At 35.0% G+C, this 202,624-nt stretch overlaps 6 protein-coding genes and 2 long non-coding RNA genes across 8 annotated transcripts; 3 read left to right on the top strand and 5 right to left on the bottom strand.

The window, feature by feature from the left end:
- Positions 1-7,400: 7,400 nt before the first annotated feature.
- On the bottom strand, positions 7,401-18,607 carry UQCR-C2 (Ubiquinol-cytochrome c reductase core protein 2). The gene is made up of 8 exons (XM_023170003.2): positions 18,500-18,607; positions 18,246-18,294; positions 18,057-18,193; positions 17,685-17,991; positions 17,370-17,629; positions 11,600-11,925; positions 11,374-11,531; positions 7,401-7,598 (listed from the first exon to the last, which is right to left on the bottom strand). The coding sequence occupies exons 2-8, from the start codon at positions 18,288-18,290 to the stop codon at positions 7,515-7,517; spliced, it is 1,317 nt and encodes a 438-aa protein (XP_023025771.2). The 5' UTR covers positions 18,291-18,294; positions 18,500-18,607; the 3' UTR covers positions 7,401-7,514.
- Positions 18,608-25,850: 7,243 nt separating this feature from the next.
- CSN1b (COP9 signalosome subunit 1b) lies at positions 25,851-30,889 on the top strand. Its single transcript, XM_023170004.2, has 3 exons — positions 25,851-26,031; positions 26,087-27,433; positions 30,688-30,889. Exons 1-3 carry the CDS (start codon positions 26,023-26,025, stop codon positions 30,766-30,768), a joined length of 1,437 nt encoding a protein of 478 aa, XP_023025772.2. The 5' UTR covers positions 25,851-26,022; the 3' UTR covers positions 30,769-30,889.
- An 8,813-nt stretch (positions 30,890-39,702) lies between these two features.
- Positions 39,703-41,339, bottom strand: LOC111513782 (uncharacterized). The gene is made up of 2 exons (XM_023170007.2): positions 41,131-41,339; positions 39,703-41,074 (listed from the first exon to the last, which is right to left on the bottom strand). Exon 2 carries the CDS (start codon positions 41,065-41,067, stop codon positions 39,871-39,873), a length of 1,197 nt encoding a protein of 398 aa, XP_023025775.2. The 5' UTR covers positions 41,068-41,074; positions 41,131-41,339; the 3' UTR covers positions 39,703-39,870.
- An 8,456-nt stretch (positions 41,340-49,795) lies between these two features.
- On the bottom strand, positions 49,796-54,972 carry LOC141483934 (uncharacterized). The gene has a single exon (XM_074179027.1). The coding sequence runs from the start codon at positions 54,670-54,672 to the stop codon at positions 53,437-53,439; it is 1,236 nt and encodes a 411-aa protein (XP_074035128.1). The 5' UTR covers positions 54,673-54,972; the 3' UTR covers positions 49,796-53,436.
- Positions 54,973-55,385: 413 nt separating this feature from the next.
- On the top strand, positions 55,386-61,085 carry Rtc1 (RNA terminal phosphate cyclase 1). The gene is made up of 4 exons (XM_023170006.2): positions 55,386-56,102; positions 58,042-58,227; positions 59,597-59,901; positions 60,698-61,085. Exons 1-4 carry the CDS (start codon positions 55,814-55,816, stop codon positions 61,046-61,048), a joined length of 1,131 nt encoding a protein of 376 aa, XP_023025774.2. The 5' UTR covers positions 55,386-55,813; the 3' UTR covers positions 61,049-61,085.
- Positions 61,086-66,339: 5,254 nt separating this feature from the next.
- On the bottom strand, positions 66,340-196,823 carry TrpA1 (Transient receptor potential cation channel A1). The gene is made up of 20 exons (XM_074179026.1): positions 196,769-196,823; positions 174,418-174,639; positions 169,140-169,292; positions 167,013-167,169; positions 161,022-161,112; positions 153,087-153,282; positions 148,570-148,799; positions 136,049-136,360; positions 134,309-134,405; positions 125,691-125,869; positions 122,640-122,919; positions 112,425-112,594; positions 107,206-107,350; positions 107,066-107,152; positions 104,329-104,541; positions 102,099-102,527; positions 92,472-92,750; positions 89,344-89,503; positions 74,259-74,386; positions 66,340-66,815 (listed from the first exon to the last, which is right to left on the bottom strand). Exons 2-20 carry the CDS (start codon positions 174,625-174,627, stop codon positions 66,726-66,728), a joined length of 3,606 nt encoding a protein of 1,201 aa, XP_074035127.1. The 5' UTR covers positions 174,628-174,639; positions 196,769-196,823; the 3' UTR covers positions 66,340-66,725.
- Positions 68,663-70,219, top strand: LOC141483933 (uncharacterized). Its single transcript, XR_012466375.1, has 2 exons — positions 68,663-69,067; positions 70,007-70,219. It is a non-coding gene; the product is annotated as an uncharacterized lncRNA (long non-coding RNA).
- On the bottom strand, positions 120,928-121,501 carry LOC141483932 (uncharacterized). Its single transcript, XR_012466374.1, has 2 exons — positions 121,342-121,501; positions 120,928-121,263 (listed from the first exon to the last, which is right to left on the bottom strand). It is a non-coding gene; the product is annotated as an uncharacterized lncRNA (long non-coding RNA).
- Positions 196,824-202,624: the final 5,801 nt, after the last annotated feature.

Raw genomic sequence — 202,624 nt, 5'->3', positions numbered from 1 at the left:
GTAAATGTAAATACTATGAGTTTTTTTCTTTTATTGAATGGGCTTCAAGAATCACGAAATGATGTTTCCTAATGTTCCGTTTTGTTCTAATTCATATTGTGAGGCCATTTGCTCATTAAAAAACTCAAGTACTGTATTGTTTTGAAAGCCCCGTTGAAACTAGATGAACTTTGCATCAAGTTTGACAACTTTTATTTTTCAAAATTTGTTTTTAACATCAAAGAGGCTCTTAAAATATTATTATATTACAAAAAAAGAAATTCGGTGACGAGTTTAGTTAAAATAAATGATTTAGTACAGGTGTGCTTAAATTTTGATAAGTAGAAAAAGCAGGAGTGCGGAAAAATAGTGAAAATATAAAATACTTATTATGGGTTTGAAACTTGGTGTGTGGGTATAAAATTACAAAAGAAAATGTTTTTATCCTTTGATATTTTTGGATATTTTGAAGAATAATGTCATTTTTCGATGTTTATTTTTTTAAATGTCAATTTTGACAGGTTAAGGAAATCACGTGACCTATTTTGTAGACGCCATTTGACATCATTTCTTAAGCAAAATCTACTGCCAAAATCAAATTTCACATAAAACGATAAATAAAAAAGTTTCCCATTTGATGCGGACTTTATCGGTGACATTGTATATATACAGACCAGTAACTCTGAGTATTTCCAGCTCTTTCAATGAGCTTCTACATGAGTGTTGCCATCCTAAACTAGCAATTATTCTGACCGCGCGCTTTTGTAAAATAGCCCAAGTGACAGCCAATAGTTGCATAATACAGATTTAGGGGAACCTCTATTCCACAATGAATCGACATAAATCTCAGTGCATAACAGTTCTTTCGTAGTTTATCACATAGTGAATCAATATGAGGACCCCAATTGAGCTTATAATCTAGAATTAGACCTAGCATTTTTGTTTCTGGTTTGGTTGTCACCTCCAGTTGGCTATCTTCATATATTTTGAGAGTTTCGGTGGTGTTCTGCATTGAGAATTTGACTAATTCTGTTTCGCTGATATTTAGTGCTGAATGATTTTTATCAGCCCATTTCATTATTTTCTCATATATGGATTCTGTTGTTTCTGCAAGTGCTAATGTATTACAATCAGTGACCAGAACATTTGTATCGTCTGCATATGCAACTATATGTACTTTTGAAAGACTATTTAGGTATTGTATCAAGTCATTCGCATAAAATAAGAAGAAGCAATGGTCCGAGTATAGACCCCTGTGTAACTCCTTGCTTGCAGGTCAACGACTGACTGTGAACACCTTGAATTATCACTGTTTGTGACCTGTTCTCTAGATAGGACCTCATCCAATGTTGGGCAACTCCACGTTAAAAAAGAACGTTCGCCACTGCAGTTAGTGATCATGAGAGACAAGTAAATACGAAAGGCAATTTCTAAGTTTGAGAAACATGATTCTAAGCAATTATTTGATCATTTGAGTTTATAAAATTGCAGTGACAGAAGCTCTTGTTTCTTGCTCTCAATAACAGTAGCCATATCTGTTTTTAGCAGTTCAGCGAACTGCTCAATTCGTCGCCTAGGTTTTTCTCCAAATCGTTTTCGTAAGCACTGACCATACTTGAGGCGTTTTCCAAAATATCTTCTGTTGTAAGGAATTTTAGCTGTCTAAATACTCCAAAACCACCAGAAATTTTTATGATAAGCTTCCATACGTTCAGATAAAACAGATAGTAGTTATCAATAATGACAACAAACACATGAATTTCAAAACGTTCAGGTGATTCATTTTTAACAAAGTCGTCGACTGGAGTAGAGCCGGTGAAATGGTCGTACTCTGTATTCCACTTGCATCTTCTTGAAGTCTGTTGCTGATATTCTTCATAGCCGGTTAGATCTTTGGTTTTTGCCTCAATATCTGGAAATATGGATCGCATTGCTTGGACGTAGCTAGTACTCGAAACAATGTCAAAACAAATTTTCTCAAGAATGGCTCACATCTAAAGTGCTTTCAAAAGTTTTTTTATGTTGTGCCAAACGTAAATGTTAATTTTATTATTGTTTGATAGTCGATAGAATCCTATTTAATTTTATCAGGTTGTTACGACTAGCTCGTTCGATGACAATATCAGGGAATTCCCTTGTTAGTTTTGCAGTGCTACCATCTTGCGTGTAGTTCAGTACAAGTAGAACAACGCATAACTTTTGGTGTGGCCAGCGCTCAATTTTGAAAATGTGGTAAAATTTTAAATTATTGTTGTATATTTTGATACCAAAGTTTTTCGTGGTATGTACTATACCTACAATGAAACACCTTGCTCTAAATTAATAGGCAAAGTACCGTCACTAGCTCTCAATAATCTCGAAACATGATCGATATGATAATTAATCGATTCAAAAAAGGTCAGGTATATTTATCCCTGAAATTATTCTATATTTTATAATAAATTAAGCAACCAGAAATCATGACTGAGTTAAAAAATTAACAGTTCGTCTTTTTCTCGAAATAAATTAGATATTATACAGGGCTATTCAAATTCGTTTCTGTACATGGGGATCTCGTAAACGATAAGAGATAGAGTGTCGGTTAAATTGTGGCAAAATTGTGTATTTTAGAGACCTATTCAATGATGTAAAGAAATCGAATATAGCTCTTTTGGTTCTGGAGATATACAGGAAAAACCAAAAAATCCCAAATTATATTTTTGCCTATATCTTCTTTATTCGCAGACATATTGAAAATCTGTCTACATTTTGCTATTGGCACTTGATGTGGACTCTCAGAATATATCCATGAATTTTTTATACAGGGTGTCATCTGACTTGGGCCACCCCCATCTTTGAATTTTTAAATACGGACCTGTATTTTTTATTGTAGTTTTCGGATCGTAGACGTTTACTTCATACTGAGAAATTATTTAGTTTTATATTTCGGGATTTTTTTGTTAAAGTTCATTGTGAAAAGTTGTTCAGTTTTATGGCCTGAACACGCCCTTGAAATAATTGTGCGTAAAAAATATTACTTTGTATAGTAATCGATTATAATTAAACTGAAAAGTAATGAAACACAATTTTCAAATGAAAAAAAAAATACTTATTGGTAGTTGTAGTGTTTCCAACACCATAAACATTAAGACATTAACGTTAAAAGTTAGTAAAATTAACTATATTTACATGAACGTGTTAATTTATAGACTTAAAAACGTATCAAATAATTAATTTTCTATCTAATAAATATATTTTTATACAATATACAGTGTCACCATTAAAGTGCGCACCATATGGGAAATTTTTTTTTCTAAAAGTTTCAATGAAGTTTAACTTCGGCACTTGTTTGTGCTTTAAATTTAACTTAAAATGATGCGGCCAACTGCGACCCACTGACGTTCAGTGTTTGTCAAATTCAACTTTTTTTTTTTTTTAATTGAATGGTATTTTCCAGATGTTGTAAATGGTCTACTTCGGTACACTTTTTGTTTCAGGTAACCCCGCAAGAAAAAGTCTAAAGGCGTCAAGTCGGGTGATCTAGGTGGCCAATAATGTTCCCAGTTACGTCCAGTAACTTTGCCTCTGAACATTTGTTGGAGGGACTGTTTTACAGCAACCGTGTAATGTATTGCTGCTCCATCAAGCTGATACCATAGGTCGTATTTAATATTTAAAGGCATATTATCTAAAAGGTTGAGATAACCGACGGATGATAAATTTTCCTTAAAGAAAAATGGCCCAATTATTTGGTCGTTAAGTATCCCACACCATACATTTGTTTTAAAGGAATACTGATTACCACATTCAACTGTGAAATTGAGATTTTCTTGGGACCACCATCGGCAATTTTGAGAACTTACCGTTCCATTTGAAGAGAACGTTGCCTCACCTGTCCATAAAATTTTATACGGAAATTTTATTCACATTTTCTTCTCTCTCTCCTTGAAACCAGAATGAAAACCCCAAACGGACATCAAAATATCGTTCTTTTAATGTGTTAATAAATTTTGGCTTGTAAGGCCAAAATTTATTCTTTAATAAAATTTTTCTAACACTTTCTCTCTTGTAATCGGTATTTTTTATAATATCGGTTAAGCTCGTTTGCCCGTGTTCATTAAATTTTAAACAAATGTTAAGTTGGGCCTCCTCATCATATCTACTTGGAGTGTGCTTTTTCTTAAATTGATTTGCTACGGATCCTGTTTCTCTGAATTTCTACATTATCCTTGACACAGTAGTATGTTGAACATTTTTTCCTGGATGCCGTTCATTAAAAATGTTACCTACTTGCCGGTATCGTGTATTCTCACCACATATTAAAACTATTTATATTCTTTCCTAAAGAGACAACATTATTGCAACAATAACTGTTAAAAATTTGACAAGTAAATCAACAACTTGACACTACCATAGCATGCATTTTGTTTGTCAAGACCTACTTAAAAATTTTATTCAACGTGATTAAGCATCCTTACCGCCCTAGTTAGTGTTTATAAATAATCTGTAAATACTGAATATTGAAATTTTAATGTAATTTCAATTCTAGTAATTTTATTAATACTTATTACAGTTTTTGAGTTGTGTCTGCTTTTTCAAAATTGAAGGTACTGACGTTTGTTTAAGAAAATAGCCAAGTGATTGAAACTTTGCACCAGTCATGTTAACATTTTTATAGCACATTTTTTAATTTGGGATTGACAATGTGGATGGGATTGGTTCGACTGGGTGCACTACCAGATTATTGGGCGACTAAGGGAATTTATCGTCAAGACATTCCTAAAAATACTATGTCACGTAACAGATATCAGTTGCTACTAACTCTAATGCATTTCAACGACAACGAAACAATGCACAACGATGACCGTTTAGGAAAAATCCGACCTCTAGCTGATATTCTACAGAATAAATTTCAGTCGCTATTTCAACCTGATGAAGATATCGTTATAGATGAAATTTCATCAGTTCGGACTTCCATTGTCTAATATGATATAAATTGATTTGAAAACCCTGAAAGAAACAAATAAAAAATTAATAGGATTAACCGAAAATAACAATTTTATTAAACAAAAAACTGAAATTACAAAGAAATAACATACAAGCAACAACCAAAGAAATAAAAAATTGAAATATTAATAAAAGCTGAAAAATAAAAATTAAAAATTATTATTAACAAGAAATGAAAAATTAAAATTAAAAGATTTCAAACCAAGTTATGTCACGACGTTTCGATTGTTAGTATCCACAATCGTCTTCGGGTGATACTGATGAAATACATCACGAAACATTGTCAACCACCTTCAAACAAACGTTATAGATGAAACTTTGGTACCATGGAGAGGCCGCCTGATATTCAGGCAGTATATCCGAAACAAGGCTCATAAGTGTGGAATCAAGTTGTTCAAACTTTGTTCGACTGATGGTTACACATGGGCACTTGAAGTCTATGCTGGGAAATCAGCGAATGGGCAACGTGAAATTGGATTAGCATCAAATGTTTGTTTGAGATTATGCCAGAAACTGCTCAATCAAGGAAGGACACTATACGTTGATAATTTTTACACAAGCTATGAGTTGGCCAAAACAATGCTCGATAAGTTAACACATGTTGTTGAAACCGTAAGAGCTAACAAAAAAAATATGCCAAAAGAAGTTCTTCACGCAAAACTAAAAAGAGGAGAGATGGTATCTCGCGAAGATGAAAACGGAATTGTTATTTTGAAATGGGGAGACACGCGAGATGTCAGGTTGCTCTCTACAAAGCATGCTCCAATTATGGTACCAACCAATAGAATTGCTGAAAACGATCTGCACATAGCTGGTACCTCCAGAACCCCTAACGTTCAACCTTCTACTAGTGGAAGAGATTCCCCTTTACCAACCGAGAGACAGCAATCTGAGGACTCCCAAGATAGCGACAATAGACCATTGGTTACACCAAGGAAAAGGGAATCTCGAAAAGCAAAGGAAAAAGAAAAGCCAATGGCAATTTTGGCTTACAACAAAGGCAAATCTGGTATTGATTTGTCTGACCAGATGGTATAGGAAGTTAAGAATGGAATTGCTTCTGGGAGTAGCAGTTGTAAATGCATGGGTCCTGTACAAACGGGCCACTAAGAAGAAAATTCAAATCCGTGCATTCAGGGATATTTTGGCAGCAAACCTACTTGGCCATGAGCAACACTCAGAAACGCCAAGGGTACCTACATCTACAACTACATATCACCATCCAGCTGTGAGAATTGGTGAAAACGAAAAAAAAATCCGTCGGAAGTGTTCTGTGTGTTATTCAAAATTACAAAAGACATCAGGTCGTATAGTTGCTAAAAATAAAGCAAAAATGACGCACAATTATTGAAAAGAGTGTCCCGGGCAACCACAAATGTGTTTATAGTGTTTCAATGAAAAATATTGATTTTTCTCATTTTTGTTCTATTATACAGCGTGACTCACGGTCGATGGTAGGTTAGACGTTTCTGGAAAACGCAAAGCATGATTTTTCTGAAAATTTCACCTCTCACATTTCCTTACCTGTTCTATGATCTAAAATATTTCCAGAAACGTCTAACCTACCATCGACCATGAGTCACGCTGTATATTAGGTATCATTCTCTGGAATAGGAATGCTTGTTTATTTTTGTAATTATACAATAAAAAATATCAAAAACTTTTTTTTCTTTACTTATGATGGTTAATCTGAGTCACTGTATATAATGTACTACCAAATCTTCATAATTCCAATTTTCCTCAAACCAAGGTTCACAATACTTTCCCCAGAGGCCACGCAGAAGATTCCCTATTTGAAATGCACGGCAGCGTCTTTCAGTTTTGATATACACTGTCAGGAAGTGAAAGATGTCTGTCTTCCAAATATGACCGACGAAACCCCTGCAGAAGTGTTGCTGTCTTTCATATATGTATGACGTGGCACGCAATGTGTTAAGTAATTTGAACTCATAGAATCCTTGTCCCTCCAGCTTTACTCCTCTGACCAGAAGGTCCAGAAGGATTCCAGGTCAGCCTGTTGGTTCTGCTCACCCACTGTGTCATGAAATGAACTATTGTCAACAAAATAACCGGAAAACAATATTGTTTTCCGCTCGTCGAACGCTATCTTGTAACGGCCTCCGATTTCTCAACGAGTTCACTCATTGAGACAGACTATCATTCACTTAGCAAAGTTCTTAAAACCTTAAAATTTTCGCTCAGTAACAATGGTCATTATACATGTCCTGAATTTAACAAAGATGCTCAACTAAACCAAGAATAACTCTTTTAATTGCTACTCTCTCATGAATAATGGTAAATACCTTCACTCAAAGTCTAAACATCTCTTATCTCTAATATATTAGGGTTAAGTAGGAAAATTAAATTTTCCTATAATAGGAAATGATTTTGTTTCCACTGTACTACCCTAAATTAAACAATAATTAAAACATTGCTTGGAATCAACTCAACTTTATTCTATACAAGAGCAAATCATGCAGATGATATATCAATACTATTTTTTCACAAATTTTAAACAAAGATTGAAAAATAATTTAAAAGATATCTGATTATTTCAATTCGTCCAGATAGGGAACATTACTAAGGTTCCCAATTGAGGCCAAAGTTATTTTTCGTCCAGCATTTCTGAGGGCCTGAAAAAACAGTTAATTCAATCAGATATACTTCATAGTAAGTAAATGAAATGAAGATCAATATGTCTGATTTTTTATGCACCCCCGTGATATGGGTATAAAATGAAAGAATTTGCTGAAAATATGAAAAATAATATGTAACTCTAAATCCAATATGAAGGTCCCATTAAGATGTTGGACTAGTTTTTTTATGCACCCCCATGATATGGATATCAAATGAAAGGGTCTGCTGAAAAGAATACAAACAATAACATGACGTCACTATAAATATTATGGAGAACCGACCAAGATGGCGGACTAATTTGTTTTATTCACAATCATGATAAAGGCAGCAAATGAAAGGATTGCTGAAAATAACAAAAACAATAACATGACTCATTCTAAATTCATTTTGAATAATTTTTTTATGCACTATATGATATGGGTATCAAATGAAAGAATTGTTGAAAAGAATATGGTGGACTATGTCCTTTCATATGGATATGGATATCAAATGAAAAAGTTCAACAGAAAATCAGATGGTTGCTATACTAATTTCACAACACAACAAAAAAATATTTTTTGAATGTTTCCTACACTAAATTAGTCAATTTCTACTAATTTTGGGGTGATAAAAACGAAAATAACAATGAAAAATTTTTATTAGCTCTGGTTTTTGAGATACACAGTACTTAATCTTAAAGAGTAGTTATACTATACGTGAAAAGTGAAAGTACATAAAACAATATTGTTATGTTTCTTTTAGAATATTTTAAGTACAAAATTAATAAAAAAAAACATTATTCTTAGTGTTTTGACAAATAAAAGAAGTTTGTACCACCAAATTTCAATTAAGTCCATCCGATTCATTGTAAGATCGCTGTCGTTTAGCTTGTCTTTTATAAAACACTTCTGGAGCATCCCTACACACAGACCAGCAGTAGTCTGCAAGCATTGCTTCATTCCAACGGCCCTGATATCTCTGTTCCATTAAGGCAATGTCTTGATGGAATCTTTCTCCATGTTCGTCACTCACAGCTCCACAGTTTTGTGGGAAGAAATTAAGATGAGAGTGAAGAAAATGAATTTTTAAGGACATGTTGCATCCAAGTTGGTGGTAAGCTTGAAGAAGCTCTTTAACCAATGCTGTGAAGTTATCATCTCTTCTGTTACCTAAAAACCCATGTACAACCCCCTTAAAGGCTTCCCAGGCTCTTTTTTCATTTCCAGTTAAAATCATGTCAAAAGCAGGATCATTTACGATTTCACGGATTTGAGGCCCAATAAAGATGCCTTCCTTGACTTTAGCATCACTCAACCTGGGAAACTTTGCTCTCAAGTACTTAAAAGCTTGTCCTTCCTGGTCCATGGCCTTCACAAAGTTTTTTCATTAGTCCCAACTTAATATGTAATGGGGGAAGGAGAACATCCTTAGGATCTACAAGAGGCTCGTAAACTACATTTTTCTCATTAGGGTTTAGGTCTCGTGTAGGCCAGTTCATTTTTTTATAGTGAGATTTTCTATCCCGACTGTCCCACAGACACAAAAAACAACAGTACTTGGTGAACCCTAATTGCATTCCTAGGAGTATAGCAATGACTTTCAGATCACCACAGATGTGCCACTTGTGTTGTTCATATTTGATTGATTGGAGAAGTGTTTTCATATTTATATACGTTTCCTTCATGTGAACTGCATGACCTATAGGAATAGAGGGTAGCTGATTTCCATTATGCAGAAGTACAGCTTTTAAGCTTAGTTTTGAAGAGTCTATAAACAGTCTCCATTCAGATGGAGTGTGATCCAAATTCCAGCAGTCCATCAAACCATTAACATCAGAACAAACTACGAGGTTTTCTTTTTTCTCAAAAAAAGGAAGCAAATCTTTTTGACGCTGTCTGTACTGAGATATTTTCACATCATGTTTTAGAAGATTCCACTGTTGTAGTCTTGACCCTAACAGCTCAGCCTTTTCCTTAGACAAGCGAAGATCTCTTATAAGGTCACTCAACTCTGCTTGACTAATTCTGTGCGGATCACTAGACCTATCGCTTACCTCAAAATCAGGGTCATAGGATGTAGAAGGATGGGTTGCTCCTTCTAAACAGTCTTCATCACCTTCCTCTAAAATTTCATAGTTTTGGGGTGGAGAAGGGACTGGCAAATTGTCTGAGTGTGGTACAGGCCGAAGAGCAGATGGGAGATTAGGGTATTTAACCTTTCCTCTTTTCTTCATAGATAAACCTTGCTTAATGGGAGGAGTTAAGCAGAAATAACAGTCGTCTGTATGATTGGTAGGCTCACGCCAAACCATAGATACTGCAAAAGCCATTGCCCGGTTTTTATTTTTCAGCCACTCTCGCAATATGACGGAACAAGAATTACAACATATATGAGGAGCCCATGATTTATCTTGGTCCCCAACTTTCACACCAAAATAATGTTCATAGGCTGTCTTAACGATAGGTGTCATTTTACGTTTCTGAGCCTTAAATGTTATTTCACCACATATATAGCAAAAGCTATCGACAGAATTCACACACTTTCGAGGCATTTCAGATCAGCACTTAAATTAATTTAAAAATCAACTTCACACGATAATTTCAATAGCAACCACGTGCGTACAATTGACAAACTTACATAGGTTATGTTTACTACTTAAGAACAGCTGATGAGAGGGGTGTTATGTAAACAAACATGTGTACCAACTGTTGGTGATGAAATTTCATTTGTTGAAAACTCAATATACATATATATAATATAATGATACTATATCTTGAAAACAAGAGCTAATATATAATTTTTATGGTCACTTTCGGTTTTAACACGTGGAAATACATTAAAATCATCTAATTTCAACCCCGAAACAAAAACTTTGTTGTGTTGTGTTTTAAGAGTTATAACTCTTTGGTGGTGCTCGAACAAATCTTGTAGGAACCGATGATGCAACAATGACACATTCAATGAAATGAACATACTAAGGAAACATGTCCAGCTATAACTAAAAAATAAATTAATTGAAAAAAACATCTTCGAATACAAGATCTTATTCAGAGACACTAGAAAGAATGAAATAAACCTGAAATTAAATCAAACTCGTCAATTTATTACATTACACAATTTAGATGAATATTCAAGAGGAAGATGAAACAGTTTAACCTTCCTTTAACCTTCAATCTTCCTCTTGAAGATGATCACTTGGTGGAATTCTGGAATAGAGGATCTAGATCAAGGATTTAAAAAAAAACTTTTATGAATAAGAAACCTTATCCATCTGATAGTCATATAAGTATTAATATTAATTTCAACTGTTATCACTTATCTACAACAGTTACTAAATTTGCCTTTCTCCTACTTCTAAAACTCATTTTTGAAATAAATTCATTTATGGAATAACAAGCAGTGACTCTGTAAAGTAGCAAAGGTAGGACAGGAAATATGTAAATGTTTATCCAAACACGAACCTAAGTGAACCTTTTTATTATGAATATTACCAGTTTTAATCATTTTATGTATCCTAAATTGTAGTCTAAATGTTATGTCTTGGGCTGAAATACTATTTTTATTTGGGAAAGTTTTTGGCTTTCTACTACTCCATCTTGATACAAAAAAACTTTGGGAATCCTCCAAAGAAATCCTGTGAATGATATCTGATTTGATTCCATACCGAATGTCTGGAAATTTGTATTTTAGGATGCCAATTTCAATAATCATCATAATAAACAAAATAGGAAAGAAGCCAGATTCAGGGTTTTCTGCACTGTGTTTGTGGGTGAAAAAAATAGAAATACTTACATCTCGAACATCACTTGTACAAATAGAATCCACCGCTGCAACTATCTGGCTGGCAGTTTGAGGATTACCAGTCAAAACAGATTGTGAAGCAATATCTCTTACAGCATCTGCTCCACTTTCAGCTTCCAAAAGAAGTGAAGACTTTAGCTGTTTCTTCCCTGAGAAATAAACAAATAATTATAATTTGAGAAAAATTATTTTTCAAGTAGCTTCTCTTTTAAGGTACCTCTATTGACATCCTCGTCGGAAACACTCCCACTTCTCAATAACTTGACAGCAGATTCCACTAATTTTCCTGCAGATTTTGCAGGAGTTCCAATTAAAATACCAAAAAGTCCTGTATCGGAGTAGCTGACATTGATAGCAGATGATGTATGCTCTCCAATACCTACAACTCTGCTAAAAATTCCATTATTATTACCCCACTTCACTTGAGGTCCAACACCAATTGCTTTTTGAAGAATTGCAAAAGCTAGAGCTTCCTTGGGGTCTTTCAAAGAGGCGCCTTCCCCTGCTACAGTGACAAAAGCTACATCTCCACCTTTGTTTGATCTGAAAAATAAATTCCAGAGATGTATGAGTCGTCAACAGTTATTTCAAACTGTCTTTTTAGGAACACTATACAGTGTGGTAAAGCCAAATGGAATGAATTAACTATTTCAGTTACGGTAAATATTTTAACAAATTCCCAAAACACGTCAAATTTAAATTATAATTTAACATACTTCAACGGAAAAATGCTATCCCTACCTTCAACCCCCGTCGAATGACAGGTACAACTCCCAATTTTTTAAATGGGAAATATAAGCTTGTGATATATTGTTTGAAAGGTATCTTCATTCTCTATTCAAAAATGTTATCACTTTCAAGTTTATTGCAACAATTAGGATAAAATAAATTAAAATCATGTGGTTACCGAAATTCGATAAAATACACTAAAAACTTATTGCAATATATTCAAACCTAATTTTAAGTTGAGGTATTGATAATAAGAAAGTGAGCAAAAATCATAGCAATGTTCTTTTTAGATAGAACGCCTTGTCAACTTGATTTGTATGTTACAACATTAGTTGTCAATATTTTAATTTAAGTTTAAAGTTCATTAACGTCAAGTCTGAAAAATGGTTACATTAACGGAAATGCATGAAATAACAGTTTTACAAATGATTGATTGCGGAGATAAAACACAACAGGAGACATTTCCAAATTTACCGCCCATATCTCAAGCAAAATAGAAAAGCAGTTTCGCGAGCTTGGCCAGCACGATCACCTGATCTTTCATCATTAGATTTCTTTTTATGGGGATATGTAAAGAGCAATGTGTACAAAACTAAACCTTCAGATTTGAATGACTTAAAAGAACGAATAACGCTTGAAATTATGTGTCGGTCAAGCCTAATATGTTAAATAACACAGGTCTGTGACCGAAAAACTGCATAGGATTTTTTTACATTTTCTTACAGATATTGACTTCCCAAAAGTAGAAAAAATATTCAAATTATTATGTCACATAAGTTTTTATGTATATTGCAGTATCTATGTTCATTGGTAATAAACCTATATGATTTTTATTTGATAATGAAGAAAAACAACCTGAGCTGTTGGTGAGACAGGGAATGTTTTAACATGTTGAGACAAGTCAAATGACGTACACTTTTACACAATTATATGCAAACTAAAATTTAAGCACATAATTTTTAAAGAAAAATAGCGGTAATCATTTCTTCTTTGATTTGATTTCTCATTTTTTATTCTCTGCTACAATCTTTTCCCGTTATTTTGGCGCAAAATAAGTTTTAGCATATTAAGTTGCATTTATACCTTCAATTGACGCCTAGTGTATATCGCTTGAAACAAAGAAAAGCTCTCAGTAGACATACTGATATTCAAGTGAACAGTGCTGTTGTCTGTTAATCATGGTTACAAGGGGTTGTGTTATTTCTCCAACAGTTTTTGTTATATCTGTGGTGAATTCGCTATTAAAAGTCAACAGAGAAATATAAGTGATTTTGTATGGAAAAATTTATTTTGCCTACTTTAAATTAAAAATTGGTGATCAAGATAAACCATGGGCCCCGCATAAGGTGTGTATTAGATGCGAAGAAGATCGTTTGTAGTTTAAGGGAAAGAAAAATGCATTTCGATTTGGAATTCCTATGACATGGCGCGAGCAGAGAAATCACACCACTGACTGCTACTTCTGCTCAGTTGACGTAAAGGGATTCAATTCAAAAAACAAAAGAAACATAAGTTATCCTAATCTTGACTCAGCTATACGTCCAATGCCCCATAGCTCCAAGATATCTATCCCGCAGCCACCTTCCTGTTTGGATGAATACCTTAGTGAGTTGGAGGACGAAGCTACATTGCCTTCTCCGGGTGAATCAAGCTCAGATTTATCTTTTGACGAAGATGAAAGGCCTCAACTATTTTGTCAAGGTGAGCTCAATGATTTAGTAAGAGATTTATGTCTTTCAAAAGATGCAGCCGAACTGTTAGGTTCTAGATTAAAAAATAAAAACCTTTTATCACCTGGCACTTCTTTCTACTGGTACAGACACCGAGAAAAAGAATTTACCCAGTTTTTCTCAAAAGACGGAAATTTAGTTTTCTGCAATAATGTGGAAGAACTCATACATCGCTTTGATATAAAATATGACTCATCTGAATGGCGCTTATTCATTGACTCATCTAAGACTAGCCTTAAAGCACAATGCACAATGGAAATAAATTTGCCTCGATTCCGATTGGACATTCTCTGCATATGAATGAAGATTATAACGATTTGGCTATTATCCTGGAAAAAATCAAGTATCAAGACCATCAATGGATGATTTGTGGGGACTTCAAAATACTGACAATGCCTTTGGGTCAGCAGGCAGGTTATACCAAATATCCATGCTTCTTATGCTTGTGGGATAGCAGAGCCAGAGAACAGCAATGGAAAAAAAGTGATTGGCCATCCCGAGAAACTTTAAAACCTGGAGAGAAAAATGTTATAAACACTACCTTGGTACCACCAGAAAAGGTTTTGTTGCCCCCTCTCCATATCAAATTGGGGTTGATGAAACAATTTGTAAAATCGCTGCAAAAGGATGGAGACTGTTTCAAATATTTATGTACAAAATTCCCGAAGCTATCAGAAGCAAAGTTGAAAGAGGGAGTTTTCACCGGCCCCGACATAAGAAAACTTTTAACGGACCCTTCATTTGTGGAAACTATGAATGAGAAGGAAAAAGAAGCTTGGGTATCGTTCAAGGACGTAGTATGAAAGTTTTTGGGAAATACTAAGGATCCTAACTATAAAACCATTGTGCAACGGATGCTAGCAGCATATGAAGCTCAAGGCTGCAAGATGAGCTTGAAGATCCATTTTTTACACTCTCACATAGACTATTTTCCTGAAAACCTGGGAGCTTACAGTGAAGAGCGGGGGGAGCGATTTCACCAGGATGTCCGTGATATTGAGAGAAGGTACCAAGGGAGATGGGATGTCACTATGCTTGCTGACTACTGTTGGCTGCTTAAGCGAGAAACTGAAGATGGAAATCAGAAAAGGACTTGTCAAAGTATCAGGGAAAAGAAGAAGAGGTTTCATAAAGAACATGAATAAGTATATGTATCAAAATAATGTTTCGTTTGCTTTAAAAAAAATATTTATTGTTTGAAAATTTTGAATAAAGGAGTATTTTAACCAATTTTTTGTGTTTGAATTTGCAAAAAATCCTTATGTGATAGAAAAAAATGGCCATCACTTTTGAAATCAGCGCACTTTAAAAAATATAATTCAGTAAAAATATCTCATGCAGTTGACAAAAATTTTTTTTTCGCAGACCTGACGTAAAGGGATTCCATTCAAAAAACAAAAGAAACATAAGTTATCCTATCTACACTCGTCTTCGGGTGATGACTGGTCATGAACGTCGTGAACTAACGTGACTTTAGTTCACGACGTTTCGATTGTTGGTATCTACAATCGAAACGTCGTGAACTAACGTGACTTGGAATCTCTACACTTTTTATTTTTTATTATTTCCTTTTTTCATTCCTTCAATTTTTATTTATTCAATTATTATATTTTTACTTGTAGGTTATTTCACTATCATTTCATTTCAGGTTTATTGTTGCTTAATATAATTGTTATTTTCAACTATTCTTTTTTTAATTATTCTTTTTTACTTGTTTCAGGGATTTCAAATCATTTTATATAGTAGACAATGGAAGTCCGAACTAGTGAAATTCATCACGAAACATTGTCAATCACCTTCAAACAGATATATCACAAACCTACACTTCCCATTTAAAAAATTTGGGGTTGTACCTGTCATTCGAAGGGGGTTGAAGGTAAGGGTGGCATTTTTACGTTGAAGAATGTCAAATTATAATTTACATTTGACATGTTTCGGGATTTTTTTTAAATATGTACAGTAACCAAAATAATTAATTTATTCCATTTGGCATGAAAATCTCATGCAACCTTTCCAATTGAACGTTTGGGTTACAAGAGGTTACCAACTAGATTAGTTTGAGCATTTCACACTCTTCAGATAAGAGAGAGAGGGAGAGGGTAGGGGGGGAAGAGAGAGAGGGAAGGGGGAGGGAAGAGAGAAAAAGAGAGAGAGAATATGCTTTATTGTTTTCATGGTATGCTCATGGTAACAATGAAAAATAAAACAAAGTAACAGATAAATTATTAGTAAAAAAATATTTTTAAAAACAAGGAAAAAATACAATCACTATAGGAAAATCCTTGAGGCGCTCTAAGAGCGGTGCCTGTGCGAAAGTATCGATTCACATTGCATTTATATATTTCTCTTCTCCTCATCTCAATCAAGTTGTAAAAGCTATCAATTCTACTCTTTACAAGTTCACAGATGGTGCAGTTAAAAATTTTCTCAAAGACAATATAAAGAAAACTAAGTTATTGCTCATCGGAAATGACAGTGATTACTGCCAATTCAGGAATTCTAATATGAAAATAAGTGTGCGTAATGAAAAAATCGCAGTTGAAAAAAAAACTTAGGAGTCATAATAGACAACAAGCTATGTTTTAAAGATCATGCTAACTATATAATCAAAACTATTCTATTCAAATTGAACTATCTTTACCGAGTATCACAACATTTGAACAGATTGACATTAAGAATGCTATATGATGTTTTTATACTTCCCTATTTTACCTATTATTGTTTTCATTTGAATTAGAAAGTTTATTCACAAGTAGAAATCAGGAAAATATTACCTATCATAACAAGTGATACTTTAATATAACGATTAGAAATTAAAATATAATAACACTTCAACACCATTAAAACTGAGAACTTATTTAATAATCCCCATTACCAAAGGTATTGACTTGTCCAGATATTTACAAGAAAAAGTATGTCATGATGCTTTAGTTCTAGTGTGGAAAAAGTGTTTCCATCAGATTCTGTGAAAATTGTAACAGATATAATACAAGAAAAAAGTATTAACAATTAGTGTAAAGGCTGCACTGGCATTTCAACAGAAAAGCAAATAACAACAGAAAACAAAGTATCAGGAGTGTTTGCAAAATGAATTTAATTTTTTTTTAGAATTATGCAAATATGCCATCAAGTTACTCAAGATTTTGAAAATGATGTTTTTTTTTCAATCGTAAATGTTGAATGAGATTTGCAAAAAGTGTTATTTCAAAAGCCAATAATGTCTTTGAAATTTTATTGTTTTACAAATCAATGAAATAATTTTTAAAAATAACTCATTTCAACTTTTTATTTCTTGATGAATTTCATATATTTCTTCAGAAGTAAACTTCAGTATGAGGTTAGGTAGTCTAAGTGAATGTTTCTAATGTCAAATTCTTGGCTCTAGTATGTATAACCTAATTTTGAAAGAATCTGGTACACATTTCACTCAGTGGCCTTCCACATCAACAAAATAATAGTTTTCATATGCTAGGGTCATGCAAAAATCAAGTTTTGAGAACATAGTTTTGCTTTTAAAAAAACACTCACCTCAATTCACCACCTTTATAACTAGAGGAATTATTACATCCCTCCCCAGACTCAATGTTTAAAGTTTGTGCATAATGAATGAGTTCAGACTGATCGATACCAAATCCAATTACAGCGGCACGCCCGGATAGAAAATTGCTGGCAACATAGTGCTGCAGGGTCTCACTGGATATTTTTCCAATCTGCGATTTAGGGATGAACATTGAATTGCCCAAACCAGTACGAAAAGCAGCATTGTGGAGTAGATCAATTGCTCTCAACTAAAACAAAATTGTAAAGATGCAAAGATTGATAGATAGAATTTCAATACAGTACCGGTAGAGATCTCGTTGCGATATCTAATTGGAGCCTGGAAGTGATATCTGAAACCTCCCAGGGTTTGAATATTTGCTGGGTTGCGACTTCAGTAAGGAATGGGAGAACTTTTTCAACTGCTTGTCTTGTACCTTCTAGAGTATATGAAATAGTTTCACGATCAGATGTAGCCGTCAAGTTAGCACCAACTTGCTGAATGTTACGAATAATGGCAAACTGGGAAGCATTTTTTGTTGACAGCCCTGCTGCAGTACGCAATACGTGTGTGACTCCTAAATTATCACTGGATTCATATCGGCTACCTGCCCTATGACACAAAAATAATTCATTGAAGAATATGATATTTTTCAAATGCAATTTGTAAATGCTGACCTGAATATAACAGAAACTCGAACCAAGCTTGATTCATTATCAGCGCATACGACAGTCAGCTTATTTGAAAGAATAGTTGTTTTCAGTTCATAATTTGGATTTCCGGAAACTGGTGCTAGTTGAGAAAGTCCTCTGCTCTGCAAAATGAAAACAATTAAAAAGAGACTACAACTGAAAAGTCGATATTACCATAAATAATCGAAGCAATGGAGCTTTTTGCAACTTTGAAGCCATGTTTCTGAAAATATCCAATATATTTAATAAGGAATATTGATGAAAATCAAAGTATTGATTTTGTTACATAATATATCCATCATAACCCATATTTAGAAGTTATATCATCAACAATCCAATTTCATTTAAAAAATGATTTTCTGTCGAAAGATTTAACAAAATAGGAGAATGAATCCTGAAAATAAATTCAATTTTTGATTTTTGCTCACCTCCACCTAAATGAATTATTACACAAAATCAGTGTTGTGTCGGAGGGATTTTTCAAGGTGCTCAAAATATGAACTGAAAGCTGAAAGTTGCTCCAGAGCAAAAGTGACACATTTTGTTTCGAGCGTGAATGAATCAGTGAGCATGCGCTAAATGAAAAGAGATGATCTTTTTATGGTTGCACATGCTCTTTTATTGAATCCTGCCATAAATTTGACAAAAATATCACTTCTTCGAAAGTTCCATTAATTGGAAATGTAATGAACTAGTGGTGGCGATAGAATTTGTCATACAATGACGACTATAAAAAAATAAAAGCAAGTATTTTTATTGTTGACTTATTCGAATTTTAAATATTTTTTCAGCGTTGAATGAGTTAGAAACGTTAAAAATAATAGTGTTTATGACATTTGGCAAACATGCTAGGTATGAAACAATCAATTTTCATACTTCTCAAGTGTGAAAATCATTCTTCCACTACTGTAATTCAATTTGAATTTATGTAATTTTATAATGATAACTTTTTCACAAACATCCGGTTTCAATTTTTGATTTGTTCTCATTTTCACGAAAACTCGATTAAATTAAAAAATGTCCCCTTTCAGATATTTTCAGAAAGTGCGCTGTGCTCATTCATGTCAAAAAGTGCCGCCTATCCCAGCATTGCATAAAAGTCACAACACAGAATACCTCACGGAAGAAAGCTCATCTGGTGGCACTCTGATGTTGAGAAGTAAAATTGTTGTGACCTATATTTTATGTGTTCGAGGTGTTTAATGTAATTTATAGCGGGTAATACCAATTATTTTGAACTCGTCAGACTCATCAGCTAAATGACTTCGAGGTATTAATACTATGTCATTTCAGCATTTCAACAATTTCAACCAAACTAGCTCAATTTTATCATGTTCAAGTTCGCTAGTCGCTTGAAGAAATTTTTAGATTGACAGTAATCACCTTGAGATTCTCAAAAAGTTCATGGTTTCTGTTTCGTGCTGAGTGTCCCTTCTGTGTCCACATTACCACAGTTCTGAAATTATTCAATGAGACACCCACATTATTCAAGATTCATCACTTACAGTTCTGGATCGGCAGGAATGAAACTTTTATCGTCACTCAGCAACTTTTGTAATTTTATTTTATCTGGTTCTATAAATCCAGAAATTTGCACCTGTTGGTGTGAAAAACTTGGTGTCACACTCTATACTAATGTTTAGTTTTTTGTTGTTGGTATTTAATGTAGTTATAAATAAAAACGTTACGTTCAACTGTTGTACAATTCAATCTTCCTAATCTTCAGGTTAGCTTCTCAAATTTCTGTTTCGCAGTTATCGGTTGATTGGTCAAACCACTAACACTGACATAAAAACTTGGCAAGTTGACCTGGGTGTCACACCAATAGGTGGTTCCACTTATGTTTCGCTTGCGTTTACACAGCTATTTTTATCAAGTACTTTCTTGCTTTCCGCATGCCCGGTACTGACGATGCCCAATAGGCTGAAACAGCTGTCTACCGGTGGCTCTTAAATTGAAATCAATATGGGAATTATCATATTATATATATATATATATATATATATATATATATATATATATATATATATATATATATATATATATATATATGTTAACTCGAAGATTCTCACGGATAAAGTATGATGAGCTGTTTTCTCGGGTTTCGCTCCGTGTTCTGTGTAGTTTCTCCCCATAAGGATTATTTTCACAACGTTTCGGTAAAGTCTCATTTGCCATCTTCTGGTGATGTCTGGTTTTTTCAACTAGACTGATTAGTTCGAACTCTGTGTCTCAATTTATAGGGATGATGTTTCCCTTTACCTGCGCTGCTGCCACTACCTGTGTTTGCTCGACTACCTGTTTTGGTCTTATTACCTGAGCTGCCTCTCCTGTCTCTGTTATTGTACCTGTATTGTCATGTACCGAGTTTTGTTTCTGGGGTTGAGCGGTCTGGTTCCTTGTGCGAAGCGATAAAACGGATCTCCATGTTGATGGTAATCTTTGCGCATCATCCCTCTTGTTCATATTATTAGGTCGTTTTTCAATTTCGATAGCCTCTCTGATTGTTTGTGAGTAAAAGTTTTCGTTGCTTGCTAGCATTTTTGTGTTATCGAAATTGATGTTATGTCCTGTTTGAAGTACGTGTTGGAAGAGAGAAGACGTGGTGACTTTTCCCTTCACTGCTAGTTTGTGTTCATCTTTGCGAATGTTGAACATGGAAAAATGTAATCCAGTTGTCACACCTTCCGATCCTCATCAAAGAATGAGCAAAGAAATGGAACCAAAAACAGTAAAAGCAAAAAAATCAATTTAACAGAAAGCTATTGAAAGTATTTTGAATCTTTTCCAACGCTCCACCCCGAAATATAATTTGCTGTGAAGTTTATGAATAGATTATTCAACAAAAATCATGCAGAAATTCACTTTAACGCAGTAATGAGAATATACAGGTATTCACGAAGAAAATTCAAGAGTAAAATTTGAGTGCAAGTGAAATGATTGCTGATAATTTGATAAAGCTGTTATTTGGACATAAGCACAAGTTTATTTGTACTGATGCAATGGGAAAGAGTGATGCTACCATTTTCAGAGGGCGTCTTAGAGTGGAATACTTGTTATCACAGTCTATAGTGATGTTTGATTTTTTGTTGTTCAACTATTCATTATTCAAGACAACTTGAACAATTCAATCTTCCTGAAATATATTCTTTGAATGATTATTTATTCAAGACCCCCATTTCATGGTGCTGCACTTTGTGGACTCAAAAAAATTGTGGCGATGTTAGATCAATTGCTATAGAATTATTTCTTCGTCTTCTTGTCGCGAAAGTTGCAACTTGGAAACTTGAAGTGCGACCTGGTGAGTTTTTTTGTCCTTTCCAGTCCGGTTTCGTTACTACAGGAGGTTGTGAGGCAGTACCTTATGAAGCCAGGCGATTCATAAATCAACATGTTAATAAATCTAAAAAAATGTCTGAAGGTGGATTTCAAAAACGCCTTCAATTTGGTTCATATAAATTAAATGTTAATGAAAATTTGAAAAAACATTCCTGAATTTTTTCCTTTCATGTATTATTGATATTGAAAACCTTCATACTTGTTTTTTGGTAATAAAATCATGATGTCGGAAAACAAAATAGAAAAAGATCCTCTTTCTCTTGTTCTTTTTTATTGAACTACTAGAGATCCTTTAAATTCCATTCAATGCATGTTACTCAGGTGATGATTCAATTGGAGGGGACGCAGATGAAGTTCTTAACGCCTTTTGTCTGATCACATTCAAATCTAAAGAGATTTGTCTTGAATAGAACTTTCAGAAATGCGAACTCTTCTTTATTTTTGAATTTGATTTTGTCATCTTCAAGAAATTCAAGAATATCTCACCAGGAATTGCTGTAAAGAAAATTTAAACACTTTTTCCGCTATGACCTCTCGCCTTTCGAATATTTTTGTCCATATAGCTTTTCATATTATGTATGGCTATCCCAAAGCTCGTATACGTTTTACGAAGCCCCTTCATGTTTCCCCTCTGATCAAAATTTTCACTACTGGACTCTGCTTCAACTGCGAAGGAAAAGGCATGTCTTAGAGATTTTTTTATCAAAACTTTCTGGTGCATGGTTGAATGTTCTTTCTGTTGCATCCCTCGGTACACTATTGGATAACGAATCATTTAGGGTAGCCGTTGGTTTTCATTTGGGATCCAGTATGTGTGTCCAGCATGAGTGTCTGGAAAAGAGCCAAAGTCCTCACCATTTTGGAACCAGTCGGTACCGTGAGAGATGATGGTAAATGCCCCGACGACATGTCACTATATAATTCTATGGCAGCAAGGCAAACTAATGGTTTGGAATTTTAACTGTGTTGACACTTTAGCCCCGTCTCATCTATCATCAACCTCTAGTTCCTTCAGTTCAGCAGCAACAGAGACAGAAAAGTTAAAGTGCAGACAATATTTTTTGTTGGAAGATAATTATATGTTTTATCTTATTGGTATAGAAATTGGTTTTTGTATTACCCAAGAAACTGATGATCCCAGGACAAGTTCGTTCTTGATTCAAAAAATCAGTATCTTCATTCAGAGAGGAAATGCAGAATCTTTTTGGGTTCGTTACCGTTGTCTAAACCTTTGACAAATTTTTCCTGAACTCTAATAATCATTATAGTTCATCATCTTCAAATAGAAGGGATATGAGAAAACGCAACATTTTGAGAAAAGGCTAGTTATGAGTTACTTACGAACAAGACAGTCTCTCTCACTGGATTAAAGTTCACACAGATGTTGGCACGGATGTTTTCCGACAGAGCATACTGTGTCGTAGGGGGTTGGGATGGATGAATGTTTCAAAATTTAATTTAGAAATATTTATTTTCTTTTACGTATGTATCTCTCCTCGATAGCTTTCACTTTTGATTTCTGTTTGAGTTTTGGATCATCGGATGTTTCTTTCCCGCTTGGAACTTTGTTCACGAGATGGAACTGTTACTAGTTAACAATCTTTCTCTCAGACGAATGTTTCATATATGTAATGGAGCCGTGTCGAAATTAATCGAGTCCTAGGCACTTTGCTGTCTGGGTATGATCTTTCCTGTACTGTCGGTGTTTTACTTGAATGATTTCAGCATGGTCCTGCTGCTGGATGAATGAGAAATATCTGTGAGACTAACCTCTTTGAGGTATCTTGCGTAAATGTCTGTTGGATATAATTAAATATCCAGCGTGGTATTAGCCGAGAAAGTAGTTGTGTTCCGGCAGGCATTTACCATTCAAAGGTTGCTCGAAACTAGAATGACTGCTTCCCAAATTAGGTACTTTCCTTAAAGAACAATCGTACCCAAGTGCCCAAACAAATGTTTCCCGGGGAAAACCAAGACATCTTTCCCTCCTCCAAGATTACGATAGTCAAGTTTTCTCTGTGACTAGTTGAATTCTGATCATCGTATTATTTTTTATCCGCTTTACTCTTCAAAACCCGACTTCTGGGCTAGTATAATCAAGTGATTATACTAGTTTCCTGATAGATAGATTTGACTGAAACCGAATATTCCACTTCTGTGATTTAAAATTTACTTACGTGAAATCTTTTGAAATCAACTGCCCGGAGAAAGGAAATCTGAATTGAAATCAAATGTGTTATACCAGGTGTCTAGATGAATTATGTAAATCAAACAGTTTGTCGATTCTTTCTATGAACAGTGAAGTGGTCTGCCACCTTCAAGTAAGCCTACGATATAATGAACGACTTACTGTCAGTCGTTGCTGTGACTTTGAGATACTACCTTCCAGTCAACGCATTCACCGCTGTTGCAGAGTAGCAGACGAAGTGTTAGTTACTAAAAATTCCATTCGACCAGGGCCTACAGCCCGGATTTTGTTCTCTCTTGTAAATTACTTTGTTTTAGCAAGCCGGTGTGATGATTTTTTTTCTTTAAAAACTGCTCTAACTATGAAATCCATTGGTTATTTTTGTTTTCGAATGACATTTTCAGTCAAAAAAGAAGGCATTATTGACTGAACCGGAAGCAGTAACAATTGACATTATGATTATTGTATATAAGAAGGTATCAAAAATAACAAATCGCTTATCACAACGAAGTTATTTGGCCATTTTGGAATTTCTGACAAGTACTTTTATAATACTGTATTTACATCCGAATAAAATAATACTAATTTCTGCTGTTAATATAATTTAAAACTTATTGTCTGAATAGACAAAATTATTTTTACTTTATAAGGCTCGAACCATTCATTTTAACGTTGACCAATCATAAACATTCCAATTACAGATTACATTGATGTGAATTATGGCCAGAATAAAATTTTCATTACTTCAGTTTCACATTCACTCGCAAAAACCAAAATAATCATTTCATTCGAAAAAATAAAACGTAAACTAGTACAGTCTTCCAAATAATAAATTGATAAAGACATAATCGATTTTATTAGGGAATATGTTAGTTCTGACATAAAGTACAACTTAACGTTTGAAAGACCTGAAGTATATATATAAACCATGTTCGGTTATCTTACAAACTTTTTTCAAAAATACCTCAATAATAAAGTTCAAAAAATCTATAGATATTACGAGAAAAGATGATATTGACAAAACAATTAGAAATTATTACGAAATCTAACCACCGTGGTATAGACCAAATCGTACGAAGAATCAAAGAAAATGATTATTAGCCAAATATGAAAAGTTATATTTAAAGTTTCATGAATGAACTTGAACTGAGTCAATAGTGCAAATATGCCAGAAATCCTGTAAGAAAATAATAATATTTTTTTTACAATTATAGATAATTTTTAGAAATACGATTAATCTCATTACACCACGAATGTGGTAACAGGTACAAACTCAAACAGTTTCTCTTTTCTCACTATGGCATATACAAACAAATTATTTTAGATAACGAAACCGAATTTCAAAATTCCATAGTCACTGAACTTTAGGGAGTTCATAAACTCAAAGTCGTACTTTTGTTCCTCAAATCATCCCCAGAACAATGGTGTCATGAAAAATTTAGTTCAACTATTATCAAACATCTCCAACTAATTAAAACAATTTCATAAACATATAATCAGAATGAAAATTATTTATGTGATCTACCAAACTTGAACCAATTGATATTATAAATTTACATATAACTTTCCATCAATCATTTGGTACGAATCCCTATGAAATATTATTGAATGTCAAGAAGAAAGTATCTAATACAAATCGTGAAATTATGAAACAACAACGAAAATTAATTAGCGCTCTGGGGCGACTTCTTTGATTCCAGTGGCGCATTTGCTTTTTCAGCTGCAGGAATACCCGGAAAATCCTGCAGCACCGCGTCATCTGAAGATCTTGATCTGCCAATGTCCTCTCTTCCATAAAACAAAATGTAGGGTGTATCCAATAAATTCAAGACATCGCCAGAACACTTAAGTGGCATGACTATCGTGAAACTTAAACCAGTCCGTATCGTCTTTGACCAATGCGTAATAATGACCAGATTCAACGTCAGAACCACAATGAACAATGACTTCATGAAGATAATAGTGGTCTGCTTCGTAAGAGTTTGGTGCTTCCGTCAGAGGTTTCGAATTTTACTATATTACCATCACTTTATAACCGAAATGAAAAATTAATATACCCAATGCTTCAATTATTGATGAGTTTTGTAGATTGAATGTTGTTATTAAATGATGAAAACTATTCATTACAAATTAATTGTTTTTTTCTGTAATTGAATTTTGATATACCTATTAATTACATTCAAAATTTTCCCCTTTTTCAGGAGACCGGCTCTGATTGTTTATAAGTTGCAAAATGTCACTTTGGGAAATGGGAGACATGGATGAAAACTTTTGGCAACACTGTAACAATTATATATTTTAATTTTGTATTTCTACTTGTAGTTGAAAAATTTGCTTAGTTTCCTTAAAAAGTCTCGTAAATTAAATATTAAAATTGTATTACTTTGTTTTCAAGTTTGAAGCCGCTGCTTTAATTTTGTCCTTATGGCTCAGGTGAGGTATCATGTCATTTCAGAGATTAAATATGTAATAAATCTGCTTTTTACAGAATGCCATCGAACCTATGCAAGTGGATGCTCCTCCTGAAGATAACGATAACAATGAAGAAGATAGTTATATTGTAGAAAACCCAACTCTGGACCTAGAGGTGTATGCAAATAACTATATAGGTCTTGCAAAGTTGTATCGCCTCATTTATGTCATTGATCATTGCCCCTCGCTCAAACTTGAAGCCCTGAAAATGGCTATATCATATGTAATGACTACATACAATGTAAATTTGTATCAAGTCCTGCACCAAAAATTAGCAGAAGTAACTACAGCATTGAGTGTTCCAGATGTAGCTGCTTCAGCAACTTCACAGGATATACCTGCAGTTGATAACTTGTGGATGGAGAGTAGGTCCAAGAAGGCCGCTTTGAAGCTGGAAAAGTTGGACAACGATTTGAAAAATTATAAAACCAACTCAATTAAAGAAAGTATTCGTAGGGGTCATGACGATCTTGGAGATCATTATTTAGATTGTGGTGATTTGTCCAATGCATTGAAATGTTACTCTAGAGCAAGAGATTATTGTACAAGTGGTAAACATGTTGTAAACATGTGCCTAAATGTGATAAAAGTGTCAGTGTATTTACAGAATTGGTCACATGTTTTGAGCTATGTTTCAAAAGCTGAGAGTACACCGGATTTCTCAGAAACCCACACGAAAGATTCTAATCAAGTTATTGTCACTAAATTAAAATGTGCCACTGGATTGGCCGAGTTAGCTTCTAGGAAATATAAATCGGCAGCTAAACACTTCCTGCAGGCCAATATTGATCATTGTGATTTTCCTGAGTTGCTGTCTGCAAATAATGTAGCAATGTATGGGGGTCTCTGTGCTTTAGCCACCTATGACAGACATGAACTCCAAAAAAATGTAATTTTTAGTAGTTCTTTCAAGCTATTTTTAGAATTAGAGCCTCAGCTACGTGATATCATCTTCAAATTCTATGAGTCAAAGTATGCATCTTGTTTGAAATTACTTGATGAAACTAAAGACAATTTGTTGCTGGATATGTATATAGCTCCACATGTTAACACTTTGTATACTCAAATTCGAAATAGGGCACTGATTCAGTACTTCAGTCCATACTTGTCTGCAGATATGCACAAAATGGCTTCTGCCTTTAATAGATCCGTTTCCGCTCTTGAAGACGAGCTGATGCAACTTATTCTGGATGGTCAGATCCAAGCTAGGATAGATTCTCATAATAAAATCATTTTCGCTAAAGATGTGGATCAACGCAGCACTACATTTGAGAAAAGTTTACTCATGGGGCAGGAGTATCAGAGAAGGACGAGGATGCTGATATTAAGAGCAGCTGTCTTGAAGAATAAGATACAAGTGAAGGTATTTCTAAACTTTAAATTAATCTAGAAAGTATTTAGACTGATGATCAGCACCAAAAATTTTCATAATCAGCTCCAGTAAATAATGGGTTGTCTTGGTTGGGGTTACATAAATTGGATGTACACCACCAAAGTAATTAACTGAAACTAAATTCATTCTAATGATCAAAAGAAAACAATTATGAGAATTTAAGACTGCTTGATAAACAATGCTGCTGATTGGTCAGTCTGTCAAAAGATGGGTTTTCTTGGCATCCAGATTGATTATCTCCAGGCAAAATTTATTCCTGTCCCTGCCTGATTTATTTTGATTGAGCGGAGAGAGTGAATAACTTTTGGCAGGAATGGCCCAATCTGAAATAAGAGTGCCAACAAAACGCACCCAGAAAAAGTATAGTATAGTTTTTATGCTGATGGACTTAATCGACTTGTGTTAAGCTGGCAAAAGTGCACCGATTCAAAAAGTGCTCACTTCGATTAAATTGAATAAGGGTTCACTGAGATATTACAGTTTAAAGTAGACTCAGAAAAACAGACAAAACCTTTGAAATAACCAAAAAATTCTCTCTGATAATTTACTGCGTAAAATCAATATATTCATCTTAAAGAAAGATTTTCTTGTATTTGACAATTTTGCCTATCAAAAAAATACGATGAATTTTATAGGGTTTTTATCTTGACATTTCAGAGACCACAATCTGGCCCCGTATTCAGAAATCAGCAATTTCTCAGTTTTCTCGCTCTGTTTTTATATTTTTCAGACAGATATCAAGGAATTTTTTTTGAAGGTGATTGACAATGTTTCATGATGAATTTCACTAGTTCGTACTTCCATTGTCTACTATATAAAATGATTTGAAATCCCCGAAACAACTAAAAAAGAAGAATTGAAAATGAGTAGCTGAAAATAACAATTATAATAACCAAAATAAACCTGAAATGAAATAATAGTGAAATAAAATACAAGTAAAAATAGAACAATTGAATAAATAAAAATAAAGAAATGAATAAAGAAAAGAAAATAAAAATTAAAAAGTGGAGAGATTCCAAGTCACGTTAGTTCACGACGTTTCGATTGTTAGTATCCACAATCGTCTTCGGGTGATGACTGGACTGATTCCTCCGAGAGATGACTATTTATAGATCGTTCTAGTACTTTCACTTATCCCCTCTTTCCATTTTCCGCTTCACTGGTTCCGTGGGAGATGACCGTTTTGGCGGGAGTTGGCCATTTTTCGCTTGATGGTGGGTTTCCATATGTTGCGTATTTCTACGCTGGCTTGGCTGAATACGTTGTTGGACAACATGTATGCGGCTTCCTTGAATTTTCTCCTAAATCAATGTTCCTTTCTGTGCAAGATCTCAGCTTGGGACCACTCGATGTTGTGTTGATGGGTCCAAACATGGTCTGCTATTCCTATTTTTACTTGTATTTTATTTAACTATTATTTCACTTCAGGTTTATTTTGGTTAATATAATTGTTATTTTCAGCTACTCATTTTCAATTCTTCTTTTTTAGCTATTTCAGGGATTTCAAATCATTTTATATAGTAGACAACGGAAGTGAGATATCAAGGAAATTTTGAAATATGATGTATGACAAAGTTGTTGATTGATTATACAGTGAGGATCTATAATAACATAAATTCGTTTTTTACGTAATTATGAATGCAAATGAAAAATCCTGAAACAGGTCACTTTTTATATATGAATATACATTTTCAAATACAAACAAACAGCCTTCAAGTGAAATACCTGCCACAATTGACTAGTCTTTTAGTTACCAATGCTATTTTTTTGACAAGATACATAATTGTATTTGGCACCCCATCTTGAAGAGAGTCGTAGAATGTGAAGAAATGGAAACATAATGATATAAGAGAATACCCTGTACCAGGAACGGCAAATCATGAGTTTTTTGAAATTAAAAAACACTGATTTATTTTATTTAAATGAAAAAATCCGATTCATTCGGGTTTTTCAATAAATTATGAAAAATTTATTATGTATTTATGTAATCACTTTTTTTATTATATAACTTTTGTAAATTTCAATTGTCCATTTTGTTTTGCAACAGAAATTAACCTGAATTCATTGATTCTGAAGTCTGATCGGCAAATTTAACATAGATTGTTGTGAAATGTATATAATTAAATTGTTTAAAATGATTTTTATTTTATTCGCCAGACAAGACAAATCTTGTTTAAAATCGAGTTGGCTTGGATTAGTTTATTCTTGTTGGAAACTCACGCACGGCTGTGACTTATTTCAACGGTAAACGCTCTGAATTTATAAAAGCAGGGTGGATTGATTTTTAAATTTATGTTTTTTTTTCGTAGATGGTGACTGTAGTTGCATTAGAGTTTAGTTTCGGTACAGTTTACGTTTTTTAAAATAAGAAATATAAATAATGTTAATGCTGGAAAGAAAAGAGAATGCAATGAAAAAAGTGCTGAAAGCTGAATATCAAATGCTTGGTTTTCAAAAAAGATACAAGTTTGTAAATTAATTCGATTTTTAAAAATTCCATTATGAGAAAGACAATAGAAGGCAAGACAAATGCAAAAGTAGTATGGTTGTGCCGCCCATATTTCAAACTTGCTTTAAGACTTCGAGATAAGATATATTGAATAAAATATTACACATCTTGTGAAATACTTCAGAACTGATCATTTTGCCAGAGCAAAGTACAGCGAAGCAGGTGGGACAATGTTCAAATGTTTTTGTAAACATTACTCAACTTTTTTAGATTTGTTCAATAGAGTTTTTTATAAAAGTTTATAAGTTTGATTTTCGTCGATATTGAAAAAATTGTTTCATTTTATAGTTTTTTCATTCAAATCAATAATAAATTTATTAGAAATTCCTCAATTTGAATCATGATTTAAATCAGGCTAACCTTGCCTTGTACTACATCAAATGTTTAGATAGTCTGTCAACGACAACATATATATTTTACAATTTCTTTCTATCGAAAAAAATTGAAAAATGTAGCAACTTTCGAGAAAACTAAGAAATCGTTTATTGTAAATTCTAAAGACGGATTTAGATCTCATGTTAAAATAATTACCCTATAATATTTTAAGCTCTTTTTTTGATAGGCAAAATTATTAGGTACAATAAGTTACCGATAAACAAAACATTTTTCTTTGATGAAAATATATCAATATACTGATAGAGAATCAGAAAACCAGGAAAGTTATTTTTTGAGGTTATTGCTATTTGGCTTGAATAACTTTTTTTCTTAATTTCAGAGTCCCCAGCGCGACCCAGGGCAGGGTCCAGAAGTTATTGTTGCTACTGGAACAACTTCAATCCTGAGTGCACGCATTTAACCGACTATTTGTGACACAGTTTTGACTGTTGATATTTTTTGTATTCTTCTAAAAAATATCTAGATTTAGTATAGTTAAGTGGCTTTTTTGAATATTCAAATTATATGTATATATTCAATCACCCTTTGGTTTGTTCCAGTTCCTATATATATGACATGCTCAAGGTTGCCCCTTTCCTGTCATACAGACCTACGACTTTGTAGGTACGTGTGGCAGATACCCAACGGAAAAAACAACAACTAACCCAGCTAATGCAGGGTAGAGATTTGAAATAAAACCATCAGGCACCTGTGCAACTTCTTCGATTTGGGAAGATTCGTCGCAAGTTATTTCCCACTATGAAAAGCAGAAATTAATTTCGTTTTGTCGATCCTACCAACCGATAGACCGGTTTCGGGGTGATTGCTCCATCATCAGTACAATGCATGGTCTCTTCAGAACAGTGTGAACCTTCTGAGTATCACGACCAAACAAATATAATTCCAGCTAGTCATGGAATTTCTCTGCAGTTGATTCAGTGGGATGTCCACTGCGCCACCTGCAGCCAGAGCGAGGAAACAACTCCACAAGCATACTCCGGGGAGGGAGTTGGAATAATGAATAATATTCCGGAGAGGTGCATTATGACACGAAAGGTTGCACCTTTCCTCTCATGCAGACCTATGACTTTGTAGGTATGTGTGGCAGTTACCCAACCGAAAATGCATTTTTTCTTCGATTTCAAAGAAGCCGTTCACAAACTTGAATGATGATTGATACGAAAATATTGCAATATTGCAGAATAATTAATAATGAATTTTTTTTAATGAAATTTGGTATACCATCATTTGAGAGGGTGCCCAGTCCAATGGAGATATTAAATTTTTCCTAAGAAAATCGCTAATACGATTTCTTGTATTTTAACCTATATTCGCAGCAGGCCTTGGTCCTGATATTTGGTCTCAAAGTACAGTTCTTTGAGCCCTTCATTTCAAAAAAGTTCTTTGAAATCGGAGAAAAAGATGCAAATTTTAGGAAGGTGTCCCGCTTTCAAGTGGGACACCTTCCTAAAATTTGTGCGGCACTATAAAACCGCGTGCGATCGCTGCTAATCATAAAGTGCTATAGGGCAAAGCGCGTCCTTCGACGCACTATTTGAAGGCACGCGCCGCCCCGGCAGTTACCGCCGCAACCACTATGTTCCTGCATTTTAAATCTATAGTATCTTCGAAAATATACATTTAAATTACATGCTGTACTTGATCGGATAAGGATTAATACTGTATTGCTTAAAATTGCTTTGTAAATAATCCACTATTTCTCGAGGATAAAAATTTGTGTTATATTGGGTTATCCCTAAGAGATAGACATATACCATCGCGACTTTTTTTTACACCTTTTTGAGGGTGCAGCCAGCGTTTACAATGTAAGTGCCAGAAATGTGTTTCTTCACATCACTATAAGAAACCTCTAAAATTATCAGTGTTTCTCTACCATATTATGAATGTTATATACATATCGACCTTCCCCTTGAATCATATTCATTCCAAATCCGTTGCGTAGTTTTAGAGATCTGAGCATACATAGAGACAGATAGCGGAAAGCGACTTTGTTTTATATTTTATACTATGTAGTGATTTTGATAAAAATAACAAATTTCAATACCCATTTTTCGAAATTAAAAAAAAACAATTTTCTAAAAATGGGAGTGAATTGAGGATTTTAGGGGGTGAATCAATTTTTCCCACATATGATTTTAATTTTTTTCTTCAAATAGGTATGTTTTTTGAGAAAGTAACGTCTATGTTCACACAGTCAGTTAATCTATAGGAATTTCATTTAAATTGAAAAAGGTGTATTTTAAGGAGAGATTGGTTTTTTGGGGGGAAAAAACTTTCAAATCCAAATTATACTTTATTGTCTGAAGAATAAATCCTCATTTACAAAGCCTTGTGATAAATAAAATAAAAATTAAATCACAAAATGTAAGTGATAACATGAACTGAAAAGAGACATGTAAATAACAATAACCTAATAAAAACGTTCAGGATATAAGAACATGGTTAATAAAATGAAATAAATCAATTTGGATTGAATTGAATCAAATCAATAAAATACCGTAGATATTACAGTTAGTCATACTCAATTAAAATTATCTTCGTAGAATTCTGCTAAGCTATAATAAGGTCTAACAGAAAGCAAGTCTTTCAACTCTTTCTTAAGAGCGCTAAGGTTATTTATGGTTCTTATAGATTGAGGAAGGTGATTGAACATTTTGAGACTGTTGTAAATATTGGAATCTTCAACTAGGGTCCAAGAGGGCAACGGTAATTTGAAGCTGAATCTTTGCCTGGTTTGATACATTGTTGTTGAACAAGTTCCTGTTTTTAAAGACAAGGCAGATCGTTTCAAATATAAATAAGGAGACTACAGCTACGATTCTGTAGAGGCGAAAAGAGGCTGACAAGATTCCCTGGCTTGGCTCTACATACGCATCGTATTGCAAGATTTTGTATCAGTAATACTGATTGAAGACATGTGGTAGAACACACATCCTAAAAGCAAATACCATAACGAAGATGGGATTCAAGAAGGGAATGATAAACCATTCTAGCTACTGCAGATCCGAGCTCTAATGCAGTTACTCGTATTGCATAATATCCAGAGGAGAGCTTGGATTTCAAACTATCTACATGTTTGTTGAATTTTAAATTATTGTCAATGAATATGCCAAAGAATTTAGAACTTATTACATTGTCAATTTGAATATTATTTAGGTGTAAAGCTGGAATTTGGCAACGACAGAACACTACTTTTGTTTTTGATAATTTCAAGCTCAAGAGATTCGAGTCCAACCAGTCTTTCACTTTCGTGATGTCACTCCCAATAACTTCATACAACGTATGGTTGTTAGGGGCATATCATAAAATTGTGGTATCACCAGCAATAGGTCATTAATGTAAATTAAGAATAAAATCCCTTTATTTTGTTTTAATTCAGAAAGCAAAAGAGTCTTGTTTCAACTAATTGAAATGTATTTCAGGACTATCATCCGGATAAGAACATTAAATCCATTTTTGCTTCGATTAATTATGCTTATAAGTCTTTATAAACTCATTTTTCCATGAATGTTAAGTAATTTTTACAATTTTTCACACAAATTGGATTGTCAATTTATATAACTGAATTGTAAAACCACTAATGGCAATGAAGAAATTAGTCAAATAAAAAATCTCTAACATCATTGAAGGGACACAATTTCCCTTATCTCAAGTGTCCCTTTTTTCAAAGTCACCTTATAAAAGTAAATACAAGTAAATTCACTCCCGGTCGGCGTCTTTGATTTATTGGATGATTTTATTTTTTGATGGCTTGTGGCAGGGCAGGAGTGTGTCGGCTGAGAGCTTTTGTGCACCTCTGCACAAGGTTCGATCAAAAAATATATGATCATGATCTGACTTCATCATTGCTACGAGGACCTCACAATAAATGTCTCATATGATTGTGAACTATTTAGGAATTGATAAAAAATAAGACCTTATGGTGAAATAAACGTATATTTTCTAAAGTAAGATTATACAATTTAGGTCAAAAACTTATGCTAATTTATTCTAAGGTTTTTCAGAATACAGAGTTTTTGATTTTTTTAATTGTTTTTATAATTTGTTTTCAAATTTCTATTGGGAAGTTTCAAAGTATAATAAATTTTTGCCCTTGTGAGAAGATAAAATAAATAATACATAGGAAAATTATTACAAGGGTGAGAAATGTTAATTTTTGAAAACATTGTTTTGAGCTGGTTGCCGATGCAATCAGTGGCACATAAATTGTTAAAGTGATTAAAAATTTTTGTCTCTAGATGAATGATACTTTGTAAAAATGAATCTGTAGGCATATATAAACTGTTTGGCTTCTGTATTGCCTTGAAATAACCATATACATTTGTTTCATTCAGTGTGGTACTAGCCGCCGTGGCAAAATTTATACATACTTTACATGAATGTTTTTTTGAACATTTTCTCAAAAGATATCCACAGACATAGCCAAAGCTATTGCCTTCGGGAGTGGCTGGAGTTCTATAATCGTTTGTCTGTACTCTCAAAGGTTTATAGGAATTTTTTGGAACTTCACAAGAATTCTTCATGCTATTTATATCACCATCTGTAATATTAGATAGAATCTCACAAGTATCTTCTAGACCAGTGGTCGCCAACCTCTTCAATGTGTTGAGCTACTTTGTTAATTTTGGAATAAACAGCGAGCTACCCACAAGGAAGCCACGTAACGCAACGTAAATGAAATAATCTACAGTTAATTTATCATTATATGTATTTATTTTACTATTTAACTCTGGTAATACATAATACATAGGTACTTATAATAAACTAATAACTAATATTACTATAGTACGTACTTGTTCATAGCTACATTCCTACCTATCAAACGAATGTGTTTGAATAATAAACACAAACTTTTATCCAGCCACAACGGCATGTCACGTATGATTTAAAAATAGTTAATAATAACAACAAAAAAGTAACGCACTATCATGAACATAAACATTGAAAAATAAAAAAGCACGTTCAATGAGAAGGCTGACACTCAGACTCATCGATAATTTTTTTAATGTTTGCAGTATAATTTGATGCAGCCATTCGAATACAATTATCCAAATGTTCATCTGTAAGTCGATTGCGATATTTGTTCTTAATAAACTTCATATTGGAAAAAGAAGATTCACACAAATAGGTTGAACTGAATAATGCTTTCACTTTCAAGGCAACACGGCATAGAACTGAATATTTGTCTTTACTTACAATAGGCCAGATACATTCAGTACTTGAGACTAACTATTTTAAGGCTAAATCATTTTGAAACTCAATGGCTTCCATTTCTGTTGCAGCGATGTCTTCGCCAAAGTTCTGCATAACACAAGTTGCAAACTGTTGGGTATCAATTTCCATAAAGGGTGAAACAACAAACTGCGCTACTAAAGCCATTTCATTGAAATCCTTAAAACGATTTTTGAAGTTATTCTTCAGGGTAGAAATTATTTCTACATGATATTTGTTGTCATAGGGTTCTAATGGATTTTGAGATAATTTTTCTGAAAGAATAGGAAAATGCTTGGCATCACTGTTAATTAGGTTTTGTTCCCAAAACTCCAGCTTTTTGATAAATGCTTTCATATCAGAAATCATTTCCGCTAGTTCTTTGTCTCCCCCCTGAAGCTGCAAATTAAGTTCGTTTAATATCTCTGTAATGTCCACGAGAAAACCTAAATCTCTAAGCCAGATTGAATTTTCTAGTTCCGGAGTCGGTTCATCGCGTTGTTTGAAAAATTGAACTATGCCAGATAGGACATCACTAAAACGTTTCAGCACCCGTCCTCTACTTAACCATCGGACTTCAGAGTGAAGAAGTAGGTCCCCGTATTGACAGTCAACTTCATCGGCCAAGGTTCTGAATAATCTTCTTTGTAACGCTTGAGCTCTAATCTTGGTCACAATTTTTACCACCAGTTTCATAACGTTGTTTAGTTTCAGGAAATTTCCACATAATGCTTGCTGATGGATAATGCAGTGGTAACAGAGAAATTGCGGAAAAGTTTCATCTTTACGACATAACGCCACCAGATCCTTATCACAACCCACCATAGCTGGAGCGCCATCGGTTGTCAAGCCTACCATTTTCGATATTGGAATTTTCTCGGAAGAAATAATATTTTTTAAATGAGAAAACAACTCATGTCCAGTAGTGTGTCCTTTCAGTGGAATGAACTTCAAAAGATCTTCTTTAATCGTAAAATCATTAAAAACCATTCTGACGAACACGGCCATCTGGGCAGTGTCAACGACATCTGTTGATTCATCAAGTTGAAGTGAAAAATAAACACAGTTATCTAAGTCAGTTCTTAACTGTAAAAAAATATCATTGCTCATTACTTCTACACGTCTCATCACTGTATCTCGTCTTAATTTCTAAAGTTGGCAAATAATGAATCAGCAGCTTCTAAAAACGCCTGTTTTATCATTTCCCCGTCTTCATAAGGTTTCTTTTTTTGTGCAATTATTTGGGACACACGGTACGATGCTTCAGTTGCAGCCTTATTTTTGTCGACTGTTCTTAAAAATATTGATTGATGTCCAATTAACTGCTTTTTTAACTGTTTCAGTTTCTCCTTTCTGGCGGCAGAATGTAGTGGGAATGATTTTTCAAAATTAGAATGTACAGTTTTATGATGTCTCTCAATATTTCCTTTTTGAGCAACGGAGACCGAAGTATTACATAACAAACACACATTTTTATCTTTAACTTCTGTAAAAAAGTATTGTTCTTCCCATTCCTAATGAAAGTGGTATGTCTTTACCTTCTTACAACTGCTTGCCATAATAGTATTTTTGTTGTTCTCTACTAACCCAACCGCTGGACGTTGGTTACGCGTTCAGATTTAAACTAAGCGCAATGTCGCCGCGCCGTGCGTATTTATCCCGTTCAAAGCAATCCAGATCGTTCTCGAACACTAACGCGCTGGTCCGGCTGGTCGGTTCTAGCCGATTCTAGCTTGATGGCGTCAGCGGCAGATCGCTCACCACAACGTTGCCGCTGTTTATGTTTAATATTATGACAATTAGATTTTTTTGTGGAATTTTCGGAAGCTTCTCTGATTTTTGCAGTTTGTATTTTTTAAATTAAAATCGTTGTGAGAGCTACCAGAATTGCCTCCGCGAGCTACCGGTAGCTCGCGATCGACAGGTTGGCGACCACTGTTCTAGACTGTTAGTTCCTTCTGCCTGTGTGAAATACTGAAGAGTAAATGTGTTTTTGAAAGCTCTGGCAATTTGAATAGGAGTTGGGTTTCTAGCATTTCCACAAGTATTTCTCAGTTGTAGGTTTTCCCAAAGTTGCAGAAATACCGAAATTGTTATCTACCACCCCTCAATGAATCTTATTTGTCCAGTCGAGTTTTTTCCTTTTTTTGATAGCACAGTAATTTTGCTGAAAAATATTTTCATTTCTTTCAGAAAATCAATTTGTTTTGATGTTCCAAAAAAAGGTTTATTGAAATCTTTGACATTGTCAAATCGATTCGAATTCGAAATATCAAACACATTATCCATTTTTTAATGAATGTAGCCGTCCCTATTGCTGCTGATGGTATTTGATTGAAACTGGCATAAGTATTTATCGCTGCAGCTACCTAATGACTGAAAACTTGACTGGCTAATTTAACCTTCATTTTTAGAAAGTTAGTTGAAAATAAATTAGAATCAGTAAGTTTGGGTGCTAGTCTATATTGCTTTTCCCTATCCAAGTTGTAAAGTTGTTCAAGGTGACTTTTGTTCGTTGTATATTCATCAGATTTCAAAAAGTCACCAAAAAAAGGTTTCTGCTACATTTCAGCAGATGAGGAGTATCAAAAAAGTAAAATATTTTTTCTCATCAACAAAGAAATATGTCTGCTCTACAGTCACTTCGAGATCTTTTCTGGCAAGTTTATAAAAATTAGAATCTAAGTCTGAAATGATACCCCTAACTCTAAATCCAATTTTTGATAATTGCCTAACAGCTTCAATCACAATGCTTTTTATATCAGGTATTGATGTGGATGAATTGGCAAAAAAGTATGCAACAGGCCGTTTTCAGTTCTGATGTATGTCTTTTGCCATGAGTACCAAGGCATATTGTGCTACAGAAGCCAACTATTCCACCCTTTCCTATATTGTAAAATAAGTGTGACTTGATGCTCATTTCATCGAAACAATGGTATTAAATAGATTGAATCAAAATTTCATGAGAAACAAAAAAGAGGTAGTTTAGCAAACGTTTATTTCGCTTGGTTTTGAATCGTTTTTCTGAAATAACTTTTTTATATCATTGGGTTGGTTGTTCTAAACCAAAACTTCAGTATAAAATACAGATATCTTAATTTTGGGTTGCCTAGTTTGCTAATTATGAAGTGTGTCAATCGAATAATATTCTAGTTTTATTGTTATTGACGACAGAATGTAAGAAAAGACATATTTTCAATTTATGGTAGATTATTTGGAACATATAAATGGAAAGTATGCTCCAAAAAAGGTTATTTGAATATACATTTGATATTTTGCTTTTGCAGAAATTTCAGTGGAAGTAATTTTTTTCCTACAGATACATACTAGTCAAATCAAAAACTTGATGTGGTTCAACAATCATTATTCTTTGTGGATTCCCAGTGGAACTCCGATTGTTTTGTTTTGTCATTTCATATCATTACTTGTGAGGAATATATTCTTTGCAAAGTTCAATTTCATCAAATTAATTTCATAAAAAAAAGTCTGCATATTAATGACCCCACTATAGATATATGGTCTATAAAAATTTATTTTATGATTTTTGTTATATGTTCATTTCTTCAATCGTACATAATAAATACCATAAAGTCATACCTTTTTTCGTCAATTGGAAATCGAATAAAATTAATGCCGACATCACCCTGCAAATTACATCAACTCGACACTTGTTCATTCTTCACAAATACAAAACCACCACTTACAACGACTCACTCTGTAATAATATTCTATTCCATGGTAATTGCATCAGATTCAGTCGGTTGCGCTGTAGGTTGGCTGAGCATAAAATTCGAGGTGGAGAATCTTGACCCAAATATGGAGGAGATTGAACTTACTTGTGTTTACTTCTATACTGTGCCAAAGTCGACTATTTTGTAACCCTTTTCTCTATATACAAACTCTGGTTTCTCTTTGATATTCGCGGTTTGAGGTTTCTGTCTGAGAATGATATACAGATGGTGTTTTGGAAAGGGATGTTTTTATCGCCAATGACAGTTACTCTCTTTAGGAAAGAATTAATTCAAACACTGATTCATGAGACCTATGGCAGGTTGAAATGTCCCAGAAGGTAAAACATTTAGGTTTGCAAATCTTTAAAAATATAGAGAAAACATAGACTGAATTATGAAGAACTTGTTTTATTGATTGGTAATGAAATAATGTCTTAATCAATAAATTAATACTACTCTTGATCGTTTTTGACTGTTGGTACTCTGTACTATTAAAAAGAAATAAATTTGAAAATGGAAATATTTTGCCTGGGAGTAAATAAATTATATGACAGTGTGTTCTATGAATAATCTTCTAGAGGTTGAATTCCGAACATTTCATCTGAAAGATTTATTGTAGGTTCCATTTTACCTGGTACTAAAATCAACTGTTCAATTAATTTGACAATATCTTGCAGCTCACTGGTTAAACATTGAGTTTGAAGTTTCCTGTCCAACAGCTCCTGTTCCAATAGTGATAACTTATTATTAAGTTTCTGAGATTTTTCTGTGGTTTCTTTGATGAAAGATGGGGTAAAATTTGAAAGTACCATAGATTTCTCCTCTATAAAAATATTTAGGCTTTGGAACATCAATGGAAAATTGAGTGGATCATTGTTTGTTATTGAATGTAGTAAAATATTAGGCTTCTTTATCTCCTCTTTGTTATACTCGAGAAGTGAATTATTGCTAGTGAGGTAGGATAACAATTCCTTAGATTCTAAAAATAAATGATTGATTTGTTTGAGCATATCCCATTCATTTTCTAGATGTTTTATATTCTCCTTGAGGAATTTTATATCAGGATAGAGTGGATATTTGTTACGAAACTCCTCTTTAGTGAGCAAAAGCTTTTTTCTTGCCTCTCCAATCTTGTCATTCAAGTCTGCCAGATCTGTTACCAAAGATTGTGCTTGCTCTTTAACTTTCTTGTATTGATTTTCATATTTGATTAAGTAATTACTTGTGCTATTTTCTATTTTAAAGGTAGCTGTTTTCATATTGTTTATTGTCACCCTCGTCATGATGGCATTTTTATTAGGTTTAGGGCAAGCAAATAAAGCTGATTCTTTCGTTTTACGTAAATGTTCGTAAACAACTAATTGGGATAGTTTCAACATAAACTTTGTAAATTTTGAACCTCCTGGAGATATAAGATGAGAGGGCATTATATGAGGTATATCTGCATTTTCATAAATAGAGTTGAGCTCATTTATGTATTGTAAAATTTCACTACGAAATTTGTTTTCCCTCCTGATTTCATAGGGAGGCCAAGTTGATAATTTCTGTCTTGTAAGTTCAGGATTTAGTATATCCAGTAGGTAATAGGCTACTTCATAAAAAGCTGCTTTGTTGTTTTTTACAAACATATCCTTTTTGAAAATGCGTTTGAAATCCTGAGATGGTTGATAAAAATACTTGAGTGCACATAAATTGTCATAAAGTTGATCATGAATCCTGTTTTCATTTTCTTTGTATTGTCGAAGGTTTGTGGACATTTCAAATCTGAAAAGGATTCCTTTGAAGCACATAAATCTTAATCATATATTGATGTAACTTACATAAACCCCAGAAACAAATCACGAAATGGGTAGGAATGTATGATTATTCATAAAATTTATATATTGATTAATGGAATTCAAAATATTGAAATCTAATCATATCGCTGGCACTGCTCCCAAATTATTCGAATATACAATAACATAACGAACAAATTATAAAATATTTCGAATGAACAGTATTGCCTGATCTCACTGCTGTCAAGCACTGTAGTCAAATTTCAAACTAACATCAAGAGTCTAGAGACAAACATTCGTCAAAAAGTACACGTACGGAGCAGCCATACTTGGCCGAATTTTGCAAAACTTTTGTGAATAAAATAGCTGCCACAAATTGGCTTGATGCGCCGCAATGGAAGCAAAATCCATTAACATAGGGAAAGAGCTGCCACAAATAAGTTTGAATATCTCAGCTTTATTGCGACGCAGATGAATTATAGAATAACAGAACAAATATATCACACATATGTCATCCTATATTCACATTGGTTTCAGATATGGATGCCTGAAATCTGGAATAAATTCTATTAACCCAACAACGGAGACAGCTGACTCCGTTATGATCCTGAAAAATGAAAGTTTTCAAAATTAACATTTGCTTTCCGGGAAACCCAATTTAAAACGTTACTTTTCCTAGTTTAAATTCCAAAATCTCTATCTCGAATTGAAAAAACAAAAGTAATAAGTTTATAGAAAAAATTTTTGGAGCTCAATCGAATTCAAAAGTTGTGAAAAATCAAAAAGGAACGTACGTAATCCAGGGCGTTATTCTTCACATGGTGCATTCGCCTTTCAATTTACGAAAAACCCTGAAAATAAATTTACTTCTCAGTCCTCCACCTTGATGAAAGTCACATACTCCCTATCCCATTCAAGATGTGGCTAAAAAAAAACTTTCATCTGCCAGTCCGCAGATGAAACTCGTCTAAAGAGTTATTTAGAAGGGATGTAAAAAATGTTTTTGTCTATAGACAAATTAGCTTTAGTTACTTATTATTTTATGGGTATGTTTATCTCTATTATATGCGTTTTAGACGAGAAGTTATTGAATCTTTGATAATTTATATTTTATTTTTATTATTTGACTTGCACTTTGAAAATTGGGCCCTTTCGGTTACGCTTTGTCAATAAGTATATCTTATGACATTGAAGCCTATTTATTTTTATCATTATTATTGCTATTATCATCATAATTTTCCCGAAGGTTGAGCTGTCATTATAATAGTGATCTGAATTAGGACTTGAATTGGAATAAGAAACTACTACACGAGATTTAAATGAAGATTCTATAAAATATTTTCATCAATTTCAGCTTCATAATTTGCTTATAGCCATAAATCAATTGTGACATTTCACAAATTGAGTGGGCATACTTGGAGACTGGCTGTAAATCAAATTATCAGGCCAGTTCAAATTACCTACACTGTAGTTTATTGGACTATTAGAAAACAACTACTTCCCTGGCTAATACCACGAAGGGCGTTGGATTATATCCGACAGGTGTAAGTACAGGATTCTTCACTGAAGTTATTCCTGCATATGCTGTTGGCAATACAACTGCCGAAATCGATTTTCAATTATTGCAACACACTTACAGACCGGTTTCGAGCTATTTGGACACTCACTCATGTTGATGATAGACACTGGTGTCCATCATGAACATGAAGTCGATGATTTTCCATAATTGAAAATCGAATTTCTTTCAAAGTAACCCACCGCCTATCCGAAATTTACCCAATTCCTCGTATAAGGAAGAAAAAGGGAAAAAATGAGTGGGCATACTTGGAGAACAGTTGTATCGCCAAAAACATATGCAGGAATAACTTCAGTGAAGAATCCTGCATTGACACCTGTCGGATATAATCCAACGACCTTTGTTGTATTAGCCAGGGAAGTAGTTGTTTTCTGATAGGTGTCAGCCATTAACCTACAGTGTACTTAATTTGAGACTGGCCTGACGAATTGTTTTTTTAAATAATTCAAATGTGACGTTGCCTAGACCGCGCCCAGCCCGGCCGACGTTTCACGGTTGTTCGATGTTCGCACCGGTTCGATGGAATATTGACGAATAAATCCACGAGTAAAACGTAACAGTTAAGAACTGTAGTTAAATTCTAGGTTAGGGGGAAAACGTGATAGAAATTAGTTAATAAGGCATCATTGTAACTTAGATATTGCAATTTTGTATGCACTTGGTTGAAAATATTTTTAATAAAGTGCACTTCCCAGCCTTGGTTCGTTATAAACTACATGAGACTTCTTCAAGCAGGGTAACATCAACGTCCAAGAAAGCGAATAATTTTGCATAGAAATTTAGTAGAGTCAATAAATGCATCGAAGTGTAGTAGGCGGAGCCTAAGCGTGCTCGTACGCTGTCCACGTTAACTGTTCTTTTGCAGAATTGTGAAATTTCTTGAGAAAAAGCCAAGGGAAATAGAAATTTCCATATAATAAAATATATAAATCTCAGTAGAGATATCGGACGTTGCAGTAGTATTGTTTCACAAAAGAAAGTATTGGAGATAATTGAACCTTGGATTGTAAGAGAGAAATATTGTACAAAGGCGTATCCAGCTGTAGTTTCTGCGTGGTCAAGGCCTTTTTGAAGACAAGATCCATCGTTGAAACGGTTTTAACTTGTCCTTATCAAGACGACATAAAAAGAATTCGTTGACGACGACTTCGGCAACGAAGGACCAACTAACCGGCCTTCTTAGACGTATCTGCCCTATCTTCTTAGTTCCAAATACTTCGGGAGGTACGCCGACCCAGCTTACTACTAGTGGCGTAACCTAAGCGGGTTGCGCCACTAGTAGCCGGGGGCTTTAAACGTCCCAGTTCTCACCATCAGGCTAGGTGGATAGGCAGGTAAAGTCGCGAAGTCGAGTGTCGGATAGGTGTAAAAAATCGTAGGGAACTTTCTGGTCCGACCTTATGCTATCGTGGTGGCAAGTTGTATCTTCGCGGCACCTTCAGCTTAGTTAGTATACATTGAGATTCACATTCAAGTCAAATCTTTGATAATAAATCACGTTTCGCTTCGTAAAACTGCGAAGATGCAGACATTTTCGTGTTCTCAGATGCTAGGATACCATCAGGTCCTGAAGGACTGAATGTGAATTCAATACCCTCCGATGAACCATCGATCGCCGACTCTCGTCTAGGAGGGGCTTCGAAGCAGAAGATCTAATGCAGATCTACGCCTAGCCGGGTACTTCGTCAAAAGGACGTCCCGAATACGGACATACTGTCTTGACGACAGAATTAGTGTGGTTTTGTTCGGTTTGTTGTTGAGAGGCATAACACTTTATAAGTGTTTGTTTTCAGTGTTCGGCGGTTTTCTGCTATCAAAAATAAAGATTCAAAGAATTTGCATAAAATTTTGTGTGAAAAAAGAATCAAGAGCTCAAAAGCACTTGAGATGTTGGGATACGGTGATGGTACTCTGAGTCAGAAAAATGTTTACCAGTGGTTCAAGCTTTTCACTGAAGATCGAGAAGATGTGAATGAACGCCAATGACCAATGAAACCAACAACCAATGAAAATGTTGGGAAAGTTAATTTGACCAAAAAAACCGTCGCATGAGCATCGCTCAGTAATTGTTGAGTCACGTCCACGGCAATTCAGATTTGCTTAAAAGGGTACCTGGTGACGAATCATGGGTAGTATATGGTTATGACATCGAAACGAAAGTCCAATCGTCCTAATAGAAGAGCCAAGACTAAAAAAGGACGCCAAGTTTAATCAAATGTCAAGGATTTCTAAGTTTTCTTCGATTACCGTGGTGAAGTGCATCAGGAGTTCTTGCCACATGGTCGTACGATCAATAAGGAGTATTATCTTGAAGTTATGCGTTACTTGCGAGAAGAAATACGAAGAAAACGTCCGGTATTGTGGAAAAACAATTTATGGCTTTTGTATCACGATAATTCACCTGCTTTGGCTCTCTGTGACTGCTTCAATTGTTATATTTCTCAAACTGAATTAGAATTTGTATAAAGTTGTATTTTAATTTTGTGCAAAGACATGGGGTGCATTCGGACAGCCAGACGGGGGGCACATTCGTACGCGTACGAATGCTCCCCTTTAGATTTTATTAACCACTAGTACCTATATTAAATTTAATTTTTATGAAATAAAATATAGTGTCAGCTTTTAAAATTATCGTGCAGACAACACAATAACATATTTTCCCTTTTATGAAATATTCTACTTCTAAGAAAATAAAATATTTTTGATAAGTCAAGGTTATAATTAATATTTCATTGCAGAATCATGGTGCGAAAATATAAAAAAAAGATACGCGTACTCAAGAAGTGGATGAAGAGTCAATGAATCTAGCAATTGATGATGTAATACAAGGACGGTTATCGTATAATCCTCAAGACATTGTTACTGGAACTGGTGAACCTTCCACCTCTGCCGCCGAGACACAATCTGTAACGAGTTCTTATCTTTCCATAACACCAGAGGTTATAAGACCTTATCCTACATCTGTTAGAAACAGAGAAACCAATATTGGGAGAAAACCGGGTAAATCCCGTATATATATAAATACACCTGAAAAAACTGAACTAGAAGAGAGACATAGACAAAGAATTGATAAAAAAAAGGAAGGCCAGAGCCAAAGCAGTGACCCGTAGTTTGAAAGAACTCTGTTCAATAAAAAGAAAGCTAACAAAATAGAAAGCAACGAAGATTCAGAGGAATCTGAAGGATCGCTATTTAGCTTGCGGGAGAGTTCAACATCTCCAGTTGATTTAAAAATGGACGAAGAGACTGATGATCATAGTATCAATAATAATTCAATTGTGATACCAGAGAAAATCAAAGATAATTGTTATGTTTTGGTTAAGTTTGAAAAAAAGACTTAGATTCACACTCTGTGTATCAGAGATGTCGCCATGATCCTCAACCACGCTAGAATGGCTACACTTTATACATTTGCAGTTGATTTAAATAATTATAATGTGCAATAAGAAACAACCAAATGTGTGATTAACTACTTTAAGTTTAAATTGTCAGACTCTATATAACGATGTCATACAAAATGATTGTAACCATCTCATTTAGACTGATTGTAAAGCTTAGAATTATCAATAAGTAAACTAAGGACGAACGATTTTATTTTTTTAAAGAAAGTTTTATCGACTATTAATCAAGTCACATATTTTCAAGTTAGTTCTTTGATAAATAAATATTTTTATAATTATTAATAAAAATTCAACGACTTCGATTGGCTTTTTAATTAGCCTGTATGAATCTACCCCATGGCGTACGAAACTACCCCACCTGCTGTACGAACGTACCCCGTACGTGGGGTACATGGTACATGAAGTTGATAAATTCAACAATTAGTGATGAAGAAAAAAAAAATTAAATTTGAAAAGTGTACGAAGGGTAACCACTTTCCCCTATCCATGATAATAATTATACAATTTTCACACTACAAATTTTATTTGAAACGTTTCTCGCTACACGGTAGCTTCATCAGTTGGACGGGTATTCTTTTATTTGAAAGTGAATTCCTCATACCTCTCAATTTTTCATCATCATTTTGACAAGTTGACATATTTTTTAGAATATCAAAAATGTGGAAAAGCTATGGGGCACTTAAAAAGAAAACTTTTGAGCTAAATACCATCTTGTCGAACGAGAAGACAACGAACAAGCAGTCTGAAGATTTACGATAACCTGGTAATCGTGGATGGTAACATTTTTGTTTATTAAGTAGGTAGGTACGCCATTTCGTGGAAGCAAAAACAACTGCAAGCACCTCTTTCTCATTGGAGCTGTAATACTTTTCTTCATCCAGCAAGAGTCAGCTGGTCCAAGCTTCTGTCCGACGTTTTTCATCAAGGATTTGAAAAAGTTGGGCCCCCAGACAAGGAAGGGCAGAATCCTGGTAGGAAAATACAGTGGCCTCTTCTTGAATGTCCTTTCTTTTTTATCATTCCACTTCCAAAGAACACATTATCGGGCGAGTGCTGTGAGGATTCATTAAACAGGGCAAAATTGCCTTTCATAGTTACACAAACCCATAAACCTTTGCAGCTCCATGACAGTGCCAGAGCAGCATAAGCTTCACTGTGAATTCAACTTTGTGTAATTTTGCAGAAATATGTTTTAAATGTATGGGATGTTCTTGGTAATTTTCAGAGACAATCAGCAAATCATCGACATATATTGTTTAACCAAAAGTAGGACCAAAGATGTCAGGGGGCTCATCTTTCAATGACTTTCCATTCCAACCATAGTGTAATTGCCTAGTTTAGATTCTTGATGTGTCAAGGCATTGAGTATGGTTTTACGAAAAAAGGACCTTCTTTTATAAATTTTATAGTTTGTAAATGAAACCTTAAAAAAGCAATTATGAAGATAAATCATTAGCCAATAGACATTCTTTTGAAAATTCAAATTAGGTAGAATTCAATCAGTATAAAAACGCTTGAGAAAGTATGAGGTTTTGTAAACTGTCTAGTGAAAATCTCAATGAATCTCGAATAAAAGGTGCTTGCAACGAAATTACACCTGAAACATTCTATAATGTAAAGAATGAATTTGTAAGTAAACTCGATTTGGTCAGGAAGTGACTGGTGGGACGTTTTGAACATTTTTTGGGATAAACTGGATACAATTTTCAATTAAGTTGAATTTATAGTTTTTTTGCAAATTCTTCAAACATTCAGAAACGACTGGTCAGTTTCGATAAATAAACCAGTGTAGGATAGAGAATTTTATGACCCAACATATGAGATATCACAAAACCCTTTTTTTCATATTAAAGAAAGTTGATAATAGTCCTCTTGGTAATGAACGGTGTGATACACTATATTTTTTCTTACTTAATGTTCTAAAAACAATGCATTTTCACATTAACTTTGTCTAATCTCGATATATTGTCCTCTACAAAATCTGAAACAGATTCAAGCCCATCTTGCATTTGTTCCCGTTAGATTCACAAACTCATTTAAGTTTTGAGTAAATTATCAATAAACTAAATAATCCCCATGGATGGAGAAAACTTTCAAATATTTGTGAATCATTATTGAAGAGAACAAAATCTAGGCTTGTAGGCCGTGATCGAATGTAACCTGAAGTAACAAACACTTCATCTGCTTCTGCGGTAGACTCCAGCAGTGATATGCACGTTGACTGGGAGGACGAAAATTATATCTTGAAGTCTCAGCAAAGACTGACTAAGCCTCAGATTTGGTTTTTATACATCTTGAAGTATTTTTGGATGTCATCAATTCTACAGCAGTTAATAGTAGTGTTAGACTGACCATACAGTCGGGATCGCGTTTGCCAGCCGGGCCCCAACTTAGGATTTCCCCTATACTACCGCGCAAGCCCCCCGACACTACCTATCCTCAACAGACGTCTTTTTCCAGGTTTTTGTCCCGAAACTTGGGCCTAGTCCCTTCTTGATCATCATTATAGCATTCATAGAGATAAATGCGTCACAACCTATGTACTTGCTGTAATCCAGTATAATCTATGCATTGATGAAGTAACAACTAGCAACTAGTCCTTGGTTGATACCGCAAATTGTCTATGATAGATACAATAACTGTATATCAAAAGTGTTACCTTGTGATGATTTTAGTGAATCCAAAAATTGTTTTTGTTGAAATCAGTATAGTTTGTTCAAGATGTTGGACACGCTATGTAGGTCATTTTCATGTTTATCTCTCCCTTAAATTGTTCGTTGACCTTTTCCAACTCAGTTTCATCTGTTCTCACCATCCGTTCTTCATCCACTTCACTTGTTACACAAATCAATCTTATCTTACTAGATCTTGTGGTTATCTCTCTCTTCACCTTGGATAAGAACTTTTTGTTTTTTTGTGGAAACTAGGTTGGCTGTTGTTTGTTCACCATGCTTTTGTTACACTTCACTTGTTACACGAATCCATCTTATCTTATTTGATTTTGTGGCTACCTTTCTCTTATTTCACCTTGGATATGTACACTTCACTTGTTACACGAATCCATCTTATCTTACATGATTTCGTGATTACCTTTCTATCTCTCTTCACCTTGGATATGTACTTTTATTTTGTGGAAACCGGGTTGGTTATTATTTATTCAGCATACTCTTGTTACACGAATCCATCTTATCTTACTTGTTCCACTCATCCTAATGTTATCAATGTTACACTTATGGTTTCTACATAAGTGGCATATGCATTTAAAAATTTGTATTTGATACCACAAAACACAACTTTTTATTCTTGTATAGTTTTACTCTATAAGACACTATTTATTCAATTAATACAAATACATATTTCACTAATAAATAAGTAGTGCACCCATCGACTTGAAATATTTCATTCAACACTACAAAACATGGCCGTTCCTTGTAAATTTGAACTTTTACAATTCACTCAACTGATACAATTATTCAATTGAATAGTTTTCTTTTCTTCAGTCATATCACTCACTGTAACTTCTGTATTTAGTTAGTCACCATGCGTATTTTCAGTACTGAATAACCTTATTCACAAAAAATCTTCTCCACGGTGGACAGATTTCATTCTCAACAACAATAATTAAATAACAAAAATTTCCAAATAATCCACGACTTTTCTTTCACAATATATCATTTCTAATGATTTTTCACATTTAAATCAGTGTATAAATTGATGGTGTTAAAAAAAGATCTGATTCATGGAAGTTTTATTGTGAGTAGACTCCGAGAAAAACATATTTCCTGGGTGACTTTTCATTACTCAATAGATTTTACGGAGTATTATAACAGTAAAGTACCCCAACTACAGAAATGTTTTAATATTATAAAATAAAAAAATTATTTTAAAAATTATGACTATAATTATTCTTCAAACAACATTTCTTTTGTGGATAACTCAATATTTCATTTTTGGATTTAAAACCTTTCACAATCTGAAAAAATGAAAGCTAAATCAATAAAGAATCTGAAGGGGTGTAGTGAAGGGCAAATTGAAGAGTTCACCCCGAAAAGTTAGTATGTAATATAAACTACTGGAAAGTCCAATTAGTCAGTAACTTGTCTTATTTATAAATTTTGCCTACAAATAAAAAAAAATCAATTGAAAAAAGTAAATATTGATACTTAGCTTTCTTAAGTAGTTATCGTTTCGGAAAACAATCCTTTTCCTTTTTCGAAACCTATATTCACTATAAAAATCTCGCCTCAAACTGTGATGGTTCTAATTTTTTTTTACCCAAGTCCAGATATCACACGCGGCAGTCTACATGAACACACATACTGGATGTTTTCTGAGAATTCAGTTCAGTTAAGGTTCATATTTTCGTTTTCAATCTCTCTTCTTAGTAATGACAACCAGGTACGAATCATTTCCACAGAACTATTCAAAATACACTTGTTACCTGCAAAAATAATATATGCGGATTCTTCGAGTTTTCTAGTTTTTCCTTGTGTTTTTGTGGTGATGATTTTTGTTTCACTTCATTCTAGCTTGTTCACCAGATGATTTTAGAATATGTTCCACTAACCCAGATCCTGCCATCTATCTTCTCCTCATATATTCAAGATGTTCATTTTTTCTCGCATCTAGGGGTCTTGAGGTTTCACCTCTATAACTTTTTCCATAGGAACAAGATATATTGTAAACACGTTTCACTCTCTCAACTGTATTTTCGGGTTTAGTTTGTGTCAAAAAAGACCTCAATGTGTTTGTGGTTCCAAAGGTTGTACTTGCATTATACTTATAACTGATGCGTCTCAATTTCTCAGACAAACCGGGAACATAAGGCATGATATTAGTTGGGAAGTATGTATATTGTTGTTATTATAGTGACTGTGGGATCTGTATATGTTGTATATTGCTTTTACAAACTTCATCAAGAGCTCTTCCCACAAACTGTTACGGATATATGTTTTGCTCCAAAACTATTTTAATGACAGTCATTTCCTTTTCATTATTATGAACGGAACTGCATACTGATTTTGCCCTATTATACAAACATCTACCTATACCTTTTTTGACGCTAGCGTGATTATATTTATAGTGGAGATATATGTTAGTATGATTGTTCTTTTGAGCAATTTGATCATAACATTGAGAAAAGGAAGTTGATTATGAACTTCCCTTTTTGATGCCGATTTTATCGTGGATTCTCTTGAGTTCAAATAATTCAAGAAAACGTTGATATTATCTGGGTTATGGTCCCAGATAGTGATCAGATCATCAACATATCTCCACTATATCTTTGGACCATTCTGGTAAGTTTCGATATATGTTTCCTCAAAATGCTCCATGAAATTTTTTTTCAGAATCGGTGACAAAGGTGAGCCCATTGCAATTTCAAATTCTTGTTGATAAAAATCCTCCTTGAACTGGAAAACTTTTATCGGTACATAATTTCAGAAGCTCCAAAATAACTTCTACAGTGAGTAGACCCCTAGATGTGAGAAAAAATGAACATTGTGAATATATAAGGCAGATGGCAAGATAGGGGTTAGCAGAATATATTCTAAAATCATCTGGTGATCATGGTATAGAATGGAGTGAAACAAAAAATTACTAAAGAAACTCATGGAAAAATTATAAAACTTAAAGAATCGGCATATATTCTTTTAGCAGGCAACAAGTGTATTTCAAGTAAAGAGGTTGAAAACGGAAATATGAACCTTAACTGAACTGAATTATCAAAAAACATCCAGTATGTGTGTTCACGTAGACTGTCGTATGTGACATCTGGACATTTCTATTTTTTGACTTGTGTCAAAAGTTCACAGTTTGAGGCAAGATTTTTATAGTGAATACAGTTTTCAAAAATGGAAAAGGACCGTTTTCCAAAACGTTAACCACTTGAGAAAGCTAAGTATCAATATTTAATTATTTCAATTTATAGACAAAATGTATGGATCAAGTTACCAACTAATTGGACTTTCCAGTAGTTTATATTACGCAGTAACTTTTCTGGGGTGAACTTTTCAGTTTGTTTTTTAATACACTTTAGCAGTTGTCTATTGATTTAGCTTTTATTTTTTCAGCTTGCAAAAGGTTATAAACCCAAGATAACAGTTTATAAAAATTACTATGATTATTCCAAATTTCATCAAGTTACAATATACTCTAATAGCCAATATGAGATAGCTCCAAATTCCCATAAACTGAGTGTCTTGTCATTTTGTTCCTTGTATTCTATGTTTTCAATTAATTAATAATTTTTATATGTCTATTTCATTAGTAACATAATTGTAACAAGCAATTATCATTAAAATATTTTTCTCAAATGAGATTGCCTAAATATATTGATGCAATCTCATTTATTAATAGGTGTAGTCATGGTGCAGTAGATAGACATCTCAAAATGAAATTCACTTGACAGTTTTAAAAAAATCCAGGTAATGACTGTCCATAAACAATATTTCAATAATTAATTTTTAGGTAATTAATTTGCTAGGCTGTATTGCACACAACTCATTTAGTTTGAAATTGGGTTGAAAAAGAATACTGAATGAAGTTTTTTTGCTAGAGTTTTTTGAATGTAATTTTCACTAAGCAATCAGGAAAAGTTGAACTTTCTCTAATCACAAACACTACAAGATTATGAAAAATTAGTTTGTTTCATTTATTAGTAGTTTTCACTTGAATCAATTTATTGTTCATTCAAATAGCGGTAGCATGAAAAACTGATGCTCGAGCTGATATATTTTTCAACAATTACATGAAAGTTATATTTTCCAAAATATTCTTTAATGAATCCTACCTTATTGAATTCAGTAAAGGCACAATTCATTCCACACAATTCTCCAAATTGTATCCTAAAAATATTGAAATAATGAAACATAACCTGTCAATTACTATTATATAAATAGGAATACATGAGTTCCAATAATTCTGACAACTCAGTAGATAGTTACGTTAACTCATAAAGTAAATAACAAATCCCAGAAAGATTTTTTGTCATAAATGTATAAGTCAGATTATTTGGATCACAGAATAAAACAAGTTGCCTTTTTAAATTCTAATACAATTGAAAGCCATTGAAACGACAATATTACCAGAAAAAGCCATAATTGGGTTATATTGACCCAAGTGTATTCACTCAGACAGATTGGAAAATATGACTTTCAGGCATAAGCATAAGATTCCCTTCAAAGTATCATACTTCAAACTCAAGTTATGCAAATACAAAATCTCAACACTGATCATTTACGGCTATAATATACCAAAACAAAAATATTATTGAACCCTATTATTTTTTACCAAATCAAAATTTGGATGAACCCTTTCCTATCAAATAACATCAACTTTCTGCACTTCTCAAACTAAATGACTGAGTTCAGCAACTCATTTCTTTTTCATACACTTGGCAGCTATATGACCTTTGAGACCACAGTTGTAACATAATGGAGCATGACGACATATCTCTGCAATGTGCCCGTATCTACCACATGTGTAACATTGTTTGGAAGCATACATGTCAGCAACTGGAGGTGGTCTGGTATTTGACTGAAATTCATCTATCTCAGGATAGTTATCAACTAAAGTTATCTCTCGGTGGATGGGCCTCGATACCATTTCATGATCATCCTCCACGAGATGGTGTTCCACTACTTCATAATTTTGAAGGTTACAAAAATATTGAGAGTATAAAGACTCTGGAGTCAAAAAACTGCCTGCCTTTGCTTCTTGCTGCAGTAAGGGATTAACTAGTCCATCAATAAGACAAGACACTGCATTAACTCCAGATATCTTGCAGGCTTCTATCAAATACATCTTGCAGAAATAGTATTGTGTGATGGTTTCCTCAGGTTTCTTAACTCTATTAACAAGTAATCGTAAAGTGGCTGCAAACTCAGTATTATCAGGAAACAATTTAGTGATGAGCATCTTTAATTCTGGCCAAGTATAGTCATAGGATTCAAGTGTCTTATACCAAGATTTGATTATTCCAGTCATTTTACTCTCTATAAATTTTATGCAAGTTTTCTCATCAAAGTTTCTTTCCAAGCACTCTTCACTGATTCTGTTCAACCACATGGATGTGGTAAAGTTGGTATTTCTAGGAATTAATTCTCCCGAGAAGGTTGGGTCGCTTTGTTCCATTGGAGGTTTCACATTGACTTGACTTTTGTTTTGAACAATTGCTTCCATCATTTTTTCCAAGCGATCCAAACGACTCGCACTTATATTCCTATCGTCTTCTTCAGTTTCATCTTGCTTCCCAGATGAAGAGCCACGAAATTGGCAGATAGAAGGATCCAAAGACTCTTCCATACTGTTTATGTTAGGTTTGTGTAATCCTGTCAAATGACTTTTGTTTGACTCGTCCTGTTCTTTGTGTCTGTGTCTATCTTTTGACAAACCACCAATATTTTTTTCACGTCTGTTATGTCTTCTCTCACGATGTTTATTTTCATATCCAGTGTGGCTTTTTTCATTACATGCGCTGTTTTTTCTGGAAAAGTATGTCTTCCGTTCATTTTCGAAGCTACAACTACTCACAGAACTCATACTAAAACTCCTCTCTCTTCTATATGAAGATTCAGCTCCCAATGGGCTTCTACTTCGTCTTCGCATCATTTTTGTATCCTTATACAAACACCGAAGTCTAAAAATTGTCACCAGTAATTTAAAATTAGGCACAATTCACAAGACTGTTTTCACTAGCAGAATGCTTTTAGTATTTAAGATATTCACTTCAAATGAAGTACTCGGTTCGTGTGAAAGAAATTCAAATTCCAAGGAAGAAAAATAAAAATTAATTAGAAAACTACTTCGTTACTGGCCATAGGTTTTTTTATAGAAACGTATATATAGTGACGCTCAATCATTTACTTTTGGATTAGGATTGATTAACCTATCATTTCTGCAGTGCTGCTTCTTTTTATCATTTAGATCGGTTCGACATCTGAGGTTATTTTACCAGTTCCGGCGGTGCGTTCCGTCCTTAATCGATTTTTTGTAAATTGATTCAATAACCTTCTTTAAATAAGTGAGGAGTCAACCTCTTTTAATGTAGTGACTTGTTTAATTGTATCGAAATGTTTCATGAAAGTGTTCCGTATAAGTGAAATTTCACCTCTTTCATTTACTATATTGTGTAGCAATCTTGTGAATGATATCTGATTCAAATCTATAATGAATATTTGAAATATAAACTAAATAGAGAAAAGTCTTTTTTTGTATAGTTCAGTGCTCATATAAAAGTATTCGTTTCTAAAATATTTTTCTTTAGTGTTATTTATTGTTTATATGGAAGCAGCTGTTTCGAAATGACTTTTCTTCCATTTTTTGTCTGAAAGTTACTTCTTTGCATGATCTACACATCTTTGTAAAGAGATAATTCTTGAAATTGATTCCTTCCTTCCTTTCTTTGTAAGATTCCAACATTGTTGTATCAAGATGTAAAAATAGAGAACTAAAACTTTCTTTTTTATTCCATTTTCCACAACTATGTTTGATACAGAAAAATTTGCAACATTCGAAAAAGCATGTCTGCGCCTTTAATCCCATGGCGATAGACAGATATGACGTCACTTTCAATACACAAACTCTTTGGCCCATAGCCAAATACAATTAAAGCCAAAACATAGAAAAATAAGAAGAAGAGACAATTTTTGGTTATATCGTGAAATGAAAGATTATGTTCATAAACAATAACTTTTTTGACATTAAAAGAGTTGTTAACGATATTCATAAAACCAAATAAAGATTAAAAAATATGTCATCTAAAAAGGGTAACATCTTACTTTATAAGGGAAGTAATTTTCTGAGGCAAAGACTGATTTTGTCTGTGTTAAGTGGTAAACCAGTTTATATATCTGAAATAAGAACCTTGAAAGATGAACCGGGCCTGAAAGAATATGAAATTAGTTTGATCAGACTATTGGACAAGATAACGAATGGAACTGTGGTGGAACTTAACGAAACTGGCACAACCGCTTACTTTCAACCAGGTTTATTATATGGAGGTGCTGTAGAACATGATTGCTCTTTGCAAAGAGGAGTAGGTTAGTATTTTTCCCTTTTGATACAAATATATGGTTCGGGAACGTATAATATAAGTAACTCTTCCACTGTCACTGTTCTACATGAATTTTTTTCAAACATATTTTATTGTTTTTTTCATTTGATATTCGACAATTTCAAGAAGATTTTTACTTGGATTCACAGAATTTTTTCTTCATTATAGATGTAGATCTTCTAGTACTGACAACTGAAGATGGTATACTAATATATCCTATCTAGCATTAACATTTTATAAAGTGAAGAGGGAGGATTATATATACACAACTCAATGAAATTGATACATCGAAATTATTTTCTTCAATATATTCCAACTGATTTATTTTTCAAAATGTATCATTTTTGGTGATTGTAGAATTGGAACCAGAAGATGTGCGTTCTTGAAAATTACACAACTCTTATAGAATCTTGGGTAGATCAACATAGTGAAAACTGTTTTTTTGTCACCCATACAGATTTCAAGAAAAAAATGTTACAACAATGAGACTAAATTTTTATAACCCCTTGTAGAATTGGAACCAGATGATGTGGGTGCATTGAAAATCGAACAAGTCTTATGGAATCTAGAGTAGATTGATGTAGTGATAACAGTTTTCTTGTCACCCAAATAGATTTCAAAAAAAAATGTTGAAACAATCATACTCATTTTTTGAGATTCCTTGTAGAATTGGAACCAGATGATGTGCGTTCATGAAAATCACAAAACTGTTATAGAATCTTGGGTAGATTAACATAGTGAAAACCATTTTCTTGTCACCCATACAGATTTCGAGAATAAAATTGTTGAAAAGATCAGACTAACTTTTTTAAACCCCTTGTAGAATTAGAACCAGATGATGTACGTGCATAAAAATCAAACAAGTCTTATGGAATCTTGAGTAGATTGATGTAGTGACAGTTTTCTTGTCACCTAAACAGATTTCGGGAAAAAAATTGTTGAAACAATCGGACTCATTTTTTGAGATTCCTTATAGAATTGAAATCAGATGATGTGTGTAAAAAATTCAAGACTCAAAATTCAAACAATATTGGTTAGTTGGAAAAGTTAATCATTTGCTGATTTTTTTGAGAGTCATATGATACTTCTCAAAAACTCTTGAACAGCTTTTATCAATTTAGTAATTATTTAAGACTCGGATCTTTCCTAACAAAACGTAAAGGAAAATGGAAATTCATTTCCGTACAGCTTTCGGAAAATTAGTATTTTATATCAAAAGGTGATACTGACTGTTAAATGTGGTGGTAAATGTGAGATCCCCTCCTAAAATTAAGGTTGAAGGTAATTTATTCTTGTAAGGTTACCTCCCCATGTACCAAGTAATTTATAAGCCATGACAAAATAAATGACTATTTGATATAAAAAAAACTAGTTTTATGAAACCCAGACAACCGATTCACGTTTGTTTTGTCAAAAACCCTCAACGCGATAAATGAGATTGACCTAACTTTGTACACATGCTGATAGATGGTGCAAGAATCGAAATCTGTCCCGTGTATTTTGTTAAGATCTTCAATTTATGGACTATTATGTAAAAAATCTTTCACACAATATCAATTTAATCCAAAATGTAGACATTGAAAATTAAAGTGCCAACTTGACATTGTCAAGCAGCGTTGCTTGAGTTGTACCCAGAATACCTGTGACTAAAATGCTAAAATTTATTGGATCAGTTAATTATTTCCTTCTCAAGAGTGCCCTGGGTCGAGATTTTTTGACAAATTGTTTTACATGGGGAGGGAATCCAAGTGATCACACCAGAGGAATGGTATTGTTATGATTCCTAACTGAATGGAAATATTTCTAAGATATTCAGTATTATAATTCTATCATGCATTTGATTTTTTTTCAATGTCATCAAGTGGTATGAATTGAGTAATTCATATTTTTTTGAGTTTTTGATAATAAAATTTATATATTTTCAGGATATTATTTAGAAGCATTGGTTATGCTAGGTTTATTCTGCAAACAACCTTTAGTTGCTACATTGAGGGGCATTACTTCTAACAATATAGACCCTTCTGTTGATGCCATAAAATCATCTATGCTCAATACAGTCAGGAAATTCATACTGGATGATGAAGATTTGGATTTGAAGATCAACCGAAGAGGTATGTTCACAAATAATGTAAAACACTTGTTATTGTTGTTTTCTTTTTGATGAAATATTGGTTCTATACAGGGTGTATCTTGAATGATGTCATTAATTTCAGGTAGTGATTACTTGTCTTGTTTTATGAAAAAAAGTGCATATGAGTGTGTTTCCTAGTTTGCTTCGTTTCCGAATAACGGAGTGTCAAAGTTTTACTGAAAATATATCTCCAAGATAGATTTTTTCAGCTCCTCTAGCTACATTCCCAGTGAACAGATAATTTTTTGATGTTGGAAAAATTTTTCAACCAATTCCCTGAGATATTTACAGCAGATCGGATCTCGGAAAATTTTGCATCGAACACTTTTTCTGCCTCATGAAAGTTATGGTCTCGCCGTAAATAAGGATTGCTTATGTTTTTTCTCTAAAGAACAAAATGAAATGAGAAGCGAATTCTTAGTATCAATAGTGACAGCTACCAAACTAACACAATACTCTCTGTTACTAGGGTAATGCAGTTCATTCACAAAAAATCCTAGATCGGAAATAAAACAAATGCTTTTTTGGCGAATATTTTGGTTCAATTTTACTCCAAATGTAATTTATTTCCGTGAACAATTTGTTTTTCTTATACATTACAAACTTTGTGTAACCTGTGATAATTAATTTTGGAGAAGAAAGGTATATACAAAAAATGTAGAAAACTTCGTAGCCGTTGCAGTCCTCTTCTGATCGCAGTTATGAATCATCACTTTTTCCGGTTTCCAATTCATATACCAATAACTTCACAACCGTTTATCCAAATGAAAAACATTGTATAGAGAATTGAAATACCTTTCGTGCGAAGGGACACAAGACTTCCCCTTTCTATTTGAAAAAAAAGTTGATAGCGTCCTCTCTGTGGCAAGTGATATCACACCATTGGCTTTTTTTGTCAAAAAGTATTGTAAAATATTCCTTTTCATGCAGATTTAGTCCGACTTTGACGAATAAGTTGGGGAAAGAAATAGTTCTGGAAAAAATGTTTTCATTAGACAAATCTGATATATTTTTGAAGTTTGCGGAGTTTGAGAAGCTGATAAAACAGTATTCTGAAAATAATATCAAAATACTCCATACACTACTCAAGAAACCTTTTTTTTGACAGTAGAAAATCTATTGATTTGATAGTAATAATGACGAACCAAACACGAAGTTGTTAATTACCACTTGGTATATAAGATAGCTTGTTTGCAAAAACATTTTAATTCATTACTTTGTATCAGAAAACCAGTCGCCATGAGAAAAATTTTCAAGAATTTGACTTGGTAGTTCGATAACTTATCTGAAGGGAACTAAAAACTATTATTTTTATAAAGAATACTTTGAAAAATTCAATTGTTTTTTAGGATTGATGCCTTTGGGTGGAGGGGAAGTAATTTTTAAATGTCCAATACGAAAACAGACTCGGCCTGCCCAACTGTTGGATTGTGGTATGATTAAAAGAATTCGGGGAACTTCATATGCCCTAAGAGTCTCTCCAGCTATTTCCAATAGGATGGTAGATAAAGCAAAAGGGGTCCTACTGAACTTCATACCAGATGTTTATATAAATACAGATCAGTGTAGAGGTAAACAGTCAGGAAAAAGCCCAGGCTTCGGTATTCATCTAGTAGCAGAAACTACTAAAGGATTTACTTTTTCAGCAGAGCAGGTAAGTTGAGTTGAGTTAAATGGGTGGTTCATCATTTTTTACTCCTTTTAGTAGTAAAATAATGAAACTGTGAAACAAAATAAAAATGATTCTAATGAAAATGCTTCACCCTAATTTCATAACTATAACAACCTATGAATAAATTTTCCACAATTTGTCTTTTACTGTCGAGTTTCTTTCCTTTCCTATCTTTTTTTTCTATTCTTGTTAAGATTCATTTCTCCAATATTTTATATACTGATAAGAAATGCTAAAATATCCAACATAATGTTGAAGTCTTCAGCTCCACCCTATAAAAATTAATGAATTGGCCTGGGTTGTATCTAGAATGTTGCAAAATCTGTATGAAAGTTTTTAACTTGTTCAAATGTTTTGATGATACTACTTAACTTGTTTAGCAAAATGCGTGAGGAAAGAAATAAATCTAGAAAAAGTGTTTCCATTAGACAAATCTGATGCATTTTTGAAGTTTGCAGAGTTTGAGAAGCTGATTAAACAATATTCTGACATTGAGACAACATTGAGACAAAATATATGAATAACTGATTAAAAAAATCCTTCGAACCATATCTACCGAGAACACTATAAAGCAAGCCGAGACCTAAACTCGACAGACTTTTTTGTTGACAGTAGAAATCTTATCGATTTGATCTCAATTATTGATGACAAAAAGCTCAAAGAGCTTTTCATTTCTTCAACATATTTCAATTGACCCACTCTTGCATTTCCTATTATCACAAGATGTATAGGGGATAGATTCCAGGGTATCTTCATGTATAATTATTGTATGTTATAGGTATCAAATGTTGTATCTAATGGGGAGGATCCTTCTATTCCTGAAGACTTGGGAACTGCTGTGGCTCATCGCTTACTTTACGAAATTTACTTTGGTGGAGTTATAAACTCAATTTCGCAGTCCTTAGCAATCCTCTTTATGGCCCTGGGAGACAAAGACGTGTCAAAAATAGTAACGGGACCACTCACTGAGTATTCCATATGGTTTCTGAGACACCTTAAAGACTTTTTTGGCGTTACCCTCAAGATTGAGCCACAGGAAGATGAAGAAAATAGTGGTGATGGATCTGCAAAAGTTTTACTTACATGTGTTGGGATTGGTTATACTAATTTAAGCAAAAGGACAATATGATACCTATAGTTATTGTTGAAGTAAATTTTTGCACATATGTATTTATATTTGAATCATGCATTCCTCACGATGTAAATCTTCATGGAACAATAATTTCAGTATGATTATTGATGAAACCAGACAAGATATCAGGTATTTTTCACCAAATTTTCGTTAGTTGCGTAATTACATATCAATACTAACTCCAGTTATTAGAATTGTTTTGCTGGTTGATTTCTATTAGTATATTGTACTTATTGGTGTATGAGGTCTGTTCAAAAACTAAGGTGAATGTTCAAATGTCGCAGGCTACGTACATTCGATGAGATATTTTTTTATTTTTTATGTTAGTACAATCATCTCGAACATATCTTCATAGATTCAGCTGTTTATAGCTGTTTTAAAATAAGTAAAGTAGTGCCTATCTTTAAAAAAGGTGATCCCAATATACCAGACAACTATAGACCTATCTCGATTATACCCATTTTAGGAAAAATCCTAGAAATTGTAATTAAAGAGCGCCTCTCCAATTATTTAAACAAATACAATCTTCTTCATGACCATCAATTTGACTTCATCAAGAATAGATCTACAATAGTGGGAAAGGTAATACAAAAAGTTATCGAACATGTGGAGGGTGGTGAACTCACCTCGCTAACATTGTGGGATTTGAGTAAAGCCTTCGACTGTGTCAACCACAATATCCTTATCAGTAAACTTGAAATTTTTGGAATAAGAGGTACAGCCTTAAACTTATTTAATTCATACTTAACCAGAAGGAAACAAGCCATCTGCACAAACGGGGAATTATCTGTAGGTGAAGTAGTTTCCCATGGCATACCTCAGGGGTCAATCCTTGGACCTATACTTTTTGTAATATATGTGAATGATATTTTTCAAAGCCTACTACCTGGCACAGTCATCTGTTTTGCAGATGATACAACAATGATTCACTCTAACTCCGACATGAGTAAGCTACGCGACAAGACCAATGAAATTGAAGAAAAGACTCTAAACTGGTTTACTTCCAATAATTTTAAATTGAATAGGGGAAAAACTCAACAAATAGTTATATCTTCAAATAATAGGGTAACCACACAGAAGCACGTAAAATTATTAGGTATAATTATTGATGACTCACTTAAATGGGAAAATCATATTGACTTTCTATGCAAAAAATTGTCAACTCAGCTCTACCTTCTTCGCCAGCTGAAAATATAAGTACCAATACATTACTAATTGCGTATTACTCACTATTTCACTCCCATTTAATGTATGGAACTCTCTTATGGGGAAAATCCTCTCATGCTCAAAAGATTTTCTGTATGCAAAAAAAAGCACTTAGAATAATAGCTGGAGCTTCATTCAACGAACCACTTCAACCTCTCTTCATCTTTTACAAAATTCTGCCTTTGCTTTGTATATTTATTTTAAACACTTTGTTAGAGATCTATAAAAAGAGAAGTATATTCTCCACCCAATCAGACTATCATAATTATCCCACTAGAAATGCAGATAAACTTAGACAACCGCTGAATAAACTAGAAATGTCTATACGAAATTCACTGGACCTCAAGTTGTACAACCATTTACCAGTTGACCTCACTCAGCTCAGTACTCTCATCATTCAAGAGAAGAGTTGAAACATTCATTTTAAAAAACAGTTTTTACTCAACACAGGATTATATGAATAGTACTTACACTTAATGATTAATTCACTTAATATTACTTTTTTATATATATAATCTAGAAAGGTTAATGCAGTCAAGCTGCTGGAAAATAATTCCATGAAAATAAAAAAATAAATAGATAAGTACTTTTTGATCTTTCCCATATTCATTTCAATTTAAGAGCCGCCGATAGACAGCTGTTTCAGCCTATTGGGCATCGTCAGTACCGGACAGGCGGTCCTCGATTGAAGACAAAATGAGAAAAACCAAGAAAGTACTTGATAAAAATAGCTGCGTAAACGCAAATGAAACATAAGTGGAACCACCTATTGGTGTGACACCCAAGTCAACTTGCCAAGTTTTTTATGTCAGTGTTGGTGGTTTACAAAGTCGTAGGTCTGCATGAGAGGAAAGGGGCAACCCTGAGCATGTCACAATGCATCTCTTCGGAATATTAATCATATATATATTACCGTAGTAGTAAAAAGCTCACATGGTAGAGTAACTTTCAAATTAGATTTATGTATTTTGACTAGAGTGTAAAAGTTTCTCAACATGGTTCCTATCTTGACCAATAGGTTCATAATAAATATCGAGATTTTCACAGAGTTTTTTGTAGAGTTTGCTCATTGCAACATTGCATCAATATCTGACTCGAGCGCGTCAGATATTGATACCATCAATGTCTTACGTATTTTTAATAATGTTGGTATGTTAATCTGATCTTTTACATGATGCGGGTGGTTGTACGTAAGGGTTTAAAGTGAAAAGAAAAAAAATTAATCGAGCGCGTCTGATTTTCTAAGGGGGTGTTAAGTGCATCAAAAAAAAGCTCTCATTCAATAATCTGACGATTTCGATCTGACGCAAACTCGTGGCCATTATTATAATGTTAAAAAAAAATTCGCCATTTTGAAAAACTCAAGCGCGTCAGATTACGATATATATGGTTCATCTTCATGTTCTAGACGTGCTGTCTCATAATCTGACGATTATCTAGAGGAATTCGCTTAAACTGACAAAAAAAATTATTTTTTTTCAATTTTTTTAAATCATTGAACTTAATTAATTGAAAAGCTCAGAAAATAGCATGCAAATAAATAGGTGTATGTTTTTTAAATAGAATACTTCTATTTATAAGAAAATAATTTAAAAAATATGCTCAAAAAAATTTATTTTATTGTAATCAATTGATTAATTAATCATCATCATCATCCTTCTAGCTTTTAAGTAATATATTTCATGAAGCCTCTTTGTATGGGCTCGATTTTGTTTATGTGTATGTGGGTGACCATATAAGAGAGGCATCTTCCAGCCGAGTTTTGACGTATGCATTGAAAATATTTAAAAACTGTCTCTGCTACGAAAGTTCTTACAGTTACGATAGATGAGCCCTAGCATCCGTTTGGCTGAGCATGTTATTGTGTCATAGTGTATGGAGAAACTTAGTTTACGGTCAAATGTAACACCAAGATCCCATTGATGAGTGGTTGTTTGAAGAGGTGTGTTATTTATGCAGTAATTATGAGAAATAACATGTTTGAGGTTGTATTTTGAGTATTCACATTTGTTTTTGATGAGAGGAGAAGATTAATTTTGGTACCCCAAAAATCCTCTGATGTAATCGAATCGATATCGAATAAGTATTCTCTGAGATATTATGGTAGACTCATAAGAATGTACAGAACTATTGAAACAGCTTTCCGGAGAGGTGATAAATACATTCCCAAGTTCATGTTTATTATTCTGACTCCCACCCCGGAGTATGTGTTTGTGAAGTTGTTTCCGGACTTTGTCTGCAATTGGCGCAGTGGATATCCTACTGAATCAACGGCAAATAGAGCTTATGCCTAGTTGGAATTCATTTGGTTTGTTTGGGATACTCAGACACTTCACTCCGTCTGTAATGACCTTCTCAGTACTGAGAGGAGCAAGTTCTCCGAAACTGGTCTATCGGTGGTCGTCCCGACCACCGATAGACTTTTCATTTATAGGAAGTTACTTGCGACGAATCTTCCAATTGGATTACGTTGCACAGGTGCCTGATGGTTTTACTTCAACTGTCTGCGCGGTATTAGCTGGGTTAGTTGTTTTTCCGTCGGGTATCTGCCACACGTACCTAAAAAGTCGTAGGTTAAAACTAGTGGATGGTGTTTTTACCTAAACTTGAGTATGTCATTGGCACCTTTCCGGATGACATTAAATTATCATTGTGACTCCCACCTCGGAGTATGTGTTTGTGGAGTCTTTTCTGCAGGTGGCGTGTTTGTTCGGGATACTTAGACGGTTCACTCGTTCTGAAACGATGTTCCCGGTACAGAAAAAGGTCTATCGATGGTTGTCCCGACCAAATGAAATTCTGTTTAAAATCTGTTTTTCCGTGAGTCGGCTGTCGTCCCCATACCAACGACAACTCTCAGAAGTTGAGAAACTTGTGCGAGCTAAGGACTAACGACTATGAAGTTACTTGTGAGGAATCTTCCAAATGGAAGACGTTGCACAGGTGCCTGATGGTTTCACTTCAGCTTTCTGCGCGGCATTAGCTGGATTAGTTCTTCTTTTTCCGTCGGGTATCTGCCACACGTACCTAGGAAGTCGATCACATGAGAGGCAAGGGGATGGTATTTTCACCTAAACTTGAGTATGTCATATGCACCTCTCCGTAATATATTTAATTATCATTCTGACTCCCACTCCTGAGTATGTGTTTGTGGAGTTGTTCCAGACTTTGTCTGCAGGTGGCGCAGTGGTCATCCTACTGAATGAACTGCAGATAGAGCTTATGAGTAGTTGGAATTAATTTGGGAAAGACGACGTGCAGGTCGTCCCGACTCTTTTAGTCCGGGAAGATATAGATTATGCTGTAGACGACCCCTCACGATATGGAAGGCCCCGACACTCTCTCGAATGAGGCCCTCATGTCCCCCGTTAACGGACGAATAGATTTTTCATCCATCCCACCCCAGCCAGGTAGGGATACTCCGTGAAGGGCGGTACTGATGTCTCCTCAGTCATAAACCCATTTGTCCTTCTTCGACAAAAATCAGCTAAAAGGGTAAGGGAGCTGGGCTCCAACCTGAATGAAACGAAGACGCTTGGTCGGTCGTCCCGACCAAATAAATTAATTTCTGCTTTTCATATATAGGAAGTTACTTGCTACGAATCTTCCAAATGGAAGACGTTGTGCAGGTACCTGACGATTTTACTTCAGCTTTCTGCGCGGCGTTAGCTGGTTTGCTAACTTAACTTCACTTAGAATATTAAGGAGGCCTGTCTCCCTTTTACGTCAATAAACTCATTTCAGATATTTGCTGTAAGTGAGAAATGTGTTTTTATTGAGGATTACCAAGTTATTGAAGTGATTGACAAAAAATGGACCCTGTAAGGACTTGCTATTAATATATCATTGAAGAACAAGTTGGTCTCAGTCTGTTCAATTGTTCGATATCCTTTCAGATTTGTCACTAGCTCCTTTCACAAATCTTTTCCCGACATCAACACATAGTTTATATGATCAAGAAACTTTCAGTTTTCTAAAAGTACGCAAGCAGAAGTTTCTTACTCATGAAATTAATTTTTGCTTCTGAAGTAAATTAAGTTTTAGTATAATTGACATTATGTATTGGGAAAATAAATATTCAATATTGAAAATAGTTTTATTATCTTTTAAAATATTTTCCATGATGAATTATTTAAACCAATTGACGATTGTGCACTAATGGTTTTGTATGCGAAAGTCCAATCAGCAATGGCATATTCACTCCTGATATGACTGAAAAATTAGATCGATTTCACTTGACAGAGGTCCAGGTATGATAAGCTTATTATATTAGTCAAATCCACAATACTTATATATTTTTTATATTTATGGTTTTGTATGCGAAAGTCCAATCAGCAATGGCATATTCACTCCTGATATGACTGAAAAATTAGATCGATTTCACTTGACAGAGGTCCAGGTATGATAAGCTTATTATATTAGTCAAATCCACAATACTTATATATTTTTTATATTTTCTTGATGATTATCACTTGTTTGAAGAGCCTTCTACTGAATTTCGAGTACTAAAAATAACTCCTTCATCCACATCATCTGCCTCAGTTTTTATTTCCATCTTCTGCAAATAACACAATGTCATGTTAACATTTCCTTGATGATATCGAAGCCATTTAGATAGTAAAATGATATGGATAATACAATACAATATCTCTATTCTTTAAAGTGATCACTTCACAATGATATAGGAGTCGTCAATAGTAAAAAACATGAAATGTATATAAACATTAGTACAGCAGTTTTACAAAAGTCATAAATTTAACACATGAGAGTGCTTGTTTAAAATAAAAAATCAAAAGGGTGTATACATATACATAATAGTTGAAATAGGTAATGCCGGACATGATATTAATTGTTGATTGGCGAATGTAGATATTTAAAATATTCATTAATATTGTAAAAACAACCATCTACGAGATATTCTCTGATTCTCCGTTCAAATACTAAAATTGATGCTACACTTTTTAGACCGGAAGGTAGACAATTGAAAAATTTGGAACCTGCCAGAGATAGCGTCTTTTCGAATACTTTTGTACGATGTTGTTGTAGTTTGATTGAATTTCCGTTCCTTGTTGCGTAATTATGACATTGGGAGTTAGTTTCTAATTCTAGTTCGCGATTTTTCACAAACAGCAGACATTTATAAATATAGAGAGAAGGTACTGTTAATATCTTCCTTTGCTTGAAAACATGTCTACATGAATCAGTATGACGTAGATTGTGAAGCATACGAATTATTCGTTTCTGACCAACAAAGACCCTGTATATTTGTTGCGTCCCCCCATAAGATTACATTATAAGATAGAACAGAATTCACAAGAGCATAGTAAACATCTAACAGTTGTTCTTCAGTCAGTATTTTTTTAAGCTGCATCAAGGCATAGAAACTGCTATTGAGTCTTTTACTAACGTAGTCGACTTGAAATTGCCAATTCAATGAGTGGTCGATGTGAACTCCTAAAAACTTTGTGGATTCTGAAGGGTATATATTCGTGTTATTTATAATAACGTGTATGTGATGTTCCATATATTTTCTTGGAGAAAACTGTACCAATACTGTTTTTTCTGCGTTGACCATAAGTTTATTTCTTTGACACCACTTTGAGAAATTATGACTTATTACATTCAATTTTTTTTAGTTCCAAAGGGCTGTCGGCTTCTGCGGAAATAATAATAATAATAATAATAATAATGACGTTTATTCGTGATAAAATAAAATCCATACAATAATATAAGAGTTGTGTATAAAAATGAATAAACATAATAATATCCACAGAAGTATCAAACATACTTGTTTGTGGAATTACAAAAGAGACAGTCACGAAAGATAAAATATAAAACTAAGTGTAAAATTAATATACATCAATTAAAATTATACCTGATTAATTCATATTATAATAGTATAGATAAACTTGAGTATACATACATGCATTTCAATCTCTGCAGAAATCTTATATCTAATGAACAATGGATATACACATATATACATACATATACACGCATACATACGCACACACATATACATACATATATACACATACATACACAATACATACACATATACACATACATACATACATATATAAATAAGCTATTGATAATCATAATAACAATATATTTGGACAGTGGTTCAACCTTCAATTAGTTTATGAATATCCGTTCTTGCATTTTCCTTTACAAATGATACTAATTGTTTTTTGAAGCGTTTCATAGAAGTTTCATATGTAATTTCTTTTGGTAAATAATTTAATAGTTTGGGAGCTAGATAACGATAGCTTCTCTGTCTTATAGATTTGGAAACCAGTGGTATACAATGGTGATGCCTTTTTCTCGTTGCGTATGGGTGGTTTGGAGTGTCATGTTCAGCTTTGTTCTTGTATAGCTGGCATCCTATCTGAACGGTGAATAATTGTCTCAAATCTAAAATTTGTGTCTCTTTATACAGCAAATTACTTTCATACCTTGCAGGTTTATTGAGTAGTATTCGAAGAAATCGTCTTTGAGAGACTTCAAGAGGATGTAGGTGAGTTTTTGATACTCCTCCCCAACCAATGATGCCATAATTCAAGTGTGATTCTACTAAACTGTGGTATAGAATTTTTCTGTATTTGTAATTCACGAACTTTCCGACTTGTTTCAGTCTATATGAAATACAACGTAGTTTTTTTGTTAAGTACTGTATATGGTGGTCCCATCTAAGATGATTATCTATATATATACCCAGATATTTGATTTTTTTCGCAGGTTTAATTACAAGATTTTGTTGAATATTCAGAGTGTATTCTGGCAAGGATGTTGAGAGACTGCTGAATGGTAAGTATACTGTTTTGTCAAAATTAATTGAAAGTAATCTACTGTCAAACCAGTCTTTGAGATTTCTTAGGTCTTTTTCAATGTTCAGTTTCAGATTGTACCAGTCTTCATCTTTATAGTATATTACCGTGTCGTCCGCAAAACTTATAATTTTCCCGATTGTTTTTTGTATGAATAAGTCATTCAAATAGATCACGAATAGCACCGGCCCCAGTACTGTCCCTTGAGGTACACCGCATGTTATTTCCATTTCTGCACTGATTTGGATTCCAATTTTCACTCTTTGCTTTCTATTTGTTAAGTAGCTTTTAAGTAATTTGTGTGCAGTACCTCTTACGCCCATATTTTCGGCTTTGATTCCATCGTGTCCAGGAGATTTATTATTCTTCAATTCATTTATAGTGTTCCTTATCTCATTCATACTTGTAGGTGTGAGAAAAATTGAATTATTCGTTATATTTTTCTTATTTTTGTGAATAGGATTTTTTTTAATGTTTTTCGCTAGGTTTCTTCCTACATTCACGAAAAAACTGTTGAACATGTCAGCGATTATTTTTTGATCGGTGACGATTTCTCCTTTCTCATTTTTGATGTTATTTATTTGTTTTTTTGTTTCGATTTTCAGAATTTCATTAACCGTTTTCCATAGTTTTTTGCTTGTATTCTGTTCATTTTCCATTAGCTTTCCATAATACTTTTCTTTTGCATCTCGTATTTTTTTCTCAGTTATTTTTTTGGTTGTGAGATAATCATTTTTCATGTTCTCATTGGTTGGGTCTTGTTTCCAAAGGCGATACAATAGGTTTTTTTCGTTGATATGTGTTATCAAGGACTTCGTAATCCAGTTTTTTCGTCTGCGCTCACTATTTTTCATTTTTATGTGTCTTGTTGATTTACGAATACAGGTATTTATTATATTTATGAATTTTTCTGTTACAGTTTCAAGATTATGCATCGGGTATAATTCATCCTCCCAATTTATGTGGCTTATGGATTCAAGCAGTTCTTTTTTGTCTAATCTTTGAAAGTATTTTTTTGAATTGTTATTTATTTCATTTTTTGTTTTATTATTTAGTACGATTTGTAGTAGCGTTATGTAATGATCTGTGATTGTGGTGGAGATAGTTATAGGCAATAGATTGTTGAAGTTTTGCTGTTTCGTTTTAATAAATATATGATCTAGACATGATTCCGATCCATTCCTTGCTCTGGTAGTGGTGTTTATGGTTGAGTGAAACCCATATTCACTCATAATGTCGAGATATGTTTTCGAATCTTCAGTTTCCTTCAATAGATCAATGTTTATATCACCAACGAATAAACTGTAATGTGGGTTCTTATTCTCTTTGTTTAGCAATTCGTTAAGTTGATATAGGAAGTCATCAATTTTACTCGCTGGAGATCTATAGAACGCGTAGATGCAGATGGTCTGTTCGTCTACCGTCATATTGATTTTCAGTAATACACTTCCGTTTAGTTCGATATGATTATAGGAATGATATAGGTTTGCTTTTACAAACACAACGACACCGTCATTTTGGTTGTAGTTGCTGTCATTGTATAGAGTAACATAATCGGTCATATTAAGGGTGGAAGTATCAGGCACGTGCCAAGTTTCTGTTAAGACTATGCAGTCGAAAGACGCTTTAAGCTCTTCAAGATTGATTTTAAGTTCATCTATATTTTTTGAAATACTGCAAATATTAGTATTGAGGACTTTTATATCACTGAATTTATTATTTATCGCTAAGACTTCTTTCGCTTCATTGCAATTATTCAGGGGGTATGTTCTTATTTTTTCTACTATAAAATCTCTTATATAAGGATCCATACTGATAAGATTTACAAATATTACTATATTAATACAAAGGAATAGAATGTTTTATACTATAAATTCTGAAAGAGTTCACAATAACGAAGAATGGTGAGATTATATAAATATATCTAAGGTATGTAAAGATTGCTATTTCTGGAATACCTATAGAATCGTAAGAATATGTATGTAGTTAATTTACAGCTTGCCGTTGCTTATTTATTTATTTGCCGATCGTAGTCTGTTCTTTCCGTTGGAAGGTTGTTCTCCTGTTTTCTTCTTAATTATACTAGAGTTCGTAGTGATAACTGATTTTTCGGTAGTCTTATTTTTTTGATGGGATTCCGTTCCTTGCGTAGCTGTGCCTTGGCTGAGTGAATCGTTGAAAAATTCTGGTAGACTGGATTCTATTTCTAAAGTATATTCTTTATTCCTTATGTTTGGTGTGGGAGGTGCGCTATTATGTTTTTCGTAGAGGGGATATTCTTCAGCGTTTTCAAGTTGTTCCACAGTGTATGCTTTATTATTGATGTACAGTTTGTTTCCTTTTATATACGTTATATTATCCTTGTTTAGTCTTGCTCTGTTCAGGTTTTCACGTAATATTCTATTTTCTGCCCTTTGTTCAAATGTCAAGTCCTGTAGGATTGATATATTTGTTCCCTTCAGCTTCTTGCAATTTCTTAGTATCTCTTGTTTTTTCATATAAGATATCAGCTCCACTTTCAATGGGTTTCTTTTCATATTTCTCAATGGATAAATGTTATTTATATCATCTTCAGTGATATTGATACCAAGAGAATTTTTTAATTTTGTGCAAACATTGACCGTAGTATTCTCTGTTGTTTGGTCCAAACCAAGTATCAAGATATTATTTTTTTTTGATGTCCTTTCGAGTAGCTCAACCTTCTTCTTCAAGTCTTGATTTTCCCTTTCCAATTTATTCACTTTGTTATTCAATTCCTCTAATGTCAGTAATACTCTGGCTTCGCTTGCTTCTATTGCACTTTTTATTTCTTTTCTATTTCTAATGACTTCTTGACGAAGTTCTTCCATTTCAATAGCTTGGCAATTAGATTTTAACGTGTATGGACACTCTTAGCCAAATGCTTATCTTCAACTGATAAGGGCATTTGTTGATAGTTTTTATTCTGGGAGTCTCTTATTACTTCGGTAGTCTTTTTTAATTTGTTTTCACTATTTATTTACAGTTTGCTAATATACTTCTTTTTTAGTTTTTCAGAACGTCATATACTATATGCTTCACCGCTTTTTATAATTTTCAATGCAGTTGTTTACATACCATGAGTGACTTTCTGATGGAGCTCTTTAGTTCGACCACTTCACTATATTAGGCTACACATACACTACCATAGAAGTATCATCGGAAAAAAGAACTATCGTGGTATGATTTACCACTATAAATGATTTACCACTATTGTGGTAAATCATTTATGTATAGTAAAAACATTAATGGTCCCAAGACTGAGCCTTGTGTAACTCCAACTTCCAAGTCATAAGTATTCGAGTTTACATTATCCCATTCTACGTACATATTTCGAAATTTCATGTAAGACATAATCAAAGATAGAAATTTACCTCGGATTCCAATTGCACTAAGTTTCTTGGCCAGTATATTGAAGTTTATAGAATCAAAAACCTTTGATAAATCGTAGAAGAGTGCGGCAAACTTTCTTTTGTCAATTCCTCTGTAGATATTTTCCAAGAAAGCTGTAGTCGCACTTTCCGTCGATCTACCGGAGCAAAATTCATTTTGACATTTATTAATTACATTATGTTTCGTTAAGAAAGGAAGTAGTTGTTCACAGATACATGTTTCAATTACTTTGCTCAACACACTAGGAATAGTTATTGGGCGGTAGTTGTTAATCAACAAGGGATCATTTCTTTTCAAGAGAGGAACAATTTTTACTACTTTCAAAATATCTGAAAAAATGTCGTCTTCCACAGATTTGTTGATGATATATGCAAGTGGTTCACATATATACTCAGAACTGCTCGAGCTGTCCTCCAACTTTTATGCAAGCATTACCTCGTCTAAACATCGTGTGCCGAACACTTTTAGATAGTTCCGGCGAATGTCTAATCTGATCACGTGAATCCCGTATCCGTTGGAGTAATTATTTTTCAGTGTTGACTGGAATTTTATAAACGAGGGACTTTAAGTGTCCACAGAGTAAGAGCTCTAAAGGATTTAAATCCAGTGACCAGAGTGGCCATGACCTGCGCGACCGATCCAGTCTTCTCCTTGATTTGCATCCAGAGATTGACGTGCTATCATGCTAAAGTGAGGTAGAGCCCTTTGTACAAGAACCATATTCTCCTTTAATGCCAGTGGGATATTTTCTAATAGTATAGGTAACACAAATTCGAAAAAATGACGATACCTCGGAAGTAAAAAATGACATCCGATGAGATCATCACCCTCAATTCCAATCTATAACCGCAGTACGGACACGCCTGAAGAAGCTATTATACAGCGAAATACGTATTGCGTTTTTTTAAAACTGTTCAGTTCAACTGTTCAAAATAAAGTATTTCTTGAATTCTCACAAAATGACAAAATGCATATCGGCCAATTCTGAGTTTGTAAACCGTACCATTTTCTTATATCAGTAACGAACTCTATAATTTGAAGCTCTTAAAAACATTTGAAATAATTATTATCGAATGAATACTTCTGCACTATTTTAAGTTACGTCAAAGTCTGATTTGTTTGAGCATTTTTTTTCTTTCCATGGCATTCTTAAAACACTACCCTAATGAATAACATTCTGAGTTTCATCATAAACAGTTGATCTGTTGCATGTCTATGGACATGCAACATTTTTATTATTTAATATTTTTTTATTACTTGATATTATTATTTACTTACTTACTTGATTACTTTTGATAACAATTCCTAAGACTAGAATAGACTATTGATATGAAAAAAATAACAATTACACCTCAATTGGGTAATGGTTTGATAATTCAAATTTTTCAGTTTGTTGTTTTAGGGACATGCAATTAAGTGGTTTTAATTTTTTTCTCAAGAACAAAGCAAGATTCGACAAGAATGCTGGAGATAAAAAGGGTGTAGTTTCAGTTCCTCAATGTGAAAAAAAAAAAATTGTAAAAATTAGTGGCGTACACTTTTTTGGTAGAAAATATTGGTTACGGTTCCTTCTGGGAAGCCATTGAACAAGATGATTTCAATATAGTCAGGGTTGAATTAGCCGCCCAATATAGGTAGATAGGATAGATAAAAACCTTGGTGTAACCTTCCTTAGTAATCACAACGATCACTGTGGACGTTTGTTTATATTTTAAATGCCTGGAACTAATGACGACGAGTTATAAAACATTATAACTTACCTGTACGATAAGACGTAAAAATTTCTGTTGGGTATCTAAAATTTTAAAAATTTCTCTCAATTTCTTCTTTGTTTTATTCAACTCTCTTGGAATGAAATCATCTCTGCTATCCATGGACATGTCAAGTCCTAAAAATTGAATTGAAATGAAAAAGAAATTCACTGTTTTTTACTATAGTTCAATTTTGAATGTTTGTGAAATCATACCTATATTTTGAATGTTGTCAAAATTCATCATTTGTCGTTAAAGAGGTCTAAATACTTTTTTGGGGTAACACATCAAACGATAAGTAGGGGCGGTAACATCTCCCCTTACGAAAACCCTCTATGAGATCGCCAAAAGACAAATATGGCTAATATCAAAGATAAAGCAATCCGTTGTAAAGACAAACTTCGCCATCGACCGCCGAACAAGATTTGTGCTCTGTCATTTACAACACATTCCACTACAAGATCACTATTTGAAATACCGTAAAAGTGGACCTCCTTGGGGAGCTTCGTTTAACTTTGATGATATTCGTGGATTTCGTAGATTCCATAGATGATGTCTTCATGAGGAATGTTATCGTTTTCACCAAACCGTTATTTTCAATATCTCGACATGTGTTTCAGTCACCAAGTGATCATCTTCAAAATGAAGATCAATCTTCCTTTGAAGATCTTAGTGATTGAAACACGTGTCGAGGTGTTAAAAATAACTTCAGTAATATTCATTATATTTAACCTAAAATACAATAAGATCATCTAAAGGAACAATTCGCGTCAGTGCAGGATTCTTCACTGAAGTTATTTCTGCGTATGCTGTTGGCGATACAACTGCCGCAATAGATTTTCAATTATTGAACGAATTGTTCCTTTAGATGATTTTATTTATAGCCAGTCTTCAAGTATGCCCACTGACTATATGTGAAATGTGTTCTTTCCTTATACGAGGAATTGGGCAAATTTCGAATCCTCGTTCACAGGCAGACAGGGCGATGACAAACCTGTTGTTTGGGGTCTGCTTTAGCCTAGTTCGAGGAATGATATTCTGAAGGAATTAAATTTTCAATTATCGGAAATGATCGACTTCATTGATAAACACTACCTTGCATTGACTAGTGGCCAAACAGTCCGAAACCAGTCTGCAAGTGTGTCAATCCATTGAACTACGGGGTAGAACGTTGAGACTGGTCTGAACGAATGGGAAAAGGTAACTATCGTGGGGGAACAGTACAGTGGTCAATGAAAATTTACAGGGATTTTTGTTCTTCTCGAGTTGAAAAATATGAAAGAATGGAATGATTAAACGTTTAGTGTCACCACGGCCACAATCAACTCTTTTATCACAAATATAGATATGGCGACAAAATCACAATTCCGTGTTATATCACACTTGATATTTTTATAGCGTTTCATTTAAAATAATTAGCATCATCAGTGACAATAATTTTTAATTACGGTGTTAGCTTCAGTTTTTCGTGAATTGTTTCTTCTGTCATAGAAACCGAACAAAAAATTGATGGATGTAGCCGTTACTACGTGGTAGGAGATCATCATCATCAAAAATGAGAAATAAAACTTTCTGTTTTTTATCACTTTTATTCGTGGCTGATTGTTGTTACTGCAGTTTCGTCCTATAAGGATATTTTCAAACAATTAACGTAATTGTTTACTTCTCATTTTTCATAAACCGAACAAAGCCTTCGCGTTTGAAAGTGGTAAATGGTAAATTTTGTGAATATCAAAGGTGTAGTTCGTGAAATTACCTACTATGGATCTTCATCAAGTTACGTTCGAATATATCAGAAAATCAATTGTACTAAATTATGCAACAATCGTATTTGGATCAAAAACTTATATTTTCGTTACTGCTGAGGTTCTTCAGATTTCCTCACATTTCTTTCCATATAAATTTATCAGCTTAGTTGAATTTATTGCGTAACTACTGATTTGTTACAAGTTCAGATTTTCATGATAGATTTGAAATTCATGATAGAATAAATAACAGGAAGTAAATGTTAACTAATAACCGGACCGAAATATTCAAATACCTACATCAGTTAACATAGAAATAATGTCAAAAAGAAGATACAATTGTGCAAAAAAGAATGAATTTGAATAATCAAAAAAAGTTGTAAGACCCTTAATTTGTGAGGAAAAAAATAATATTAAAAGAATCTTTTTCCTCTTTGCAGATGATCACTTTGTGATCGAAACACGTGTCGAGGTGTTGAAAATAACGATTTGGTGTTGAGAAAAAACTCCAATAATATTCAATGAAATGAATAAAAAAACTTTTGTCTAATTACCACTATAGTTGATTTTATTTATTCGACCGGTTTCATTTTTGATCCCATTATCACCGGTCGTATAAATAAAATCAACTAGTGGTAATTAGACAAAGGTGTTTTTATTCATTCCATTAAAGTTATCATGAGTTACCACAAAATAAACAAGTCATCAAGCACACATATATTATTGTTTATTTTTTCTAGATGCCGAAAGTTCGGGTGAGGAAGACTTCTAGAAGGAAAATTACCTTGTCGAGATATAGTAATGCTTATGGGGTGGTAAAAGCTGGATATTCACTATGGAAAGCGGTAGACAAGCGAAATGCATCCGACAAAGACGATCCCAACATTCAAACCATTTTTCGCAAAACGGTTAATACCCGTATAATCGGAATTTGTTTACTGAGATCGATTATGCTCCTGCATTTGTAACAGATACACTTAATCCAGAAAATACAATTGAGAGAACATATATAATTGATCTAGAAAATACTATTGAGTCTGCAGTTGTTACTAAGTATATCTAATTGAAGTCCAACTGAAGGTGAAAAACCACCATTATCGCCTTCTCTTTTACCTGAAGAATTACAGTTGCTTATCCAGACAACAGTTGAACAACAAGCTCTCTATGACTCACCAGTTCAAATAATTTGACATATAAACGTTCATGAACCTAAAGTAACTATAAATACACCACCTAGAGTTGGCAGCATCGGTATCTATTGAAAAATTTCACGATGATCGTCTACAAGTGCACAAGCTACTAATGATTTTATCGTCTTTACTTCGTAGACAGTAGGTTAGGTTAGGTCTAAAGTGAATGGGTCTCTTCGACCATCCACCGCAACCCGCAAGGGTTTATTGTGGCTCACATCTATTCACACTCGACCAAATAAACCCAGCTTTTTAACGAAGCCGATTATTAGTTTGTATGGTGAGTGGTCTTTCAGGTCAGATGGTAAAAGTACGGCTCTGCCGAACTCCAAAAACCAGATTCGGTCTCCAGTGGGGCAGGCACAAAGTATATTCTCCTGTCTTATTCATTTTCCAAACAGAAGCGACACACACTGTCTTCCGACAGTCCGTGTCTCTACATATGATGATTCAAATGACAGTGATCTATAAGAAGGCCTGTTAGACATCGTAGTTCATCCCTACTGTAGTCCAACAACTGTTTGGTATCAAGCTTCGAAGGGTGAATAAACGCCTTGGAGTGAGCCAATTCTGGAAGATTCTGCCAGAAGTCCATAAATCTTGTTGCCATCCAGGTTTGGCAAAGCCTAAAGCAAAGCCAATGACAAGTTCTGGTCCGATGAAGCTGCTTGCAGCACCCTCCTTTGCAAGGGAATCAGCAGCCTCATTGCCTTTCAGGTCAGTTTACCCATGAATCCAGACCAGAGATAATCTGCTAAGTCTTCCTATCGAGGAGAGTCGTTTTTTGGAATTTGCTACCAATTTAAACGTTGCTCGGTAGGAGCCAAGAGCTTCCAACGCCTCATGACTGTCCAAGAAATTTTTTATTGACTTGTGTATTGAGGTTGGATTCTTTCAATCTCTCTGCACACAATTTAACAGCGTAAATTTCCGCTTGAAATACAGTAGTATAGATTCCTAGGTAGGTACCGAAGACAATAAGGCCATTATCAAAAGCACCCCTAAGGAAATTCAATAAAAAGTGAAAAACTGGAAAATCAATTATCTATACTGATACACCAGAGCATGAAGCAAAATTAAAACGGACCAAACTTTAGCAAGTTAAGAAAAGATTAGACGGAACAGAATAAAAAAATACTGTATTGTTTGCTTAGCATCATATTCAGAGAGCAGATCCGGAGAAAAGTGGATTCAGTGTACTTCGTTCAAATAGTGGGCTCACGAAGAATGCACAGAAGGTGGTCTTAGAACTTACTAACATTTTTTTGTAATTCCTTTAAATGTTTACTATTCGTCAAAGGCTGATGAATATTTTAGAAGTATTAAAATCTTGAAGACTGATTGATGTTGTCATGTGGTGCCATAATAGGCTTGTTTCATGCTATGGAAAATGATACTGGTTTGCTTATAGATTGATCGAGTTAGGGGTATATTATACTTATCAAGCCTAATCGATCCCAAAATCTCTTTATATTTGCAGAAAAAAGAATAATTTGAAAAGCAAGAATTTAAATTGGTCGCGTGTCTGTTGACCAATGTCTAGAGCGGAGTTGCCAAGTGTATTGGTTTTTAATATCCAATCACAGATCTGATGATCCAATTTGATAGACGTCATTTTTTTGTTGTTATTGTTGTCAACTCGGTTGAATACAACTGTTACAATTATCTAATTAAAAAACGTTTTTTTGTAAAAGGTCCGTGTCATTAGTTTACATGTCAAATAATGGACCTTAGACAGCTTTATTTTTACAACGTACTCGTCAAATACAATTCCAACAAAAATCAAATAAAAGAACATCACAGTTACTATACAAGAAATTACAAGAAAATACCGTATCCTATCATACTGAAAAAGTCAATTTCACAAAGAGCATTTTCATACACATCAACCAAATTCTACAATATTATTCCTGATAAAATTAAAAACAGTAACCGCACTCCAATTTTCAAGAAGAATTTGAAATCGTTTATATTCGAAAAACAAAGACAATATGTGATAAATATATTAGAATAAAAAGTATACCAACCAATTATGCTATATTACCCTAGTCACATTATATAAATTTTATACAAATCTTATTATTATTTTTACATTCTGTCAACATATATTGGTTTATGTCCTTGTTTTATTTCTTTTTATATTATTTGTCTTGTGCCGTATTCTAGAAAATATACTCATTGTTACCATAAACAGGCACCCTGTATTAAGTTTACACGAATCTTATTATTATTATTATTGTTTTATTTATATTTTTTGTCAACTCATAACGTCATGTCTTTTCAAATTATTATTTTTTATTTTTATGTTACATTCTATTCGTCTTGTAGCGTACTCTATAAATTATACTCCTTGTTACACAATAACGAAACAAGTGCAACAGCGCTTATCGTTCAAGTCTTTATTCCCACTCTATCATGTAGTTCATTTATTTATATTCTGTACTCTTACGGTGAATAAAGTTTTTTATTATTATTATTATTATTCCGAACAATATTTTTTCAGGTTATTTTTGGATTGATATGTTCTGGAGTAATTCTACATGTCACTGTACATATTTTTGCTTCTCTTTTCAGTCACCATACTGCACCTTGGCCGAGATAAAATCAAAATTAAATCAAAACTTTCCATCCTTCGATAAAAGACAAAGTCTGAAATGAATGTCATATAAATAAAAGGGACCTTCTAAATATACCTGCTTCATTTCGGTACCAAATGCAAATTTTTCAAGTAAAATAACATCGATCATTTCAAAATTGACTCTTGGTAAGTTGTCGGGGGACAGCTTTAACAAAACTGGGCTCAACATTCATTTTGAAATTGTTTTAACAAAAATACGAAGTTTGTGGAAACCGTTAACATTAGAAAGAGCACATTGTCGCATTCACTACAGAAGGCGCTGGCAGACTGGATGACAATATGGCTTATATACCAGTAACGTTGAATTTCTTATTTTTGGTGGGTATCATGAATGCATAATTGATTTATTCTATTAGGGTTCATGAGCATTCGAAAACAATTTGAAAATACAGCTCGTTTAATTCTATTTAGAATCATATTTAGATATAACTTGTACCATATCAGTTATCAAGGCAAATATTATTGTCCATTTTCATGCTTAATTCGTGGTTTCGAGCGATCTTATTATTGTATATTTATTTGCTTGCTGGCTTCATTCTTTAAAAAAATGAATGAATAATTACAGAAAATTTTAATTGATTTTCTCACGGAAATGGAGTTCCCATATCACAATTTATTGGTTAATTCCGCATTGAAAATGTATGTCATATCCATTCTGCTTATTTTTGCAACATTGAGTTTCTACTTTTTCTTAGCTGACAACTCGCGTAGGAACAATTCGTTTTTTCATCGATTTTAGTTTGTGTGTGTTTCAAAAGTGTTTTAGATATATTTGAATATTAATATGGTGCATTCTTGTGCTGATTTTAATTGTGTGGAAAGGCACATGAAAACAGAAAGCGCATTGGTTTATAGATGAGTTATTTCATATAATGAGTTTAGGTTTCCAAAGGATAAAATGATGAGAAAAAAATGGGTGAAAGTATGAAAAGAAAGAACTACAATCCTTCTATTCTTCCAAGACTTTATAGAAATCATTTTAAAAGTGACTATATAAATGAATGGGAGACGAAAATATTGAATTTATTGACACAGTTTTTCATTTCAACTTCAAGTATTCTCCACAGAAAGTATTATCTGGAGTTAATACTTTCGCTGAAAGTATGATACATTTCACTTCATTAAATTTTATCACATGATTAATGGTATTACCTCAAAAGCTTTTGTTGGATCAGTTCGAGTACAATCAATTCTGTCTATACTTGACCTCATTCAACCTTCCTCTCAAGTTTTGGAAGATTCAACAGATTACCCAAGCGAGCCTATAACGCTTGAATTTAGTAGCTATATTAGAAAGAGGTATGTATTTAGGAATAGTTTTTTTTTGTAATAAATTGCAGTTGTACAGATTGAGGATTGTAGAATAAATTGATCCAGTTTGCTATATTTTTTATGTTCATAACTCTATATTATTAAATGATGCATAAAATCATAGTTTAGGTGAATATTTTGTGATCTATTGACTTTGTGTACTGATTTTTAGATATAGAACTTATTTCCAAACATGATTTATCGTGTACATTTTATTCCATGAGGAGAATTTTTCAATAATTGGAACGTTAAAGGGTTCATATACACTTCCATAATTGAATTGATTATTATAGGTCCGTAAATTTTATGATTTTCAATGTTGATTATTTCTATTGTTTCTATTGGTCAATCGAGCAAGAATCGGGAATAGGGTCGTGACGTCACCACCCTACCACATTCAATTTTCAATTATTAATTACGGGAAAACTATGGTATTTAGAGAGATGAAACAAAGTGCACTGTTTTTTAATTTAAAATTTCTATTAACAAAATTTCTATAAAGCAAAAATCATGAAACAAGCCCATTATTCGTATAATTAGTACTAATGACATAATAAACATGTTTCATTGGTATATATTGTATTATTTGTATGTGTTTCAGACCACCCCAATCACTGTTTTAACCGCCCCTGGCATAGGGACGGTTGAAACAAAAATTTATATTTCATATATTTCTAAAAAATAGTAACCAGAAAACTATAATGATACACCCATATCATAGATGATTCTTCACATTTGAATTTCACACATCATAATCGTCACTTAGTTTATAAACAACAAAATTATAAACAACAAAATTATAAACGATAAATGCTAAATTGTTTCATCCCTACCCAGTCTCCCCTACACAAAAAGTGAAATGTCAATTATATATGAATAATGGAAATGAAATGAAAAATAAAATGAGATAGGGTGGATTAGCCGGTTAGCCGGCCAGTGCCCGTTTTCGACCACATCAACATTAAAACACAGAAAATAGTATGCAATCCTGACCCTGCTTCGTATTATGGGCATTCCCACTTTCGGCCACCTATTTTTGCTCTACTATCAGCTTCAGCCGCCTTCAGGTAATTTTTCGAACTAGGTATTTTGTTCGCCGTATGATCCGTTAAAGTTCTGTGGATTGTGTAGTGGAAGTGCTGCCAGTAAAAAGTGAGTATTAATGAAATTTCGTATCTTTTGAATGAGTTAAATATCATTCCATCATAACATATAATTGAGTTCATATTTTAAATGAGATAAAAGTTAATATTCAATCTCATTTCTGTAAAAGGCATGGTGGTCGAAAACCGGACAATGAAATTTCAGTCTATCCAGTTTTCGGCCATGCCGGTCGAAAACTGGTCATATCTCAGAAAAATTTCTTTCTCTTTCTCATTCACACGCACCTACCTTCATCGTTCTGCATTCAGCACATTACTTCAAAGATTGATATGAATTCAGTATCCAGTTTTCGGCCATTGTTTTCGTATGGAATATCAACACTAATTTGAAGACAACCTAAGTGGCTGAAAACCAGCACAAATTGATAACTACATATGTTTTCCATGAGATGAAGAGGAAAGACTTCTCGGCCACCTTAAACATTATCCTTATTGTTGCAGATGGACAATCAAACAAAAAAAGGAAAGAATATGCAGAAGGCTAAACAAAAACGAGAGTTCTTCAAGTATTCCGAAGATCAATTGAAACAGGCACTGTATGAAATAAGAGAACATAAAATGAAAATTCGCCAAGCGAGCAGGGAATTTGGAGTACCTAAAACCACCATTCAGGACTACCTGATGGGAAAAATACCAAAAATATCCAGGAAAATCAGAAAAACTGGACCGGAGCCATTGTTGACAATTGAAGGCGAGGAAAAAATTTGTAATTGGACCATAAATTTGGCGAAATGTGGTTTTCCGATTAAAAAATGCGACCTGATTGCCACTGTTGAAGGAATAGTCAAAGCAACAAATAAACAACATTTATTCAAAAATGGTAAACCAGGGCAAAGGTGGTATGGAAATTTTTTGAAACGCCATCCTGAGATATCGCTCCGTGAAGCAGAGGGTATAAATAAAGCGAGAGCCATAGTTACCGAAGAAAGTATTAGGTCATGGTTCAGAGAACTGAAAACTTTCCTCACCAACAATGAATGGATGGATATTTTGGAAGACCCCAACCGCATGCTAAATGGGGACGAGTCGGGATTTTCCATGTGCCCCAAAACGGGAAGAGTTCTAGCTCCCAAAGGGTGGAAAAATCTTTACCAAATTAAAGTTGGTCAGGAAAAATCCTTGATCACCGTCTTGATAGTTTTTACTGCTAGCGGAAAAATATGTCCACCATTGGTGGTTTTTCCGTACGTAAGGCCACCTAGAGCGATTGTAGAAAATATGCCAGCAAATTGGGTACTAGGAAAATCAGAATCGGGCTGGATGAAATCAAATATTTTCTACGAATACATTGCCAATGATTTTCACAAATGGTTACTAGAAAATGAGATCAAAAAGCCAGTTCTTCTCTTTATCGACGGCCATAAGTCACATATGACTCTGCCACTGAGTGAGTTTTGTGAAGAAAATGGTATAAGTCTCTATGCCCTTCCTCCCAACACAACTCACATACTCCAACCTGTAGATGTCAGTGTATTCAAACCACTCAAAACTCAATGGAAAAGCACTGTGAGGAATTGGCAAAGCCGCCCAGAAAACGTCAACTGCTCCGTCACGAAAACAAATTTCTGTCAGATTTTCCAGGAATGTCTAGCGAATGTTAATATGATTAGTCATATTATAAACGGTTTCCGAAAATGTGGTCTTTTTCCTCTCAATCTCGAGAGCGTAGATTACACAAAATGTGTGAAAAACATTCTAGAAAAACAAAATAACCAGGCTACTGAGGAGACTAGGCCAGAACCAATCACAGTTAGTGATATTAAAGCATCCAAGAAAGTATTGAATGAAATTCGTGAGACATTGACCAGTTACGGTATCAATGTCGATGTTATATTTGAAGAGATTCGGGTTTTAGAGGATTCCCTTTGGCCAGTTGAAATGGCAGAAAATACTCATTCCGAGGAGCGTCATTCTCCTAACGAAGACATTCCGATTGGGTCCCTTGTGACAATGGATGAGCTGACTATTTTTCCAGTAGACAAGGTAATAGTTATGCCACAAGCTGAGATGGATATTGCCGAAGCAAATGATACATCATCAACAAATCCGGCAATTTTCGAAAAAATGGAAATGACAAATAATTTTGAAGATGACACCCATGCAACTGCAGCACGAGAGGAATTAGAAAAAGAGTCAATAAAACCAAAAAGTTTAAATGAAGTGGATGAAAATAGTGCAATAGAGCAACCCAAAGACCTATCAAATATTGAGGAATTTGTATCAGAATCTCCACAATTATTGTCAAAAATCCCAGACAGTTCTGACATTGAAAAGCGCAATGAAACAAAGAAAATCAAAAGTTGCGACATTGAAAAACCAAAAATCAAAGAAATACAGCAAACCGAAGAAAATTAATACAAAAACTTGACAATTGTGTCAAGTCATGTACAGAATATAAAACTGAAAGAAACGGAAGCGGAAACACACCAAAATATCTCATTGGCAAACATCAGTCTGAAGAGTAAAATAGGCTCAAATGACTCTTTCAATTGCAGCCAAATATCTGAAACTGATGCCTTGCAATTGTCATCAGAAATTCCAGATAGTTCCGACAAAGAAAAACAAAGGAGCGAAGGTACATATCAAACCAAAAAAAATGAAAACCAAAGATTGCAACTTGTATTAAGAGATGTATCAAATGTAAGACTGACAGGATGTGAAGCGGTCACACACCAAAATCTCTCATTGGCAAGCACGAGTGAGAATAGTAAAATCGACATGAATGACTCTTTTGATCGCCACTTGATCTATCCAGAACCAATTCAATCGAAAAATAAAAATAGAAAAAACAAAGACAAACTCCCGAGCGCAATTTCTTCTGCGGCTTGGAGGCATCATTTTCAGGAAAAGGACAGAATCAAAAGTGAAAAGAGTGAAGAAATAGAAAGAAGAAAACAAATACGGATGACTGCCAAAGCTACGAAACAAGCACAAGAAATTAATAAGAACTCGAAAAAAAAGAACAGCAAACCCACCACTGGAAAGAAAATCAGAGAAAAAGTAGTTTCCATAGAGAACACTGAAATGAAACAAAAAATCAAATGTTCTTCATGCGATGAGGAATTGGAGAGTGATACAGAAATAGAAAATGAAAAGAATATCGGCTGTGATCATTGTACAAACTGGTTCCATATGAAATGTACAGAATTTTACGGAATGCAGTATGAAGAAGTAGCAACCAAAGATTATACATGTTTTCGTTGCTCTTAAGTTTCCTTCATTAATACGGCACCGGTTGTGCAATTTATTGGTTCCTTTAGAATGTCATTTTTATTTTTATTATGATTTATATTTTGTTAAATACTTCTTATTTTGAATATTATCTCAGTTGAAAAATATATATTGATTATTTGTACTAATAGATTAATCATATATCCAAGGATCCAATGTAATAACGAATGCGTCCGAAAACAGGCACTGCATGTGTCGAAAACTAGATGATACCCTGATTGGTGGTCGAAAACTAGTACGTTATTGGCCGAAAATTGATCCAAGGTGGTCGAAAACGGGGTATATTGTAAATTTTGACATTTTTTATCATTTTGTGAAATATTGGTTAAAAATATATTTATAATACCTCATGAAACTCGTCAGTGATAATCTATGATTCAGCAATAACGTAGGCTGAATATGAAGTGCACAAAACCATTCATGTTATGAATATATCTATGATGAAAAATCGTTAAGTGGCCGAAAACCAGCGAAATCACCCTGACACAATTAGATTAAAGTCCCAGAGCGATCAGACATAACTTATTTCAACATAGATGAAACCTCAGGTTCTCAGTAGCGTCTCTTGTTCTTTGAATATCTGCGTGCTTGTGGAGCTCGTCTTGTGACACCTGGACAGGTACCAGGTAAGAAAGGTACCTAAAAATGGGAGTTACTCAACTTAAATTTTGATGGCTGATTTTCATTTATGTTTTGTAGACTATTATTCTAAAATAATATCATAAGTTACAGATACTTTCCATGGACCCAAACTTTTGTACTCCACAAAAATTTAATTATTTTACTTATTTTTACACGTCTGATTTTCGAATATTTTATTGGGGTAATTATTACAAAGTTATATTTCATTAGTTAGACGAAGTGTAGTGACCAAACATCTCCTAAACACAATTATTCAGCCGAAAGAATGAGTGCGAGAGCACTATACGCATGCGTTTCAGAGCGAGTGAGACGTACATAGAACACGGTAACTCTTCTTTTAACCCACAATATGTTTCAATGTTGGAGCACATGTTTTTGATGTTAACATTATCAAATTTGTGAGTCATTTAAGTTATTTCTAATAGTGAAATTCATGGAAGAAAAAAAAAGTACATTCAAAAAGTGCAAAACATTCTAAAGCAGCGAATAATACATAACCTAAAATTCAAAGACGTACTTTTTTTTACCGGATGATTTGTACGACAGTGGTTATTATAGACAATGTTACTGTTTTGCCACTCCTGAAAAACTAAAAAAAGCTATAAAAAATAATCCAGTACTATTGAAAATAAATCAATTGCATCAACATCAAGCACCAAGTAAATCTATTACTAATACTGATTACTAATACAGGAGACAAAAAAAAACTATAACGGCATGCGTTGGATAAAAACGATTTCTCAAAGAAATTGAGTGAAGAAGAGGAATTAATTGAGAAAGTGCAAGCTGTAACGGATTTTGAAATATACTATCACAAGAAATGTCAATTGGAATATTCTTATAAAATATCATCTAAGAAGAATACAACTAAAACGTCTTGGCATGATATGCATGCATGATATGCATGATATTTAAAGAGGATATAAAACTCCGAAGAAATTATAGGGAATTTTGCTCCTGACAACTTTGGAAGAAAACCAATATCATTTTCATTAATTTGATGGTTACTAATTACTAGGAGACATTAGTGAATCACTTCAAGAATCAGGTTCTGTACTTTGACTTCAAGTTTTGAAAAATTTATATTTGCAGTTTTATGCTTTTTTATTTTTTCATCTATTTTTCAAAGAAGAAGCTGCCAGTAACGACAACTTAGCTGATAATGATAAGGCTAATGAAATATAACTTTGTAATAGTTACCTGTTTAAAATCTGTTTCTGTTTAAAATCTGTTTTTCCGTTAATCAGCTGTCGCCCCCATACGAACGACAAAAGTTGAGAAACTTGTACGAGCTATGGACTAACGAGGTCTTACCTTTTAACGTGTGATTCCTAACACCTAATAACATATTCAAAAATCAGACAAGTAAAAATAAGAAAAGTTCATTTTTGTAGAATTGTCATTGAAAGTTTCATTTTTAACGGTTGTCAAGAGTATTAAAAGATGATGTTTACAATATAGCCTGTCAAAAATATTTTTAACACGATCTTTTTCGACCAAATAGAAATAAACAAAACATAATTATTCAATTTTTAGGGAAGTTTCATTATGAACAATAGATATGATTACAATTAAATTCTGTTACAAATGTATTATGTACATTAATTAGATTATTATTATTATTATTACTTATGAACATTTATATGAAAAGTACAATTGGAACAACTGCCGATATTAATACCTTGCGATGTTGAAGAACCTTGTAATATATTTGAACTATCTGAGTTGACAATTTTATGGGCATTAACATTTAATTCTTGAAGTGAAGAGAACGATGCTGTAATGCTGGGTTGGGATTATTCATTCAGCAATATCCTTTTTATAAGAAATATATCGATCGATGTAACCCTCAGCTGCTGTTGTAGACTTCCATCCTCCGTACTTCTTAATATCCGTTATATTTGCTCCTGGTTCTGCTAGCAAACCAGCAGAAGACTTTCTGAAACAGTGACCTGTATATTCCTTTGGTTCCGGGAGGTTCAGAAACTCAGCAATGGTAGAGGGCATTTTCCCAAACTTGTTAATACAAACTGGGTTAGCACTGCATTTATAATTCGAGTATTTCATTTATAATTCGAGTATTTCGTTGATAATTGATAACAGAAGGGCGTAATGCAACGTATTTATTAAAATAGTCAATGTTCAAATGTGAGAGTTTTTGATTTTTTGAGCTATTACCTTTAAATATTTGCTTATATTGACACCATTTTTAACGAGCGCACTAGACTCTATCATTGAAAACATGCTCCACAAAATTGACGAGTTCCACACACAATTCCTCACTATTGTTCTTCATTATGCAAGACATTAAACACCAGCAAGAACTTTAAATAAAACGCGTGAGCTGTAAACGATACTGTTTGTTGGTAACCAGGTGATTCGGCGTCACCTGACACGGCCACTTGTTGGTGTCAACTCGCTACGCTCGTTTCGCAAACTTTTTCACTAACGAAATAAAACCTTACTTTCAACACTCATATCACAAAGAGGTATTATTTTTTGTGGAGCTTCAAAGCGTCTAAGAAAAGTTTTGGTCCATAGAAAGTGCCTGACACCTACGATACTATTTTAGAATAATATTTTGCAAAACATATATAAACATTACTCATATAAATTTTAGTTGAGTAACTCCTATTTTAAGTTACCGTTCCTACCTGGTACCTAACCAGGTGTCACAAGGCGAGCTCCACAAGCACGCAGGTACTTATTTAAAGAACATAAGACACTATTGAGAACCTAAGGTTTCATTTATGTGACAATAGATTATGTCTGATTGCTCTGGGATCTTGGACTATATGATGCACCTAATCACTTGTGCACCAAGTTGGGTCAATCTCATTTGTTGCCTCGAGAAATTTTGACAAAACAAAGTGAATCGGTAATAACAACAAAATTTATATGCAACTTTATTATGATATCGAATGTTGTCATAAATGTCTACTAGTTATCTACGATTTACGGAAAGTCAAATGTGATATTATTCTGGATAGCCCCACTTAATTCACCATTTATGGATATTTGATATATTTTCCTCAATTATGAATTGATATAAAGAGTTAAAATAAATCATCATATATGAAGATCTTATGAAAGGCCTTTTGAAAATGTGAAAAAATAGATTAAATCGAATAGAGGAAGTGGAATGTGAACGGATGAATTATAATTCAAACTAACCTTCTCCAGAAAATGGATTACCAAACCATTTTTTGAGGATTGAGTCCAAAAATCCTATTTTGGATTTTGTACTGTTCGGATATTCAATCAATTCGCTTTTGTGGATTTTTTCTAGTAGACAGTGGGGTAATTTCCTCTCCAGTTCGGTGTGTAGCTCAACCTGTAAGGTAGTAAACATTCCTTCTCATTTATGGAGTGAAACAACTAACTTTTCCTACCTGATTCTTGAGAATAAGAATAATATTTATGGTATATTTAATGAGATTATCCAGAAAATGGATTCTGATAAATAAAAATCTGCTAATTAACAGTAAATTGAATAACTCGTACTCATGATTACTACCTATTAGTAGTCCAAATTATCATTCAGACATCCCACTAACCCAGTTTTATTGAAAATGTTCAATATTGGATGTTTGCACTTTGAGCAAATATAATTTTGAAAACGGAATAATCAAAAGTCATGAAGAACTCGGTTGTAAATTTGCCCTCAATTTTTCTATTTTTTAAATTCTTGATTTCGTACATTTTTATTGATAACATATCATCTATTTTGGCGTCGAGGTGGCCTTACGAAAAATTAATTTTCATAAATGGCAGTCCTACCATATTGACCACATCGGATATTGAATGCATTTCTTACATGATTTGAATTGTTATTTGAACACTGAGAGATGATTTAATTCACCTTTTGAACCAAGCCTTTTGGGGTGATATAGCCCATGGATACGTTTTTCATTTGATTTTCTCTTTCGTCAGCTAGAGCTGAATAGGTTTAAATTTTTTCAGCTGCATGGATATTTTCTTCGTCTTTCAACGGTTACTAGAGTAAATTTTTTCCTCTAACCTGATGAAATAGCCGCTTCTGAAATAACAAGTAATATTTTGCTTATATTTTGAAGCCAACTTTTCCGAATACAATGAATTGATATTTGACACATACTTCTCAATTCACACACGAGCCGCCAATGCAATGATATATTTCCAAATCGAATGAGATTTCAAACTGAAATGTAATATACTAGACTCGGTGTTACATACTGGCCTTGCTTCATCGTTGTTCAATATATACCCGGCTTCTTTGAACTCTTCTCCTGGCTGGATTTTCTTTTTCAATGCTAATTTTCTTGTCGTTTTGTGAAAATCATCTGTTCCACCAGCTTTTTGAAGAATCCATTTAAAGATCCTTTCCGATGTAGCACGGTTCCTTGTCAAACTTTTTTGGGTATTGCATATACTGAATTCATGATTCAGATACTGTTTAGGCTGAGTAGGTTTTCTGCAGACAGATATTTCCCACTTGTTGTCAATTTTCTTTACCGTCAATTATCGCCATGACAATGTATTTTGGGATTCCTTCCACAATGTGCATTCATAGATCTCACGCTGTTGATGTATTGCAGAATGACGTCTAGTTATTCAGTTATCTGCATAGTTCTATACTAAGGTGTCATCAGTCGTACTTTTTTATTATTCAATAGCTTTAGTTCCAAATCATTCTATTTATATATCAGGTATGAGTGGAGAAAGTAAAGATTCCATTGACAGTTCTTTGCCTGGCGTAAAAAATTTGTCTCTTATCTGTAAATAGTAATTCTATGAATACTTCCATTTATAACCTCGTTCTCACTTGATATTCTTGTCCTCAGAAAGGCTTTCTACATCCTAATCAATTAGTTGATCTCGTTCTGTGACGTTGATTTCCTTCAGTAACAACAACGATGTATTTTTTTCGGCTATTTTTACAATTCAATTGTGAAAAGGTGAAAACAAAAGAAAGGAGGAAAACAGTGAATCTACCAAATCAATAATTGAATACACCACTGGGGAAATAGATTTCCACTAACATGAGTACCATATTTCACAATATTTGAAAGCGATTTTATATTTTTTTTCGTCATATTCTTGTTGTGGTCGTCTATGGCCTTTTCAGTTGCGACATTTGAAAAAAACTAAAATATAGGTGCATGGGAGTCTTATGAAAACAGAACTAAAATAAAAGAATGTAGGCTTTCAAGGCTGGCGTCTCCACATTACTTCAATGAATTCATTACATATAACCATAGAGATGACTTGGTTGTCCCACGAACTAACCTTGCACGAACAATGAATTCTATATTTCACAGAGGACTCTTGGACTATAACAAGCTTCCTAATGAAATTAAACAAAGTAACACCCTCCAACTCTTCAAACGCTTCTTATCGCAATATCTACGGGAACAATATTATTCCAATTGAGTTGTTCATCATTTTTCTCTCTATTAATCTTGTCATCATTTACTACTGCATTTTTTACACACTATATTCTATATATGTCTTATATATTTTTTTTTTTTTGTATTTTGTTTAATAGTAACTGATATATTTGTATAATATTTATCTATATTAGGATATATATTTCAAATACATCTATTTCTATTTCAATGTTTTACTTGGTTTCCTAGTTTTGCCGTGTTGTTTTTTAATTGAATAGAACTGGCCGATACTTGATGAAAATCCATATTTAAAAAACTAATAAAAAGAGTTTATTCTATGATTCTCACTATAAGAGTTTTACAAAAACCGCGACACGTGTTTCGCTATACAATAGCTTCTTCAAGCTTGAAGAAGCTATTGTATAGCGAAACACGTGTCGTGGTATTGTTTTTTGGTTATTATCTTCAAATGTTTCAACTGCAACTGCAACTGAAACGTCAACAAGAGTACTTCGACCCCGCTGCAGATGGCAGTTGCAGTTGAATCGTTTGGAGATTGTAATCAAAGAAGACCACGGCGAAATCCGGAAACCAACCAAAACAGAACAAAAATACTGTCTCTTGTCGCGTCTTTCGCTAAATTAGTTAGCATCATCAGGAGATGACTAAAACGACACGTTCAAGTCATGTCCTAATGCTACTAACTCAGCGAAACGCGCAAAGAGAGACATTATTTATTTCTGGTGTGGGAAAAGTGTTTAAAACAGCTTCATTTCACACTAGAGGTTACAGATCTAACTATCAAGATAGAAGAGAGGTTTGAAATAACATTTATTCCTTTTATCTTTCTGATCTCCAAGGAAAGGTGACAACTCGACGGATAAAATTTGTCGAACATCTTAGTAATACACTGTTCTCAAACATATTACATACCTGCATTGCAAGCCTTTTCAATTGAGCATTTCTCCTGACAGACTCAATATCACCAACAGCCAAACCGATTAGGAGGTTCATCAGCAATATTGGCATCAGCACCATGAAGAGACCAAGAATTAAGAAAGCTGGTATTGGAAATGGTAGAAAAGATTTTTCAGCGTCATTAGTCATGTAGTATGGTCTGACGTAAGTACCCAAAAAGTCTATTTCTCCCAACATCATGGAAAAAGTTCGGATAAGAGACATAGGTATTGTCCGGAAAGAAAGATGTTCACCCTGAAAAAAACAGATGATTAGATCGCGACTTCTGATGAAGAACATTCATGACATTTGCTGATTTACATACTCCCTATTCAGGAAATAATGAAAATTCCACCTAAATTATCAAGAGAATTCAGAATTCTCACCGAAATTGTATGGGTGAAATTCATCAGTTTTTTTTTTTTGAATGTAATACATTCGAAAATACAAACTAGAATTGTTATAAAAATGAAAGAATTATGAAATATTTGCAGGAAAGTAAACGCAAAGCAACAGTAATTAATGATTCAAATAAGTATCTGAAGAAAAAACGTTTCCCACACCAGAACAAAGACGCGCTTCGAAAGGCAGTGTTTTCTTTAGATTCATTTAACGCTAGAGGTTTCAATGCCACCTATCAAATAAGTACCTCAATAAACCTTTGAAAATTGAAAATAATCTAGCTGTAATTTTGTGTAGCTGAGATCAATGACTATTATACAGGAAAGAAGTGAAAAATGTGATAACAAAACATTCCAAGAGTAGTATCGTTAGAAAACATCTGACACCACATTTTAGGAATAAATTCGTTATTTCGGTTACTGTATATATTTGAAAAATCCCGTAACACGTCAAATGTAAATTATAATTTGAAATTCTTCAACGTAAAAATGACACACCTAACTTCAACCCCCTTCTAATGACAGGGAGGTCACAACCCCCAATTTTTCAAATGGGAGGTATAGTTTTGTGACATATCGTTTGAAAGGTCCCTTCATTCTCTATTCAAAAATGTTTGCTTTCAAGTTTATTGCAACAATTAAAATAAAATAAATGAAAATCATGTGGTTACCGAAATTCGATAAAATACACTCAAAAATTATTGCAATATACTCAAACCTTATTTTATGTTGAGGTTTTGATAATAAGAGAGTGAGCAAAAATTAAGCAATGTTCTTTTTAGATGGTATCCTTTAAAAAACTGCAAATTATTTCCGTGGCAACGTTAGTTTAAAAAGCCAAGTCAACTTGTTTTGTATGTTATAACGTTAGTTGTCAGTATTTTAATTTAAGTTTGAAGTTTGTTAATTTCAAGTCTGACAAATGGTTAGATTAACGAAAATGCATAAAAGTTTTACAAATCGAGATGAAACCCGAACACAACAGGAAGTAGCTCGCCTATTTCATGAGAAATTCCCTAATTTACCGCCCATATCTCAAGGAACAATAAGCAAAATAGAGAAGTTCCACGAGCTTGGTTATATGGGGTAGATAAAAAAAATCAGCTGCCAATGCAATGAGTGATGATGAACTCAAATGTGATGCTTGAGTTTGAGGAAACATACATCGAGTAGGGCAGGCATCCACTACATTCAATGTTAGCCATACATCGATAGTAAACATATTGAAAGAAAATAAAAGGCATCCCTATAAAAAAAATACCTACTCAGGAGCTCATGGAAGACGATTTTGATAGAAGAACTTATTTTTGTGAGCAAATGATGGATATGTTGGATAACAATATCATCCAATTAGAAGACGTTATGTTTTCTGATGAGTGTACTTTGTCTCTAAACGGTCATGCTAATTGACAAAATTGTTGCTACTGGTTAACGAAAATTCCTCACTGGATGAGAGAAGAATACACGCTATACCCTCAAAAGGTTAATGTTTGGGCAGGGATAGGGATTGTTAATGTCCGGCAATACCTCGATACAATATTTCCCAATCGGTGGATAGGAAGGCGAGGATCGATTGAATGGCTAGCGCGATCACCTGATCTTATCATTAGATTTCTTTTATGGGGATATTTTGAATAGGACGCATGCGCGAACTGATTTGCGTCAGATATACAAGCGTAACGGAATATGAAGCAGTGTAACAGAATTTTGCTTCATGTGTAGCGACTTTATAGTTCATCCTGTTGGCAACACTGCGTAACTGTCATATATGTCACATTTATAGCGAATGGAACAATACTATGCTGGATGAATAAGTTCAAAATTTTTACCCACATGTTGTGAACATTATTTTCCACCAACATAATGTTCATGCACTGTTAATCACGAATCAGGTTTTGGAAGTGAAATGAAAATATTAGGAGACTAAAAATATATTCTGTTGAAGAGTGAGGTTATGAATTAATTTTGTATGAAGGTGTGAAGAGTTTAGGATTTCGAATCATTTTTATCCGTTACGCAACCTCTCAATCGTTTATTTATTTTATTTAGAAATGAAAGGTAACACTGGAACCTTCGGCACAGAATGAATCCAATAATAATAATAATTTATTTAGCCACTAAGGTACACTATGTACATATGGTATGTCAACAGGTACTATTTATACTAAACATATACATTTAAAATATAGCAAATATAGCAAGTAAGTAAGATATAAAGTTTAAAATCTCAATGAGAGTTTGTTAGTATACTAAACAAAATAAAACTCAGCTGAAGTTGCCATCCAGATACTCTTGTACATTATAAAAACATTCCTTAGTACTTTTATAAAAAATAATGTCTGATTTGGAGTTTTTTAAAAAGTTGGGTAGTTTATTATAAAACGTAATAGCACTATACTGGGTAGAGTTTTTAAATTTAGATGTGGTGTTGGCTGGTATTCTCAATAAGCTACCATGCCGCGTGTTATGATTGTGGGATGATGCATTGTTTGCAAAAGTGGACAGATTTTTTCTCGCAAAATTAACACATTTGAACAGATAAATTGATGGTGCCGATAACAATCACACCTAACAATCACACCCTAACAATCACACCTAACAATTACACCTAACAATCACACCACATCTACCATTCACCACCAAAACCTCAATATTCTTTTATCCTCTGAAGAAAACTATGTAGTTTTATTTATTTATTTCAAATTAGCTGACCTGGTGAACTTCGTACCGTCTCACAATTGAATAATGTGTGAAATTACATTAAGTAAAAATTATCAGAACACTAAAAGAAGGAATACGCAAAAAAATTATCTACGAACAAATACATTCATATTGTTTCTGCAACTGTTTCAGAATTTCTTTCGATTTTCATGGAATTATTTTCCAGCAGCTTGACTGCATTAACCTTTTTCGATTTTATACCATTTCTAGAAACATGTGGATTCGTTTTCCGATGGCATTCGAAGCAGGCTTTCCAAATTTCTGCTAAAGCAGTTGACCGTTTTAAAGATTGGTCAAATCACCAACGCCGCGGCATAGAAAATTGACAAGCTAATTTGAGTGTCACACACCAATAGGTGGTTCCACTAACATTTCGCTTGACTTTACACAGTTATTTGTATCAAGTACTTTTCTTGGTTATTCACATTTTGTATGCTGAGCAGAAGATCAACTTCTCCAAAGCTGTAAACTTACATGATGGCATCAAGGTTCAGCCTGTGACCCCTGACGATTATCGTCGGTTGTCAAGGCTTTTGGTGACGGAAAATATTCCGCACCACACATACTCACTTCCTGAAGACCGGCAAATCCGCGCCGTCTTCAGGGGTGTCCCAGAGCACTTCACGATCGATGATATTCGTGAGGAGCTTGAATCCAAAGGTTTTGACCTAACTTCGGTCACGCGTATGAAGCGTGCCGGAAAGCCAATGCCGATGATCCTTGCTCTGGTCAAGAGAGACCAGAAAAATATCTTTGAGATAACCGATCTCTTGAGTGTGAAGGTTCAGGTCGAACCCCAGCACCCCAAAACTTCGGTGGGTCAGTGCCATCGTTGCCAGCGCTTTGGCCATTGCCAAAAGAACTGCATGGCAGTTCCAATATGCGTTAAATGCGCAGGCAGGCATCTCACCAGCGCCTGCAAAAAACCCAGGTCTGATCCCCCGAAGTGCAATAATTGTAAAGGGGGCCATACAGCCAATTACAGAGGATGTCCCGAATTTCCTAAGACTCAAAAGTCTAAAACAAAAGGAAAACAACCAGTTAAAAAGCCAGTCCCTTCAGGAAGACCTGCGGGGTCTGGACGTGTCCAGGAAGGGGTCAGTTTTGCTAGAGCTGCATCCAAGGGTGCCAGCAGCTCTGCAAGGCCCGCTCCTTCTCGACCTGAGCCCTCACCTCAGTCTCAGGGGGCTTCAGACATCTGCGTCGCTTTGGAGCAGATGAAGCAATTATTCACCAAATTCCCCGTGCTCGAAAAAATGTTCACGGTGAATACAAACGTGTTGACTGGTACTGCTAATGTCTAGACAACCTACATTGCCTAGATCTTTGAAGATAGTCTTTTGGAATGCCAATGGCTTTCTTCCCAAAAAACTTGATTTCGAGAACTTTCTCGTAGAGCATAACATCGATGCGGCTCTAATTCAAGAGACGCATCTGAGGAATGAATCCGTTGTCATTCCAAATTACAAGTTCTTCCATAGAGAACGTGTTGGACGTGCTGGTGGGGGAGTTGGCATTCTTGTCAAACGATCCCTCCAGTGTGTCCAATACGGCATTGACAGTGCTCGGTTACACGGAACTGAGGCCGTGTGGGTCGAAATTCGACTGAGACGGGGTTGTCACAGATTGATCTCTGTCTATAACCCTCCGACTAATCTTTCACTCCCAGAATCACTGGACGAACTGCTGATGGGTAGTGATATTCCGACAATTGCTGCTGGCGACTTCAATGCCAAGCACGGACTATGGAGCAGAGCCACCAATCGAAACGGCCAAGCGCTCCATGCGCATGCTGACAGACATGAATATCTCGTGCTGGGACCAGATGAACCTACGTTCTATCGCGGGCAGTATAGGCCTGACGTACTGGACATCGCGCTTCTCAGAAACGTCTCTCTGACCAGCGAAATTTACGTTCAGTCGGAACTGGACTCCGATCATAATCCAGTAATCCTGGTATTGGGTGATGAACTTCCTTCCCCTGATTATTGCATGAGATATAAGACGGATTGGGATGTCTTCACAGCTCAGCTCGGAGAGATGCGCGCCCCTCCTGAGGGTCTCCGCTCTCCCAACGAACTCGACGCGGCAGTTCACCGCTTCGAGACCTCTGTGAATGATGCTTTTCGGACGGCCACCTCCAGTGAGGAGTGTCCGCAGAAAAGCTATAATGAGTTTCCCCCTCGTATCAAAGCCTTGATACGAGAGAGAAACCGCCTGAGAAGGCTCTATCAGCGAACACTCTTCCCAGGAGACAAAACAGCGGCAAACAGGATGGCCAATCAAGTAAAACAGGCCATTATTGATTACCGAAATGACAAGTGGGAGGAGCTGTTGGAATCCATTGAGCCTGGGTGTGACGAGCTTTGGCGAATCACTCATAGACTCAAAGGAAAGAAGACAGCTCCCTCACCCATTCACGGAGAGCGCGGTTTATGCTACTCTCCCGCCGACAAAGCGTTGGCTTTTGCTGACACGATGGAACGTCAGTTTCAACTTAACGTTGACGACAATGACGACATCGACCGCGATATTCTGCTCGAAGATCGGGTTCACCGCATCCTCAGGGAGGATGACGATGATGTCATTCGTCCGGCTTCTGTGGAAGAATTAAAGGGCTACATCAAGGCTGCAAAAGCCAAGAAAGCCCCGAGGGTTGACTCAATAACAAACAAGTTATTGAAGAAGCTCCCGGAAAACTGCGTCGAGAGCCTACTGAACATCATCAACAGCTCTCTGGCTCTAAGATACTTCCCCAGAAGGTGGAAATATGCGGTCGTCGTCATGCTCCCAAAACAGGGGCAGAACCGGCTTTTCCCGCAGAATTATCGCCCGATTAGTCTGCTCTCGTCGGCGGCTAAGCTGGCTGAAAGAGTCGTACTTCAAAGGCTCAACAAAGAAGTTGAGGACCGGAATGTTCTGCCTGATGAGCAATTCGGCTTCAGGAGAGAACATTCCACTGAGTTGCAGGCTCTGAGACTGGTCGAAAATACCATCACGGAGCTAAATAGGAATAAAAAAGTTCATCTAGTCCTACTAGACATTTCGAAGGCCTTCGACCGCGTTTGGCATGAAGGCCTTCTTCACAAATTAATCGCGTTCGACCTGCCTCGGGGCCTGATCCGGTGGATTGGGTCTTTCCTGAAAGACAGAACATTTCAGGTTAGAGTAGAGGGCTCTCTGTCTGACAACAGAGAGATCCTCGCTGGAGTGCCACAGGGGGCCGTGCTCTCTCCCACGCTCTATTTCCTTTATACCAGCGACCTTCCGAGGTCCGAGCATGTGAAGGTATCTCTCTACGCCGATGACACGGCTCTCCTCTCATCTTCCATGGGTCGGGAGCTCGGGATCGTCTATATGCAATGTGCATTGGGCGACCTCGAGCGCTGGTACCTCGAGTGGACGATCCGAGTGAATCCGGAAAAAACTCAGGCAATAACCACGGGAAGAACGATAGCTTCTCCGGCCATGAAAGTGAGAATCTCTGGAAGGGAGATTGATTGGCAAGCGCGGGTCAAGTACCTAGGTCTTCTTATAGACCGTAGGCTCACCTGGAACCCGCACCTGTTAAGCGTGAAGGCAAAGATCCAGAGTCGGGTGGCAAGCCTGTACCCTTTGATAAATAGAAAATCCAAGTCTGTCATCATGTATGCTTCAGGCGTTTGGGGACAAGCGGCTCCGACTAACATCTCCATCTTGGAGACTTTACAAAATAAAATTCTACGGATGATTGTGAATGCTCCGTGGTTCGTGCGGAATGAAGCCATCCGCAGAGATTTGAAGCTGCCTTCCATTCAGCAGTCCATCCAGTCGAGGAATCGGCGAGTTTTATATTACGCTGAAACTCACGAAAATCCTTTAGTCAGGGAAGCTATAGATTACGCTGTAGACGACCCCTCCCGATATAGAAGGCCCCGACACTCTGTCGAATAAGGCCCCTATGTCCTCCGTTAACGGATGAATAATATCTTCATCCATCTTACCCCAGCCAGGTAGGGGTATACAGCGAAGGGCGGTATGGATGTCTGAGGACTTTCATGCCACCATTAAACACCAGTCATGACCCGTTTGTCTTTCTGACAAACACCAGTTGAAAGGGGAAGGGAGCCAGGCTTCAACCCGAATGAACTCAAGATGGATTACGTCGTCACATTTTGTATTCAATCGAGGGCCGCCTGTCCTCGGCCCCCACCAGAGAACATAAAACTAATAAAACAAATCAACAAGGGAAACCGCATAAATCACTTATCGAGGAACAAATACAAATCAAAACACAACAAGATCTCACATTCAATATATTAAACAAAACCATACACATTCCTAGAGAAGATCTAACACGAAGAAGAGTACCTGTGCAGAACAAATACAGGCAAATTTACCTAAAGTAAAGTAAGATGACAGTACTACCAACTGTCGAAAGCGCTCGCAGATAATTAATAGAAGATATAAAGCTTCAAATCCTTTTTGTAGAATTTAATATAAATATTATATTTATATATATATATATATATATATATATATATATATATATATATATATATATATATATATATATATATATATATATATATGTGTGTGTTCTATACCTATCTCTCACCGTTTTTAAATTTTGTAATTTTTATCGGATGAATTAGCTGATACACCGACCTTAAATTCTGGTAACATTGAGATAAGGTATGGTGGTTGTTATTTTATAACGAATCTCAAATTTCATTTTATACAGAGTGTCTGAGAATACGCCTCAATTCGTATCTTTGATAAACGACGATAACAATTTTTTTTAAATAGAACATCCTATATATTATTCAATTTTAGAATTCAGCCAGCCAATATTTTTTTTTGCTTCTCTACAAATATAATATTTCGAATACAAAATTAAATTGATAACAAAAATAATTCTACACTAAAGAACAAGAGATAATATTGTCACACTGACATGTTGACATATTCCATAGTTGAGGTAATTTTGTTCAAGAAGCAAGTTTAGGTTTTCAGAGTTTGAATAATTATTATTATCCATCTTCAGTACTTCAATATGACAGTTGGACTATTTAAAGAAGTTATCAAATCCATTTTTTTGTTTTTCAAATCACACTTGGATCATGACACACCATTATCCTTGCCGAAATCCAGTTGCGAAATTCGAAATTAATTTTTAAAAGTCTTCTGATAATATATACTAGATCATTGGAAATAGAAAAAGATTCACCATATGTATTGAATTTTTCAGACTGATTTAATGATATTCATAAGATTTGTTGAAAAAACAATCTCAGTTTGTCACAATAATTTTTAATCTTGAGGAGTAAATTTCCGAAGGCCTACGTCATTGTGTGTATTATGCACTTGATTTTTAATTTTATTGGAAATTTTATGATTGCATAGGAGCAAATTAAAAAAAAATAGCTCATATTTCATAAACGGTCAGATATAGTTATAGGGCATAGTTGATCAAAGTCGTTCACATTGGTTGGCTGAATTCGTGAATTGAATAATATACAGGCTGTTTCATTTGAAAAAAAAAGTTATTTTCGTTGATCAAAGATAACAATTGAGATGTATTTTTCAGATACTCTGTATAAAATAAGATTTGAGTTTCGTTCTGAAATAATAACAATCATACCTTATCTCAATGTTGCCAGAATTTGAGTTCGGTGAAATAACTGAATTCATGCGAGAGTACATATTAAAAATACCATGTTTTCAACAAACAAAATTACAAAATAATTATTGTTTTACATTTGGTGAGAGATATGTATAGAACGTGGTCTACAAAAGTGGATTGCGATACAGAATTCAAAAATGATATGATATATAGGGTGTTCCATTTGAAATTTCCAAGTTGATGTCTGTTACATGTAGATGTGGCAATAATGCGGTGATGAAAATATTTCCAAACGATAGATTACAGTCATGTATATCAGTAATTGAAATTTGAAGCTCTCATCATTTTTTGTTCTCTAGATACGTCTAATAGACCGTCGAATATGGAATACCCTTTATATACTTGTGATGCACTGTTTGGAACCTTTGGTGTTGTAATTAATATTACTGGAGTTTTTTTCCAACATAAAACCGTTATTTTAACACCTCGACACGTGTTTCGATCAAACTCTTACTCTTGAAGATGATCACTCGGTGATCAAAATACGTGTCGAAGTGTTAAATAACGGTTTGGTGTTGGGAAAAGACTCCAGTAATATTCATCCTATTTAAATATAATTCAGTAATGAAAACTCGATTACAGCACGGATAGCGTATTCTAAAAACACTTTATTGTGTGATTTTTACTAGATAGTTTTACAAAAACGCAACACGTGTTTCGCCATACAATGACTTCCTCGGGCGTGTCTTATCATATAGCATGGATAGCTTTCATGATTGGCCATCGTCAGAATTATTGTGAGAGGAACATTCTTACAGGAAAGCAATCGTTGAATAATATTTATTACTTATGAAATATAAAATTTTGAGTACTTACTTTCGAAAGAAGAATGTAGAACGCTAAACCAAATGCAATTATGAGAATGGAAAAAACCATCAGAACCTTGATGAGTGTTTGCAGTATCTCCAGGAACATAACTACATATATTCCAACTTGATCAAATCTTTGTAGTAATAGTAGAAGATTGAACCAGCTCATGAAAATAGTGAGCGATGCGCAAGAAAACTGAAGGTCACACATTGTGCTCATAAATATTGGTAACACCATTGTCAGGGCAGACATATATAATAACCAGGTGAGCAAATTCATGGGGTTCGTGAAATAAATAAGTTTCTGATCATGTAATTGCAACAGTTCTCTGAAAACGTTCATTCCAATGTAAGTAATTATTCCCAATCCATTCATATACATCACTGGATTAATTTCGACCATTAGGATATTTTCCTTGCTGAGATGAACATATTGCTGAAAAATAAAAAAAGTTATGTTTTTTTTTGAAAAACACAGTTTTATCGTTCTTAGTTCATGGAGTAAAAATTCAGTCATATCCAATGCAACGCAATTTGCAATATTTCTGGTGCAGATGAAATAAAAAATTAGTTGACAGAGTAACAGAATGGGATCCAAGTTACAAAAAGTTGACAAAAGTGATACGAGGTAGAGATACATCCATAGGTCTTTACCTATCTTTTCCTTGTTGAGAAATAAAAGGGCAAAAGTATCAGCTCAAAATATTGATACCTTGGTGATGTTTCTGAATATTTTTATATAAGGTGACGGTGACACTAATAATATCTTCTCATTAATTGAAATATTATCAACAATTCTGGAGACTTCATAAACAATACAGTTTTTACTGTTATTATCAGTGAAGTTTTCGATATTTATCGAATTGGCAGCTACTGTTGAAATCTGGTGATATACGTAACTAGATAGAATTTATATTTATTGCATTAAAAATTGAGGAAAACAGAAATTCTTCGCAACCACTCTAATGAAGAGTCTCTTTCATCACTGGTAGGTGGTGTTGAAACTATTGTAATTAGTCTCTCATCGAACCTATAACGAGAGCAAAGATCTACTAGTGAGTTCCTTTTACTTGGTAAAATCAACGAACGGGTCATGGAAGAGAAAAGATGAAATGAATGAAGAGATTTCGAAAGAGGTGAACAAGAAATTGAACGAACACTTACATGAAGCAAGTATCCCAAAGCCAACTACGGGCCAGACATTAACAATTGAAATTGACATTTATCGAAAGGTTAATGAAGGATGCCGATATGTTGCAAGCCTTGTGGCTAGACATATTACTTTTATATAGTTTGAGGATACGAAAAGGAATTAGGAAAAAATTGAGTTAGTGTTGTGGGGGAACTAGGTTTTCTAGAAACAGGTATTGTTATAATTGCGGAAAAGTACTTGAGATTGCGATGATGAACATCTTGCATTACTACGTCTAGATAAAGCCAAGGAGCAAGTCACTTTTCGTCAATTTTTCGTATGTTATGATAATGATTGTTCCAGATGCTTATACCAGAATCGAGCAGACGAGTTTTCCGGGGCGGAATGACTTGAAGACGAGAGCAAAACAACACCATTGGCCCTTGAGAGTTGGCTATCTCACCGTTGACCTTTGGGAGTATACACCTGACTTCTACATGGTATCGAGACTAAGTCAGGCTCATCCAATGAATGAGAAGAGTTGGGAGAATTTCGACGGTATTCAATAATATATCTGAGTCAGATATTCAACAAAAGTCCGTTCTTGAGGAGGAATATCAGGGTTTTCCATAGAACTATGATTCTTTTCATACTGTGGAAGCTGGAAATCCCCAAAAAGGTCGATAAAAATCTACGGAGCTCGGATTAGTTCGAAATTCGGAAAAAAGCATAAAGCGACACAATGAGTGAGCTGAGTGCGATAGTTATAAAAAATAATTAAATTGTATATACAGTTTCAATTTTGGATTAATATACAAAATTGATGAATCCAACACTTCTTTCTTACTGAGAACCCATGCATAGGCAATTATATCAGTATAAGCGATAGGTTCGAAAATTTCAATAAATGAGCCTACCAAAAATAGATGAATTGATCGATGTAGCCGTTACTACATGGTGGGAGATCATTATAAAAATGAGAAATAAAACTCCCTATGTGATACAAATGTATCACATAGGGAGTTTTTCAAAAATAACCGACATTTATTTTCATTCATAACCGATTTTTTCTTCTGAAAATTCGATCTTACATATAAATACTTACTTCATGGCTTATACTTGTGTTGTTGATCGAGTAGTTTCCATTTTGATGCTCCATTAACTGAGATGAGAAGGAGGTAACAAATGTTAGAAAGATACAGTAGAATGAAACATTAGCCATATGAAAGTATTTTCCATAGGAGTTCCATTTCATCTGTAAGTATTTTTGACTAAGAGGATGGGCTAATAGTTCTACTCGTCCATGAGTTACCATTGCCTGTAAGTAAAGAGAACGGTTTGTCTTCTAAATTAACCTTTTGAGGTTGGGTGAGAGAACAATCTTTGTCTTAGGACAAATTTCGAACCTGTCAATAGACAGGAATACTATAGTAATCAAAATTAATGGATGTTCACTTACATGTCATATTAATTTCATCTATATTGGTATAATTTTACGTTTTTGAAGATGTTAAGAAAAACCATTGAAACAAGTGGTCAATACGTTGGTGAGGGTCTGGAATAATATATTTAATAATTTAGATAGCTTTTAAATTCAGTTTGTGAACATAACAGCAGCTGTTATTTTCCAAGCTGTCGGAAGAAGACGGAGATGGTCCTTTTCACCAGGAAAAGAAGTTTATCGGGGTAGAAACCTCCCAAAATCTTCAAAGGCAAACTAAACTCCTCTGAAGAGGTGAAATACCTTGGTACTACCCTCGACAGGAAGCTAACATGGAACTCTCACCTACAAAGTAGAGCAAAAAGAGCATATGTGGCTTATGAGAAATGTCGTAGGACAGTGGGATATGCGCATGGGGTCTTTCATCCCGTGTGGTCACCTGGATCTACACTGCAGTAATAAGACCTATGTTAACGTACGGAGCCATTGCATTGGCATCGAAAGTTCTACAAGCAAGGGCCATCCAAAAATTATATCAAATTCAGCGATTGGCTTGTTTAAACATCACAGAAGCCATGAGAACAACACCAACCGCGGCAATGGACCTGATCTGACCCCTCTGGACCATGTTACGATTGCGCACGGCTGATGTAAACCTCGAAGTAGGAATGGGTCAATTGAGGCTGAGCATATGGCAAGAAGCGCTTACTGCGCAACCTCTGCTGCAGGCAGCCAGTGATGCTATTGAACCAGGTTAGTGTTTAATAAACCCTACAGAATACATATAAAACAGAACACAGAATCAGATGCTATAAATGCAATACGCATATATACAGACGGCTCAAAAACCAAAGAAGTTTCAGGATGTGGAGTGTACTCCAGATCACTAAGCTTAAGGATTGAGTGAGGAATGGGAAAAAATACTAGCCTGGTTCAAACAGAACTGGCTGGTATCTCAATCGCTACAAAAGAAATAACCAGGAAAGAAATTTCTGACAAAAACATAACAATCTGCACTAACAGTAGACAAGTCCTATTAGCCTTGAACAGACAACGTGGTAGCTCACGGCTATTACTAGAGTGCCACCAAGACTCAGCCAAAGCCTCGGTAGATAACATTATCCTGAGGTGGGTTAGAGGACACGATAGGAGTAAAGATAATTACATTGCCGACTCTTTAGCCAAGTGAGCGACTGGACTAAGAATTTTAGGACCCAGTGACACCTACGGCCCACCTCTAAAGAGGTGGGATGGAATCAAAAGATGCAGTCTTACCAGGATCACCCTGGGTGACCCTGGGAAGCTGGCGCTGAAGAAATATCTGGCGATGACCAGGAAAAATCTACGCTTTGTAGTAGGATTTCTGACTGGTCACTGTCAACTACGGAAACACCTCCATAATATAGGGCTAGTGTATACACCTCTATGCAGGATGTGTGAGCAGAAAGATGAAACTGTCAGGCATGTCCTATGCTAGTGTCCGGAGTCATCGTCAATAAGAGAGTGTGTGTTCGGCGAGTCTTGGCCTACACCTGCCGATATAAAGGATATGTCTCCTAGTGACCTGTCCACCTTTCTGGAAAGGACAGGATGGACCATGACCTAGGAGGATAACTCCTAGGGAGGATGTACAATGGGGCACATGTGGCCTTCACTCACCCTCCTTACTCTACAGATACAGAGATACAGAGATTTTTTGGTACCATTTACAAGAAAGAAAAATAATTGATTTTTATTGTCTCGTAAGGTTCTCAGGAAGTCGTATGCATTTTCATTAGACACACAAGTGTTTGATTATTAATTCAGCTACGCTTGAAAATTAATTGATGAAATTCTACGCCGATAGATTACATTCAAAGGTAGATGATATGTTGACATTATTACGTTAGTAATTTATCAGTTTAAAGCATTCCTACATTTCTCAGTTGAAGTCAAAATATGCTTCATTGCCTAAAGTTTACCTAAAGATGCGTTAATGCACGAAGCCATCAACTAAAAATGAGGTGGTTTTGGATAGATTATAGGTCTTGGTTTTTTAAAAAGTAACTAGTTGTGACTAGTCGTTTGACAGGTATGTATAAATGAACATACTGGTAACCAATTTCAGTTTTATGCATTCATTACCCATGATAATTTTGAAGATCTCTTACTCTTTTCAAACGCTCTGTAGTGAACAGAGCCACTATCAATAAGGGGGCTACCAATATAACCCGATATAAGCTTCGAGAAATACTTCTGATTCCAATGGATCTTTTGACTATATGAAATTGATATTTCAGAAATGAATTCAATTTGGTAGTTGTATGCTTCGAATGTAGTTTATGAAAGAAAGACTGATTTGATATTCAAATAGATACCGTTGTTAAATTTTAACTTATTTATTAATGTTTTATCAACTTACGTTAAGGGCTGGTAGGGGTGCGAGCTTAGTAACATTTTCCTGGTCGGATGAAACAGGACCTTGCAAAATTGTAAAGTTGTATTTTATCTAGAAAACAAAATATGAATGATATTGGAAAAATATTTCCTGAATAAACTTACATAAAACGATTTTGAGTCCTTTTTGCACTCTGCCTTTGTTATACATTTATTTTGTACTGCTTCGAAAACTTCAGGCATTGCACCAATCAACGCTAGAGTAATACAAGGATGTTTGTTAGATTTGAGCATCATAATTTCTTGTGCTCTGAAATATGAATGAATAATTTTATATTTCCGAATGATAACATAATTCATATTTTTTATGCGTTCAGTAGTTTCTACGATATAGATCAGGTACATTTCTTTTATATCTTTCCGTAGAATGTCAACAGAATAGTATTGAGATCGAGTAGACCAGGAGGCCATAATCAAACAAAGGGGTGGATAAATTATATGAAATATGACCCGTTAAAAGAGTTGGAAAACATATTCCAACTTAGTTGTAGCGATAATTCCCTGAATGGTTTCTGTGAAGTGAATATAAAATATTTTCGAATTGTTACCAGTAAGAAAAGAATATAGTATTGAATATTCGAAACCACTGCAGGAATTTGGGTGGATGTTAAAACTATCAAAAATAATATTGGTGAGAAGTTGAAGCTTAGTTTCTTCACTCCAGAATGAAACATGTCGTCAAGTGAACATGTCGCTCTCGTTGCGGAACTCAATAAGCTTAAAAAAGTGACTTAATAGATCTTTTAGTCTTGAAAGCTCTTCCCGAGAGTGCTTCTGAAAATAATACTACAACAGCTTATGAAAAACAATGTGACATGTGTAAGTTGTGAAAATGTTACTTCAGTTGATTCATTAGATCCTGATAAACACCAGTTACAGTTCAACGTTATAAAAAGTAAGCAGATTGAAAGAGAGCTCCCGAAAAAGTAAATGATCAAATGGCAAAAAGGCTTCGTGATCAGGAAGAGATTACATTTTTATTGAAAAAATCTAACCGTAAACCAAAATAAGGCGGTCGATACAGTGATCTCTACCAACAGAGATAAAAACTGCGTGATAGTTGATAAGGCTCCGCTATAGGCGCTATCTTCGATTCGGGAGACTGAACACAAAGGAACAGAATGCAGACACCAGTGATCGTCGACAACCCACTGCAAAAGCACAAAGAGGAAAATCACGAATACTGAAAATGGGTTCAAATACAAATCAAAATTTAAAAATTCAGGGTGCCGCCAAAGACTTGGAGTGGTTGTACGTTGGCAGAGTATCAGGTCATGTTGAAAATGATGCAGGCATTCCTGAAGGAATCGTTCCTCAATCAAAGTATGAAATGTTACAGGTTGAACTTTAAAGGTAATAACAGTTCATTTGAAGTGGGTGTCACAAAGGCGTGTAAAGAGTTCATGCTCAAGAGTGATCGTTGGCCGAACAATGTACTTATTAAAGAATTTAAATTTTTTCGTAACTAATGTCAATACCTCTTGTGAAGATTATATCCAGGTGATACCTCAACGTAAGACAATCACCCTGAAAATTGCCCACTTGAACGTAGGCAGTCTGCGAAACAAAGTGGATAAACTTGAATGTCCAAAGGTATTTCTCGAAAACATGGAACACTTTCTAGAACACTGAAGCATACTAATGTGATTATATTTATGTGTGGCGATTTCAATTTCAATTTCGACGACAATATGAATGCCAACAATGCCAAAACTATTCGTTACCTTTTTTCATGTAACGGGCTGTACAAGCGCATATCCGAAGTCACTAGAATTAGTAAAAATAGCAGTTCTGTTATCGATAATATCTTCACGAATATAGATAGAGACATCAGCAGTGAAGTGATTCATGTCGATTTTTCAGATCACCCTCTACAGAGTGTTTCTGCATAAATAGAAACTACTGAATATTCTTATCACAGGGTTTTCAGTCCCAGCAATAAAGATTACTTCAAATATCTTTTATCTTGTGAATCTTGGGAATTCATTGACAGAGCTGATCTAAACTGCGATGAGACATTTTCTATTTTCTATAATATTCTTTTGGAACTGTTCAATATCGATTTTTCTCTAAAACAAAACAGGAAGCGAAATGAAAATAAAAAAATGCACAGACTATGGATCACTGAAAGTTTTATTAGAGGTTTATTCAGACATCGAGAATCGAGACAAATGATGACATTCTTCAACGATATAAACTGTTACTCAATTGCCACCATAAAAAAATTAGCCGAGCAAAGGAAGAGTATTACGGAAACAGGCTCGCATCAGCCTAAAACGAATCAAAATCTGCGTGGTCAATAATTAATGAGAACACTGGCAAAACACACAAAGCTGCAAAAAGTAATGGAATTATCAATGGTGATAATCAACTCATAATAGAACCTAAGGAAATAGCTCAAACCTTTAATTATTTCTTTGTAAACTCTGTAAAAGACCTGGTGAAACATGGCCGTCCAATTGGAGAGACTCACAATGATATCAAAATAAATTATCTTTTCTTTAAGTCCTATTGATGGAACAGAGCTGCGTGATATACTAAAGTCAATTGCCCAAAAACACTCTTGGGGTCTCGATGAAATCCCATGCTCCCTCTTATATGAAGTTGCAGACGAAATCTTAACACCTTTCACAAATCTGATCAACTCGTCTTTCGTTGAGGTCCCAATTCATAAAAAAGGTAACAAAAAAACCGTCAATAATTACAGAGGCATAGCCCTATTATCACCTTTCTCTAAAGCTTACGAAAAAGCATACAACAGACGTCTTACCGACTTCATGCACAGGTATGGAGTTCTCAATAAATATCAATTTGGTTTTCAACAAGGATTAGCTACTAAAGACGCAGTTCTCTCCTTGTATAATTATATTCTCAACAATATTGACACTGATAATAAAACCTTGAAAATATACTTTGATCTCACTAGGGCCTTCGATAAGGTTGATCATGATTTACTTCTCAGTAAACTATACAACTATGGTGTGCGAAGCTCCGCACATAGTTGGATGGAAACATATCTCCAAAACAGAACACAATGTGTTAAACTGTATGAAGATGCAAAGACCCACATTATTTATTTCATTCGTCAATGATCTCTGCACTATAAACGAAAATAATTTCACTGCCCGATTCGCTGACGACACCTCTTTTACTGAAAATTCGGTTAATAATATGAACTCTTACTGCTACAGCAATGGCCTTGTTTTAAATATCTCTGAAATGAACAGCATTGTATCAACTCCAAAAAATATCGATTAAAGTATTCTAGTAAGATACGACCATACTTAAATAGAACAAAAAGAAGTCATTAAATTTCTTGGGGTACAAATCGACTCACACCTCACTTGGTGGCATCACGTAGACTATATAACTAACAAGCTATCTAGACATTGTTATGTTCTATGGAATCTTAGAAAAATTGTTCCTTCTCAATATCCTACTCAATTACTATAATGCATATGTTAACTCCACCCTAAAATATTGCATCATTTGTTATGGAAATTCAACCAGAATCAATGAAGTATTAGTTCTCCAAAAGAAAATCCTAAGAGTTATGACTTACAAGGGTCCCACAGACTCATGTAGGGATTTATTATCAAATCTCAAAATTCTAACAGTCATCTGATTATATATACTTAACTGTGTATCTTATGTGAAGTCACACGATGAAAACTTCACAAGCAGAAAAGACTTAGTCGAGCTACAGGATGTAGTCTTCGCGAAAATAAGATGATTTCGATTCAACTTCATCACTCATCTATTTTTTCAACAGGTCCTCACATTAAATTATATAATAATCTTCCTATCGACATTAGAAACTTCACAAGTCGTATATAATCCAACGCCCTTCGTGGTATTAGCCAGGGGAGTAGTTGTTTTCTGATAGGCGTCAGTCCATTCAACCTACTGTGAAGGTATATTCGAGACTGGCTTGAACGTTTAAAGTTCATTTCTTTAGATTTGTTTACTGCCAGTCTTTAAGCACAGCCCACTGACTAATAAGAAAGTTTTTTTTCCTTATTCAGAGGTATCGGGCAAATTTCGGATATGCAGTTAGTTAGTACCTCGTCCACTAGATGGAGTGACATTTTGTTGTTCGCTCCAACTTAGGAAGAGGAATGAAATACTCTGAAAGAATTCCGATTTTCAATTATGGAATATAATTGACTTCAGGTCGATGATGACCACTATCTTGCACTGATGAGTGGTTAATGAGCTCGAAACCGGTCTGCAAGTGTGCTCGTTCCAAAATTGAAGGTTGACTCTTTCAGTTTTATTGCCAATTGCATATGCAAGAAATTTTCTGTGAAGATTCCTGCACTGACGCCTGTCGGATATAATCCAACGCCCTTCGTGGTAGTATCCAGGGGAGTAGTTGTCTTCTGATAGGCGTTAGTATATTCAACCTACTGTGTAGGTATATTCGAGACTAGCTTGAACGTTTAAAGTTCATTTCTTTAGATTTAATTCCAAAATAATCTATTTACAAATATATGTAGATCATGCAGGGAAGTAATGAATGTCATTAGGAACTATCATCGATGATATGAGTGGATTAAAATCATTTGGGACATACAGTCGTGATTTTATGAATGAATTGAGTGCTTCATCTTGTAATGTTACAGAGATTGGTGCTGAAGAGGCGAAAAAGCAAGTGTATTATTCCGAAACGTCAAATGTCCACCATTGAGGATGATCAGTGTTCCATCTAAGCAAAATTTTCTCTTTTTCATATAATATACGAGTATTGTGTAGCAATGTTGTGAATAATATCTGATTCAATTCCATAACGAATGTTCGGGGAATAAACTGGATAGGAAAAAGTGTCTTTTGTAAAATTCAATGTAGTTGTTTCGAGAAGGCATTTTCTACTAGTTTGTATCTGGAAGTTACTTCTTTGCATGATCTACGCATCTATGTAAACAGTTTATTTTTGAATTTTTCGATTTCTTCCTTTTTTTGGATGTTTCCTTCATTTTTTTTTTGTTTAAAGATAGAAAAGAATATTATTGGAGTTCAATTCATCTTCAGGAGAAAAATTAATCTCACTTGGTTTGTGGGAAAATAATTTTGAAAGTTACTTTCGATCGATATCTGTATGTACAAGGGAATCTTGTTGACTCACTTTCTTTTTTGTTCAAGATGCTTTCTTATAAATTCGTCATTAGAAACGGTTGTAATTGAGTTAGCAATTTTTGAAATGAATCTTCTGGGGACTTGAATCTTCTATTCATTTTGAATTTTCAGAAAATTGGAGATGAAAACTGAGAAATTTATCGAACTATCACTTCACTTTTTTAATACATGGAAAAAAATTCGCTGACCTGTTATCATGTGTTACCATCGCCAAGGCTGCTTCAGGAAATTTATAATAAATTGCGTAGTCTATGGCACTCATCTCCATTTGGTTATAAAGGAGTTTACATCCCAGATTGAGGAGTAGTCTAATAGTGTTCGATTTATTTTCAGTTGTTGCTAGATGCAGTGATGTGTTCTGAAAAATAAAGGTAGATATTCAGTAACAAATTATGACATAATAATAAAAAACTAATTCAATTAGAAAAATCAGACAGAAAATAATAGCTGGACTGCAATGAATGATAACAAGTTTTATTTTCCAGTGACTTAATTCGTAAAATATGTGTTCCAATAATTGAAAATCTATTGCGGCAGTTTTATCGCCAACAGCAAATGCAGGAATAACTTCAGTGAAGAAGAATCCTGCACTGACACCTGGCCTGAACGAATTGTTCTTTTAGATGATTTGATTTATAGCCAGTATTTATAGCCAGTATGCACGCTGACTTATGTACTAATGCCGCGCAGAAAGTTGAAGTAAAATCATCACCTGCGCAACGCCTTCGATTTGGATCAGTTCGAGTCGATCATTCGTAGCGATTAGATGTAACAGCGAATAACCATAGAGTGACTATCTGGGATAGTCAATGACCTGAGTTCTCATCAGAACTACTCGTGTGCGAAGCACATAGTTAATTATTTACCTTTTTCAGCTTCTCTTTTTAGTTTTTTCAGAGCCCTATAATGGAAATTATGGAGGAAAAACTGGAATTCCTAGAGAAGGAAACATATATGCTGCATTAGCAAAAAGACGAATTAACCAGCTCGATAAAGCAGTTAAACGAAATGTTGAACTACATAGAAGCGAAGTTGATGTGAAAAATGAATAGAGAACTAACCAGGGAAAAATCTGGCATACGGGCTGAAGAAGTCTAAATGCCAGAACAACTCATTTTGGAAGCAGAAACCTGCTGTGAAGACCGCGAAAACAAAGAAGAATCGAGACAAACCAAACAGCCACATGGCCCGGAGATCACTTTTGAAACCGAATCTGAGGACGGTTTTCAGACAGTAGAAAGGACCGCAGCTGCAAAAAGCAGCTGCGAGAAAATCAGAGGAAACTGACTGGAGAAGTGACACCAACCTCGACTACAACAAACAAGAAAGTGGTGCCAACCGTAGGTTCAAATATGCCGCCACCAATAGTTCTTCACGATAGTCAGAGATCGAACGAAATTTCCAAAGACCTGGGAAGGAGAAGGATTCAGTACCACCGGGCGAGACTAACGAAGGATGAAATATATATTCATACAAACAATGAGGATGAATGTCGAAAAGCCATAAAATACATGGAAGAAAAGTAAGTAGACTTCCATACCTACTTGGTAAGGAAGGAGTGCGATTTCCTGGTGATCCGGAGAATACCAGAAAATGTGGAGGAGGTAGACGCCGCAATCGACCTAGCCAAACAAGAATATACAGTCCTGGAGTGTCACCGATTGACATCCAGGTGTACGAAAAAGGTTTTACCGCCTTTTCTGGTAAAAGTACCAAAGAAGGAAGGGAAGATATTCGCATTGAGAACATGCGTGAACCTTACCGTGCGGGCGGAGCCACAAAGAACGAACAGGGGTCTAGTGTCTCAATGTCACCGGTGCCAGTTTTTCAGGCCCGCTCAAAGATGATACCACGCAACTGCGCGTTGTGTAAAGTGTAAAGAAAACCATGACACCAGAGAGTGCCAAAAAATAAGAGAGACGCCAGCGGAATGCGCCAATTGCCTGGAAGCGCATCCAGCTAGCTACAGGGGGTGCAAAATATACCCCAAACCAAGGAGAGCACAATCAGCATGGAACATTCCCAGGCAATCGGATTTTCAAAGGCCCAAACCTGAAGTAAGGCGCACCGAAGGCGCAGAGAGCCGGAGGCAATGGAAACAACAATGACCTAATAAACGTACTAGGTAAACTGACGACCGAGCCGCAAGCGGTATTAACTGCACTACTGACAGTACCCGAAAACTGTTAATGCCAGTACGGATAAAAATCGGATCGTGGGACAATAACGGTGACCAAGATCAGAAATAACACGAATTTTCGCATCCCAGGATGTACTAAGTATAGGACAGACAGGCCAGGGGTCGTCTTCCGCCGGGGGCGCGGCACTACAACTCGGAGAGGCAGTAGCGATCAGAGTGAAACTAAAGCTCCACGAACAGCTGAGGATATTATCGGTGTACCTACCCTCTTAGGAAAGACTACAGAGAGCCGATGTAGCAGAATTGTTCTCAGACCACCATGCAACAGTAGCCAAAGGTGACTTCAACGCAAAGGAATGGAACGGAAACAAAAGAGGTAGAGAACTCGCCAGACTGCTAGAAGACTTTGAGGACACTGCGTTAGTTGCTCCAGAAGCCCCAATGCACTACCCACGAGAAGACCACATCCCAGACATTCTCGGCCATAGTGCAAAACATCCCTACATCGAAGATGGAAGTACTAAATGAAGGATCGTCAGATCATAACCCTATCCTATTCACAGTATAAATTGGCGAAAGGGAACCAGACGAATCAACGAAGAGATAGGAGTTCTCACTCCCATCGATATCAAGAACAAAACAACTAACAATAGTTGGCACTCTACGCGAAAACACGGCTCTAATGGCGAGATCAACTAGCCATGCGCAAGTTACCAGATACTTACAACAGCAAACGGACAGATTAGAGGAATGGACCAACCTTTATAAATTAGTATGAACTCTGGCAAGAGTCAGGCAATACTGTTCACCTGGAGGATGGTACACCCGGAAGAAAACGTCATCTTCAACGGACAAGAGATTCCGGGGACCAACGAGGCGTAATGCCTGGGAGTCACTCTCGACAGAAGGCTAACGTTCAGGGCTCACATACGGCAGAGAGTAGGGCTGGCGAGAGCCGCCCGACAAAAACCTATATCCGATCATAGATCGCTGAAGCAACGTAAAACTGCTGCTAATTAAGACCAACAGCCATCTTGGGTTCTTCCAGGCTGGAGCCTTGGTCCCTTGCCCTTTGAGCTGGATAATCAAGACCGTACTGCTCCCAATCATTTTGTATGCCTGCACTGCGTGGGGCGCAGCGATATACAGACGCGTGCGAGCCACCGTGAACGCTCCAAGATATGTACTAAATAGATTCATATACCAGGAACTGGACCTGGACATCCACTACGCAGACACGAAGCAGAATCAGAGACCACTTCCGAGAGTTGCTGTCAGGCTGCTCCGGTAAGTATAAAAATTGTATGAACAGACCTAATATTCACTTCTCTTTTAGATCTTAAACAAACACTAGTTCGCGACTAAAAGACACTTGTCTCCGGTTAGTCTGAAGAGGCCCCATGCAAAAATAAAAAAGTCACAGATGAAGAAAGGATGACTTTCGACCGCAGAAGGTCAGATGTCAAACTTGCTGAGGTGCCCATGGGCCGGTTGAGGTCCACTCTGCAATGAGTGGGGGTGGATGGACGAGATTCTAGCTTCTGCACACAGTAACCGTGTGAGGAAGATTCTCAGGGCACTCAACCCAGAAGGTGCATGGGGGTCTTCGATTTGGAAGATTCGTTGAAAGTTATTTTGCACACTGCCGTCGGTATCTGCAAAGTCGTAGGTCTACATCAGAGGCAAGGGGTAAGGTGTTTTCACCTGAACCTGGAGTCATATGCACCTTTCTGGAATATGAATAATATTGAATTTCTACACATATTTGAATTTATTATGGGTTTCCATTGATGAATTGACATTTTTATTCATTATTTTCATTATCGGATAATCAGTAATTACTGTGGTTGATTGTGAGACCGAGATAGTAGGCTTATGGTATGAGGAATAAGATACATATTGTAACGAATTGAAGAATTAACTGTCTTGAACAAATTTATTTTAACAATACTTCACTATCACAACTAATTTATATACACCACTTAGCAACTAACACTAAATTTATCTTCACTGTTTGTTAACCACTCGATTCACTTTCTAGATACAGACTCCCTCTCTGAGCGAGGACCCGACCTTTTATATTGGTAACGAACGTTCTAGATACGTCTAGCGGTTTCGGTACTCATCTATTCTTTTCGTGGCGATTCGTCGATCGCATTCCTTTCGCGGCCCAGCCTGTCAAGCCCAGAGGCTAATTTCGGGATTGTCAAGTGCACGAGATTCTGGTCGAGCATCGTCTCCTCCAGTCTAGTAAGACTCCTCCAGACATCTTCATAGGACGGTTTGTCTCGAGAATGCTTTTTGGTTACCAAGTAGAAGATGCTTCTCTGACCCTTCTTCAACTGTAGCACTCCTCCGACTTCTGGAATCTGTCTCGTAATGTTTGGAGCTGACTGAATTTCTTGTTGAATACCACAGCGATGCCTTTGGACATTTGGAGATCCTCTGCCACGCAGTGAGCTAGTGCGTAATCAACTGGAACCTTGAAAAGGTCTCGTGGCTCTTCTCGAGTTACGCCATTCCATCCTCTGATGGTCTAAGGGCGCGAACTTGATCGTGATTTCCAGCATAAGGAGCCAATCTAATAAAATGGACGACCCTAGGCTTTCCTCGAGGTGGCTTATGGATTCGGTAGACGAGGTCAATAATCTTTTTCATGATTTTGTACGGATTTTGTACGAGTTCCGCAACTTCGGTGATAAACCACGGCGTCGCTTAGGGTTGTACAGCCAAACTAGGTCACCGGTTTCTAATTCTCCAGCATTCGCCTTGATGTCATAGGCCTTCGTCATTCTATCGCTCTCACTCCGGATGTTCAGACGGACTCGTTCATGGATGTCGTCCATTCTCTGCCGAAGCTTGCTGATATAGTCTCCCGCCGCAGTGTCTTGTTCTGGCGGCGTTCCAAACTTCATGTCGCAAGGAAGCCGCAGCTCTCGGCCCATTATAATATTGGCAGGGTTTGGCCAGTTGACTCGTGCACTGCCGAACGATAAGCCAGCAGGGCTTATCGTTCGGCAGTCTCTTTGATGGTCAGAGACTACGTTGGACAAGTGGCGGTTTATGGTCTTATTCATTCGTTCCACCATTCCATCGGACTGTGGATGTAAGGCTGTGGTTCTGGTCTTTCGAATGTCCAACAGTTTACATATTTCTTGGAACAGGTTGGACTCAAAATTCCTGCCCTGGTCCGAATGCAGCTGCAATGGAACACCGAATCGACATATCCATTCCTTTACCAGGACGTCAGCGACGGTAAAGGCTTCCTGGTTGGGCAGGGCATAGGTTTCTACCCACTTACTGAAGTAGTCCATGGCTACCAGGATGTATTTGTTCCCATGGTCGGACTCTGGAAACGGGCCGGCGATATTGATGGCAAAAGGACTACCCACGCGCACGTTATACTGGCGCATTGGAGCTTTCGGTCGTATCCTAGGTCCGTTACTGGCAGCGCATACAGCACACTATCTGCACCAGTCCATGACGTCGGCTTGACAATTAACCCAGTAAAACCGTTGTCTTAATTTCTGGAGGGTCTTCGTTACTCCCAGATGTCCTCCAGTGACTCCATCATGGATTTCTTTGAGCACCTCCCGTCATCTGCTCCTGGGTACCACTGTCTGGCGCCTTTCTTCTGCATCGTCTTCAGACTCCAACACCCGCTTCAGAACCCCGTTTTTCAAGGTAAGGGAGTTCCATTGTGCCCAGTAGTAGGACTTAACCGCTGGCGAATAACCTGCTACCTCCTGCCACGATGGTCTTCGATTATTTTTCTTCCATCCGATGACTAAACCAAGATCTGGATCTTTCTTTTGGTCTTCCCTGATCATGTTGTCCTTCCAGTTGTCGTCTTTAGCTGTAGTTCTATAAATAACTGATTCCTTCTCTTCTGCTCTTCGGTAATGTGAGCAGCCATCGGGACATGGTCTCCGTGACAGGGCATCTACGTTTTTTACGGGGGCTTGCTGTATACAGGATGACGATTTTTCCTTCTCACGGAACCTCTCTAGTTTTCTTGATTTGGTGTTGGTTCTTTGAATGCTTGGACATTTGCTACGCACATGCCTAATTTTCCCACGGTTCCAACATCTTATTGGTTTTCTCTCAGGCAACACTTCTTTCATTACTTTCCTGATAGTGGCCTCAATATCAGCAGGCACTTGTCCATCTTCCTCGATAGCTCGAACTTTGCTCTGGCTCTTGCAGGATTGTTTTGCAGCCTCAAACTCCAGAGCGCTCGCCAGTGCATCCATGAGATGTTTGGGATGAGCTAGCGTCAGGGCCTGCCTCGTTTCTTGGTCGCGAAATCCATCCAAGAATGCCTGTACTGCTGACCGCTCCATTACATTTTTGGGTGTAGCAGGATATGCCAGACGAACCAATCGATCTATGTCGACTTCAAACTCCTGTAGAGATTCTCCTGATTTCTGGCAGCGGTTCTTCAGCTGTGAATGATAAACGTGCTCTAGGTGGGCCTGTCGATACCGCAGCTCAAGATGCTTTACAAGTTGGTCATAGTCTTCCTGTTCCTGGCAACGCCAATGTTAATGCTACCGCTTTTTCTCCTGCATTCCACCATTCGCTCTGGCCGCAGCTTCAAATTGTCGGCGGAAATTTGCCCAAGGAATTTTTCCGTCGAACTGGGGCTGCTTCATGGAGAGCTTTCCTGGTTCAGAACTGGCTTTGAACTCTTTCAGTTCCAGAATGGAGTTTTCGGAAACCGTTTCTGTAGGGTGGGCAAAATTAACGATTTGGTTTTGCAACTTGCTAATTGTTTCCTTTATCTCGCTGATTTCTGCCTGAACTTCTCCTTTGATTTCCTTTACTTCTGTGTTCATTTCCTTCCTGAATTTATCTATCTCTGTTTCGATGGTTCCTATCCTCTCTTCGAGTTGACTCGCTACACCACAAAGTTCTTTCTTTAAGCCTTCTGCATTTTCCAGAAGTTCTTCCTTCAAACTATTCGAATTCTCTAGAAATTTCGAATTTTGTTGAAGTTCATCTTTTAAACTCTTCGAATTTTGTTGAAGTTCATCTTTTAAACTCTCCGAATTTTGTTGAAGTTCATTTTTTAAACTCTTTGAATTTTGTTGAAGTTCATCTTTTAAACTCTTCGAATTTTGTTGAAGTTCATCTTTTAGCGATTTGGTGTTCTCCTCAAGTTTGCTCATTATTGAACTCAAATCACCCCCAGAAACTTCGAATAAATATGTATCGGGATCTTCTCCTGATTCAATTAAGTTATCTCTTCTGGAGTACTGATTTCTTTCCGGAAGAATCCAGCTCTCTCCTCCAATTCTTGCTTCAATTCGGCGTTTCAAGTCCAATAGGCGCACTTTTCTCGAACACATTTCGTCTCTTATTGTCTCTTTTCCACAAAACTGAATACGTCCACTTATTTAAATCGAGTCCGAAACACTTATTTATTTTCACAAGTCTATTTTTCGCGAGAAAGGTCTATCAGTTTATGTTTCCGTAGTCTGGTACTGTCCACTTCACGAAACACAATGAATCACCAGTCTCTACGCGAAAGTTTTATAGTCAATCTCACCGTAATCCAAAGTTTGTCCACCAAGCGCTCACAAATTTATTTTAAAAATCCACTTCTGACCATTTGTAACGAATTAAAGAATTAACTGTCTTAAACAAATCTATTTTGATAATACTTCACTATCACAACTGATTTATATACACCACTTAGTAACTAACGCTTAATTTATCTTCACTGTTTGTTAACCCCTCGATTCGCATTCTAGATACAGACTTCCTCTCTCTCTCTAGATACCTCTAGCGGTTTCGGTACTCATCTATTCTTTTCGTGGTGATTCGTCGATCGCATTCTTTTCGCGGTGAGTCATATGTTTTATGTCTGAGATAACGATCAGGGTCGGCTTCAGATTCATTACAATATGTTTTCGAATGAAAATTAGAAAGATATCTAGAGAAAACTAAATCGATTGTTGTTCCATGTCATGTGGTAGGATCATTTCGGTTATTATTCATTTGTAGTTCTTATTCAATTTGTATTAAGTGCACCAAGAGTGTTCCCTCTTTGGACGCAAAATTAACATTCAAATCTTCTGTTAGAAATAGAGATGCTCGCACCTCTTTATCTCTCTTGCCCCTACGGTAATATATGAAACGTAACTCTCCTTCTTCCTATCTTCACTAACTTATACCTCCTTCTGAATTTCCGGTCGCCTCGCCCAATCAACTTCTCTTAAAGCTCTCATCACCTATTCACCAGCTCCTCTCCAAGTAGAAAACTAATCACAGCTTGGTTATCTTCAGTTGAAAGTTCATATGAACATCTGACTTACTGACTTAGAAATTGATTTTTCCAAATATTACTGATTCATGAGACTGTTACAGAATCAAGTGAAATATTTTTTATAATGGATCAATATACTGTTTCGTGCTAAAGTATTGCCACGTAACAAACATTTGAAGGAATAATTCATGGGTACTCTTCACCTTTCAAATAGACAACCAGTTCATCGGGGAGATGTATAATGGGTTGCATATCAAACATAGCAGAAATAAATGAAAACTAAAATAGCATAGTTTATATAAAAAGAAGAGATTATCATTCAAAACACAAGAGAAAGAGTATATCTAGATGCACAAAGAACCGTAACAGAATGCATAGTATTTGAAACATCAAGTCGTCTCTTATTAAAAACAATTTTATTCAGTATCAGGAATTATCACTCGAACACTATCTGGCCACGTTTCGTCTGCCGATGGTACGATGCCTATATTATATCGGTAATTCCAGTAAATATGCATCCATTTGAATGCTCGTAGCAATAATTTTTGAAAATTGATCCGATTTCTGTAATTTGTTTACATTCTTTGTGGTCGATTAGTCACTGGTCCAATAGTACCTGGAAATAACATTCAAAAAAATAAATCAGAGAAATATAGTGATTTAATATTATGTAGTAGTATAACTTGTTACTTACCTAACGAATATTTATTGTACAGAATCAGATATAGGATTAATTAGTAAATTGTAAACTTTATATGTGTCGTTTGTCAAATTCTTGTCAGCTGCTCAGTAGGTATTGGATGTCACTGATTGTAGATGACTGAGCTGATCAATTCAAGTTCCGGGCGGCAATATTTGAATTCAGTTATTTAAACGTATTACAAGTGACGTTACGCAACCGTTAACGGTCGCAACTGTTGTTATTGAATTTTCCGCGAATTTTAGAACATATAGAACAGAGGAATAGATGTAGGTAACTCCAGTGTATTGTGAGAAGCATAAAAAGGGGACAGGAAGGAAAAAAAGGAGAGGAGGGGCAGTTAGTAATGGTTGTGCATGGTAGCAACACGTCTTCTCTGTATTTTATGGTGGAATTTGTGGTTTTTACCAATTACGAAAAGCATTTCGAGTTTCAAACAGAGCAGACAATTCAAGGCGCAAGATTTAGTGTTTTCTTGCGACATCATCGACAGATTGTCGGATCCAAGGTTCCAGGCCAACTTCATTCCGAAGTTACCCCTGCTTTCTACACTGCATGGTATAAAGCAGTTTAGCAGCCCTCCATAGTGCAGGAATAAGTTATAACGAGATAAGTGCCTGGGGTGAGTTATCATATTTTCCAATTCCTGCATGCTGCAACCTTCCTTGTTGCTTACGCGACAGTCAACAGCTGAATAACAACCAGTAATAGTCATCATCGAAGAATTTACAGTTAGCTTGATCACACCGAACGCTTCATGCATGCTATGCATAGACTATAGTGCACATAATAGTGACATCCGCTTCGCAGACAGCCATCTCACCGAATTAGTAATTGTCGATTTCATATTGTTCATATGTTTCATATTTATAACAATATTTCATATACAAATGGGGTAGCTGCCATTGTAGATGAGGTGTGATCACACAAGCTCTTATTTGTTTTTAATTAGATTCAGAAGGCCTTTCCATACTTATTGTTGTGTATTAATTTATAAATCAATAAATCCGGTTAATTTCAAAACATCACCCTAGTGGTGGATTCATTTACCTTACCCACCCCCTACAAAACCGCTAGGCTAGCCGAGTGGTCATTCTTAACTAATCACCACAGTAACATATATTTTTTTGTTAGAAGTGACCATATAAATAAATTTGTTACTCATCGAAGATAAAGGTGAAATATCATCGTTTAGATCAAGATTATAATTATAAGAATTTATAACGTAACAATACACACCCACGTAATTTTGCGAATATGGAAAATTGCACAAGGCAAAGAAATTTACTCACCAAGTCTTTATCAGTTTGATCTAGCAAATGGGAATGTACTGAAAGCAACAACTCAATCGTTTGTGTATAACCATTCATGGCCGCCAAATGTAAAGGAGTTCTTCCATTATGGTCCCTGTGCAACAAAGCTCCTCTATCTAGCAACAATTTAACTACTTTTGTATGACCCTGTTGTGAAGCTATATGTAGAGGTGTCAATCCACCCCCATCACTTTCATTTATGATGAAAGTTCCTTTTTCGGAGTCAATGAGTTGTTTCACAGTATTGTATCGTCCGTATCTGTAATTGAGTAACATATAATTATTCACTATTTTTATACAAAAAAATGTGGGATTCTTCTGAAGAAAGGAAGAAAGCAAATGCTTTCAAAATAAACTCTTCACAAAGATGTGTAGATTATGCAAAAAAGTAACTTTCAGACCAAACTAGAAGAAATAAGCCCTCCCTAAACAACTACATACTTTCATATTGACATTGAATTACATGAAAGAAAAATACTTTCGAAACAACTACTTTTATATGAAAATTGAATTATACAAAATACACTTCAAGTTACTCATGCCATCGATGGCATCTCGCAATGACATTTATTGCTTACGACGCGTAAAGCCTCGTGTCTCGGGCCAAGTACCGACTTGTTAGAGCTTGTAGTGTACACGGTTAATCTAAGCAAATAACTTTGCACTTTATTATTTCGAGACTGTTTCGAAATATTTGCAGCAAGTAGTGAGATTTTGTAAACTATTTTTAACTTTTTTTTTCGAATCTGAATTGAAATTCTGATTTTTTTCACAAAAATGGAGGAACGACGTGTTTGGAATAGAGAAGAAACTCTTATGCCAATTGAAAATTTTGAACTGTATTCAGAAATATGGAATGTACATTGCAAAGATTTTACAAATAGAGTAAAAAAACAAGGCGCATTTGAAAAATTAGCAGAACTATTCAACACATCTGAACATAAAATTCAGCGCAAGCCACATAACTTGAGAACACAACTAAATCAGGAGTGGAGAAAAATTCAAAAGAAAAAGAGTGGAATGGCTTCTCGCATTTTGGTATCTTTTTTATATACTTTTTCTTTCACCAAATTCAGCAAAAAATTAAAATCTTCCGCAGACATACGTAAAAAAAATTTATCTGCTGAGGATCTTCCGTTCTCAATTCAGAGAGCAGCTTCTCATGTATGCATAACGTAGATCTTCGTTGAATCCATTTTCTGACGCAAATTTTTCTACGCTTTTTGTCATTTTCATTTTCCTTTATTTGTTTTTTAACTGAATATATATTATAACAGCAGCAGCCACTTGCTGAGACGACATTTTTCTGGAAGTGTGTGTACACGTTACTCATGCAAACGAACTTTCTAGTGTAATTTGCCGCAATGAATTTCGAAACAATTAGACTACAGTGTAGACACACCGGCAAGTACTTGGTGAAAAAACTTTCGCAAGTTAAGGGAAGGACACGAGAGACCAGTAGCATACGCAAGCATGAATTTGAAGAAAGCCGAACTGAATTATTCTACTATCGAAATAGAATTGTTGGGGTGATTTTTGGAATACAAACCTTCAGAGGTTACTTGTATTAGAATAAGTTCATTGTTATGACAGACAGACCGTTAAAGTGGCTATTAACAATCAAAGACCCTGGCTCTAGACTAGCTTGATAGGCTCTGACCTTGGGAGAATACGATTTTACGATAATACACCGAGAGGGTGAACTGCAAGGGAACGCTGACGCGTTAAGTCGTATGCACGATCGGGGGGATCACTACATTGAGACAGAGTTAGAAAAGTATGAAGAATATAGGAAGATACATCAAACGCCAAAAAATTATGAAGCTTATGATAAAGTTGGAAATTAATTTTTTGCCCCGGAAGAGTGGGTCTTAGCCCACTTTGTCTCTCGAGATTTTGCGAGTGGAGACGGAATCGCGCGTCAACTTAAGACAATTTACGGAGCAGTAGAAACATTGTTGCAACAAGAGAGAAACGTTGGACAAGTCGCAGAACTAAGACTACTAGAACGTAATATATATTACCTAGTTACGAAAGTTCAGTATTGGGACAAACCCTCATAACGAACCATGTGGGATGCTTTAATGATTGAAATTCTTTTTTCTTCATTGAAATGAAGAAAAGAGAATTGAAACTTTCTATGTTTCGTCCTACAAGGAAATTTTCAAAAATATACATTAAGATTAATTTATAAGTTTGAAAATTTATTTATAGGACATTTTCAAACTTCTATTATCTTCATGACTCTACTCAACCTGAACCTTTTTATCTCCTCGTTTGTTCTTTCATACGGTTAGAAAGCCTTAGTGCAGGTATTTATCCCCTCCTGTCATCCGGATGATAGGAGGTATTTCACCTACACTAAGGCGTTCTAACGGTATAAAAGAACAAACAAGGAGATACAACGTTCAGTTTATATATATATATATATATATATATATATAATATATATATATATATATATATATTACAATTTCTGGTTTATTCTCATATTAATTTACCATATTTTGATATTTTTTGTGGGTTAATGAGACCTGCTGTGATCTAGGGTTTGAATCTACTTATTTTTGTGTCCCTGGATGCAAATTTTTCAGTGGTGTTTATAATGTAATTTTGTTGGGTTTCAATAAAATTATTGTAGAGATTTTGTGTATTATTTGTTGAGAAAACATTACGACATGTTTCAGATTGTAACAGTCCTCATAATTTTGCATAATCTATTTTTTAATGTTTGCAAAGTCCGAATAATTTGAAGCGCGTTGTATTTCTATTTAGAGAACCAATTATAATATTATTTTCGGAAGTTGTACAATAATGAACACTTTTCGAAGTTAATTTTCAATTTTTGATTTTGAAATTATACTTTGGAAAGTTTCAATATAATGCTTTCAAAGTAAGTATTTTCAGCTTCGAATTATTATGTCGTTCAACATTACAATTCTCAACATTGAAAACTCTTCAATCGAATGAAATATGTATTTATATCAATAGCTTCCTGAAATGCTATTAACATGTATTGGATTTCTTTACCTGGCAGCGAAATGAAGAGGGGTTTCGTTGTAATTATTCTTCAGATTGATGCAGGCCCCCAAGCGAATGAGATTCTCTAAAGTCTTTATAAATCCCTCACGACTAGCGTAATGTAGAGGAGAACATCCATTTACATCTTTTTCATTCAGCAGCAACATGAGGCCTTCTTTAAATTGACCCTGCGTATAAATAAAGGTTTTGAAATCGAGTTGAAATACATCGCTATTATAGTCTAAGAAAATTCATCAAAAATCATGACAGGTGTCATTGAAAATAGAACTGCATCTAGAAACTTTTTGAAAAATTTGAATTTTCGTGCGAAAAAATTGCAAAATGTATAAACAGATGAATAGAAAATAAAAAAAATGGGTTTCGTATTTTTCAAATATTTCAAGAAATATGAAAAAGAACCTTGAAGAGAAAGAAACATTCTACAAAAATAATCCCTAAATTGATTGATGTAGCGTTACTACGTAATAGGAGATCATCATGAGAAATGAGAAATAAAACTCTCTATGTTCTTTATCACTTTCATTTGTAAAATTTTCAAACTAATACAATAAATACAATACATACAATTGTATTAGTTTGAGAATGTCCATATAGGACGAAACTGCAGTAACAATAGTTACAAATGAAGATGGTAGAGAACATAGAAAGTTTCATTTCTCATTTTTCGAAAAAAATCCTTACAGTGCGGTCCATATGTATAGAATAAATACATTTTTAGCGTTATTATGTACTATGTGAAAAAAATCTGAAACAGGTCGATTTTTATTCTTAAGTTGACAATTTACAGTATGAAAGTATTACCCCCTCCAGCACTCCTCCTGAATTATAAGCACCCCCTTGAAAATTTTAAATAGCAAAGAGGGTCGGGTGGCAACTTGTTGGAAAGGGATTTTAGTCCTCTGTTCAGCAATATGAAGTTTTTTAAGTTTGGTGCAATCATAACTGAGAACATTAATTTTTACAATTGAATTGAATGTTCAAAATGACCACCATTATTCTTGACAATAACCTGATCTATTAAACAGACCATCCCTGTAACACGCTCCTTACTAAACTTGAATCCTGGAAAAAATCTTTGAAGATACTAAAATATTAGACAAAAAGCCAAATAAAACAATTGATAGGAATCTAGTAGGCTGCTGTTACTTAGGTACTGAAAGTTACTAAAAGACGTCAGTATAATATTTGTGGGCGTATTGAATTTAATTATGGCTCATTTGTCCGAGACTCAAAGAATATACACTTTAATTATGATTGGTTGTGGTAATAAAACATGAACTCAAGAGGAGGTTTGTGAAATTTTAATAATAAAAACCTTGGTCAACACGTAACGCAGTCTACAGTTAGCAAAATTGAAAAAAGTTTCGTGAAACTGGACATGTAAAAAATATTGGAAAACCAGGTAGAAATGTTCAATTTACTGTTGAAAAAAAGTTAGATGTACTTCTAGAGATTGAGGAAAATCCGCATAAGACAACTCGTGAACTTGCCGTCGACAATGATGTAAGTAAATCATCTATGTTGAGAGTTTTGCATAAAGAAAAATACCACCCTTACAAAGTTCAGTTGGTTCAGGAGTTAAATGAAGATGATCCTGATAGAAGGCAAGAATTCTGTGAATTGATGATGGACAGAATGAACGCAGATTTGTAGTTCATAAACAAAATAGTGTTTTCTGATGAAGCGACGTTTCATATAAACGGAACAGTTAACAGATGGAGCAGAGAAAATCCTCACTGGATGTGTGCGACTCACACTCAATATAGTAAAAAAGTTGACGTTTGGGCTGGTATCATTAACAATAAAATTATTGGCCCTTATTTTTTTGAGGGCGCTGTTAATGGTAAGGTTTATCTAGATTGTTTGATTAAATTTTTGGTGCCTACATTACAAATACATTTTCCTAATGTTAATCATCCAAATGAGATAGATCGAACTATTTACTACCAACAAGACGGAGCTCCACCACATTTTGTACGTACAGTTAGAAATTATTTAAACGAGGTTTTTCCCAATAGGTGGATTGGAAGACGTGGAACGATCGAATGGCCGGCTAGATCCCCCGATTTGACTCCTCTCGATTACTTCTTATGGGATTATTTAAAATCTAAAGTATATTTCAATAGACCAAACAATATTGCTGATTTGAAAGTTAGGATAACGGAAGAAATTAACAAAATAACCCCCGAGGTCGTACAAAATGTTGTACGAGAATTACAAAATCGCATTTATGAACAGAAAAAAATATTAGGTTGTTTCAAAAATTTTGTCCGATTTTATGATCTAATTTAAACTGTAATATCTCAGTGAATACTTATTCAATTTATTCGAAATGAGCAACATGTGAATCAGAGCACTTTTGACAAGATAACACAAGTCGATTGATTCCGTCAGCATAAACATTGAGTGCTCGAGATTCAATGGAGTAGACAAAGGCCATTTTTGTTCGGTCCTGATTGGCGAAGGTTCTACCGTTGAAGAAGTTAACAAAGTGCTTTAAAGGATGGTAGTCGATTGGCGAGAGGTCTGGGAGTACGGTAGGTGAGGCAGAACCTCCACGCTTTGATTTTGAGACGGTGATTTGTCAAACGTGCGGACGGGCTTTATCGTGAAGCAGTTCCGGCTGCTGCTGACACAATTTTCAATATATTTTGTCGATTTCCCCACGATATGACTCTGCTGTGATGGTTTCACCCGGTTGCAGAAAATTATAGTGAATCGCAACTTCAGCTGACCACAATATAATAACCATGGTCTTTTTTTGTGGGTTTTTGCCTTTGGGAAGTTCCTAGGTGGCTCACTGGTATCCAACCACTGTCCTGAACATCATCTGTTGTAGAGGATTCACATTTCATCACACGTGATGATCCGATCCAAAAAATGATTGTTTTGGTTACGAAAAAGCAAAGAAAAACAAACCTTGAAACGTGACAATTTTGCCGATCGTTGTAATCGTGCGGCACCCACTTTTGGAGCTTTTAGAGTTTTCCAGTGCGTTTTAAACCATCAATATACGCATGAGAGCTGGTTGTTCCGCCATCCCACGTTTATGATGGGTCAGTCTCCACCAGGGTCCTCAAATTCTCGTCCTGGATAACTGTAGGTTGACCACTTCGAGGCTTATCTTCGAGGCTAAAATCTCCGGAACAAAATTTCGAACGGTACGTTTATTAACACTTTCTTTGCCAAATTACTGGTTGATTGTTCGGACTGTTTCAGCAGCATTCGGTTCATTTTGAATTCTCAGAGAAAAATTGGCTGAAAATCGCCTAACGACATAAAATAATAATAAGCTGAAAAGAGGCAAAAAATTGAAATTTGCGAAAAAATTAACAGCATCAATGTATAAAGTACAAAATTCTTTATCTAAGAGTATTCACCACGACACAGTAGAATAAATATTTAACACAATGTGTAAATCAAATTGCTACCAAATCGGTGGTGCCATTTTTGAGATGAGCGGACACAGATGTACTAACAAACAAACAAAAATTCTAAAATCATTTTTTTCAGTTCTATTGCGTTAATGAAGATCCTCAATAATAGTTTCTCACAAATAGTTTCCTTGTGCAGAGTGGGCCAAATTGGACACTTTTAAAGTGAAACTCCTGTTTTCAAAATAGATAGATGAAAAATGATGGCTGTGTTTGAGGGTCAAATTTTATGACAAACTTAAAGGTGAAAACCGTATATATATATATATATATATATATATATATATATATATATATATATATATATATATATCTATCATCGTTTCTGAGTAAAGCATGTTTTTCGAAAATGAGCAATTTAGAAAAGTTGATGTAGCTTTTTTCCTGTAAAAAATTTCTTGTTTCTATGAAAACATTTTCTAAGTCCTTTTTTACGTGGAATTCAATGGTGTAAAAAACTTATTTTTGCAAATGATATAGAGATAGTTATTGATGGAAAACAATTTTTTAATGAGACACCCTGTATATTCAATAGAGCTTGAAATAACGTTCTTTCAAAAATGTTGCACACTTGATGTTTTGCATTGAAATACAGAGCTTTTCAGATTTTTCATGTAGACTTTGAAAAAGCACACTTTGATCAAGTAGGCTTTGGACGATGCGGCGATAAAACAGAATGCAATTCTTTACCCGTAGCTGCCAAATTTTGATTCAAGCCGTGAAGACCCTCTTCAATTAATAGTTTTTGTTCAATTTTACAAACCTGGAAAGATGCAGAAACAGCCAGTAATTTGTAGCACGAGCGAGAAGACAATCTTTTAGAGATATTTTCGCAGGATCGCGATACAACCTAATTGATAGTGGTCAATTTGAAAAGAAAAGGCCAGTATTATATGAATCAAATAGGGATGAGGAGTTGGAAGGAATATTTGTTTTGAGAGCTTTTGAAAATAATCCCAAAACGCGAAATTTAAAAATATCAACAGGCCTACCCCAACGTTAGGAGAATTTTGAAAAAGCACAAATTCAGATCGGGAGATTTTAAACGCCGCTTGGCTTTTTGCCAAGTTATAAACAAGTAAATTGTATTTTTGAATGGAAGCGACAGTGATGCAAAGCTTTGCATCAGCGATGCAAAAAACGTCCATGAAAGATGTCGCCTGTATAGGAGAAGCTGGTAGACATTTCGAACACCTTCTCTGAAGAAATATATTCCATTGTTTGTTCTTCAGTAGTGTATAAAGCATAAATTGTTATCAGTTTCATTGAAACCATGCTTTAAATTACTACTGTGAAAAGCTTCCTCAACATTTGATAGATACCACTCAACAATTTCTGTTTCAACGCTACGTCGTCCAAAACTGAAAGCTCTGTATTTTAGAGATGACTCTAGCAAAACATCAAGTGTGCTACATTTTTGGATAGGTTATTTTGAGTTCTATTGTAATATGCAGAAATATTTAGGGTGTCTCATTAAAAAAAATGGTTTTCCATCAATAACTATTGATATCTCATTTGAAAAGTTTTTCACACCATTGAATTCTACGTTAAAAAGTGCATCGGAAATGTTTTCATAGAAACAAGGAATTTCTGACAGCACATTTGTTCAGATTTTAAATGAGCTTTTACAAAAATCTGAATGAAATTATAGATTTTTACAGTTGAAATAAGTTAATGAACTTTTCATTAATGAATAACCAAACATTTCATTATATTTTCTCATATATTTACTTATCATTAATTCATAAGAAACTTGTTTTTCAAATTGTGAAAATAGTTTACCAAAGTTTCCGCCCAATCAATTAAATATTATTTTTATAGTACTTCTTTTCAGAAAATGTTTGACGTGATTTTCAAATTGACATAACTTTTACAATCATGAACCCATTTCAATAACTCCACAACACATTAGTGCAAACCGCACCCTATAATGACTTTGGGTGTGGTTTTTTCGAAATTAGTGCGCATAAACGCACAAACAGAAAAAAATGTTAACAACAAAGACATGCATAATTAGTGATACTTCAATTATTGAACAGAAAATATTGCACAAAAATTTATTTGTTCATATTGAGAATGACTAGTCAAAAATGTTCTTCAATATCAATATTTATTGATTGGTAATTAACAAATGTATCTGAGCAATATTAATGTTGAAAATCCATATTTTTTCAGGAAATTATTAGTGTTACCCATAATTGAATTCCCTAGCGATTATTGTGAATATCTTACAAACCAGACATTTGTTTATAACAATTTCTCAAACAATGAGAGTGATCAAAATATTATATTCATGCAGTTTTCTTCGGTTGAAAAATCGAACAATCGAAATATATGAAAAAGAAATTTTTTGATACCTTAACTTCACTTGTGATGCACTGTTTAGAACCTTTGGTGTAGTAATGAATATTTTTGGAGTTTTATCCTAACTCCAAACCGTTATTTCAACACCTCCACATGTGTTTCGATCACCAAGTGAAGATTAATCCTCTTTTTGAAGATGATCTCTTGGTGATCGAAACACGTGTCGAGGTGTTAAAATAACGGTTTGGTGTTGGGATAAAACTCCAGTAATATTCACCTTAACTTGAATTTATCATTTATTCATTCTTCGAATTGGTGAATACAAAAATATGATATTTTTATGAGGGATCTGTTTTAAAGCCTTTTAACAATAGACTCGAGAAGTGGAAAGAATCAAGTATTCAGTTTGAAAAATATCAGGATATAAGTTTCCAAATTTTAAAAATCCCTTGAATATCATGGAAATCATAGAAACATTTTCTGCAATGTATTGCTGTTCATTCATTCTATGACATTTCATATTTTGGATATTTAGCAAACTTCTCGAGATATCTGTAAAAAAAGAAACTCGTTACTTGTGCAGAACTTAAAATTTTTCAAAAAGATTCCAGATATCGTTCTGAATAAAATGACACCCCAGACAATTTTTGGTGACGGTGGTCTGGAAATCCTTGAAAAAAACTTATTGCTCAGATTTCATCAAGGTTGCTTCTCATATTTGGGTTTCTAATCTTTTGGATGACTCTTTAGTGGAAATAAACGAGCAGCCTCAATATGCTAAGTAGCACAACTTCATATATAAGAGCAATACTTTTCAGGTCAAAATAGTTTTCTGAGTTTCTGAGAAGCTTGAGGATTATATATCTTCATCTCACGCAATCTTCATTCAAGTAACGGTCATACTAATGATGGATATATAATTTATAAGTCGTATTGTGATATATCAAAATAATGCATCTTTGAACAAAAACAAAAAAAAAGCCATGTGGTTGAAGACCAAAGAGAGAGACAACAAAACAATACCATGGACACTGACAGCTGTTATATGATTCAGTTTAAACATGTTATTCTTATTTATTGTTCTGTGCAATCGAAATTGGCTTTTTATTATTTGTATGGTTGCAATACTGGTTTAGTTATTTTCTCTGACATATGTCATAAGTAGTAGTTGTAGAGTTGTAGATGTATCGCTCATGTTTTAATTTCATCCATGTTTTGTCTTGTTTATTTAACAAGAAATATATTAATATTGTGCAATTGGTGTTGATGTTTATTGACCTCTCAGCGGACGCTGCGTTGTGTAAACCAACTCTGCTCAACAGAACAAGGTGTGTTTGTTTGTCTATGCTACAACTATAAAGCAATGAAGAACAATTATGGTGCAAGTAGTTAAGGAGAAATATGGAATGTTAGAGATGCAGTCAAATTACAGGGCTGTTGTTGAAAGAATACTCTTTGTCATATGGTCGAGCTTTCGAGAATGTTTTTCTCTTTATCAAGACAACTAGAAAATTTTTCCTTGTGGTAAAGCTGAGGAAGCGTTAACAACATTCAACAGTTTTAACGAACGCTTACAATTCACAGCTTAGGAAGAAGGTAACAATAGTTTACCGTTCCTAGATATGCCTGTATGCAGAGATTCAGATAATATTCTACGCCCAAAATGGTATAAGAAATTATGTACCAGTAACAGGTTACTGAACTACTATTCTCAACATCCAACGAAGATGAAAATAAACTTAGTCCTAACCATGAAGAACAAGGTGATCAATTTGACACATCCAGATTTTAAAAACGAATGTATTAACGAATTGAAAAATATTTTTCTTGAAAATTCATATCCTTGCAAACTTTTGAATAAATTACTTTTTCGCTCACCATCCATAGTCACGAATATATTTCCAAATAATTCAAATGATCCTATAAACAATAATAATTCAGAAAATAATTTAAATATTCCAAATAGTGGAGAGATACCTCCTAGTACATCGTTTTTCAGTTCATTGTCATATTTTCAATCTCTAACACCTAAGCTCCTTAACGTGTTAAAAAGTGAAATTATAAAATTTGCCCAACGCATCGTTACCACTACAAATAGTCTGTTTTCCAAAACTTAATCTCCTTCGAAAACTTTAGAAAAGTCGAATGTAGTATATGAAATTTCTTGTCATACATATGACAAGATATATATTGGACAAACATCTAGAAATGTATCTGGACGCTTAACGTCACACAAAAGTGATTGTAACACAAATAAATCCATCTGTGCACTCGCAGAACATGCCATCAGCACTAAACACACAATGAACTATACCGAAGTTAAAGTTTTGTGCACTGAAAGCAACTTACAAGAGCGGCTGTTTGAAGAAATGTTCTTTATCAAAAGGAATACCAACAACATGAACAAAAAGACTGGTCTCAATAATTTCAGCAATATTTACAATTATATTTTAAAATTTGAGCTAATTCCTCCAGTTCCCCCAAGCAACATGTAGTTTTGGGTTTGGGCGCAGTGCTGAGTCTATCGAAAATCTCTTCCGTCAGTTGGAAGTGAGTGGCAGCACTGTACCCAGAGTCAAACAGCTACTTTTGATTGGGTTAGTCTAGTTTTTGATGTGCCTTATGGAAATCCTGTCGTTCCTCTGTCAAATTGTTAAACTTCAAATGTCTTTTTCACATTGTCAATTATCAAATTCCAAATATTTCCTCTTTTCTCTCTCTCTTTAGTAGCTACCACGCCATCGAGTAAGTGCCAAGCATGAGCCAGTATTTTTTTTTTTTCAGTAAAATGAGTTCTTATACTTTTTCTCTGTAATGTTAAACTGAATGTGTGACACTTTTCTACATGACCATTATTATTGCCCTTACCTCTGCTTCAAATTCTTCTAATCTACCTCCATTCATCACAATCAGATGAAGAACATTTCTTTTGCTGACATCTTTGAGATTTATATTGGCCCCAAGTCTGAAAATATATGTATATTTATTTAAGACGTAATGTGACTTATTATTTTTTCTAACAGAAATATTCAAGACATAATTCAAACACTTCGTCAATATACAGGATGTAACTAAATAAGTGTAAAACATTCAAGGAGGTGATTCCTAATCGAAAAAAGATACGCTCTTTCATATAAAGAAATTTCATTGGAGCATCCCTTGTTAAGATACAGCCCCTCAAAGGGGGTACATAAAATTTGTATAACAATTTTTTCACAAGCACTAAGAAAGTTACAATATTGAAATGCACCTGACGTTTTGTATTACCAAAAAGACACTTAGCCAGAAATTTATTTGGTTTACCCCATGGTTGTAAGGGGTGGAAAACGCAACCTCTAAAATTTATTTCCAATGTAACTTTTTGTCTTATTATTTATTTACTATTTAAAAATTTATTTCCGATAGCCTGTTTCATTCTGAACAAAAATGTTCCCTAAGTTTTTTGCCCAAAATAAACCAGTTCGCAGCAAAAAATTATTTTAGGAATAACTACAGAGATACATCGTCATAAATGCGAAAATACGAAACTAATCTATCTAGTAGGTCGCTATTAGCGATAGTGACAATTAAATTGGTATGACGCAGTCAGTTTGTGAATTTTCGAAATTGAATTAATACTAATTGTGTGTTGTTGTTCTGTTCTTGATTTGTTACTTTATTTTCATAATTACCACACATGGGCCGATGAAAAACCTCACGCTATTGTCGAAACTAACCATCAAGAACAGTTTTCTCTTAACGTGTGGCTTGGAGTTATTGGGGATGATTTAATTGGGCCTCATTTTCTACCTCCTCGATTGAATGGTGAGGCATACGTTCAATTTTTAAGAGAAGTCATCCAATACGGCTGGAGGAAGTTCCTTTGGGCGTCAGAAGGGATATGTTTTTCATGCAAGATGGGGTTCCCTCCCATTTTAGTCAAGTAGCACGTCAGCATTTAACTGAAACATATGCAAATCAGTGGATAGGTCGAGGAGGACCGCTCGATCCATGAATCTCAATCCTTTCAATTTCTCTATTTGAGGCCATTTACAGCATTTGGTTTATCGTACTCCTGTTCGCGATGTAGAGGACTCAAGAAACCGCATCGTCGAAGCGTGCAGGGTAATCAGAGAGACTTCAGGAAAATTTGAGCGAATACGTCGCTCAGTGCGCCGACGTCTAGACGCATGCGTAATGTCTGAAGGTAGACATATTGAACATTTACTATGATTTCTACATGTGTGTTTTGTTATTAATGAATTAGTTTTGTTTATTACCCTTTAATCGTTTAATGCATGCAGCAACAAGTACTTGCACTTCCCTACATCAGAGGATTATCGGATTATTCTTGGAATTTGGGATCCATACACACCTGATTGATCTATCTACTTGATCTCTTATAGTGATATAACAGTTATAAAATAGTTACTTCAATAACTTCTCTCAAAGTACCAAACACACTAATATAATGAATTTATTTAGAATATTGAGAGATATTGTTATAAGTTCAGAGAATTGTTGTATCAAGTTACACCACGAAGCCAGTGAGAAAATTTGTTCAACTACTTTTGTTTCACTAAATCATCTTATTTATATAAAAGAATATTTCAAAAACTGGTAACTAACCGAATTAATGTGTGAACCGTTCTCCAACAACCTCTTGAGGCGGCCAACAATAATGGAGACCTTTTCTCTTTGTCCATAGCATTTATATCAGCTCCTTCCTGAATTAGATATTCCACGATTTCATGATGATCAAACATTGCTGCGCAGTGGAGAGGCGTCATTTTCTGAATGTCACAAGACTGCAGACTAGACACTTTTTCTTCTGGTTGAATGTTGAACATCAATTTCACTATGTCAATGGCCCCTTGGGCACATGCAAGATGAACTGCTGTGGACAGATCTTGCTGTTGTATAGAAATTTTTGCACCGGACCTGCGAACATATTTTTCATGAAAATATGGCCTTTGCATTGATCAGTGTATTCATTTGGTTTAAATTAATTTTCTTTTTTTGTTGAACTTATCAATGCAATAAAACATTATTATTCACAATCATCTTCAAGAAGATCAGCAGAAAGATATATACAACGAATGGTGGGAGTTTCCATTCATTTGACTGATGTATCTTCGAAGAAACGTGGAAATTTTATTCTATATTCAGAAAATGGAAAACCATACATTGCACTTTTTTGTTTTTGACGAAATAGTAACCATTCATTTTCTCAAGATGCATACCTACATGTTCATAGTAGGGAACAAAAAAACAATAATTGAAAATTATAACATAACGGAGTACCAACATTGCACGAAAAAAAAATTAACCAGAACAGAAACGTGAAAAAAATAGATGATTGAATATATTCTAAGAGTCTCAAAAATGATTATCAAAATACACATAAATGTACACATCAGAGAATATATGTAATATGTATACACCAGGGTGGCCCATCTACAGTGGGTCCATCTACAGTGGGCCCATCTACAGTGGTATAAAAAATACCCCCTACTTCACCCCCCTCAACGTGATAGCCACCCCCCCGAATTTTTTAAAAGCAAAAGGAGGTTGAGTGATACCTCATTTTGGAGGGTATTCAATTTTCTGTACAGCTATATCATTATCTTTTAATTTTGTGCATGCGTAAAAAAAAATTGAATAAATTGTGTTATCTAAATCATTTATTGAAGCGGTAGCAATCAAAGTGCAACTAATGGAAGTCTTCAGATCAACTGTTCAAACTGACAGCCATTTGTTTCTTGACAAGTATAAAGGCGTTGCTGAAAGTTATCAACAACATCTTGAATGGTTTCGGGAGTTATACGTTCTATTTCTTCTCTAATTCTGATTTGCAAACTTTCAATATTGTTTGGTCTATTGACGTATACTTTGGATTTTAGGTAACCCTACAAAAAGTAGTCAAGCGGTGTCATGTCGGGAGAACTGGCTGGCCACTTTATGGCACCTCGTCTACCAATCCATCTGTTGGGAAAAACTTCATTCAGATATGCACGAACGTCAGCTGCAAAATGTGGTGGAGCACCATCTTGCTGATACCAGGTACTATTTGATTCGGATTATCATTATCTGGAAGAAGTCTTTTCAGCGTTGGAACTAAAAAATTAGTCAAAAACTCCAAGTACCGTTCACCGGTTAATGTTTCGTTGAAAAAATATGGTCCAATTATGCGATTATTTATAATCCCTGCCCAAACATTTACTTTTCTGGGATATTGAGTGTGGGGATTTTCTCGGCTTCAATATCGGCAGTTCTGTCTGTTGAAGGTTCCATTAAAAAAAAAGTTGACTCGTCGGAAAACAATATATTTTTCTTAAACGAAGGATCCCGTAGACCCCTGGCTTCCATTATGTCGCAAAACTCAGTTCTGCAATCTGGATCGTTTTCGTTGAGTTCATGTACCAATTGTACTTTATAAGGGTGATACTTTTCATTTTTAGAAACACGCAATATCGAACTTTGACTTATGTCGTAAAATCGGTGGCAAGTTGTCGGGTATGGTTTATATGGATTCTCCTCGATTTCTCCCAAAATATCCAATTTCTTTCCATCGTCAATCAATACACGTCCGCCTGGTTTAGAAATATCTTTGGCAGTCCCAAATTCACGAAATTTCGTTTCTATTCTACTAACGGTAGATTGAGAAATGTGATGATCAGGATATTTATTATTGAACATTTCACTTACATTCTTGTGGGTTCTAGTTTTGTCCCCACATCCTAGTAGTATTAACACTTCTACTCTTTGACGTTCAGTCAAATGAGACATTGCTAAAACTTTTCGCCTATTGTCTGAAAGTAATACTGAACAAGAAACACAAACAACAACTGCAAAACTGTTTCTCTTCGGCAAGTTCAGAGAAAACATACAATTTTTTACTCAACTATCACGGCTGACAAACAACGGTTGGTAAAAACGAACAACACAATTGAAGGTGTATGGCATATTATACAGCGGACAGATTCAATGGAATACCTACGTGATACCTTTCAACACTTTGAATTTTTCGTTTCATTATGATGTATGCACGAAATTGAAAATAAAGATATGGCTGTACAGAAAATTGAATACCCTTCAAAATGAGGTATCACTTGATCCCCTTTTGCATATAAACAAATTGGGGGGTGGCTGTCACGTTCAGGGGGTGAAGGAGGGGGGATTTTTTTCTATGTAACAGAGTGTCATTTTGAATACATAATTTGACGTGTTTCAGGGTTTTTCTTGAAAATGGCTGATAACGTAGAAAATGAATTTATCCGTTACATATGGTGCTCACTGTATATGGGGGTGAAACATTTTTTGAAGGTTTTTTACCGGGCCTCCCTGTGATAATGTTCCTTTATACTGAAAGATTAAACCACCAAAAATTCAATTCAATCCGACAAGATGAAAACGTGCCGCTAGCAGGTGAAAATATTAGGTACAGGTACATACATAAGCCTCATTTTAATAGATATTAAGGACCGAACGGTGTCAGACTGTTGTGTTGCCTGTAATTAAAATATTAATTTCTCAATTGGTCACTTCTAAGAATAAAAATCCTATACAAATAGTTGTTTTCTGGGAATGTTTGTGTATTTACAGCGGCTTAGCCAGTCACCACCATAGTATACACACATATTTGATACATATAATATACATGTTACGGTTAAAGTATTTACTTGGCTAGTACCTATATAAACTAGTTGGATAGTTTGTATACTATCCAATTGCCTGGTTATTTTGGTGAACAATCATATTTTCACTAAAATAGCTACGAGTAATGGCTGGTTTTTATACTATCCAGCTAGTTTATAAACTATACAAACTTTATCGTTAAAACATAAACCACAAGGAAATTACACAAATTAGCTAGCATTTTTGGCTAGTTTGTAACTATCCACATCAGTTGGATAAAGTGTGAACCTGATATTGGTAGTAATACATAATAACCAACGAGTTGGTTAGTATGTAAACCAACCAATTCTCTTTGGGTAACTTAGTGGGGTTATGTTTCGTCAAGTGTTGTGTGTTGTGACGGTGTATAGTTGTGTCTCGTGAAATTTGTTTAAGAATAGGTATCGGGTTATTAAAAATGAATCGACAGCAACAATTTGAAAACCTATTATCAAAAGTTTACGACCAAAAGTCACAAAATTCAAAATTAAAGAATGATAGCGATTATAGTGAACTTTTGCAACGTATCAAGAGAATATGCGAAACGGGACCTGATAGTAGTAACAAGAGTGATTATCATGTGATAAATACTTATGATTTACAAAGAATCATCTTATGTAATTCTACATAGAAGATCTGGAAAGATTATTTTACGTTTGAGTGAATGTTATGATGCGACTAAAGCTGCCCATCAGGGAACTGGGCATGGAGGGCGTCAAGCAACAATAAAATCATTAAATGAAAAGTATCACACCTTAACACAGGAAATGGTAGAATTGTTCATTGAAACTTGTGAAAATTGTTAGCTCAAACGGAACAAAACTAAAAAGGGAATTGTTGTTAAACCAATTGTTTCAAATCATTTAAACTCTCGATGCCAAATCGATCTCATCGACTTACAAACTAGACCAGATGGTGACTACAAATTTATTTTTGTCTACCAAGACCACTTAACCAAATACGTCAGGTTGAGAGCGCTTAAAACGATGAAAGCTAAAGAAGTAGCTGAGCACCTATTAGAAGTATTTGCAGACTTAGGAAGCCCTTGCGTGTTGCAGAGCGACAATGGCCGAGAATTTGCAAACCAGGTGGGTATTAGGGTGAAAGGCATGCTAGAAAGGATATGGCACTGTTTATGGGCATTTTGGCCGTCTGTATTTTTTGTATGTTGTAGCTGACATCAAAAGATTTTTTCCTTTGCGCCAAAGTCCTAGCTCTACTGGATGTACCGGAAAAATGGGCCCAAAGTTGAGATTTTGAATTTTACATGTATTTTGAAGTGCCATGTCCTTTATTTCAAATTCCCTAAATGTTGCTTGTATGGATGAAATAAAACAAAATCAATACATTTTGATTTTTTTAGGTGATTGAGAAATTAGTCGGAATTTGGCCTTACTGCCATATTGTGTATGGTAAACTGAGACATTCACAATGACAAGGTTCAGTGGAGAGGGCGAACCAAGATATAGAGAACAAATTAGTGTCGTGGATGAAAGATAATAACTGGACAAAATGGAGAGAAGGTTTAAAAATCGTTCAATTTAAAAAAATCGGTGAGTAGGCTAGTATTTTGAAATTTAAGAAAAGAAACTGTGTTTTTTTAATTCATTTGCCAGTTGTGAAAACGGCGCAGTGGCATTATTTTGTATCTAATTTGTTTGCGTGAGTATAGGTGAATACAACAGAGACTCTGTGTTTGTATAAGTTGCGTTTCACCTCAGTTCATTGTTTTTTGTAGCTGCTTTCATTCTGGTATTGGACGCAGTCCTTATGAAGCTTTATATGGTGTAAAATGTAGAGATGGTTTAAATAACCTCTCTGTTTTTATCACAAACATTAAATTCATACATACAGAGGAAGAACTGGAAACATTATTATCTTCTTGTAATGACACCGAGGATAAAATGGAAGAAGATTCACATCCTTGAAATAATTTTGTACCCGATGAAAAATCTACCGTCACTGAAGAGGAAATGACCGCCCAACAATTGTCTGGTACGTTTCTATAAAGTATTTCCACATTATTCCACAATGCAACCTAATTTCTTTTAGATTTGATTGAAAATGCTACGCTGGTTGTGCTGCTCATAGCCCAGTTGTATTCGCAGATAATACTGAAACCCCAATTTTACTCGAAGTTAATACTGAAACCCCAGTTTTATCCGAAAATAATACTGAAACTCCAGTTCCGCTCGAAGTTAACAATAAAACCTCAGTTTTATTTAAAGAACAAGCAATGGCATTGCTCTCTACTGAAACAACAGAAAATGCTCTCAATGAATCATTACCACAAAAATGTTTATTATGTTCTGAAGAAAACGTATGTGACCATTGTTAGAATAAAAACAATATTGAAGCGAAAAGGGATTCATGCCAGGAAAGTCTAAAAAGGCAAGCACAAAAAATGCTACAAACTTCTCGCAAGGAATTTAAACCAGGAACTGTCGGCATGTCCGTGAGAGTACCCATTCCAGATGTAGATCGAAGTCGGTCAGATCATAGAAATATATTGGGCATCATAATGAGTTTAGATGAATTTTACCGAATTGGAACTGTTCACGGTGTCCTTAAACAGCTCTATTCCCGCAATGAATTTGAAATGTAAGCAACAATTTTTGGAAAATGTCAAGACGGATACCGAAATAACATTACGAAGAGCTGTAGGAAAATTTTCAATATCGGGTTCAACCCCACGATATGTTCGATGCCACTGCAAGAAGAGTTGTGCGAATAAAAAGTGTAAATGTCTTGCGTTTGGTTATACGTGTAATAGTAAGTGCCACAACAGTGCAACTTGCTCCAACAAATAATACTGTTCTTTGTTTGGTGGTTTTAATGTCCTGACATATTTTATTGTTAATATTTTGTCACCTGGTATTATTTGAGTTATATTTCTTTAACTTTTCCTAAAGTAATAATAGGTACCTGTAACAAGCTTACATTGTACCAATATAGAAACCATTTTTGACTAAGGATTTTACTATCCTAAACTAAATTAACCCAAGAGAATTGATTAGTTTGTTGAGTAATACATAATAACCACCTCGTTGGTTATTATGTATTACTACCAATATCAGGTTCACACTTTATCCAACTAATGTGGATAGTTTACAAACTAGCCAAAAATGCTAGCTAATTTGTGTAATTTCCTTGTGGTTTGTGTTTTAGCGATAAATTTTGTATAGTTTATAAACTAGCTGGATAGTATACAAACCAGCCATTACTCGTAGCTATTTTAGTGAAAATATGATTTTTCATCAAAACAACCAGGCATTTGGATAGTTTGTATACTATCCAACTAGTTTATATACTAGTCAAGTGAATACTTTAACCGTAACATATACATACATGCACACATACTCAAATATATACATGGCATGAATACAACGATTCACAGGTGTTCCCAATTTCGCCAAAATCAATTGTGAGCAATGAGGCATATGTCCTCTTTTATGAACAGGAGGGAACGAAGCAGCACCTTTGATGTGTGTTTTTTTTTTTTCTTCTTTCCTTTTTTTTTCTTCTTTCCTTTTCTCTTAATAATCATAGTTCTTTGAATTGATTTGTATTTCTAGTTGTGTCACAAAATAGTTTCATTGGTGACAGACAATTACAAAATTATTAAAATCAACCCATTCAACTTTAAAGATAACCCAAATACATGGATGAAACAATATGGAAAATACATAATTTGAGATTCAACTTAATTTAAAGTTTTAAAGTAATACATAATAAATCGAATTTTGCCGGATATTGTCTGTTGTTTCAAGTTGTCTTCAAATATGGAACAGTAGATAACCTTTTTGGCCTATTGATTTCTCATCAAAAGTTATTTTCATATAAAATTTCACGAATAATATTTGAATATGTTCATGATATAAAATTACAAAATTTAATTCATATAGTATATAATGTAATAATAAAAATTACTATTCGACAAAATGAAGACTAGTGTACACTCTTCAAAATCACAATGAGAATATGTCTTGATGCCAGATATTTGAACTTCATCATCGCAAAATTCCTTGATTTTTCACTTCAATATATGCCAAATAGAACAATGAAATAGATGCCTTCGTAAGTAGAACGTGATTTGTATAGGAATGTAGGCTTTCACAGCTGGCGTCAATGTTTTGGTTGGTTTCTGGGTTTTTCCTGGGTATTCTCTGGTTACAATCTCTAAACGTTTCAACTGCAACTGCTGCAGTCATCTTCAGTGGCGTGGTCGAAGTATTCTTTTCGATGTATCGACTGAAACTGAAGATCTCATTTCTGTCATGTCATTTATCACCCGACGCATAGCAACTCACTGGAGCAGAAATATTGGGACAATATTTATAAATAAAGTAATGCATTCAACCTCACAGTCATCCAACGAGAGACAGGAGAGGAAATTCAACCGGATTTAGAAAAAACAGCCCGAGAATTCAAAAATAGACAATAAGCAGGTTGTTGTCAAAAAATCTAATCGACCACTCACTAGTGATGAACCAAGTTTACTAGCTAAAGGGAAACATTTTAGCTTCATAGAGGAGGTCTTTCCACAAGATATCAACTTATTTCGACATTCACTAACGACATTTTATTTTCAATAGAATGAAACCTTTCATGAACAAGTTGATGGAGTCGCCATGGGCAGTCCATTTATCCCATTCAAACTTCAGAAAAACGACTGAAGTACTGGTTGGAGCCATGAAAAAAAGAACTTCAGAACTTCCTAAATCATCTGAATAGCTTTTATCCAAATATTCAGTTCACCAAAGAATTAGAAAAAAATCTCCAAATTCCATTCCTTGGTGTTTTAGTCATCAAGGAAGGTGATTAACTAGGCTATAAAAACGATACCTATACAATAATGGATCCAACCATCATCCAAAACTGAAACGAACCGTCATCAATACCCTAGTGAACAGAGCTTTGAGAGTATGTGATGAAAGGTACGTCGACGATGAAATGAAACATCAAACAGCTGTGCTACAAGCGAGTGGCCACGACAAAAAAGACATAATCCGCGCTACGCGTCCAAGGGAGAAGAAGAGAAATACCAGTGAAGATCAACCCCAAGGCACTGTCTATCTGCCATACATAGAAAGTGTCACCAATCGATTCGGAAAAATTTTAAAGAAAGATAAAATTAACACCGTCTTTGAACCAAAGATCTGGCACACAGCAATGGAAGGCGCTAAAACGAAGCTAAGTCACACAAATCCCATGGGAAGTAGGCGAGAACCCGCCATCACAGAAAGTGCGCGAAAAATCAGCACTGTAAATGATATGGCAGAAATGAGAGCTTCAGTTTCAGTTGATACGTCAAAAGGAGTACTTCGACCACGCCACTGAAGATGATTGCCGCAGTTGCAGTTGAAACGTTTGGATCTGTGGCTATTTTTTCACTGTTCAACCTTAATAAAATGGAAAGTTAATAACAACGCTGAAAGCAAATGAGTCACACAACATGATATATTTTCAACTTTCACATTATTTGAGACCTCAATGAAATTGGGAAATCAACATTTTCATAGATAGCCAGGCGAGTGACATCGAGAATGGTTTGGGAATGCCAATAAGACTAGAGGAAACTGAAGGACAGGAATAAATTGACTATATACTGGGTGCCGGGACACTCAGGTATCGCAAACAACGAAAGAAGCTGATTAGTGAATCAGACGCGGATCCCTGAACCAGCTGTGGGGTACCGAAGTCTTTGCTACGGAACCAGATCGAAAACTGGGTCTATGAGGACCATAGAGAATACTGGGAAAATACACCTCTGAACACATAAGGGAAAACCTCTATAAAATTACCGATCGAGAAAAGAAGTGAATAACTGCTTGAGCAAAACAGGGATTGGCTCGCTGGAGACTGTCCATTGAGAGGACTTCTGAACAGAATAGGGCTGTACAATGTTTCAAATAAAAAACTACTCGCTGAAAATCAGTCTGGCTTTAGGAGCGGATACAGTTGTTCGTCGGCCTTGAGTGTTGTTACTGATGATATAGTAAAGACGCTAGACGACAACAAAATGTGCGTTCTTATTATCAAAGTGTGATGTATCAAAGGAACGGGATTATTCCCGGGGCTTTTGATATTATCGATTATACATTACTTTGGATTCAGCAGGACTTCAGTGGAACTCCTCAAATGGTATTTAACATATCGTCAACAACGTATGATGATTGATGATGAAATTTCAGGTAGTATAACCACAAGGTAACATTCTTGGTCCTCTTTTATATACATTGTATACTTCAAACTTTCATCATAATTTTTCCCATTGTAATTATCATTTATATGCCGATGATCCTCATGTGTATTTTTCTTTCAATATGGACGAAATTAAAAAAGCTAATGTTATAATTAATGCAGACTTATCGTAAAATTATCGGAAAAACATTTTCTGAGAATCAATTCTTCGAAAACTTGCGCCATTTCATTCGAAAATGAAATTCAAGAAATAGAATCTACGAATAAACGAATCTGTATCAATGATTCAGGCGATCACGTGAAAAATTTTGGTTCACATCTAGACTCTAAATTGGGATTCGACAAACATGTCACTTCTAACCTGAAAACGGCATATACAGCTCTGAAATTGTTTTATTCCCATCAGAATGGAATGAATTTAAAAACAAAAAAAATATTATACGACTCGATGGTTCTATCACATTTCAACCATTGTGACATATTTTATGGTCCTTTTGTTCTGAAATCTGATGCCTTCCGTATCCAAAAGGTACAAAATTCATGTATACGTCTAATTCTCGGTTTTGAAATAAGAGATAGGATTTCACATAAGCTTAAGGAAATGGATTGGTTAAGAATGTCCAATCGTCGTTTACTACGTTCACGTTGTTTTTTTATAAAATCCTTAAAATTAATATATCTGAATATTTATGCAGGAGAGTCAATACAGGACAGATGTTCATAATCTCAATTTGAGGAGAAAAAGAATCTTATTGATATTGTAATGCATGAAAAAGAAATATTTAAATCCCCCTTCCCTTATCGAATTGCTATAACTGCCTCTTTACTGGATTTTGCGTTGTCTTTCAATTCCTTCAAAAAAATTGTTGACTCACCAGTGATATAACCTAGTGAATAAAATGTATCTTAATAGTTTATATTTGTTAACCAGTGGTATATTATAAGTATTATTTATTTATGGGTTATGGGTACTTACCTTATTATAAATAGGTATATTTTTCATTAATGATTTATTATTTATAATATTTTTTAGGGGAGTGTGGAAGAAATGGTCAACTGTTTTAACGCTACTCCTTTTGTTTTGCTGTCTTCTTTATGTTGAGTTTTACAGTTCTGTAATTATTTTACCGGCAAACAATAAGAAATTTCAATAAATTGATGGATGTAGCCGTTATACGTGGTAGGAAAATAATGAAGAAAAGAGAATTGAAACTTTTTATGATTTTTACCACTTTTATTTGTAACTAACCTTACTGCAGTTTTGTCCTATAAGGACATTTTCAAACTTATAACATTAAACTAACAATGATACATTAAATGTATAGGTTTAAAAATGTCCTTATACGTTTCAATTCTCTTTTGATTTATTATTATTATTATTATAATGCAAACCTTGACTGCAGACAATGCAATAAAGGTACAGAGGCTCCTCGTCATATTTTATGCGAGTATGTGAAAGTAGATCAGATACAAACAATTTATGAACAATTCAGATTATGTCCAAAAGAATATGAAATAATTCCAGCAAGATACCTGTACAAACTGTTACAGGGTACAAGATTGTTGGAGTAGGTGTCATGAAAGAGATATGAGATCAACGTCATAAGACCATAAAGCTGCAGTGTTTTTTGAAGACATTCAAAAATGGATAAGTCAGATGGCTTTCCCGAGTAGGAGAAAAAATCTTTCAGATTCCTAGTATGGTAGTTGCATAAAATTTCAAAGTAATACAGGGACTATACGATTATTATGTATGCTGAATATTTTCTTCAAATCAAATTTATAGGATGCCCAAAAAACTTAAGGTGAATATACAACAATATAAATATGTCGTCAAAACACAATATCATTAAAACACTGATTGAAAGTATATACCGCATTATCATCATCATTATTATAAAATGGAATGGTAGTGATTTGAAACTGATTAAAATGATGCTGTGATAATTAGTAATAACCACAGATGAACGTGAAAGGGAAATGCCGCGAAATTGGAAGTATGTGGTGGAATTATTGGACCACCAGACCCCCAATTTTATTGAAACATTTTGGGGAATGACACCCCCCATTTATGAGGTTTGGAGATTATAGAATAATTTTGAGGTCAATACTTGTTGTCTTCACATACAAACTCAATATTTTTTGGGAAAGAAAGTTTTTGGCTTTCTACTACTCCATCTGATACAAAAAAAATGGATGAGAGAATCTTCCAAAGATTCTCTCATCCATTTTTTTGTATCAGATGGAGTAGTAGAAAGCCAAAAACTTTCTTTCCCAAAAAATTAATCACTCCTAAAAATATAACCCTTTCAAATCAAACTTGATATGTTTTTGGACTTCTGCAAAAAAAGTTTTGCGAACGTTTTCGATGGCTCATTCTGTGTGTGTCTTATGTGCAAGTGCTCATTGTTTTCGTGATAGCATAAAAAAATAGAGAAAATCGGCCTGTTTGAAAAGAAACAAGATCCGCCAAGCAGAATTTCAACATCGAGATAAAATCAATAAAAGCTCGACTTAGATGAATGCGACGCAAAACTATTCCACCACACCTTTATGTGAAATACACCAGGGGTTTGTAATCAGTCAAGGCCGCAGTATTGAATGGTTTTTTGTTTGGTGGTTTTTCATTCAGGGTGTTACATATATTTCACATTATCATTTCCGCCCTTATAGAAATGTAAAAAAATGTCATTTGTTTGAAAGGAAGTTTTCTTCATACTGTTTTGTCGTAGAAAGAACATTTTCGCAATCAATGTATATTGAGAAAAAGAAATATTTAGAGTGAACAACTAGATATTCTTACCGGACACTTTTGACTTTTTCATAGCGTCACGTGAAAATAAAATATTTGGCGATTTTGGCAAAGTGGTAATTCGGAATATAATATTCACAGTTCTCTTTCTCATTAGCTGATATGTTACTTATCGCTGTTGTTCATTCGTTCTTTCATATAATCATGTTTTACCCAGAGCCGTTGGAAGTGTTGTTATTTCATTTTAAAAGCCAATTCATACCGCCCGCTGAAATTTGAATTCCGACACAATATGGAACCTCATCGTTTTTCCACTAAACCCTTCACATGTGGAATGCTATTCGTACTCAACTTGCAGGTGTTTTTTTTTGTATATTTTGAGTCATTCGTCACATTCTGGCCATCTAAGTTGTAACTGAAATATATTTTGTCCGCCAGTTGAAAGTACGAACGGCAGCCTTCATAATTGTCTATTTTTGAGAAAATGAGGACCTTTATGTAGGAACTGTAAACCAACCTGATACACAGTTCAACGGCTTTAATATCTCCTCCATGAACAGCTGAATGGAGAGGAACATTGCCTTCTGAATCATAAAATGAAATCATTTCTTCTCTGCTACATCCACGAGATTCTCCCCACTGAAGAAAAACTTCCAAAGTCCTGGAAGATGCATTTTTTGCTGCTTCGTGAATCGGGTAATAACCGTTGTTGCATGGTTTATTCGGAGAAGCCCCAAATTCAGATATCTGCAAGGGAAACAGTTGTTGAAGAGATTGTAATGAAGTGAAAAGTGATGATATTCGTCTCGCCAGAAGCTGAAAACTCAACGACAAATATCGTCTTACTTTGATGATAAGGAATAAGTACATTAGGCTTATGAACTCATTTGAGCTTGAGGGTGGGGAATCAAATTCGGCCTTTCTCGTTTGTCACAATGGATTCAATATTTCCCGGAGCATTGGGCAACACCGGTGTCTAGCCAATAACGTGAAAATGCCGTAGGTGGTAAGAAAGTAACACGACGCGACTGCGGTAGACTAAAGGGTTAAAAACACAATCCTGGCAGGCCACGACGAATTCTCCAGTTTCCCAATTCAGATCACTCAACCTGCGGAAAGCGATAGTCAGGCGCTTTGATGAGTCGAGGTATTCGATGTTGTTGAAGAAGACGGCTCCTCCTCCTTGTGTTGCCGTAGGAGCGAAGTGAACTCTGTGGCTTTTATACGTGACGGATTCCAATTCAGTGGCAGATGAAGGATCACCTCGTTCACTACCGAAAATTTAACCGAATTCATCAGCCGTTCGGGCAGCTGCCCTGAAGATAAGTGCTTCAGTTCCTGCTCTTTCATGGTCGCAGACTATGCAGAGAAGGGGATTCGAACTTCCGATGACTATACAGGTTCCATCCAGTACCATTCTGTCATGTACCAATCCGTCAATCTCAAAAGTTGACGGATTATTGGATCACGGATTATGGTAATATTTTTTTTAACTAAGGTTGCGATATACATTCAGAAGGGCGCGCCAGCATTATAAACCAATGACCGCTCCCCACAACGTGAGGTGAATGGCCATTGGGTCCAAGAATCATGTGCCCTTGGCGTGAGCCAAAAGTGACAGCTTTCTGCATTTGTCCGGTTAATATTTCTGTCTTAGTGCGGCAAGCCGGCATGATCTTGAGATTCGAGTAGAAAGAACATCATTCCACCAAATAATCCAATTATTAGAACCACCATCTTGACATCCTCATGTTTTATCCACTTGCTCTGATAGTCGGATAGAACTACATCAGGCTTATAACATTGTATGTCTGAAGATGGTGAAAGAATAGTTCTGATGAATATCGATGGATATAGGCTGAGACCGCAGGACATGCTGATAGTAAGTGCATTAGGGTCTCAGACGCCTTACATGAGGCTCTGCACCTTGTGTCAGGAACCGCCAAACTCATCACACAACTGCGTTAGACTGTGGTGTTGAAGACACCATTTTTGCAGGCCATGACGAATCCTTTCATTTTTCGACTTCAGCCCACTCGGCCTGAGGAAAGCGAATGTCAGGTGCTTTGGTAAGTCTTCAATGTTGTTGAAGGAGACCTTATGCATTTGATTATCATTGTGTTGGCGCAGTAGTGAAGTGAAGTCTGCAATTTCCATATACGCTTCTAACTCAAAAGTCTAGGGCCTCCATGTTGTCGGGGGAAGTACAACCGTGGAACTGTCGATTTGGTATGCAAACTTCTATGAAGGTGCATCCTTTTTCAGACTTTCACGAGTTAATACAGCTTCTATTAAGTCCACTTCATTACTTCGATCGAGTAGATTGAGATTGGAACAGTTTCGATGGCCGGATTTGTCAGAGTTTGTGCTGATACTTGCCGTGCAGAGTTATTCACTGCTGTTACCCCGGATCTGTTAGAGTTTGTGCTGATACTTGCCGTGGAGAGTTCTTCACTGCTATTACCTCTCGTAAGTGGTATTGTTTCACCCCGAGGAGAGTATACGTCTCTCCGGCATCCAGATGGTAGAAAATGCTTCTATCTACGAGCTGCATAGCCTGTTCGTAGTCCCTGCATTTTCCTCTTCTGAGATGGACCCTTGTACATTTGTCTATATACAATTTCATACCGATAGCATGCGTGTACTCTTCCATCTTCCTCAAGCACTGATGAATAATCATTTCTCTAGGAGCATAAAGTTCGGGTTTCACCAGCTTTCATCATTATTTCATTCAACCTAAGTTTGCGCTGGTAAGGCCCTGTCCTACGAAGCCTCGATATATTCAGGATGGTGTGACATCATTATCAACCAACGACCACTCCTCACACTGTAGGGTAAGTGATCATTAGGTCCGTGAATCATGTGCCCCGGGGTACCGCAGTGAGCCAAGAATGAAAGCTTTCTGCATTTGTTCGACTGAAACTTCAGCCTTAGTGCGGCAATCCACCATGAGGTTCGAGGGTAGAGAAGGCATCATTCCCCAAGGACTACAATAATCAGAACATCCATCTTGAAAGAGTGGTCTGGATAGAGTATCCGGCGTAAGGAGAGCAAATCTTGATACTGTATCCGTTTTTCCTCCTCTTTTCGGACGATATTCTTCTCGCCAGGAGCTGAAAACTCCACAACTAATATCGTCTTGCTCTGATGGTCGAGAGAACTACATCAGGTTTATCAGCTTGTATGAGCCACCGATACCTCGTCAATACCGTGAGAGTGCCTTAGTGATATTATTATTATTTTCATAATGATTTTTTGTTGCTATACATAATGGAAGAAGGCTTAAAGCAGTGTATCTATAGAAAACCAGTAATAAACAAATTCATGTGAACACTACATTGAAAACAAATTATGTCTATTCTGTTTTTAAGTAAATTGGTGAATTGATAAATATTAAATTGATAATTTCTTCGTGGAAGTTGTTGTTGCCTAAACTTCGTCAGAAATAGGTTGCAGAAAAAGTTTTGACGCTGTTTCGTTTTGAAGTTTTCTTTCTTCAGTTCTAGCTCATAGCCACGCAAATGGTTGGCTGAATACAAAATGTATGTATGCTTCAGGTTGGAATAATTATATTTGAAAATTTGAAAACAAAATTCAACATCTCTTCAAAAAATGCAAATTTGCAATGCTGGAAGGTTGTCAGGTTTGATGCGAGTCATTCAACATTTGACGGTAGGTTGCCAATATAGTCATATTTGTAGCTCGGCACTTAATTTTCAATCAAGTATTAGCATTGAACATTAACAGTTTCGGCGTATGAATGGTTAAAAATAGGTTTCATGAAGTTATATTGATGTCGAAAAGTTCTATTTCAGTTGTCACTCACACTTTGACAATATGAGAGAGGACCAGGTGAGGTCTGAAGTGACGGTAACACCCAATTGTTTTTGAGACAAGTAGGAAATCTCGGGTTGTTTTTGCCGTTCCGCTCTTTCAGTTATTGACCTATTGAATAACTAAAACCAAAAACTGACCTATTGAATGTGATGACTAGACAGTGGATTGTGATAAATTTCGGTGTCACAATGCAGAAATGTTTATGAATGCTTATGAGGTAGGAAATATTACTTGCATGAATCGTAAAAAGAAGAGGGTTGAGATTGGAGCCTTGGAAACATCACTTGTAACTGAAATATTGACGGAAAATGAATTACCCACTTCTACTGTGATCCAAAATTGAAGTTCTCTTTAATTGCCAAACCCGCTATTCAGGGTGTATTATTTGGTTGCGTTACAAACTTGTTCATTCATTCAACAACAATGTTTTTCATGTTTTTAAAAGTATCTATAGAAGTTTCACAGGTCCATGATTCGAATTTTCAGTACTTATTTAATAAAAAATCATCAACAATATGTTCACCAACTACCTTTGAGAATAATGAAATATATTATGAAAAACAGTGACAGGATTCATTGAAATTATCATTGGAGTGAGAATACAATAACTGAAAATGGTACAATAATTCTATTCAATGTGGATTCTAATTGAATTCAAATCAACGAACATGAGATTTCAGAGTGAAACTAATTCACCAACTACTGAAATATCAGCATCTCCAAATGTCATCTATAAGAAATAGGCAGTATTTTTCAAATTGAGAAATTTCACTTCCAGCATACCTGGATAGATACCAGGACTTTGAAGATGATGACATTTTTGACGAATTAATTTCTTTTTGTAAACTTGAATCAATTACCGTTCAAATATTATAAAACTGTCAAATGTCCTTTTGGGAACTCTCTATGAATTTGTAGAAGAGAAATATTCAACTTGACTACTTATGAATGTTACTGAAGTTTTTTCCCAACACCAAACCCTCATTTCAACACTTTGGCACGTGTTTAGATCACCAAGTGATCATCTTCAAGAGGAAGATCAAAACTGTTTTGATCTTCCTCTTGAAGGTGATCACTTGGTGATCGAAACACGTGTCGAGATGTTAAAATAACGATTTGGTGGTGAGAAAAAAACTCCAGTAATATTCATTATTACACTAAAGGTTTCAAACAGTCACCACCTATAATAGAACTCACCAGAGTCCTTGCACATCTTTCATGATCGTGAATTGCAGCGATGTGAAGAGCCGTTCTTCCGTGTTCCCCACCTTGTTCGATGTCGATTTTTTCCTTATATCGTCCCATCACCTCTAAAACGGTCACTCTATCGAGCTCTGTCACCAGGTGGATTGGAGCCTGATTTTTTTCATTCAGAATATCCGTCCTAACACCTCTGTAAGAAAATTCAATCCAAACTTTGAGATGGAGACAATCGAAAAAAATTACTTTGTGTAACACCAAAATAATGACGTACGAATTGGTATTTCTAAGTACACTTCTATTCTTATTCCGCTTTGAATTAGAATTTCGTTCTGTGACAAAAGCCAATTGGGTATATCTCTAAAAAACAATACCAAAAGTATATGAGTTCTACTGAAGAGAGGTGGGATTCATAATAATAACACGTAACAGTTACTAATTTGTTTTTTATCTATTGAATTCTGAACTATTTATTTTGCATAGCTTTACTGTCTGAATTTCTGTTTTTTCAGTACCAAATTCTCACTACAAATTTCGTAGAGAAACTTAAGCGTTTCAAAATTCAATCGTGTCGTCAGAGTCGGCTATAACGAAACTAGGCTCTACTTTCATTTTCCCATTCATTGAAAAATACATTTTGATGAAAAAAACAATTTCCACTGAAACCTATTAGAAAAGGTTGTGGTTAGTAATATTGGTAATATGCCAATGACTTTCTATTTGAGTCGCATGGTACAGTCATAGTTACTGTAGAAGTTGGAGATTTCAAAAAAGAAATTGGGATATGAATGTCTTTCTGTAAGATTATGTAGGGTAAAACCCTACATAATCTTAAAAATTAATAAATACATATCGAAAGATCTGCTTGAAGCAAAGGTCACATAAAGGTCAAAGTGAAAAGTTCACCCTGAAAAGTTATTGCGTAATGTAAACCTTTGTGGGTCAGCAAACTTGTCTTTTTGATAAATTTTGCCTATACAGGGTGGCCCACCACATTCGTCTCGGTATTTCTACGAGAAATGAAGAGAGTTAGGGAAAAAAATTCAGCAGTTATATGTGAGTCCATAAGGAGCATATTCCAAAATTATTTTGAAATATACAGGATGACTCCCAAAAAAGTTACATACCAAAGTTATATTTTTTCTTATGGAATACCCTATATTTTTTTAGATATTATAGACCCGATAAAGGTGAGTAACTATTATATTTCCCATACTTGAAACTGACTGTTTCTGAGAAATTTAGAGAAATTTAAAAATACAGACCATAATTTAAAAATTGTTTTCGCCCTGTAACGTGTAACGAGCTGCTCGTGATTGAATGTACTGCTTAGCTCAAAGGTTAAAGTAAACTACCACATGAAATTTTTAATGCGATATTATTTCGAGTGGCGAAAAAAAATTGCATCAAAATTTGGACACACATTTAATTAAATAACTTCTTGAAGTTGAATGTAACACCCCATATTTGGTGGCATAATTTGACGCAAAACTAGATTTCCTTCCTATCTCTTTGGTATCCCTAAACCTATCTCTTCTGATTTTTACACAAAAGGCGTTTTTATATTTTACTTACAAGTAACTTTTTCATTCTAAAAATGGAACACCCTGTATTATTATGAAAAGTAAAAAAGCATTCTTAAAGTCATTTTATAGAAAAATTAAGAATCTTAAATAGTTTATAATTTCAATAAATGCTCAAAATGGTGTCTATTATTCTCGATGTATAGGCGAACTCTTTCTTGAAACGAGTGCTGAACTCTGGATAACATATCGGATATGGAACGAAACGTATATCGTGAACTATACTTTTGATATATCCCCATAAAAATAGTCGGGATTTGTAAGGTCCATAGACCTGGCTGGCCAGTTCTGTGGATCTCCTCGTCCTATCCATCTATTTGGATATTGTCGATCTAACTCATTTCTAACACGTCTATCAAAGTGTGCAGGAGCACCATCTAGCTGAATCCACATCCGTTGACTAATATTGAGAGGGATACTTTCCAACAGCATAAGCAGCAAATTATCCCTAATAAATCCGAGAAACATGACGCCGTTTAAATGACCATAAAAAAAGTAAGGACCTACTATTTGCGTTCCAATTATTCCACCTCACACATTAACAGATCATCTGTGCTGCTGATCAAGGGTTCTCAAAATATTAGGGTTTTCGTAACTGTAGTAGTGAAAGTTATGTCTGTTAACTAATCCGTTGTTGTTGAGTCATCGGAAAAAAGCAAGGCTTAAAAAAAATTTCTTCATCACCAAACTTTTCTAAATCCATAAACAAAACTTCAGTCGTCGATCATAATCTTCTTCAAAAAGCTGTTGATGTAGTTGAATGCGATACGGGCGGAATTTGTAATTTTTAATTATTCTTTGGATACTCTGTCTGCCTATTCCAGTTGTTTCATATATTTTTCGTTGACTTGTGTGACGGTGTTCAATTAGAGATAGCATTACTAAATATTCATTTTTCTTATTTCCAGTAACCGGTTTTTGCCGTTCTTGCATATTATAAGATACACTGCCTGTTCTTCGGAAAAGCTGCAACAACTTTTCCAATGAACGCTTGTTAGGATGACTATCAATCATATAAATAAGAACTTATCCTCTTCCTGGGGATAAGTTCTCATTTTACAATATTTCAAAATGACAATAATTTTAAACTGGTTAAAACAATTATAATGGTTTGATTAACAAGTTGTGTCACTGTCAAATACTTTTTGTTTCATAATGATAATCAACGTCATCTAGGCCAGAGCCTACTATTATTGAAAAAATAGTAGAATAGGATTTATAGGCAATCGTAAATGTATGTTCGTTCGTTGACCCCATATTGTTATGTTGGTATTTATTCCACTATGAAGTCTAATATATTTGCTAAGGAACAAGCGAATTTAACATACTTTGCCTCAATAAAATTAAGACACATGCATCTACTAATTTTGAAGAATGTTTTTTAATATTTCAGAAATGCCAATAAATTTCACATTTGCTTGCATATTACTTTAGATACACCTTATTTAAAAAAATTTAAACTTGTGCTTCTAGCGAATCTACGTATTCTATAATAAAAAGTTGTTTAAAACGCTTTTTAGTCTTTCCATTACAATACAGCGTGTTTCATTTTGAAGATAAAAAAATTACTCATAAGTAAAATATAAAAACGCCTTTTGTGTAAATAGCAGAAGAGATAGGTATAGGGAACCCTAATATAGTTTTGAAGGGAATCTACTCCTGTGACAAAATACGCCACTAAATACGGAGTGTTCCATTCAACTTCAAGAAGTTATTTAATTAAATCTGTGTCCAAATTTTGAGGCATTTTTTTCGCCACTAGGAATAATATTGCATTAAAAATTTCATGTGGTAGTCAACTTTAAACTTTGAGCTAAGCAGTACATTTAATCACGAGCAGCTCGTGATGGAATGTATCAGAAGACCTTCTGAAGCAGTGACCTGTTTATTCCTTTGGAGTGAATGGTAGAGGGCGTTTTTCCAAACGTGTTCATATCGACTGGGTTGGCATTTATAATTTGAGTATTGATTATTAATAACAGAAGGGCGTAATGCAACGTATTTATTAAAATAGTCAATATTTTTTCTAACATCGCGGAAAGAACGACCTATTTTCGTTTTTGTATTTGGATTTTGAACAAACAATGATTTATCCATTAATTTAATGTCTTCTATTAATAAATGATACAGCTATTCACAAGCTCCGTCACGCTGGAACCCTCTTTGAAAAAAAATCAACTTTCTTTTCAGCTCACTTTACCTACAAACGATACTAATAAATGTGGTGATGTTCATTTTTTTGTAGTTTTATCGGTTACTGAGAAAGCACTTTTTACAATAAGGAGAAACTAAAACATTTAAAACTGATCAATTCGACTAAAAAACGATACTACCAGAGTAAAATAGAAAACGCGGACAATATTCATAAAGCAGCGTGGGGAATTAATTGTATCTCATTCAACTAATAAGTCAAAGAGTAAGCGAAAAAATATAATAATAAAAGACAATAACCGTATGGTAGAATCACCAAATTTGATTGCCAATATGTTCAATCATTATTTCAGAGACATTGCTGTAGATATAATAAATAAGATAAAAACAATGTAGGGTATGAGCTCTTCTTGAGGAATATTGTATCGCCTACGAACTCATTATACCTTATTCCTATACGGAGACTGAACTATATAGCCTTTTATTTGAAAAATAAATATTTTCCGGCTTTGATGAGGTCCCAATGTTTGTTTTGAGAAAATGTCTACCAGTCTTGATGAGGTCATTGGTCTATCTGGTGAATTTATCCTTTACCACTGGATCATTTCCCGACCCTCTTAAAATGGGAAAAATTATTCCAATCCATAAAAAAAATTGTTGCCAATCCTTGGAAAATGACAGACCCGTGACAATCCCATTTTGCTTTTCGAAGATTTTTGAATACGCCGTCTTCAATCGAATGATACCGTTCTGTGATAATAACGTCTTTACCAGAAATCAACATGGATTTTTAAATAAGAAATCAATCATAACAGCAATACATTCATCCTATAACGAAATAATCAAATGCCTCGATGTAGGAGAGTGCCCTGTTGGAATATTTTGTGATCTCAGCAGAGCATTCGACTGTGTAGATCATCAAATTCTAAAAGATAAACTGTACAAGTATGGCATACGTGGTCTTCTGCTGTCTTGGTTATCGGATTATCTCTCTCATAGAAAACAGTTTGTAGAAGTTAATAAAATGAGATCTGATATAATTTCTACGGACCTTGGGGTGCCACAAGGATCCATATTAGGCCCAATACTGTTTCTGTTTTATATAAAATTTGGCAAACTCAATAACGGAAGAAACAGTAATAATGTACGCTGATGACACTTCTATTATCATCTCGGATAGGTCTGATTCTGACCTGAAAGAGAAATGTGCTGAAGTTTTTCGAAACTTAAATTCATGGTTTGCGGCAAATAAGTTATTCATGAATGTCGATAAAACTGTTCTGATCCGTTTCCATAACAGACAGAAATATTATACACCAATCAGTTTCAAGATTAACGAGAGGGGAGATTCTGTAACGACAGGCACCGAAAGTACCAAATTCCTGGGACTTCATATCGACCAATGTTTAGGCTGGCATAATCATTGTGAATTTTTAATGAAGAAGTTGAATTCGATAACATTTCAGCTCAGAAATTTAAGACAAGTGTTAAATATTAGTCAGTTGCTGACGCTGTATTATGCTCAAGTTGACTCCAGACTCAGATATGGCCTATGTTTCTGGGGATTATCGTCACGTTGGAATGAGGTATTCCTAGTGCAAAAAAGAATACTGAGAACCATAACAGGATTGTCAACTAGGGATTCCTGCAAACATGTGTTCGTTAATTTTAATATTCTAACATTGCCTTGTTTGTTTATATTTGAACTGTGTTTACTTGTTTTTAAAAATGACAATGAAATCTTTCTGATGAATAGATGAATCCGCAATGTGAATACTCGTCAAAATAATAATTTGTTTGTACCATATGCCAGAACAAAGCTGGCTTATAACTCACCAAATCTGATGGCTCCCCGAATATTCAACCATTTGCCAATGAATATAAGGGAGAGCAGGTCTCAAGCCGAATTGAAATATCGCTTGAAATCTTTTTTATGTTCTCATAGTTTTTATACTATTGAAGAGTACATGTTCCATTAGTTTGTAAGTAGTACCTAAGATTTTATCACTGACGGCTCCTACACAATGTATATTTGTCAACAGGAAATAAATAAATTAAATCAAAAATTAAATTAAATATTATTCTAACTACGAAGAACGAGTGATAATGTGCCAAAAAGTTCTGAAATAGGTTCTAAATTGGTTGTAGTTTATTGTGGTAACAACAAAATATTACTACATTTCATATTCTTTTGAAGTATAGCAAAAAAGGTACAATAACAAGACTACAAATCATAAAATAACAATTGTCCTCAAACTACAAACGATGAAGTTGATTGTAGCTTAAATTAGATGTTTGTAGTTACCATTAAACACATCAAAAATGAATGAAATAAAATCGATTATTTTTCAAGTGCATTTGTAGTGGATCAAGAACAAAATTTCAACTACAAAAGATGCTGATAAATGTAGTAGAGTTCATTTTCTTGTAGTCTCATCAGTTACTGAGAAAGCAGTATTGATATTATTCAAACTACGGAATATAATTAAGTTTGTGCATGAATTATTCCAAAGAATTATAAAACAAATCATATAAAATATATTAAATGCTCATTCATAAATTGAGAGAAAGAGATAGAATATTGAATTGTTAATTTATCAAATTAAATAATTACAATTACATATTTATTGTAAATTACACTTTTTATTATGAATAGGTTATTTAAAATTACCAAAGAGGTTTGAATTTTTGTGATAGCCAAAGTTAACTGACAATTTGAATAGTGACACAGTATGATTGAGTCAAGTAATAAAAAAAATTGTATCATACTAAAAATTCATCCACGAAAAATGAACAAAAAATTAATTTTTCTGCTTTTGAATCACTACAAATGTACAGTAGGGCATTTGATAAAGCAATTTGTAGTCGTTGAAGAGTTCAACATTTCATACAATTATTAGTAGTTTTTAAACGAGTTATTCTTGTTATTGCAGCATTTTTGTGATACTTTGAAAGACTATAAAATAAATTAATATTGTGTTGTGTTAGAATAAACTACAATCAATTCAAAACTTTCTTGGGCATTGTTAGTCGTATGTCGTAGTTTGAATGGTATCAATAGTGCTTTCTCAGTAACTGATGAGACTACAAGAAAATGAACTTTACTATATTCATCACCATCGTTTGTAGTTAAAATTTTGTTTTTGATTCACTACAAATGCAGTTGGAAAATACTCGATTTTATTTCATTCATTTTTTATGTGTTTAATGGTAACTACAAACATCTAATTTCAGCTTCAATCAACTTCATCGTTTGTAGTTTCAGGACAATTTTTATTTTATGATTTGAAGTCTTGTTATCCTAGTTTTTTGGTATACTTCAAAAACTGGTGCCTCAGTTACAAACCTCTGGACTTAAAATGTTCAAACGTATGAACTTTTGATTTTTTGGGCCTATAACTTTTATTTTTATGCTTCAAGAATGCTATTACCTTGAGATATTATTTTGTATTAACACCATTTTTAACGAGCGTACTCGACTTTGTCATTGAAAACTTGCTCCACAAAGTTGACGAGTTCCATATTTTTGATATATCTTCTAGATAGTCTAAGAAGCCGGTTTCACTGAGCCGATTTTTTTGGTAACAATTCAATTGAAGCTCTTTTTGCAGCCTCTTCAATATAGTCAGGAACACACAAATACTCACTATTGCTCTTCATTATACAAGACACTGAACGGCAGCAAGAACTTTAAGTGCGACTTTAAATAAAACGCGTGATTCGGAGTCACCTGACATGGCCACTTCACAGCAAATGCTATAACATGAAAATTGTTAACTGACAAGAGATGTCAAAATGTGTTTTTATAGAAATATTAAATTTATCTATTTCATTATGGAAACAGGACAGTTGTACAGAAAACTTTCAATGATATTTGTGTTAAAAGTAAGAAATTCACTCACAAAATAAAATCTTACTTTCAACACTCATATCATAAATAGCTATTATATGAGAACTGAATTATAGAAAAAATAATTTTCTCTATTCAGTTTGTATTCCACACATTCGTTAGAAGCGTATTCAACAGTGTTTTTTCAGGTGTTTCAAACACTCATTTCGCCCATTCGTTAAGATGGTAATTCGATTGAATTTCTTTTTCAGCAAAATATTTTCAGCATGCACAAATTGTTTTCATTGGTTTATGTTGCACTTGTGATCAATACTGCGTTAATATGATCGGATCAGTTAATTTACTTACGCTTTGAGAAGAAAGTTCACTGCATCTAAAGATTCATGTTCCACTGCAGTATGAAGAGGAGTGTTTCCAACGTCATCTTGACTGTTCAAATCTGAAATAAAGATATTATCACATGAAAGTAAAAACTATTGGGTGAAAGTGATTGATTTCAAAAATATGGGGACATTATTTCACAGAAATTAGAATATCAAATATGAGAAATGGTAACACTAACATGGTTATTTAATATTTTTCAATAATTTATCTTCCACTATTTGGTATTTGGTAGGTAAATTTCAGAAATTTACAAATTTTGTATATGATCACTTTCAAAAATGAACTTTATACAAAGATGTGTAGACCATACAAAGAAGTAACTTCCAGGCACAAATTGGGAAAAAATCCTTCTCGAAACAGCTAATTTTATATAAACATTGAATTACACGACAGAGAAAACTTTCGAAAGAAATACTTATATATGAACACTGAATTATATATAAAACTCTTTTCATTTCGTTTGTATTCCAAAAATTCGTAATGGTATCGAATCAGATATCGTTCACAGGATTACTTCACAATATAATAAAAGGAAGAAGTAAAATTTCACTTACATGGAACTGGTAGACATTGGTAGACATCCGATGTTTCTCTGTAAGAGACTTGCCTTATTAGTTCTTTGGTTTCAAATAAGGATAACATTATTGCTTGATCTAGTCGCGAGCAGATGGCCTGACTTCTTGTCACGGAATGAGTTGAATCCACCCATGTCATCGATGACAGCTAGGGTATTTTTCTTTCGTATAATTCAATGTTTATATAAAAGTAGCTGTTCCGAAAGGGCAATTTCAATTTAAACTCAATTGATTCTTCCAACAGTTAATAAGGTTAATATATCAGAAGAAATGAAGGTCCCTGAACTGATCAATGTGGAGCCCTATGGGTTGAATTTCCGTGGTAAGTGATACTATCTTTCAAATTCAGAAACTACTTGAGAATTTCTCAAAAACTTCCAAACCAACAATCAGTTTCCTCTTTGATGTTCTAAGTGAAAGGTTAACAGTGTTGCACACTGTTGTATGCAAGATATGACATCTTGAGTTACTACACCTATATCTCTGGATTCAATAAATCTATATTGGTTTTCAAATGGAATTTTGTTTTTCGAAATATTTGAATTATCTTAAATTTATTAATTTTCCAAATATTTTTGAAAAGATGGGGAGAACTGATACGGGTTAATATTATTGTCAAAAAATATATCACTACATCTTTCGCTATCACAATAGCTTTTTCGTAGTATAATTTATAAAAATGTACCATTTTTATGAATTACATTTATTCGATTTTCATTTTATCCGGTACTGAAGTGGTTTTGAAATATAAGTCATCTTCTGTTGATGCTAACTAGTTAACAAAACGCGTGTTGAGAAACAGTAGTTTCGTTCTGGCGTGGAAAGTGTTTTCGAAAGAAATATTGATAGCTTTTAAACTTCATAATTAGATATGTGACTTCTTTTACAATCAACAATATCATTGTCTCCATTAAAAGTTGATACTTCTTCAAATGGAAGTAACTATGACAGTTTTACTAAGGCCATTGAACTATTTAACATTATTTAACGATTCAACATCAGTTCTATCACATAATACTAACCAAGCTTCTTTTATTCCCAAAATTGTCCCCAAAATTATTTCAAGAAATTTCAGATGTCTTCAAGAGACTTAAGCAAGTTAAGGGTCAAGTCAACTAGCCTTCTCAATAACAGGAGACCTCCTCCTCGTGGATCAGTGAGACCTTGACGTTGGTGAGGGGGCTTCGTACCCAAAATGATCCTGCGACGATGCCAGTGGGAGTGTAAACTCCTGGTAGGGCTAACCATGCTGGTAACCATGCTGGTAAGGACTGCTGAAATGAGGAATAAACCTCTAGGAAAAATTCGCAATCCCAAAGTATCATCCATGCTGATGGGATGAATGACTGCAGCGTTACGCAATCAAGAATGGAAATAATTGGTGACGATACCCTGCCTTCACATGCGGGGCTCTGTGGAGGTTGATAGAAATTTCCCTAGCTACTCGTGGGAACGAAATGAATTCTGACGTAATAATAATTGAGCAGCCTCCTATCTCCGAAAACCTAGGAACTATCGGTGTAAGAGAAAACACCAAACATGAGTCAAGAGACGACAGGTCCTATCCCTCGGTTCCTGATCATGAAAAGGAAGAATGGCGACTTCACAAGAGTCAGTCCATTCCTAATCCAATGAGTAATGTATGAACTTATAGGCACAACTAATGACTTGAAGAAAGTAAAGGACGGATTGCTAATAGCAGAGAGACTGCTTTCAATTGAAAAATTCTCTGAGTTTGAGGTTGAGATTGTTCCGCATAAAATCCTCAACGAAAGTAAAGGTGTGGTTTTCTGTAAAGACTTTCTCAACTGCACAATTGAAAAAATTGAAGAAGAACTTGATTCCCAAGGGGTAACCAAAGTAACCCGTATGAAACAAAAGAAAGGTCATGAAACAGTTGATTCATCAAATCATATTTTAGAATTCAACTCAACTAAATTACCCACTAATATACATACAGATTTCTACAACTTAAGAGTTCGTCCGTATTTCCCAGCACTAATGAGATGCTTCAACTGCCAACGATTTGGACACATATCCTCACGGTGCCAAACAGAAAAAACCTGCGTTTGTGGAAAAAAAAGAACACGAAGGAGAATGTGAAGAACCTATTATGTGCGTGAACTGCAAAGGAAATCAATTATCAAATTCGAAGAACTGCCCTCAACTAACACGGGAAATAGAAATTAAAAAAATTAAGACAATAGAGCGAATCCCCTATTTTGAAGCGAAGAAAAAAGTTACTCCAAGAACACCAAAAAATAATGTATCTTATGCACAGGCAGTACAAACTGTGGCGTGAATATTAGTCAAGTAATTGATAAATTAACCCCCATCTCAACCACATCATAAGAGATGTTCTGAGGACACATATGAGACCAAATGAAATATTTTCCTCCAACCCCCCTTCCTCATCCCAACCATCCAAAATAAGTCCATTCATACCACCCACCCTTGTACCACCGCCTTCTGAATCCAAAAGAAAGCGGTCGGATGTTTTGTTACCTCCGAGCTCGGAAGAAGAATCTGAAGCTAGTCGACTTCCACTCAATCAAGGAACAGAACGAACAGAAATAGAGGTCGGTTACATAACCGCTCAGGGCATAAGTCATGCTTTTCAACCAATAAAGCAATATCACTCATGGCCCTTTGTGAAAACTTAATTTCCTGGAACTGTAATGGATGTAAACTTCATCATCCCGAGCTGAAGAAAATAATTGTGGAGAGAAATCCATGTTGTATATACTTGCAGGAAACCCACCTCAAAGCTCAAGAGGATTTTCAAATGAGAGGATACGTTAGCTTTAGAAAATATGGTATACCAAATTTCAGAGCGAGAGTAGCTATATTAATCCGAAACAATATTTCCGGTGACATAATCCAAATACAGTTAGATCTTGAGGTAGTTGCCTCACACATAGACTTTCCATTCAGCTTGACAATCTGTAGTATCTACCTACCCAACAACACTGGAACTTGAATGATCCTAAAACGATAGCCAACCAACTTGCCTTTAATGCCCATAACCCACTCTGGGGATCTGAAAAACTTGACATTCGTGGAAGGAAGTTTGAAGAGTTTATTGATGATTTGAACCTCATACTTCTGAATACTGGTGAAGGAACTTTTCTGAATCTCAGATCTCGCTCCTTATCAGCCATAGACCTTGACCTATGCTCATCAGCTCTTGCTCCTTTGTTCAGATGGTACTGCCTTGGTGATAATATGGCGGATCATTTTCCTATAAGTATAGAGTATCCCAATAAAACCGTCTCATCATTTTCCTCAAAACGTTGGATTTCGAATAAAGCTAACTGGGATTTAAACAGAGCAGAATTGAATAATTTGAGGGAAGTTAACCTCGATAATATAGATAACGCGGTCGAAGAAATCAGCACTGCTATTCTGAATGCAGTCCAAAGAACAATCCCTCATTCATCTGGTAGGAATCGAACCAGGAAAGTTCCTTAGTGGAATGAAGAAATAGTTATCCTCACTGCTGAGAAAAAAACATGCCTTGAATATTTTCAAGCGACACCCCACTGAGAAAAACATGATATCCTTCAAACGTGTTAGAGGTAAAGCAAGACGCACTATACGCGAAAGAAAAAAGCGATTCTGGGAAAAATATGTATCCTCCTCAACTGCAGATACCTCTACTTCAGAGATATGAAATGAAATTCGCGCCATAATGGGTCAAAAGTTTACAATGGATCTCAAGTACTCGAAGCTAATGGCCAACTCATCACTGATCCTCAGGAAATCAACGAAAGAATTGCAGAAAATTTTGCTGCAATGAACAGGACCCCAAATCTAGATCCAGATTTGCAGACAATAAAAACAGCAGCAGAAAGACACTAGAATATAACATCCCTTTCACTTTTCTCGAGTTTGAATCAGCCTTGAGAAATACCAAAACCTCTGCGCCTGGATCCGACGGAATCATATATGATTTCATGAAACAACTTTCAATAAAATCCAAATATAGAATTCTCAATCTATTCAACAAAATATGGCAAACCAGTAAGAATCCTGAAAAAGCTGTCTGAGTAAAGTGTTGGAGAAAATGGGGGGTTATAGACTGCGTTGGTATCTTGAATGAAATAAACTTCTGGTCGTAAGTGTCTATATTTAGTTATTCGTTCTAAGTATTTATTACGCAATTCCACTATTCTTCTACTTTCCATAACTGCTTGACGTTTGTTTATTATTTTGAACCCAAATCCTAGTTTCTTTACCCAATACTGAAGACTTTTGTCACAGCAGCTCACGTTATGGCCGGAAGTATTAATTTTTTTCCTTATGATTTCAGTTGCAGTTGCATTACTTTTGTAACAGTTGTATATTGTTTTTTTCAATGATTTTATTAGATAAACTAAAAGTTTTGGTAATTCTGTATCACATCGCGTCTTGCGTTCATAAGTTTTGTTTTTGACTATTTTACGTAGAGTTGAGAAAGGAATTTCGGTCAAATCTGATGTTTCTTGTGATAGTTCGTTTTCTTCGAAACCAAACTTGAGATGTAGATTCTTATATGCATTGAAACATACTCTATGTGTTTCAATATTCAAATGCATCCGAATCTTATTCTCACTGGTATCTCTTTTTCGCATTGTTTACCATCGCCATTGAAATCACTGCACTGGAAAAAGTCGGCGTTGTTATCACACTCGTTATTACTATAAGTACTTATCCAAAGACGCTATATTCTGAACAGATAACAAAAATTTTAAGTAATCATATCGATATGCGGTTTTCACCATTGAGTTTATTATGAAATTGACTCTCAGACAAAGCCATTAGTTTAGATCCATCTTGTTTGAAAACAGGAGTATTAGAAATCTAAATCTCCTGACCTTCTCTGCTTCTCTGAAGCACTCATAAGTTGATATGAAAATGTTGAATATAGACACTTGGAGGTCGTGAACACTTCAAGATTACTTTTTTCTGTTCAGGTCCCTTCAAAGTTTATGATTACAGATCAATGTCAGCGACAGAGCGATGCTTCTAAGGATGTATCCATTAAGGTAATTAGAGTTGACAATTTTCGTGTTTCGGTGTTCTTTCGAATATTTTATTTGATTTCACCTGCTTCTTGGTTGTTCTATAACTAGAAAATATTTTTGACAGAAAATGGGTGGAGTTCATATGCATGCGCAAATGATTTTCTTCTGTTTTTATCTTTCCGAATGTATGTTAAAAAAATCGAGTGAAGCATTTCCACATGCACGTTCATTAATCCCACCCAATATTTGTGCGTTGTTTGAAATCGTTTGTATTTCAATTATTTAAAAAAATATTTGTACCATGTCAATAACTAAGGTCGATTATTCAAATGAACTATACATAGTCAACAACATAAGTGATTCGTGAAACATACCCGCCCCTTCTTTCAATATGAATTGTAAGATATTGATTCGGTTCCTGGATGCTGCCTGATGTGCTGGTGTCCTTCCACGACCATCTCGGATTATAAGCCTTGTAGGGTCTTCACGATAAAGACGTTGAAAAATATCTAGGTTTCCATTTTCAGCTGCCTGAAAGTATGAAAAAATACTACGAAGTTTTCAATAATAATTATCATTATTATTATCAAGGAGAGAAGTCGCTGGATGTAAAGAGAACCGGATCATCTATAGATGTGTAACGCAGGACTCGATACAGTGTAAACGTAACCTCTCATGGTCTGGATCCAATACCGCAAGGCATTTAATACTACATCTCATTAGCTCATATTGAATTTACTCGGATGCCTTGTGATATGCCTTGAAAAACTGATAACACTCTGACCTTGCTTCACCATAACATCTGGTGAAGCAAGAGCCCAATCAGAGTTTTTCACTTTCAGAAAAGATGTATTTCAGGGCGACTTCCTCAGTCCTCTTTTGCCATTATCCGTTGCGCTTAAAAATACTCGAGGGTATAAATGTTACACCCCCAGAAACCGAAGACACAAAGTCACCCATTTATTTTATATGGATGATCTTAAACCTTATGCCTCTGGAGAAAAGGATCTCCATCAGTCTTTGAGGCTGGTGGAAGAGTACACGCATGCTATCGGTATGAAATTTGGATTAGACAAGTGTGCAACGGTCCATCTCAAAAGAAGACGATGAGGGGACTGCGGAGAATATGTGCCGCTCATAGATGAAAGCATCCTGCACCATCTGAAGGCTGGAGAGACGTATACTCACCTCGCGGTTTGACAATGCCGTTCACAAGAGGTAACAGTAGTGAAGAACTCTTTCAGCGGCAAGTATCAGCACACACTTCGACATATCTGCTAATCCGAACTGTTGGGGAAAACAAAGTTGCTGCAACGAATATGCTTGCCGTTCCAATCTTACTCTACTCTTTTGGGAGGAGCTGTATCAACTTGACATCAGCTACCCAAGCGGCTGATGTACTCGGTTTAGTTTTCGATACTAAACGAGGTGTATCTCGTTCGACAAAAGGACCATATAAAAACATCAGAGATCACTCCACTCCTGCGGTAAAACAAGAATAAGCTAACTCATGCGGTATTCCGCAACAACATTGAAAACCTCGGCTTTTCGAAGGATCTGCCCTTCGTTTACCTTAGTTTTCCAAATCTCCGGGAACGTAGATGTTTTCAGTGAAAGGTTGAAGATGTGAAGCAAAGGGCTTAATAAAGGGTGGATACAATATTTTACTAGAAAACTCGGTATGTGGTCCGGTCCAACAAGTAGTTTGTTTTTCAATTTCTAAGTGGCCTTAATAACATCTATCTCATCAATATATTCGATATTTATACCCGGAAAATTGTTTGGAAAGTTATCTAGCATACCACACAGGGAGATATCCGATATGATGTATACACTTTTAAAATAATTCGCAAAAGCGTCGATGATTTCCTGAGGTTTGGAATAAGATTCATTGTCATCCTTCATAATGCCGGGAATTCTATAATTGCATTTTTTACTCTTGATAAAATTCCAAAAAGTACTTGGATTTCCGTGTATATTGTTTTCACTCTCAACAATTAAGTTTTTATAAGCTTCATTAATTTGTAGCTTGACTTCAGCTCTTAGCGAAATAAATTGTTCTCGATAAAAAGATGTATTATCATGAACTTATTATCAGATCTTCAAGTCTTAGTTGGCGGTAGTATTTTTGAAATTAATTTCAGTACGTCACTAGGACAGGAAGTAGTAAGTTGCGAGTCATAAGTAATGAAGTTATAAAAAGTTGTATCACTGAATTTCATGGCGAACATTAGAGTATCCAGTAAATGTTAAATTCATGCTTGAAATTTGATAGTCAAAATGTTCCGAATTGATTTTCGAGCTGCATTACCGATGTAATAACTATTGGATGTTTAGTGATGTTGATTATGAATTTTGTTGAAATATGAAAGTTTTGCATGCTGATTTTTTTCAATATACAAAATTATATAACGGTAACAATTTAATCAGGACAGCGAATATTTCTGTACACAATCGAATGTAATATTGATGAATTTATTTAATTTTATCATTTCACTCACCCGCAGTATTCTGAATGGACTCTGTGAAATCAGACACAAACCTTCCGCTGTTTTCTCAGCATTGCTCAACCTCTTCAAGTCTGGAGCCAAACTTGCAGTACTCGAAATTCCTACTTTAAGTTTGATCCATTGGATAGATACTGATACTCGTGACTGAAAAATTGGTAACAATTTTATCGCAAAACATAGTTTCCTACAGTAATATAATTTGAAATTTTACAGTTTTTTTGAAAAGCTTTAATCGAGTCATTCTTGTCTCAGTTTGCGTTGAAGTGCGGTTCAATACTTTGAGTAGTAGTATTTTCCGAAGAGAATACGAAAGAGAGACAATATGATTGCAAAGGCTGCTTCTCAAAAGCTTGGAACACTGTTCTGAACCAGAAAACTGTACACACCTCCGCTTTATAAAGCTCAGATCAGACCTTCTTTGAAGTGTTGTTCCCATGTATGGATCTCTGCCCCCAAACACACCTTGAAGTTGCTGGATTTTATCCAGAAAAGAGACGTCCGGCTTATTGGAGACGCGAAAATCACTTGCAACCTTGACAGTCTGGAACATCGAAGAAAGGTTGGAGATTTGTCTCTCTTCTATAGATACTCTCACGGCAGGTGTTCGGGTGACTTGGCACATTTGATTCCACCAAGAGCGGTACATATAAGAAATACGCGACGGACTGTGGCTGCTCATGGTTTTGAGGCTCAACTCAGTACACCTCCAACTTTTCATTTGGAGAACGGCGTTTATGTGGAATAAACTTCATGAGAACGTTTTTCCAAATGGATTTGAACTGCAGTGATTCAAATCCAATGTGAATCGCTTTTTTCTCACAGGCACCGCACTGAGAACGCTTTGAGTTTCCTGTAGTGCTTGTGTTTTGTGCTACCAACTCTATCTATTCTACCAACAAATGTCTATTAATTTTCTCTTTCAAAACTACATGCTATTTTTTTAAGTAATTCCTCTTACTCAGTTTTAATGAACATGTTACGGTTTCGACACCCTTTGAACATGATCCCAAGACTAAACTGAATTTCGGTAGACAGCAAGAAATTGTTGAGGAGCAAATATAGGCTTTTTAGAGGATGCGATGCAGATGTGTGATTATTTATATGAAGATTTCATGACACAATTATATATCAGATAAATAATATGCAAGTTGAGTGCAGGCCAAGCCTAAAATGCAAGGTAATGTTCAGACAGCTGGTAGAATTGGAGCAGCAAAAGTCATGCTCAAAGGGGGTCCCAAAGTCAATATGAATCTTGGGCATTTATCCAAGAGCCTTCGATAAACTGAAGATGCACACAAGAAATTGGTTTGAAATGATAGAGGTGTATAGTTATAATGGTGATGAATCGAAAATAGTTTCATTGGTAGGAACTATAGAACAATCATTTGAAACATGCGAGAGGCAAGTAGTCATCGCTTCATTATACAGGATGTAACTAAATAAGTGTAAAACATTCAAACATTCAAGGAGGTGATTCCTCATCGAAAAAAAGATAGGATCTTTCATATAAAGAAATTTCATTGGAGCGTCCCTTGTTAAGATACAGTTCCTTAAAGGGGGTACTAAAAATTTGTATAACAATTTTTTTCACAAGCAAAGAAGAAGTTCTGTGCTACCAAAAAGACACTTAGCCAGTTTTTTATTTGGTTTTTCCAATGTAACTTTTTGTCTTATTATTTGTTTGATTTATTTCCGATAGCCTGTTTCATTCTAAACATGAAATGTCTCTTGGGTTTTTTGCCCAAAATAAACCAGTTCGCAGAAAGAAAATATTTTACGAACAACTACAGAGATACATCGTCATGAATGCGAACTGGATTTATTGTTATTGTGTAGTTAGTACCTGCATTAAACGATTAAAGGGTAATAAACAAAACTAATTTATTGATAACAAAACACACAACATGTAGAAATCATAGTAAATGTTCAATATGTCTACTTTCAGACATTATGCATGCATCTAGACGTCGGCGCATTGAGCCACGTATTCGCTCAAATATTCCTGGAGTCTCTCTGATTACCCTGCACGCATCGATGATGCGGTTTCTTAAGTCCTCTACATCGCGAACAGGAGTATGATAAAGCAAATGCTGTAGATGGCCCCAAATAGAGTAATCGAGTTCTGTGGTCCTCCTCGACCTATCCACTGATTTGCATATGTTTCAGTTAAATGCTGACGTGTTACTTGACTTAAATGGGCGGGAGCCCCATAATGCATAAAAAACATATCCCTTCTGACGCCCAAAGGAACTTCCTCCAGCAGTATTGGATGCACTTCTCTTAAAAATTGAACGTATGCCTCACCATTTAATCGAGGAGGTAGAAAATGAGGCACAATTAAATCATCCCCAATAACTCCGAGCCACACGTTAAGAGAAAACTGTTCTTGATGGTTAGTTTCGACAATAGCGTAAGAGTTTTCATCAGCCCATATGTGGTAATTATGAAAATTAATAATCTTGTTCCGAGAAAAACTACATTCGTCTGTGAATTCTATCGTCTTCAGAAAGTCACAATTTCTTCTAATCATTTCCAGCATTCAATTGCAAAATTCAAGACGGTTCGGAAAGTCTCGCGGTAACAGTGCCTGTACTCGTTGCAGATGGTAAGGGTATAAGAGTTGTTCCTTTAAAATTCGAAATACCGTCATATGATCAACATTTAGCTGGAAAGCAATCTTTCTAGTAGTGGTAGTAGGTTGTTCTTCAATCAAATTAAGTACTGCTTCCTCAAGCTGTGGTGTTCGTATTTCTCGATGGCGACCACAGTCTTGCGTTCTTTTGTCGAATGAACCATATTCTCGTAATCGTTGATGAAGTCGAGCAAATATTCTATGTGAAGGATGCTGCCGTTGAGAATACATTTCAGCATATCTTCTAGAAGCTTCTAATCCATTCCCCTGTGACAGACCGTAAACCTAATGCATATCAGCAATTTTCACATTTGTGTATGCAATTTTAATAACAAGTGAATTATTAAAGTAACAAATTAAGAACAGAACAACACCACACAATAAGTATTAATTCAATTTCAAAAATTCACAAACTGACAGCGTCATACCAATTTAATTGTCACTATCGCTAATAGCGACCTACTAGATAGATTAGTTTCGTATTTTTGCATTTGTGACGATGTATCTCTAGTTGTTCGTAAAATAATTTTTTGCTGCGAACTGGTTTATTTTGGGCAAAAAACTCAAGAGACATTTTTTGTTTAGAATGAAACAGGCTATCGGAAATAAATCAAACAAATAATGAGAAAAAGTTACATTGGAAAAACCAAATAAATAACTTGCTAAGTGTCTTTTTGGTACTACAAAACGTCAGGTAAATTTCGATATTGTAACTTTTCCAGTGCTTGTGAAAAAAATTGTTATACAAATTTTATGTACCCCCTTTAAGGTGCTGTATCTTAACAAGGGATGCTCCAATGAAGTTTCTTTATATGAAAGATCCTATCTTTTTTTCGATGAGGAATCACCTCCTTGAATGTTTTACACTTATTCAGTTACACCCCGTATTTACCAGGTAACTCATCAGAAACTGTTAGAAGTGAAGACAAGTATATCTTAATGGACTCAAGAGTATCTTCTGAAGTATTTGTCTAATAAACCTACGTTTATAGATATGATGTCGAATCCAATAGTTGCATGTACTTTAACGAAGTTGAAACGGAAACACGTTCTAAATAACAGAAGATTATCTGAATTTGCTGGTATGTATTTTACAGAAAGAAATTGAAGACGTAAACTTGTTGAATAAAGATGATAAATTCTACTCAACCATCAGCCTTATGGTTGTATAAAGTCGTCAGCAGCTGTTTTTATTTGAAATTAAGTAATTTTCTGCCCTAAATTTTGGATAATGGAGATACAACAAAAACTGTTGAGGAGTATGGAAAGGAACTCAATAGATACATTCTGTGTCTAATAAAATGACCCTGGAATAAAAGTTTAGGACCCCTCATGCCCCCTGCCGGGTTGAGTGCCCTCGCCCACCCATACTGATGGGCACTTCAGCAAGATTGACATCTGATCTTCTTTGGTCGAAAGTCAGCTTCTAGGTGCTTTTTTTTTCTGATCTAATGTATTGTTTAATCTTGACTTTTCTAACTGAATTTTTGCATGGAGTCCCCAAAAACTAACCGGAGACTATTGTTTAAAAAAAATCGCGGTGAAGTGTTTCTCGTTAACAAGTTCAGGACGAACACTTTGAAAAATATTTTTTGGATGGACAGGTGAGTTCTTTGACAGAAAAACACTAATGATTGCCGATTTCAAGAAACTGATCATTCCATTCAGAAATCTCAGAATTCCATAGAGTTATTCATAGTATTGGGAATCTGAAATTTGTTACTACAAAAATTTCGCTTAAAGGTGGAGTATGCTTTTTTTGTCAGAATGTGAGGTGTGGTTTTTTACATATTATTGGCATTTGGAATAGATCAAAATCATATTTATTAATTCATGAGATTTTCGAATATCACTTGCACTTGATTAAATCTATGTTGAATATTTTATATTTGAATATATTTATTATGTTTTTCGTTTTATGGCTATCTTAGTTGTTGTTCCTGACTGACTGAAATTTTCAGCCACATTTTTCTCTTAGCTGATGCTATGGTGAGGATAATTTTCCTCAAAATGGGTCAAATCCAGGTCCGTATTACATTCGTCTTCCATTGGTCGAACTCCAACGATGAAAATATAGCAGAGAATAGCTACAGAAATGGCTCAGTTTGTTCTCTATTCCATCGCCCTTATTTCTCGAGATCTTAATAGTTGCTCAAAAAAGCAGAAACTGTTGAATTTAAAACTCCCACACTAGTATAAAATTGTCCGATTGCGGGAGCCGACCAAAACCGAGAATGATTTCCAAGAAATTGGGTGATACGACGGTGCAAACTGAAACTTTCCCAGCTAAATGAAGGTTAAACACGTTACACATATATTTTTGAAACTCATTTTCAAAGTAAATGTATTCAATGGTTCAGACAAGAAAGTGGTGATTCCAAGGTGTTTGGAATCAAATGTTCCCTATATCTTCACTTGGAGGAAGAATTTTTCAGCACCAAAACTTTGATAACTTTGATAATTTGATATGAATTTCTAATTGTAGTATATTCTCTTTTTTCACGGACATGTTTCAAACTAGATTTTCATGAGTTGAGAATTCAGGTAACGACAATCAATGGATACTGGATACAACGAAACCAGTGGGACTAACCACAATCTGTTTATATAAACTGAGACCAAAAAAGAAATACTTACTATGAGTTGTCTATACCTTTCTCCTTCATTTCGATTAACTTTCGTATCGTTTTCTTTATCAATGTCCTTATATATTATCTGAGGGATGTCTATCGGTGGCAAAATGGTTATGATTGGAGTGGATTGTGGTTCAACTGGAATGTTATCTTCGCCATCTGCATCCACTTTCCATTTCAAAATACTTTGGAAAAAGTTCACAATATTCATCATTGTTTCTTGATACTACAAACAAAGCCAATAAATAATGTTAATATTTTTTGTCAGATGAAGATCGAAAAGAAAAAATAATAATAATATCATTGATAACCAAAAACAGGGTGTTGAGTATGGAGTACGACTTCTAGCTAGTGAAAAACATTGAAAGTGAAGTCGACCCTCACGACAAGTCGATAAGAAACTCGGAATGGTATGAGGTTAATTGTTTTTTGCAAGACCAATTGTCAAGTATAACATACATAGTTAATTCATTAAAATTCATAATTTAAACTTTTCATTATCAATACATTGTTATGTATTGATAATAATATCATATCGAAGTGACCAAATATGGGATAGTATGAATGACCGAACAGTGTTGTTCAAGTTCGAAAACATGAAGAATAGAGATACATGTCCTAAAAATATGACCGTTACCTAACTGAATTGTTAACTAACAAATTTTTTCCCAATCTCCGTTGTCATAAATAATGGGATAAAAGGTATAAATAATTGGCCTATAAATTTTAAACTTCGTGGAGCACTTTTGATATATATACTTCATACGATCCTGCGATAAGAATTCGTAAAAATGTATTAAGTTGTTAATTATGATTCTTTAAACCTATTGCAAAATGAAATATCTAAAAATTGTTAATAATTTTTTTTTCTTTAGCTATGTCTGTTTTCACATTAAACAATGGCAGTCATTAACATAAGATATGAATTTTTTACGTAATTTGCTTATTAAATTGTTTTAAACAAATAAAGAAATTCAATATATTTTAAATTTTTTTTGCTATATTGTTGTCTAGAAATATTTATGATTAATTTTTTTTTTAATTTTGATTTTTAATTGTTTAAAATCGATTTTTTATATTTCGATTGTTTAAATAATTAGTTGAAAAATAATTTTGCTTTTGAACAGTTTGGAATTTTTTATTTATCATTTAATTGTTTATCAGTTCAACAATTTGTTATAAACAAATATTGACCAGCGTTATATTTTTCTTATCAAGCAGAAAAAAATTATAAAAACAGCTATATATAAAAAAGTGCCATAAAAATTATTGATTGATTGATATTAGAAACTTATATAATAAAGAAAAAAAAATTATGTAACTTTTTCATATATAGCTGTTTTTATAATTTTTTTCTGCTTCAGAAAAAATATAACGTTGGTCAATATTTGTTTACAACAAATTGTTAAACTAATAAACAATCAAATGATGAATAAAAAAAATTACGTCAAACTATTCAAAAGTGTGAATTATGATTTTCAAAAGCAAAATTATTTCTCAACTAATTATTTAAACAATCGAAATATAAAAAAAATCGATTTTAAACAATTAAAAATTATAATTAGGATTTTTTTTAATCATAATTATCTCTAGACAACTGAATAGCAAAAAAAAGTTTCAAAAATATTGAATTTCTCTATTTGTTTAAAACAATTTAATAAACGAATTACGTAAAAAAATCATGTCACATGTTAATAACTGTCATTGTTTAATGTGAAAACAGACATAGCTGGATATCAATTGAAAAAAAAATTCATTGAATTTTTATAAAAAATCATAATTAACAAAATAAATGAATTTTTATGAACTTTCATCGCAGGATCGTATGGAGTATATACATCATAAGGGCTCCACGAAGTTTAAAATTTATAGGCCAATTATTTATACCTTTTATCCCATTATTCATGCCAACGGAGACTGGAAAAAAATTTGTTAGTTAACAATTGAATAACTTTTTGAAAAATGGTGATAAAACTTTTTTTTCTACGGGACTCGATTCATTCAAGTATTAAGAAGATTCTAGATTATTTTCAAATTTTTAAAATGACATTTTATGTCATAAAAAAATTATTTCTTTTGATAAACTCTCTTTAGCGGCAGCGCGCGCATGCCCGTAACAGCCACGCGGAATCCTATTTTCAACGTCAAATTAAAATTATAAATAATGGAGATAGAGTTTCGGGAGTCGAGACTTTTTTATCGGAAATTTCCTCCTCTTTAACGAAATTTTTTCCATATTGCTTAAATATCAATATTTTTTGAGTTATTAACAAAAAACTAAGTACCATTTTTTTTAAATCTTATTTTGTTAATAACAATTGCAATTTTTACCTGCACCGAAATCCTTCGAAAACATTTTTCTAGAGGTGATTGCGGATCGCTCATATTTTTAGGACCTTTATCTCTATTTTTCATGTTTTTGAACTTATTGATTAGACTATTGTTGCAGAGTGTTGTTTTGTCGCTTTTCCATAACTTTGGGTATGTTATAATTTCCGTACAAAAAGTGCATACAGTATTGTTGATATAACTTCTTGAGATACTTCAAATGTTATTTTATAGGTTTCATATGTATTTGATGGTATCGCAACCTTAAATATAAAAATATGACTGTCAGTTAGAAGCCGTTGAAAAATCCAAATACGATCGGATCAAAGTATCTAATTATGGACAAGTCTATAATTGTAAATTTTTCATGTTTCATCAGAATGGCTAGCATCAACTCAAAAACGAAGCTATTGAATAAGTAAGATAAAAAAGGGTTGTTTTAGAGCTGCAAAACATTTGATGTGCCAAGAACTAGTTTGTTTTGATTATGCCAAGAAGCAAATCACCCTCAGAAGAAGCCGCAACTTCTACATTTAAGAGGAACACTATTCTAGGGGCAACCCTTGAAAATCTTTTAATAGACTACACTTTGACGATGAAGAGCAAAGTTCATGGCTTGACGAGAAACAATGTTCGAAGAATGGCGTACATGCTGGCAAATGAACATACCCACTGGCTGGTTGAAACACTTCATCAAACATACCAACCCTAATTCAGAATCGAAAGTATTGCTGATCTTAGATATTTTTGTCACACTCGAATATCGACGTGATAGAGCTTGATAAGTAAAATAATGTAGACATTGTGTCTTTATTTTCTCACACAACTCACGAGCTCCAGCTAGACAAAATGACAAAAAGACAAAAAAGATAAGACAAAAGTCTAGACAAAATGTTTATTGGTCCCCTAAAAAATCATTTCAGTGAAGAAATACGGATCTGATTCGAAGACAACAATAGACTACTAAGCCCTCATGATGTTATTCAACTTTCTGACAAGGCTTATTTAAAAGTGCAATTAGTTGAGTTCCCAACCTTTAGGAAAACGATGGCAAATCTTAGAACACCTGATGACTGTGTGTCTTCAAGTGAAGTTCCCACCACATCCAGACGTAATTCAAATATTGAACATGTACCCTCAAATTCTGGACTTTTTGGCAGAAGTTTAGGATAAGTGTATCCGTATGACATTAGTACAGTGCTAAACAGAGGAAGAAAACATAGAGGAAGAAAACATTTATTGCAGCAGTCACCATATCTTCCTTTCACAAAAATGACCTCGTAGAAAAAAGCAAGAGGAAAGAAGAAAATGAAAATGAACTGGCAAAGAACAAAAATTATAATCAGAACGAGAAGAAATCGAAAAAAAAGCCAAAAGAAAAGATTGAGCCTAAGTTAGATTCAGATGATGGAAAGATGGTACTTTTTGATAGAGACAATCATATTAAATTATCAATCTTTTTGGAAAGGCATTTCCATCACTCGTTGATGTTTTTGGCGCAGTCGGTAGGACAAGATTTGTGACGAATCGATCGCGCAGTTTTCGTGTTGAAGATTAACTGATTATCGAAGTCAAAATCGAATTTTTGGTGATTAGCTTGTGGACTTGGATTTCGGAGTGACTTCTTAAACTTCAGAAAACCCAGTCTATTGGAGACCCGTACCCATTGTCAACAGCCTTTCATCGAGTTTTGGGGCCAACATAACCTAATTCTTCAAGGAGCACTGCCTGAAGGAAAGAGAATAGCCGATCCAGACGCAACCCCTTATAGTAGATAAGTAGATGAATACGATGCTCAAAGTCGTACTAATTTTGCTGTAAGTACAATTTTAACGTCGCTCAATCAACTGTTGAATGCATTGAAAAATTTGGATATAAATACTCAACTTTCCCTATAAGGAATGATACAGAAACAGCGGCATATAGACGTCAATGGAAAGTATCAGAGCGGTATTCCTACTTCAAAGTCCAGCGCCTGCATAAAAACAGGTCGTAAACGCTGACAAATACATACGAAATGCGTGTTTTTTCGTTGTGTAAACATTGAATCTAGGCCAGGCAAAATCGCACGACTTTTGCGATCGCCGATTGGCTGAAAGTGGAGCGGAAGAGAGCCCGTTTATTTTGCATAAATATACGAAGTTCCGAGCTACGATAGTTAGTTGAAGTTTGAACATCGAGCGAGTAGCAGTCATCTTGAAAATCCGAAGATTTTTCCAAGTTTGAACCTGCGGTTGGGATTTATTAAATGAATTCGAGTCTCTAGTTCCTTTTAGAACATAATAGAGACAAATCATAGTACAGGAGTCTTCAGGAATCTGCGGTTATCCTTCAGTGGAGTTGGAGGAATTTTTATTGGAATAAGGAATCTCTAGGACCAATAGAGATTAAATCGGAGCAGATCAGTGGCTGGACATTTATTCGAGGAATTCTAGGATTGTGGAAACTCTGGGACTTAACAGAGCTTATACTGGAACAGATTAGGTACTGGTTGGATATTTCATTGAAGTGTTTAATCATACCTTACGTTTGCCCAGGTTCCTTTTGGCACTCCGCCAGAGGAAAGCAGCCCAAATCGTGCAAAGGAAGAGCAGGTCTCTACTAAAGTTGCCCGGTCTCACTCCACCCGACCACCTTGCGGTGTTAAACGGTCATGGTGTTTCGAGATTAAACTCGGGAGGATCAAGACATCATTAGTTACGTCCTTCGGGCGAACGACTCAACCTAACCGTTGAGACCTTCCAGGATTACGATACCTTTCTACCTTATCCTGCGAGCGGCCCTCATCCTAGGGTGCTGTTCAACCGTTAGGCTCCTTGTTCCTAAATCACTAGCTCAGTTCACCCTGCAGGTCTTGGATAGGAAAGTAGCTTTCGCGATCCAAGGGTGAACTTGAAAATATTAGATTTCCGTGAATTCCCTCTAACTATTTCCTTGTCAGAGCCATATTAGGGAAACTTAGAAATCGAAATGCAGATTAGGGCAGAACACGCGCCATCGCAACTTGCAGAAAATACATCAGTGCCAAATCGCAAGACCACAACTTTCGGTCAAACAAATTTCTTGTCAGACATTTTTAGCCGCCTGAGTGCGACTCCGACGAGCCGATAAGGAACCCCCCTGGATCTGTTTTCACAGGAAACAGCATTCCGAGAACTCCGGTAGGATCAGCTAGTCTGAGCGTATTCTTTCTACACACGAGGACGTCAGTCCTCGTGTATGGTGATAGTTTTTCAGCAAGCCGAATAATTCGAGAATTCGATATGTCACAAAGGACAAAGCTACCCTCAAACCGCGATAAAACAACGCGAAATAGTATGTTTGAATTAAATCGCATTAGGGAAAATTAAACCTCGGCGATGTGAACAATTGACCTACTACATGCAGAAGTGGAACGTCAGGCGACGTCCTTACGAGAAACTGGACATCATCCCCAAAGAGATGCTCCAGCCAGACCGCTAAGCGAACTCCAATTAGGGTTTCGCGCGATGTTATCAATGCGAGTACGATCTCCTATGCTGAGATCGGCTCCGAAATTAAGAAAATCGCAATCTTGTTCCCAACCGGAACAAAACGCAGAAATCGAGGATTTTTGCCGACGGCGACAACCGGAAGGATTTTTCCCTACGAAACCGATAGTTCTGCCTGAATGCGAGCCATTGAGGCACACTACGGAGGAGTTACCCACATATGTGGTAACCCCGAGACCAGGTGCACACAGGGTGTACAGCCATCCTGTGGAAACTGAAATCGTGAGAGAAACATTGCCATTGTAAAACCCGATAAGAGTATCATGCCATAGCGGACAATACTTTCGAAACGGCGAGAGTTTCGAAAGAAATACCACCGGACAGAACTTTCGAAACAAGGAAAGTTTCGAGAGGCGCGGTGAAGGACAGAGTTTCCAAAGCAAAGAAGGCTTTGGATGTGCTGGCGACAGGGAATTGAGCGACGAAGCACAGGTCGTCCGACGCCAGGCGTCGCGATGCCCTCAGGGGGGAACAGTTAGTGATCCCTGGGAGGAGAAGGGTGCGTCGCGCACAGGAGCGCCTCGTACCTGGTTCGAGTCGGATACTGACGACCTAGCGGAAGCGCTAGGGGGTGGTGGAATGCCAGGGGGTCACCCTGAAGCCGCGAGAGGCTTGGGGGTGGCCTCATGGCGGGGTCAGTACCTCTATAACGAATTCCGATTCCCAGAAGAGCTAACTGAAGCAAACCAACCTCCCGTCGTACCCAGACAGGAACTGAGTCCTGAAATCCCTAGGGCTCAGGTCTGGGAGGCCAGCTGGCCGTTACGGCGAAGGGTAAATGCGGTCGATGGGGGCGGAGTCTTGGGACACGCCCCCGCAAGAGAACCCTTTTACGTCGGTGGAAGACAAAATGTCAATATTTCACGACATTAGTGGCTGCGGTTTTCATCAGATCGAGATGAAAGAAAAAAACATCAAAAAAACGGCGTTCAACACGGAAATGGTCATTACGAATTTCTCAGGTTCAAAGAACGCTCCAGCAACTTCAGAAAGGGTAATAGATAATATTTTACAAGGAATCCAGAACGAAAAATGTTTCGCCTATCTTGACGATATAATTGAATTTTCCACCTCTCTTCAAGAACACTTGAAACGACTGAGATGTGTTTTCCAAAGGCTCAGAGATGCTAATTTTAAAATACAACTTGACAAATCTGAGTTCCTACACAAGGAAGTTGCCTACTTAGGACATATTATAACTCCCGATGGTGTTAAACCTAATCCCAGACAAGATTGGAGCTATAAAAAAATTTTCCCCTTTCCAAAACTACCAAACAGATAAAAGATTTTCTTGGTTTGTTGGGATATTATCGTCGTTTCATTAAAAATTTTGCAAAATCATAAAACCTTTCACAAAATGCTTAAAAGAAGGTGCTTAAATTGAACATAACAATGAATTTGTTTCCTGTTTTGAATCATGCAAAACCTCTTAATGAACGAACCTATTTTGCAATACCCTGATTTCACGAAACCCTTTAACATGAGAACCGACGCCTCTAATATAGCCCTAGGTGCCGTCTTATCGCAGGGAATTATAAGTGAAGATTCACCTGTGGCATACGCCTTCACAACCCTAAATGATTCGGAGCAGAATTACTCCGCCATTGAAAAAGAGTTATTAGCCTTTTTGTGGGCCATAAAATATTTCAGGCCGTATCTGTAAGGAAGTAAATTTAATGTCATGATAGAACACAAACCATTACAATGGTTATTTTTACTAAAAGGTCACAACTCTGAACTACTGAGATGGAAAATCAAACTAGAAGAGTTTATCTTCTCTATAATATACAAAACAGGCAAACACTAACGCAGACGCTTTGTCACGTGTTGAAGTACATACCAAAGAAACGAGAACTTTTTGGGAAGAGCTGGATGACATACTCCAGGAGTCCGAGCGTCTAGCAAGCCCATCTGTTTCTTTCAACCCTCAATTCCATCACTCTCGTTCTCTGTACTAGTTTGTACATGTTTCGTATTGGATGTTCGTCATATTTTTCTGGACGTAATTTCGTACGTCCATATATTGCCTGCCTCCTGTGATTCAGTGCCTCACATTCGCATAAGATGTGTGGAGCTGTTTGTATTCCTTCGTTGCATAATCTGTTGTACAGGCCCATTTTATTCAGGTGTCCTCTAAGCGGACAATGACCAGTTAGTAACCCTGTAATTATTCTGAGCCGATCCCTACTATATTGAAGTGGTTCTTCGGTTCTTTTCTCGGACGGTTTGCTAATGAAGGTTCTACTGTGTTTGTTGCCAGGTACTTTTGTCCAGTACTCTGTGTGCTTCTTATTGGTCCATGTCCTAATTTGGTTTCGTATCAATGATTTTGGTACCCCCAGAGCTGGTTCAGGACCTATATATGAAGTTGATGATCCGCGTCTATCGCATTCATCAGCTGTATCATTACCTGTGATTCCTGAATGCCCTGGCACCCAGTAGAAAATTAATTTGTTCCTGTTTGCAAGTTCATTCAGTTCTTCATGGCATTCCCAGACCAGTTTTGATGTCACCTTCGGGTTTGTCAGAGCCCTTAGTGCGCTCTTGCTGTCTGTAAAAATATTGATCCGCTCATTTCTTTGAGGTCTTAATTTAATAAGCCTTGCACACTGCAAGATAGCATACACTTTCGCCTGGAAGACGGATGTGTATAGTCCTAGCGGATAACTGTAGTTTAAATTTCTATCCGCTCGGTATATTTCAGCTCCCGTTCCATGTTTGGTCTTCGATCCATCTGTATACCAATTGTTTTTTCCAAACATGTTTTCGGGATGACTAATGGTCTTCCACTCTTCACGGCTTATGATTTTGGCCGTGAAGTTTGTGTTAAAGGTGTACTTCGGTGTCATGTGGTCCGTGCACATATACAATATGTGCTCCTCCACTTGTTCCGAAATTTCTGTTCTCTCCGATCTTTTATAGTTCGGTGTGTTTTCCAGTCTGAATTGGCCCATCCTGGCCTACCCCATTATCACAAGGTGTAAAGGAGGTAGATTGGAGTGTCTCCAATGCAGCTGTTGTGGTAGTTCTCATTGCTCCCGTCATTCCCAAACATGCAAGTCTTTGCACGTAGAGGTACCCCACACTGAAAACCAATTCGAAAAACTATCTATTCCCTTACGAAATCGAACAAACTTGCGAAAACAATACAATGACAGATAATGAAACCACCCTAGAAAATACCCAGGAAATCGAACAAACCGATTATTATACTGTTTATTTCAACGCAGACGTAAACCCAATCGTTAATATCCAAATAGTAAACTACGCTTTTAATTATGGTCAAAACCAAATCGCGATCTCATCAGTTTTGCACTCCCCAGCTAAACTAAAGATCACAATATTATTTGAGAAGAAGAAAAGAATTATTATTCGACTTTCTGAAAATAATTTGGAACAAGAAACTATCAAATTTATTAAAGAATATATTGTACCAGATAATCAATACCACTTATTTTCCGAAGATCCTAATTTATATGAGCCTTTCTCATTGATTTTAAAAATTTATTTCAGACGTACTTCACTTGAATTCAAAAAATGTAATGGGAAACTCTTAGATGTCACGCAAAAACCGGATGAAGAAAACGCAATCAGAAATTATCATGAAGGAAAATCAAATCACAGAGGCATCGATGAAACACTTCGAAGAATAAAAGAAAAATATTACTGGCCGTATATGAAAAACTCGATTCAAACATTTATGCGAGTTGTGTCAACAATGTAAATATGATAGAAACAGATGAATGTCAGTCCCACCAGCGGTAGGTTCTTTCGAAATTGTTCACATAGATATTTCCACCTTTGGAAAATCGAAATTCCTTACAATAATTGACAGCTTCTCAAAATATGCACAAACATACCTTTTCGACGCTGTCGCAGGTACTGAAGTTTCAAATAATTTCATTAACTTCTTTTCACGCCATGGCATTCCTAAACAAATAATTTTAGATAACGGAACGGAAATGATTTCATTTCATCATTTCCGAGCATTTCCTTCTCAATACAAATAGATTTTTACAATGAAAATGAATTATGCAATTCCAGCTTACAATCACTCCATGACATGAAATTGAACCAAATACTTCTAAATAACTACGTCGAACAACACAAATAACGTGCGAAACTATTTTATTCAAAAATGAATTCTGATCTTATTTTAAAGAAACAAAAAACAATTTCCAAACTGAAAAAAATAGAGAATCCCCAGAAATCTGTGAACAAAAACAGTTAATAAAGACAGAAAAGTTTTATCTACTGCACATCAAGCAAATATTCACATGGACAATGTCAAACGCCCACTTCGAAGAGTTTACTAAAGATGTGTTTATCGTTTCAGATTACCCGGAGTTCTCGCGACCCAAGAGGCAATAACACTTCGAAACCCTGAGAATAATCTAGGCTTGATTCCCGAAAAACTTGGCTCAACAAAAGTACGAGAATTTCATCATTCGATTATTCATTATTGTAATTTAAATTCGATAACAACTGAAATTAACAAATTAAAAATTAAATCATACCACCAAGAATATTTAATTTAAAAAAATGCAGATTATTTGAAAGACACCTCAAACTATTTGAGAATTTCAAAATTTGTAGAAGAAAATGCTGGAAAAAAGCTTATTGAAATACTACCAGATCCACACAGAATTAAAAGGGGCTTAGGATCAATTATTAAAGCTGTTATAGTCTATCCATTCCCAATTGGAACGGCAATAACAATAAGAGTACAGTCATGAACATTTCTTGTCGTAGTCGCCCAGATAAACGTAGCACGTAAACGTGCTATCAAATGTAGTTGAGGAATAAAGTCTCGGCTAGCTGGACTGGCTGAATACTAATTTTTTGTCCGTTTCACAATATTTATTTATCAGTGCCGTGCGTTCGTGGGGTTAGGTGAGGTGATGAGTGGTTTTGCAAACCGATTTTTGAAAACTTTTTCTAGAGATCAATTACCCAAACTGATATTTTTGCACTCGACGCGCATTTCGCTAACAAGGTTAGCATCTTCAGGAGAAGCAAATTGATACTGAATCTAAAGACAAGGGTTAGCTGTTTATATAGCTAGAGTTTTTTAAACCGATGTGGACTTTGTTTGTTAAATGATGATTATCCTAAATTATTTTTCGGTAATCAACTAGTGGAACCACTACCTGCAAATTAATTCGTCAACAATAGAGTAAAATGCGTTAATTTGATTTGTGTGATCAAATGATAGAATGTTATCGCACATTTTTCAAAACACGCAAATGGACACTAAAAACCATATTGCATTTATTTGATCTTTCTATAGTCAATAGCTAGATGGAATACAGGACAGATTGCGGAAGCAAGTGAAAAAATACAAAGGAAGTAATGGACCTTCTCACTTTCAGATTAAATATTGCTGAATATTTGTTGTGTGGGATAAGAAAGCGATCAGCGGTGAAAAATATTGATGAGAATTCCCAGGAACAAACTGCATCGGCAAATAAACCAGCTCCTATGCCAACAAATGACAAACGGTTCGATGGTTTCGACCACTGGCCTATCAACGACTCTCTGAAAGCACCTCGGACATGCAGACTAGAGAGTTGTGATAGCCGTTCAAGGATGCGATGTCAAAAGTGCAATGTATACCGTTGCCTTAACAATAAGCAAAATTGTTTTTTGATTTTATATAACAAATGCAAATAAATACTGATTTTTCCATTCTTCTTTTTTTTTTCTGTCAGAGTTGAATTTGTATTTCACTCCCAGGAAATACAATTGTGAGGGTTCTGAAATTTACATGAATAGATCCTGAGAAATTCTGAAAAAAAATCAGGTTTTGGATGTCTTTTTGAGTCACATCTGCTAGTTGAATTAGTTCTTTTCACAAACTCTCGAGAGTGTAAGGGCTATATTCTCCATGTGCTAATAACCTTTTTCTCTGAACTAAACTTTGACCACCTTCATTCAACTCCTATTCATATAGGGGGTCAGTTTAAGGCAATTATACCGCGAAATAAATATTTACTAAAAAAATGAATTGTACCACGCATTAATGAACGACGCTTGCATACAGTTATACATCTGTGAACAAGCTGACCTATTTGAAGCAAAAGACATCAACCCTTGTGAAATCCAGATTATAGACATCATGGATCCATCCAGCTGCCAGCAACTCGATATCCACCTAACCTAATCAATGTTCAAACGTCTCGAAGAATCCAACCAATGGATTGGTCTCCTACCAAATCAAGAAACCATTAAAATGAAATGCCACAAACAAAAAGAAATGACCAAACTGATTGGTTCTTACCTAATCGAGATCCCAAATGGTTGCCATTTGACAACATTCCAAGAAGTCATTTCCAATGAAATTCGTTTAGCCACGCACAGTAAGCCAATAGTTCAATTATTTCAGCCTGGAGAAACATTTCTAGGCAATATGAGTACATTGAATGTCAGTGAAAATATACACCATTTGTATGAATTTTTCGCGATATTTCATTGGAGGCACTGTATCTAACACAATTGAATACGTGGATCTATATGTTTTTCAAAAAACGGAAATATTCTGAAATATATGCATTTTACAAGAAACTTGTATTTTTCTGCATTTGTATCTGAATACGTTGATTTCATTTTACCATTCAAACATATCAAATAGTTGCGTAAGGAGTTCTAGGAGATGTTTTGGTTGAAAACATTATCGTGTATACAGGGTGTTTCATATTCGATACTCACCATTGGGATCTCGGAAACTATGAGAGATATAAAGATGATTAAATTGGGCCAAAGTTGCGCATTCACCTGATTAACAATATGCCATTGAGAAAGTTCTGAAATTCCGAGTATATCCGGAGATATCTGGAAAAAACAGAAATTTCGGAAAACGGTTTTAATTTTTTTCAGGCTTTATTTTTCGAAAGATTCGAAAATAAACTGCATTCGCACAAAGCCACTTTTTCCCTGCTACTTAATGGTGTTTTCATATTTGCTATCAGACGTTTCGTTTTCCGGCCACCATCATCAACTTTATTTTTTTTATGGACGCTACATTGGATTACTTATGTTTTGAATAGAACCAGATTTTACCTTTTCAATGGAGATATTTTCATTGGAGATATTGAAAAAAAACTGGTCTTTTCATAATAGTCTAAATTTGACTTTCAATTCGTCACACTCAATGACATTTTGTTATCGTACAAGTAATTGAATTTCTGGCGAAAAATGGCTTTCACGAATGAAGAATAAAGATATGACACAAATTTATTACAAATACGATAGACATCGGACACGTATTTAAACTTGTTTTCCGAAAGATTCAAGTTATTGGATTAAAATCTCACCGAGTTCGGTTCATTTGAAAAGCCAATGAAAAAATACGGAGACAAAATGAACAATAAAAATTTGATAAATGAGGTATGCATGAAGTAAATTAGACATTGTGTCCTTTTCAATGAAAATAGAACTTTGAACAAATAATGATTATCAAAAATAAAGACAAAAGTAAATCACAGCATATGCTCAAAATGTTGGCATTGTTCATGATAACACAATTGTGCTCTTCTTCGAATATAATTCAATGCAGGATTAATTTCCCTCCTCCTCAATCTTCCGAAATCTCTAACAATGCTGTGTTGAAGGTCCTCAATATTTTGATATTCCTTCTGACCGTTAGCGCTATTTTTCAGTGTACCCCATGAGAATGTATCCATAACACTTGAGTCTGGAGACCTTGCTGGCCACATCACCGGACCATTATTCCCTGTCCATTTATCACCAAACCTTTCAGTCATGTAATTAGATACTCGTCTGGTAGTGTGGGGTGGAGCACTATCATGTTGAAATCAGATGCTGTTATGGTAAGCCAAAACTAGATCATCCAAATAGTCTTCGAAAATCGACAACTGGTGATAGGTTTCTCCATTCCAAATTCCGTCAAATATATGAGGACCCAAAATTCCATCTTGGTAAATTCTTGCCGACACGTTAATACTAAATCGCACTTGAGGTCGAATTTCTAGGAACTGCCTGGAGATGTTTATGCTCCAAATGTGTTCGTTATTTCGGTTGAATATTCCACAATTCTTAAAAGTACTTTCGTCTGTCCAAATTACATTTTCCAGGAAAACAGGAAAATCTGGTATTCTCATTAGCCAATTACAAATTTCTAATCGCCTTTCGGGATCACCTGGATGCAGTTTTTGAGATATGTCCATTTCGTAACATTTTAAACCGCTTTTTTTGAGATGTCTCCAAGCACTTTTATGACAAATATTCATTTCGGAGGAAATTTGACGTGTAGATTTCCCCGGATTCATGTTTATCTGCAAATTATTAATTTTTTATGGAAAGGATATAATGTCTAACTTACCTCATATATACCTCATTTATCAAATTTTCTTTAGTTTTCTGGTCCATTCTGTCTCCGTATTTTTTCCTCGGCTTTTCAAATGAACCAAATTCAGTGAGATTTTGATCCAATAACTTGAACATAGTTCGATGTGGTCGTCGTCTTTCGGGATACAAGTTTGAATACATTTCCGAAGTCCCAACACTGTTTTTATCGTATTTGTAATACATTTGTATCATATCTCTTTTTTCTTCATTCGTGAAAGCCATTTTTCGCCAAAAACTCAATGACTTGTAGAGTAACAAAATGTCAATGATTGTAACAAATTGAAAGTCAAATTCGGAAACATCAAAGTCAAAACATATTATGATAAGGATTATTTTTTTTCAATATCTCCAATTTTTCGAAAAAGAATGATAACTTATGATACATTTTTGAAAAGGTAAAATTTGGTTCTATTGAAAACAGAAAGAATCCAAAGTAGCGTCTATGAGAAAAAATAAAGTGGATGATGGTGGCCGGAAGACGAAACGTCGGATAACAAATCTGCAAACACCATTATGTAGCAAGGAAAAAGTGGCAATGTAGAAGTGCAATTCGAATCCTTCGAAAAATAAAGCCAGAAAAAAATAAAAACCGTTTTCCGAAATTGTTGTTGGTCAGGTAAATGCGCAACTTTGCCTTAATTTAACCATCTTCGTATCTCTCATAGTTTCCGAGATCCCAATGATGAGGATCGAATTTGAAACACCCTGTATAGATATGAATATAATGTGTGAAGCATCTCGTTTCATTGCAGTTGCCACTCAAATTTATTCATGTATAACAACAATTTAGTTAATTACCGTGAAGGACCATTCATCACCTGAAAAATAGTCGGCTGGAGCGATTGGCAACTAACCATAATTTTTATCGAAAAATCATCTTCAGCGATGAGGGCTATTTCTAGATGAATGAGTACGTTAACATAATTGTTAACTAAATTCCTGGGTATACACATTGACAGAAAGTTAGGGTTTGTGGAACATATAACGTCCTTGAAAAAAAGACTAGCATCGGGCATGCTATTAGAGTAGTGACAAACGAGCTTGGTACAGCTATTGGCAGAAACACATATTTTTCACTCATAGAATCCCATATTAGATACGGACTACCCTTTTGGGGTTTTTGTAGAAAAACCTTATGGAATTCTGTGTTCATTCTACAAAAGAGAGCAATCCGTTATTTGTACAAGGCCAAAGCAAGGGATCACTGTAGACCACTATTCATCAAGCATCAAATTCTTACACTTACATGCCTTTTCATTATGGAGACTGTATGCTTGATTCACAACCGACATTTATCGAATGATAACCCATTAAATCCCAGGCACACCAGAAATAACTGCCATATCTCCCTGCCAATACCTAGGTCGACTCAAATTAAAAATTCAATAATATACGAAAGCAAAAAAATGTACAATCATTTGCCTGAACATTTTAAAGCAATCGGAAATAAAAAAAAATACAGGAAGGAGATCTGTTTATCTGTTTAAAATCTGTTTTTCCGTTAACCAGCTGTCGCACCCCTACGAACGACAACCCTCAGAAGTCGAAACTTGTGCGAGCTAAGGATTAACGAGGTCTTACCTTTTAACGTGTGATTCCTAACACGGGTTGGACGGTAGCAAGTGAAGATCGATCGTTCAGACTAGGGATTGAACCACCGACCAACACGGCAGTCAATTCGAGTGAGTGAACAAAGCACCCACGCCGAACCGCTTGGCTACCGACTGACCAAAAGTATTTCTCATTTCAAAAGCGTATTATGACCTGCATGAATATTACAATGACCATTTTTAATCATTTATATTTGCATAAAGATATAGGTATCAACTTCATGTCTAGATATTGTTTTGTAATTAGTTTCGAATATATGTGAGTGAATGTCATCATTCTATTTGTCATGGTTGTGCTTATCTATATGGACATTTTATTTATACATATGTGTGTATATATATGTGTATGTGTATGTATATGTGTGTGTATATATATGTGTATATAAATAATTATTCATCTTTACATTTTATATTTTCATATTTTTTGTCTCATATGTATTGGACACAGTGGATATCCACTTCATTGTTATTTATTCACTTTGTCAATAAGAATAATTATTCTTGGACAATAAAGTACAGTTTGATTGATTGATTGATTGATGTTGAATTTGAGACGATACCAATCCACATGAGATCCAAGAGCGTCCATTACATACCGAAAAAGTCACTATTTGGTGTGGATTTTGAGCTGGCGGCGTCATCGGTCCATATTTCTTTGAGAACGACGTTTGCCAGGCCATCATTGTAGGTCGATGATTACCAACTTTTTTTTGGCCTGAATTGGATAATCTGGACATGTAATTTCAGCAAGACGACGCTACGTGCCACACAGCTCATGTCACATTGGATATTTTGCACGAGTGATTTGAGGGCATGGTCATCCCATGTGGAGATGATGTGAATTGGCCACCGAGATCGTGCAATTTGACCCCATTAGACTTTTTCTTGAGGGGTTGTCTCAAGTCGCAGGTGTATGCCAACAAGCCAATGAAAGACCCGATATAATTCATTGCTCATATAAAATTAGATGTTTCGAGAGGGCTTTTTCTTCCAATTTGTGTTTGATAGGTTCTTTTTCACATGATTTACATATCTTTGTAATATATTCATTTTGAAATTAATTACTTTCTTCCTTCCTTTCTTTTCACATTTTTTTGTATGAAGATGGAAAACTAGAAAGCCAAATAATTTCTTTCCCAAAAATTATTACCTCTTGAAGATATAATAATAATAATAATCGAGTGGGCTGACGTCGGAAACTGAGGGGTTCATCATGGCTTGCCAGGATGGTGTCTTCAACACCTTAGTCTACCGCAGTCGCGTGATGGGTATAGAGGTTCCTGACACAAGGTGCAGGGCCTGCCGCGAGGCGCCCGAGACCCTAATGCACTTGCTATCAGCATGTCCAGCATATGCGGTCTCGGCCTATATCCATCGACATAACGCGGCCCTAAGAGTGCTATATTACCATCTACGGCACTCTTACGGTATTGACGAGACACCGGTGTTGCCCTACGCTCCGGGGGATATTGAATCCGTTGTGGGGAACGAGAAGTGCCGAATTTATTGGAACTATTCGTTCCCCACCCTCAGGCTCATACAAGCTAATAAGCCTGATGTAGTCCTTCTCGACCACCAGACCAAAACGATATTTGTCGTGGAGTTTTCAGCTCCTGGCGAGACGAATATCGTCAGAAAAGAGGAGGAAAAACGGATAAAATATCGAGATTTTCTCTTCGAACTCCGCAGACTCTATCCAGATCACTCTGTCGTTCTGATTGTTGGAGTCCTTGGTGGAATGATGTCTTCTCTACTCTCGAATCTAAAAATCATACCGGCTTGCCTCACTAAGGCAGAAATCTTAGCCGCACAGATGCAGAAGGCTGTCATTCTTGGCTCACTGCGTTTGCTCAGGGCACATGATTCTTGGACTCAATGATCACTTACCCCACGGTGTGGGGAGTGGTCATTGGTTGATTATGCTGGCGCGCCCTCCCGAATGTATCGGGGCTTCGGGGAGATAGGGCCTGACCAGCGCACACTACGGTAAAAAAAATAATAATAATAATAATCTTTATTCATCCTTCAAGATCATTCACATGATATAGGACAAGTCATAAGATGTATATACTCACACATATATAGGTACACATAACTATATTACTTCAAACATATCGTCCATACAAACAAGCAAACAACAAATCAAAAAAACTATGAATCAGCAAAATATTCACTAATGTCATAAAAGCAGGACTCCACTTAATATTTTTTCAATCTTGTTTTGAATTTATTAATATTTGTTTCGGTTTTGATATCACTTGGGAGATGATTGAAAAATCATATTCCATTATATTTAGGACTGCTTTCATAAAGTGATGTACCGTGCTTTATACTTCTAAATAAGTCACCATGCCTCCTAGCATGGCCATGAGAGTCAGAATTTTTTGAGAAGCTCTTTATGTTGAATTTAACATATGTTACAGTTTTATAAATGTAGATCGATGGTACCGTTAGTAATTTGAACTTTTTAAAATGATTCTTACAAGTCATTCGGTGATCTAAGCCAAAGAGTAGACGAATTAGTCTTTTTTGACTGATGAAAACTCAGCGAGCATTGGCCATACTTCCCTAAAGGATAATATTATAAGAAATATGTGAATATAAGAGAGCATAGTACACATTTATAAATTGCTCTAGTGTGAATATATTTTTCAGTTGCAAAATTGCATAATAACTACTATTGAGCCTCTTACACACCTGATCAACATGTGTATTCCACTTCAAATTTACATCTAAATATGTGCCCAGAAATTTTATTGAATCCGAAAAATATATATTTTTGTTGTTTACGCGAACAAAATAGTCATTTGAGATTTTTGTACTACACAAATCAGTAAATTCTTTTGACAAATTATTCATTTTCTGCACAAGTTCTTCTGGGGTTTCAGTATCAGTGGCGATTGTCATATCATCTGCATACAAAAAAAAGTGTTCATTGCTCAAATAATTTGGTAAATCATTGAAGTACAGAAGAAAAATCAAAGGACCTAATACTGATCCTTGAGAAACCCCTAAATCAACATCAAAAAGTTGAGATCTACAATCATCCACTTTAACGCAAATTTTCCGATACTCAAGATAAGATGCGAGCCACGACAAAAAAATGCTCCGAAATCCCAGTCCAGATAATTTGCCCAGAGCAACATTGATATTGATAGAATCAAATGCCTTAGAAAGGTCAAAGAAGAGTACCCCAACAAACCTTCCGCGATCCAATGCAGTATGGACGTAATCGAGAAAAGCCACCGAGACACTGTCCGTCGATCTTCCAGGGCGAAATCCATGTTGATGCCTGCTTATAACATTATGTTTATCAAGAAAACCAAGCATCCTGGTATGTATGCATCTCTCAAAAATCTTACATATGGCAGTTGGTACAGTAATCGGCTTAAAATTTTCTAACAATGTTCTTCTGCCTTTTTTATATAATGGAATGATAATACCAACCCTTAATTCCCTAGGAAATTTTCCATATTCAATACTCATGTTAATGAAATCTGAATGTATAATCAATGTTCATAGAAGTAAAGTTATTAAAATAAATGCTGCTAAATGCGAGATTACGGCATTTTTTGCTGCAGATGAAAAAAATTCAGCAAATATTCTGCTTATTGTTAGTAATATTTCCTTGAACTTCAATCTCATTTATCGAGGTAATTCTCGTTAAACCTGTTTTTTCTCTGACTGTTTTCCAAATATATTTTTGTTGAAAAATTTTATTCTCAAGATTATTTTGATAATAAGTTCTTTTCGCTTCAGCTATTCTGCCTATATAATTTTTCTTTAAACTTTTACCGTTTCAGTTTGAACAAGTTTTTTTTGGCTAAGATTAAATCATATAAGAAAATGAATGCCATTACCATGAGTAGATTCCACTTTAATCTTTTTTTCAAAAAATTAATCTCTCCTAAAAATATGCCCCCTTCAATTTATTTGTATTTTATGTGTTTCAATTTGTAGCGAAAATAATTTTGTTGAGTAATATTTCTGGAAAATAATTTTCCGTCTGTAAATTTTTCGTAAATTTTTGCTTCAGAGAAGAATTGACTAGTTGCTCGAATCTATTTCTTGAGTAGAGAATCAAATTTATTTTCTTCAATTTTTGATGAAATGTTGATGTTTTCTACAGCACGTCTTACAATAATTGTGGTTTGAATTATATCGGAACAACTTATAGAACATTCTCGAGTAGAATAACTTCACATAAAAGTAATATATTATGATCAAACGAAATTTTCTGTGCTATAACATAGCATTCAGGACATAATATGAAATTAGACTACTCTAAATTTTCGAATTCAGAAAGAAATATCTCTAAAATACTTTTTATTCATATTGAAGAAGAAAGTAATACAATTCATGAGATTATAAAACTACAAAAATTAATGGGCGTTTGCGACTTCATTGATTCCAGTGTCGCATTTGCTTTTTCAGCTGCAGGAAAACCCGGAAATATCTGCATCACCACGTTATCTGAAGATCTTGATCTACCAAAGTCCTCTTGTCATAAAAAAAAATGTAGGGTGTCTCCAGAGGCTCCAATAAATTCAAAACATCACCAGAACACTTCGTTACACTACTATCGCCTAAGTTAAACCAGTCCGTTTCGTCTTAGGCCAATGCGTAATAATGACCAGATTTAACACCAGAATCATGACTGCATGAAGATTATAATAGTGATCTGTTAGATTGAAGTGTTCATCTATTTCGATGGTGCATTCGTCAGAGATTGATCCATGTTTGAAGATCATCAGTGTCATTATTAGATTGACTGGTGCCTGAGATATACTTATTTTCTTATAATAGTCAGTAGGCAATACAGTTGATCATCGCCCGTTAAAAGTTCCATTGTCAGATGATTTGACACAATAAGCTTTGCACGGACTGGTTATTATTCATATTAGAAAACGCTAGTTGAAGTTTCAGAAAATCACATACGTTTTTGCTTCCTCTTGAACATTTACTACACATTGAACAAGTGAGGATTTTTCCAGCAAAAGATCTACAAACACAAGACGTGATAGACTGTACGGAATTATTCAATCCAGAGCGGTTAGGAGTATTGATTCTGCTATTTTTTTACTCACGAAGAGTACCTATTCATATTTAACAAGAACCCCAAGAATTCGGAGCAATCCTCTTGTTGTCCTAACGAGTATCTAGTGGACTTCAAAGAATCCAGGAAATAGGTTGGTGGAAAAGATGATACATTCTTTCGAAACTGCAACTGCGTGAACAATTATTTGAGTTTGGTGAATAAGTAGGAAACACTTTCGTTCTCTTTCATCGTTAAAACCTCGTTTTTGAAATCCTTCGTCATGAACAACTCTTGTAAAATGCTATTTATGTAGCAAATGTTTTCTAAATTATCTACTCCAATTTTCTTCTCAAAATTTTTAGGGCAACTGTCTACTGATTTGTAAGGAAGAACATGTTTCACAGAATCTGTATCAGAAACATTACTAAAGCTGTAATCGATTCTTCCAAGTGATGAAGGGTTTCGTAGAGGGATCGATTCGGCTCTTGCTTCATAAAGTAATCCATATGAATAAAAACCGAAAGAGTATGAATAAGAAAACAAATATCGAAAATTTGAGTGATATCTATAGTTATTCATAAAATAAAGGCCAATTTCAATGATATGTCAATTTTAAAATCAGTTAGATGTTGTATGAATAATTCATTAGATCAATTTGGGATAGATATCCTTTTCATTATTAACGTCTCAAATTGAAAGAGGTATATTTTTAGGAGAGATAAATTTCTGTAAAAGAAAGGTTTTAGTTTTCTACAGTTCCTACTTTTCCGTCTCCATACAAAAAATATGTGAAACTTACAGAAAAAGGAAGGAAGCAATAATGGATTTCTTTCAGATACATACTGGAACAAAAATCCCATCTGAAACAACTACTCTTCCCTCCATGTAATCCAATTTTTATTGAATTATTTCAAAATTGATGGCTTTTTTCCTAGTTTCGAAAGTTTTCAATTTTTTTCATAAAGATGGAGAAGTAGCCAAAAATGTCATTATTGTCGTTACAGTTAGCTTTGAACGTGATATTACCAATGTTAGATATTCCAAAGTTTTCAATTGTAACATCAGTGTCTGAATCTTGTGAATTTTTTCTCATAATTATGATTTCAAAAGTATTTTGGGGTTATTTAACTTATGAACACCATCAATTTTCAAGCTTTTCTCTATTGTATTTTGATTTTAGGGTTGCGAAGAAGTCTCGAATGACAAGAGAGGAAAGTTCGACAAATTATAATACATAGAGTTGATTTTCAAAAACGTATTCGTTTGAAAATCTCGTTACTCTCTACGCATAACTCAATTATAAACATATAAGATATATCACAATAAAATAATTGAACCACCGTTGCATGCATTTACTGCATCCTCGATAATTACAGTTATTTCACTATAGATATTCATGATATGAGTGACTTGTTAATCAACAAATGACTGAAAATTATTAGGGGTTGATAATAACCAGTCTTACTTCTAAGTTGTACCTACCCTTTGTAAATTCAATGTGAGTTCACAAGTTATATCTAATGACTACAACAGTAAGTTTCGCGGTTCACTGATTAACACAATCCTGTCGTAAAACGAGTCATCACGAAAACAATTCTACATGACTATGTCGAACTAATTTGAAAATGTACGATCGAAGTAGTTGTCTGACACGCCCTTCTCACTATGTAAATATTAATCAGGAAATTAGCAGATTGGAAAAGCTCTATTCTGCCTTCTATAAATAACTACTCCATGGGTTGAATTTTCATCAGCACATTTCGTTTCTAATTTGTGGAGTTTGAAACTGAATGTTGGAGTAGATTTTCATAGTTGGCTTTTCATGAATGTAATACTTAATACTTGTAACATCATGTTATTTGATCTAAATAATTCAGTAAAACCTCTGATGATTTCTACGAATTTTTCTGAACAGTTGGACAGCTATTCTCTAGTTTAATCAGTTTCGATATAGAATATGAAGAATGGACTGGTTTACATTAGAGAAATATTTCATCTTGCCATCTTCTTCTGATGATGTCGAGTTTTAAAAATAGACTCTAGACAAATGAGACTGTGGCGAACCGTTGTGAAAATAATCCTTATGAGGATAAAAAACACCTGCAGACAAAGTTCGGAAACAACTCCATATGTTCACTTCCACTTCTCTTTTTTTCAACTTTGGGATCTGCTAGCTTTATTATTGAGCCTAAGTTGAATTCCAATCTTTCTGAATTGATAATAATTCTGGTCACTTCTAGACTCTTTCATAGCCCTGTTAAAAAAATGATTCTTTCTCTTTTGAATGATCAGTGATTTAAGTGTTTCGTTTTATTTTTTTTTGTTACCAAAATTATTCCAATGATTTTTTCATTTGAGTTTTCAACAGAAATAACAGTTTGAAAGTTTTTCTGAAATAGGTGGTCTGAAGTTGTGACAATAAATTTCGCCAAAATTCTAAGTTAAAAACAGAATCAAAATTGTCTTTTTATATCGTTCTTTACAATCGACTGAAGGAGTGGTTTGACGATGCTATTTCAAAAACCCTAATTCAAAAATATATATACTTTGGAATACAAACAGTTGGTGAGCACAAACACCCTTCCCTCCGGTGATGCTGGGATGTGCTTTTGTTTCAGAAATTGTTGTAGACCAAGTGGGGTTGTTCTGGTGTTGCCGCAAGACAGTGCAATAGTCAATATTTTTGTTTGAACGTGGTTGACAATGTTTCATGTTGAATTTCATTATTTTGGACTTCCATTGTCTAAAATCCCTGAATGAACAAATAAAATTGATATTTGAAATGATTAGCTGAAAATAACGATTATATCAAGCAGGAAACTCTGAAATGAAATTACAATAAAATATAAATAATCAAAAAAAAATCAACAATTAATATGGAATATAAATGAAAACGAAAAGATTTTAAGCCAAGTTACTCCACGACGTATCGGTTGTTAGTATTAGGATAGGGCACCAAATTAAAACGACCAGTTTAGGTAGACTCACTCATTCTCAATTATTTACGCTATCTTGATGAATGCTCAGAATCAACTGACTGATGTATATCATAATGCCTAGTAATTCGAGTACAGATATGATTCATATTCGCAACGTTTCCATTATATAGTTATATTAATAATAATAATAATAATACATTTATTACCCATCAAAGAAAACACAGAAGAATATACAGTAGTGGTGGTGCTATTAAATGATACTCTGATGTATAAATGGCTGGACTTATTGGTTCAGATAACAGTTGAAAACCGTTTCTGTTCTTCCACCAATACCAAAGAGATATTTACAGTTTTAACAGATAGCAATACATTACATGAGTAAAGATAAGTAAATGAAGAGAAGGAGGGAAAAGGAAAGCATAAGAAGATAAGGGTTAGAGAGAGAGAGAGCAGAACAATTTTTGAGAACTTCACTGAGTACTTAGTAGGTAGTTTTTGAATTTGGATTTGAAAACCAACTGCGATAGTTGTAGGTATGATCCATCCAGTTTATGCAAATTATTCATGCAGACTGCCATATTGTAGGAGAAGGACCGTTTCGTATATTTCTTTACAGTGTGATAGTATAGTAAGAATGGTTTGTTTACGAATATTCAAATTATGGATCTCCGTTCTATAAAAGAGTTTTTCATGTAGATAAGGTGGAGTCTTTGATTTGAATATATGATGAAACTGGCAAGCTATATGATGACGTCGCCTGTTATACAAATTTAGCCATTTAGGCTCTTTTAGTTTATCAGTAATTGATATACGACTGACTTTTGTAATACCACAAATTAGTAGCGCAACAGTAGTTTTAGATGCATGGAGGTCAATTAATCCTCTTATGTTTTGATTGAGTAACTCAACCTTCTCATCCAAATCATCCGTTACAAGAATATTTTGCCAAGGTAAAGCTTCTAGTTCATATTGAAGAAGTTCAGTATTTATGTGATTTAGAGCCCTGTATGTGATTTTTTCACTAATATTTATATTCTCAAAATTGACTTTGAATCTGCAACTTAATCGCATGTGATCTGATATTTGACTGGTTTCTACAGCTAACTCACATTCTTCAGAAGTAAACGTGGTTATCACCAAATCAATAAGAGATACAGAAGTGTTCGTTATTCGTCTGGGTTCATCAATTAGTTGTGAGAAATTGAAGGTTTCAATAATTGAACTGAAATCTTGAGTAACTGAAGAATTTAAGTCAGGCATATTGATGTTGACATCGCCAACACATATAATGTTGCTAAAATTTTAAATCAAGTTTGAAAATAGATCTTCAATGTGGTCAAAGAAAATTTGGACACTAGTATTTGGAGGTCTGTAAACATTACCAACTACTATTGATTCTTTTCCAATGATGAGTTTGATAAAAATGTACTCTATAAAGTCCTTGCATTCACTAAATGAAAAATCGAATTTTATATTATTTCTGATATACAAACCTACACCCCTACCCCTGGTTGGCCGTTCCTGACGAACAAATTTGAACTGATTTAGAAGTACGGAATCATTCGCTATACAAGAATGCAACCAGGTTTCAGATACTCCCATAACATCACAGTCGACACAAACAATCTCATTTCTGAATTCTGAATATTGAATTGAAGTAATTCTTGAGAAATAATGTAAATCAATGGCCATTCTTATTTCTGCAAACTTTGGTCCTGGTGAAGGTTTGGTGAAGGCATCAGCTTGTTCACCTCTCGGAATATATTTCAGTATGATTGTCTTTTGCTCAATCTGATCTGTCGATAAGTGATATTTGATATCAGTCGGGTTGTTGGCCAAGTTTATGTAACCGTTATTATCCTCAAATATAACAATTGGTTTCAAAAAAATAAGATTAATACCACTTAGAGTGATTTTAACCAGATAGTTCCTCTTACTGCTTCGAAAAGAGCCATATGTTCAGCTTCAGTGAATGAAGCGGCAACTGTAACTTGTTTCCTAGTATTCCACGATATCGTACAATTATCAAATGCATTGAACAAGTATCCTGTCGTACTTTTTCTATCAGTTTCCTTGTTGCCCCAATCAGAATCTACATAGTCAACAATCAGACTGACATAATCGCATTTAAAATATGTCAATCAAAATCACACCATCAAGTCATCACTAACTTAATTATATTTTATACTTAAAATGTGCATTTTTCTATGTATGTATATTTGTTATGTCTCCAGGGTTAGTAAATGTGAAAACTACTATCTTGGTGAATTGAAATTTACGATTTGTTTTAAATTAAACGAATTGAGCGTCCAAGTTCGGCCTCACCTACCATACTCTTCAGACCTCTTGCCAATCGACTACAATCTTTTCATGCACTTCGATAACTTTCTCAGCGGGAGAGCCTTCGCCAATCAGGACCAGGAAAAAGTGTCATGTGTTGACTTCATCGAATCTCGAGCACAAAATGTTTTTGCTGACGGAATTAATCTACTTGTGATACTTTGGCAGAAGTGCACTGATTCAAATGGCGTTTATTTTGATTAAATATTTTTATTATTTTACAATATATATTTAAATGTTATAGCTGTATATGAAACAATTTTCAGCTATATAAAAATTAATTTTACAATATTGCCTATCTAAATTTATTTTTGCTTGTGTCCTTATGTAGTAATCATTAAACCAACAATATTATTTTAATAAGCTATATAGTATACAATTTGGTATAGGTCCGTCATCGTTATTCATAATATTACTGTATTTACTTATTTCCACACTCTCATAGGCATCTAGTTGCCTGTTGTTGTGTTAGATGCCTATGAGAGTGTGGAAATAAGTAAACACAATAATATTATGAATAACGATGACGGACCTATACCAAAGAGCATACTATATAGCTTGTTAAAATAATATTGCTGGGTATACTGATTGCTACATAAGGACACATTGCAAAAATGAATTTAGATAGGCAATATTGTGAAACTAATTTTTATATAGCTGAAAATTATTTTATATAGAGCTATAACAGTTAAACGTATATTGTAAAATAATAGATAAGGCAAAATTGTAAAATTAATTTAGGTTGGTATACCTGTATGGGTGGTACACCTAGATGGTTTACCTATACATATGTTAGGTATATCTATATAGCATAAATAGCGTTAGCTTCGCGTTAATTTCTAGTTTAATCTTCCTCTTAAAGATGATCACTTGGTGATCGAAACACGTGTCGAGGTGTTAGAAATAACGATTTGGTGTTGGGAAAAAACTCCAGTAATATTAATTACTACACCAAAGGTTCCAAACAGTGCATCATAAGAAAGAAACTGTACTGATTTTTGTTTTTTATATACTGCTATTCTCTTTCATAAGTTTCAGAAAATCGTATTTTAATTAGTTATATTAATTTATAAATTAACATACAGGAATAAATAGTCTTATACCAGCCTAAATACTATTCGACTCTAAAATGTTTGATATATAAGCAAGAACACTTTTATTATTGAGACAAATGAGTGTAATATTATGTTATGTATGTATGCGAAATTTTATAATGATAATAAACATTCAATAAATTTATCTTTCGAAACACACACACCCATTCATAAATCTGGTGATTACAAAATCCCTAGCAATTATAGACCCATCTCAGTTATAAACAACTTTGCAAGAATATTCGAAAAGTGTTTGAAACATCGTTTGATGAAATTTTTTACCAAACACAGAGAAACAGTATGGATTTCAGAAAAATATGAGTACAGAAGATGCAATTATGGATTTAACTAAAAATATTGTCGGAGGCTTGGATAAGTCAAGAAAATGTCATGCGGTATTTCTTGACTTGGCCAAAGCTTTCCACACTGTGTCGCACAATATTTTACTTGAACGTCTCAATAAAGTTGGCATACGTGGCACAGCACTGAATCTATTAAAAAATCATTCACAAAACAGGACACAGCAAGTAAAAATTGAAGAGTGTATCAGTGATTCACTGAAAATCACAATAGGTGTTCCACAGGGTTCAGTGCTGGGTCCAATACTGTTTCTCATGTATATTAACGACGACATTGCTGATCTAAATAACCAAAGCTTTCCACACTGTGTCTCACAATATTTTACTTGAACGTCTCAATAAAGTTGGTATACGTGGCACAGCACTGAATCTATTAAAAAATCATTTACAAAACAGGACACAGCAAGTAAAAATTGAAGAGTGTCTCAGTGATTCACTGAAAATCACAATAGGTGTTCCACAGGGTTCAGTGCTGGGTCCAATACTGTTTCTTATGTATATTAACGACGACATTGCTGATCTAAATAACTTTCATGGCCACATATTATCATATGCAGAAAATACTGCTATTGTTTTCTTAAATACTACATGTGAACAGGTATATGA

This window comes from Leptinotarsa decemlineata, unplaced genomic scaffold, assembly GCF_025532065.1.
Source record: "Leptinotarsa decemlineata unplaced genomic scaffold, Ldec_3_MD MMD2_tig00004307_RagTag_RagTag, whole genome shotgun sequence".
NCBI classification, from domain to species: domain Eukaryota; kingdom Metazoa; phylum Arthropoda; class Insecta; order Coleoptera; family Chrysomelidae; genus Leptinotarsa; species Leptinotarsa decemlineata.
The sequence above is the reverse complement of the archived record's forward strand: the minus strand, read 5'-3'. Positions and strand labels throughout refer to the sequence as shown.

What these genes read in the sequence shown, in the direction of transcription:
- TrpA1 (XM_074179026.1), bottom strand. Translation starts at nt 174,627, where the DNA reads ATGATGAATATTGTGAACTTTTTCCAAAGTATTTTGAAATGGAAAGTG. An exon ending in GTGAACTTTCTTCTCAAAGC is followed by an intron (nt 153,283 to 161,021) that starts GTAAGTAAATTA and finishes ATTTTCTTACAG; the next exon opens with AGGTGTTAGGACGGATATTC. An exon ending in TGAAAAGGCTTGCAATGCAG is followed by an intron (nt 89,504 to 92,471) that starts GTATGTAATATG and finishes ACTACCTTACAG; the next exon opens with GTTGAGCTACACACCGAACT.
- CSN1b (XM_023170004.2), top strand. An exon ending in AGAATAAGATACAAGTGAAG is followed by an intron (nt 27,434 to 30,687) that starts GTATTTCTAAAC and finishes TCTTAATTTCAG; the next exon opens with AGTCCCCAGCGCGACCCAGG.
- LOC111513782 (XM_023170007.2), bottom strand. Translation starts at nt 41,067, where the DNA reads ATGTCCACAAACCTTCGACAATACAAAGAAAATGAAAACAGGATTCAT.
- Rtc1 (XM_023170006.2), top strand. Translation starts at nt 55,814, where the DNA reads ATGTCATCTAAAAAGGGTAACATCTTACTTTATAAGGGAAGTAATTTT. An exon ending in TTTGAAGATCAACCGAAGAG is followed by an intron (nt 58,228 to 59,596) that starts GTATGTTCACAA and finishes ATTGTTTTTTAG; the next exon opens with GATTGATGCCTTTGGGTGGA. An exon ending in TTACTTTTTCAGCAGAGCAG is followed by an intron (nt 59,902 to 60,697) that starts GTAAGTTGAGTT and finishes TGTATGTTATAG; the next exon opens with GTATCAAATGTTGTATCTAA.
- LOC141483934 (XM_074179027.1), bottom strand. Translation starts at nt 54,672, where the DNA reads ATGATGCGAAGACGAAGTAGAAGCCCATTGGGAGCTGAATCTTCATAT.
- UQCR-C2 (XM_023170003.2), bottom strand. Translation starts at nt 18,290, where the DNA reads ATGGCTTCAAAGTTGCAAAAAGCTCCATTGCTTCGATTATTTATG. An exon ending in CATTGCTTCGATTATTTATG is followed by an intron (nt 18,194 to 18,245) that starts GTAATATCGACT and finishes TTCATTTTGCAG; the next exon opens with AGCAGAGGACTTTCTCAACT. An exon ending in CGAGTTTCTGTTATATTCAG is followed by an intron (nt 17,992 to 18,056) that starts GTCAGCATTTAC and finishes TTTGTGTCATAG; the next exon opens with GGCAGGTAGCCGATATGAAT.